Source organism: Schistocerca serialis, chromosome 2, assembly GCF_023864345.2.
Source record: "Schistocerca serialis cubense isolate TAMUIC-IGC-003099 chromosome 2, iqSchSeri2.2, whole genome shotgun sequence".
NCBI classification, from domain to species: domain Eukaryota; kingdom Metazoa; phylum Arthropoda; class Insecta; order Orthoptera; family Acrididae; genus Schistocerca; species Schistocerca serialis.
This window is the reverse complement of record NC_064639.1, coordinates 502,858,722-503,147,079: the sequence shown is the minus strand read 5'-3', so window position 1 is coordinate 503,147,079 and position 288,358 is coordinate 502,858,722. Positions and strand designations below refer to the sequence as shown.

General features: G+C 41.4%; 4 protein-coding genes and 1 non-coding gene across 5 annotated transcripts; 3 read left to right on the top strand and 2 right to left on the bottom strand.

The window, feature by feature from the left end:
* Window positions 1–72,125: 72,125 nt before the first annotated feature.
* LOC126456151 (adenylosuccinate lyase-like) lies at window positions 72,126–121,472 on the bottom strand. The gene is made up of 9 exons (XM_050091904.1): window positions 121,296–121,472; window positions 106,058–106,261; window positions 98,471–98,595; window positions 96,890–97,047; window positions 91,476–91,627; window positions 90,725–90,942; window positions 86,065–86,245; window positions 81,004–81,180; window positions 72,126–72,392 (listed from the first exon to the last, which is right to left on the bottom strand). The coding sequence occupies exons 1-9, from the start codon at window positions 121,470–121,472 to the stop codon at window positions 72,306–72,308; spliced, it is 1,479 nt and encodes a 492-aa protein (XP_049947861.1). The 3' UTR covers window positions 72,126–72,305.
* A 33-nt stretch (window positions 121,473–121,505) lies between these two features.
* LOC126456150 (protein snakeskin-like) lies at window positions 121,506–181,958 on the top strand. The gene is made up of 3 exons (XM_050091903.1): window positions 121,506–121,559; window positions 174,923–175,120; window positions 181,734–181,958. The coding sequence occupies exons 1-3, from the start codon at window positions 121,506–121,508 to the stop codon at window positions 181,956–181,958; spliced, it is 477 nt and encodes a 158-aa protein (XP_049947860.1).
* Window positions 181,959–197,611: 15,653 nt separating this feature from the next.
* LOC126457462 (protein snakeskin-like) lies at window positions 197,612–230,734 on the top strand. Its single transcript, XM_050093751.1, has 3 exons — window positions 197,612–197,677; window positions 223,978–224,175; window positions 230,316–230,734. The coding sequence occupies exons 1-3, from the start codon at window positions 197,630–197,632 to the stop codon at window positions 230,535–230,537; spliced, it is 468 nt and encodes a 155-aa protein (XP_049949708.1). The 5' UTR covers window positions 197,612–197,629; the 3' UTR covers window positions 230,538–230,734.
* Window positions 230,735–231,969: 1,235 nt separating this feature from the next.
* Window positions 231,970–232,044, bottom strand: Trnas-cga (transfer RNA serine (anticodon CGA)). Its single transcript has one exon. It is a non-coding gene; the product is annotated as a tRNA-Ser (tRNA).
* A 14,249-nt stretch (window positions 232,045–246,293) lies between these two features.
* LOC126457461 (uncharacterized) lies at window positions 246,294–282,268 on the top strand. The gene is made up of 4 exons (XM_050093750.1): window positions 246,294–246,391; window positions 264,301–264,442; window positions 274,033–274,200; window positions 281,828–282,268. The coding sequence occupies exons 1-4, from the start codon at window positions 246,294–246,296 to the stop codon at window positions 282,050–282,052; spliced, it is 633 nt and encodes a 210-aa protein (XP_049949707.1). The 3' UTR covers window positions 282,053–282,268.
* Window positions 282,269–288,358: the final 6,090 nt, after the last annotated feature.

Here is a 288,358-nt window from a genome sequence, read left to right as displayed (position 1 = left end):
TTTGATTGCCATGCTTGTGGTATGTTCACATGATATGTCATATATTTTGATTGCCGTGTAGGTATGACTCTTATTTGTTTTTGCTGGTCTATTTTGTGGTAGGGGCAGATTAGTACTAATTCTTGTATTTTAATCATGTCTTTGATTTGTTATATTTAAATTTGATAGTTCATTGTGTCTATGAATACATAAATTAATTATGATAAAAATCTTATACTTAGAGAACAAAGATTTGCAATGAGTTCTGCTATCTGGTCTTGCCATTACTCTGATTGCTTTCTTCTGAATTGTCCCACTGTCTATGTATGGTACTGTCCTTGCATATCTTTATTTGACATAACTGTTCCTTCTGTCATTTTGCCTTTTCTGTAATATGAGCATTCTCAGTTTCTGCTAGTAATATAATCTGAATAGCTGAAAAGTGCTAATAAGATATATATTTCTCTTTGACAAGTGATTTGCTCTCAGCTGTATCCTGTTCTGTCTTATCTATCTCCAACTACACTGGCTTCAGCCTGTTACTTAATATATCAGTTTGTCTCATTATCTGCTGCCTAGATTTCTAGTCAGGCCTGGTGGTCTACTGATGAAGTATTATTGGAAACCAAGAGGTCATGGGATGGAGTTCCAGTTGGAACTTGAATTTTTCAGTCTACTTTTTAGCCTAACCTTCACCTCTAAATGATATCAGGAGTCACCAGAAACGACACATAGTTTAGATGCAATGTTAAACAGCAGGTCCTCTTTCACCAGCTAGATATCTGGAGTAGATTTAGGGTCACACAAATCACTGAAGTGATGTCCAGTTGAAAGACTTTCACACAGCCCATAAGCCACATGAAATTGTTATTATTATTATTGTGTTATATTTTTGAGTTATTACACTATTGTCTGTTTCACTGTCTCTTTTTATCTTTTGTGCCAAGTTGATTTGATACTCTTTCCACTTCATCCTACTTTCTTTTACTAACATTTACTTTCCATCATCATATATTTATTTATTCATTTATTTTGTTTTACTTTCTCTTGCTAGTTGTTGAACTTTTTGTACTCGTTACATTCATCTCAACATTCTAATAACTTCTATCATCATCCCATTGTCTGATTGAAGACCTAACAGCAAACATTTCTTGGATTACTATACCTCATTTAATTTCTGCTTATCTTCTGCCAACTTACTTACTTCTGCCCCAGAGATTCTGATTTCTCAATTAACATTGCACACTGACCGTCCTACTGCAAGTCCTGCACTGTATATGGTGTATTTTCCAGGACTGTTCTTTACTATATGGAAAATATTAAAACATTTCCTCAATACCATTGCATTCTTGGCATGTTAAACTTTATCTTGCATGATATGCTCTGGATGTTGTATTCTCTTAATCCTTCCATGTTCTATAATTTGTTCTGCATTTATTTTTCTTGTGTTGTATTTGCAAATAAAATCTTATATACTCATGTACATGCACCTTTCATGATATCTGCAGATGTGAATCTCTCTTCTTTCAAGATTGCATGCTCTGTTGACCTTAAAATTTTTGTGCACCTAACTCATTCCAGACTGTGATTTTTCCCCATCTTTATTTATTGGTGCATCCAGGCTATTGTATAATTGAGACTTAATTCAAATAAACAATCTTACGAGCACCCACAACATATTCCTAATGTTTTCACTATTTTTTCTTTATGTCAGTTTCTTCATTTTAATCTATTTTATTTTCATTGGCTCTCTAGTTCCCTCTAAATTTCTTTCCTGTTTTCTTCATTCTTTTTTTCCTTCTTTACCTTCCTCTTCACAGTCTTCCTTTTCTCCCAATATCTGTTTCGTCTCTAGTTCTTACGTCTTTGACTACCCCCTTTTCATTGTCTCTGTCCTTTGTTTCATACCTGTGAACACTTTGCATTCTTCCCCACGTCCTTTTTTCTGTCTTTTAGTTTCTGTTCTTATCTTTCTCACCTTAGTTACATATGTCATTTGATTTCTTACTTTTCTTTTTTGCTTGCAAACTCTCAATTCATCTTGTCTTCTGTTACATACCCATGACTAATTCATATTCTTCTACTGCTTCTTCTTCTTGTCTTTCCATTTTGCTTTTTTTGGAGCTGCTTGGTTCCATCCTCTTTGGCTATGAGACTTTTTTCTGTCTTCTTTTCTTCATGCTTAGAATTTCCTTTATTTCTTTCTTTGTACCTACTACTTTCTTTGTTTTTTCTCTATCCTTGTAACTTGTTTGTGCTTTCTCAATTCATTCCTTCCTTTTTCCTTTTCTCTCTCTTCCTTTTAATTTCTTCTTTTCGTCTTTCTTCATGCATTATTTCTTTCAAGCTTTGTGTAGTCTTTCTGCATTCTTCCTTTCTTTTTCAAGCATTCTTATGTTCATTCTTTTCTTTGTTTCTCTCTTTCTATTTCTTTTCTTCTTCTTCTTTATCTACTTGTACTACTATTACTACTACTACTATCACATTTCTTTTCTTTCTTATTTTTACTTTTGCTCATTATACTCATTTATTCTTGTGTTTCCTGTTTCTCTTTCTCTTTTTCTTCCTATGCACATTACCTCTTCTCCCCCACTCCCCTTCTTTTCTCGCCAACTTTTTCAGCTACATATTTAGTGTAGGTCATCACTAATAGTTTTTGCCTTTTGCCTTTTGCCTTTTGTCTTCAGTGAACTTCAATACAGTATACATTCTGAATTATGTCACACTGTGTTCAGTATAACTGATGTATACATATGCGTTATGCATTCTGTCGTGCTGTGTTTTGTATTCTGCTAGTTGCTAATTAACTAACTTTTGAGTTTTCTCTCCATCACCTCATCTCATATGCTGCTTACCATTTATGTAAACTTCATAATACCATGCATTCTGCATAATCTTTTCCTCCTTTTATGGTTCATTTTTCATATATATCTTCTATCCTATATTTGCATAACATCCATTACTTTGATGTTTTCTTAGTTTCCTATCTGTGTGTCACTCTTTACATACTTTCTCCTGTACCTATTATTGTCTTGCATCTTATTCTTCTGTTTCATTAGCTTATCAGTCTTGCATTGCCAGATTGTTTGCTTATGTTTAATAGAATTAAATATCCTTTATACATCTGTTAGAAACAGCTGTGTTTTCTTGCATTATCTGTTGAAGTCAGTATTCACTGCATATTTCTGCTTGTTTAAAAGTCCTGTTTTTAATTCCACAGCTGTACATTCTACCATTTCTTTCATACTTCCCATACTTTCCCAGGAGCCACCAGTAATTTCTTATTGGTCTCTTATCATCCATTCCTGTGTCTTCCATAGTTTCCCATTTACTGTATGTTCAATGCTGTCTACCTTGGTTTGTACTCTTGGTATTCTATTCTTTCATCTGTTCATTTTATTCTTCTGTCCAGTTGATATTATTTAACAGGATCTAAATTATAAAAATATAGAGGTCTACATTGCTTTCCTTGACTGAAAATTCTTGCTTACTGCATTCAAAAAAGAAAGTCTTCGCTTTCACTGAATGACCTGCACTTTCATCTTTAAATTTGAATGTGATAAAGAACATTTTAGCAGAATGTAAATAGTTTACGAGTTTACTGAATAGTGGAAGTGTGGAGTAATTCACAGAAACAGAAAAAAGAGAGCAAACTTTTCTAACTTAAGGACAAAACCTTTAATAATCTAGATTGTGTGAACATATGCATAACACACACACCTACCAGTGCAGGTGTGTGTGTGTGTGTGTGTGTGTGTGTGTGTGTGTGTGTGTGGCTTTCATCTTTTGATCTATGACGAACTTTCTGTTACTTGACTTTTCACTAGCTAATATGCACTGAACTGTACCTCCACTTACCAGACAAATGCACTATCTCCAGCTCCAGTTATGTTTATTCCATGTTTATGAACACTCTCCCTTCTTTTTCATGCTGTCATTCTTTTTAGTGCTCTGGAATCCAATAAACCACTGGTTCTCATCTGCATTCTATCTTTTTTTCTTAACCTTGGACTATGTTGTTGAGATACAAATGAACATTTATTTTTATCAACCCACAATTTTACATCTTCTCACACTTTATCTAAATTATAACAACTATCTTGTTTATATAAATTCCCATCTCCGCTCCAATTTTTTGTCCTGTTCCTTTGCCTTATCTTCTACTTTACTTGTATACATTCAGTCCAGCACTAGCTGAAATCTATTTCATGTTGTTGTCTTAATTTGTTGACTTCTCTCCCTGTGCTACAAATTCTAATTCTAACTACAGTTCAACTTTCCCACACTTTTGTGCCTTCCACTGTCAATGAGTGATACTACCTGCTGTTATCTGCTGTAGACTTCTGCCTTTAATCCTCACTCCCTTCTCCAACCTTCTATACTTTCTGGATTGCCCTTTTCCAATTTTCTACCTTGTTCCTTGATTTCAGTTCTGTGTTGTCTAATTTTTTTATTCATATTTCCCTGAATGTTTTGAACTCTGAGTTGTTTTAGTTATTTTATCCTTGCCTAATATATCACTGCTGGTTCTGTCACATAAGTTAGTGTTTATTTTCTGGAGTCTCATTATCTCATTTATAGTTCATTTCATTTCATATAATTACAAACTTGTCTAATCTTCTGTATTCACTTACTGTGTGCCTTTATCTTATCTACCACCCTCACATGTAACTATAAATTTCTTTCTGTTGTATCCTCTCCTATTTATCTACATGTTATGCTCTTGGCTACTCCTTACACAGTACTTCCCTACCATTGTATGTTCTGTTGCTGTATACAAATTGTATTTTACTGTTCCCTGTAGCTTCTCATTTAGCTATGCTTTCTTTTAATTGTTTCAGTTAAATAAATAAATCAATTTTGGGAATTTGACCATGGTTTTGTGTGACTTACACTATGTTTTTTTTTCTGTTTGGTATGATGGATCAGTGTTAGAATTATATATATATATATATATATATATATATATATATATATATATATATATATATATATGTGTGTGTGTGTGTGTGTGTGTGTGTGTGTGTGTGTGTGTGTGTGTTTAAATGCCCTTTATTTGCATTAGTGCTGTTATGCTGTCTGCATTTTCATCTCATACATGTTTGGAACATTCTTCCATCACATACTTTCTTATTTGCTTTCTGCTGTTCCTTATTCTCCTATTTTCTTTGGTTTGCTTCATTTTTTATCTCTTTGTCAATATGTCCCCACTCACTCACTCACTCTCTCTCTCTCTCTCTCTCTCTCTCTCTCTCTCTCTCTCTCACTCACACACACACACACACACACACACACACACACACACACACACACACACAACTCTTTTTATCTCTCCTACATCCACCCTCCTCCTATGTTTGTCTGTCTCTCTTTTTTTTCTTTTTTTATTTTGTCTTATATCTCTCTTCTGCATCTGCATAAAATCCATCTCTTTTTCTAATTTGTGTACACTATGATCTTTTCCATTATCATCATTCTCTGTCCAGTGTACCCTTCAACAGTCTCAACAGTAGCAACAGTACTCAACTGTCATATTTCATGCTACAGACTTCACTGTTATTATGTGCCTTGTTTACCATCTACTTCGGTTATCAGTATCTCTTCTCTTTCTAGTCTTCATTGTGTCACTGATATCATTTCTTTTATTTCTGCATTATGTGCTTTATAACACTCTCTCTCTCATTCTATTTATTTCCAGCAATACATCTTTTCCTCATGTTATGAATCTTCTCCACACCTTCACATGCATGTATCTTTCTTTGTTCTCTCATGATTGAGCAGCAAACTTCATATTTTGTTTGTTTTCTTCCATTGATTATTTATTTTTACACCACTTATTCTCTGACCTATTTCGTTAGCACAACAGTGTATCACTAGTTTTTTTACTGCTTTTATACTGTTTGGGTTTCTCAGACTCTGGGTACTGTACTGGTTAAAGTTTTTGGCTGCTCCACTGTGAACAGCAACACTTCGTGGAAAAAGTTTTCTTAGTTTTCTTGCTGTATCAGGTTTCAGTAAGAAATTAAGCTTTCAATCATATTCATCATCATCATCATCATTATCAACAGCAGGTGAATCTTTATTGATACTGGCTGGTGTGGCCATGCGGTTCTAGGTGCTTCGGTCGGGAACCACATGACCACTACGGTCGCAGGTTTGAATCCTGCCTCGGGCATGGATGTGTGTGATGTCCTTAGGTTAGTTAGGTTTAAGTAGTTCTAAGTTCTAGGGGACTGATGAACTCAGATGTTAAGTCCCATAGTGCTCAGAGCCATTTGAACCATTTTATTGATACTGAATAGATTTTTGATTTTTTTAAATATATGACCTCAGGGAGAAGTCAAGGATTTTGCATAACCTACCAATGATGATGATAGTGTTTCCAAAAGTTACAAAGTAACAGCACCTCCTTCTCTTTTGATGAGCAACCAAATGAGTATGGTCAACTGGTGTTTAGCTGAAACTGATTAATTAAATATGGTGTTGCCACAACCTTTATTTGGCATTCAAATTCATTGGCTTTGCCAACTCAAAACTAGTTCACCACCTTACAACCTAACTTAGACCGTGGGCTATGTTACAGATCACTATGTTACATCAACCAAATTGACTGATTTCAGCCAAATGTCAGTTGTACTGTACTCTTTTGAAAACTAAACTGCTGAGTGCCTCTCTCCATGGGCCCTCAACACTGAGCGTCCACTTCCATGCATGCTAAGAATGCTGCTGCTCCAATAAAAGTGGATGGTGCACATCCTGATTACAGCAATTTCCTAAATGATTGAATCATGGTAGGTCAAAGTATGGAACTAGTTTTTGAATTGGCAAACATAAATCTATACTTGAATTGAGAAAATTTTATTTAAGAACATCACCTTCAAAAATTATGCTCCCAGAAATATTGTACGTTCTGCTTTATCTGCGATATTGTGTACCATTTTTTATTGCAACATTTTATTCACAGAAAAGAGTTAGTCACCTACTGAAAGTGTGACACTACTTTTGAGGCATATTCAACTGGCTAAACTGAAAGAATACAGGCCATGAAAGTCAGCATTCTGAGTTTGAGTCCTGGCCTGGTACTTAGTTTTAAAAAGTAATGAATGACCTTTTGTTTGCTGTTCTATTATGTTTAATCTCTCGTGCGTGTTTTGTACCCCCTGATAATTTCAACAAACAGCATGTTATTGTTATTATTTTTCATTCATTCATTCATTCCTCTCAATATAGACTATCAGTTTAGTACAATCTAATATGTGTCTCTCCATGTGTCTTGTTTCATTTAGTAACTTACTGTAATTTGCCACATCCCTCCTACATTATGATCTTTATGTTGTCACTTTTTTATTTTCTTTAATAGCCATCACAGTTCATTATCAGTTTCATTCATAATTCTCATATTCTTTAATTCTTCTGCTTCTGTTTTCTCTATGTGCTGTCTTTATTTCCAACAATGCACATGATGCATTATCTGTGAAGCAATTGGTAATTATTCTTCCTAGAACTATTATCTTGTTTTTTTATTTATTTTCCTATCATTTTGACTTCACTGTCAACTATTAATTGCCTTGTACTTTTTCTTGATTTCCCTGTCATCAGATTTACTTGTTATTTCATAAGTGAAGCAATGGTACATGTTATCTTCCATCTGATTTTCTGTACCTTAAGTTCTTTGACAATTATTACTGTGTTTATCATGTGTATGTTTCCATGCAATCCCTCTATTTTGTACTTCCCATTACCTTGCATCTACTATACAGTCACACTCGTTTTTTTACTCTTTTTTCATAACCCTTAACTGCTCTTTTTACTTTTCTCTATAATTCTGACTCATTTGCTGCACCTTGATTCGTGTCTGTTTCATTTTCTAAACTTCACTCTAATCCAACCTTTCCTTTCACAATACCTGTGCTCTGTTCTATAAAACATTTGTTTCTGTGTCCCCATCTTGCTTTCTTTATGATATCTTGTGCTTGTGAACTTATTCTAATCCTCACTTACCATCTTATATAATTAGCATATCTTTGTTACTTCTATTTTATCTTTAGTTTCTATCAGCAATCTTTGTTTCTCCTGCATGATGAACTACCTGTTAAGGTCATAATTTTTGATTTTATATCCTACAATCCTCTGTATACTGCAAGTTTCCTTTAACAATTTTACTGCTTTGCAGGCTGATCTTCCAGGTAACATAATTTCCGACTGCCCTTCAACCTTGATGGTACATTCATATGTGTTTTTTATGCTTTTTCATAACCCTTAACTGCCCTTTTTACTTTTCTATACATTTCTGTCTCGTTTTCTACACCTTGATTCCTGTCTGTGTCATTTTCCAAACTTCACTCTATACCAAGCTTCATTTCACAATATCTGTCCTCTGTTTTGTAAAACATTTCTGTCTATATCCCCATATCATTTCCTTTCTTGTATCTTGTACCTGCAGACTTACTCTTCTAATTCTCACTTACTGTTACATGTTTAGTAAATCTTTGTGACTTTTATTTTATCTGTAATTTCTATCAGTAATCTTTGTTTCTCCTGCATGCCCAAAGTTTGTCTCTGACTTCAAATGATTATGTTCTGATAAAGTATATGGCCTATATCACATTCACTCATGGTTTTCATATTGAGTAAGGCTATGAAATTTACCAATCAGAGCTATGGTGCCAGAGCTCTTTAAAAAGCTTGCCCACTGTATCTTCTTTCCTTTTCATAAACAACTACTAAGTAACATCAAAAGCTAACTCCAAGCTAAAATCTATAGGTGGTACATTTAGTGACCAACATCACATTTCCCTACACTTTCTCTCAACAAACAGTACTGAAACAATGTTTGTCTTATATTAACTTGACTGCATGCTCAATGTTCTTCATGTTTTCAGTTTTCAACTTGAGACATTTAATGTTGTTCAGTGCAAGACATTTATGAACTTAGATATGAAACAGTGATGCTCCATGACATCATAGGCTCTGTGCATTTTCAAATGCTGTATTTGCTGGTTTTCATTTTTACACTTGCCTATATGTAGTACAAGTGATGCACCACGTTGACCTCCAAAAAATGTTACTATTTGTACATTTTGTTGTGATAAAGTGTCAGGAAATGAGATATAAGTAAATAAACATGGTACCCTACATTACTCCACTGAAACTGCACTATTCTGATGACTGATTAATGTTTAGATTAAGACTGGGTGCATCACATTCCTTCACTTTCACCCTGAGCTCATGCTCAGTTTCAAACTATTGGCGCTTCTGTCAAAAAAATTGAGCCAGTCTTTTGCAAAGCAAAAATGGATAAAATATCTCACAGCATCAGACGGCATACTCTACACAAGCAATAATATTTCATTTAAGTATTCTCCATGTACTTAGCACTTGATTGAGCCTCCAAGAACTTGCTGGGAACACCAACAGGAAACTGACTGTGTATATTAAGTCCCAAGGTACACTTGAATGTCTCCCTGACTTAGTACTGAGAAGTAAAAGAAGAACACTAGTTTGACTCCACCCTGAAAGTCATGCTTAATCTATAACTGCAAGTGTAGCACAGTGCACTATCTTTCCATATCAGTTTACATATTATCCACAATTACTCTTTTAGACACATCTGTTTCTCCACAGGTTCTTTCACCTGCCCTCACCTCTCTCATCTGCTATTGATTCTCATAGACTCTAAGGTATTTAACTTGTTCTCTTTGGTCTTTGTTCTCCAAATGGGTTTTGATGTTTATTACCCCTGCCTGGCTTTCTCAGTGTTAAATTTTTTTCCCTTCATTTCTTCCTGTCTTTTTAATTCTTATTGTTTTACTGCTTTTCAAAGTTTTTTTACATTTTTAATCCTCCATGTACTCCACTTGTGATTAATCCATGTATAACTGTATTACCTCTTTCTGTTTTGCTGATGTTTCTTGGTGTATTGTGTACTTTTGCATAAACTTTGTGTTTTAATACCATTAACTGACTACAAATAGCCTGGATTCATATGTATCTTAAGCATGCTTTTTGTTTTTCCCTCTCACGCTACATTATGTTAACTTCCCTCTTGACCTTTACCAATCTGCAATATTCTCCCTTCTTTAGACAATATTTCCCCCAGTTTAACTATTTTACCCTTCATCCTTTCATTTCTTCTGAGCACTTGTTTTTCTTTTGCACTTTTACAGACTTTCTATTTGTTTGTATGTGCTGTACTGAATCATCTTTTCATGTACTGTTACCCAGTATAGCAACTTTGGCTTCTTCTTGTCTTACCTTCCTCCTCTTTTCAGCTCTATACTTTCCTCTTTTCTTACAACTTCAGCACTATTTAGTCTTCTGCCATAATTCTATAATTTTATCTGCTCTTCACATTTTTGTTATCTCTCCATTTCCTCTTTTTCACCTTTTTTTTTCTGGCCTTATGATTTCAAGGTATTTTATATTCTCTTTTTTGTCTTGGATCATAACACTACCAGTTACTTCTGTCTGAGCCATACATTGCCCACACTTAATTACTGATGCACATTCTTCCTTCTATTTCTAGCATTCTCAGCTTCACTGGTTGTCTGCTTACATCATCTAATCACATTATTTTATATACAATTTATGTAAACATCGTTTTCATTCTATTTAATCATTACTGTATACTGTTCTGTTGTCTTTCACCTGGTATCCTAACCAGTTTGTTTGCTAGCTAAATAAGTGTGTCTGTTGCTCTTTTATCCATCATTTTCTCTCTTCTGAGCAATAGTCATTTTCCTCAATCTCCGAATTACAGTCTCCACCAGGGTTTTGACTGCCTCTCATCATGCCCTGAAATGGGAACTGTCCTGCCCACTATCCTTCCATAGTAGTATTCTGCCATCCACTGAACCCACACAATATACTTGTCCATCACTACACAACCCCTGCTCCCAACCCCTTACCTCATGGATCGTATCCTTGTAATAGACATAGATGCAAGACCTGTCCCATACATCCTCCTACCACCACCTACTCTAGCCCAGTCACAAGTATCACCAGCCCCATCAAAGGCAGGGCTACATGTGAAATCACTCATATGATCTACAAGCTAAGCTGTAACCACTGTGCTGCATAGTATGTGGGGCATGACAACCAACAAGCTGTTTGTCCGCATGAATGGCCACCGGCCAAGAAACAAGTGGACCACCCTGTTGCTGAGCGTGCTGCCCAACACAACATCCTTCATTTCAGTGACTGATTCACAGCCTGTGCCATATAGATCCCTCCCACCAACATCACTTTTTCTGAATTACAAAGGTGGAGACTCTCCCTGCAATATATCTGACATTCCCATAACCCTCCTGGCCTCAACCTTTGTTAGTCATTGTCCTCACCCACCCAGCACCTCCCCTGTTCCCATTCCAGCACTATACAGCCCTCATTCCACCAAAGCACTCAGTCTTTTTACTCTCTTCTTTACCACTATCCCCCCCACCCAAACCTCTCCCCTGTCCACCGTCTTACTTCCCAACTTCACCTAGCTGCCCTACCCTCTCTCCACCTCGTGCCTGAACACTCCCCAGCAGCACTCCAGTGTCCCCCATCCCTATCATGCTATCCCAGCTCCTCCCTGCCCCAGCCTCCTTCTTACCCCTACCCAATTGACACTCCCATCAAGCACTACTGCTGCTGTTGCTCTCGATGTCGCTTCAGCTGCAAGAGACTGTTGTCTCCTTAACCTCTCATATTCGTGATACAGTCCTCCTTGTTCCATAGGTGTCTGTAAAATGTTCAGTAACTTCTCTATCTGCTGACCTATTTTAGTTTCTCAGCCTATCTAGAAACTGCATATATGGCTGAATTTTGTCTGTTGTAGTGCTATAGGTACAGCCAAGTTTATATCAGTTTTATTTTATTCAGAACTGTTATTTGTTCATTTGTCTGCCTGCAGTCTGCAATGTGAACTAACCTTTCTTCTTTCTTTCATAAATTTTACACTTTTCTACGTATAATTTGTCTGCAAACTGAAGGGCGATCAGGTGAGCCCTATCCATCTTATCTACTACAAAACAGGGAGTGGCTATAGGCTGCTTCACAAGGAAGTACTGATCATTCCACAGTGCACCCCTTAAATCGGTGATACTGCAGTGCACAGACATGGCAAAGAAGTATTTATTTTCTATTACAGTGGACTAAGTATAGAAATTGATAATCAACATAAGAAAGGCACATAAAAGTAATCTACAGAAGTCACTGAATGCTTCACCATGCTAGTAGGTAGGAAATTGATTCTTAGTTGCTCTGCATGGCAGTTTTAGCATTCCTCCAGGAAAGGTCTCATCCCCATCACAAGTGCTGCTTGCTCTGTAATTGGCAAACAGATTGTCCTAGTAATATTCCTTGTCTAAGAGGTGAAACACACTCCCTCAACTCTTCTTCACTAGAGACTTCCTATATTCACTTGTTCTGAATAATTTCTACTTTTTCTATACTATAAAACTTTTTTTCCCCAATGTTCTCTTATTTTTGCACCATTCCTACTGCATAACTTTCAGTCTCATTTTATTTATTCTTTGTCATAATTGTTGCATTTGTTTTAGACTAGAACTGACTTGCATTCCATTCCTTTGTTAATTTTTTTTGTTATTTTCTTCCGTTCCTTACATTCTTTCCATTCATGAGTCAAGTATGGGTACTAGTCTGCTATTTTCCTTGCCTTTTAGGTGATGTCAACTCCAGGACCTCCCCATTCTTTAACCTATTGTCAATCCTCTACAGTTCTGTATACATTTTATAGTATTGGTTTTTCTACACTTCCTCTTCTGTCCAAACCTTTCTCCTTTAGTGCTATGATTTATTTTCTTTATGCTTTCTACTCAGCTTTCTGTCAGGTAGCACTTTATACTCTACACTTACCTGTCCATTCTTAATGTAGCTGTCATTTGAACTATTATGTTGATTCTGTTCAATTTTGAGACAACATTAACCTTCTTTGCTCTTTGATTTTTTTGCATTCTACATGTTCACAAATGCATGTGTGGTTTGTAAGTTATGATGTGGCACATGTCTTCATGTTTTGACATCTTTTATCCTGCACATCTTCTTTCTTTTGGTACATTGTACACTAACCACTCCGTATCTATGTACATTTATTAGTTTAATGTTGACTGTGTATTGTATTTCCTGTACTTCTGCCACCCTTGCAGTATTTATTATCATCTATACTTTCTGTTTTCTGTTACCAAACTGTTTTCTCCAGTTCATTGAGCTATATCTCCTGACCCTAATGCAACATATAGAAGTGGTATGTTTCATTTCCACACACTTTCTTCACCAATTAATTTAGCACACATTTGCTTTCTTGTCTACTCTCTCTCATTATTTTCCTGTGTGATCTTGATTTTACTCTCAAATATGCTGCCTGTCACAATCTCCACAGTACACAAATTTTCCTGCCATCTCACCTGTTTGCTTCATCTTTTGCCTTTTCTGCTCTTCTTACTCTGCATAATTCTTTATTTTTACAATTATTTTTTCTACAATGTTTCATAATTTCATCTGTTCAATATAAGTTTCTCTTCTACAGTGCTTGTATCTGTATTATTGTCTCTCATCTCTATAATTCCCTTTCCATATATCTTTGTCTCTGCTTTCTAGATTTGCTACAATTTATTGCATCATTATTTCTTCATTCTCTAGTCTATTCACCATTGACTTGTTTATTTCTTTCATTTTCAAACATTTTTCTTTGAATCTTTCTTCTCACAAAACACCCTCTTTCATACTTTATTCTTTTCATCCCCCTTTGTCTTACTGTTTATTAGTCTACATTACTTTTATTTATTTCATTAATTTTATTTTATCATAAACTCCATATTTTCTTACACCCTTTCAATTTCCTACCATATTCAACTTATAATAGTCCTTTTCTGTTCTTCCCCTTCTCTTCATTTCCTTACCTTTCCATCTCTTGTGCATCATTTCATTTACCAATATCTCTTGTGTTCTTTTTGTGGTACTACACTCATCAGTAACATTCTGCTTATCAATCATAAAATTAGTTTTATTTACTTTTCTTTTTTTCTACCACCAGTGAGTATCTGTTACCTGAGAAACTTATTCATTGATTTCTCTTCACTGATGGTTCTTCCGAGCTGTCTAAGGTGCTGCAGTCATGGACTGTGTGGCTGGTCCCGCCGGAGGTTTGAGTCCCCCCTCGGGCATGGGTGTGTGTGTTTGTCCTGAGGATAATTTAGGTTAGGTAGTGTGTAAGCTTAGGGACTGATGACCTTAGCAGTTAAGTCCCGTAAGATTTCACATACATTTGAACATTTGATGGTTCTTATTTCCCTCTCTTCTGTGTTCTAACCTTTCTTATCTGCTATTCACCTCTCACACTCATTTTGTGTCTTTCAGATCTCAGAAATGTATAATTCCCTCTATTCCACACTGTTCCAATCACTTACCATATTATTTTTAACTATATTTTCTATGTTGTTCTTTACTCTTCAGTCTGCTGTCTAGCTTCTAATGTATTCTTTTTTTCTAATCTCTGTTCTCTCTTATAAAATATAAGCTACACTATGGCTGCTGATCTCTTCTTGTCCGTGAACTATAGTTACTCCATTTTTACTGTGCGATATGTCTTTATTCTTTCAAGTGGTTAGAATTGTTCTGTGTTCTCTCTCTTTTTTCAGGAAGTTTCTAATTTCTTTTTTAATTTCTGTTTTGTTTTATTTTTTTCCATGCATTTTATCTTCATATTTCTGCCAATTACATAGTTCATGTTCATATGTGAAAAGAGACTGATGCTTGAAGCATGTGATTTAATTTATTCAAATATGTTTTTGTTAACATTGAAACAACTATTTACTATCACTCATAGTGTACAATTTAATCACTATCTGTACTCTGTCTCCTGTACTTCTTGGTTCTTCGCCTTAAACTTTATTATGCAATAACAGTGCCTACATGCATTTTCTTACTGCCTTTCTGGTTATAATTCTGTCTCCTGTAGTGGTCTGTTTTACAAATATTTTATTCTCTCTTCTCTTTTTTTTCCTTTTAGTTTTTCTCTTTGATCCACATGATTTTATATCTGGCTATAAAACTCACATTTTTTTTTTCTTTGAACTCAACAAAATACAGTCATGGATGATCCTTTTTTTTACTTTTTTTCCAAAACTATGTCTCTGACTTGAACATCTCTTTTTATCTCATAATTCATGTTCAATTTCACTAATACAATTAGTTTATTGCTTAATCTTTGGTTACATTGTTGCTTTTCTTTTTCTTTTCAAAATTTATCTTCCCCTTTCTATTTCACAAGATTCTCATATGAGTTAACTCTTATTTTTTATGTGTTCCTGTTCTGTTGTCTACTGCTTAACTTCTTCTGTGCAATAGAAAATATGCATTCCTTCATAATTGCTTGTTTCTTGCTTCAACATTCACCCACTTCATCTTGTCTGCATCTACATGATTACTCTGCAATTACCAATTAAGTGCCTGGCAGTGTGTTCACCGAACCACCTTTGAACTATTTCTATGGTGTTCCACTCTCGAAAAGTGCAAAGAAAAAATGAACAATTAAAGCTTTCTGCGCAATCTCTGATTTCTCTTATTTTATTATGATGAACATTTCTCACTATGTAGGTGGGCAACAAAAAATATTTTCATGCTCTGAGGAGGAAGTCTTTCATGAGAAGACCCAGCCGCAATGAAAACACCTTTGCTTTAATGATTCCCAACCAAAATCATACATCATGTCTGTTGCACTCCCTCCTCTATTTCATGATGATACAAAATGAGACACCTTCTTAGAACTTTTTCAGTGTCCCCTGTCAATCCTACCTCAAGTGAATCCTACATTGCACAATTCTCCAGAAAAAAGGCAGATAAGCATAGTGTAAGCACTCTAGTAGACCTGTTGCATCTCCTAAGTGTCCTGCCAATAAATCACAGTGTTTGGTTTTCTTTTTCCCACAACATTACTTACATCACTCCAGTTTAAGTTATTCACAACTGTAATCCCTAAGGAGTTGGTTGGATTTACAGCCTTTAGATATGTGTGATTTATTGTGTAGCCAAAATTTAGCAGATTTCTTTTCATGTGGACAACTTCACACTTTTCGTTATTTAGAGTCAATTGTCTTCTTCTTTTCTTTTTTTTTTTTTTTCACCATATGGGTAAATTGTCTAAATTATTTTGCAATTGGATTGGTTTTTATCATCTGATGACTCTACAATATGCTAAATGACAGCATCATCTGCAAACAATCTAAAACGGCTGCTTATATTGTCTCCTAAATCATTTATGAAGATCAGGAATAGCAGAAGGCCTACAACGCTTCCTTAGGGAATGCCAGGTGTTACTTCTGTTCCATTTGATGACTTTCAGTCAATTACTACTAACTGTGATCTTTCTGACAGAAAACCACAAATCCAGTCACACAACTGAGATGATACTCCACAGGCACACAATCTGATTAGAAGTCACTTGTGAAGAACAGTGCCAAAAACCTTCTGGAGATCTAGAAACATGGCATCAATTTCAGGTCCCCTGTCAATAGCACTCATCACTTTGTCAGAATAAAAAGCTAGTTGTGTTTCACAAGAACTATACTTTCTGATTCCAAGTTGGTTATTAGTCAATTATTAGTCAATAAATTTTTTTCTTTGAGGTAGGTCATAGTTTTATTCTATTTACATTCTTTTTCATAGTTTCAACTTTTTCTGCTCATTTTTATTATTTATTCTTAACTGAAATGACCCTTAATCCTTCCCAACTTCATCTCACCTTCATTTTCTCACTTTTGTGTGTTACTGGGTTCCTTATTTTAATAGTTGCTTATGTTTGTTGTATTTACCATTTTGTGGTTAGGCACTACACATTATTTCTAATTTTTCTGCTCTCTTTCCCTTCTTCTGGATTCTCCAGTACTAGTGGTGCTTTCATCACGTCACTATTCTCTTATATTTTGTTCCTTTCTCTCCCCTTTCTTCATGCACGGGATATGCTTCAACAGTTGTTGTTCTTATATTTACTGTTCCTACTGTTTTCAGTGTCCTCTACTTGGTTTCGTTCATGTAGTGTCTTCTTGTGCTATTATTTTTCTCAGTAGATATGTGTCTACATATTTTTTTCCTGATAGTAACTTTGCTTCTGCTCCAGTTACAAGCATTATTCTTTTACACATTAAAATTGTGTTACCTGCAGCTTGTTATGTTTTTCCCATATTGTTAAGCAAAGTATTTAAGCCTCTTTTCATGTGCCACATCTCTTGTTTTTTAATTTGTATTCTGTATGGATCACATCTGGTCTGCATGTCATAGTGCAGTTATTTACATCTTACTGCATATTCTGCAGCTTGCTGCATTGCTGACATCACACTTTACTTTCTCTAAATACTATGATTTTCTTTTCTAACTGTGTATCATGATTTTTGTAACTTGATGTATTTGGCAATCAATCTTGATGATCATATACGTGTTTAACTATTGTGCTGTCCAGTCACTATCTGCTATTGAAATTCTGTTTATTTTTCTTCTCATGTTTATGAACAATGGCACACAGCATCACAGATTTGTATTTTAGTTCATAAGTACAATCAACAAAGTGCACCCTTTGAGGGTAGAAAGTATTCAAGAGCAATAGATTGGAAATGTGCCTTATTATACAGGTCCAAATAACGGCAAGTACAAATACTGACTTTAATTATGCATAAAAAATATTTTAGGGTACTACTGTTGAATTACTGTATTCTAATGCAAAGAAGAAAAGCGAAGTTTGCAGACACTATCATTTCTTTTTATTTCATGTTGTCCGGTAGACCATGTTTCTGTGGTATGTTTCTTCTTTCTTTTTTCACTGATTTTGAACAAATGTTATTCTATGTTTCATCTTGATTTCCTAGAAAATGCATACAACTTCTAAAGTTAATGTACACCCATCCACAAATTACTCTTTGAAAATCATGCACAGGACACTTTGTCAGCATTAAATGTAAAATTTTGTCTTCTATTGTTTATTGCTCTTGTATTCAACATTCTTTTATAATTTAGAATTTTTCTACCAGTCTTATATTTATAATTCTCTAAGCATGTAGCAAAAAGCAGATTTTTTTACATCCAAATAATTGTAGCCTACTGATTTTTCTTTAGTATAAAAATAATATTTATTCTATTTTTATTTTTCCTCTTATTTTCCATTTGATGATAATTGCTACATTCCTGTCACATCTTTCCAGCTCTTCCATTCATGCTTGCAATCATTTAATCACTAGCATCAGGTTCTTGAATTTTACTGTCTTATCTTCTTCCCTTGTGAAGTATGCTGTCCCCTTGTAATTCTATCTTCCTTAATACAATCCAGTTGTCTTAATTACTGCAGTCTCTCTTTCATTTTTTAAGTATTTCTTTCATCTCTTACTACTTTCAAGTTATCTGCAATTATTTTTATGTATCTGTTATATTTTTCATTCTATATCTCCTTTACTTTTTTCCACCATTATGATTTCTCAAGTTCTGCACATATTTGGAAAAATTTTAAAATTTTCAAGTGTTTTGTCTCATCTGCTGTCATTCACAGTATAACTCACTCTTTTCTTTGAGACTGTTCTTCAAATATGTTTCAACTTCATATATATCAATCAAGTTTCCATATTTGCAGTTTTCTTTTCTGGTTACATTTTTCTCTCTCTTTCATTTAATAATCCATGACATACTCTCTTCTATTTCATTCATTTTAATAGTTTTGGCACATATGTCTCTATGAAACATAGTGTTATTTCTTGTCCATTCTTCACTATTTTTATCAGTTTTCTTTGTATCATATTGCATTTTTATTCTGTACTCCCTTTAAGAAACTACTTCTACCTTCTATCCTTACCTAGCTCTTTTTGTTACAAGAAATGTAAGTATTATTTGCTGTAAATTGCAATTTCTCAAGGAATATTAAATTCATTCTCTAATAGATTGGCATATTACAACAATGTAATTGCTTGAAGGTGCAGACAGTTTCCTAACTCTTTACTCTAGAAGACAAAATGAGGAATATAACAGAAATGCATGTAGAACTCTGTATCATTACTTTCCATTTAAAAGTAGTCTATGAGGAAATGATCTCTTTGTTCCCACTTACATGCCATAATTAACAGATTTTTTCCTTGTGCCACTAGAACCTCAACATTAATGAAAATTATATTTGACATCCCACAATATAGTTTCCATTGTGTATTTAATGTTTCGATTGTTATTTCAGTTCCCAATTGTATTTTATTTGCCCCTGTAAGAAATCATTATTTCTCTTTTCCAAAATATTTTATTTCTCCTTTTCTATGCATTTCAGTTTCTTTTTCCCCTTTTCCTCTTCTGCTACCATTTCAGATTTAGCTCCATTATTTATCTGAGGTCCTATTTTCTTTTAATTGTCCACTATTTCTGTCACTGTCATTCAATAATTTCTCTGATTCTACATGTTCTTTTTTACTTTATTTCTTTTTATTTATGCTACTAAATGTTTCCTTTTTATTTGTTTTTAGTGATATGTGCTAAATTATTGTTTGCTTTTCTCAAATATTTTACTTTTAATCACTTTTCATTGTGTATATGCTCTCATATCCGTAATTCTATCTCCTTCTTCCCATATATAATATCATACTATAAAGAACTCTATTAATTTCACATATGTTATCTTCATTTAACTTTATTCTCCCTTTTCTCTTTTTTCATATATTACCTTTTCAAAATATTTGTATAAGTAAGGATTTCTCTGCATTCCATTCACAAATTATGTTTATCATTTATCAATGGAATATTGATATAATGATGCAAATAAACAAAACCATCATTGTAGCAGTATTTTCTTCTGAATTTGCTATTAGAATTTAAATTAAATGTTACATATTATAACATTTTAATCTATTTTAGTTGCTAAAACTCTGCTGTTCTTCAGTTTCATTAACTCTCATTCCCCATACATAACTGTATTCTTCGAATGATTTAAATGTCTGAATGAAAGAATGAGAAGTCTACTGCTTGTATCTACAGCTTTATGTGTCTGCTATTTATTTTCCAGATATTAACTTAGCTTCTTAGTAGTGCCATTCTCTTTAGCTCCTTTCCGTGTGTCTCTCATAAGAAAGCATCACAAGTTTCCACATTCATCTCACATCTTGTGTCCTTATCTCTGGTATCAGTTTTATTTTCTACAGATATACTTTCAATTTTATTCCATAATCCAAGTATCATTTTCCTGATGTTTTTCCTCTGTTTTAAGCTTGATTGTTAATCTCACTTTATTAATCACACATAAAGTGTTCTTTCCCCCTTTCTTTATTTATATTTGTTTGGTTTTAATCCGGGTCAGACAGAATGTGGTTTGTCCACTGTGGCTGAAGGCAGTTAAATGGGCTGCTGGCTGTTCCTCTTGATGGGTTATGCATGTATATTGCACTACTCAAAAACAGAAAGTGAACTGACTTTCCATCACGGCACACTACCAAAATCGGACAGTTCTTATTTGACGCTGAAAGACCTGTTCTGAGGAACTTCCAAGGTGTGAAGTGTCAGCTGACAGTAAGTTTAATCAACACTTGTTGCGCTGTGCCACATTTAATAAATACACCACTCCTGTTGTCTTACAGATCACTTTGCTTTCACTGTTATTCAATTTTTTCATTATATCTGATTTCTCTGTACAAATATTTTTCAGTATTCTCATATGTTATTTTTTATATTGCTTCTTTAGCTTTTTAGCTTTGGTTTATGTACTCAACTATCATCTATTTCAAACTATTCCTTTTTTTTTTCTTCCTTGGCTTATTTATAACTTAACTCACCACATAGAGGCAATGAGTTGCTGACAGCCTCAATATAACCGAAGGCTAGATATTCAGCTATCAGACTAAGTCCTTCATCAGATCTAGAAAAAACACATGCAGTCACACAAACACAACTCACATACACACATGGCCACTGTCATCTCTGGGTGCTGAGGTCCAACTGTATTATTCTTTGTTGTGCCTACCTGTACCTCAATGCCTCCTCTGTGTGATGAGTAGCAATCTGTCCTTTCCATACTGTTGTTATTCTGTACTGGATTTTCTGTTGTTTAACTATTATTTTGCTTGTCTCATAGTGTCCCTATTTTGACAGATTTATTTTTAATTTTTACTCATTTTTCTCTTGTCAAACACGTCATTTGACTTACTATCTGAAAGCATGTTTGTTATCTGTGCCGCATCTCACTAAATGGGCTAATTTATATATAATTCACACTATTATGCTTTATACACACTTTACCCTTCTTTTAGACATATCTTTCACATACAATATTAACTTATTTACACATCTTCATTGGACATGTCATCTGTATTTTCTCCTATCAATTTTCCTTACCTGCTCCTCTTATCTTCAATGTTACATTCCCTAATCATTTCCACATTTATTAGTTTTCATTTTCTGGAATGTCCTATGGTATTAGTTTGTACTCTCCATGCCCCTTTAATTTCCTGTTCTGTTACAATTATCCCTTTCCATTTTCCAGCTTAAGATCTTTCCAAAGCCTTTAGTCTTTCTTTTATTATTGTCTTTCCTATGTTTATGTTGATTTTTCTCTCTATATTTTCCATATATCTTGGTTCTCATCTTAATTAGTCCTATATGTCCAATCATTTAAAGTGTATTTTTGGGTATTACATCAGCTCCTTCCATTACTCCTGTCTTTCCATTTGATATTCTCCTTTCTTACTGTCACTGTAAATACTTATCATTTACCTTGACACTCATCCCTTTTTACTTTCTAACATCTCTCACCCTCATCTGCTACTGTTTTTATTGTTTCATCTCTCTCTCTCTCTCTCTCTCTCTCTCTCTCTCTCTCTCTCTCTCTCTGTCAATCTGTCTCTGATGTTTTTGTAATAGTGTCAGCAGAGTTATGCTGTGCCAACTAGGTTGGACTGCATCTCTGACCACATTTCTGAGTTTTCTTAGTTTTTTATCATTCTTCCTGGTCATAGTTCTAAAGTTCACTTTTTGTGCCTCTTATTGTTTTCTTTACCTTTTTTATCTATTCTGTTGTTTTGTTCTCCTTCTTTCCATTTTTCTTCTGTTTATTCTAGTGCTTACAGAATTTCTTCTCATATTCGATATTTTCTCTTTTTTACAATATTCCTCCATATGCTACACATCTTTGCAGCCTTGCATACTTTTTCCCAGCTTTTCTTCTGTCATGTTGTTTCTGTTAGTTGTTTTACACATTGCTTACCTTCTTTCTGTAGCTCATTTGATTTTATCACTGTAGTCTTATTTGTGTACTTCATTCTTTCTGTCTGTATGAGAAATTTTTCCATTTATACTATCATCCTTTCCTCACTTGTCCTCACTTGACACTTCTACCATACTTTTATTTGTTGTTACAATTCTTTTCTTTGTCTGATCCACTGTGCCTTCACCAAACTTCAGGATCTCATGTAGCACCAGAATAATGCTCAAAAAATTTCATTTAATTTTCATAACTGTCACTCCAGGTTCATTTCTGTTAATGATTATTAAATAATAATTGTGAAAGTTAAAAATTAGATGTATACTTGGAATTCAGGACATTTAACTACTGTCACTCAAAACAAAAGTCAAAACTGTTGTGATAAATAGCAGTTCCATTTGAAGTTATGAATTACAGAAAGAGAGCAGAAATATTCACTGTATTTTGACAGCAAACTTTTTCCCCCTCCTTTACAGAAAAATTGAGAAACTGACCTGAAGTAAACACTTATAACTATGCTTTAACAAAGCTTTTGAGAAGACAGAGCTATTTTATTTCAGTCTGTTCAATTCTATTCTACTGTTAATCTTTAATTTGTACATGTTACGGAGAAGTTTCTGAACAAATCTGGGAGTTGAACAGATATTATTTTCTTATTTTATTCTTCATAACTTTTATTATACACTATTTTTGTCAGAACTAGGTCATAATGAATTATATATCAGTTTATGAGACAGAACTGATGGCAATTTTCAGAAAGTGAAATTTTTAGTACTGATGACAGACACACACAGTTTTCTCAAGTGAACCTTTACTTTGATACAATCAATTCTATATAGCTCACTGTTCTGAATTAATCCAATTCATAGTGTTGTTCTTCCACACATTATCCTCTACAACTGTTTTTCTGCTTTGCTACTATGATCTTATTCAATGCACTTCATCCATCTGTATTCTGACTTAAACTGTTATTCAACATTTTTATTGCTACATCAAGTTTCTTTGTATATGATTTTGTACACATCATTTTGACAGTTTGCTGGCTTCCTTACTGTCAGTACTATAATTATTATTATTTTATTAACATGAAAATTGGCCGCCTGGTAAATCTGTTAGTGGGTTCTATATTCTTCATACCACAGGATCTCCATATTAAGTTTACTTTGTTTCCATTTCTCTTTTACCCATTAACGTGAAATAATATATACAGCTATATACTATATACTATTATCTTGTGTCCTGACTTTTCTGCTTCTTTCTCTAAGCCTCATATATTATAGCAGTCTCAGTTTCTACTTACGTTATTTTTCTCAAATATTTATGAGTATGGACTGTATATGAAGAGGGAATCTGAATAAAATTTGTGGAGTTTCTAACAAATGTTCTAGTCAATGTGGAAAATTTATGCAATCAGTTGCATGGATCAGTTACGTCTCCTGAAATATTAGAATGTATCCCACAAGAATTTCAAGAACAAACTGTTAAATTTAGAAATTAGGTTATTACAGGTACATGTGCTCTGTGAATTTCCAAATACATCAAAATGATGATGGTAGTGATCTTGGTCAGCCTAAATCATACACCATTACACACAAGTGTATCACAGTGCCAAGCGAGGGGTCTGGATCAATGTTACCTATCTTGCAATACTAATTTCTGTACCATTGCTTTCATTTATCATTCAAAGCTTGTCATACAATGCAAAAAGTTGCTTTTCAGTCATTTTTAACATCTTTTATGACAGCTCTTTTATTGATTCACAGAGATGAATTTTTTCTTTTAAATCATAAAGCAAACCCTCTTATGCCTTACCTCCTTCTTTTCACTGATCATGTATGATTGTCTCTATACATGCTCACATGTTTGTTTCCCATGAAAAACGTCTCCCTTTCTCAATTTGCTTTCTACTCCTGTCACTTATTTATACAGTTGCAATATCCTGGCAATTTCTCATTTATCTTAACTAACCCCTATCCATGTTTGTAAGACACTATTCACTGTCAATTACTTCCGTTCCACCTCTCTGCACTTTATTGTGATTTCTCACTGCTCTGTAAAAAATGGTGTAACTTTTGACTTGATGACGGCTATGACTGAAAAACAGCCCTTTCTTTTCCTTTTTATTATTCTTGATGACAATCACTAGTTTTAGTTTTACAGTGACCAGTTTCAGCTGTGATCTATAGCCATGTACTTATACTGATATTATGCTGTACATTACTGATGCGCTTTTGGGTGCCGAGCAGAGGTGTTAATTCAGACCCTTGACTGCAATATTATGATGAACAACCCATCTGTCTCCTTGTATGAACAAAATGGATGATTGTCATAAGGTATGCCATTTTTTCACTTGTGCAGGCTTATCCCCTAAATGAACTTTAGCTTTTTCAGATTTTTTATATTTTTTCTTCCACTTCTGTGTCAAGTTTAAACAGTTAACTTATTATCTCTTTTTGCTCATTTGCACAAATTTGAATTTCTATTTTTACATACAATATTCACCACAGATGACTTTGCTTTGTTTCACTTCATTAACTTACACATAATTTTCCTAGTGATATCAGATTTTCATTGTTTTCTTCTTCATATCAAATATTGTAGTTCCAGGGTACTATTAAACTAATGCTGTAAAACCAATTACAGTGCAAAAATTATTATGTGAATTTGTACTAAGCTGTAATACTTACATCAATGCTCAGTTTGTTCAGTAATTCTGTGAAACAATAAGAGAAAGAAAAGAAGACTGTCTTTTATATTCATTTTATGTGCTTGTAATATTTTTTTCATCTCTTGATTAATCAGAAGATTATCAAGTGTATGTGGCCCTAGAAATACTGATATGAAACAAATTTATAGAGAGAAAGAACTGTTTTGTACATTACTCGGTATCATTTTAAATATAACCTTTGGTTTAAGTTGCCTCTCTCTTCAATATATGCTTCATTTCCCAACATTAGTTTGAAAAGAGTTTTAGCTGTTGTTGGAGCATGATGGAACACAATATTGCTTAAAAATTTTAAACAATCATAAATAAAGCATGTGAAAACAATTTGTTTTTCCTTCCTTTGTTCCATATCCCATTACATATCTTCAGATACTTCAAACTTTTTTATATATTTTAAATATAGCACATTATTGTTGACAAATAAAGATGGCAGTGCCAGTGTTTCATGTTTGAATCTGTGGGTTATTTTGCTATTAAATCAATATGCATCAATTCTCTAGAAATTATAAAATTCTGCAGAATTCTCTTTGGATGCTGAGCTTACATACTTTGTTTGAAATTGCCTTGTGCTTGAGTTTAGAAGAAATTAGACAGTTCCTCATTTACAAGTGTCTGTGGGCTGTTGCTTGAATGAAAAAACTGCAACTGACAAATTTTTTAAGCGTTTTTTGACAACCCAGATTTTGCAAGCAGTTATGTCTCCAGCAAAACAATTGCCTGCTGTCATGGTTTAGGCTGTAAATGAAGCTTCTAGTGTGTTTGCCACTCCCAGGGACATTGTGAATGAACAGGCCCTGTTTTCCAACAAAAGTCGCAAATGTATTAGGGCTTTTCAATGAAGCTGCTCTGAACCTATGTTAAGGCATTAGATTAATGCATGGGGGATTGGTTTCAGTCCTGTATCATGTTACAACATGAGCCTTTATTTCTCAGATTTACCAAAGAATATTAGTTATAGTTTCCATAAAAGATCTTGATTCCAGTTACATGCGTGAAAATGATAGTTCATATTTGCATACAAGTAGTAGCATTTATTTTTTGAAACTTGTGTTCTTCATGTGGGTACCTTCATAAAAACATTGGTTTTTATATGAGCATGTTGGAATCATATCACATGTCACTAATCTTGAGTTCTCAATGGCATCGAGGAATTCATAAGCTGATTATGTACTTTTCCATAATAGAGGACCTCATCAGCTCTCCAGGCCAAGAATTTAAAACAACCAATGTGATAAGCAGTGAGACTGACAAACTAGTAAATAATGTTCTTTAAAAATCACCCTCACAGTGACAGGAATAAAAACTTTTGTAGGATTATATACAAGCATTCCATATATTAGATGCATGCCTTTAAGTGGACTACAGCTGCTTCAAAATGATTTTACAACCTAAAGTTCTTGAGTTTGTAATTTCCTATGAGTCCTTTTCTTGGAAGTTATGGTCTACTACTAAAACATTTGTTTTGGACAATGTGTGTCAATCTGCAGCATGCTATGTTTATCCTTGCAAATATTCCACAATAGAAGCACTTGCATATTTTTATTCCAAGTCTCCAACTATTTAGATGTCATAGATGTAGACGGATACATCATATTTGCATCTAAACATTTTTCACATGTTTGCCTGAATAGTGCAATTATAAAAATGCATGCAATATTTGATAACTAGTGCTGGCCAGAGTGGCTGAGCGGTTCTAGGCGCTACAGTCTGGAGCTGCATGACCACTATGGTCGCAGGTTCGAATCCTGCCTCGGGCATGGATGTGTGTGGTGTCCTTAGGTTAGTTAGGTTTAAGTAGTTCTAAGTTCTAGGGGACTGATGACCTCAGAAGTTAAGTCCCATAGTGCTCAGAGCCATTTGAACCATTTTGGTAACTAGTAATTCCTTTCCAATCAAGGCTTTTTTTCTGGATTCACTGGCAACAGGTTTCAGTGGGTAAATTTCTATGAGTTAAACAAACAATGATAAAGTTCTTATAATTATGATCACAGTTTACATAACATGTGCACTGATTTGCGTCATAATCACCAATGAGAAAAGATGACTTTATTTTAAGATAGTGAGGAAGAACATCTGAGGGCCTAATAACAAACTCAGCAAAAAAGACAACACAAGGCTTTGTCCTCTGGAAAAGAACAAAAAAAAAATTGTGTTGTACTAAATTACATATTGCAGTTGAAAGTTCGTGGAATATGTCTACATACCCTCAAATTTCTTCTTTTTCACTTTTCTTCAATTTTTATACTTATCTCTCTCTCTTTGAATGTTTTATAGAAACTGATATTGTGATATATTCAGATAAAAAGAAAGAAAATGAAACCAAGCACTAAATATGGGAGCTCAATTCAGTACTGAATTACTACATCTACACCTACTTACCATTCATCATTTCTAGAAATTATCAGACATAAATTTAAATCTGCAAGTAATTTTTTTGTTGTGTGCTCCTTTTGAGTTCTACACTTGAAGTGACATTACTTTAGATTATAAAATGCTGCTTTAATATGTTTATTTTGTATCCACTGTGGAATTCCTGATTATATTTGATGTGTCAGTTGAAGGATCAACCTGATTAACAAGAAAAGGTGTTGAAATGAGAAACAGGGTAAATAATTTCAGGAGAAGTCCAGGCAGTTTAAAATGTAAGAAGTGCAGTTACACTTCGGTTCATAATAGTTTAGTTACTTCTTCATTTACAATCCATATATGCAGATTGAAGCAACAAATGAACATCTTACCAAGGCCAGGATTTGAGCCTGGTCTCTTGCTCACTTGGCAAATGAGTTAACTGCTATGCCACCCTGGCACAGTGGCTTTGTTGAACTGCACAGACTGCCCTAACGTGCCTGTCTCCCCAATGCAAATTCCCATTCAAGCCTCACTCCACTTGATATTCACCCTAATCTCAAATCTTTGCAAAGGCTCTCCAGCAATATAGGAATAGCACCTCACCATCAAATGTAACAGGGGATCCTACCTGAAATCCAGGTATAGGTGCTTTAATCAAGTGACTCTGTATGGTTCCAGAGATATTTTAAAATCTCAGACACATATGCAGATGGAAGACATGGATGTCTGAGACTTGAAACAGAATCTGAAAGCATACGGTTCCATTTTATTAAAGTATCTATTTCTGGGTTTCAGACAGAATCCCCCCTTTCATTTGATGCTGAGGTGCTATTCCAGTACAGATGGAGAGCCTCTGAACTGCTGTTTGAGTTCAGCGAGAATACCAAGTGGGCTGAGGCATGAGTGGGAATTTGGATTGATGAGGGAGGTGTGCTAGGGTAGTCTGTGCGGTTGTGCCAGGATGACATAGGGGTTACCACAACTGCCTAGTGAACAGGAAACCCAGGTTTGAATACCGACCTCAGTACAAATTTTCATTCATAACTTCCATCTGCATACATACATTACAGATATTTGAAAATTGAAAAGTTCTCTGGAAACATGCTGTTTCATTTTTCATTTACCACTGATAAAATTCATCTACATTCATATAGCATTTTATGGCCATTCACTGTCTATTCTGTTCGGCATATTATAATACCACATTGTGTAAGTAGACCCAAGTTTACATGTTTCAAGCATTTAATTCCCATCAGCTCAATATGCTCTCGCTTGCATTTGTGTTTTGACTGACTGAGTGAAACAGCTGGTGTAGTAATGATGGTGCAAAGTACACAAGATCTATGATAGTCACAATACAACATGATTCACTAATTTGGTTGAACAGTGTGAATACAGTTGTATATAAGCTTTGTTCTGTATATGGTATGATGATAAAGAAGGCGTACAAGCAGGATTCACAACCCCCTTAAAGAAAGAACCTTTAGTTATCTTTCCCTCAGGTAAACATCTCTATATGATGTCTAAACATTTTCTTCTGTTATAATGAAATATTATGGGTGTGCACCTATCATGAACAACAATCAACAAAGAAGCAAATATATTTTGCAGATTTAAATGCGTTTTGTAATTTTTAGTCACCTATTTGATGTGAGCACTACTGTCAATTACTGAGAAATTGTGGGATTTAAATTCCTTTCCGCCACAAAGGCAGGTTTTCCACAGTTTCTTCCAATCGCTCTGTGCATGTATGTTGTTTGGCTTTCATTCACAACTGGCCATAAGTCCTCTGTTAAAGTGATTATTACATTTTCCATTGAGGTTTATAATATCTGATGATTATACCTGCTACCTACAATTTTCATACAATTTTCTGGGTGGATCTGATTTTTACATTATACTTAAGCTTATTTCATTAATTTTGGATGGTTATTAGGAAACTGTGACTCTTTATGAAATAAAAGATACATTTAAAACAGTTATCTGTGAGAGATAGATAATAGCTTTAATCTCTCTTTTGTACATTACTGCATAAGATGTTTCTTTCCTTGTTGATAAAATTATTTAATTGGACAGATAAAAATTCAACTCACCAAGTCAGGGCAGAACGTACACATGAAAGACTGTCATCACTGGCAAGCTTTCGAAGCCAACAGCTCCTTCTTCAGGCAGAACGGTTGAAGGGGAAGGAAGAAGGGTGAAGAAAAAGGGCTGGAGATGTCTAGGAAAAGGGATACATTTCAGGAAAGTCACGCAGAACCTCGAGTTATGGGAGACTTACTGCACAGGATGAGAAGGAAAGACTGATTGTTGAAGACTGCGCCATATGAGATTTAAAAACCTGAGAGCTTAAAGGTGGAAGACAGGGTAATATGCAAGACAGAGATTACTACTAAAAAATTGTGAACGAGTTAATAAGAGTGAAAAGCTAAGTGCATTGTGTGTAAAAGAGGTGGGAGGGGGCAACGAAAAATAAATGGGAAAGACAATGAAAGATGTAGAAAACTAAAGCATAGTGAAACAAAGAGTAGTAACAGTGAAGAAAAGCCGAGATGCAAGAAATTAACATAAATTAAGGCCAGTTGGGTGGCTAGAACCAAGGACATGTTGCAGTGCTAGTTCACACCTTCGGAGTTCTGAGAAACTGATGTCTGGATGAAGAATCCAGATGGCATGTGTGGTGAAACAGGATATTGCAAGTTGCCAGTATAAGCCCTCTGCCTATGCCCATTCATCCTAATTAATAATTTGGTGCTAGTCATGCTGATGTAGAAGGCTCAACAGTGTTTACATAATAGCTGGTATATGACATGTGTCATTTTGCAGGTGCGGTGGGGACGATCACAGGGGTAGGGGCTGTAGGGTAGGGAGATGGGTGCAGGAGCATAGGGTCTGCAAGAATACTGCAGAGACTGGAAGAGCAATGGAAAGCTATTCTAGGTGTGGTGGGAATAATTTCAGACAGAATGGATCTTGTTTCAGGTCATGATTTTAGGAAGTCACGGCCCTGTTGAAGTAGCTGATCAACACATTCCAGACCAGGGTAATACTGAGTCACCAAAGGAGTGCTCCAAAGCTGTTTTGTGGAAGGATCAGCAGTACCAGGATTGGATGTGATGACCCAGTAAATTTGCTTTTTAACTAGGCTGGTGGGGTAATTATGTGCAGTGAAGGCTGAGGTGAGAACAGTGGTGTATTGCTGTAAAGAGTCTGCATCCAAACAAATATGTTTGCCTCAGATGCCAAGGCTGTATGGGAGGGAATGTTTGACATGGAAAGGATGGCAACTGTCAAAATGTAAATACTGTTGTTTGTTGGTAGCTTTAATGTGGCCAGAACTGTATATCTGGCAATGGCTTTTCTTCACTGTAACTACTCTTTGCTTCATTCCGTTTTAGTTTTCTACATCTTTCATTGTCTTTCCTGTCTATTTTTCACCACTCTCCTTCCACCTCTGTTCTGTACAATACACTTATCTCTTCACTCTTATTATCTAATGCACGATGTTTTAGTAGTAATCTCTGTCTTGAAAATTACCCTATCTTCCACCTTTAAGCTCTCAGGATTCCAAATCTGATCCAATGCAGCCCCCAGCAACCAGTCTTTCATTCTCATCCCATACAGTAAGTCTCCTATGACCTGCAGTTTTGGGTGACTTTCCCGAAATCCACCCCTTTTCCTAGATTTCTCCACTCCCTTTTTTCACCCTTCTTCCTTCCCCTTCAACCATTCTGCCTGAAGAAGGAGCCACTGGCTCCAAAAGCTTGCCAATCACAACAGTCTTTTATGTTTGTGTTCTCCCACCACTTGTTAAGTAGATTTTTTATCTATCAAATTGAATAATTTTCTTTCTTAGTGAATTACAATCTGAATAGGTTTTCCTTGTGTTTTATCATATTTTCCTATATTCAGTATTGATGCTGGATTGTTATTGAACATCTTGAAACAAAACTCTCCTTCAGAAAGGTTATCTTAAAGTAATTGCAAAGTGTTGGAAAAATATCGCTAATCCAATCTTTTCACTAGATCTTTTCCATAACTGCCTGGTAGTTTAATACAATGAAATAAAGGTTTGAACACACCAGCAGACAATTCCCTCCATCATTCTCTTGAGTCACAAAAAGCATTAGCGACATCCAAACTGATCTTTAAATTTCATCATGTAACACAACTGATGCTGACAGGGATGCACACATGAACTACACATACATTATGTTTGGTTTGAGATGAATTGAGCTCCTTATCAATATTTTCTTATTTAGTCAGCAGTGTGCATTTGACAGAAAATGGATGCAACAGTGTAAGCACAGGACATTTTTGTTGTGCTACTGATGCGCATCAATAATTGTTAGTAATTGTTAACAGACATCCCCTACAATAACAAGAATGATTAGACATTTTGTAAAGTAATGTAAAATAATATTACATATTTCTTACATACAAATATTCCAGTAATTAGATTAATGAGTGATCTAATGATATATCAGTGATAATCTGGTTGATGAACTGATGAAAAAAGTTGTGCAATAGATTGTATCAGTGAGAATTAATTTTGGACCTTGTTCATCCCTTAAAACCTATTGACATATTCCACAGTCTGTTTCCAGATAGGCACTCATTGGCAATGGAAGTATGAGCAACACTGAAGGAAACATAAAACAGTTAAATATATATCCTGAGTTTTCAGTATAAAATTTCCTTTTTTGACATTTTTAGGGAGGAACAGAAGAAGATAGGAGAAGTCATAGAAAGTAGTCAGAAGCTGCCAGGCCTTTAATTATGAAAGAGTTTTTTATAGTGTTGAAAAATTAAAATGTATACATAATGATTTTGCTAACAGTTTCATGAAAAGAAAGGCAGCTTCATGGCAAACATTATAGCATTCTCAAAAACATTCTGGTATGTCAAACTTGTGATGCTAATTATACCTGTCTATAAATGTCAATCTAAGTACTTACACATCTGATAATGAATTACTTAAGAGAGCTCATTTTATTCTCTGAAAATTTTTAAAATTTTTCTCTCTCCTATTTACCAGTTACGCTAAAGAGAGAACATATCTTTCTGAAAACTTTAAACCTTTATTTAACTGTTTCAAATGTTTACTATTTTTTGCAGTTTTTCTACCCTTTCAAATTTCTGTCATTCAAAGTTTTAATTTTTTTTTAAATTGTTTTTTTCATAATGTAAATCCTGTAACTGTATTTACTAAACATCATTTAGGCTATGGTAATAACATTACCTGATGGCAACTGCTGCAATCCCGACTTGATCCTCACATTTAAAACAGACAATTTAATTGTTATGCCAGATGTATACAGATTTAGAAACACAGGTGATTTTTCCACATACATGAAGTTTTCCAAGTTATTTTTTACAAAATGGAATATATTTATCAATTTTATTTAATTCTTTGCTGAAGACTGATCTTTAACATACTTTCCTTATGACTTAAATAAAAAATTAAGTTAAGTCACTGCCATACTTTTCTTTGTAATTGATAGACAGCTGTACAAACTAATCATAGTAAAATTCTGCTAAGTTAAAAGATGAATTTTTAGTATGTTTATTGAAATAGAGAGTATATTTTGAAATACTAATTTTAAATTTGTATCTATATTACTTTTACATTTTGTTATTTGAAATTGTCACTACACAAAGATATTAGTTTAAGTATCTTGGATAACCATTAGATGTTGGTAATGAAATTTTACCAATGTAACTCTGATAATAGCTAGTTACTGTGTATTGTGATGCAAGTAATTGATTCTGCAGCCTTCTCTGGCAAAAGAAAGGAATACAGGAGATCGGTACTGAGACCCTGAGGAACATGACAAATGAACATATGTATGATGGGCCAAAATGCACAGTTCCCTGTGCCTTAAAGAGTATTTCAGGTTTCTTGCTCAAGAAAATTGTATGTATTTCATACGACAGAATACTTTGCGTTAAAAAGAAGTAAATAGAATTGTGAATATGTCAAATGCTACAGTATTTTCTTATACAATAAGGTATTTTTCTGCTCTGTATCAGAGACACTTTGTGTATGTTTTTATGGATTTTTGTGCTTCATTACACATATTTTTTATAACTGTCAGTCTGTTTTAATCTGAAAATTGTAGAGTGATTTGTTTATAATCAAACCTACTGCCATCAAGACTATTCTGTTTAATTTTACTTATTATTCCAATGTCACCAAGTTAATATGAGTGAAATATATATGTTTAAAAAGTGTAGCTTACTAGGAAAGTATATAAGAATACCAACCAAATATTTAACAATGATATTTTTATACATGAATGATGTTTACTTATCTTCATTTAAGAATTATTTTTAACTGTTTGTGCAAATAAAATAATGTTTACTTTCATTTCATAATTCAGCTTATTATCCCAGTGCAGCAGTTCATACCCATCTTCACTATCTAGATGCAGTAAAGTGAAGAGGAAAATTTGAGACTTCCTTTTTATTAACAAAGATTTACCTTCACACAAAGTTGCATGAATATTGCACTTGTACAGGGGTAAGGCCACTGTGTGTCAACATCAAGAGCTAAAGAACCAGAAAAGTGAAATTTTATATAAAATAGTTAAAATCATATGTTGAATGAAATGAAACTATCTCCACTGCACACTTACTTTTCTTTTCTCTAGTTACTTTCATAGTTTTATAAAATGGTCTACATGTAATTCCCATGATTATCAGTGAAAACAGACTTGCACTAGTCATAATCTGTTGTTATTATACATTACAGAAGTTGTCTGCAGTGGCTGCTTGTTTTCTTAATATACAACATGACTTGCTCTGCATACCTGATGGCTTTACTTCTGACAGGATTTATGAGACACAATACATTAATTAAAAAATGGATGAATTAATTAATGAGTTTGTTACCTTACATAAATCCTACATTTTCATTTCTTGAATATGTGCCTCCATTCCATCAGTTGGTACCATTTTGTACCCTATTTTGGCTACTTTTCTCTCTCCACTCAATATTGCACTTACATTGTCTCAAATATTATGGCAAAAATGTATGTCCATCTTCATCTTAGTTATCTGAATTTCCATTTCAAATGTACCTGGGTTATGACAAAGCTGGGTAACTTTTAGTTCCTTTGTACAAACCTTCCTTTATGCACAAGCTTTCTTCAAATTTGAGCAATCAACATCATCTCTCTTCCATTTCACAAATATTAGTGTCACACAGCCTGGCCTGAAGTTGAAAGACAAGTTACTCTCAACAACAACAGTCAATCCTGTTGTCTCTAACTAGTACTCCTGGGATAGTGCCATATCAAAATATAAGTACTTCAATATGGATTTTCATTTCTAGCAAAGACAACATGGAACAAAAAGCATCAACCAGATGCAACTCAGACAGTGATAAATCTCTCATCCTATTCCATCAACAATGTGCCCACAGAAGCACTGGTAAATATGTTAAATTTCTCTGTCACACCAGAGTAGATCCCTGTAGAACAAATCAAAGACACCATGAAATTAGCAGTCTGTCACAAATCTGAGACTGAAGCTGAGAAAATTAAGCACAAAACTTTTTGAATTTCATTACATGATGAGCCACCAAACAACAGCTTCCGTCAGCCATGAAGAAAGGACAAATAACACAGAACTAAAGAAAAACAATGAAAGTGTAGTATTACAAATAAGATGCCATGCAGTATAAAAATAGATGTAATACTTATTAAAACAACCCATCTACATCAAGAAGTCAAGAATTAACACTGACATGGCCAAGGGACTCATTCCCTGAGCTCTAGTCCCATCCACAACTTATAGGTTGCCCAGAATACACAAAGAAGACCATCCCTTAAGGCCAATAGTAAATTGGTTCACCTGGCCTACATAAAACTTGGAAAAGTATCTTGCCAGGAAATTAACTCCTCTGGTTGGCAAAATGGACTCCCACATGAAGAAGTCAATACACCTAATAGAACACATAAAGGGAGAGACAATTTTACCCACAGATATCATGGCCTACGTTATATTTCACCTGACATATGTGATCCATTTAAGATACGTTTGACATCAATATACTTCAAATGGCTTGGAAAATATTACAAGTAGAAAGACATAGTAACAATGGGTTCTCCCCCATCCCCTTTAGCAGCAGTCATATTCATGGAATCCCTTGAAGTTATAGCATTTTGTTCAGCTCCTGTATGCCCACACTGCTGGTTCAGATATGTGGGTAACATATTTGGCCCCATAGTTAGAAAGAGGTATACAGTTTTCAAAAATATTTAAACTAGCTGCACAAAAAGATCCTGTTCACACTTGAAGTTGACAAGAATGGTGCTATTTCATTGCTATACATGGAAGTATTTAGGACATTGGACAGTACACTAGGGTAAAGAGTATATCAACAGCCAATACACATAGACAGGTATTTACATGATAATCCCCAAAACCATCAACTGTAGAAAAACTGAGATATCCAGTCATTGACCATTCATGTGCAATGCCTAAGTGAAGCTCACAGTGTAACACCTGAGCTTAAAAGACTGCAAATAACATTTTTGGGCAATGTTTACAACCCCAAACTGATCCACACAGCCAAGCTAATGAATAAAAAAATGCAGGACAGGCTGGACATCAACAAACCACAGCTAGCAGTGCATTTACTGTATGAAAATAGTGTCCCTTACTAAATTTGTAAACACCTTCATTGGGTTCACATCCAACCCATCTTCTACGGCACCCAGAAGGAGCAGGATGTGTTAGTCTCCACCAGTGACAAAGTAGGTGTTTTGCACTCAGCATGCATCTACAAGGTGGACTGTGAGTGTGGAAGAGTCTACATTGGTGAAACTGGCAGGCCAGTGGCAACTAGAGATGTGCCATGTTGATGCATCATCAATGCCAATTTCATTTTCATCATCGACATCAAAACTTCAATGGCTGATAATAATTTACCCCAAAACAGTGATCTGTTTAATATTAAATGATGACTTTATAGAACTGTGTAAAAGCAACATTTGAATACATCTGTTTTGTATTATCACGTAATAGGGGAGAGAGGGTGGCAGATATGATAGGTGAGTTGGGATGGAAGTCATTAAAGCAAAGATGTTTTTCGTCGCGGTGAGATCTATTTACGAAATTTCAGTCACCAACTTTCTCTTCCGAATGCGAATATATTTTGTTGAGCCCAACCTACATAGGTAGGAATGACCATCAAAATAAAATTAGAGAAATCAGAGCTCGAACAGAAAGGTTTAGGTGTTCATTTTTCCCGCACGCAGTTTGGGAATGGAATGGTAGAGAGATAGTATGATTGTGGTTCAATGAACCCTCTGCCAAGCACTTAAATGTGAATTGCAGAGTAATCATGTAGATGTAGATGTAGATGTTATCATATTTATTATTCAGTAAATGCAGAAATAACTAACATTATGTATTGTACAACTTTTTACTGCAGCTTGTAAAACTAGCATGTGTGCAAGGTGTTTCTCTTTCAGTTTATTGCATTGTTGACAGAGTGCATATCCTGCATTTGAGAACAGTCTTTCAGAAGCTGACAGTGTGGCTGTACAGATCAGATAATTCTTGAGGAAGATACCTATTGGAAGCTGCCACGGGTCCAGATGTCAACAACAATGAGAAAGGCGCCAGAGTTCCTAAAATAGTCATCTCTGGAAGAGGCCATTATTAAGAATCTCTTCCCTCAGGTGCCGAGACCACCTGTGCTTTATAGGCTACCAAAGATCCACAACACAGATTCTCCTCTTTTCCCCACTGTGAACACCATTTGGTCACCAACTAACAGACTGACAAAATATCTGGCCAGTCTCCTTGCACCACATGTGGGTGTTCAACCCCCAAGCAAAAATATGACAGCTCATGAGGCCTGTGTGGGACAATCTGGAGCATAGAATGCCTGGAGTGTACAGAATACCATGTCAGTGTGGCTGCTGCTATGTCAGCCAAACAGTACACACTGTGGAGCAATGTCAGATGGAACATGAGAGGTTTTTATGTTATCCTGTAAATTCAGCTGTGGCAGAACATGCTTTAGAAAATCAACACCGAATTCTGTTTGATGAAACACCTGTCATTATGAGGATGAAGGGATTTATGGATAGTGCTGTAAAAGAAGCAAACCATGGAAAATCCAGGATGGAATGTAACAATCTTATGAGAAAGAAAGTTGCCAGTCACCATATAGCAGAGATGCCGAGTCACAGATAGGCACAACAAAAAGATTTTCACACTTAAAGCTTTCGGCCAGTGGCCTTTGTCAACAATACACACACATACTCACTAACATACACTCACACGTGTGTCTATTGTTGACAAAGACCATTGGCTGAAAGATTTAAGTGTGAAAATCTTTTTGTTGTGCCTGTCTGTGACTCAGCATCTCCTTAACATGGTTATAAAAGAAGCTTAGAAATAAAAATACCTGAAAACAACATCAATAAGGATGGCAGTTTGTAGCTCAGCACAGCTTGGGACCAAGCCATCATGTTGAAGTGGTCACAACAGACATGGGATGAAAATGGTACCACATTTGATGTGGAAGAGAGCACCAGTGATGTCACAGCCAGCAGCAGGGCTATATAATGGTGGGGCCATGGTGACAAGGCAGTCATTTACCACTTGGCAATGGCTGAGGAGATCTTGGTCAAAAGCTAGTGGTATTTTAACCACCTGATGCAGCTGGAAGCCCAAGACAATTTTATTAACTCATGTCACCGGGAAACCCTCATTCATACATTAAATACTTAAGTTCAGTTTTTTGTAGCTGTGTACAGGCAAGTACAAAAATGTGAGTCCATACTTCTAATGGGTCTTGTTTAAGACCTAATACCAATATTGTTCAATCCTAGATTCAAGAACATACACTTCCAAGAAGCTTCACAGTATTCAGAGGCAATTAAAATTATCAGTGATTGCACACAGCTATTGCAATGACTGTCATGACAATGGGTAGATCATTTATACATTTCAGGAAAAGAAAGAAACTAAATTTGATTTCTGGAGTGAGCACTACAGAAATGCAAAGAAAAGTAATTTTCAAACTGGAACAGAAATGGACCTCACTGTTCAGTTACTATAAGAAAGATCTAACTCTTTACTTAGCTCATGACTAGCTTTTGGAGAAACCCTGGAAAAATGGAACTGGGAAGACCAGACCAGGAATTGAGTCTCTCTCATTCCAAACAAGGGTTCAATACCTTGTCCTGTAAAGGAGGAACAGCTGTAAGTGAGTAAGACATTGTAACATTATTGTTGGTGGTAATAGGGAATGGTAGGAAGGGTGAGTAATTTGGTTCTTAGTCATTTGTTAGAAACTGCATTTTGTTAGTTGTGTCCTAAAAAAACTGGAGGCACGGTACTGTGTTTACTTTTAAATACTGCAATTCACAATAAAATCAGAGTGGGAAACTGCTATATGTGGTGTTACCCAATGCTCTGTTCTTGGACAACTGATCTTAGTGTACATTAATGACCTACTAGCAATGTATATAGCACTGCAAATACAGTAATGTTTGCTGATGATACCAGTATCTTGACAAAGGTTGTGAAATGCTCACTGCAGGTTACAACTGAAACAATAATGCAACAAGTATACAAATGGTTCTAGCAAATATCATTAAACCTCTCAAAAACAAATTCAGTGCAGTTTTAGACAGCAAATAACAAGGTTCAAGCCGTTGAAATAGATATCAGTTGTCAGAAAATAATGAAACTCCACATACAACATTTACAGGAATACAAATGGATACTAAATTAAGATGGAATGAACATATTGATTACCTGCTCAAGAAACTAAGTTCAGCATGTTTTGCATGAAGAGCTATTTTTTCCTGTCATATTCTGCATATTTCCTCTCTCTGATCTTTTATGGTAAAATATTCTGGGGAAATGATGCAAAAGTGGAAAGGTTTTCAAAATATAAAAACGAGCTGTGATGTTGATTTATGGTGTTTCAAATCAGACATACTGTAGCGACCTATTCAAGACACTTGGGATATCGACACTCACAAGTCAGTACATCTATTCATTGATGATATCTATAATCAACAAGAAAAATCATTTCCAACCTAACTGTGATATTCACAATCATAACACAAGGCAGAAGCCATTCCTTCAAACCTACAGTTGCACCAGTAATTTTTTACTTTTGATCTTTGTTTTTATTGTGTATTCTTACTTTGTATCTTTTCCTCAGCAGAAAAAAGATGAAACAATTAAGATCTTTTTTACTCTCTGCAGTGAGGTAACTAGCATGGGGAGGGGAACAGTTTCCATAAACATATTTAAATTTCTACTACCAACCATGGTCAGTGATTTACAAGTACAGGTTGTGGTAGAAAAAACTCCATCATATGGAAAGCTAATAAAAACCACCCGAAGTAAAATATAAAAAAAATTAATTCCAAATAATAGTTTACAGTACTACTCATTTAATAAAATAATGTCCCTCAAATAGTCGTATTTGCTATCAATACAGTGTCAGAGAGGCTCTCAGCACAATTTGATGGGGAAGTAATTTATATTGCACCCTCTATGAAAGAATTCTGTATATTAATTACTAGAACATGGTTCCTACTACTACCAAAGTGTTCCATTCTTTTGCATGCTCATGGAATTACAAAGGACTTTTCCTTCACTGCAGTGTCAAAGTGAATATTTTTTAATGAGCATCCAGTACTGCAGATTTTGTCTGGAAGCCTGAATGAGATACAGAAGGAACACACAATGTTCTTCAATTACCTGTTTGCTGTTGCTGTAATACTCCAGGCATAAACTGATACTTACTACTCACTAATCACTGGAATTCTCCACCATCTTAGTAGATGCTTTTGTAACAACATAAATGTTATAAAAAAGTGAGGTACCAACAAAGTGTTGACACTGCGAATACAACATTCCTACACTGCTGTATCATTTCATAATCACCTTAATGTGTACCATGTGAAAATGAAAGTGTGTTGAAAGCCTTTATTATTCATAGCTATTATCTTTACTTATTTATACTGGCCACTCAAACTGCAACCGGTTCTTGGTTTCGCTCAGTCCAGCCTTCCACACCTTCCTGAACCTTCATCTCCCAGACCCAGTATCTGCATGTCTCCCATCCGAAAATTACCTCAAGCAATTAAACAGAGAACCGACTTGTGGAGATAACATCTTGGACCTACCGATAACAAATAGACCTGAACTTTTTGACTTTGTAAGCGCAGTACAGGGAATTAGTGATTATAAGGCCGTTGCAGCATCCCTGAATATGGAAGTAAATAGAAATATAAAAAAAGGGAGGAAGGTTTATCTCTTTAGCAAGAGTAATAGGAGGCAGATTTCAGACTACCTAACAAATCAAAACGAAAATTTCTGTTCTGATACTGACAATGTTGAGTGTTTATGGAAAAAGTTCAAGGCAATCGTAAAATGTGTTTTAGACAGGTACGTGCCGAGTAAAACTGTGAGGGATGGGAAAAACCCACCGTGGTTCAACAGCAAAGTTAGGAAACTACTGCGAAAGCAAAGAGAGCTTCACTGCATTTTTAAATGCAGCCGAACCCTCTCACACAAACAGAAGCTAAATGATGTCAAAGTTAGCGTGAAGCATTCAGTGAATCCGAAAGTAAAATTCTATGTACTGACTTGACAGAAAATCCTAGGAAGTTCTGGTCTTACATTAAATCAGTAAGTGGATCGAAATAGCATATCCAGACACTCTGGGATGATGATGGCATTGAAATAGAGGATGACATGCATAAAGCTGAAATACTAAACACCTTTTTCCAAAGCTGTTTCACAGAGGAAGACCGCACTGCAGTTCCTTCTCTAAATCCTCGCACGAATGAAAAAATGGCTGACATCGAAATGAGTGTCCAAGGTATAGAAAAGCAACTGAAATCACTCAACAGAGGAAAGTCCATTGGACCTGACGGGATACCAATTCGATTCTACACAGAGTACGCGAAAGAACTTTCCCCCCCTTCTAACAGCCGTGTACCGCAAGTCTCTAGAGGAACGGAAGGTACCAAATGATTGGAAAAGAGCACAGGTAGTCCCAGTTTTCATGTATCATGTCATTTCTGGAAACCCAGAATCTACTATGTAGGAATCAACATGGATTCCGGAAACAGAAATCGCTTTATTTGTTCATGAGACCCAGAAAATATTAGATACAGGCTCCCAGGTAGATGCCATTTTCCTTGACTTCCAGAAGGCCTTTGATACCATTCTGCACTGTCGCCTGATAAACAAAGTAAGAGCCTACAGAATATCAGACCAGCTGTGTGGCTGGATTGAAGAGTTTTTTGCAAACAGAACACAGCATGTTGTTCTCAATGGAGAGACGTCTACAGACGTTAAAGTAACCTCTGGCGTACCACAGGGGAGTGTTATGGGACCATTTCTTTTCACAATATATATAAATGACCTAGTAGATAGTGTCAGAAGTTCCATGCGGCTTTTTACGGATGATACTGTAGTATACACAGAAGTTGCAGCATTAGAAAATTGCAGTGAAATGCAGAAAGATCTGCAGCGGATAGGCACTTGGTGCAGGGAGTGGCAACTGACCCTTAACCTAGACAAATGTAATGTATTGCGAATACATAGAAAGAAGGATCCTTTATTGTATGATTATATGATAGTGGAACGAACACTGGTAGCAGTTACTTCTGTAAAATATCTGGTAGTATGCGTACAGAACAATTTGAAGTGGAATTATCATATAAAATTAATTGTTGGTAAGGCAGGTGCCAGGTTGAGATTCATTGGGAGAGTCCTTAGAAAATGTAGTCCATCAACAAAGGAGGTGGCTTACAAAACACTCATTCGACCTATACTTGAGTATTGCTCATCAGTGTGGGATCCGTACCAGTCGGATTGACAGAGGAAATAGAGAAGATCCAAAGAAGAGTGGCGCATTTCATCACAGGATTATTTGGTAAGCATGATAGCGTTACAGAGATGTTTAGCAAACTCAAGTGGCAGACTCTGCAAGAGAGGCACTCTGCATCGCAGTGTAGCTTGCTGTCCAGGTTTCGAGAGGGTTAGTTTCTGGATGAGGTATTGAATATATTGCTTCCCCCTACTGATACCTCCCGAGGAGATCACAAATGTAAAATTAGAGAGATTCGAGCGCCCACGGAGGCTCTCTGGCAGTTGTTCTTCCCACGAACCATACACGACTGGAAGAGGAAAGGGAGGTAATAACAGTGGCACATCAAGTGCCCTCCGCCACACACCATTGGGTGGCTTGCGGAGTATAAATGTAGGTGTAGATGTATTATCTTTCCATCTCATTCTCAGCCACCCTAGCAGTCTCCTTCCTTTGGCTTCTCCATCTATTATTACCTTGATTATTGTGTTCTCCTTCTACTCCTCCTCACATGCCCATACCACCTGAGTCTTTTAGTTTTCACACTCACTACGATGTCAGGTAGTGTGTATAATTGTCCGAGTTTCTGGTTCCACTGTTCATTTTCTTTCTCTGGTCCATGTATTTTTCTCAGTTCTTTATTTTCAAAAGTAGTGAGGTCCTTTTTAACATAGTTGGTTGAGGATGGCCTCATATATTCTTATTTTTGCCTACCTTGATAGTAACTTCAATCTTAAGATGTTTTATACAGGTTCTAGGTTCTTCTCTCAGCTTGAATTCTCATTACAATCTCTTGTGCTATAAGATTTTATTGATTGATGTTAACACCCAGGTATATTAATGCATCAGTCTTCTGTATTGATAAGATCCTGATTGTTAGATGGTTTGGTCATAACTGACCTCTTCTTCCTATTACCATGAACTTTGTTTTACTTTCATCTAGGGTACTTAGACCTACTTTCTGAGCTTCTTCCATCAGTACAGTTCCCATTTTATCCAGGTCTTCCACACTATTTCCTACCACCATAATGTCATCCACAAAAGCCAGAACATTTATCTTTTCCCTAATGGTGACTTCTGCACATCCTTGTGCATGTGTTATTTTTCTTAGGGTGTTGTAGAGTGTCAAATTGAACAGGGTTGGTGATATAATATCTCTCTGTTCACTCCTGTTTTTACCTAAAATGTTTCTGAGAACTCCCCCTGTACTTTCACTTTACACTTTGATTCCATCATACATTTTAGTTAGCTTTATCAGCTTGTCCAATATCCCACACACTGCCGTTATCCTCCACATCTCCTCTCTCACTGTGCTCTCATATGCTTTGCTGAAGTCTATAAACATACCGAAGGTATCCTGATTGTGCTTCCAGTACTTATACAGTATTTGTCTTAGTGTGAATATTTGGGTCAGTTGTTGACTTACCCTTTCTGAACCCTGCTTGTGCTGTGTCTAATATTTCTTCTATGTATGGGTTCAGCCTGTTCAGTATATAATTCTTGATGTCATTTTATGGCATGTGCATAGAAGAAATATCCCTCTATAGTTCTGTGTCAACATTTTGTCTCCCTTCTTGTATATGGGACACTCAGCAGCAGTTTTCCATTCCCCCAGCTTTACTTATTTCCTCCACAACTCTTTTATCAATTTGGCTAACCATTCATATGACTTGTCTCCCCCTTCTTTGATGAGCTCTGCTGATATCATGGTTATTCCTGGGGAATTTCCATTTTTCAGTCTTTTTATCACCTCCTTCATCTCTGTCACAGTTCGTCCTTCAACAAATGATTTGTGGCAACCATCAACCATCAGTAACTGCTGCCTGCCAAGTGCAGAGTAAACTGTCTTTGGACTCAGCGGTCTTTGTATGGTGTGTGCTTTTGGACTCTGGTGTAGATGAAATTACAATGAAATCCAGACCTTTAGCTGCTTACAGGCATTGATAAATATTAACAGGGACAGTTGAAAATGTATCAATGCCTGTAAGCAAATAAAGGTCTGGATTTCATTGTAGTTTCATTCTTCAAGTGCTGCAAGATCACCAATGGTATCTGTTCTTTTGGACATGTCTGAAAGAACAGATATCATCTTCGTATATTAATATACACTCCTGGAAATGGAAAAAAGAACACATTGACACCGGTGTGTCAGACCCACCATACTTGCTCCGGACACTGCGAGAGGGCTGTACAAGCAATGATCACACGCACGGCACAGCGGACACACCAGGAACCGCGGTGTTGGCCGTCGAATGGCGCTAGCTGCGCAGCATTTGTGCACCGCCGCCGTCAGTGTCAGCCAGTTTGCCGTGGCATACGGAGCTCCATCGCAGTCTTTAACACTGGTAGCATGGACGTGAACCGTATGTGCAGTTGACGGACTTTGAGCGAGGACGTATAGTGGGCATGCGGGAGGCCGGGTGGACGTACCGCCGAATTGCTCAACACGTGGGGCGTGAGGTCTCCACAGTACATCGATCGATGTTGTCGCCAGTGGTCGGCGGAAGGTGCACGTGCCCGTCGACCTGGGACCGGACCGCAGCGACGCACGGATGCACGCCAAGACCGTAGGATCCTACGCAGTGCCGTAGGGGACCTCACCCCCACTTCCCAGCAAATTAGGGACACTGTTGCTCCTGGGGTATCGGCGAGGACCATTCGCAACCGTCTCCATGAAGCTGGGCTACGGTCCCGCACACCGTTAGGCCGTCTTCTGCTCACGCCCCAACATCGTGCAGCCCGCCTCCAGTGGTGTCGCGACAGGCGTGAATGGAGGGACGAATGGAGACGTGTCGTCTTCAGCGATGAGAGTCGCTTCTGCCTTGGTGCCAATGATGGTCGTATGCGTGTTTGGTGCCGTGCAGGTGAGCGCCACAATCAGGACTGCATACGACTGAGGCACACAGGGCCAACACCCGGCATCATGGTGTGGGGAGCGATCTCCTACACTGGCCGTACACCACTGGTGATCGTCGAGGGGACACTGAATAGTGCACGGTACATCCAAACCGTCATCGAACCCATCGTTCTACCATTCCTAGACCGGCAAGGGAACTTGCTGTTCCAACAGGACAATGCACGTCCGCATGTATCCCGTGCCACCCAACGTGCTCTAGAAGGTGTAAGTCAACTACACTGGCCAGCAAGATCTCCGGATCTGTCCCCCATTGAGCATGTTTGGGACTGGATGAGCGTCTTCTCACGCGGTCTGCACGTCCAGCACGAACGCTGGTCCAACTGAGGCGCCAAGTGGAAATGGCATGGCAAGCCGTTCCACAGGACTACATTCAGCATCTCTACGATCGTCTCCATGGGAGAATAGCAGCCTGTATTGCTGCGAAAGGTGGATATACACTGTACTAGTGCCGACATTGTGCATGCTCTGTTGCCTGTGTCTATGTGCCTGTGGGTCTGTCAGTGTGATCATGTGATGTATCTGACCCCAGGAATGTGTCAATAAAGTTTCCCCTTCCTGGGACAATGAATTCACGGTGTTCTTATTTCAATTTCCAGGAGTGTATATCTGGTGTATATGTTTGAATTGTTATTGTCTGTAATGTTTTTTTTTCCAGTGTCTGATGTAATTACCTGAGCTGTAATAAAAATGCCCAATTGTAATCAGTTGGAGTTTTCTGTGCGTGGCCAGTCTATATATCAAGAAAACTCACATTTGTGACCCTGATGCGATATGAACACGCAACCAAGGTGATCCAGAGTTGTGAAAATATGTTACATTCGCTCACTGTGTATCACCAGTTTTGCACCAATAAACAATGTCGCAACCTCCAGTTTTTCTGGCAGTGCAGGATGCCATGACCATGGAATGGACCTTTGACCATACATCGCAATGCTTTATCCCATGTGCTACTAATAAACTGGGAATGTTTGTGTCTCCATCGTTTGCCTCGACAGGCCACCACACTGGGTGCTGTACACATTGGTGCGGACACTTCATATGGCATTATACACTCAACAGCATGCTTCTCCAACACAAGATTCCAGATTCCCCTCACCCCGAATTTATACCGTACTCCAACAAGCATCATGTGACTGTCCAGTTTCGGGATCTACACATGTGGCTGCTCTCTCCTCAAAGCGGTCCATCATTTAACATGTCCCCCTCTGCGCTGGTCAAAGGACACTCCCGTCAACCACGCCAGGACACGTATATGCCTATTCATTCAGCCACCCCATGTACACCTCAGACGACGGACCTGCCATGGTTCCGCCCTGTCACTCAGCACTCAATCACAATTTTGCGCCTCTGCAAATTTCATCTGCATTGGCTGTCCATCCTTCTGCACCTCCCATGCTGTGCTCATTGTGTGACCGTACAGACTTCCTAGCTCCAGGAGAATAATGGGCCATGAGATCTGGTCGACATGTTCTCTTCCTGGTGTGCTTTCTGGCTTGAGCTCCACTTCCGAAAAGGGAGCTGTTGTAGCAACCATGTCCTCACCTGTGCAGTTCTGTGAAATGCAGTGAGTGAGTGTTTGATGCATGTGTTGTGGCACAAGTGTTTGATTTCGTGTCATCAATCAGTTCATGTGCCAGCCACCAGGTGCACTGTAGTTGCCATCATTGTCACACTTGTTTATTCTTTATGTTTTGCCATGTACTTGCTATGTTTTCTCTGTATGTTTACTGTCATTCATGCTTTCTCATTGTATAGCAGCGTAGTTACGGATAAACAGTAAAGTTCATTCTCTCTCTCTCTCTCTCTCTCTCAATTGATATGCCTTGCAGATGCAGTCCAAGAACAATGACCAGGAGGACTGCATGAAGGGATGCAATACCATGATAATGCCATCCTGCATTCTACTAGGGTAACAAAAAACACTACACTGGAGTTGGGTTGGGAAGTCATTCTGCAGTCACGTTGTTTGCCTGATCTTGTACCCTCTGATTTTCAAATTTTTTGCTATTTATCGAACAACCTTCAGGGAATTTTTTTTCTGGAGATGATTCAAGAAGTTCTTTGTCTCAAAATCACATGATTTCTACAATTGCAGAATCAAAAAGTTACCACAGCATTGGCAGATAGTTGTAAATAGTGATGGAGACTGTATATTCTTGATGACTTAAGTATCTGTTACATGTACCGGTTGTGTTTATTAAAGTTATGGAAAATCACTACAAACTTATGCACCAACCTAATATAAGCCATTTCATTATATACAAAATAAAATATTGAACTGTACCACCACTGTAGGACAAGAAACTGGCATGAATATAATGCCATTTCAAAGTATTTCTGAAGTTGGCGGCATGCACCAAGTGTGATTAGGTGATAATACTAATCGCACTTTAGTCCGAATTCTGCTAATGGTCCACAAGTAAAAATACAGTTGTGAGCTAAAGCAAATAAAATGGCATGCTAGCACTAATCCAGCAAGTGTGTGTTTAAAACCTTAAATCTTACTTTTAGACATATTCATAAAAAGATAAGATTAGAGGGGAGATTTGGTTGTCTGATTAGCACATGATTTCTGAAAAACAGTGCCTGTCATTTGGTAAGTTATATCTCCTGACAAAAACATCACTTGTTTGAAAACCTCACTATTGTGCAATTATGTCGAGAATTTACATTTTACTCAGAATATTAGGATTCATCTCTGTAATTACTGAAGTAACTGTGAATTCCCATTTAATTTGTTGCAAATCACCAAGGAATTCATCACTGTAGACAGACAATGGAAAATCCCGTTTCTGCTTGTTTTTTGCAAATAAGTCTTCCACAGTTTGGTAGGTAACTACCATTCTGTTGACTGGCTGAGCAACAGAGTTATCCTTGCTCCAAAAATGACACTGTGAACAACAGTAAAGGTAAAGTCACAAATACATTTACAACTGAAGACCTCTTTTGTGTCCACTGGTGTTGTCTTCAAAGAGGAGCAGACAGTGAAGTACCCAGATGAATTTCTTGTCACTGAGAACTATCTGAAAGTCTCTGTAGTGCTTCGAGAATTTCTGGGTAAATTTTAGAACCACTCGGCCTTCTACTGTCTCAGACACATGATATTTTAGATGTGAGAGTGGGATGCTAGAATCCTACCTACTGCGTGTCACATGTTTGTGTGTGCACGTGTGAAATCAGTCATGAGCAGAAGGTAGAAGCAGAGAATTGAATTGAACTGAACTGAATTTTATTTGATCCTGTAAGATTACATTGTGTACAGTAAATGTACGTGTAATATAGGACATGTCAAAGTATTAACATTCATTATCACTTATTTTTCTACACCTTTAGCTTACATTTTTACATCACTGATAATGAATAACAATATATAAAAATTTAATGGCATAAGTATTCTGCAACACTGTAAAACTCTTTTTCAATGAGATAGTCTTTAAGTTTCTTTGGAAAGTCATTGTGAAGTACGCTATCTTGCAGGTTTTTGGGCAGACTTCTTAGCAGTCTGATACCAGAGTACTGGGGTCCTTTTTCTAGCATTGCCAGTCGGTGGGGTATGCTTCGTACTTCATTCTTCCTTCTTGTATTGTGGGTGTGTACACTACCTTTTGTGATGTACATTGTTCTGTATATATACAACGATGAAAAAGTTAAGATACCTAAATTCTTGAAACAGTTTCTGCACGTTTCAGAGGTCTTTCTTCTTAAAATGGTCCTAATTGCTCTTTATTGTAATGTGAACAGTCGTTTTGTCTCTTGTTTGTTTGAGTTTCCCCACACAGTCACTCCATACTGTACGTATGGTTCGAAAAGTCCATGATACACTGTACACAGAAGGTTCTTGTCTGAATACTGTGATAGCTGCATCATTAAGAATACGACAGAGCTCAGTTTCTTACAGATGTCATTAATATGTTTTTTTCCATTTCAGTTCATTATCCACAAGAATACCTAAGAATCTAGCAGATTCTACTTCTTCCAGCCTTGTTCCATCAACCTCTAAATCCATGTCTACGGCCTTTTTCTTGTTTTTAAACACTGCATACATAGTCTTTTTTAGATTTATAACCAGTTCATTTTCCAACATCCATTGAGATGTGACATTTGCAGATATGTATGCTCTTCTCTCAAGCTGTTCCATATTTTGGTCACTATTTAGTATTTTCATGTCATCAGCATACAATATTTTCTTTTCTTCCTCCTCAACACCTATATCATTAACAAACGCATTAAATAACAATGTCCCCATTACCGAACCCTGCGGCGCTCCATATTTGATGGGTTTGGTTTCTGATTGGTACGAGTTTCCTAATGATACATACTGCTTGCGGTTGCACAAGTATGATTTTATCCATTCACCTGGTTGCCCCCGAATGCGAAACGGCACCGACAAGAACTTGTCGAGCGATCCACAGAAGTTCTAGTGAAAGTATATGGAAGAACCATGGAACTTCTAGGTTATTCTGTACTAATCGTATCAGCGACCATTGTTATAAATAACAAGCACAATTGAGATACTGAAGCAAAAAAAAAAAAACTTTTATCTTGGGCATGCTGGAGGCAAGACATATTTTACGATTTGTTTGTAATAGCATTATGGTTGTTACGCCAACTCTTTGTTAAATGTACTTAAATCTGTTTCTAATGTGAGACGATACAAGTGGCTTATAAGAAGTCTAATGTTTATGTGCGAAGTGTGAATTTTGTTCTTTATGTAGCTCAAATATACCAATAGTTAATGAAAAGTATTCTTTGAGTACCTAATTATTTCGCAAGTAGCAAAGGAGTCTTTAAGGTTCCTGTAACTAGCATCATTCTTTGGAGAAGAATCTCATTGAGATTCCAGAAGTCGGTTATCCAGGGAAGAAGATTGGCTGTGTACACCAAGTAAGTCGACTTGTATAAGAGAAGCGGGTAGTTTGCACATACACTTCACACACTCTTAGTCATCAGAATGTAGAACATGGTGACCAGTGTGAAAGGACAGAAGAAAACAGGAAATTTGAGACAAAAATGAGATGAGAAGATATCACATGTAGCCAAAGCATCTGAGCATAATGAGACAAAAAGTCATTCCAAGAAATTGAATAAAGCCCAAAGTATCAGATGGAGAAAATTTGTGAATGTAAAAAAGGAGAAGACGTACAAAAGACACAACGTTAAAAACCGGAGAGATGATCTTGACGTATTAGACTAAGAAGAGATATGCCTAGAACGATACGACTAAGAAGGTCTGGTGCTGTGAGTACACAGCTCTCACACGCATCGCGGGGATGCAGATGTGGAAACCAGCCTACATCCCACATCACCAACACCAGCTGCTGTTCACCAGTGCCAGCCTGCTCACGTACGCTGTGAGAAGTCTACGCCGAGTGAGTGCAAAACAAAACTTGAGTACCTTAGCAAGAAGTGATACAAACTACTGAGTGAACTTTATTAGTGTAGTTATTATACTTAAAGTTAAGTTTTAAATGCTCACAAGGTCTAAAGCTAGTAAAAATATAGATAACAAACAGCAAGTTGGGGAAACTTCTGAATCAGTCACGGCTATGAAAATTAGTAAAGAAGGGGCAGACTGGTCTGAGTTGGTAAATGTAATCAAAACTCAATTAAAGGAAGCCTTATATGCTCAGAGTCTGCAGTTAAATGCTAAATTAGATGCACAGAGTACAACTTTAAATGCTAAATTAGATGACCAGAGTACAACTTTAAATGCTAAATTAGATGCTCAGAGTGGAACTTTAAATGCTAAATTGGGTGTTAAGAATGAAACTTTAGGTTTGTTAAGTGCAAAGGTAGATTCACAAAGTAAAGAGTTTAGTAATCATGTGAAGACATGGGAAATCTGAAGACTGAATTTAACGCTTTAAATACAGAGTAGAGAATTTTAAGATAGATTTAAAGAATGAATTGACTAGTTCCCTGCACATTCATGTAAATAAAATGTTCACTGACCTTATTAGTAAACAGAATGATAATTTCCAGGAGTTAACAAAAAAGTTAAAATTTGAGATTGAGGACAGATGCAATAATGTAGAATCAGAAATCAATGGAAAATTAGGATCTTTTCAAAATGTGTGTAATGTTAAATTTAATGCTGTAAATCAGAGACTGAGTACTTTAAAAGGAAGTGTAGATAAGTGGAGCGAGTTAATGCCTGTGATTCAGTCACAAATTACAGGTGGAAGTACATGAGTGGATAATGTGGAAAGGAATTTCAAACAGAAATTAGCGAACTCTGATATCGTAAATATAAATAGGTTGGAGGGACAGGCGGAAGAACTTATAGATCAGAAAGTTTCCGAGAAAGTAACATCCAGAAACGTATCTCCTGTTCTATCTCCTGAACTTAGTAATACCAAGAAGGATACAGATGACCTGTGGAAAAATTCAAGCTTATTCAAGACAAAGTAGAAAAAAAAGAGTATCTTCACCTAATATGTTAACTAGTGAAGTGGTGACTGATTTGCACTGGGGAGACTTCCAAAAGAAGTTTAAAGAGAAATATTGGTCTGTCAGTGCATAAGAAAAGTTAATATCAGATCCATGGGACCCAGGCAGAGTTATATATCCCCCAGGGCTGTTAACATTCTGAGTTAACAGGCAGAGTAACGACCGTCGGATCCCGAGTTGTTTTCGGTGTTTCTCCCAAAATAGTTTTCCTGCACCGAATCCCTTTAAAATCTTAAACTATTCTGTCATCTATTCCTAAAATCTTAAACTATCCTGTTAGATCTTAGAAAACTGGATATGACAGTCAAATAAAAAACAATCCTAGAGAATCACAGGTAAAAAGTGATATTTAGATAAAGTGAATTGAATGGAATATTATATCTGTAGAAAAAATAATATTGTGTGACCAGTTGAACAACTAATATATGGTAGTATATAGATTTTCTATTTTGTATAGAATATTTTATACCTTTTTGTGAGATATGATTTAACTGGAAGGGTTTGTATTAAGTTTGAAAGAGGTGGGTGTTGTAGATAAGAGCATGGTTTACAAGGGCAAATGAACCATGGCTAATACAAAACACACATCACACCTTTCAGACAACCCTCGCAAACAAGTGTGCCTGATTCTTCACCAAGGGAATGTCCATTCTGTAGGAGACAATTTAACACCAAACCTCCTCTGGCATCTCACTCAAGTAGTTGAGAGGTAGGGATCCTGGGGAAGGGGGGTGGTAAGGATTTCCTGTCTTTGGAGCTATCTTCTTTCTCTTATTAGATCTTAGCAACCATATCTATTTTTTTTTCCTTTCTTACTTCTCATTCGCGGACCTATACATTTTTTCCCTCTTTCCATATGCACATACTTCTATCGCAGAAGAAGTATGTGCATATGAACACACAACTGCATACACGCAAGAATACCCTTATACACAAACACTGAAATTACAGACTAGAAATCTGTTGTGATGTGAGAACTGCCAGGTGTTGCAGGGGAAAGAATGTGTACACATAAGAAAATAAAACACACACACACACACTGCATAGATAAATATATACATATGTATAAACTATCATACATATACATAAGTATATATGCATAAAAACAGTGACAATTTTACATCGAGTATACATAAGGAGGCATGAGTAATGAAAGAGAACATAAGCCAGAGAGGAATTAATTGTGGTAATCATTGAGGAATGTCAGTTTAATAAATACTCTGATGAATTGTAGAATAGTAGGACTTGAATTATAGGTAGACATAGTATCTACTAAGAGTATAGAATTTGAGAAGTAGAGGAGTACTCTAGGGATTAAATGAAGTATTAAGAAATATATGCAAAGTGTAGAGTAGATTTGTAGCTTTACCAGAAAATACTCAATTATAGTATACATAGCAACATATACTGGGGTAATGAACCATGAGGCCCACTCAGAAAGGATAAGGGGGGCGTACCCGGCATTTGATATGTATATAGGACAGGCATACCTATGAGGGGATAGGACGACCTGTGGCCTAAAAAATAGGAATGTTTTATAAAGAGGCATACCTACCAGAATGGAAAGAGGAAGTGCTCTCATAAGGTCAACCCACAAGCAAGGTATAGGTACAGATCCTAGGAGAAAGGGAGAGTATCATGACGAAAGTCACAAAATTTTCTAGGGATTGTTCTGGAAAGTTTGAATTCTATGCACAATGAGCATTAATATGTTCCATGGAAGTTTACGAGTGTCTAGAGAACATTTTCATTTTGCCAGCAGTTCCTCCAAACTAATAAGAAGAGCAAAAATAGTACATATTAAGGAAAGGTAGTACAATAGATGAGAACAGAAAGTAGATGACTCATGTGTCGCGAAGACCTTGAGTTCACAGTTGGAGAAAGGGAGTCCTCATAGTCCCTAAATATTAGAAAAGTTGAGTAAAACCTCACACAAATGCTCATCTCTAAACAAAGCAGAGTAAGAAAACAGTAGAAAGACTGTAAGCAGAAGCCTGTTTAAGAGAGTACAAAGAATTGTAGTAGAAAAAAAATATGTATATAAACTTGTAGAAGAAAAGTATATGGTTGTGATATGTAATGTTATTAAGGGTGATGTTATTTACATAATAATTATGTAAAAAACATTGCGTGTTCGATCTCGGGGAGGGGGGGGGGGGGGGGGGGAGGGGGGGGGATATGTAGTGTTTCGAGAATTTATGCATAAATTCTAGAACCACTCAGCCTTCTACCATCTTGAACATATGATATTTTAGATGTGTGAGTGGGATGCTAGAATCTTACCTACTGGATGTCACATGTTTGTGTGTGCAGGAGTGAAATCAGTCACGAACAGAAGGTAGATGTGGCAGACAAACAGCACCGACAAGTACTTGTCAGGCGATTCATGGAAGTTCTAGCGAAAGTATATGGAAGAACAGAGGAACTTCTATTTTCCACTAATCACATCAGTGACCATTGTTATAGATAACAAGAACAATTGAGATTCTGAAGTCAAAAGAAGAAGATCGGCTGTGTACACTAAGTAAGTCGACTCATATACGAGAAGTGGGAAGTTTGCACATACACTTCACATACTCTTAGTCACCAAAACGTTAGATCTCTCCAGTTTGAAAATAAGAATTCCAGTAATACTAGAAGTAAACCACACTGTTAATGGATGAAGGCTGTTGATAAAATCATTTAAGCCTCCATTTTAAGAATGTGTGCCAAAGGGAAAGATATTTTCATTCCCCAGATCCCAACAAGGTTAATATACTTGTCCTTCACATTCAAATATCTTGAGTACAGAGAGAGAGAGAGAGAGAGAGCGAGAAGGGGATGGGGAGGGCTATAAATATAGGATACAAGTCTGTTCTTCAAATGTTTTTGAACTGCTGCACTTAAAATCACAAACTACTTTAAAATACATTTGGAAATCAACATAATTGCTTCCTTGAGGCATGTAACATTAACACGAAATACCATACAATCTATCTCATCTCCATTTCAACATATTCAATTGTCATAAAGCAATTACAAACTTAAGATGTCCAAATTAATAACAGGGAGAAGCTGTAATTTCAATAGTTTCTGCTCATTACATGGAGATCCCCTAACATAAAATCTGGTAGAGATGTGTTCGTCAACACACTTCCAGTTTTAATCCAGTCTAGGTCAAAGATCGTGACGTGTCTGTTTTGGACCAAGTTGGACTGTTAAAACCATAAAGATTGGGACATTTTACTTATACATATCATGCCTGCAACCTTACAGTTTCTGACAAAATTGAACAAATTGTGATTTTGATCCATTAAAAATATATTTGCAATGTCCCCTGTGTAGTGGCTATTAAAAATAATACTTCCTTGCAGACAGAACTCAACACGTCACTCTTAACAGGAGAAAATCAACAGCTGTAAAAGTAATCAGAGACCCCAAGGAAGAGTGATAGGACCATTACTGTCTACAGTATATAGGACTGTTCACAGATGATGCAGTTGCCTGTAACAAAGTAGCAACACCATACAATAGTAACGACTTGCAGACTGACCTCCAGAGAACTGATGAATGGTGCAGGCTCTAGTAGTTTACCCTGAACATAAGTAAATGTAACACATCAACATGCATAGGAAAAGAAATTCACTACTGTACAGCTACACTGTTGATGATAAACCATTGAAAACAGTATCTACTGTAAAATATCTAAGATTAACTATTCAGAGTGACCTCAAGTGGAATGACCACATAAAACAAATAGTGGGAAAAGCATATGCTAGACTCTTTCATGAAGGAAGTGGCTTATAAGGCATTGGTTGGCCGATTCTTGAGTATTGTTCATCTATCTGGGATCATTACCAGGTAGGACCGATAGTAGAGATAGAGAAGATTCAATGAAGAGTGGCATGTTTCATCATGAGATTGTTGGCCAGCACGAGAGCAATATGAGATCCTCAACAACAAATTCCATTGGCAGACATTACAAGAGAGGCCGTGTGCATCGTGCAGAGATTTACTATTGAAATTCCAAAAGAGCACTTTCCAGGAAGAATCTAACAACATATTACTGTCATGATCTACCCACACAGGTGTTGCATAATGACCACAAAGAGAAAATTCTAGGAATTAGAGTCAATACAGAGGCTTACCAACAATTATTCTTCCCACACGCTGTTTGTGGGTGGAACAGGGTTGTAGGGCTCCATTAGTCATATTTAAAGTACCCTCCACCATCACAGTTTTAGGTAGCTTATGGAGTATGATGTAGATATATAAGTAGATTTCCATTACTACAGTTTAACAAAATACATTTCATTGTGCATAGCAGGGCCTCATTACATCATCTACAGATACCAGCACTACAACTCAACTAATCCCCAGGACTAGAACATAACTTCACACCTCATAAAAGTGCTACCCAGTTCACTCCAACTTGTTTCTTATTTGGGTACGACGTCATCTTCAGTCTCCATTCTAAACCACCCCACTTCTTACCACAAACAGTTGCCATCACTTTCAGGTGCATATAGCCTTATCATCTTATGATGTTTTAAAATTACTAACCTGAGGTCTTCATTAATGTACCTGAAACACAAAGATATTTTCTGATGTATGTGGTAAAAGTAACTCTGTATCTGCTCTCCTACACTTTAATTTAGTGAATATGTGTTGATAGTTTTCCAATTTAGTGCATTTAACAGATCTGTGTCTTGATCCTAGCTTGTTAATGTGAAATAAATTAGTAAATGCAAATGACAGTCATGATAGTGGTAAGAATTTATGGAACAGACAGTCTGCTCTGTAACTTACTTTACATATTTTGAACCAGTTTTCATTCTATGTTGTTATAATCTTCTTTTATGTGGGTGTTCTGCTGTCCCTTGATAAGGAGATTTTTTATCTATCCAGTTACATTATAAAGACTCATATTGTGCAATTTCAGGTTAGCAATAATTCATTAACTCATTCATAGTGTTCCATGGATCCAACCAAGAAGGAGAAACTTCAGGGATTTGGAACAAATGCCCTGTCAGCACCAGAAGTAGTCACTAATGGCCGTACAATGAACAAACAGACACAATAAAACTTCTTGGCGTGGAGCTGGACAACAAATTAAAATGTAGTCAACACATACATAAACCAATGAAGAACCTATGTTTAGTGTGTTATGTTCTTAAATGCAACTTTCATTCTGTTAATCTAAAGACGAGAGTGGTGGATTATTTTACATATTTTCACTGCCTCTTGTCTTATGGAATTATATTCTGTAGCAGTACAGCGTAAGTTCCCACTGTGACTTCAGTTTTCCATTAGGTGGCCACATGGTCTAACAGTGGACACAAAGGACCATGCACCAACTAGCATGTTTTCAGTCAAATTTGTGGTCTCCTACATCAGTAAACACATCTTTCAGCAGAATGCTTCAGGCAGGCGTGTGACAAGTACCTATCATCTGCAGCCCAAGCAGTGAGCTACTGCCTCGCCTCTGAAGTCTGACAGCTGGCTCTGCCCAGCACACATAAGTTGCCATGCCCCCTCAGCTCATGAGTGCATTTGTATGCATGATATTCCTCTGTGGCGTAAGGTGTGTACTGTGACATGTTTTACATGGCTGTGGGTGGTACACTAGTCCTTGCACACACATTGAACATGTCGCACTGATACACCAATAAATCAGGCAGCTTCATTTAAAGCAGGCGCAGACAGGAATTTGGCTCACAATATGTGCCCTGGCCCAAGTGATATAGTGCTCCACCTCAATGAACATCTACCCACCACCATGGCACACAGTCTGAGTGCGAGGAGGGAGGAGAGGGGGGAATTGCGAACAAGCTGCAGTCAAATGGCAGTGTAGTCGCACTGCATACAAGTTGGTTTCATGTTTCACATTTAGCAACAACATCAATCACAAACAAAACAAAATTTCAGTATTATTTAATTATCTTCGAGGTGCAGAAAAAATTATAATTTTTATCTGGTACATATTATTCACATACAGAAAATGCAGACAATATCACAGATTTCTCACACTCAGATTGCCAAGTGTTTGTGTCACACATTTAGTTTCATAGTCAAAAAAAAAAAAATATTGTAGCACTTTTGCAAGCTCATTATGGAGATGTGGAAACTATACGTGAGGAAAGCAACATAGACATCATGGACAGTTTTAACACAAAAGGATTTGTCACTCAAACAGGAATTATCTTGCAGATCAGTTAGTTACACACACACACACACACACACACACACACACACACACACACACACACAGGGGTGCTTTCAACTGAAATGGCAACACATCTCAAAAACAGCTTGGAAACTGATGCTAGACTGACAGTGTCCTCGGCACATTTAGGAAAGAAACTATTCCTGTAATTCTTTCATGGTTGCAATGAATTCTTCATACCTCACATTCTCTTTAATGGCAGTGAGCTTAGAAAACTGGACTGTGTTTCTCAGAATGCATCCCTTCTATAGCACAATTTTCTTTTTAAATAGATCCCCATCTCATCAGAAAGAAGTTGTCTATTATCTTGCTGTGTCTTACAGTGGGCAGTGCACAGTCAAATCCCAAGGTCTGCAATCCATTTCACATGTTCTAATTTTCGTTCTTGCACTCCTTCTTCCTTCATAAATTCAACAATAATGTGTTTTAAACTGAAAAATCATTCCAAATTTGACCTTACAGTAATATATCAAGTCCCCATACTCTTCATTTGATTCCATCAAAAACTGCTGCAACTGACAGTTTATTAATGCAAGTGACTCCAGAAATTTTACTTTTCTGACCACCAATTTCTTCATGTGCTGCATGCTGCAAATCTGACACAAAGTGCTTCTTGATGCACAGAACAATAATCCTGTCTGTCCATCATTGTATTTTTTGCTCAATCAATGTGAGCTAAATCTTTAAATTCTCTCTGCACAGTATTGTAACACTGTTTCATAACAAATTTGCAGTACATATCACTTACATGTCTGCATAATATATATATTGAGAATTCTCATCCCTCTCTTCTGTCATTCCCATACATTTTTAAAGCTGTCTGACAATAGATCACTAGATTGCCTCTATTTGTGTAAATAGGCACTGAACCTGTGAAATTTCTGAAGTTCCATCTTGTCTACGTATGTCTTTGTACTGCAGTTGTGACATTACATATCACATTGGTGTACAATTATTTGTTTTGTTTTCAACATAATGCCTTACTTTTATTTATTTATATAGCATAGCAGTCAGAGGACAGTAATTTCCCCTGCCTTTAACTGACAGGTCTTTCTTCAAATCAAACAATGGAAAATCCAGGATGGAATGAACAGTATTCTGAGAAGGAAATTTGCTACTCACCGTATAGTGGAGATTCTGAGTCGCAGATAGGCACAACGAAGCTTAAAGTGTGAAAACCTTTTTGTTGTGCCAGTCTGGGACTCAGCATCTCCACTATATGGTGAGTAACAACTTTCCTTTTCCTTTTCAAGTTTCATTTAGCTCCTCAGCAGATCTAGTGATGCTGGTTGCATGCCATTGGTGAGTTACTTTATTTGTTTATATATTTGATAACCTCTTACAGTTTTCTGATCTGTCCTGATATATGCTTTCACCTATATGATCAAAGACCACTACATTTTAAATAAAAGATCCTCCTATTGTATCCCTCATCATTAACTACTATCTTAAATTGAGGGTGCTGGTTTATCAATATACTATGCTTTGGCATTTACACACATTGCCACACAACAAGTACATGTAGTATGGGCGTAGTTATGGTGACAGAAAACCAATGGTGGCTATTTCTCACCTTCGAACACTTTTTTTTGTATGTGGCAGTTGATGATAGGGTGTTATTTGTGGATGTGATTGTATATGTCATTCCTTCTTGTAGCCTTTCCTTGTTTGATGGTCTCCTTCACTTGCCCTCCTTTATTCAACATAGCTTCCAAATTTGACCTCATCAGTTCACATTTTGGCTTCATTGACATGAGACAGTCTCAACACAATGTTGCTTCATATTACCATAATGTTACTGATGTTATTTTACATTACACCAGGACCCTAAGACAACTTTTTGTATTCTACATTTTATTTTGGCATTTTTTGTGTAATACAGTCCAGCTTATTCAAAATTAAGATACTTACTACATATTGTCCACTATAGCAGATGCATTGTTTCCACTTTAGCCTAATGTAGTTCATTAATTTTGCATTTGCAATACGGTTTGATTCCAATACCGACATTTTTGCCATTATGGTACTGTAGTTATGGTGATTGTTGCAATTTGATGACAGTTGCTTTTTTAGCATCATGCCTTACTTTTATTTTTTATTTATTTACATATTGTAGCAACCTGAGGACAACAAGTTCTATTGCTAACAGACAGGTCAATCATCAGGTTTTGTTCAGCTTCTCAATGGATTTCTTGTTTCGGGTGTGCCATCAGTGTTACTTCTTCAATTCATATTTTAAAAATTTGTCTTGTTTTTCAACCTTTTTTTTCACTGTGTTGTATGTATATTCTCATCATTAACATTTATGTAACTTTTTGAACCTATTGTCACTATGGTTTTAGTTTTCTTCCCAGGATTCTCACTACTTTTTAACACTACCCATTTTTCTATTTCCATATGTATTCAATGTGCTCATTGTTGTCTTATCTCCAGTATATGTATGGCATTTCTATGATTTGATGAATATTGGTCCAAATCCTGTCTTATTTTTATTTTTCAGCCTCTGTAGGTCCTTTATTCATACACTCATATTTTATTGAGAATCTGTTCTCATTATTTTAACATATCAGCTTTCTTCATAAACTATTTTATTCTATGTTATTACTGTTTATTAAGACTGAAAAGGTTTTCATTACAATAATTCTCATATTACATAATGCCATGGTGGCTACTGTAAGGCTTGTCTGAGTTTCAGAATTTATTTCTACCATGTTTCTATACCAGCATATACAGCTTGAAAGTTACTTTGTTGATGACTTCCGGTTTTATATTTTCTTGTGTTTTATACCTTTTGTCATTTTTAAAATTTGGTTTTTTGGTCAATATGAAGTATGTGTAACAGGATATGTGAATCGTTGTCACATAAAGTGAAAAATAAATAAAAACTTTTTCAATCTTAGTTTCTTACTTTGACCTAAATGCAGGATTCACTTCTCGTTTTCGAGTCTTTTTAATGATAATTGCATTCAGTCACATTCTATTTACACTGCTAGGATTACCTTTGCCTTATTCCTGAATTATGTTTATGTATTCATTATTTTTGTTGCTTATTTTTCAGTATTTATGTATTGAGTTAGATCCTGTCTTCAGGATGTTTCGTTACAGTATGACCATTGTATATGATACCACTGTTTGTCTGATGTGACTCAGCATATGCTTTTAATGAAAGCATTTCTGATACAATACGATAACTTTTAATTTATTTCACAATATTATGTTAACATTGTACTGTATGTGGTTTTTATTAATACAGCTGATAGGTACACAACAGTCCCGTGACCAGTTTTTGTATGTCATACATTTTAGTTCACCATCTTGGTATCTTTGATCTCTCTTCTTATATTTTTACTAGTGTATATGCATGGTTAATTTATTTTAAATAATGATAACTGCTGTTGCATGTCAGATTTGTTGTCTATTGTAGGCTGGAGTTCGTTGATTTATAAAAAGGTGCATGAAGATAGTGCCAAATCTGGTAGTCAAATAAAATAATAAGCATTTATTTTCTTGAAGTTCAGGACCTGTGAATGTCCTTCATACCACAAACAAATAGCAAAGGTACACAGTGCTGGCACCACAATCCTGCTGAAATGAAGAGAGTTCTGCCAACTGAAAAGTGCCACACAGTTATAGTAAATGACATGCTGTACTATACCAAGTACTTCTGGCAAGAAACAAGCAGACCCAGAAAGGCCGAGTTTTGGCCCACACACCTGGAACCTCATTAAGTTTGCCACGTCATGGCTGGCCTGACTTACAGTGTGATCATGGTCAGAACAATCAAGATAACTCCTCCTGTCATTCTGCCATGTTTCCACATCAGTTCATCTTACTGCAATCATTCCACACAAATGATTGGCCATACACAACACTTAACTATCGTGACTAACATCAGCTGATGTGGGTCACATGACTAGCTGGTACTAGTTCTCTACCATCTATGGAATTCGAAAGCCATAAGTGCATTCTTTCAAGGTGTTGACTAATACTTTGTCTGGTAGACTAACAACTTTGATTAAGTAATTGTAATAGTGTGAAATGAGCAAAATTTCTTGTAGGATCATACATTTCTCCCAAGCTTCAATGACGTTGAGTTGCAATTGCATTTCAAGGAGTGGGGATCAACTATAAAGTCTGTGGGACAATCACTAAATCATAGTGTGATATATATTTTTAACTGTGTGGTGACAAAACTTTGCAAAACAGGAATAATATGTCTCCTCCAAAACAAGTTATATCATGACTAACTAATTTTTAGATTTAAACATTTTACCACAAAGGCAGGATGACAACTTATGCAGCATTGTTTTTTGATGAATAAATAGCAGAAGTTAAAAACATAAGAACAAATTTCCACGCAGAAAACTTCTTACTCAAGGTAGGTGGAAAAATATCATTACTGAAAAAATAATGGTCTGGAAAACTGTTCCCAGGTGATGATGAAGAAGTTAAAACAGCAACAAAAAGCAGAAGAGAGGTTCAAGGGCAAGTGTTTTTTGTACTGTATGAGAGTAAGACATCCCGCAGTGAGCTCCATCATATGCAGAAGAACAGTGATTTCTAATTTTTTTATAGTACTTAAAAATGTCTGAAGCTAAAACAGATTGTCCATTACATTCTATACTTTGTTTCCTATTCACATTTTTTTCCTTAATGTTTGCTTCACCAATTTATTAGATGTAGCATCTGCAAAAGGTCGTAGCAATGTAAGATGTACAGGGTGTTTCAAAAATGACCGGTATATTTGAAACGGCAATAAAAACTAAACGAGCAGCGATAGAAATACACCGTTTGTTGCAATATGCTTGGGACAACAGTACATTTTCAGGCGGACAAACTTTTGAAATTACAGTAGTTACAATTTTCAACAACAGATGGTGCTGCAGTCTGGGAAACTCTATAGTACGATATTTTCCACATATCCACCATGCGTAGCAATAATATGGCGTAGTCTCTGAATGAAATTACCCGAAACCTTTGACAACGTGTCTGGCGGAATGGCTTCACATGCAGATGAGATGTACTGCTTCAGCTGTTCAATTGTTTCTGGATTCTGGCGGTACACCTGGTCTTTCAAGTGTCCCCACAGAAAGAAGTCACAGGGGTTCATGTCTGGCGAATAGGGAGACCAATCCACGCCGCCTCCTGTATGTTTCGGATAGCCCAAAGCAATCACACGATCATCGAAATATTCATTCAGGAAATTAAAGACGTCAGCCGTGCGATGTGGCCGGGCACCATCTTGCATAAACCATGAGGTGTTCGCAGTGTCATCTAAGGCAGTTTGTACCGCCACAAATTCACGAAGAATGTCCAGATAGCGTGATGCAGTAATCGTTTCGGATCTGAAAAATGGGCCAATGATTCCTTTGGAAGAAATGGTGGCCCAGACCAGTACTTTTTGAGGATGCAGGGACGATGGGACTGCAACATGGGGCTTTTCGGTTCCCCATATGCGCCAGTTCTGTTTATTGACGAAGCTGTCCAGGTAAAAATAAGCTTCGTCAGTAAACCAAATGCTGCCCACATGCATATCGCCGTCATCAATCCTGTGCACTATATCGTTAGCAAATGTCTCTCGTGCAGCAATGGTAGCGGCGCTGAGGGGTTGCCGCATTTGAATTTTGTATGGATAGAGGTGTAAACTCTGGCGCATGAGACGATACGTGGACGTTGGCGTCATTTGGACCGCAGCTGCAACACGGTGAACGGAAACCCGAAGCCGCTGTTGGATCACCTGCTCCACTAGCTGCGCGTTGCCCTCTGTGGTTGCCGTACGCGGTCGCCCTACCTTTCCAGCACGTTCATCCGTCATGTTCCCAGTCCGTTGAAATTTTTCAAACAGATCCTTTATTGTATCGGTTTTCCGTCCTTTGGTTACATTAAACCTCCTTTGAAAACTTCATCTTGTTGCAACAACACTGTGTTCTAGGCGGTGGAATTCCAACACCAGAAAAATCCTCTGTTCTAAGGAATAAACCATGTTGTCTGCAGTACACTTGCACATTGTGAACAGCACACGCTTACAGCAGAAAGACGACGTACAGAATGGCGCACCCACAGACTGCGTTGTCTTCTATATCTTTCACATCACTTGCAGCGCCATCTGTTGTTGAAAATTGTAACTACTGTAATTTTGAAAGTTTGTCCGCCTGAAAATGTACTGTTGTCCCAAGCATATTGCAACAAACGGTGTATTTCTATCGCTGCTCGTTTAGTTTTTATTGCCGTTTCAAATATACCGGTCATTTTTGAAACACCCTGTACATGATACAAGGGACTTTGCAAGGGATATTAGGTAGGGTGCAAAAGTAATGCTTGAGCAGTTAATATGAAATGTATAGAGGGCCAGGACCATGGCCACTACAATCATCAGGACAGCATCATGCAGAATGCGATCATGAGGATCTATCAAATGCCCAAAAGCACTAATGACCCATTGTTATGAGAATACACATTTATTTATCAAAGGTACGGAGTTCTCTTTCTTTTTGGCTGTCTGTAGTGCAGCAAGTAGAAGGGCACTAACCATCCCAGTATGCACCAACACCAGCACATCTCAAAGTGTCAACTGCCACAGTGAAGAAGGTGCATACTTGGTGCCTCGTGCTACAGCCATGGATAGCATGGACATTATGTCTGTGCTGCCTCAGCAGCTGGCAGAATGGCCAGTGGAATACAGGGGACACTTGTTGGCGTTGTAGACTGTGCCCTGAAACGAAAACCAACTGCTCTGCCATAGGTGGCCATAGTTGTGGAGAATTATGTCACAGCCTCTCTGGGAGACACTGGCTCAAAACTCTGGACTCTGCACGTGGCTGCAAATTGGGGCTTAAATGACTGTGATCCCAGAACAATGGTGATTAGTAAGTCAACCCAGGAACATCAGTGTGGTCTGCAGAGACCTGGTGTCAGAATGCATCATGGTCTCCCTATCAACAGACAAAGATGAGGCAGCAGCAGCTCTCAGCAGCATTGTCCATCAGATCTAGTTGGCGGTTTCATCTCAGATTATAGTCATCTCAGTAGACCACCTTGGTACTAGTTAGCTGCAACACTGAGCTACACCTGAGATCTAAGCTGTGGAAATTAGGATATATGTGATTGTCAGACTAAACTGGTGACATTACCCTTCTGTGGGGATGACCGAATTTACCCTAGTTTCCTGAGCTCATCAGCATTCTAGGTCACTTCAGGATGTCACAACTATGCTTTTCATACAATTTTTTTTCCACTGTCTCCATAACTGAATAGTTACTCTTGCATCTGCTCTGAGTTTTTTTGTGACATTTTGCACAGTCACTGTTAGGATGACATCCCTCTTTCACCAAGATATCATTTTGCTATGGTGCTTGCTTGAGCACTCAGCCTGTCCAGGCTTTTGCAACTTCTGCGTTTGCTACTATTCCATCAGCATTTCTCTTTAGTTGCCATTCTGCATGGCCATTGACCAATACTGCTCTGCCTCTGGTGTTGCCAGGGAACAAATTTTTAATAGCCACCTGGAGTATCATTCCAGGGCACAACAAACTATCTGAGTATTACCTGATTGAATAGATAAAAAATCTACTCACCAAGCAGTGGCCGAACACACATGTAAAAGACGGTTGTAATTGCCAAGCTTTCAGAACCAGTGGGTCCTTCTTCAGGCAGAAGTGTTGAAGGGGAAGGAAGAGGGGTGAAGGAAAAGGACTGGAGAAATCTAGGAAGAGGGGTAGATTTTGGGAAAGCCACCCAGAAACACGGGTCAGGGGAGACTTACCATATGGGATGAGAAAGAAAGACCTTTCCTTTCCAGGGTGTATACGTGGACAAGGAAAAAAAAAATTATCGTATTTCCCAGTTAAGAATACACTTTCTCCCAGGTGAAAACACACTTTTTCCATGTCAAGTGACAGTGTATTTTCCCTCAAAACTGCAAAACTTACCAATCCTTTGAATAATTATGGTTTTATACACAGGCATAGAATTTTCCGGAACTTTAGAAAACGAAACTCAGAGAAAAAGACATGTTTTGGAAATATCTTTAATGTGCAGCAACATGTACACTGCGTATTTTCGTATTACGAAAGTATACATTGGAATTCCACCAAACATCGCATGTTACTTTGCGAAATATTGAAATCGAGATTGCGATGTGCTTTTGTAAGCCAGTCATAGCTCATGTGATGTGATCTTGCCAGCTGATGATAGCGGATATTCAGAGCATAGGATACGTGATGTAGTCAGCCAAAAGCAACATCACTGTTACCAGTAAGTAGCACAAACACACAAACAGGGAAAGTTAATAGTTTGAATTAGTATATATAGTGTTGCTACAAGAAAAGCAAGGTTTTCACATATAATTTTGGACTCTAAGATTAATAAGCTGCAAGAGAAGCTAAGCTTTCGCATACAATTTTGATCTTTTCTACACGTGTTACATCTTCAGGGTTCAAAACTCTTCTAAATGGCTCGTCATCAAAGAGTTGATTTTTAAATGAGAGTCAAACGCTCTGCGATTTAAGAAATTCATGGTAGATTCTCACATATAGTTCAACTTAGGTAAAAGGATATCTACTTTGAAAGTAACGCTTTTCAAACTACCATTCACAATATTTTCCTGCGACTTGATAGAAACAGGTTCGTTTTAGCAGTTGACAGAGAGTGCAGATAATAGGCAACACTGCGCTTGCGCAGCTACCACGACGTAGGAAGCCTGTATGTACATACATGTAAAACATTGAAAAATCATACATTATGTCATAATATCAGATGATATTCCAAGAGCATCAGAATTTCGTGAACCATACTAAAATGCGCACATTTAAAGTGCATACTTAAAGTGCACATCCCCAATGAAGTAGATCTCAACCTGATATTAAGCTTTTCGGTGTGGTTTTTGGGATGTAAATTTTCCTGGAGCACCAGTACTGTATTATATCATGTTTGGTTCTTTATTATGGCATAATGCCATATGTGCTAGAAGATGAAAATATGCACCTGAAATGCAGCAAACAGTTGAAATTAGCCAGTACTGTGGAACTAACCATTTTGTTTCAGATACATTGACTGCCTCTGCGGAAAAGGTTAATAAAAGTCAAATTTCTTTAGCAAACAGACAAAAATAACTTCATTGTTCTGCAAGGTGATTAATGCTTGACTGTCAGAAAGGTGGAAATAAAAATAAAATCTGAAACTAATAACATATTTTAGCCCTCCGTAATTATGTGAATGTATTTTAATTCACTCGATAGCTCCCGGCCACAGATATACATTTTGTTTTCATTTGACGTGAGAGTAAATGAAGAGGAAGCAGCAAAATCACTAAATGTAAACATGTGTCACATGGAGACTACCCACTATAACTCAGACCGCTCTGCGCATCAGCCCTGGATCTACGATATTTGCTAACTGGGTCAATATGAAAAAACAATCAAATTTTCAAAAATATGTTCATCTTGTAGCACACATCTTTCTGAAAAGTCTGAAACATAAAACATATGTGTTTGAGGAAATGTAAGACTTGTTATTTGGTCTTAAGTGTGCCAAAGGGCAGAGCTACACATCTTCATACAGCATTCTTCTATCTCACATCACTGTATTTCGCTCTGTGGAATTGAAATATGTATATTTTGTAATGGATGCAATCAAACTATATTCAGGACAGTGGAAATTGAAATGTCCTGAGGTGCCTCTCCTGCTCCTAGTCAGCTGGTTTGACAGCCTGCCCATCTTAAAAAATATCTCGCAATTATTAGCGGATGGGATTATTTGTAATCGGGAGAACAAGAACTCTTCAGAAAGTTTGCACTCTATATTGCCTATTAGCTAATAACTTGCTGTTTTCTGTGACATAAAATTAAATATAGGATACATAAAACATATAAAGACAAGAAACAAGCAAGAAAATAAACATTTCTATAATCCTTAGCTCCTAGCATTTTTTTTCCTCTCTAATCTTGCTACAGCTTTACATGGCATGCTTTCCTTTCTGTAAAAGAATCTATTACCTCATCAAAGTTCGTCAAACGTTTTGCTACATGAAAAATCGAAATGTCATTATCTAACACTGAAAAAGCTGTTAATACAAATAATACCCAAGGCTGGTGTGGTTTCCCGATCTGATTATGTCCATTTCGTCACTGTCTGCTAGATAAAACAAAATAGGCCTTTCTAATATTGCAGCAGTTTTGTAACACACACTGGAAGTCGTTCTTCCCGATCCATACGCGAGTGGAACAGGAAAGGGAGGTAATGACAGCGGCACATAAAGTGCCCTCCGCCACACAGCGTTGGGTGGCTTGCGGAGTATAAATGTAGATGTAGATGAAATGAACAAGACTGTTTTGGCACAAATGGTCATTTTTATAACGCGACAGAATATAATTCATGAAGTACCAATATCAAATGCCTATAAGGCCTACTACAAGCAAAAAGCTTTATGTTAGAAAATAGTTTCACATTTCATTCTTATGCACGAGTTTCTCAAGCACGAGATCGAAAAGTAGCATTATGAAATTTTTATATAAATTTGGATTCGTCTTACTCTTCCATAATTTGTGTGATGTCTCCATTTCTTCTCCTGTCTCGTTCTAACATTACATGTTCGTACAACACATTTTCCGCATTAATTCCAGAATAGAACTTAAGCAGCTGCTAGCTGAGGACTGTACAACTGGTCCTTACTAGAATAGTGATCTGGCCTAAAATTTACTGTCAAAATGCCATTTTCTTGAATACACCGGAAAGATAATACGTAATCTTTCTCACCTGTTATTCCTGTTAGTTGTTTATTTCCATTATGGTAGTCTGACTCTGTGTATTTTACTAGTAATTATAACAATGCCGATCATTTGCAAACCCAATCAACCACATAATCAGACAGCGATTGGCATTCATCCGTTCGGCTTTACTCCACTCAGCTCGTATAGCCCCATCCCCTTTTGTCTGTGGAAAGTTTATTTCGAGATGCAACGAGGATTCTCCTGACAGAGAGAGCACATTCAAAAATCAACTTATGATTCATTCAGAAATCAACTTAAAAGGTGATCAAAAATGTTCAAAAACCAACAGGAATGCTTTTCAAAATCATATGAATAATCGATAGACCAATGTGCACTGGATGCTAGGCGCTTTAAGAAACAAGTTTTTTTTTTTTTTTTTTCCTCAAGAACATGAATTTGGTGCCCCCTTTCCTGGTAGCATCTAGCTGCTTCCTGCGACTGCTTGCACAGCCAACAGCCACATTCCTGTAGCCAGAAGCGGGAGAATCTACTACCGTATTTACTCGAATCTAAGCCGCACTTTTTTTCCGGTTTTTGTAATCCAAAAAACCGCTTGCGGCTTAGAATCGAGTGCAAAGCGTGCGGGAATTCTGAAAAATGTTGGTAGGTGCCGCCACAACGAACTTCTGCCGTCGAATATATGTGGCGCTACACAGGCATGGTTTGTAGGCACAAAGATAAATACTGGCGCCAAAACCTCTGCGTCAGTAAATAAATTAAAAAAAAAGGTGGAAGACGAGCTTTTTTTTCTCCGCCCCGAGTTTCGACCACTGCATTTTCATACATTATCCAACGAAGTAAATACAAACTCCGTATTGTTCATCTTCGAATGTAGCACAATTTCAATGTACTAAGAAAATCCGACTGGCAAGACTGTTCGGGATGTTTGTCAATATGGCCAACTCTACGTTCTGAAATTTTTCCTACCTGTGACAAGAGATGGTTGCTAATAGGAACTTTTATGAATTGTGAATCACATGCAGTATTCTCTTCACCATAAGAATAATACGAATATAAACATTTTGCCATGTTTTCTTTCGTGTTTGCTGCTATCTCATTTAAATCCTGCCTGCCTAATAAACTACGAAACTAGAGTGAGACAACAGCAAACGCGGAAGAATATATGTATCGTGTCATGTTTATATTCGTATTAAGTGATACAGTCAGAAATGAAGCACGGCAAATGACTTGATTTTCAAATCTAATTCTAATTTCTGTGCAGAATTCGATGTACTAAAGAAGCGGCCGCAAAGAGTTTCAAATGGAGAAAAATTTTCGCCTAACTCTCGTTCAGAACATGTTCTATCATACGCAGTCTATTATTTGGTTCTTGTTGATCATTATCAAAGAAAGCAGCAGTGTAAGTAACAACAAATAGCAGTCTCTTGCCATTGTTTTGCTAATGAGACGATTCCTCTCTCTTTTTTTTTATTGTTAGCGGCAGTAGCGCGCACAAAAGCAAGCCATGCCACGAGCAGCGACAGTCCGTAAACACGCACTATCAGAATGCGACAAACAATGCATGACACAGTTCAGTAATGCATTTTCAGCTTAGAGTGACGTAAACACCTATAACAAAGAAAACGGCACTTATCAGATCGAAGCAAAATTAGCAATAGATTCAAACCAGACGAAGCACGTGAAAAAGGAAGGGTACCCGTATAAATACGGATGGAGCGCCTGACACATAGCAATGGCTACCTGGTAAAGCTTAACTGCTAAACTTACGACTCGAACCAAACTACTGTAGCTGTATCGTCATTCATTAGACCTAAATTGTGTCTCATATTACAATGGACCAACTTTGATTCGATTTGGAGGTGCGGCCTAAAACTTCTCTCTCCCCTTGAATTTCGAGTCTCAAATTTCAGGTGCGGCTTAGATTCGGGAATTTTTTTTTCCTTTATTTCGAGTCTCATTTTTCAGGTGCGGCTTAGATTCGAGTGCGGCTTAGATTCGAGTAAATACGGTACTCAAATGTGACTCAACTGGGCATGCACATGAGCCCACTCGTAACTGCTGAAACGAATCTAATGTAAACGGTTGTGATTTCACACTCATCAGACGCAATTTGTTGTTATGAAGCATTACATAGTCTTCCTAAAGCCTTTGACACATTTTGCTGTTTGCAGATACTTGCATGAGCAGTGTGTGTCATTGTTGTATACAGCAAGTTTCCTTTGCAATTTAAGTTATTTTCAATTGTTTCTCTCGTTTATGTTTTATTGTTTAAGTATTATTCTGCAGTAGTGGGTTACAGTAATATCTTTAGTTAGAGTATTGGTTCTTACCAGTCAAAATTACAAAAATTTAACAGGAAAATAAAACAATGCAAAATTCCCAGGTTTTTCCCAGTTTTCTCCCAGATGAAAAAATCCACGGTTTTCCCAGATCTCCCGGTTGTCCCGGGTCATATACACCCTGCTTTCTTTCCCTCTCACCCATATGGTAAGTCTCCCCTGATCCGCAGTTATGGATTACATTCCCAAAATCTACTCCTTTTCCTAGACCTCTCCAGTCCTTTTCCTTCACCCTTCTTCCTTCCCCTTCAACCCTTCTGCCTGAAGAAGGAAGTACTGGTTCTGAAAGCTTGCCAGTTGTAACCATCTGTTATGTGTGTGTTCTGACGTCACTTGGTGAGTAGATTTTTTTATCTATCCAGTGAAATAATTTTGTCAATAATTGACTGTTTTTGTGAGTATTACCTGAGGTAAAGCAGACAAGACAGGCATGGAAATGATAAAGGAAGGAGCATGACATGTTGCTCTTGGGACACAGTTGGGGATGGGTATAGGTACATGCTTTTAAATTAAAAAAAATAAGTTAGGTATAAAATCAAATTAACAATTGATATTCTTACAGATGGAGCACTACATCAAATCTCCAAGGATAAGGGAAAGAAATAACTTTGGTATTTTTAAGGAATTAATATTATATTCATTGGAAATAATTTAGGGAAACCATGGGAACTGTTTTGAGACACATCAACATGGAAGTGAGTAGAAGAAACATATTAGAAGGATGTAAAAAGGACATATGTCTACACTAAGACTACAAATATAGAGTATGGAACAGGGAAAAATATGGAGCTGATGGACAAGGGAGGGAGTAGGAGGAGAAGACAGAAAAACAGGGAGGGAAAAGAAGAATAGAAAGGAAACTGGGAAGCAGGCAGAAGTAGGTGGAGCACAGGAACTATTTTAGATTGAAACCATGAGGAACATGGGATCAAAAGCTTTATTGGCAAAGCAGATCCAGTCTGTGCAATTCAGGATTTGGCAAACATGTGCATACAGCTGACACATATTATAAGCAGCTGTTGATGTTGAACATACTCTGCTGATATCACACTCTGTAACTGTGTGGTTAAGCATGTCCTTGGCCACAGTCTGGTGGTGATCAATCATTTTTGTGGACAGTTGTACCATATTTATCAAACATAGGTGGCAGCAGTAAAGTTAATTATCGCATAGCTACTTTCGTAAGTGGACTTTCCTTTCCTGGGACAGGATACTCCAGCAGCAGCATTGGAATATGATGTGCTGCTGGAAGCACGAAACAAATATTGCAACTGGATCTTCAACAAGACTTTTAACAGAGCAGTTTTTGTTAAAAATTAATTTGCTTTTGACTTCCAAATTCAATTGACTTACATGAATTTGAAGTAAAGCACTTTATTATGGCATTACTTGTCGAAGACTCAATACATCTGTAGGTGAACAATAATGCTTTTATTTGTTTACAAATTGTATTACTACAGTATCTTCAAAATAAAAATGATATCAGCAAACTTTTGTAAGTCTTCTTCTTTTTTAAGAAATCTGCAGTTCATGATTCACTATATTTCCAGGACTGCTGCTTTTCCTAGTTTCCCTTTATATTTTTCAAGAACTGGTTGAACTTCCTCCTCAAGAAACTCAGTAACCTGAAACAAACAAGACAGTATTGACAAAAGAAAAAGGTGTATATATTATAAATAGCATTTAAAATATGGATAACAACAGCACAAGTAGTAAGAGTGTTTTTCAATAAATGATTTGACATGGCAAGACAAACATGACACATGACTACATCTACTATGTAAATGTTCAAATTGAAACATATGTTGTTAAAGCTGTGAGCTGTAGCATTGTGCAATATCTCTAGCAGAGCATTTCTGATCAGTATCAAACAACTGAAAGTCCAGGATGGAATAACACCAACAGATAAAGGATACACTGCTACCCACCACATAGACGATGTGTTGCGTCAGAGGCAGGCACAAGGAGAAAGACTGCTAAAATATTTAAGCTTTTGGACAAAGTCCTTCTTCCAACTACAAAACACATACACACAAAAAACACACACACACACACACACACACACACACACACACACTCACGCACACGGCCACTGTCTCCAGGCACTGAGGCATTGTAGTACATCAGCAAGGATAACATTATTTACTCCACAAACATTATATGTTTTGTTGCAAAAACTGCTTCTGCACACAACAAGGAACTAGCAATTATTTGGATGTATCACATGAGGTGTGATAAAAAAGTAACACGATTTTTTTTAAATTTATGGGTTTTATACTTCTTTTCAATTTCTTTTATCTTGTTGGTACACATGTTCCTGACATATGTTTCCATTTTCGGCTGTTCTGAATATGTTGTTTATTGTTTACAGTCAAAAAGCTTACAAGTGATTTTGAGTGCTCAGCGGATTTTTACTTTCAAAAAAGATGGATCAAAGAATTTGCATCAAAGTTTGCTTGAAAAATGTAATAAAGTGTAGTAGTACATTTAAAATGTTGACTGTGACTTTTGGTGACTCTACTATGAGGAAGACAGAAATTTAGAAGTGGAATAAACATACTGACAACAACGTGCAAGAAGTAAAGAAAATGGTTCTGGAAAGTCACCTAATCACCGTCTGAGATATTGCCAATGATGTCAGCATATCCTTTGGCTCACACCAAGCAATTTTTCTGGATGGTTTGGGAATGAAACATGTAGCAGCAAAGTTTGTTCTGAAATTGTCAAATTTTGACCAAAAACAAAGCCTCGCAAACATCACTCAGGAGTTGCTGAATGAAGTCAACAACAATCCAGAACTTCTAAATAAGTTTACAACAGGTGATCAAATATGGGTATTAAGTACGATGTCAAAATCAAGCCTAATTCTCCCAATGGAAACTGCATGAAGAGCCAAACCAAAAAAAATTCAACAGGTTCACCAAATGTAAACATTCTTCTCACTGTTTACTTCAATTACAATGGGATAGTGCATCTTGAGTTCTTGCCATCTGGTCATACAGTCAACAAGTAATACTATCTGAAAGTTATGCACTATTCATGTGAAACAATCTGAAGAAAATAACCAGAATTGTTGCAAAACCACTCGTGAAAACTGCACCACGATAATGCTCCTGCTCATACCTCAATGTTTGCTCTTGATTTTTTTGGCAAAAAATAAAACTGTTACGTGCCCTCAGCCACCATATTGCCTGGACATGGCCTCCTGTGACTTCCTTCTATTCCTGAGGCTGAAAATAACCATGAAAGGTTGTCATTTTGCCACCACTGATGAGATAAGAACAGAATCGCTGAAAGAGCTGAACATCATAATGAAAAGTGAGCTCCATAAGTGCTTACAAGATTGGAAACAGTGCTGGCGCACATATTTACTATATATGACAGGGATTACATTGAAGGGGACAAAGTTGATATTGAACAAATAAAGATTCTTCGGAGGGGGGGAAAAAATTTACTTTTGATCAAACCTCTTACAAACACGTCTCTTTCATTTGAGAGCCCACTGGATGTAAAAGGTGTATGAGATTCTTAGAGTCCATATACAGGAGTGTATGGAAGAAAGGAGTGTCCTTGGATTGACTAGACAATCCATTATACAGTAGTTATCACAATGAGTGGGGAAACTGGAGCCTGGAGCTTCACAACTTGTCAAAACAAAATTTATTGTGAATGAGAGTGGCCATGACAGTTCACTGCAATTTACTCCCACAAATTAGATCAGGCTGAATATCAAATAAGCACAATCAATATGTAAATTTGATTTCAAAGTACACAAAAAATTCAGATCACATGTTCTTTCATTCAATAATTTGAAACAGCTTGAGCTGTTTCATACAGTTACCTCACTGGGTTCCAATACTGCTGATTCAGAAGCCTGCACAATTTTAAAATTGCTCACACATTCAGAAAGAGACTAGATGGGAAGGTGTATAGTATCTTGCTTGCTGACAGCCATGGAAGAAAGCTGGCTGAGATTCTACAAAGTGTTAATCAAAATATCCAAGTAAGTAGTGTGGTGAAGCCAGGTGCAAAAACAAATAACATTGTAATAAACACATCTTTAGATGGCAAAATGTCACATGACAATGACTATGTTGCATGTATAGCAGGTTCAAATGATGTGGCTTGTAATGAAGCTGATTCGTGTATTGGGAGGTTTGTCTAAATTTCTGGAATGAAACAAATTGTTGCTACCATCCCGCACTGACACGACTTAATGTACAACTCTTGTGTAAACAAAGAGATTATAAAAACAAATGCCAGGATTAAATTATTGTGTCCAAGCTACGAAAAATGTTTAATTCTAGATGTAAGCAACCTAGGTAAGGGCATGCATACTAAACACGGACTGCATCTAAACTATGAGGGTAAGCGTTTTCTTTGTGAAAAAGTAAGCACATTGATCACTGAAAAGATAGAACTCAGTAGCTGAATATATAAAAATAGTTTGCTTTGGAGTGAAACTGACGTTCCTTTTTTAGTGCAAATTGGCCTTCAGTGTGCACACACGAAGGCGAAAGCTTTACTGACTGCATCAAGAAAGACGAAAAATGTAAGATAATGTTTCAGAATGTTCAGTACATTACTAACAAAATAGAGCAAATTGACGAAATTCTAGGAGAATGTAAACCACACATATATATTGGGAATGAATGCAAGTCTGAAGAGGCTCGTAGTTTTAAGTTAAACAATTACAAAATTTTGAGCGCATACTACAGAAAGAATCTCCGAAGTAGAAGACAGTGCACGAAACTAAATTATAAGAATGAAAGTAAGATCCAAACAGTAAAGTCAGCAAACAGAACTCTCAATTGTGGAATTCCCCAAGGAAGTATACTTGGACTATTCTTGTTTATAGTATATATTAATGATATATCACAGCCACAAAACTCCAAACTAGTGAACTACGCTGATGATACATCTTTTATTAGCTGGGGCTGTACAGAGCAGACAGCAGTCCAAAGCAACAAAGAGAACTTTGAAATGATCACAGAATATCTAACAGTTACACTGAATAAGGACAAGACTGTAGTAATAAAGTTCTTGCTACATTTTAATAATACTCATATACAATCACTTTCTACAGTTGAAATATCTGACAAACATAAGTTTTTAGGCATACTGATTGATGAACATCTCACTTGGAAAGAGCATATCGGCTCCACCTGTAAAAAGGTTTCTAGTAATATTTACTTACTAAAATGTCTTGCAAATATAATAGCTCCCCTTGTCCTTAAACAAGTGTATTGTGGGTTAAAACACTCACATCTGCAATATGGGATTGAGGTCTGGGGTTGGGCACCCACTGTCCATATGGATCGCATTTTCAGGCTTCAAAAGAGAGCAGTTAGGATAATTGCTAATATAAGCAAATGCCAGTCCTGTAGGAACTATTTCAAAAATTATAAATTACTGACTGTGTACTCATTGTATGTATTTAAGGCCACAATATTTGTAAAAGAGAATGAGGAAAATAGTGTAAAGCACAGTGACACCCGTAATTACAATACTTGAGCCAAAAGTGACTATCATAGGGTATGGACTAACAAGAAAGCTACAGACCACAGTCCATATGTAACTGGGAGACAATTCTATAATAAGTTGCCAAAAAATATAAAGCAACTCCAAGGCAATCTTTTCAAGAGCAAGTTGAAAAATTTGTTAATAGAAAGATGTTTATACTCATTAAAAGAATTTTGAACTGCAGTACTGTTAGTTTATTCTTTTACATACTGCACTATATTAGTGGTGGAATTGTTACAATTGGATAATTGATGTATATAATCATTATATATATGGAGTGATATATAATGTGCTAATGTGTTTGTAACATTATTGCATGGAAAAATATACAACGTGCTACTTGACGTATATATTCATTCTTGGAATGACATGATATCGATATAATTGTACAAAAAAATTATGATGTCCAAGACTGTAAAGTTAACATGGACAAATAAACATTATTATTATTATTATTATTATTATTATTATTTTATTATTATTATTATTATCTCATTAAAAGGTTAATCATAAGCCTCTGGAGCCAATCACATCATTTAAATATCCGGAACTAATACCAAACAACAATACAAAATGGGATACATATGTATAATCAGTAGTAGGGAGATTATCAGAGACTTGTTAGGAGGGTTCTGAGAGATTACAGTGAATCTGTAAATGAAACTGCATTCAAAGCAATAATGAGATCAATCACAGAGACCTCCCCCACTGTTTGGAGTCCTTATCAAGTAGGAACAACTGGAGACATCAAACCAATTTGGCTACATGCTACTAGGGTCACAGAATGTCAATACAAACCATTACATCAGTGTTACTGAGGTGTTAAGGGAATCTGAAAAATAATCTTCAGAGAACCAGTGTTGAGAAAAAGTGTGTGACAGTTGCACTATATTGCTTTATATCTTGCATAGAGACCATGCAAATAAGATAAAGGTGGTCTGGGTTCATGTGGAAACATATAAACAGTTATTTTCCCTTGCTCACTGCATTAATGGAATAAATCACTAATATTGACATGGTATGACCACCAGCATGCATTGTACAGCAGCTTAAGGAGCACAAATGTAAATATAAATGTCGTCACAAGGAAATTTTTCACTACTATTAACATCATACCAAACGTTTCAAAAAAATTAATAATAAACATATACAAACCAATATGTTTCAACTGCCGTGCTATTATCAAGACAAAAAAATTACAGTACAGCTTAAAAAATGGGCGTGCACATGCACCGACACAAACACACACTTGCACTAATAAGCTGTTTTAGTCTGCTATATTGTGCCAGCTCTGCAACTTGACTCAGTCTTCAGTTCTCACTCCTGTTCATGTATCTATCAATGACTCAGCTATAAGGCAAGTTGTTACTTTCACTCCTTTCATTATTAATTAACATTAATTACAATGTCATTACATGCTGGACCAATTCATAACACTATAATTTCACCAAGCCTGCACATAAATGCTTAATATCAAAGAGAAGTGTTTGTAGTTTTTATGCCAATCATGAATGTACATGATGTGCATCCTCTCCCTACATCCCTGCCATATGTAATATGGCAGAGATCCAGAAGGTAATCTCATTCTAATCAAGCGCTTGAAGGTAATCTCATTCTAATCAAGTGCTTGTGTAATAAAGTCCTATCTTGTTGGGAAATGATCATCAGTCGTACTTCCTCCTTTGTGAGTTGGTGGACATGGGCTATGATAGTTCACTTCACTGAGAAAAATTAGCCTTAGTCTCTTCATATCACAAATATATTTACTTCTACTCTATAACATTTGACTTGGTGACTGAAGGAAGTTTTCCTGAGCCTGTCTGTACTTTTGATTCCTTTCACAAGTGCAGACGAAATAAATTTGCTTCACAATCATAAAGGCTGCTTCTTAAAAGCCTTAATTCCATGTCAGTAATAATTTAATATTGTTACAAAATGCCTGCCTTTGTATGAGATCATTAACTGTAGTGTGCATGGAATGAATTGCAACCATTTCCATAGAACTACATCATCACTTGGCTACTCTGTGCATCCCATTATGTAATTCTAAACATATCCATCCTCTGCTGTGAAACTGGCACAACAAGCTTTCATCTGTCAAACAGTAAGAGCATGTAATCAAAATTACCATGTGCTGTTCACAAAACAGGTATTCAATACACACACTAGGCATGTCAACCAACAAGCTGTCTGTCCACATGAATGGCCATTGTCAAACTGTGGCCAAAACTGGACCACCTTGTTGCTCAACACGCTGCCAAACATGATATCCCTCATCTCAATGACTGCTTCACAGCCTTGCCATATGGATCCTTCCCACCAACATGAGCTTTTCTGAACTGTGCAGGTGGGAACTTTTCCTGCAATACATCCTACGTTCCCGTAACCCTCCTGGCCTCAACCTTTGTTAGTCACTGTCCTCACCCATCCAGACCCCTCCCTGTTCCTATTCCAGCACTACATTTACATCTACATCTACATTTATACTCCGCAAGCCACCCAACGGTGTGCCATCATTTCACCACCACACCCAGTCTTTTAATTTCTTTATTTTTATTTCTTTTTATTTCTCTCCTTTCCGCTACATACCCCTCCCCCCTCCGCACCTTCTCTCCTGCCCTCCATCTAAACTGCAACATTTCACTGTCTGCCACTCCCACCATACTATCCTACCCCCTCCCCGCCCCAGCCTCCTCCTTACCCCCACCCAGTCGCCGCTCCAATCATGCACTTGTGCTGCTGTTCGCAGTGTGGTTTCAGCTCTCAGACTGCAGACGAGTGTGCAAGTTGCAATTATATGTGTGTGTGTGTGTGTGTGTGTGTGTGTGTGTGTGTGTGTGTGTGTGTGTGTGTGTGTGTGTGTGTCTACTGCTGACAAAGGCCTTAATGGCCAAAAGCTTTAATTGTGTGAATCTTTTTGTTGTACTTGTCGTGACTCAGCATCTCTGCTATGTGATGAGTAGCAACTTTCCCTCTCTGGTATTGTTACATTCCATCCTGGATTTCACATTGTTTCGTGTAGAAAAGATCATCAGAGAGGTGAAAATCCAAGTAAAGGACTAAGAAAGTTGTTCTTTCTTGTTTGCTTTTAACCACCTTACTTAAAGGTAAGAGACAAGGCAAGCTTACTTTTTACAAGAAGGGCATTTTATTACCTGCAAGCCCATTGCGGAATCATTATGTTAGTCATGAATAATAACTTAAAAAAATCACATGAATCATACATTTCTTGGCAATGAAAACAGGTTTTGAATGTGTTTCATGCAAAATACTACAGTTCAGTGCCATGCTACCAAGGTATTCTCTGTAATAATTGACCATCTGGTTCATTATAAAAGAGAAAATTATGGGAAATCTATAGAAGAGATGTGCCTCATTATTGTACTAACAAATGTAGTATCAAAATTTGATAGAGATAATTTAATTTATAATCACAACACTCTTAAAGCTACTTGTGCACCTGAATGGTGTATTATGAGCATCATGTTTCAAACTTCCTGGCAGATTAAAACGGTGTGCCAGACCAAGCCTTGAACTCGAGACCTTTGCCTTTCGCGGGCAAGTGCTCTACCATCTGAGCAACCCAAGCACGACTCACGACCCATCCCCACAGCTTCAATTCTGCCAGTACCTCGTCTCCTACCATCCAAACTTCACTGAAGCTTTTCTGCAAACTTGTCTAAACATGTAATAAACATTGAATGATACATTCCCAGCCTAAAATAATGCAGGAATTACCTTAAACAAAGAAAATGGAGGAAAATATATTGTATAGTGCATCTCCGATATGTGTGGCTTTGTCTTCTTATTCTTTGAAATGATCTGTTCTGCTCTGGTGGTCACAGTATGAAACAAAACAGATGCCAAATGCATGCCAGGAACTCACAGAATCATTGCATTCCGAAGAAAAATGACGTGGTTGAGCCATGGCAAATTCAAAACAAAACCCACATGATCACACCAGCCAGGGTGGAAGGGATTATTGGTTGCAGTTCATTCTTGGTACATAAATGCCTGTAATTGATTACCCGACTGCTTCTCTATTACCCTCTTCCATTTGTAAATGAACCAGCTGTGCACTCAAACAACAAAATGCTCATCTTATTCAACTGCCATCTGGCTCTCCGTTTGTTACTGCCAGTGTTATACCTGTTTCAGCTGATACTATCTCCAAAACTCTTAGCATTTTTGTCTTTGGCCATTACCTCACAATACAAGATATTAAATTCAGTCTTCCTAACTGATATGTCATTAACATGACAAATTGCATACAACTATTTTTCTTTGAAGGTCATATTCTAAAACAAGCCCCTGAAACAAGTATGTCATCTTCCTGTGAAAGAAAGGAAGACAATACTTCAAAGTTCCATCAATAACAATTTCCTGATAATATGCTTAAGTGTGCTGATGAATACAATAACAAAATGAAAAATATATGAATATTTTCAAAATAAAAAGCTGGGTTTGGAACAGATGTAAAGAACACTGTGAAGTTCTTAGAAGATATTTCATTATCTGTATACACTGAAGTTGTATCACCTTCAGTAGCATAATTGTGCTGTGACTTGCCATTCTTTATAAGCAACAATAAATAACAAGTAAATTATTGTTCTAAAATCATTTTTACTATTTCTGTGCAAGTAAATATAGAATCGAATCCATTAGAGACAAACAAGGTGTTTGGTTTACTAACAGTAAAGTAAAGCTTTATACCTGTTCTGGAGCTCTTCCAATGAATGTTGATGGATTGAGGAGATCATCCAGCTGAGACAAAATTGGAGAAAAGTATGGGTCACGACGTATTCTCTCCAGCAAATCATTGTCAAGACCCTTTTGTTTCACTTGTGCTCCAGCTTCATGCGAGAGAACACGAATTTTTTCATGGCACACCTATAAATCAAATATCCACAAATTAAATTCAGATTACTAAATGCATGGTTAAATGATGATTATGCAGCTGTGACTATGTAACACAGACTTCAGTGCACAGCAACATATACCTGAAGGAAATATGGCTTACACATTACACAGTGCCACTACTCGCAACTCTCCCTTTCTCTAAAAACACACACACACACACACACACACACACACACACACACACACGCAGAGAGAGAGAGAGAGAGAGAGAGAGAGAGAGAGACTGCAGATTTAAAAACATATTAAGAAGGAAGGAAGAAAGAAAGAAGACTGGAAAGTCAGTTGAAAGAGTGTATATTCAAGAGAAAAGCTTCTTGTAATAGACATTTATCTTACATATATTTAGGATTCCTAATGTCAGCTTCTCTTGTTATGCTCTCTATCCTAACCAACAAACACACGCACTCAGCAAACTCACCCCTTACTCTCTACTCATGCCAAGCTTACTAAGCTATTAAAACATTCTATACACTGTTATTACAGGTTAGTTTTCTTAAGTTATTTGGATATTTCAGGGATGATATCTGCAATATCTCACAATGATACTGAATGTGTCAATCACATACACTGATCAGCCAGAACATCATGACCATTTACCTAATAGCACAGACACCAGTAGCGACATGGCACAGCATGCAAGCAATGAGGCCATGGTAGGTCACCAGAGGGAACTGGCACCACATCTGCACACACAAGTCGCCTAATTCCCGTAAATTCAAGGGAAGGGGTAATGAGCTGTGATGCCATGTTCAATTACATCCCAGATGTGTGCAATCAGGTTCATGCCTTGCGAGCTGTGGGGCGGCACATGAATTGGAACTCCACACTGTGTTCCTCAAACCACTCCACCAACTCCTGCCCTTGTGACATGGCACAATATCTTGTTGGAAAATACCACTGCCATCAAGAAACATGATGATCATGAAGGTGTGTACGTGGTCTTCAACCAGTGTACAATATTCCTTGGCTATCATTGTGCCTTGCATGAGCTCCACTAGACCCACGGATGCCCACATGAATGTTCCCCAGAGCACAATGGAGCCACCTTCAGTTTGTCTCCATCCTGCAGTACAGTTGTCAAGAAGCTGTTCCCCTGAAAGACAATGGATTTGTGCTATCCCATAAGCATGATGGAGAAGGTATTGGATTCGTGCTTTCCCATAAGCATGATGGAGAAGGTACCAGGATTCATTATACCATGCAATGCTCTGCCACTGCACCAACATCCAGTGCCAACATCGCATGTCCATTTCAGTCATAGTGGCCGATGTAGTGGTGTTAACATTGGCATACGCCTGGGTCGTTGGCTGCAGAGGCCCATTGTTAGGAGTGTTCAGGGCACTGCATGTTCAGACGCATTTGTTTTGGCCCAGTATTAAATACTGATGTTAGTTCCACCACAGATTGCTGCCTGTCCTGTTTTATCAGTCTGCCCTGTCAACAACGTCTGACATCTGTAATGAGTGGTGGCTGCCCAACCCCACGACACCTGCATGTGTTTTCACCTTGGTTTTTCCATGGGCTGAAGACACTTACCACAGTACTCCTTCAACACCCAACAAGTTGTGCAATTTTTGAAATGTTCATGCTGAGCCTCTGGGCCATCACAATCTGCCCTCAGTCAAACTCAGTTTGGTCACACGCCTTCCCCATTCTACACAGGGACAGCATGCTCACAGATACTACATGCACTCTCTGTGTGTGTGTGTGTGTGTGTGTGTGTGTGTGTCTAACAGTCATTACTTGCCAAGTGATGCTACTATTACCTGGACGGGTTTATATTGGCATTAGGTTGGTGATGATAATTTTATTGCTGATAAGAATATACACATATGAGCCAAAGCATTATGACTACCTACTGTATTTAGTAGCATGTTGGTCCAGCTTTGGAGCACAATGTGAGTGATTCTGTATGGCATGGATCTGACAAGTTCTTGGTAGGTTTTTGGAGGTATGTGGGAACAAATGTTTTTGCACAGGTCACACAGTTCCTGTCATTACATACGTGGGGTTTATGGGCACACAACTGATGCCCAATAATGTCCCAGGTCTGTCCTTCAGAATTCAGATCAGGAGAATTTGGAGGCCCACACATCACACTGAGTTAATTACAGTGCTCTGCAGACCACTCTAGAATGCTTCTGGACTTGTTACAGGAACAGTTATCCTGTTTGAAGATGTCATCACCATCAGGGAACACATCAAGCCTGAATGGATCCAGGTGATCTGCAATAATGTTCTCACAGTCCACAGCTTTTGATTACTACTACTAGTCCCATGAAAGCCTAGGTGAATGTCCCCTATAATATAACACTGCCACCACAGGCCAGCACCCATGGCACATTAATGTCTCAAGTAGCTTTTCATCTGGATGAACCTGCAGCTCTGAGCAGTAACATCCAGGAGGATGCTGTCATCATTAAAAACTGCACTTTCCTTTGCTGTTACAACCGTGCTGTACACTGCACTTTATGTTGCTGCTACACGAACTGGCAGATTATGGGAATTGTATAGTGTAGCAGTGGAGTTAGATATTTGTGTAGAGAGGGGAGGTGAGTGGTGCAGCAGTACAGGCACTCATTTTTTGTGTGTGTGTGTGTGTGTGTGTGTGTGTGTGTGTGTGTGTGTGTGTGTGTGTGTGTGTGTTTATACTGCAGTTTTTGGCTTCCCACTAATTAATACAACTGGCAATTTATTGCAATTTAGCAGCAAAATGTTTCAGGATTACCCTAGGAAAGGCTTAGTGACAATTACTGGTCTGATGAAATCTTCTCAGGCTTCCATCCGGGTAGCTGCGTCAAAAATCTGCGACATTTCGATGAGTGTCATTCTCATCATCTTCTGGTGAAGATGATCATCTTCTGGTGAAGATGATGAGAATGATACTCTCCGGAAACATCGCGGATTTTCGACGTAGCTACCCAGATGGAAGCCCGAGAAGATTTCATCTGCAGTGTACACCAGGAAAGCCTACATTCACATATAATTACTGGTCTGGTTACCCAGATGTGCTCTGAATATTAGTTGAGTGAGTAACCATTTCCTGGAAGCATCCTGTGTGTGGTATGAATTTGTGATGGGTGATCCATCAGTCACGCCCATGTGTAATTGCCCCAACATGTTGATCAACCCTTCAAGCTCTGTATCTATATATTTGGCAGAATGCATTATCTAGACCTTTACATATTGCTCACAGAATGGCGAAAACTTCACACCGCATTCCCAGCAATGTGTCTAATGTTACCGTCAACATATTTTGTGATCTCTCAAAGCCTTTTGATAGTGTGAATCATGAAATTCTTCTAGATAAGCTTAAGTATTGTGGTATGAGTGGGACAGTACACAAATAGGTTAATTCATACTTAACTGGAAGAATGCAGAAGGTTGAAATTAACAGTACAGATAGTCTGCAAAAACCAGCAGAGTCCTCAAATTGGGGAGGTATCAAGAATGGTGTCCCACAGGGTTCAGTCTTGGGTCCCTTATTGTTCTGAATATATAGTAACGACGTGTAACTCTATATTCATGAAGATGCAAAGCTAGTTCTTTTTGCTGATGATACAAGTATAGTAATCACACCCAAGAACCAAGAATCAGCTGAGGAAATTGCAAATAAAGTCTTTCAGAAAATTATTAAGTGGTTCCCTGCAATTGGACTCTCATAGTTTATACAATTCTGTACAGTAAATGGCATAACACTATTGATAAATAAAACTATGAACAGAAGTCTGTTGCTAAGGCAGAATACTCAAAATTTCTGAGTGTGTGCATTGATGAGAAATTGAATTGGAAGAAACACATTGATGATCTGCTGAAATGGTTAGGTTCAGCTACTTATGCTAATACGGTTATTGCAAATTTTGGTGATAAACATATCAATAAATTAGCCTACTATGCCTATTTTCATTCACTGCTTTCATATGGCATCATACTTTGGGGCAATTTGCCATTAAGAGAGAAAGTATTCATTGCACAAAAGCGTGTAATCAGAATAATAGCTGGAGCCCACCCAAGACCACCTTGCAGACATTTACTTAAGGAACTTGGGATATTCACAGTACTTTCATAATACTTATATTCATTGATCATTACTCTGTGGTGGTTTCCACATTTGCCACATTTGTCCACACTGAAAAATGCCTGGTTACTAAACATTCCTTAGTGGAAGATGATATTTGCCATAGGTGATATAGCTGGCAATACAACAGAGACTGAGATTAGGTTAATCTGCATTTGCTACACAAGTATATAGGGCCCAAAAACAGTGAATTAAAATAATGTAATGCAATTAATTAGGTTATATTGTAATGTCTCTTTACAAAATACTGACTACTATTAACAAAATGCTTAATTTTGTGTCCTTTGCATTAACAGTATGTGACAATTACTGCAAACACACACATGCTGATACATCTATGGCTGCAAATGTACTAAAATTTCTAAGTGTTAATTATATCTACAGCAGCTTTTTGTGACAAAAATAATCAACTTTTGTAGCACTTCAAAAATTTTATGTATGTTACAGCATCAGTGCTGTCATTGTGGCTGAACAACTTGTTAATTTAACAAAACTGTGTCTCTGGAACAGGGCACTAGCTCAAGATTAAGTATGATAAATTGCACAGAAAGTAATGTAGTATGACTATGTGCTATAGTGAGAAACTTGAGCTCCATGATTCTTCACATTCTTCCAATATGTATGAAATGTTTCCCAGCAAATGGCTAGACATCATGATAATATATTCCACAATAATCTTATCATTTGAACAATCTTCATACAACTAGCTTTACAATTATCCTACATTCATAGTCCCACTTACATATTACTTGATCAAGATATACTTTGGTACTCACCTGCCTATCACCGCCAGCTTTTACCATAGCCATAATGATGTTTTCTGCACACATGAAAGGGAGTTCTTGTCGAATATGCCTTTCTATAACTTTTGGATACACTACCAGGCCTTCAAAAACATTTTGCAGTGTCACCAGCACACTATCAGCAGACAGGAAAGCCTCAGCCAATGTAATTCTCCTGAAAGACATTTGATTAGCAAATGAGTGCCCACATCGAAATTTTTGAATAGCTTTTCATGGGGAACAAATTTTTATCGCCACAAAAAACAAAGCTGCTTTTCAACTCTTACATGCAACACCAAGAAACAAATAGAGACTTTCATTTCATTTGCTCAACTACAAGGGACTGCTATCCCAGCCCATTGGCACCTGAAAGGAAAAAAAGGAACACCTTCTCCTCTAAATAAGGGTGAGCACACTAAGCTCATTCTAAATCTAAAAGCTGAAGCTACATGCAAAAATAAAGTTATTTCTTCACAGTTACACAAAGCTTTAGATGCTTTAACAAGATAACATGCTGTCAGAAGTTGGCAATATGATAAGGATTTCGTTTCTTAAAAGCTACATTTGTTTGACTGGTATTTTCCTTTGCTGTATAAAACAGTGTGCAGAAGATTTCAAATACTTGTGTGATCTACCTAATCAAGAACTAATTAATCAGTGATTCACAATGAACAGTATAATTTATCTGAAGAGTAGAATATGCCAATGCAGTTTAGTTTTTAGATATTCTTCCTAGTTGAGTATTCATACATTTGATTGCCCACACTATGCAATGGGCACAAGGTTAATTGTATGTCCAAATGGTAGTGAAACAATTTTATAAAATGGAACATCTCACTGATGACCTCTCTGTGATTTGAATCCATGGGAAGGACATCCTCTGCTCTTTTTGCCAGAACTTCAGCACCTGCCCCAAAACCCACTCACCAAGGAGTTTTCCTTCTGGGTGTAGATCTTCACCTTTCTGATGATTCCTTCAAAACAACTGTCTATATCAGACACAGCAATCACATGCAATGCCCCTCTTATAACATCTGGCACCTTTTTAATGTTAAAAAGTCACTCTTTCTGCAGCCATAAAATGCCTGAATGATACATCTGCCATTGAAAACACATGCTATCCAAATATATCAATCAAACTGCTGGAATGTTTAAAGCTATCAGCTCAGATAATCCTTAAACCATCTCCTATGTATCATTTATGGTTATTATGCCAAAGAATCTATCACAATTGCTAAACAATCACCAATGAGTACCTCCTTCTCCTTCAGTAAAATCCACACTCAGTTAAAGTTAACCATCTACTTTGAACACTGGAAGTCAGTCTGGAGGAATGATTGGAAAGCTTTATGATAGATAAATTCTGTTAGAAAGTATGAAACAGTCAGTAAATATAATATGTCTGAATGGACATTGACTTAGAAGTGGAAATATCAATATACTCAAGAAACTTCCACATTACACACTGGCCAACAACTTTTGTAGAACTAAACGGTATGGAGGCTCATGCATATTAGTCCATTCCTCATTATACTATGAAATGAGAGATAATTTTAGCCAAAAATTAAGAAATTACTTTTGAAAGTTGTTGCACAGAACATGAAGAGTACAAAATGGTATTGTCAGTATGTATTGCAACCCTGAGTACCATGTAAGCTCTGTATTCTTAAAGACATTTGAAACTCTTTTACATAAGTTAAAAACTGAAAAACTGCATAAGAATCAAATTATATGTGCTGACTTCAACGTAGATGTAAGAACTGATGTAAAATTTGCTTCACATTTAAAGAATCTGATAGCCACAAATGGTCTATATCTAATTTTTGGCCAATGCACAAGAGTTACTGCAACTACTTCAACATGTATTGATAATATTATAAGCAGTCATAATTACAGCATCAAAGAAGATTGTATTTCAAAAATTAAATTCAGGCTGCACAACAAATAGATGTAGGGACTTCAGCCAAGCAAAAGTGGAGGTATTCATTAAAAACCAAGCCTCGCTGTATGGTCAGTCAGCAAACACACTTCAACAAATAAAAACTACAAGAAGGTTTCAACCAAATTCACATGCATATTCAATGAATGCTTCCCTTTTTTAACAGTATGGACTGAGTCTCATAAAAGTGGATCATGGGTAACGAAAGAAATTAGTGTGTCTTGCATCAAAAAGAGGAAACTTGATATGGAGGCAAAAGTCAATCAAAATCCTGAATTTCTTAAATATGTTAGCACATTCAAAAAACATTTAACAAATTAGTTAAACTAGCAAATCGTACTGAAAACAATACATTCATTTCAAAAGCAAAAAACAAATCCAAAGCTATTTGGTCTGTTATAAGAAGTGAGGCTGGCAGTGAAATGAGAAAAAAATGTCCCTCTAAACTAATGATAAATGGTAGGACAGAAACAGATTCCAGTGGCATTTATGAATCCTTCAATAATTTCTTCATTAGTTGTAACAAAATTGGTTACTCCTCACCACCAAGTACAGTTCCCAGTATGGCAGAGAGAAATTGCTCGGATTTTTAGTTCTCACATGTTTCAAGATCTGATGTCTAAAATCATAATATCTCTAAAACATTTAAACTCAGTGAGTTGGGGTGATCTTCCCATTAGAATAATATAAGGGGCTTTAAAAAGAAACAAGCTGGAGGCATAATTACAGAAACCAGTACCTGTATGTCAGAAATACTGACCCTGGCTGTTGACACAGTTGTCCCACTGTGACACAAGGCAGTGAATGGCTGTCTCTTAAAATTCCCAGGGCTGCAATATTAACAAGTTCCGCATGTACAGCTGGAAGTCGTCATCCGAGGTGAATCGTTTGCCCCTCAGAGCCTTTTTAAGGGGACCAAAACTAGCATAATCACAGGAAGAGAGATCCAGACTGTATAGACGGTGGGTGGCCCAGAACCTTCCATTTGAATTTCTGCAAGAGTGTCACGACTATGTTGGCCGTATGACGCTTTGCATTGTCGTGGAGCAGAATGACCCAAGGTTTGCAAGTAATGCTGGGCATACACTGTTGTCCCATGCTGCAGGAACTGAATCAGAAGGGGGCCGATTTTAGTCCCCTTCAAAAGGCTCTGAGGGGCAAACAATTCACCTCGGACAATGACGTCCAGCCGTATGTGCAGAACTGGTTAACATCGCAGCCCCTGGAATTTTATGAGACAGCCATTCACCACCTTGTGTCACAGTGTGACAAGTGTCTCAACAACCAGGGTCAATACTTCTAACATACAGGTACAGGTTTCTGTATTTATGCCTCCGGCTCATTTCTTTTTGAACGCCCCTTGTACAATCAGTATCAATTAAAATATACTCAAGTTCTGCCAATTCATAAAAGGGACAAACAAGATGAAAAGGGAAACTATAGGCCTATCTCACTGTTACCAATTTTTTTCAAAACATATTTGAAAGAGCTGCATGTGACCAGATAGAAAATTATAATTCATCCCACAATATTATTTTATACAATCAGTATGGTTTCAGGAAAGGCTCCAGCATACCCCACGCAATAAATGAATTGGTCACAAAAGTTAGCACTTGTCTCAATAATAAAATGTATGTATCAGGCATCTTTTGCGATCCTACTAAACCCTTCAACACTGTAAATCATGACTGGTTTCTTCAAAAACTGACTACCTATGGTTTTCAAGGAAAATCTTGACAAACAGAAAACAAAGTGTACTTGTTAATAACACTGGCAACAAATTCCTTTCTGGCTGGAAACACATACAATTAGGTGTCCCACAAAGCTCAACATTAGGGCCACTGCTATTTCTGTATTACATCAATGGTATGCCATACCAGGTTGAGTCAGATATCATCATCTATGCAGATGTTTCAACAGCGATAGTCTTCTGTAAAACCAATGAAGACTTAATCTGCAATCCACTGTATTGCGCAGACACTTGGGGACGTGGAGGCATGGGTAAAAAACAATAATTTGAAATTAAACTTTGCAAAAACAGAAATTGTTCATTTCACCATGAAACAATCAGTGTGATGTATAAGTGAAATAAGCTACACAGACAAAAAAAGTTTCCAATCATTTAACTAATCATTTGAATACCACAACAAAAAGTAGAATTTCATCCTACTATTCAATACCATAGGTTTCTTACAGGATTACTGCATATAGGTGAATGTTCACATTCTGCGAACTCTTGTTATTTCCATAACAAATGCAATCCTGGAACTGGAAAAGTTTTAATTAATGCTACAACTTTCACTCAATAGCTGATTCCATAACTTAGCTGAAAACAGCAAAAGGCTCAATTCAGTTTCTTTGTTTGTACACATCTCTCTCTCTCTCTCTCTCTCTCTCTCTCTCTCTCTCTCTCTCTCTCTCTCTCTCTCTCTCACACACACACACACACACACACACACACACACACACACACACACACACACACACACACATTACAGAATTATGCATATTCCTGACAGTTAAAAATATTTCACTTGCTAACCTAAGATGCCCTCAAGGTAATGAATGTATTAAAAAAAATTCACAATGGTATCACTGAAAAAGTATTTTTTTGTTAGATACACCAAGACAAAACCCAGCTGAAAAATGTAGAGATAAAACTAAGAAAGTGGTTGCCCAGTAGATTGCATAAGAATTCTTTTCAGTTTACTTTACCTGTTAGCCGAGTCATCAAGTGTCCTCTCCATCCACTGGGTGGCAGCAGTTTGGAGAGTGTTATTGCACAGTGACATAAGGTGGCGAGCTATGGAGCAACTACGTTCACTACGCATCGGATTGCGTTTGTATGGCATAGCACTTGAACCAATTTGTGTCTGCTCAAAAGGCTCTTCCAGTTCTTTCATATTTGCTAACAAGCGTATGTCAGTGCAAATCTAAAAAACAAAATTATGTAAGTATCAATTAAATTTAAGTACATGTTTCTTCTTGTGGAGCTCTATCAAAAAGTCCACGACAACCATCTAATGGATAATTTTATTTTAAAAAGAAACTGTTTTTTTGCCAAGTACTTACAGTGGGTTTGTGGGTACTGTATATCATGTAGGCAAAGAGATATTTTAAAAAGTGATAGTATTTAAAAAATAATCACAATACATCTCTTATCGACTTCAGGAAAGATAATCATTTAATAATAATACTAGAGGTACTTATATGAGTACATTCCAGAATCCTACAGTCAACTGAATGTATATTTATTCCACACTTTTTGTGGGAGGTAAGTATTTCACAGTGCCAACTGACTGCTTCACAATAACAAAACTAAACTGTTTGAATTCACAGCACTGACGAATATTCTTACAGAGTGGTTTATTGGAACATTCTACAAACTGAATAAGAATAAGCAAGCAAACAAACAAACAAGAAACTTAAAGCACATAGAAGAACAGATAATATTACAATGAGTCACCTTATGTACAGAGGCACCAAGGCTGCTCAGCGTTGCTACACACTCAGTGTCCACCTTCCTTGTGTATGTCTGACCACAAATTATGAATGATCTGGAGAATCCTGCCATCTCAGTTACTAGTTTGTCAAGTTCTTTGACCTTTCTGCTGTCACCTGAAATTTTGGGTAAGATTGTTTAGTCGTCATGCAAAATTACAAGCTATGAAATAAAGTTCATTTATTTATTCAATCATTCAATTGCCATGTTTTTTACACTCTACAGGAAAGGAAAACCTATAGGAATGTGGACCAAGTCAAAGTGTATATTAGTAAGGATAAGCACAGGTTTCTTTCTTTTTATTTATTTATTAATCTCTCTTTAACCATTTGCATATAATTGATTTCATGATGAGTAATTTAAACTTACACTAATAATTAACTATTCATATGCTACTATAAACTATGAGGGTGATTCAAATGGAAGTTCAAAAAAATTTTGAAAAGTTGTGTGTTGGAGTTGGTAGGTGGCAGTAGTGTTTTTATTCAGACATGCTGAAAAATCAATTCTGCTCTGCAATCAGGAGTAAACAATTAGTACTTCTAACTTCAGGAGTATTGCTATAGTACGACAACACCCGACCTCATACAGCCCGTGAGATAGTTGAGGCCGTTCGGAAACATAAATTTGAATGCCTGATACATACTCCTTATTCACTAGACCTCAATCCTAGTGACTTGCATCTGTCTGGTGCACTGAAAAAAGCAATGGAAGGCAGGCATTTCAGAAATGACAAAGAGGTGAAAACAACAGTGCATGACTGGCCACACAAATGACCAAAATAATTATTTCATCATGGTATCTATGCACTCCTAAAACAATGAAATAATTCACTCAACATTAGGGAGACTATATCACAAAATGACATGTAAGTTTGTTGTTCATTGTTACACTTAGAAATATTATAGCACTTTTAAGGTTTTCGTTTGAATCATCCTTGTATTTATGCTCACTCGGTTTAGCTTTCTCATAATTAGATTCCTAACAAAGTTGCTACTTTGGAAAAATAGCTGCTAGTCCGCCTCTGTTGCTGAGTGGTCAGTGTGACCGTCTTGTGGTGGACCCGCTTATGATTCCTGGTAATACCAGGGAGTTTTCCTTGGTGGTAGAACTGGTATGGAGTGTACTCAGCCTCATGAGGCCAACTAAGGACCTACTTGACCAATTAGTAGCAGTTCCAAGGTCAAGAAACCCGACAACAACTGGGAGGGTAGTGTTCTGACCACAAGCACCCCATACCACATCCCATGATGCCAATGGCAGAGAATGAAATGTTGATCAGCCAGGTCTGTTTGGCTCCTTAGATCCAGGATTCAGGTCTTTACCTTTACCTTACCTTCCTTGTGTACTTATTACTAGTTGTTGTTATTTGTATGAGTAAACCACTACTTATCAACAACTAAAGATATCAAAACTACTAAAAAAAACTGTTTTGCAGCATCTGCATATCAGTGGACATGTAGAGTAGCAAGGAATAAATGAATAAACATAACCAAAATAAAGGCAGCCAAATCAAAATCTGCTGTTAATGATGATGATGACGATGATGATGATTGGTTGGCGGGGTACTCAACTGCGCGATCATCAGTGCCTGTACAAAGTCCCAATTTTTTCACAGTCCAATTTTTTTACACAGGCCAACCAAGCCACTGTCATGAATGATGATGATGATGATGATGACGAAAATCTGCTGTTAGGCACTATTCCTCCAACATGTGCACTGCACTTAACATGTTGTTTTCTCAGGGTAAATTTAACTCATTTGTATTTGTTTATTAGCAGCTGCACTATTTCTTACCACAGGGAGGGAGTAATCATTCACTATACAACAAATTATTTCAGTATCCAGCCCATACTACTGCAGACATTTGTAAATCTCTTCCCACAGTTTCCCTTATATTCTTACTAAACATTATGATCACAGAATTGGTTATCATTCAATTGTGCATTATTTTTATTTTTTATATAACTCAAAAATGGTCATCATCTTTTACTGTTAATATTTGACAATAATGGCCACTGCCTGGTGACATGTGGGTCACAAGTCCGCTTCTTGTCTCCTGCAGTTATTTATCATTTAACATTTGTGATCTCCAGAATGCTCTTGGACTTCCTTACGTCTGTACTACTGTAATCTGTTAGAAAATTCTATGTGTGTAGAAGTAGGAGCACACACTGCTGAGACAGGTAGTTCAGATATATCTATACTTTTTTATGAGCTCAATAAATGGAATTTCAGTTAGTTCTTACTGATGATCCAGCTCTCAAAACTAGTACTCATTTCTGGATTCTATAGGACAGAGACAGAGACAGAGAAAGAAGGAGAAAGATTCAAACCAACCCAAGAAAGTCATCTCTCACTCACTGCTACTGGTTGAGAATCATGCTACACTATCATTACCAACTACCCACCAGAAGAATGTATTATACAGCTGCCAGAAGGCTCCAGGTTGACCGAGAAACAGCATAGACAAGTGAGAATGTATTATCCAGCTGCCAAATGGACCCAGATTGACAGAGAAACAGCATAGACAAGAGTGAGCCATTCCATGTCAGTTCTTCGGACTGTTCTTCAGTGGTCATATTTTCATATTTACAATGACTTTGCGATACTGAACTCTGCTATTCCCAATCAGTCAGGAATGTTTGCTTGTTCATGAATGTGTCTATTTTCCTAATGAGGTGCAGTCTGCATATAGGTGGCTACTGTGTGTGTACCAACAGTGAGTGCATGCTCTGAGTGTGCAGTCTGTATTAGTGTACTTCTCAATCTGAAAAAAGGTACTGTGTACTCAAACACTAATTAAATTAGTAATAATATCTTTGAACAGATCACATAAGGGTATCATCAACATATTTTTAGAAAAATTAGATATGCTGTTAGATGTATTTAGAGAGACTAGAACTTTAGAACATATTAATAGGTTGAGATCTGAATGCTGATTTTGAGACAACAGCGTATAAACTTTGTGTCACAGACTGAAAAATGTACTAATACAGTTCAATTTTCATTCTATCAATAATGCGCCCACAAGGGATCGGCATGCCTTGACAATATTTTTGTCAATTTTAAAAGTACTGAAGTATCATGTGATGTGACAGTGTTTCTGTTTTCTGAACATAATTTTGTATCTTTAAATTTTATAAAATGGTTCCCTCTTGCAAAAAGTAATATAATTTGGCCTGTCCCAAAAGTTGTTATCGTCAGACTTGTCACTGATGAAAAAATTATCGGGCTTTGTAGAGCTCTTGTAGAGAGAGACTCTTTTGGCCAATGTTATGGTGACACACAATACCTTTTACATACTGATCTGTCAGGAAAAACAACATCTGATCAGTTTTTAAAGCATTTTTGGTACAATCTGATGACATCATTCCCATAAAGATATGCAATTTAATTGACAAAGGCTTCAACACCAAAATCCCAAACAAACAAAATCCATGGTATGACAGACAGCTGACAAATATGAAAACTTAAGTTATGTTCTTGCACAAAATATTTAATAGTCTGAAGACTGACTATGCCAGAGTAGCCTATGTTGCATGTAGGAAAGAGTATAAAAAAGCCAATGTGGAAGCCAGAAAAGTACACAATTGCAGCAGTATTGAGAATTCCACCAGTAAGAGCATAGCTGCATGGAAACTAATAAATAGTGTTGCTAAATATGCAAGAAACAAAAAAAATTAATATCAGTTCCCAACAATAAAATGATTTTTTATTAAATCAATTGAAGAAATAGGAAATACTATAATCAAACTTAATATCAGCTCATTAGAATTATTTTTAAAAACTTTTTGTAAATCATCTACAACAAATACAAGTATATTTAACTTCTCCAAGGTCTCATCTCATTTCATTCTAAGAATAGTGAAACAGTTGAAATCAGCAGACAATGCAGATGTATACAACATATCTTGTCACATGTTAAAGAAAGTATTGTGTATCACTTAACATATTGTATAAACAAGTGTATATCTGAGGGATATTTTTCTGATGAACTTAAACAGTCTAGGGTAATTCCAGTATACAAAAAGGGAGATACAGGCTCACCCACAAGTTACAGGCAAAGTTCCATCTTTCTCTGAAGTATTTGAACGTACTGTTTACCAACAGTTATATGACTAATTTAAAACTCTAGCAATAATTAGTGGATCTCAATATGGCTCTAGGAAAAATTTGTCAGCAATTACTACTATAGAATCTAAAATCAAATATGTTCTTGGAATGTTTAAGGACAAAGGCTTTGCTTAAATCAATTTAAGCAATTTGTCTGAGTTGCGAAAAAAAATGTCCAGTACAGAATAAGTTAAGGTAGGTGTTCCACAGGGATCTTTTCTTGGCCCTTTCTTGTTCCTCATATGATTAACAACCAGCCATCATTTATTAAATCCAGTACAATTCTATATGCTGATGATATCACTTTTCTACACACTAGTAATGATTTTAGTAGGCTTAAAACTTGTGTCATAACATCATATTTTTCATTTTTGCAAAGCGTAGTACCATCTGGTATTATCTTACAGGGGCACTCTAATGGTGTGCATGACATCTTATTACTGCAGAAGAAAGATGTTAGGTTCTTCAGCTAAGGTACACTGTAAACCTTTGTTTTGTGAATAAAAGAAATCTTGACAGTAATAAACTTTACAAACACACACACACACACACACACACACACACACACACACACACACACACACACACACACACACACACACAGACTTAATTTATACAAATAATAAGTTAGCGGAAGCACATTACAGAGAAAATATATATTGCTACAACACAAGAAGCAATACATGTATTTATACTTCATACAACTTTCAGTCAAAATCACTTAACAGCTATGAACTCATAGGGCACAAATTATTTAATAAGCTTCCACGAACTGTAAACGATTTACCAGATCAAGCATTCAAACATAGAAAGTATGACTGGTTAGTAGGCAACCCACTCTATGATGTAAAAGAATTTACCAACTGCAACATAAAACTTAATGTTAAAAACCAGCCAGTCGTTTCTTTTAAATTATCAATTGCATTGTATTATGTGTGTGGCATTGTGTAGAGTACTTAAATTGTCAGGAGCCTTTGTTCTCTGTTCGGTTCAAGAAGAGTTAGGCTCTGCTGTTTTCTGTCATTTATTTGTACTTAATTGGTGTCCAACAAAACCTGTGTTGTTGAAGAAGCAAACATGCAATTACCAAATTAAAAAAGCACTGACAAAGCCCTTATAAACAGCAAACCTAGGAGAAATGAAGGAACAGAAAAGAACACTTGAGAGAAGGGGAGGAGATAGGACAGATGGGTGGGAGAGGAGCATTCTCACAATGAAGAAAGAGATCAGAAAAAAAATCATTTTCCATGGAATAACGTACCATTGAACAGCTGCAAGAAGGAAGCCTGTGTACCAGTTGTGCCTTTGACTCCACGAAAGCGAAGGTCATCTCTGGCTCGGCAAAGAGCTCGTTCATCCATTAGCAGGTCCTGCAGCCAGAGGCAAGCTCGCTTCCCCACAGTTGTTAACTGCGCAGGTCTACCAAAATTATTATTATTAAAGAAAATAATTTAACAGCAGCCTTCCATTATTTATGTGCATGCAATAAACAAGAACAGAATACAACAAAATCTGTGTCTGAAACTGACAATTCTTCATTTGGCAAAAGAAATGAAAGGGTGAAGGAAACAGTGTTATTAACCATCTAAGTAATAAATTTATCCAGGAGGTCAAGAAGACCTAGCAAGACAGTACAAATTTACAATAAAAAAATAATATAAAACATTTGTCATAAGTACTCTAATGACTCCTCCGCCCCCCCCCCCCCCCCCCCAAATGCTGTTCAATTTGTGTAATATGTTGTATCTTTTAAATTAGTTTATATCTCCAGTACTAAATGCAAGCACAAGTTAAAACTAATGATGGTCAGTTTTTGCCCAGTGATAAAAACGAAAATTTTCAGTGCAGTAAAGATTTGTTTCCCATATTCTGTATAAAATTTCAAGACATCAGCGCAGAGTGTCACACACTATGAACTAGAAGCACAAGAAAAGGCTGCGAAAAATCTTGCTTCACAAAAATAACAAGTACTCTGCTATACCCAAAATATTTGTATTTTTGTACTCAAAGGTGTGTATGCATGTGAAACAAAATCATTCCTGGACTCAGGAGATGAAGATTTCAAGAATTTATGAGTTTTCCAATCACTTGCTAACTAGTGGCCATTCAATGAATAGATGTGAAAGCTGACACTCACTACAGTATCTCATAACAACAATATTCAGCAATAAACATTCTGTTGTAATTACTGAAGCCACCCAATTACAAATAATAAAAGAAAAAATTATTGGAACGTTGCATACATCAGAGACTTTTAAAATAAAAAAAAATAAATAAATAAAAAAAAAAAAAAAACTATTAAGAAGTAGTTGTGCAATCACACCAAAAGTGTAGGGAAGGCAGGCAAATGTTTTTGTTGACACATTATCATTGAAAATGAAGAGAAATGTGAGTAAAATTAGCCAATTTACTAGCATATTCTTTCATACAGTCATTCATCCATTCATAGCCAAAGAGCTCCACAGGTTTAAAAAATTTATCTGTAGGAAAATAGAAAAATACACCTTTATCAACTACACAAAGTAGCAATCACAGAATGTACACTAACTGATATAAAAATGTGCATCTTCATTACAAACCAATATTTATTTTCTAGTTTTGTAAGATAAACCTTTAGAACCTACCCCTTGTACAATCTCATAATGATTTCATCTGGAAAAAGTTATTTATTTTCTTACAACAATTAAACAAGACAGTTTCATGGATGATTTAAAAATACATATAATAATGGAGATTACAGGGTAAAAAGGATATTTCTTGATAAACAAGCATTCATTTCAAGGCACCATTGAGCTATGTAACACTACAGAACTGTACAGTGTTATCGTCACTTGATACTCACTGCATGTGTGTAAATCCAAGTGTAGGCATATCCTTGTATGCAGCTGCAAACTTGGACAGTTTATCAATGCAGTTAGCCAATTTAGGCAGGAGAATGTTGAAACCATCACGAATTATAATCAAGTCCTGCAGCAGTAAAATCAAGCATACATTATTTTTTAAGCATACTACTATAACAATTTTACTGTAGTGATTAATATGTATGCAAAGTTAATGTAAATCATTAGCCCTTAACTTTTTTGTGATTTCATGGTAGAGAGTATTTAACAATGAGTACAAAATGTTATCAACAGAAACTTCAATATTGCCAGAGCAATGGTGAGTTGGTATACAGTACAGATGGAATGGTCAAGAAGAAACCCAGATTTAAATATATTTATTCTGTCATAAATTTTATTTTTGTAGGTAGATTTTCAAAGTATTATGGTCACTTATCCCGAATATTCTGAGTCAATGAGAGGACAGTGCACATCATTTTTCTCCTTCTCGTATTATTTTCATGAATATTGTTACAATTATGAAAGTTGAGTCCATTGTGATTGACACAGTTCAGAAAATGTTGGAGATGATTATCATCTTATTCTTGTTGTAAGGAAATTTTTTTATACTTGTTTAAAATAGTGTTAATCTGAAATTTGTAAATGATGGCATATGATAGTTAATTTCCATTTACAATTGTTATTAATTTCAGCATTTCTTTTAAAAAAATTTCCCCATTTTGTACAAATGTAGTGGCTGAAGAGTCAAGTTACTAAATATGGGCATAAATAAATTAAAATAGAAGACTATCAAGGAACTGTGAGGCTACATAGCAATATGCACATACACAGGTGGCAGTATTGTCACCTACGCACGATACAAAAGGGCAGTGCAAGGTTGTAGCTGTCATTCGCACTCAGATGACTCACGAGAAGTGATTTTCGACATGATTATGGCCACATGAAGGAAATTAACAGACTTTGAACACAGAATGGTAGTTGGAATTAGAGGCACAGGACATTCAATTTTGGAAATCATTGGGGAATTCAATATTCCAAAATCCACAGTGTCAAGAGTGTGCCACCAATATAAATTTTCAGGCATTAGCTCTCACCATGGACAATACAGTGGCTGACAGCTTTCACTTAATGATTGAGAACAGTGGTGTTTGCGCAGAGTTGTCTATGCTAACAGACAAGCAACACTGCATTAAATAATCACAGATATTAAAGTCAAACGTACAACGAATGTATCTTTTAGGGCAGAGTAGAAAAATTTGGCATTATTGGGCTATGTCAGCATATAACCGAAGCGAGTGCCTTTGGTAATAGCACAATAGTACCTGCAGCGCCTCTCCTGGGCTCACGAAGGGACGTCGAACAGATGTGCAGAACTATAGACGTGTATCTCTAACGTCGATCAGTTGTAGAATTTTGGAACACGTATTATGTTCAAGTACAATGGTTTTTCTGGAGACTAGAAATCTACTCTGAAGGAATCACCATGGGTTTCAAAAAAGACGATCGTGTGAAACCCAGCTCACACTATTCGTCCACGAGACTCAGAGGGCCATAGACACGAGTTCCCAGGTAGATGCCGTATTTCTTGACTTCCGCAAGGTGTTCGATACAGTTCCCCACAGTCGTTTAATGAACAAAGTAAGAGCATATGGACTATCAGACCAATTGTGTGATTGGATTGAAGAGTTCCTAGATATCAGAACACAGCATGTCATTCTCAATTGAGAGAAGTCTTCCAAAGTAAGACTGATTTCAGGTGTGCCACAGGGGAGTGTTATAGAACTGTTGCTATTCACAATATATGTAAATGACCTTGTGGATAACGTTGGAAGTTCACTGAGGCTTTTTGCGGATGATGTAGTATATTGAGAGGTTGTAACAATGGAAAATTGTACTGAAATGCAGAAGGATCTGAAACGAATTGACACATGGTGCAGGGAATGGCAATTGAATATCAATGTAGTCAAGTGTAATGTGCTGCAAATACATACAAAGAAAGATCCTTTATCATTTAGCTACAATGTAGCAGGTCAGCAACTGGAAGCAGTTAATTCCGTAAATTATCTGGGAGTAGGCATTAGGAGTGATTTACAATGGAATGATCATATAAAGTTGATTGTCGGTAAAGCAGATGCCAGATTGAGATTCACTGGAAGAATCCTAAGGAAATGCAATCTGAAAACAAAGGAAGTACGTTACAGTACACTTGTTCGCCCACTGCTTGAATATTGCTCACCATTGTGGGATCCGTACCAAATAGGGTTGATAGAAGAGGTAGAGAAGATCCAACGGAGAGCAGCGCGCTTCGTTACAGTATCATTTAGTAATCGCGAAAGCGTTATGGAGATGATAAATAAACTCCAGTAGCTCGGCATGGGCTTTTGTTGAAGTTTCGAGAACATACCTTCACTGAGGAGTCAAGCAGTATATTGCTCCCTCCTACGTATATCTCGTGAAGAGACCATGAGGATAAAATCAGAGAGATTAGAGCCCACACAGAGGCATACCAACAATCTTTCTTTCCACGAACAATACAAGACTGGAATAGAAGGGAGAACCAGTAGAGGTACTCAAAGTTCCCTCCGCCACACACCGCCAGGTGGCTTGCGGAGTATGGATGTAGATGTAGATGATCACATCAGTTAGACCATAGATGACTGTAAAACTGTGGCCTCGTCAGATGAGTCCCAATTTCAGTTGGGAAGAGCTGATGGTAGGGTTTGAGTGTGGCATAAAACTCATGAAGCTGTGGACCCAAGTTTTCAACAAGGCACTGTGCAAGCTGGTAGTGGCTCTATAATGGTGTAGGCTGTGTTTCCATAGAATGGATTGGGTCATGTGGTCCAAGTGTACCTATAATTGACTGGAAATGGTTATATTCGATTACATGCATTCATGGACTTCATGGTCCCAAACAATGATTGAATGTTTATGGATGATAATGCACTGTGTCAGAACATTCTGTACAATTTCAGTGAGTGATTTGTCCACCCAGATTGCCAAACATGAATCCAATTGAATATTTATGGGACATAACTGAGAGGTCTTTTTGTGAACAAAATCCTGAACCAGCATCACTTTCACAATTATGGACAGCTATACAGGCAGCATGGCTCAACATTTCTGCAGGGGACTTCCAACCACTTGTTGAATCCACAGTACATCGACTTGCTGCACTATGGCACGCAAAAGGAGGTCCAGCATGATATTAGGAGTTTCCCACGACTCTTGTCACTTCAGTGTAATTCTGATTACCTCACTTAGTGCAATGAATAATGTTTACCACAATATTTTCCTGTAGGTAATCATCGAATGACAATGTTTGAAATATGTTAACTAACCTTTCCAACAAAAGTCAGCAGTTTAACCTTCAGATAAAAGAGACCAAATCTAATCATTTTAGCAGCTGTACAGTATGTAGAATCAACTTTATTTCCAATCAATATGTACCACAAACAAGTAGAATTTTCTACCCCATGCTTCCATACTACAGCTGCTAATGAGTTTTGCAAAATCACCATTTCTCATTACCTCTGTTGATCTTTCTTTACTTACTTTGACAAAAGTTCTCTTCCAAATAAAGAATCATTTACACATAGAGAGAAGAGTAGTGGACTCATGATTGGATCTTGTAGAACAGTTCTTGTAGACAACAGTAGCAATGGTGAAATAGAAATTGTAAATTGTACAGAGTGCTTCCACGGTCTAGTGATTCTAAGAAGTTTGCTTTGTTCTCATTTCTATTTTGATGCAGTCAATCCACCGCATTTATCTCGTTTTACCGCTTCTGTCGCCATCTTCCATGTCAAAGTTCACCCATGAAGAAAGATGAATATCTACTGATAAGATGTGCTGTGTGCACTCCATTTAGTGTGCACTTTCTATTATTGAGCCGATACATTCCATTCTTGTACAAGTGGCAAAATTACATAGCACTTTGAGCCTACCAGATCACTATTACCTCTACAGAAGCAAGATGGAGAGAAATTAGCGAATAAATTCAGAATGTTTCCACAAGTTGGTGATTGAAAATTGTACCTCTCCATCTCTTTTCCTCAGCAGTCAAAATAAGGAAATAAAATTTTCTTATATGTTTAGCAAGGGAAAAAAATCAACAAATTTTCAACAACGAGCACATTTGTAACAGAGCACAACTTCAGGGAGACAAGTGTTGGCTAAGGAACTACGTTAACACACCATCCAAGCACTACCCTTAAGATCTAGAGATGCAACATAAAATGTAAATCAAGATAATCTAGTGGAAACTTGTATCGTAACCAATGCACCATCTCACTCCAGTTCATCATTCATAGATAATACGGGTCGACAGAAGCGTCCGATCCCACGCGTCGGCTTTGACCCGTGACGTAAGTGTGTTGTCGTGTGTGACGTCATGACGGCGCGGAGTTTGGTTTGTGAGTGTGGCGTGTTTGTAGATGTCGTCGTGTTGTGCTCTCTGGTAGTATGTTCGGGGTTTTCGTTTGTGTGGTGTAATGGGCTCAGTTTGCTTTTGCTCATTATCCAGAAATGTTCGAGTGTCGGCTGTGTTTGTAGTAGAATTCGTTTCAGTGAGTTAACGATTTTGTGTGAAGGTTAATTTAGTGTTGTTCGCTGTACATCGTGTGGTAATTTTAGTAATATTAATCGGTTGTTGTTTTTGTTCAGGAATGGATACGACGGATAAAATTAACAGTGCGTAGGTCAAGGGAAGTGTTCGATCCCAATGTATGGCTGTGTATGTTGATATTGGTATCGGGAGATGTTTGATCCTAATTTATCGGATCGGGAGCTGCTGTTGAGCTATATAGGTCAAGGGAAGTGTCCGATTCCAGATTATATTGTGTTTAGTGGTATTTGGGGAGTTTTGTGACGTCGGTTTTTTTCGTCGTTTTGTGTGGTTTTGTATGGGGGTGGGTGTCTAAATTTGTTTATATTTAGTTTGTCCCCACCTAAAAAACACCCCATTTCCCGCGCTTGTCCCGTTAGTGTCATTAAGCTTTTTGTGGAAAGTGTGTGTGTTTTCCGATGTATTTTCGTCCTCATAATGTGTACGTATCGACTTTATATGCGCCATATTGGAATCGTGATTTATGGTCGTTTCCGCCATATTTGTGACGTCATGGGTCAAAGCAGACGGGCGGGATCCGACGCTTCCGTATTTCCGGTATAGTGCAAGTTTGTTGTATTTGTCCAGTTGAAACCACAGCATGTAAGTTACAGTTGGTTATCAGGAGACTGGAAAAGGAAAAGGTCGTTTTAGACTGCCATCAATCAGAATTATGTGTACAGATTTTAATTTTTTATATCGTGTTTTTAACCAGGTAGAGCTCAAAATGGGGACACTGTCCCGAAGTACGATAAATCTGTTGAATTATTATACCCAATCTTTCTTGCAAAAAATTAACTTGTTTATCATATCTGAAGAATAAAATTGGTAAAATAAATGATGGTTTTGAAATAAATAATCACGGAAAGGTAGATTGCTACTCACCATAAAGATGACACGCTGAGTGACAGACAGGCAAAATGAAAAAAGACTGTTACACACTGCCAATCATTCCGCGCGCGCGAGTTGTGCCTGCTTGTGTGAATGTGCGTGTGTTTTCCTTTCTTTTCTGAAGAAGGCTTTGGCTGAAATCCAGTATATAACAGCCTTTTTATCGAGCCGTCTGCAACTCAACGTATTGTCTTATAGTGAGCAGCAATCTATCCTTTTCATAATTGTTGATATTCCAACCTGGACTTCCCATTGTTTAGTTTCAAATTGAAGCTGATTAACTTCAGGTTCCAAAAGGCACTGCCCTCCACAGATGTACAAAGCACGTTTGCCCAACAAGAGTGAACAGACATCAGACAAAGCACTTCCAGATCACCCTATTTCCAAGTTTGTGTACCGCTCCTCTGAATGTGACAGTACTTCATGTTACTATTGTTACTGTCACTGACATCCAGCACTGTTGCCTACCTGATTTTCAGACAGGTTCTCAGGAATTGTCTTCAGGTGCCTAAAATATTCATTGTTCATGTCAAGGAATAGAGAAATGTCTTGTGCATCAGACCTGAAGATAGCGGGGCAGGCATTAAATAAACAATGACTGTGGCAATTACAGAAATCAGGAGAAACCAGAAACTTGCTGGACTAAAAGAAAATATGTAGTGTATGGAGAAGAACAATGTTGATCCAGGCACTTAAAAAATCTCTTTTAATAATATATCAGGATAGAAAGTAAATAATTTGAAGGAACTCCATCCTGAATATTTACAATCTTTATTTTTGTTTTCAGTTCAGCAGGCCACAGAAAAATTTATTTTTCTTTCAGGCATATTCATGCAAATACTTACATAGAACAGCATTTTCACAGCTGTATTCACGCTAATATCAAGAACAAGGACGTGATGTCACTATTAGTAAAACAAACAACACTATTCGTAGAGCCATGAAAGGATTGTTTGTGGAATATTATTTATTAATGATGTGTCACTCAGTTTGATGTGTTTATATTGACAAAAGGTATTTATGCAAATGTGTTGTGGCGAGAGTGAAGTTTAATGGAAACTGTGCAATGATCTGGTTTTTTTCTCCTGGTTTAGAGTGGGATTATTTGTTTTGGTCAGCAGAATAATAAACACTTTTGTTAATGAAAATATTTTAGGCAACACTATACTGTAGACACTGATACAACATTTTGGAGACGGCCCTTTTCTGTCTCAGCAAAACGGTGGTATTGTCCACAAGGCCCGTTAAACTGTGTTGTGGTTCAGTAAAGGATTGTCCAAACCCACTGAACGTTTCTCCTATGAAGTAGAAAATTACCTGTGTGCCATATCAGTTTGCCCCAAAACACGCAAATAGTATTCACTGTGTTTCAAGCAAGTGAAAACAATTTCTAACTCCAATAAGCTAGAACTTAATACTAAACATTCCCTGACGAACAAACACTGTAGTATTAACAGAGGAGGTCGTACATGGTATTATTTTCATCGACGTTATCTTTGCAAGAAATCGACGTTATCTCTGGAAGAAATAGTTAGTTAGGAGTAATATTCATCTTTCATGAGGGGTAGACAAAGCTTTAATTATCAACGTAGAAAAGTAAATTAACACAATTAATTTTTTGTTTGAGTCATGTACATGACTGTACACACTGAAATCCCATCCCCACAGTAACCAGCCACGTTCGTACAGAAGCCAAATGAAAATGGCGCAGGCCATTGATAAGGAGTAGTACCGTGCAGTTTACAGTTGTAGCGGATATGCTGATGCTGTGTTACGCTAGTCCAGATAGCTGAAGAATTCATCTAGATAGGCCTGACAACAGCAACATTCCACTTCAAACGACAACGATTTTCGCATGATGCTACTCTTTGTCAAGGGGCTGTGTCAATCCGATTTGGCCACTCTAGCGACAAGATTCTGTGCTATAGGACGGGGATTTCGATGTGTACCAGGACAGCAAACATGTACATGCAATCAAACAAAAAAATAATTACGTAACATTTTTTAGGGTAACTTTTAAAACTTTACGGCTACCCCTCGTAGAGACACTTTCTCAGCAACAGGCAAAGGCGTTGAGAAGGATGAGACCGACCGTGTTATCACCCACGTAGCAGGAGGTGGCGCCCAGGTGTATAATGGGCGCCGCCAGAGGGCACTGCTTGGCCAGCACGTGCACGTGCGCCATGACGTCATGGCGCGTCAGCTTCTCCTCGGCAGCGGCTGCCGCCAGGTCCACCTGGTACACGTGCGCCTCCAACTCGGCCAACTGCTCCTCCGTCACCGGCAGCCCCAGCGCCTGCAACAATGCAACGTTCTCACACACCACTGGTCCACTTCCTCATGTTTCTGGACAAGCTATCTCACCTCCAAATAGATGCTACGAATTCATCAAAATGCACGGCATAGCAATAGCAAAGGAGTTTCCCCCGCCCTCCATGTACACAGACGGACCAGAGCACCAGGACTGGGCCTGGGACAAGATCGATGATTGGGCCCCTTCTTCAAATACAGCAACCCAATTTTGTTGTTATTTTAAACAAGGTTTGATATGATTTAAAAATAATGTAAGTCGGGGATGTTGGAAATGCACAAAAAATACTCATTAGAGCGAAATAGAATAAACACAATTTCTTATTAAACACTAAGCATATGTTCACAAATGCAATCGGTACTAATACGTTCCAAAAAGCCTCGGGTTCTATTGGTCACAGTGATAAGGGGTCAACTGTTCTGGTTGGCATCGGTCTAGCGACCATTTGTATGCCTATCGGAAGAATAGGCATTTTGTGGCTAACCAGTACAGGGTCAAAATTTAAGCGTTACACACTTCCTCCAGCCAGAGAAATTAAGAAAATAGGTTGGCTCTTTTGCATTAGGTGAACCTTACGTAGCTTATATAATCATCATTTGTTAATGGATGATTTTTGAGGAAACTGCGATGTTTGGGTACGAAAAGTACCAGTTGTGGAGATGGCCACTTTCATTAATTTCTACTTATAGCAAATCGTTGAAAATTTTACCATACTTCCTTATGATGGCATTTTTGGAAACTTACGAAATTTTTTTCGATATCGGTATCCGTTACCAGGATCCAGATATTCAAATTTGCCTTAATTATCTAGTAAAATATGCATTTAATATCCGGTCTGAGGCGACGTTGTGGGCACATGACAAGAATTCTAGTGTCACCGCAAGCGTTCTGAGGTCACCAAACTTTTTCTTCAGCATTTTTCTCCAATAAAACTTTATGACGCACTGTCTCTGTATAATTGCCACTTCACGCTGAAACAAATATGCCCAAAGTGGTACTGAAGCAATAAAAAAGTGAGCTAAAAGGTATCTTAACAGGCCTAAAAAAATCTCCAATTTTCTGAGCTGAATCTCTTAAGACCAAGCCTCGTTGACCAAGAAATTATGTCACATCAAGTCTATGCGTAGCGTCTTTGACTAGTCATCGAAACGTCCTCGGTCCCAGGTTCGAACCGCGACACTGCTTTAATTCTGAATAAAAATCACAAGTGATGGCGGCCGAATATGTCCGGCATAAGAAATCACCCTCATTCTGTCAACGACCTTGTCAAAGAGGGCGGAGGAGCGGACAGAGGTAAGGTGCACTCTCTTGTCTTTGGGATGGTAAATTGCCCCTAAAACGCGGAATATTCAGCAATGATCAACGAAACGAGGATGCAGAAGGCCACGGAAACCTCGGAAGGAAAGACAATGTGTATCCACAGGACAAGTGGCCTGTATCTGAAAAAGTGTCCTGACGGTCTCTCCATTGGCAAAAGATCCCAGTCTAACTAGATGTAGTGGGGGCAAGTGATGTGAAATGGAAAGAAGGTAAGGATTTCTGGTCAGATTAGTATAGGGTAATATCAACAGCAGCAGAAGATTGTATAACATGAGTAGGATTCGCTATGAATAGGAAGGTAGGGCAGAGAGTGAGTTACTGTGAACAGTTCAGTGATACGGTTGTCACCATCAGAATCGACAGCAAACCAACACTAAAACAATAGCTCAGGTATACATGCCGACGTCTAAGCAGAAGATGAAGAGATACAGAAAGTATATGAGAATACCGAACGGGTAATTCAGCTCGTAAAAAGAGAAGAAAATCTAATAGTCATGGAGGATTGGAACGCGGTTGTAGGAGGAGTAGTACAAGAAAGGTTTACGGGAGAGTGTGGGTCTGGTACTAGGAATGAAAGAGGAGAAAGACTAATTGAGTTTTGCCATAAATTTCAGCTAGTTATAGCGAATACTTTGTTCGAGAACCACAAAAAGAGGAGTTGTACTTGGAAAAGGCCGGGTGGTACAGGAAGAGTCCAGTTAGATTTCATCATCGTCAGGCAGAGAATCCGAAATCAGATATTGGATTGTAAAGCATACCCAAGAGCAGATATAGGCTCAGGTCATAACTTAGTAATGGCAAAGAATAGGCTGAAGTTTAACAGACTAGTCTTGAAGAATAAAAGCGCAAATGATTGAGATACGGAAATTCTAAGGAATGAAGAGATAAGCTGAAGTTCTCTGAGGCTATGGATACTGCGATAAGGAGCAGCTCAGCACGCAGTTCAGTTAAAGAGGAATAGACGCCTCTAAAAAGGGCCATCACAGGGGTAGAAAAGAGAACATAGGTACAAGGAAGGTAACTGCGAAGAAACCATGAATAACAGAAGAAATTCTTCAGCTAATCGACGAAAAAAGGAAGTAGAAAAATGGCCAGAGAAACTCTGGAATACAGAAATACTAGTCCCTTTGGAATGAAATAAACAGGAAATGCAGGGAAGCTAAGGCGAAGTGGTCGTATGAAAAATGTGAAGAAATTGAAAAAAGAAATTATTGTCGGAAGGACTGACTCAGCATACAGAAAAGTCAAAACAACCTTGGTGAAATTGAAAGCAAGAGTGGAATGGGAATTCCACTGTTAAATGCAGGGAGAACGTGGATAGGTGGAAAGAGTTCATTGAAGGCCTCTATGAGGTGGAGGACTCGTCTGATGTGATAGAAGAAGAAACGGGAGTCAGCAGGGATGAGATAGGGGATCCAGCATCAGAATCAGAATTTGAAAGAGCTTTGGACAACTTAACATCAAATACGGCAGAAGAGATAGATAACATTCCATCTGAATTTCTAAAATCATTGGGGGAAGTGGCAACAAAACGACTACTCACGTTGGTGTGTACAATATACGAGACTGGTGGAATACCATCAGACTTTCGGAAAAACGCCATCCACACAATTCCGTAGACACCGAGAGCCGACCAGTGCGAGAATTATCGCACAATCAGGTTAACAACTGACACATGTAAGTCAGGATCAATTAGATGACGATCAGTTTGGTTTTAGGAAAAGTAAAGACATCAGAGAGGCTGTTCTGACGTTGCGCTTGATAATGGAAGCAAGACTGAAGAAAAATAAAGACACGTTCGTAGGATTTGTCAACCTGGTAAAAGCGTTCGGTAGTGCCAAATGGTGCACGATGTTCGAAATTCTGAGAAAAATAGGGGTAAGCTACAGGGAAAGACGGATAATAAGAACCGAGAGGGAATAATAAGAATGGAAGACGAAGAACGAAGAGCTGCTGCTGTTCAATCTGTACATCGAAGAATCAGTGGTGGAAACAAAAGAAAGGTTCAAGAGTGGAATTAAAATTCAGGGTGAAAGGACATCAATGATAAGATTCGCTGGTGACATTGCTATCCTCAGTGAAAATGAAAAAGAATTACAGGGGCTGTCGAACGGAATGAACAGCCTAATGAGTACATAATATGGACTGAGAGTAAACCGAAGGAAGACGAAAGTAATGAGAAGTAAAAGAAATGAGAACAGCGTGTAACAACGATAGAACTGGGGATCAAGGAGTGGATAAAGTTAAGGGATTCTGTACCTAGGCAACAAAATAGCCCATGGTGGAAGGAGCAAGGCGACCATAAAAAGTAGAGTATCAGTGGCAAAAAGGTAAAAATGGCATTCCTGGCCAAGAGCAGTCTACAAGTATCAAACATAGGACTTAATTTGAGGACGAAATTTCGGAGAATGTAGGTTTTGAGCACAGCATTGTATGGTAGTGAGTCACAGACCATGTAAGAAGTGGAAGAAAAGAGAATCGAAGCATTTGTGATGTGGTGCTACAGAAGAATGCTGAAAATTCGGTAGACTGATAAGGTAAAGAAATGAGGATGTTCTGCGCAGAAACGAGAGGAAAGGAGTATATGGAAAACGCTGACAAGAAGAAGGGACAGGGTGACAGGACCTATGTTAAGAAATCAGAGAATAATTTGCTTTGGTACTAGGGTGGAGCTACAGAGAGTAAAAACCGTAGAGGAAGACAGAGATTAGAATACATTCAGCGCAGATGAAAATGTTGGCACAGAAGAGGAATTCGTGGCGGGCCACATGAAATCAGCCTAATGGAAACAAAAACCACGTGAGAGTAGCCATATAAGCTGGTATTCTACGGACGAACAAAATAAGATTAACTCTTTACTTCTGGCCAACGTACATCTTTCAAGCCATTTGCTTTCTTCATTTTTATGATTCTTCCAGGACAACTGTACATCAATAGAAACGTTTTACCTTGTGTTTACTCTTGAACAAAAATAATTTCTGTATACTAGTTTTTCGCGTAAGATCGGAATCAGAAGCTCGTTATTTTTTAATCTTGTTGGTAAACATACCGCATAGTTGTTGTAGAGTACATTTGTTGGGGAAATGTTTTGGGAGGATTTCCAACAACATTTAAAGGAACCACATTTTCTAATCCATTACAAGGTGGTTTTCGTGCACTATGTCTAGAGAAAGCATTAGGCATTCAAGATTAAACACGAAATAGAACTGTATGCAGCTGGCCTGTATGACTCTTAAAACTGAAGTGGAAACGAAGATTCAAAAATGGTTCAAATGGCTCCAAGCTCTATGGGACTTAACATCTGAGGTCATCAGTCCCCTAGACTTAGAACTACTTAAACCTAACTAACCTAAGGACATCACACACATCCATGCCCGAGGCAGCATCCGAACCTGCGAGCGTAGCAGCAGCGCGGTTCCGGACTGAAGCGCCTAGAACCGCTCGGCCACAGCGGCCGGCTGGGAACGAAGACTGGTTACGCTGGTGCTGGGTGTAATGTTCTATCATTTATAATTTGATACAAAAATTAATTTTGGAAAAGCAGTATGATTTTTGCCAACTTAGCAAGCTGAGGGATTCGAACCCTTGACAAAAACTCGGGCCTCCATGAAGCTTGAGCACCGAAGATTCCGCCCCCGCCCCCATAGTCGGATCTGTATACAGATGGCGGTAGTATGGTGCATTGACGGAGCTGTCATTTGTACTCAGGTGATTCAAGTGAAAACGTTTTCGACGTGATTATGGCCGCACGACGGGAATTAACAGACTTTGAACGTAGAACAGCAGTTGGAACTAGACGCATGGGACATTCCATTTAGGAAATCGTTAAGGAATTCCAATATTCCGAGATCCATAGCGTCAAGAGTGTACCGAGAACAACACATTTTAGGCAACAATGCGTGAAATAACCGCAGAAATCAATGTGGGACGTACAATGAACGTATCGGTTAGGATAGTGAGGAGAAATTTGGTGTTAACGGGCTGTGGCAGCAGACGACCGGCGCGCGCACCTTTGATAACAGCACGACATCGCCTGCAGCAGCTCTCCTGGCCTTGTCATCACATCGGTTGGACCCTACACGACTGCAAAACCGTGGTCTGGTCTGCCGAGTCCCTTATTTCAGTTGGTAAGATCTGATGGCAGGGTTCGAGTGTGGCGCAGACCCTAGAAGCCATGGATCTAAGTTGTCAAGGCACTGCGCAAGCTGGTGGTGTCTCCATAACGTTGTGGGCTGTGTTTACATGGAATGGACTAGGTCCTCTAGTGCAACTGAACCGACCACTGACTGGAAATGGTTATGTTCGGCTACTCGAAGACCATCTGCAGCCATTCATGGACTTAATGTTGCTCAATACAACGATATCAAGTCACCATTAGCACTGTAGGACATTTCTATTCGCCAACAGGGTGCGAGAAGAATGACTGCTTCAATTCCATTGTGTGCACTGTAAGCTAGTGCAATGTTGTGTTCGCAGTTTCTGAGGGAGCGATACGTAGTGCAGTTCAAGCCAATTTCTAGTTTCTTCACTTAACACTGCTTTGGAGACTTTGTGCATTCGCAGAATAACTGGCGTCTACTTCAAGCGTCAACAAATTCTGGTTTAACAACATTTCCTCCATGCTCTCCCGTGGCAAACAAATCTGTGACTATTCGTGCTGCTCTTGTTTGTATACGCTTAATGTCCTATTTAAGCGGTATCTGGTATGGGTTGCACACACTTGACCAATATTTTTCCACGGTGATGACCTACAAAAACTGGGAAACGGGTGTCCAGTGATACCAAATGAATCAGTTTGGAGCTAATGGGATACTGATGGGTTGCTCGCCATGAAATCTGACACGTGGTTTGCCATTGGCAGTTGGAGGCGAGGGCATTGCGCTAAGTGTCTGCGGTAAGATGAGTTAACGCGGACGTAATTAGGGCAGCCTTAGCATCGGCGTGATAACTGGCTGGCTCCGCCGGCCTCACCAGCAGTTTCCTTCGCGAATGCTGACGCCTGCGTCTTTAGCGCCCGTTTCTCATATTACGACTTTCTAAGGGGGGCATAAATACAGCTTGTGTGATCTGGTGGAACACTCAGCGAACCCCTGAAAGGGAAGGTTTAGGCAATTACTTTTAATGTCACAGCCTGCGTGCACAAAAGGACACAATATAAATGCAAAGTTCTGATGTGTAATGAGTCGATGACAAATGGACCTTCGGTTTCATTCGCTGGATCATTATTTCTCTCCGCAGCACGAAAGAAAAGACTTTCCAGTGAACTCACATATCACCTGAGTATACTGCCTATTACAATTACGTAGATTTATACTGCAGTTCACTCCTGACGTGCTCCTCAATTGAGTGGAATCCTCCTGAAAACGCCGGACCGAACGGAGTTTAATTATTGTGCAATAATTTAATTTCTATATTTTATTTCCATTTGCTACCTCAGAAAACATCCGTCCCAATTATTTTTAACTGAGCTTGTAGCCTAAGCAACAGTAATTAAATTATAAGGATGACAGGCGAAAGAGGCAGCTTAGTATTGTCGAGGCGAAATCTTCGTGTGTGTGTGTGTGTGTGTGTGTGTGTGTGTGTGTGTGTGTGTGTGTGTGTGTGCGCGTGTGTGTGTGGGAGGGTGGGTGAGGGGTGGGGTTGGAGAGGACGGAAGGTGGTTTCTCACCCCTTTGATGTAACTAAACCATAATTAATTAGGTAGATGACACATAACAAACCATATCTTTGCAAATAGATGGTTGAAACTGTTACTATAGAAAATGAGAACTGCTTGTTGTCGTTTCTAAAAGTTTATAATATCAAACTTGCAATCAGTCGAATATTCTCAATCCATGACAGATCATCGGAAAAGTGCATAATGGTTCCTTTTGCGTCGTCTGTTCCAAATGGCTCTGAGCACTATGGGACTTAACTGCTGTGGTCATCAGTCCCCTAGAACTTAGAACTACTTAAACCTAACTAACCTAAGGACACATCCATGCCCGAGGCAGTATTCGAACCTGCGATCGTTGCGGTCGCGCGGTTCCGGACTGTAGCGCCTAGAACCGCATGGCCACTCCGGCCGGCTGCGTCGTCTGTACTGATGGTATATAACTGATGCAGTGAGCGAGAGATACCAAACTTCAGACTACATTCGAACCATCTCTACTCGTCAAAAATATCTCGGGGCGATTTGCGCCGTCGTCTTTCTGTAGACAAGTCAACACGAGCCGAAAGAAAGGCCCCTAGACGAATCGGTTCCTGAAAGGTAGGGGATTAAATGAAAACGATTGCGTGTGACATCAAACCTCTCTCTTATGAGTAAGACATATTGTGATGACGCTGAGACAAGAAAACAAGTTTCAACAATAGCTGTAAATAACAGTTAAAACATGTTTGACTGAATACAGGACTTTAAAAAAAAGTATTTCGTATTTTAAGAGATTGTAGTACTGACCAAAACAAGGCGAAAATGTCGAGTGAATATGAGCTCTAAAATGAATGCTTTACGAGCTATGAAGCTTTGTTCAGTACACGGCAGCAGTTACATAGTAATGAAGATGAACAAGTGCTCATAGCTCCAAAGGTCCGCATATCGTAGGATATGTTTACTGGACATTTGTTTCTTGTTTTGATCCATGCTACCACCCCTCAAAACATATACTATGTACGTAATCCGAGTGTTTTCACCGAAGGTGAATGGCACAGAGCACATACACACAAATCCGTTTTCCGTCGCAACGTCACTTTCGTGGATCACCGGACAAAGCACACCAAATCGCAGAGTAGCTTCTTTCATTTCTTTGATATTTTCCAAGCCATCGACATTGTGTGAAAATAGTGTTACTATAGCAAACGTGCCGCACGCCCGGAAACATTGGACCTTACTACCGTATGAACGAAACGCTGAAATACATTAAATGTAATCACAGTTGCGAATATCGACAGCCATCGGCTGCATAATGGGATGACGACAATGAAAATTTGTGCCGGACCGGTACTCGAACTCGGATTTCCCGCTTATCGCGAGTGGCAGCCTTGCCATTAGACTATCCGACCAAGCTTCGTGGCCACAACTAACCTTCCGTATGTCCTCAATCATGCGTCTAGAACGTGCACTCGTACGTCCCTTTGTATCTTCCCGTACAGGAAAGACATTTTAACTAAAAGCCGCTTGCCCGGTGCGGCGGATATATACGATATGGGAATAAACATAATGAATGTATGAGTTCAGACTGTAGGCTCATAGTTGACGACATGGAAGTTTGGGTCTCGCAGTGAAGCATGCTCGGATAGTACAACAAGGCGACCGCTCGCGATACGGGTGAAATCCAGCCTCGAGTCCTGGTCCTGCACGAATTTTTAATGTCGTTAATTCCATTGTACAACTGATTATTGACCATACTCGCAATTACATATACACTTCGTGCATTTCATAACAGCTGTAGTCGCCATATTGCCTGTCCCTTCGAGCATGCATGCGTGCATGAGCATAGGAACACTGCGTCGTACTTCTGAACAACATAGGAAATGCAATATCGTAAAAAGGTGAAAAGTAATTCTTTAAATTTCCTTTGCTTTTCAACTTTTGCCGTCCGTACTTGATTTTGGACACCATAATAAATCAACTCTACATTATCTGTGCTGCTCCGTGCCAGCATCTGCGTCGGACTTGTAAAAACCGCAGATACATAAGGCACTGTTGCATCAAGTGCATCAAACGAACGACGTGGCGTCGGCCGGGTGGCCGAGCGGTTCTATGCACCACAGTCTGGAACCGCGAGACCGCTACGGTCGCAGGTTCGAATCCTGCCTCGGCATGGATGTGTGTGATGTCCTTAGGTTAGTTAGGTTTAAGTAGTTCTAAGTTCTAAGGAACTGATGACCTCAGCAGTTAAGTCTCATGGTGCTCAGAGCCATTTGAACCATTTTGAACGACGTGGCCCCCACTGGTAGTTCTTCCGCAGCAAATAAACATCCCAACATCGACGTAAGTCACTTTTGAAGCACACGGATGAGCGCCGTCGAGGGTAATCAATATCAAACAGCTTCCCATACTATTTATTACCTGTAGGAGGCTACGGCTGTACATGGGATAGTGGCCGTTTTGAACGTAGAGATAGTTAAAACACTAGGGAAAGGAGCAAAAAACGACATATAGACGTATGCCTGGAAAAGCGTTCTAATGGAGTTACACACACTAGAAGGTGGAGATCAAAGATTTTGACAGTGACACCGGTATCAGCACTAGGCAGGCGTCGCGCCAGCATGGAGTAAGCCAGATGACCGTGTGGAACATTCTCCACGACGACTGCCACTATCTTTACCCCTTATAATGCGTGTCGCCCTTATTACCTATGCATTTCTCTCCGTGGTGGTCGTTTTGTCGCTGGTTCGTCCAAGGGTCACCACGGAGCTGGGATTTTGGTCATCCATCCTACTTGCAAGTGAGACTACCTTTACAGAGGGCAATATCGTCAACTTTCACAATACCCACCAGTGAGAAACGGCAAATCTCCGTGATAAATGGTGGCAACAAACCATCAGAGCCGGTTTAGCCTCAATTTGTGGACGGGGATTATTGGCGACCTCCTCGTGTGACCAGTCATCCTCCCACGCCGCCTCACAAGCGAGTCATATCTGCACTTCCTGCGGGTGGCCGTGCCTCCTCTGCCAGAAGCTGTGCCTTTGCTGACACGAAGGGTAACGCGGCTGCCACACGGTGGTACTACAGCTCACTGCCCTGTTGAGTTTGGAGCTAGAAAACTAGTACACACACAACATGCTCACTTGCCTTGTGCGCTTTTATGTGTGCTTTCATCATTGAAACCTACACTGTCAAAGATCTATCTCCACATTCGAGTGAGTGTACCTCCCTTGGAACGCATTTCAGGCCGTATGACGTCTTTTTCTCCTTCCCCTCTCAAGGATCGCTTACCTACAGTCTGTCAACACTAAGCAAAATCGGCCTGTAGTTCCATACACAAGCCTTCGGCTTTATCGCTACGTTCGCCCAACATATTCCTTTGCACGAATCTCATGATACCCGCTCACAGTCCAGCAGTGCCTGGTAATGACATGCACTATAGGACTCCGGTGATCGTCCACCTGTCAGTGTTACATTTGTCTTAAGAATTACAACGCAGGAAAGCTACTCTCAGATTTTCGTTAGTAAAATGAGCATATTATACGTAGGTTTTAATTTTCTTAAATTGAAGTGTGTGATGGAAAGATATTAATTTTCTAGTAATAAATTTTCAAAAGGGTAGCTGCAATCACGTCTTCGTTCTGGTCGAAACAGTCGTATTTTGCAGAAATAAAATTATTGTAATAAATTCCATTTGTATTTTTGCTGCTGGAGCCCCCTACCCTTTTACTTGTTAATAGTTGCAAATTCCAACTCAGCTGCAATTATTTTATTATAAACATAATCAACAACGATTAGCGCCCAATGTGTGGTTAACAGAATTCATCACTGCAAACTTCGTTACGTATGATGGAACTGGTGCACGGTTGTGGTGGTTTGGGGCCGTGCATTTCCGTACACCAGACACGAGGATCCATTCGCTGTACTATGTGGTGGTACTTGTCGCATCCTCTCCATGAAACGATCTAAGACGTTCACATATGCGTCTGCAGTCAATGTCACGTCTTAAGGCAGGTACTCCTTGTGAATGATTCCCTTGCCATAAAAGAAGGTAATTAGCGGTGTCCTGATGTACAGCTTCTTGCACCTACACATTTTTGGATTCCAGTGCTTCGCCTCTTCTATTCTGTATCGTACGTCAGGTACCACGACTAGTCTCCTGTAACGATCGGTTCAGGAAAGGTGGCATTACTACCCACCATGTCGATAAGATCCCTGCACGCCTCCGTCCTACCCTGTTCCTGTTTCCAGTCTTGTCGTGATGTACTACCCGTGAACATCGTTTGCTCTTGCAATTTTTCGGTTACAGCTGTATAAGCACTCTCGTACGACACTCCCACGTGCTCCTCTAACATTGGAACCTTCCATAAACGACCTGTTGCACATCTTTCACGCTGTCTCGAGCATCATGGAAGCGCATGTATACACACTTTTTAGAAACAAGGTTTTCCATACTTCTTGTGCAGCATTTCGCAACATTCTCCAACCATTGTCTCAAGTATCAAGTCAAAATTCACGTTCGTGCGGCGAATATGATGCATCTTTGGTGGTCGTGTGGACCCCTACATTTTCTGAATAAAAATAGTTATTTGAAACCTTAAAGGTTTTCGGAACGGATCCTCTATTTGTCTGTGGAGCCTTGCTGACACATTGGTGAGTCTCTTGTTGTTTGCTCTGTTGGTGATTCCTTTAGAAGAAGGGCTCGGCCGACTTCTTTCCCCATCCTTCCCTAATCCGACGAGACCGATGACCTCGCTGTTTGTCTCTTCCCCCCAAATCAACCCAACCCAGCTCCTTTAGAAGACTTGCTGTAAATAGGCCAGTACCTCCATCGATTCTCCCGTTGCGAAGTGTTTTCCATCTTGAGGACGGACGTGAAATTCCCCTTAGTAACTTATTATAACGTCACTGAATCCATTCCACTCCATATTATCCTTAACAGCATAGCGGTACACCATCGTTCGACAACGCGCACACACAAACTTCACGCCTGGTCACCCATAATGCTTCGAGAATGAGAAATAACTGACAAAGGGCCAATAGCACCAAGTGAAACACACGGCTGCAATTCATTCCCCACGTTTTTGATGACAGGTTACACATAGAAGAATATATTTTCAGGTTGAGAATACCGTATCGAAATATTGTATAATGGCATAAATGCTCTCTAACTCTTACCTATATGGCTTAAGAAATGAGCAGTCTTTTTCCACCAACACAGTAACTCATAACCAGAAGAAACAAAAATATTTATCGGTGCCTAATAGAGTGCACGGTTATCGTAAACGGCAGACACAGCTTCGAAAGTAATAAAGATGGATTCAGTGTCCTCAAGATGAAAAACACCTCTCAATGGGAGAATCGAGGGAGGTACTGACCTATTTACAGCAAGTCTTCTAAAGGCGATGGGTTGGGTTGATTTGGGGGGAAGAGACCAAACAGCGAGGTCATCGGTCTCATCGGATTAGGGAAGGATGGGGAAAGAAGTCGGCCGAGTCCTTCTTCTAAAGGAATCACCGACAGACCAAACAACAAGAGACTCGCCAATGTGTCAGCAAGGCTCCACAGACAAATAGAGCATCCGTTCCGAAAATCTTCAAGATTTCAAATAACTATTTTTATTTTGATAATGTAGGGGTGCACACGACCACCAAAGATGCATAGTATTCGCTGCAGGAGTACGTCAATACGACACTGACAGGTTTCGCACAACAGTGTGGAGCTCTTTAGCGTTCTAGGCTGTCTCCAGATGTAAATATTGTTCCTCTGTCTAAGAGCTTTGGTCACACATAAAGAAAACAGCACTGTACTACCACCTATCATATGAAATCAAATACGCTATAAATATTTCCTCTAAAACGGTTTTCAGCTGTACAGCAAAGGACTTGGAAGAGCAGTTGAACGGAATGGACATTGTCTTGAAAGGAGGATATAAGAAGAACATCAACAAAAGCAAAACGATGATAATGGAATGTAGTCGAATTAAGTCGGGTGATGCTGAGGGAATTAGATTAGGAAGTGAGACACTTAAAGTAGTAAAGGAGTTTTGCTATTTGGGGAGCAAAATAACTGATGATGGTCGTAGTAGAGAAGATACAAAATGTAGACTGGCAATGGCAAGGAAAGCGTTTTTGAAGAAGAGAAATTTGTTAACATCGAGTATAGATTTAAGTGTCAGAAAATCGTTTCTGAAAGTATTTGTATGGAGTGTAGCCATGTATGGAAGTGAAACATGGACGATAAATAGTTTGGACAGGAAGAGAATAGAAGCTTTCGAAATGTGGTGCTACAGAAGAATGCTGAAGATTAGATGGGTAGACCACATAACTAATGAGGAGGTATTGAATAGAATTAGGAGAAGAGGAGTTTGTGGCACAACTTGACGAGAAGAAGGGACCGGTTAGTAGGACATGTTCTGAGGCATCAAGGGATCACAAATTTAGCATTGGAGGGCAGCGTGGAGGGTAAAAATCGTAGAGGGAGACCAAGAGATGAATACACTAAACAGATTCAGAAGGCTGTAGGTTGCAGTAGGTACTGGGAGATGAAGAAACTTGCACAGGATAGGGTAGCATGGAGAGCTGCATCAAACCAGTCTCAGGACTGAAGACCACAACAACAACAACAACAACAACACGTTCATATTGGCCCTACATGTGTTCTAATATTAACTACCGGTACGCACCTTTTATTAGGTTATAATCTTGAATTTTTTTATCCCTTGGAATCCAGCAAAGTACTTCCTCAGTCCAGCCCTTTTGCCTGGCTACATGTCCCGACCATTTCCATTTCATTTTCATTTGGTCATAATTATGTCTTGTGATGTACTTTGTCATAATCAGGAACTTTGTGTGTTTTCTTTAATAAGATTTTTTTTAGCAGAGATCCAGACTTCCAAACATTTTTTCACGCAGTGACGTACTCTCGCACGCGTGCAAAATCTCTCTCGCCTGGGTACACATTTCCATTAGCACGCTACACTGTCTGAGCGGTAAGAAGGGAAACTGCGAGCGCACCACATCAAACACAGTGAAGTCGCGCAAGGAACACTAAACGTAAAACGCCACACACCATTTGGTGGCTAGCGGAGTATATATGTAGATGTAGATGCACTGTAATTCCGTCGTCCGCCTATTCCTAGCCTCCGATCAAAGGTGGGCGATGACACAAAATGTTGCGAGGTGTCCATTACTTGTTTTCAGACGGCATGCGCAGATGTGACAGGATTACGATGTGCTTGGTGCACCTTCTCCCCAAGGCTGGCCACACGTGGTCGACTGCAACCTCGACGACGAGTATGTCTGCCCTCAAGCGTCCATGCAATCCAAGATCAGGCCGCTGCCATATTAGAATGCCCCAATCCAGCATTGAGCCACTATCGCATTCGAATGTCCCACAAATCTGGATATTGCACGACTTGACCTGCTGGCCACATCGAGACCCACAATTAGGCCCATCCCAAACTCCTTCAGTTCCTTATAATGGCCTCACACGAATACGCAGCATCATCGTGTCCTTGGAAGTAATCACTCAATATCGCTGAGGACTTCTTACATACCCTACCACACCTGGTAACAACTCTAAAAGGAGGACAACAGTGGTGTACTCTGCTGGGCTTCAAATGGCTCTGAGCACTACGGGACTTAACTGCTGAGGTCATCAGTCCCCTAGAACTTGCGACCGTAGCGGTCGCGCGGTTCCAGACTGTAGCGACTAGAACCGCTTGGCCACTCCGGCCGGCCTCTGCTGGGCATTCTACGTGACACAGAGAACTGCAACTCTGATCATTTACATAACAGTCGATGATTTGTACTTGTTCTGACATGCGACCATATCCTTTGGGTGCTTCATTTTTTTGGCAGGCAGTGTATCTGTGTTTGATACAATACAACGGCAGAAAGGCAATATAAGTCCGCTGTCAAGAGGGAGAAGTGATCACGATCTCATTATCGAGATAAAATACTGAAAAGACACCACTATAGAAGTGATGTGTTGTTTCAATTGTTGTGGGAGACTGCGAAGTTCAGCGAACTGTTGGGATGGACCGCTATCGCGGTGCGGTGTCATTGCCAACAAGCGCTCTCCCTGGCAGCCCAGTGGGCATGTCGCAGTGTGGCAGCCCAGATATGGCGGCGCTGTGATCCGCGGCGTCACAGAGGGAGCTCCCGACAGGTGTGTCGGCGTTATCGGGTGGCACGAGTTATCTACCGGCCAGGCCATAGCTGCAGCCACGCCAGGACCCGCCATTGTCGGCTGAGACGTGACGCGCGCGGCACCACCATGTCCGCCAAGATCCTCAGCATCGCCTCCATCTTCATCAAGCTGCTCAAGCTGGTGAGTACCTACACGGCGCCCGGCCCCCCTCTGCACGCGTCGCGCCACAAGCAGCTGTAGCAGCAGCCTAAAACCGTGCGGACTTTCATCACACAGCGACACACTTCTCGAGACGCTCGATGGAGGCGTTACTGGATTCCTGACTCACTCTCAGGTAGTTCGTCCGCCACGAACAAGGAAAGGGATCTTACAAGCACTAATGAACATTCCGTGACATTTACTGGCATCGCTGGCTGAAAAATACGGAGGTTGTGGAAGAGTGAACTGTTCTTTCTTGCCGTACTTTGTGGTCTAGCAGCGGCCTCTCATCCTCCAATTACCGAGAGGTTTTCAGTGTGGTGTTCCAATGATACTGGTAGAGTACATGCTATTTCAGTGTAGACGCTGTCGTTGTGGAACTTCTTTACTTCGGTTTAAACACGCGTGAAGATTTACTTTTTTTTTCTTTTTGAAACGCGCAACTTAAGGTTTCTTATGAGCTTACAATGTAATTATAAACAAACAATATTTTAACTTCAACTTCAGAAATTCCAACTCACTCTCCAGTTGGGATATGGTTAAAGAATTCCATTTGTGGTGCCCGTCACATTCCCTGTATGGACGTCGACCAGCCAGTTACGAGCTTTTAAAACTGTAACTCATAAGAAGCAGGCCACAATGCAATGCGCACTGTTGGCTGGCTCTTCAATCACAAAAATTAGAAACGATATCCCCCCATTCGCTAAAAAGTTAACTTACCTGTGCGGTGTATTATGCTTATTGAGCTTACACGTATCTGTTTACTGCAGATGACTTATGCGATCGTGTTAATAAGAGAAGCGAAGCGTTGAAATCCTTTCTTGGTGTGTGAGTGAAATCTAGACGCTGTTTATCCTAAAGTTTAAATAAAGTAGCGGGATGAATCAGCTCTTCCTCGTATCACGTTATTACACATGTCAGCTTGTAATAACAGATACTTATATGAGAATAAAGAGTAGGAATGTCACCAAAAACTAACTTACATACGGTATTTACTAAGCGTCAGCACGCGTGTAGTATAGTAAATTTCATACTACTCCCGCAGATCTCAACCATTCACATTACAATACGGATTTAAGTTATCTGTGGTATGACTGTGTAGTGGAAGACGCAGAACTTCAAACTCCTAAAATGTGAAGCTGGTCTGTCAACTGAATTAATACCTATTCTGCTTTATTCCAAAGTGCGACTTCATAAATACGTTTTTGACAGACACATACAGGCAAGTGTTTGCTCAGAAAATTATCGCCAGGAGTCATGACAGCATAAGTGAGACCTTTGAGAATGAATATAAATATACAGCATTATAGGAAGACTAAACCTAAATCTTCCATAATTCCAAAGTCATGAGCCAAACATGCAGAACGGTCTTTCCCAGGGTAGTGCATTGATTTCAATAGTTTTTATTTAGTGAGACCAAAGCGAAGCTATTCATAGATTAGTTTTTTACACATATGGGTAAATGTGAACGCACAACATGTGTTACACAAAATAATCTGATTCCCTCAGTCATTGTTAGCAAGCTGGGTAACACTTACTCCTGAGTATTAAGCAATGTTTGCAGTTGGACTGGTTACTCTTGCGAAACAAAACACAAGGCATTAAACTAAATGCTGAAAACGTAGACAGACACAAAGGTACATGGAGGGTGCCTCAGAACCCCGTAGTACGCCCAATGATGTTTCCGCGCTACATTAAGGAGTCAGTATACCACATTTACAGGCTGCCATAGACCCTTTGCAATTGAAGCAGTTCCCTGTGACAAAACCAAACATCATGAAAACTGGACTCTTACACGTATATGGCTGCAGGAGGTTCTGGAGCGCATATCTCGGAAACGGGTTTCGAAAAACAAATCAGATAATATGTTTAGTAAATTTTAGTTTCCCGGTGATTTCCGGTAATAATATTAAGACACCGACCCAATCAATGACGACAGAAAGAAAATACTTCACACAGCTGTGGATAGGAAATAGACTCGTGTTCGGCAGGTGCGAGGTTCCTATCCATCGACACGATGGGCTAAATATTTCTTAACCTGTATTCTTGTCTGCCATTCTAGTTTCAGCGATCCGGGATATCTCAGTGTAACAGACCAGTAATTAACCAGCACAGTCCTGGAAGCGATCAGAGCTGCAGGACAGCAGGTGACTCGCGTCACGATATCGCACAACGACGCTACAGATAAGAGCAGGATTTTTTAAATTTTTTTATATTGTTATAAATGACCTGTCGTCGTCGTCGTCATCGTCTTCCTTTCAAGGATAAGGATATTGGCTGTTCTGAAGTCACAAAAAAATCATAATCATTTTTTTCCGAGGTCTTACAGTATCTCTTTTTCCCATTCGGCTTGTAGTTCAAGATCTTCTGGGTAATTCTACGACCTGTCCTTTTCATGCATATTTTCTCCAATTTTCACGATACTTCTGACATTTTTCATTCATATTGAAGATATTTAATTCTTTTCTAGTATCTTTATTACTAATCGTATCTCTTCTGCTGTAAATTGTAAATGTATTAGCCATCGTGTAAACTATTATTTTTATTTTTATATCATAACCTTTAGATAGTTCTTAGGTCCGGCAAGAAGAATATTTTGTGATTCAAATGTAGTGTACTGTACCCTGCTATCAATTTAGATACGAGTGTTGCCCAGTAAGTACTACACCGCATTTTTTCTTCAACACTTCTTCACTGAACGTAATGAGAATTACACACACGAAAGAATAGTAATCTCCATCCTGTTCTATGGCCTTCCTCCAGCGCGAAACAAGGGCGTGTATGCACTGTCGGTACCAATCCTTGCCCTGGTGGCGGAGCCAGTGCTTTGCTGTGTGAATCACTTCCTCATCTTCTTCTTCATCTTCACGCGATCAGGCCCAGAGGACCGCGCGCCACCACAGTTAGAGCTCTCCATCCGTCTCTGTCTTCTGCTATCTGTCTCCAGTTTCCCGTGACTCCCAGCTGCAACAGGTCTTCTCTCACTCCATCGATCCACCTCTTTCTAGGTCTTCCCACTGGTCTGCTGCCTGACGGGTCCAGTCCATTGTGATTTTGGGCCATCTTGTTGCCTCCATTCTAACAACATGTCCAGCCCATTGCAGTCTTTTGCTTCTCATCACTCCCAAGATGTTAGGCTCCTTGTACAGCTCTTCTAATTCAGTGTTATGGCGTCTTCTCCATTCTCCAGTAGTCTGATCTCTGACTGGTCCAAATATTTTCCTGAGGACTTTCCTTTCAAATGTTAGCAGTCGCTTAAGGTCTTGTTTTCGAGTGCTCCAGGTTTGAGAACCATAAAGTACTACTGGCATTATTAATGTCTTACACAACCGTAGCTTTAGTTGTTGCGAGACACTTCTACATTTTAATATAGGGTCTAGAGAGTGATAGTATCTGTTTCCCGCCTGCAGTCGTGCTTTTATCTCTGCTTCAGTTGATGTTACTTCTGTAAAAAATGATCCAAGGTATTTGAACTCTTTCACATGTTTATACCTGGTGTTGTTCACAATTAAATCTTGAGAGTTCTGGATCTTTCTTCCTATGGTCATATACTCTGTCTTTTCAGAGCTAATTTGTAGACCGATCCTAGCTGCCAATAACTCCAAGGTCTGGATACTTCTCTTCAGATCTTCTTGTGTGCATGCTAATAGTGCAATGTCGTCTGCATAGGCCAGATATGTAATGTGTTCATTACCAATTTGAATGCCCTTGATGTTTTCTTTGTTGAAATCCCGCATTACCTTCTCAAGTGCCAGGTTGAAGAGGACAGGTGATAGCCCATCTCCTTGGCGTAATCCTGTTGCAACTTGGAAGCTTTCTGTCATTTGATTGCCTACCTTAACCTTAAGTTTTGTGTCATTTAGGCATACCTCTACCAGTTTGACCAACTTCTTTGGTATACCAAACTCTGTCATAGTTCTAATCAGGCTAGGTCTATGTATACTGTCGTAAGCCTTCTTGAAGTCTACAAACAGGAGATGAATCACTTCCTCATAGTCCTCAAAATGTCTTCCACGAACGGCATCCTTTAATGGCCCTAACAACTGGAAGTCCGAGGGGGCTAGGTCAGGGCTGTAGGGTGGATGGGGTAGCACTGTCCAACCCTGTTTTGCGATGTGTCCAGCAGTCCTCAGACTTGTTTGGGGCCGAGAGTTATCGTGTTGCAGGAAAACATCTCCTGGGTTACTGTGGCGCCGAAGTCGTCGGAAGCGCGTGTTGAGTTTTGTTAATGTGTTGGCATATGCTTCTGAATTAATGGTACCACTTAATGGCATCACATCATTGAGAATCACACCTTCACAGTCCCAGAACAATGTGATCATGATCTTACTCGCGCAAGCAGTTAGTTGAATTTTTTTCTTGTGTGGGGAGTGGCGCCATTCCATCGACTGTCGTTTTGTTCGGGCTTAAAACGGTGAACCACACAAAGTTATAAAATACCGTCGTATCGTCTTCTAGATGCCTATTATCGGTCAGGTTGTGTCTCACTTTGATATCTAGGAACAAAAAGCACAAAAAGTCCTGTATTTCCGAGAATCTACTTTTCTAATCAGTATAAGATGGACAGAATACGTAAATAACTAATCAAAACAAGCGTACATTTTTAATTCAGTATTTATTTTTAGAAAATGAAAAATAGGTAAAATGCACGAAACGTTTCAGTCAGATGTAATTATGTACTACAGTCACACATTTTTCACTTCCTGTAATAAATATTACAGGACATAGCTGAGAATTAAGTAGTATGACAGTGTAAATAACTGATAGGTCTTATTCATAGCACAAAAATAGTGAGTGAAGCTTTGAAATACAATCTAAAACAAGAGATCAACCACTGATTCGTACTGACATGTTCCCTACAACTTAACGCTTTACTAGAATGAACACAAGAAGAGTACAGCGCAAAAACACTTCTATATTAATACGTTACTATCACGGAATCCAATACCAGTTGCAGGGTGCCAATGTAACACGTTAGAGGGGCAACGAAATTTTCATTTTCAATACTTTACATTATTATTAAGCGAATTTAAAAATTTTAAATTTTGTCAAAACTACTCATTAAGAAGTATAATCTTATGTTACAAGTTTAACACAATAAGATAAGTATTATAGTTAGAAATTGTGTGTTAGTCTTGAGGCAGCGCGCACGTTATTCATCCAGCATTTGGGAATTAGAGAACCTAGCGACTTCCAATAAACCCTACACATGATTTCAAACTCTACGAAACTTTTCGGTGCTGACCCCCCCCCCCCCCCCATCCAACATTTTTAGTACTCATGCAGTAGTACTTCAGCATCAGACATGAAGTTTTAATTTATTACTTCTTTACTGCTAACTCAATTCGCAACTCACTTTGCGACACACTTTGTAAATCGTTTCTGTCTACATATATCGATGAACACACCCGAAGAATTATAGTATCATTGTACGAAGCATAGTCCAGGATATATGACGTCATTAACATCAAGATGCGTGAAGAACTTGCTCTTGTTTAAAACAGAACGCAAATTGTCCACACTATATTCATCTAGCGTTTCATAATGAGAGAATTTAGCGACTTCCAACAAACTTTAAACGTAATTTTAAACCTTTTCTAAACTTTTTTCTCGCTCAACGTCAAATATTTGACACATTCTCTCATTTGCAAAGTAATCACACGTGTAAAGCTGTTCTATGTATTGGAGTTCGATTATTTAAGGAATCCGAATTTACTGGTTCTTACTCAATGTGGTTTGGTTTGCATCCAATGCGTCACTAACGGAAGACTGCAACGAAGACATTCTGTGTACGATAATCCCTTCGTCAGTGCCGGCACCTCCACCAGCATATTACTATCAGAATAGTGCTCTTGGTCCGGTGGTAACGCCACCCACAACTCTCTTCCTCGTTAATATCTCCAGCTTGAAAAGAAATATATCTGCGTGTGTCTATTTGCCAGTAGCGACCATTTTAGTTTCAGTCTAAGAATTAAACTTTCCGTAATACAAAACAACAACATATTTCATATGTAGATGTAGCCACCGTAACTTTGGATTTTACTTCTTTTATGTCCTATTACTGGATTGTGCGCTGGAATGAATAACAGTCGCTACGCTCACATATTAGCTTGAATTTCTCTAATTCTGGAATTTTTATAATTAAGGCTATCTGCGAAAGAAGGTTATATACATGGAAGAACCCTGGAGATACTAAAAGATTTCAGAAAGATTATATAATGGTAAGACAGAGATTTAGGAACCATTTCCAGGGGCAGATGTGGACTCTGACCACAATCTATTGGTTATGAACTGTAGACTAAAACTGAAGAAACTGCAAAAAGGTGGGAATTTAAGGAGATGGGACTTGGATAAACTGAAAGAACCAGAGGTTGTACAGAGTTTCAGGGAGAGCATAAGGGAACAATTGTCAGGAATGGGGGAAAGAAATACAGTAGAAGAAGAATGGGTAGCTTTGAGGAATGAAATAGTGAAGGCAGCAGAGGATCAAGTAGGTAAAAAGACGAGGGCTAGTAGAAATCCTTGGGTAACAGAAGAGATACTGAATTTAACTGATGAAAGGAAAAAATACAAAAATGCAGTAAGTGAAGCAGGCAAAAAGGAATACAAACGTCTCAAAAATGAGATCGACAGGAAGTGAAAAATGGCTAAGGAGGGATGGCTAGAGGACAAATGTAAGGATGTAGAGGCTTATCTCACGAGGGGTAAGATAGATACTGCCTTCAGGAAAACTGAAGAGACCTTTGGAGAAAAGAGAACCACTTGCATGAATATCAAGAGCTCAAATGGAAACCCAGTCCTACACAAAGAAGGGAAAGCAGAAAGGTGGAAGGAGTATATGGAGGGTCTATACAGGAGCGATGTTGTTGAGGACAATATTATGGAAATGGAAGAGGAGGTAGATGAAGATGAAATGGGAGAGATGATACTGCGTGAAGAGTTTGACAGAGCACTGAAAGACCTAAGTTGAAACAAGGCCCCGGGAGTAGACAACATTCCATTAGAACTACTGACAGCCTTGGGAGAGCCAGGCCTAACAAAACTCTACCATCTGGTGAGAAAGATGTATGAGACAGGCGAAATTCCCTCAGACTTCAAGAAGAATATAATAATTCCAATCCCAAAGAAAGCAGGTGTTGACAGATGTGAACATTACCGGACTATCAGTTTAATAAGTCACAGTTGCAAAATACTAACGCGAATTCTTTACAGACGAATGGAAAAACTGGAGAAGCTGACCTCAGGGAAGATCAGTTTGGATTCCGTAGAAATGTTGGAACACTTGAGGCAATACTGACCCTACGACTAATCTTAGAAGAAAGATTAAGGAAAGGCAAACCTACGTTTCCAGCATTTGTAGACTTAGAGAAAGCTTTTGACAATGTTGACTGGAATTCTCTCTTTCAAATTCTGAAGGTGGCAGGCGTGAAATACAGGGAGCGAAAGGCTATTTACAATTCGTACAGAAAGCAGAAGGCAGTTATAAGAGTCGAGGGACATGAAAGGGAAGCAGTGGCTGGGAAGGGAGTGAGACAGGGTTGTTGCCTATCACCGATGTTATTCGATCTGTATATTGGCCATCAGTAAAGGAAAAAAAAGAAAAATTTGGTGAAGGAATTAAATCCATGGAGACGAAATAAAAACTTTGAGTTTTGCTGATGACATTGTAATTCTGTCAGAGACAGCAAAGGACTTGGAAGAGCAGCTGAACGGAATGGACAGTGTCTCGAAAGAAGGGTATAAGATGAACATCAACAAAAGCAAAATGAGGATAATGGAATGTAGTCGAATTAAATCGGGTGATGCTGTGGGAATTATATTAGGAAGTGAGACACTTAAAGTAGTAAAGGAGTTTTGCTATCTGGGGAGCAAAATAACTGATGATGGTCGAAGTAGAGAGGATATAAAATGTAGACTGGCAATTGCAAGGAAAGAGTTTCTGAAGAAGAGAAATTTGTTAACATCGAGTATTAATTTAACTGTCAGAAAGTCGTTTCTGAAAGTATTTGTATGGAGTGTAGCCATGTATGGAAGTTAAACATGGACGATAAATAGTTTAGACAAGAAGAGAATAGAAGCTTTCGAAATGTGGTGCTACAGAAGAATGCTGAAGGTTAGATGGGTAGATCACATAACTAATGAGGAGGTATTGAATAGAATTAGGGAGGAGTTTGTGGCACAACTTGACTAGAAGAAGGGATCGGTTGGTAGGACATGTTCTGAGGCGTCAAGGGATCACCAATTTGGTACTGGAGGGCAGCGTGGAGGGTAAAAATCGTAGAGGGAGACCAAGAGATGAATACACTAAGCAGATTCAGAAGGATGTAGGTTGCAGTAGGTACTGGGAGATGAAGAAGCTTGCACAGGATAGAGTAGCATGGAGAGCTGCAGCAAACCAGTCTCATTACTGAAGACCACAACAACAACAACAACGTGAAGCATTGTGAGATGTCAGTAGCTCTTCTTCTGGAATTTCTACATCATTTCTGACACAACGTTGTGCTTACTGAACAGTCCCGTTATGTACATAGCTCTTCTTCCAATCTCACCTTCCCCCCTCCCCCCCCTCCTCCTCCCTATCTCTCTCTCTCTCTCTCTCTCTCTCTCTCTCTCTCTCTCCCTCTAACCCATTTCCCATTAATTTAACTTTACAAAAGGGAAACTGACTTTCATTAATTAGAATAGGCACCGTGAGATGCAATTATCTTCTCTCGAAGATCTGCCGGTATTCTAACATCAGTGTCGCTATGTATCTGACCGGCCTTCACTTCGGTATTTTCTTTGGGCATCGTCCCCGGCTATTGAGTTTGTTCGCCACTTTAGTTAATAGTCTTAAAGGTGTTAGCAACTGAAATACTCAATTATTTACAACAAGCGGAAGTCGCCAACGTAACAGTGGTATGAATGGTGAACTAATTGCTAGGCAGAGTATAGGGGCATCTTTAGGAAGACAACTAATGAGGACATCTCGCAGTAGCACATGTAGGCAGAGTTACTGTGAAGTTTGCTGATTGTTTCCCTATTGGAAACAATAGTTTAGGTGTATCACAATTCACAATAGTCACATGAATTTGACACATTGTTATCACGTCTATTACTAAAGCTGTCGAATCTCATCTTTGATGTAATGTTTATTTAGCTTGTCAGTGACAGTACAGAATAACAGTGAATGTAGAGAACCCACTACTAAAACATTTTCCCCTTTGCTTTTTATTTGTGTGCCAAAACTATCACATCGATACCATTTCTTCTTCGGGGTAAGTTAATATTGCCCCACCCATATATCACTGCAAGCGAGTTTTGCACTGCCTGATCCGTTCTTTTCTTAAAAAAACTGATGTACGAGCAGCAATTTTGAATCTTCTATTGTAATTCAGTTAGAGAAAGTGAGCTGCAGTGGCTGAAACATTTCAAACAAAATTTTCCAGCATAATTATTGGCGAAAAACGTATTATGCGTAAACCAACTTTGGGGTTCAAATATTACCCAGAGGAAGATCATTGTACCCTTCTTTCCAAAAAATATAGAATGATGTTGACAAGAAACAGAGTTCATTTTTAACAATCTCAGACGCGACAGTATCTTCGCAGATTGCCTGACTGTATACTGTTTCTTGACAGAAAGCGCAGTTCAGCAGTTTTAGTTATTGGTAAAATATTAGGAACACCCTGTGTATTCTGTAGACTGTACGGAGCAGAGTGCTTCGCACCGTTTTCATCTGTTCCGTTTCTCTCTACATTCGAATATGGACTGAAGGGGCAAAAATATCTGGCTGTATTCCTCTGGACGCGTCATTCTCTCTCTTGCCTCTTCATATACTTCTACATCCCCAATCTGTTGTACATTAGCCGGCCGAAGTGGCCGTGCGGTTAAAGGCGCTGCAGTCTGGAACCGCAAGACCGCTACGGTCGCAGGATCGAATCCTGCCTCGGGCATGGATGTTTGTGATGTCCTTAGGTTAGTTAGGTTTCACTAGTTCTAAGTTCTAGGGGACTAATGACCTCAGCAGTTGAGTCCCATAGTGCTCAGAGCCATTTGGTTGTACATTATATGTCAAGGGGACTTGGCACCACAACTGGCTACTCTTAATCCTATTCCATTCGTATAAGAAACGAGAGATAATTATTCTTTATACCTCTACGCATGCCCCAATCTCTCCTCCATTTCTGTTATGGACTCTGGACTAGATGCTGGCACACGCTGGGCAGCTGAATTGTTGCGTAACCTCCTTCAAATACAGGACCTCCAAATTTGCCGAACAGGGTTTCGCTAGACCAGCGCTTTATTTCTTCAAACGATTCTCATTTAATCTCCGAAGCATCTGTGTTACATCTGCGTACATGCTATACAGAAAAGTTGGAAGCCTGACAATAAGCCGACGTCTTCTGTCAGTGTCACAGGTTGATGATCCTAAGCAATGCAGCCGTACTGTAAAGTGCGTCGTACTTAGCCGTTATCGAATGTCCTTTGAATCTCGTGAAAGAACAGAGGAGTTTATTGAGGTACACGCCCGTACATTCGGCATTAAAAGAAACGGTAAGATGACACGGTAAAGCAGAGAGATCTAATACGAAAACTACTGTTTGTATTAAATTTGGAGACGACAATTGGCGTAAGCTGACAAAAGACATATAAGCCTCTTAGAGCCCAAGTGGCTTATCTCACATATTTCTTGTTTTGAGATATTTAATGCTTTACTAGTACTGTTATACAAAATTGAACAGTACTTTTTGTATTACGTTCGAATGATATGTTTTTTAATATATAACTCAGATTAGCAATTTCTAGAAATTAGTGATACAAACAGATAGAGGATTTTGTCTCTGAGCACTATGGGACTTAACATCTTAGGTCATCAGTCACCTAGAACTTAGAACTAGTTAAACCTAACTAACCTAAGGACATCACACACATCCATGCCCGAGGCAGGATTCGAACCTGTGACCGTAGCAGTCCCGCGGTTCCGGACTGTAGCGCCTAGAACCGCACGGCCATCGCGGCCGGCTGGTAAAGGATTTTATTTACTATGAAAATGTACATATAAGTCAACAACACTGTACAGGGCTATTACAAATGATTGAAGCGATTTCATAAATTCACTGTAGCTCCATTCATTGACATGGTCACGACACACTACAGATACGTAGAAAAACTCATAAAGTTTTGTTCGGCTGAAGCCGCACTTCAGGTTTCTGCCGCCAGAGTGCTCGAGAGCGCAGTGAGACAAAATGGCGACAGGATCCGAGAAAGCGTATGTCGTGCTTGAAATGCACTCACATCAGTCATAACAGTGCAAGGACACTTCAGGACGAAGTTCAACAAAGATCCCCAACTGCTAACTCCATTCGGCGATGGTATGCGCAGTTTAAAGCTTCTGGATGCCTCTGTAAGGGGAAATCAACGGGTCGGCCTGCAGTGAGCGAAGAAACGGTTGAACGCGTGCGGGCAAGTTTCACGCGTAGCCCGCGGAAGTCGACGAATAAAGCAAGCAGGGAGCTAAACGTACCACAGCCGACGGCTTGGAAAATCTTACGGGAAAGGCTAAAGCAGAAGCCTTACCGTTTACAATTGCTACAAGCCCTGACACCCGATGACAAAGTCAAACGCTTTGAATTTTCGGCGCGGTTGCAACAGCTCATGGAAGAGGATGCGTTCAGTGCGAAACTTGTTTTCAGTGATGAAACAACATTTTTTCTTAATGGTGAAGTGAACAGACACAATGTGCGAATCTGGGCGGTAGAGAACCCTCACGCATTCGTGCAGCAAATTCGCAATTCACCAAAAGTTAACGTGTTTTGTGCAATCTCACGGTTTAAAGTTTACGGCCCCTTTTTCTTCGGCGAAAAAAACGTTACAGGACACGTGTATCTGGACATGCTGGAAAATTGGTTCATGCCACAACTGGAGACCGACAGAGCCGACTTCATCTTTCAACAGGATTTTTTTTTTTTTTTTTGGTATGGTTTAAGGGCGCTCAACTGCTGAGGTCATTAGCGCCCAGTCACTGGTGTCAGAGCACAAGGAACCTGCTAAAACTCAAGGGGATGGGGGGACATCAAAAGGACCGGACAAAGATGCAGATGAAATAAGTAAAAGGTTAAATGTCTTTGGTCAAGCCAGTTAAAGTTATAAAACGCAGAAGACGAGCAGCTGCTCGAGAGTCATCAGCGAAAACATCCGGTAAGGTAGATGGCAGGGACAGGACAACACGAAATTGACTAAAACGGGGACACGACAATAAAACGTGGCGCACCGTTAATGCCTGACCACAAGGGCACTGTGGGGCTGGGTCACCAGAGAGCAGGTAGCGGTGGCTAAACCGGCAATGCCCAATCCGCAACCTGGTCAGAAGGACCTCCTCGCGCCGAGATGGTCGGGAGGAAGTTGTCCAAGCAGTTGGGAGCGGTTTTACTGCCCGGAGCTTGTTTCCTGGGAGGGATGACCAAGCATCCCACCACAAGGACACAAGCCTCTTACAGACATCCCCACAAACGTCAGATGACGGGACACAATGGGAGGCTGGGCGAGGCTGGAGGACTGCAGCCTTGGCTGCAGCATCCGCAGCCTCATTCCCAGGCACTCCCACATGTCCAGGGACCCACAGAAGGCTGACAGAACCGCCATTATCAGCGAAACTATGGAGGGACTGCTGTATTCGGTGAATCAAGGGATGGACCGGATAGGGAGCCCCAAGGCTCTGAAGAGCACTGAGTGAGTCAGTGCAGAGGACATACGATGAATGGTGGTGGCGGCGGGCATACTGAATGGCCTGATGGAGAGCAAAAAGCTCGGCCGTAAAGCTGGAACATTGGTCAAGGAGCCGGTATTTAAAGGTGGCGGTCCCGACGACAAAGGCACAGCCGACACCATCGTCAGTTTTGGAGCCATCGGTGTAAATAAAGGAGTGACCAGCAAGGCGAGCACGAAGTTCGACAAACCGTGAGCAATACACAGCAGCCGGAGTACCCTCCTTCGGGAGTGAGCTGAGGTCGAGATAAATACGAACCGGAGCCTGGAGCCAAGGTGGTGTCGGGCTCTCACCCTCTCTGAAGGTGGTAGGGAGGGCAAAATCCAATTGTCGAAGCAGGCGACGGAAGCGGACTCCGGGGGGCAGCAGGGCAGACACATATAACCCGTACTGACGGTCGAGAGAATCGGCGAAGAAGGACTTGTAAGAGGGGTGGTCGGGCATAGACAACAGCCGGCAGGCATACCGACACAGCAGTATGTCGCGCCGGTAGGTCAACGGTAACTCGGCAGCTTCAGCGTAAAGACTCTCGACAGGACTAGTGTAGAAGGCTCCGGTCGCAAGACGTATCCCCCGATGGTGGATGGAGTTGAGCCGGCGTAAGAGGGATGGCCGAGCGGACGAGTAGACGAAGCTCCCATAATCCAGCTTCGATCGGACTATGGACCGATACAAGCGAAGCAGGACAGTGCGATCCGCTCCCCAAGATGAACCGCTAAGAACTCTGAGGACATTAAGGGAACGTGTACAACGGGCCGCCAAATAAGAGACATGTGGAGACCAACACAGTTTCCGGTCCAACGTGAGCCCTAGAAACTTAGTTGTGTCCACGAATGGGAGAACAACGGGACCAAGATGTAAGGATGGCGGAAGGAACGCTTTATATCGCCAAAAGTTGATACAAACCGTCTTCTCTTCAGAGAACCGGAAGCCATTTGCCACGCTCCATGAGTAGAGGCTGTCTAGACAACGCTGGAGGCAGCGCTCCAGGAGGCATGTTCTCTGGGCACTGCAGTAGATCGCGAAGTCATCGACAAAGAGAGAGCCTGAGACATTAGGTGGAATGCAATCCATAATTGGATTGATCGCGATGGCAAAAAGGGCTACGCTCAAGACGGAGCCCTGAGGCACTCCGTTCTCCTGGAGGAAGACGTCGGACAATACGGAACCCACACGTACCCTAAACTTTCGATCCGTTAAAAAGGAATCAATAAAAAGGGGCAGACGACCGCGTAGGCCCCACTTGTGCATAGTGCGGAGGATACCTCCTCTCCAACAGGTATCATAAGCCTTCTCCAAGTCGAAGAACACGGCGACCGTTTGGCGCCTTCGCAAAAAGTTGTTCATGATGAATGTCGACAAGGTCACAAGGTGGTCAACAGCGGAGCGGCGGCGACGAAAGCCGCATTGGACATTAGTAAGTAGTCGTCGAGATTCAAGAATCCAAACTAACCGAGCATTAACCATGCGCTCCATCACCTTACAGACACAGCTTGTAAGAGAAATGGGGCGGTAACTAGAAGGAAGGTGTCTATCCTTCCCGGGTTTGGGTATAGGAACAACAACGGCGTCACGCCAACGCATGGGGACCTGACCTTCGGTCCAGACGCGATTGTAGGTACGAAGAAGGAAGCTTTTGCCCGCCGGAGAAAGGTGTGCCAGCATCTGAACGTGAATGGCATCTGGCCCCGGAGCAGAGGACCGGGACAGTGCAAGCGCACGTTCGAGTTCCCGCATGGTAAAGGGGGCATTGTAAGTCTCCAGATTCAGCGAGTGGAAGGAAGGTCGCCGAGCCTCGTCTGCCTCTTTCCTGGGAAGGAAGGCAGGATGGTAATGGGCGGAGCTTGAAACCTCCGCGAAAAAGCGGCCAAAGGCGTTGGAGACAGCCACAGGATCAACAAGGACCTCATTACCTGAGGTCAGGCCAGGTACCGAGGAGTGGGCCTTAATGCCCGACAGCCGGCGCAGGCTACCCCAAACTACAGAAGAGGGAGTAAAACTGGTAAAGGAGCTCGTGAAAGAGGCCCAGCAAGCTTTTTTGCTGTCTTTGATGACTCTACGGCATTGCGCTCGGAGTCGTTTGTATTCAATACAATTCGCCAACGTAGGATGGCGGCGAAAGGTGCGTAAAGCACGTCGTCGAGCACGGATAGCGTCCCTACAAGCCTCGTTCCACCAGGGGACGGAAACGCGACGGGAAGAAGAAGTAGTACGAGGTATGGAACGTTCGGCAGCATTGATGATAACAGCCGTGAGGTATTCGACCTGACTGTCACAACTGGAAAAATCGCGGTCCGGAAAGGTCGCCAGGGAGGAGTAAAGTCCCCAGTCAGCTTTCAGTATGTTCCAGCGCGAAGGACGTGGGGATGGGGTGTGGTGCAGGAGACGAACGACACAGGGGAAGTGGTCGCTCGAATAGGTGTCAGAAAGGACATACCACTCGAACCGACGGGCAAGAGTGGTAGAACAGATCGAGAGGTCCAAGTGGGAGTAGGTATGAGTAGAGTCCGAGAGGAAAGTCGGGGCGCCGGTATTGAGGCAGACAAGATTGAGATGGTTGAAGACATCCGCCAAGAGTGAGCCTCTTTGACAGGATGCAGGAGAGCCCCAAAGGGGATGATGGGCATTGAAGTCGCCAAACAATAAGAACGGCGGGGGAAGCTGATCGATCAGGTGCATCAGGTCAGCCCGACTAACAGCAGATGACGGTGGAGTGTAGACGGTACAAACGGAAAAAGTAAAAGCAGAAAGAGTAATGCGGATAGCTATTGCTTGGAGTGGGGTGGTCAATGGGATGGGATGGTAATATACATCGTCCCGAACGAGCAACATGACCCCACCATGAGCTGGGATACCGTCCACAGGGGCGAGGTCATACCGCTCCGAGGTATAGTGGGAAAAGGCAATACGGTCAGTCGGGCGCAACTTGGTTTCCTGGAGACCAAGGACGAGCGGACAGTGCAGGCGGAGGAGCAGTTGTAATTCCTCCCGATTAGATCGAATACCCCTTATGTTCCAATGAAACAACGCCATTGCTAGTCAAAAAGTTGGGGGAACGAGACGGGGAAGAGCTGGTCACCTCGATGGCCGCGGAGGGCCAGGTTGCGAGGCAACAACGCTACAACTGACGGCAGGCGGATCCGGTTCCATCGACTCGTCGCCAGCTGCGGCCGCTGTCCCTGATTGTGTAGGAGGGGCCGCATCATTTGCCGACAAAAGGCCGGCGGAACGCCTGGCAGCAGAGCGTCCCGGCGAAACTGAGGACGGCCGGGAGCAGCGACTCACGGATGAAGCGTCAGATGAAACGCGCCGGGGTGGAGAGGGGGATAGAGATTTCTTCTTGGAGGCCTTCTTGGAAGGCCGAGGAGGTACAGGGATGGTGGGCTGGACCCGAAGAAGGTCCTCACGCGCGGGGTCCGTTTTGGAACGCCGGACCTCGGAAGCCGGGGTCCGGAACGTTTCCCCGATGGACGCCTGAGAAGAGGATCGCTTCTCAGGTGGCGTGGGGGGAGGAGGAGGAGGAGGAAGGGTGGCCCCTGGGGCAGGGGGGGTGGGGGCCGCGGGGGAGGAGGATTTGGAAGGGAGGGATTTGGGAGGCGGAGGCAGAGCCCCCTGACGGGCAGAGGAGGCGGAGGGCGGACAGGATAGAGGTGAGGATACAGCGGAAGGAGTGGACACAACGGAGGCAAACGAAGTGGCCAGTGACACGGGATGAAGGCGGTCATACTTCTTCCTGGCCTCAGAATAAGAGAGCCGATCCAAAGTTTTGAGTTCCTGTATCTTTTTCTCCTTCTGATAGGCAGGGCAGTCCGGGGACCTAGGCGAGTGGACGCCAGGACAATTAGGGCACCGAGGTGGTGGGGTGCAAGTATGTTCCTCACGAAGAGGACGTCCACAGTCGCCACAAAGGGGCTCAGCCTCACACCGGGACGACATGTGCCCAAAGCGCAAACACCTAAAACAGCGCATAGGAGGCGGGACGTAAGGTCGCACGTCGCACCGGTAGCACATCACCTTTACCTTCTCCGGGAGAACGTCCCCCTCGAAGGCGAGGATAAAGGCCCCGGTGTCGATGCGACGGTCCTTGGGGCCGCGCTGGACTCGCCGGACGAAATGCACGCCGCGGCGCTCCAGGTTGGCCCTGAGCTCCTCATCAGATTGTAGCAGGAGGTCACGATGAAAAATGACCCCCTGCGTCCTATTGAGTGCCAGATGTGGGACAATGGAGACTGGGATGTCCCCTAGGCGGTCGCACGCCTGGAGTGCCGCCGATTGTGTGGCAGAGGTGGTCTTGATAAGAACGGACCCCGATCTCATCTTGCTAAGAGCCTCGATTTCCCCGAAGACGTCCTCAATGTGTTGAACAAAGAACATGGGCTTGGAGGTGGCGAACGTCCCCCCATCTGTTCGAGAACAGACCAAATAGCGGGGGAAGTACTTCGCCCCAAGCCGGCGGGCCTGTCCCTCCTCCCATGGAGTGGCCAAGGGGGAAAGGGCAGGAGAACCAGAACTAGAAACCGTACCTTTTCTTTTGGAAGACTCGGCCGCAGAGCGACCTGATACATGCTGACGTTTCATGTGCGAAACGTCCGCCCCGATACCACCCACTCCGACCAGGGGCTCTCCCCACGGGCGCCACCCAGCCGCAGCAAGGGCCACCTGGCAGGATGACCATTGCCGGGAGTCCTGATGCCCCAAGGAGACGGGCATCTACTCCTTGGCCAACGTGGGGAGGGTGCAGCTCAGGTATCGGCAGTACGATCCCTGTGTTGTCAGGGGGCTACAACCTAGAGGGTACATGACGACCCCACCACAACGGGCTGGCTACCGTGCTGGATTTCTGGTGCCATGGAAAGTCCATCATGATCGCTGGTGCAGATGGAGAGGCACTATGGGCGTAACGTGGACAACCCATCAGGCGTTTAGGCCCAATTTGAGGAATAATGGGTATGGTGACAACGCCGGTGCAATGCTGAGTGCCAAGGTCTTAGTGCACTTAGGACCAGTGGTACACCATGTAAGGTGTCCTTCCCCAAAAGGCTCGTACTTCTGTAAAATTTTGAAAAATGGAGGTCAAACCCCAAGGGGGACCATCACATTAAGGCCAAAACATTTGAGACTCCTTTTAGTCGCCTCTTACGACAGGCAGGAATACCGCGGGCCTATTCTAATCCCCGGACCCGCAGGGGGGTTTCAACAGGATGGTGCTCCACCGCACTTCCATCATGATGTTCGGCATTTCTTAAACAGGAGATTGGAAAACCGATGGATCGGTCGTGGTGGAGATCATGATCAGCAATTCATGTTATGGCCTCCACGCTCTCCCGACTTAATCCCATGCGATTTCTTTCTGTGGGGTTATGTGAAAGATTCAGTGTTTAAACCTCCTCTACCAAGAAACGTGCCAGAACTGCGAGCTCTCATCAACGATGCTTTCGAACTCATTGATGGGGACATGCTGCGCCGAGTGTGGGAGGAACTTGATTATCGGCTTGATGTCTGCCGAATCACTAAAGGGGCACATATCGAACATTTGTGAATGCCCAAAAAAATTTTTGAGTTTTTGTATGTGTGTGCAAAGCATTGTGAAAATATCTCAAATAATAAAGTTATTGTAGAGCTGTGAAATCGCTTCAATCATTTGTAATAACCCTGTATTTATATTATTTTACTTAATCTTTGTTACTCGTCGCCAATACTACAATTTGTCTTCAGCATTGATAGAAGAACGAAGACGTTGAAACAAGTCGTGATGAACAGACCGAATAAAGAGGAAACGTTCTTTCCTATCTTTCTTCTCCTCTTTTGTAAAAGCTCGGTTCCTACGCACAGCTTTCCCTGATGCATGTCAGTCAGGTCCAGCTTTCGAAATTCCATGTCCGTTGAAGCTATTTCCTTGAAAAAGACTGTGAATGGACCGCTTTTATTGCATCGAATCCACTGCATCTTCAGCCATGACACAGCATATTTTCCAGTCTGGGTCCTTTCTTTTGTGAGTGACTTCAGCAAGAAGTCATTGTTTGTCATTACAGTGACATGAAACGGATTTTCATTTCCCTGCCTTGGCGGTAATATTGTACTAATCAATGGGACAAAATATTTCTTGTGTCTTGCTGCGGTTTTCTAGTGAGGCAAAACCATCGTCATTGGGGAAATAGGAATCGCGACTTCTCAGGAATTTTTGGTAACGACTTCAGTGTCAGTCGGAACTAGTTTCATTAGCGTCAGGACTATTATCCATTTCCTGCTCTGTCCTGTTGAACTAACACTGTACATTACATCATGTTCTGTGGACAGCGCTGTCGCTTCAGTGTGTTTGGCCGAAAGGGGACCAGTTTCCAGGGAACCTCGAGATCCAGTCACTGCATCACAGCAGTTCATGAATCCTAATTTTGATGACGGTTTGTGGCAGTTCAAATTGTAAATACATAAACTAACATTTTTAATAAGCAACTTGTCGGTCTAGGGACTTTTCCAAATCAAAAGAAAAGGCATAGTAGGACCTACCATAAGCTAATTATTCGTTGTCCACTTTAATGGACTCCTGAGCTTTTACAGCCTTACGGAAGCGCTATTCGTGGTCTTGTTGAAGTTGTGCAGTCTCTTGTTCATCTGCTAAATGCTTGAGTTTAGTATGAAATGAATCACATTATACACAAGTAGTCCTCGTAATGAGCACGGAAATGCAGGTTGAACTCGTCATTAAAAGTTCCACTATAAATGATTTCTGCAACTGCCTCTTTTCCTTGACATTCACCACGTTCCTTGTATAAATTATAGAGCAGTCGAACATTCATTTTTTCTGTTAAATATCTTCTGCTCGCAATGTGGCATGTTTTATAGTGGGATTGGTAAGAGGGGAATGAAGCTACGTGATGACAAACAACCACTATTTCTTGTTCTGGAGTTTTGTTATCAGGAACTTCCTTGCCTCATTTATCTTCACCTGGAGGCTCTGTAAGTTGTACCTTCTTTATGGCCTGGGTAAATTTACCACCAGAAAATCTAGAATGTATGCAAGATGTATTTTGTGTACACTGTTCCACTTCTTCCACCAATGCTCAGATGGAAAATATTGTTTTTTTTTTAAGATAACACGAAAACAAAAAAACCTGATCACCACTGGATGACTCCGAAAGTGATGGAAAATACTCATCGTTAGATCTAGTTTCATCCCAAACAACTGGTTCCCCGATTATGTCTTCACCATTGTAACTCAGCATGAATCACACAGAACACAATTTAGTTTACCGCAAAGCACGTACGTACAGGGGATGGACAAAAATATGGGAACAGTGCGAGAAATGCATGCTTGAATAATTATGCAAATGCTAGCCAAGCCAGCACGTTTCACCTACTGTATTTTACTTTTAACGCCACCTGCGCAATGTCCTCAATACGTTGTAAGGGTCAGCCACAGTCAGAACAGTGTTCTGTGTAGTTGTGAGTGCATCATGTCCGAGCTCAGGGAATTCGAACGTGGACAGTTTGTTGGTGCTCGTATTGGTTTTTCTGTAACCAGGTATCCGAAGCGTTTGGTGTTTCAAGAGGCAAGGCAACTGCACACACGAGAGCGCGGGGGGGGGGGGGGGGGGGCGGGGACGAACGACGTATGTGTTAAGCCGTCGGCACACGGACCGAGCATCCGAACATTGAGCGTGCCGAGTTTCTGACGTCATGGCGTGGAATAGCACGTTCGGGAGCCTTTCCGAACGTGCAGAGCAATATCTGGCATGTCAGATATTCTGAGCGTGCGTCTGAGCGTTGACCAGTGAGATGGCACAACGCCACCTACGGCACAAGCACGCCGTCTCCCTTCAGTACAAAGTTTTGAGACGCCATATTGGCATTCATTTCAAGCCTAACTGTATATATGTCGTTTCTGAGCACCAGCAAATTGAGAATCACTGGAAAATCTGTTGTTAACTGTGTTATTTGTTCCAATAAAATAATGAGAAACATCATATTCGGGGCAAAAGAATTATTGTAATTTCCTTATTATGAAAGTAGATTATTGTGAAGGCAGCGACACACTGAAGATCCACCCAAAAAGGCATTGTTCTTGGTACAACTTGTTATAATTAAATTTCAATTAGCAGCACATATACGATTAAGGTTTTTAGTAAGGGGTAACATAATATGATTAGATGCAAGAGCTGTATTGTTGGTTCAGCGTAATGAGTAGTGTCACTGTCCCGTATTGAGTTGTTTATTAGGGTGGTGGTTCGCATTTTGATGCTTCCATTTTTTTTTCTTAACATTCTCGTTTTTATTAGGTTCTGATAGTTTATTATTAGTTTAATATAAGTATGTACTATAATATTTGGTGTTATGTAAACCTTTTTTGAGAGGTGACTTAGTTCGATTGGCTTAATGTACAGGATAGCCTGCGCTACTTGTTTAAAGATATTTTGCTCCTTTTTCTTTTACGCTTCGTAATTCACATGTTGCAAAGATTCTGCTGCTTGGTACGAACAGGATCAAGTAAGACTGACTTGGGGTTTCATTAAAATGTGGGAATGATGAAATAATGTTTATCTTACGCGGAGAAGTATTCCAAATTTTTACCGCACTATTTGTAATGGAGCTTTTATAAGCCTGTGTCCTTATTGATTGGACATGGTACTTTCCTTTTCGTGGACGGTGGAGGAAACGTGCGTTTTGATAGAGCTAACGTGGGAATTTTACGCGCGCCCGTTGAGCAAACAGTGTGATTTACGAACTAGAAACATCCCTCAACTGCCGCAGGAGTGCGTCGCGATCGCTTATACCACGTTGGGGCCCACGTACCGCATGCACAAGTCGCATCATTCCTGAGCGTTCAGCAGCACGTAGAACTTGGAACGCGCAACGTTAACGTTCGACAGCACGGTCTGTGTGCGACGGCTTTAGGTGATCGCTAAGGCCGCTCATTGCAGCCGATAGTGACGAAACCTAAGACGACGACAGCTGCGAAAGTCACTGCAGAAGTGAATGTCGCACTAGCGAATCCTGTCAGCACCAAAACATCACGAAGGGAGCTCCGTATGCAGTGAATTGCAGGACGAACTGGAATTACAAAACTGAAAACGTAGTGCAGAAGCCATAAAACCAAGGCTATGGAGCAATGAAAGGACGAGTGTTGTTTCACACTGTTTCCAAGTTCTGTCCAAGTTTACGTCCCAAAAGCGAAATATGGCGGGTGCTCATTGATGATTTGGGCAGCCACATAGTGGTATTCCACGGGCCCATGGTTATTCTGTACGGTCGCTTTACTTGGCTGATCACGTCCATCCCATGTTACAATGCTTGTTCCCCAACGCTGATGCTGTTTACCAAGACGACAGGGCCCCTATTCGCAAAGCTCGCACCGTCCAGGATTGGTTTTGTGAAAACAAGGATGAACCGTCGCATCTCCCCTGACCTCCGCAGTCACCACACACAAATATTATTCAGTCTTTTGAACAGAAGACTGCATGGTCGCTGTCCGCTTCCAGCATCGTTCCCTTAAGTTGCTCCAGTTTTGTGGGAAGAACGGTGTAAGATTCCCTTGATAACAGACGGGATCTGTATTTCTCCATTCCGAGACGACTGGAAGACGTTTTGAATGCCAACGGTTTTCCTACACCGTTTTAGGCACGGTAATGTGTTGCGTTTCTGGTGTTTCCATCTTTTGTCAACCTCCTGTATCGCTACAGATACCTCTAGAATTGCTGCTTCGGTGTACCGTGTAAGCTATCTCAATGTCTTAGCCTATGGAATAGCTTTATGTTGGAGTGGCTTTCACATTGCAGTCCGGCCATCCCGATTTAGGTTTTTCCCATGTCCTCTCTTTTGTGACGGCTCCCAAACCCAAGGTCCTCGGCGGTACTTTTGCGGCTGCCACCACAAATTGTATAAAGCGTGGGTAGTGACCAGGATGTAGCTATGTCTGTTGGCCGAAAAATAATTAATGACAAGAATTGCGCCAGCTAGAATGAAGAGATAACTTGTCTTTATTTCTGACGAAACGTGCACCAGCAATACAAGTCCAAGTAATATCCAACAGTAATCCCTGTACTGAGCCTAGTCGAATACAATAGCAAATATCACACTGCAATGGCTCCGCTATAAACTCCACGAAAGGCTAGCAATAGACAATCGACAGTAGACTGTCCGTCTCGAGGCCAGCGGCTCCTCCTTACATGCAAAAGGCAGAGGGCGCTGTGGACCCGAGCTCAGCCATGGCGCGACCTCTTCCGTCGGCGGTAACGCCCTGAGACGCCGACGGCCGCGACAGGAACTGTGGCCAGCGATGTCACAGTCAGGGCGCGCGTGCGCGAGTTGGTTGGTTGGTTGGTTGGGTCCATGGATACAACACTCTCTAATTCCATGAAGCTAATTTCTAGAATGGTTGCCGAGAAAAGGGAATGGCTAGTTTTTTCCCCTCCTCCACGGAGGTTGCCGAGCAGATCTGGGAGAAGTTTTTCCGGAGGCGGAGCTTTCCCGCCACTTCCATTGGCGCCCCGAGTTGCTCCGATCGAACAGGGAGCGAGGGAATTCCAAACAGCCGGCAGTATGGTACTTCAAATCCCACATACAGGGTAAGGCATCTATTTCCTTTTATATACTTTTTGATATGCTGAAGATATTGACCAACTATTTTCGCTTTGGCAGACAGACACGGTGGCTCCATAAAAAGACGAACACACTGTTATCACAACCATATCGGCCTCTGAGATCAAGATATGGAATTCGCTTTTTTCATTTGAAACTATGCAGATTGTGGATTACAGAATTGTAGTTCTACCTGGGTTCAACGACTATTTAAGCATTCTCTGTAAGTTCCATTAATAAAAATCACTTCAGACTTCAAAAAACACAAATTAATAACGCTACGGTAGTGTATACGAGGGGCGTTCAATAAGTACTGCAACACATTTCTTCTCGGCCAGTTACGATTGAAAAAATTCGGAATTTGTTGTGGGACATCATGAAATATTTCTGCTTCAGTCCCTGTAGTTTCATGAAGCTCCGATAGGTGGCTGTACTATGCATAGCCTTCAAAATGGATTCTACAACGGGGCTACGTTCCAAGCAGAGAGTTGTCATTCACGGAAAAGAAGAGCGTCGCTGGTATTCATAGATGCTTGGAGAATGTCTACGGAGATCTGGCACAATGATTCGATGGGCCAGGCGTCTGTCATCATCGCAAGAGGGTCGCGCAAACCTGTCGGATCTCCATGCACCGGCCGGCCGCACACAGCTGTGACTGCTGCAGTGTTTTGAAAGTGCAGACACGGTCATTCGAAATGATCAATGGATTAGAATCAAACAACTCGCTAATCAACTGGACGTCTCTATTGGTAGTGGTGACACACTCGTCAACTAGTTGGAGTACTGAAACTGTGCGATCACTGGGTTCCTCGTCGCCTAACAGAATATCTGTGCGGAATTGCTTGTGTGTTACGAGGCTGATTATGACAATTCTTTGTCGAACATCTTCCATAGGTGATGAAACATTGGTCCATCATTTCGACCCGGAAACAAAATTGCAATCTTTGGATTGGAACCATATCACCTCTCCTCCGCAGAAAAAGTTGAAAGCTGCACCATCATCTGATGAGAGTCATGGCGACGCTCTTCTAGAGCTCTAAAGCGTTTTTCTTTTTGATGTCCTCCCTTATGGTGCAACAATCAACGCGGAAGTGTGCTGTGCTACCCTCAGGAAATTGAAGAAACGACTTCAGCGTGTTCGTCGACACGAAGATGCAAACGAACTTCTCCATGACAACACAAGACCTCATATAAGCCTGCCCACCTGAGAGGAGCTCACAAAATTTCACCAAACAATTCTTTCTCACCCACCCCACAGCTCGGATCCTGCTCCTTCCGACTTGTATCTGTTTCGCTCAACGAAGAATGCACTCCGCCGGAAGCAGTATGTGGACGATGGAGAGGTTATTGATGCAGCAAAATTTGGGACCGACGCCCACCAGAAGTGTGGTACCATACGGGCATACAAGCTCCCCCAATAAGGTGGCGTAAGGCCGTCGCACTGAACAGACATTATGATGAAAAATAGGATTTTGTAGACAAAAGAGTGGGAATAATACGGTGTATAGGAATCTTGAATAAAAGCAACCAGCTTTCAAAAAAAATATGTTGCATTACTGATTCAACACCCCTCTTACATCACGAGTAGCATAGGTTACACGAACTTATACATGCCCGTACACCTGATCTATGCAGACTTTGATTCCACTGTGTTTCATTCAAATCCACAGAAGGGCAATACACAGTTAACCGCGTCTCTCCTGTCTCGGGGGAGCGTTTTAATGTTAAAAGAAGTACAAAATTCTGGGTGCAGTACAACCCATTATACGAACATAGGAAAACCTAATGTTAAATATATTTCTATGGCATTATTTCTTACAAACTTTGGAGGAGGAGGAGGATGAGGATGAGGAGGAGGAGCCCGCCGCTGTGGCCGAGCGGTTCTAGGCGATTCAGTCCGCAACCGCGCTGCTGTTACGGTCGCAGGTTCGAATCCTCCCTCGGGCATGGATGTGTGTGATGTCCTTAGGTTAGTTAGGTTTAAGTAGTTCTAAGTTCTAGGGGACTGATGACCGCAGATGTTAAGTCCCATAGCGCTCAGAGCCATCTGAACCATTTTTGAGGAGGAGGAGGAGGAGGAGAAGGAGGAGGAGAGCAGTGTTTAGTATCCCGTCGACAACGAGGTCATTGGAGACGGGGCACAAGCTCGGATTACAAAAGGTTGGGGGAAAAAAAAATCGGCCGTACCCTTCGAAGGGAACCATCCCGGCATCTGCCTGAAGCGATTTAAGGAAATCACCGAAAACCTAAATCAGGATGGCCGGACGGGGGTTTGAACCCAAAGACTTTCTAATTTATTATGTCGATGAATTATGTACACACTCACAGACATTATATAGGATGATTTTGCTAAATGGGGGCAAACAGCAGGAAACAATCCCTGAGAGGATAAGTAGCAAAAACGGTCAAGGTCACGTATAACAGGAAATGTTCCAAGGGACGTGCACCCACTTCAGTGGAGATAAAAAATCTTTGACAGAGCAAGTTTCAATGATTGAAAGCACACATGAGAACACACCAGGCAAGTGAGAATATTCTATTTGGACTAGTGGTGTGGTGGCAGCGAAACATAAGCACCGGTTCAGCCTCAATCTGTAGTCAAAGTCGTTGTCGATTCCGCCGCACGCAAATGGAGAACTGAGCTGGAGCACCACCACGTAGAAGCCACCAGAGGCAAGTCTTCCAGTAGGGAGACCGGGTCGCCTGTGAGGCGTTGTGAGAGGACGACAACTCCCTCGAGGCAGTCGCCAATAATCCCCACCCACACACTGAGGCCGAACCGGCGCTGATGGTTCGCTGCCACTGTTTGACCAGACAGAACTACAATCGTCCAGCCACAACTGTGGGTTCTTTGAGTACTCAGGGAGATGGGTCATTTTTAACCATAATGTATGAAATATTAGTTCACTTTATGTCATGAATTAATAAAAATATTTACTTACTTGAGGTAGTTCTTTGCCGTAGAATATGTACAGCTGTCACTGACTGTGAAAGCATCACTTGATGCTCAAAATCACAAACTGTTCTCTTGAGGTACAATGTGCGACATTTACTACAGTACAGTTCATCAGAAACTTCAACCGCTCGTTGGTCCTACACAGGATGTTCACCGCCGTAGCTGCCGTTGCGAACTAGGGGACTGAGCTCCTTGCATGCTCGACACTATATTGACCTCAGCGTGAGGGCTTTGCTGTTGCTGAGAGTTATGCGTGGTCTTCAGGGATGCCTGCCATACGTCGTTGCGTATTGCAGCGAGCCCTCGCTAGTGGCTGTGGTATCGATTCCCATTGCCGACTTTGGTGCAGCACCGCGATCTCTGTATGATACCACAGCTACCGTGCAACTACATCACTATACACCGATTAAAATTACTTCATAGTTGACAGTTCACGTGTTAGAGTTGGTTTGTTCCCGTCAGTGTTCAACATCACGCCCGAACCGCTCCTGATTGTCAAACTGCCACAACAGTTGGTCAGTTCACTTCCTATTTCTTGTCCGGCATTCTTTCTTATTGTGTTTGGATCCAGAACCATGGGTCTGGGACTTTTATTTCGTACTTTTGATACATACTATAACCACATCAAAAGCAATACAGTCATACATAAGAAAGCTAATGAAATTCACAAGTTTCAAACACAGCGCTAACGAATCACTACTGCAAGCTTTCGCACAAGACGCAATTGAGTGTCACATATATCACAGTGGTACGCTTACATCAGACAAGCTTCGCATGACAATGTGTGAAGCCGAATTTTTAATGGCTGCAATTCATCGTTGCGATTGGCTCAACATAGTCATAAATGTAACTCTAATTCAGTGTTGTGGCACAGCGCAGTGGTTAGCTTGACGTGTACAGGGTCTTTCGTTCAAATCTAGTCATATATAACAATTTTTTATACATCTAATTAAAAGATTTCATTATTATTTTTATTCAGTTAATTAGTTTAAATTTATTTTTTTATTTCTAGTTCTTTGCAGCGTCATTTTTATCATCGTATTGTCTTTTTCATTTGATCTTATTTTTCTTCCTATCACTCTTTTATCGTTTGGAATCTGGCTGTGTCGCCTACACAATCTGCAACCACGTGCCAACGAGGACTGCTCATCGGTTAGTAACGCGGCAGCTCATGTAGCCAGTGTGAAGACAGTGTCAAGTAAACATTCCTTCACCAGGGAAGACGAATGGAATATTCCAGAATTTGAAACACGAACAGCTGCTAGCATGAGTTTCTTAGAAGTAGATACCTTAGGGGTTGCGAAGCAACTCAAAGCGCTTGATACGGGCAAGTCTTCAGGTCCAGATTGTATACCGATTAGGTTCCTTTCAGATTACGCTGATACAATAGCTCCCTATTTAGCAATCATATACAACCGCTCGCTCACCGATAGATCTGTACCTACAGATTGGAAAATTGCGCAGGTCGCACCAGTGTTTAAGAATGGTAGTAGGAGTAATCCATAGAACTACAGACCTATACCATTGACGTCGGTTTGCAGTAGGGTTTTGGAGCAAATACTGCATTCAAACATTATGAATCACCTCGAAGGGAACGATCTGTTGATACGTAATCAGCATGGTTTCAGAAAACATCGTTCTTGTGCAACGTAGCTATCTATTTATTCGCACGAAGTAATAGCCGCTATCGACAGGGGATCTCAAGTTGATTCGGTATTTCTGAATTTCCGGAAAGCTTTTGACACCGTTCCTCACAAGCTACTTCTAATCAAGCTGCGGGCCTACGGGGTATCGTTTCAGTTGTGCGACTGAATTCGTGATTTCCTGTCAGGAAGGTCGCAGTTCGTAGTAATAGATGGCAAATCATCGAGTAAAACTGAAGTGATATCAGGTCTTCCCCAGGGAAGCGTCCTGGGACCTCTTCTGTTCCTGATCTATATAAATGACCTGGGTGACAATCTGAGCAGTTCTCTTAGGTTGTTCGCAGATGATGCTGTAATTTACCGTCTAGTAAGGTCATTCGAAGACCAATATCAGTTGCAAAGGGATTTAGAAAAGATTGCAGTATGGTGTGGCAGGTGGCAGTTGACGCTAAATAACGGAAAGTGTGACGTGATCCACATGAGTTCCAAAAGAAATCCGTTGGAATTCGATTACTCGATAAATAGTACAATTCTCAAGGCTGTCAACTCAACTAAGCACCTGGGTGTAAAAATTACGAACAGCTTCAGTTGGAAAGACCACATAGGCAAAATTGTGGGGAAAGCGAGCCAAAGGTTGCGTTTCATTGGCAGGACACTTAGAAGATGCAACAAGTCCACTAAAGAGACAGCTTTCACTACACTCGTTCGTCCTCTGTTAGAATATTGCTGCGCGTTGTGGGATCCTTACCAGGTGGGATTGACGGAGGACATCGAAAGGGTGCAAAAAAGGGCGGATCGTTTTGTATTATCACGTAATAGGGGAGAGAGTGTAGCAGATATGATACGCGAGTTGGGACGGAAGTCATTAAAGCAAAGACGTTTTTCGTCGCGGCGAGATCTATTTACGAAATTTCAGTCACCAACTTTCCCTTCCGAATGCGAAAATATTTTGTTGAGCCCAACCTACATGGGTAGGAATGATCATCGAAATAAAATAAGAGAAATCAGAGCTCGAAAAGAAAGGTTTAGGTGTTTGTTTTTCCCGCGCGCTGTTCGGGAGTGGAATGGTAGAGAGATAGTATGATTGTGGTTCGATGAACCCTCTGCCAAGCACTTAAATGTGAATTGCAGAGTAATTATATAAATGTAGATGTAGATGTAGGAATTACAGTTTGCTTTTAGCGTTGAAACCGAATTTTTTTTTCTATCTTGAGTTTGCTCGTAGAGGTCTAGCTTTAATCGGCATGAACAAAGCGATCGTGTTTTTAGTTCTGTCGCAGGTTGCTGACCGCCTTTTCCTGGGATACTTTGCACATCACGAAGTTCTGGTTAGATTAGCACATGAGTTTACATTCAGAGCTACAAAACGCGTCGTCTGTCGCTGTTCAGTAACTGGTCATTTACAATCACCTTTCAATAGCGCATCTCGCATTCCCGATATACCTCCCAGCGGCTGTTACTAAAGCCGTCGGCACACGGACCGTGCATCCGAACGTTGAGCGTTGAGCGTGCTGAATTTCTGACGTCGTAGCGTGGAATAGCACGTTCGGGAGTCTTTCCGAACGTGCAGAGCAATATCTGGCATGTCAGATATTCTGAGCGTGAGTCTGAGCGTTGACCAATGAGATGGCAAAACGCCACCTACGTCACACGCACGCCGTCTCCCTTCAGTACAGAGTTGTGAGGCGCCATATTGGCATTCATTTCAAGCCTATATGTATACAGGGTGTTACAAAAAGGTACGGCCAAACTTTCGGGAAACATTCCTCACACACAAATAAAGAAAATATGTTATGTGTCCGGAAACGCTTAATATCCATGTTAGGGCTCATTTTAGTTTCGTCAGTATGTACTGTACTTCCTCGATTCACCGCCATGATTTCATACGGGATACTCTACCTGTGCTGCTAGAACATGTGCCTTTACAAGTACGACACAACATGTGGTTCATGCACGATGGAGCTCCTGCACATTTCAGTCGAAGTGTTCGTACGCTTCTCAACAACAGATTCGGTGACCGATGATTGGTAGAGGCGGACCAATTCCATGGTCTCCACGCTCTCCTGACCTCAACCCTCTTGACTTTCATTTATGGAGGCATTTGAAAGCTCTTGTCTTCGCAACCCCGGTACCAAATGTAGAGACTCTTCGTGCTCGTATTGTGGACGGCTGTGATACAATACGCCATTCTCCAGGGCTGCATCAGCGCATCAGGGATTCCATGCGACGGAGGGTGGATGCATGTATCCTCCGCTAATGGAGGACATTTTGAACATTTCCTGTAACAAAGTGTTTGAAGTCACGCTGGTACGTTCTGTTGCTGTGTGTTTCCATTCCATGATTAATGTGATTTGAAGAGAAGTAATAAAATGAGCTCTAACATGGAAAGTAAGCGTTTCTGGAGATATGTCCACATAACATATTTTCTTTCTTTGTGTGTGAGGAATGTTTCCTGAAAGTTTGGCCGTACCTCTTTGTAACACCCTGTATATGCCGTTTCTGAGCACCAGCAAATTGAGAATCACTGCAAAACCCGTTGTTACGTGTGTGATTCGTTCCAATAAAATAATGAGAAACATCATTCATATTCGTGGCAAAAGAATTATTGTAACTTGAGTATTATGAGAGTAGGCTATTTGAAGGCAGCGTCACACTGAAGATCCACCCAAAACGCATGGTTCTTGCTACAATTTGCTATGATTAAATTTGAATCAGTAACATATCTACGATTAAGGTTTTCAGCAAGGGGTAACATAATATGATTAGATGCAGAAGAACTGATGCCGGTTTGGCGTAATGAGCAGTGTCACTGACTTGAATAGAATTGTGTGTTGGGGTCGTGGTTCGCGTCTTGATATTTACAAATTTTTTTCCTAACATTCGCGTTTTTATTAGGTTTTGATACTTTAGTATATTTTAATATAAGTATATACTACAATATTTGATGTTATGTAAATATAGGTTCACCTTTTTTTAAGGGGTGACTTTGTTCGATTGGTTTACAGCTACAGCTACAGGACAGCTTGCGCTACTTGTATAAAGATATTTTGCGCCTTTTTCTTTTACGCTTTGGCTTAATCTACAGGACAGCTTGCGCTACTTGTATAAAGATATTTTGCTCCTTTTTCTTTCACGCTTTGCCGGCCGGAGTGGCCGTGCGGTTCTAGGCGCTACAGTCTGGAGCCGAGCGACCGCTACGGTCGCAGGTTCGAATCCTGCCTCAGGCATGGATGTGTGTGATGTCCTTAGGTTAGTTAGGTTTAATTAGTTCTGAGTTCTAGGCAACTGATGACCTCAGAAGTTAAGTCGCATAGTGCTCAGAGCCATTTTTTATTCTTCATAATTCACATGTTGCAAATATTCTGCTGTAGGTAGGAACAGTGACCAAGTAAGACTGACCTTAGGGTTGTACTAAAATGTGGAAATGATGAAATAATGTTTATCTTATGCAGAGAAGTATTCCAAATTTGTGCCGCACTATTGTATTAGCACTTCTATAAGCCTGTGTCCTTATTGATTGGACATGGTACTTTCCTTCTCGTGGACGATGGAGGAAACGTGCGTTTTAATACAGCTAACATGGGAATTTTACGTGCACCCGTTGAGTAGACAGTGTGATTTACGAACCCGAAACATCCCTCAACTGCCACTGGAGTGCTATGCGATCGCGTATACCACGTTGGGGCCCACGTACCGTATGCACAAGTCGCATCGTTCCTGAGCGTTCAGCAGCACGTAGAACTTCGAGCGCGCAACGTTGATGTTCGACAGCACGGCCCGTGTGCCGACGGCGTAACACTGCTCTGCGTTGCACATCAACAGCATTTGTGAAGTGACTCGCCGTGTTTGCGTGTCACCTGTAACTGAGCGGTAGTCGGCAGCCGATGTGGCAACACTGTAGCGGCAAGTGACAGACGTGAACTATCAAGTAATTTTCATCGGATTATAGTACACACAGAACATTCCCAATTGCCTGGTGTGCTATCGTGTGTGCTTCCAATCACTTAAACCTATACTGTCAAAGATCTTCTATATCCACCTCCAAGTGAGTGTAGCCCGCATCTCGTGGTCGTGCGGTAGCGTTCTCGCTTCCCACGCCCGGGTTCCCGGGTTCGATTCCCGGCGGGGTCAGGGATTTTCTCTGCCTCGTGATGGCTGGGTGTTGTGTGCTGTCCTTAGGTTAGTTAGGTTTAAGTAGTTCTAAGTTCTAGGGGACTAATGACCATAGATGTTAAGTCCCATAGTGCTCAGAGCCATTTGAACCATTTGAACCAAGTGAGTGTACCTTTCTAGAACTGCATTTCCAGCCATGTGTCTGTATAACCGTTTTTGCTCCTCATCCTCTCAGGCATCGTTTTCTACAGTCTGTCCCAATTTAACAAAATGACACCGATAAACCAAAACATTACGACCGCCTGCTTAAATCTCGTTAGTCCACCTTTGGTTTCCAGAGATACGCGACACCGTGTGCCTGTGCACAGCTGACGTAATTCCCGAACATTACCGTCCAGTGCTTAGTGGGCGCAGAGCAGTGATCAGATAGAACCCCAAATGTGTTCCACCGGTTTCGTATGAGGAAATTTGGTGGCCAGTACTTCAACGTGAGTTCACTATCATACTCCTCGCACCACTGTAACACGATTGTCACCTTGTGACACGGATAGTTATCCTCTTGGAATGTGCCATAGCCGTTGTGGAAGACATCGAGCATGAAGGGATGTACGTAGTACGCAATACTGTTCACGTAGTGCACAGCTGTTATGGAGCCTTCCATTACTATCAAAGGTCCCACTGAACCCAGAGTGGAAGTCCCTCATCGTATTACACTGCCCCACCGGCGTGCGTCCGTGACGCGGTGCACGTTTCGAGCATCGGTTCGCCTACATGACGGTGAATCCGAACGCGACTCTCTATAAACGCTAATTCATCCGACCAGGCGACACGTTTCCATTGATCCAGGTTCCAGTCTGAAAGAACTCGTGTCCAGAGCGATCGTCACTACGACGTCGCTGGAAATTCGCAAGATTTTCATATTCTCTCGCACACTACGCATAACTATTAGTCCTACAGAAAAAAATGAACAGGACGTTTTTCTAGAAAATTTATCATAGTTAAATTTTGTACCGGGATACGTTTCAGCTCGATGCCTTAGTTCTAGAGTTATTCGAGAAAAACGTACAAAAGTGACCTTCAAACGCACCCACACTCAGCTCCCACCATTCAGGATTTCTAGTGTGTGATTCATGGCGCTCCCTCCTCCCACCACTGTATCAGAATTTGCGATTGCACGAATTATTCCCCACATTCGTCCATTCCTGGTCTTCACTGACTGGCCCTATTATGCCACCGGCTTATTCCAGCACTTACAAATTGTAAAATTGACCTCTGTGTACATTTTACCTAACAATTTTGTGACTAAGAATCTACTGTGCTTCTAACTACGAAACTACTTTGCTTGTAAAGGTTGAGTTTGGATCGAATTATCAACATAATTAGTTTTAGCGTAACGTTTCCAAAAATCGTTTTTCTTTCATTGTCCTCTCCCGCACGTTTAAATTAATAATATTAGCAAAATAACCGACTATGCTGCTGGTGTAACAGCCCAATCCATAGAACCAAAAAAAAATCGAATGTCGGGAATCTTTCGTGTAGTCGGAAATTTTTGTACAATGGTAGGAGAGAGTGGCACGAACAATATACTAGAAATTCTGACTCGTGACAGATGACTGTGGGGGTGGAAGTGCCTTTGCAGGTCATTTCTGTAAGTTTTCCTCGAGTAAATCGAAAATTGTGGCCTCCAGTAGAAACGTATCCCAGTACAAAATTTAATTACATTTCGTAGAAAAAGAAACTGTTCATTTTTGCTGTAGGACTAGTAGTTTGTGCGTAACGAGTGAGAGAATACGAAAATCTCATGCGCAGTTTCTGAAGGTCAGATATAACATTTCAGGTTGCATAAAACGACGTCGGTAGGGGCAGCTGAATCGCCCTGTACAAAACGAATTCTACAAGTCGGTAAGGTTTTGAGAGTTTATGTATATAATTCGGCACATTTATATACCCTGACACGTATAAATAACAAAGAAGTGCGCGAAATATATAGTTAACTAAAAATCGTTCGCTTTAAATTTTTGCTGGATGCTTTGCTCATCGATCTCAGTTCATCAAAAACGATCGGTTTATGATTTGTACCTCAATAGAGTAACAATGTTATTAAAAATATTTTACTGAATTTGAAGCGTTCATAGTTTTCCACAATTTTGGCAGTCAGGCATGTTAAGATCCTTTTTAGTCCATTTTCTCATTTTCTGTCATTCCATTACCACTTTAGCCATATCTGTATAGGTGCGAAGCGACCATTACACAGAGACAGAGCGTCATAAATTTTTATTGGTGAAAAAATTTGACTAAAAAAATAGTTTTGTGACCTCAGAACCCTTGTGACGACCCTAGAACCCTAGCCATATGTCCACAATATACTGTAGAATAGCTACGGAATGCCCGTTTTTCTGATAGGTATGCAAATGTGGCTAGGACTACCCAAAAAACTTGATTCTTTACCTCTGTGACCAATAGAACCCCAGATATGACCTCCCAGAAAAAACACATGTTCACACTCGGTTATTTTAACATCCTGGCATCGTGTACTGTCATACAAGGACCGATTTTCATACAATGCACGTATGCAAGCAGAATCCGTGAATTTATATAAATTTTAGCGTACCTGCTCCTCTGTATGAGATGTTAAGTACAGTGTGTTAAAAAAGCGTCACCTACCCCTACAGGAGGTGGCATTGATGAAAACCAGAAGAAAAGTTTCTATAATGATATGCATGGAAACCAATACTAGTTGAGACATGGGTCGTTTTACTTGTGACGAGTAATGTGTAGCATTCTGTGCTGTAGGCTGTCACAAGAGATCGTGTTGTAAATTACCACAGTATGCACATGTGTGCAGATGAAAATCTCACGAAATCATGGCGATGTGACATGACAACCTCATCAGCATCAATGTATGAGCAGGGACTGTCGGTGACAGGCACATAGGGCCATACACTTTACCGATGAAGTACCGGAGCTATTGGGAAAGGTTACCCTTGCAGGAAGAGAATAACTTTAGGTTTATACAGGACGGAACATCACCCCACATTCTACGGATCGTGCCATAGTACCTCATCGGAACATTTCATGGGCGATGGACTGGTCGAGAACGTCAGGTAGCATGGTCTCCACGTTACCAGACCTGAATCCGATGGATTTCTACCTCCGAGATCATCTGAAGCCATTGGTGTATGCCCAACATACAGACAATGTGTAAACGTTACAGCAGCGTGTGACCAATTCATGCGACGCAGTCAGAATGGAGCAAGATGTATTTGAAAGTATGCGTGATTCACCGGGAAGAAGGGTCGAAGGATATGTCAAGGATGCGTGGTAATCACATGCAGCACTGCTTTCGTAACAGACACTACTACTACGTAACAGAGGGATGGGAATGAGAGGGCACATTGGCCTATATCTCAACAGGCACTGATTTACAAACGTCATTATAGGAACTCTACTTCTACCTTTGACCAATACTGCCTCCTGTAGAAACATACGACACTCTTTTTTTTTAAAGTTATATGTATTAGAACAGACAGCGTCAATGTGCGCTCATCGTTTTTCGTCAAAGGACGGCCTCATCTGTTTCCTCGCCGCCTCCTTTTGAAAGCACTGTAAGTAACCGGAGGGAGAGCACTAGCCGTAAGCTCCAAAATACTCGCCGTTTAACCGGATCCGCTGATCAAGTCTGCGAGTTAGTGTTACCACTTTGTCAACAATATTTTTGTTTCTCGTCTTCCTTCCTTTGGTCTTTAACGCTACGCACCCACGCCTCCTTAATGTTATCTTCATCTTACGACAGAAAACGATTGCGCCTAAGCCATAAAACGAGTGAGTGTCGCGCCAGTGACTCACCAATGAACAGACTAAGGAAGATACGTCATTCGTGCGTATGACTCAAAAGATGGTTGCAACACGCATGTGTTACAACTGCAATAACAGACCAGTCAGTCCTGAGTGATGATCTGTTTCAGAATACACTAATCGATGTAAACGATATGTGAGTAGCATGACAATACTTTACGCAAAGTCAACTGCAAATAAGCAGATACAGGCGCACAGGTTGCTGCCGTGTTCCTTCCGTGATCCTCACTGCTACCTAATGAACAGAATACGAGGGTGCGGATGGTACAGCTGTGTGACTGCACTGAAGAGTTTCTGGCAAACAGAACACAGCATTTCATTCTCAATGGAGAGAAATCTTCATACGTAAAAGTATGGTACGGGAACTGAGATGGCAGTCATTAAAGTAATAGCGTTTCTCGCTGCGCCAGGACCTTCTCATGAAATTTCAATCATTAATTTTTTCCTCAGAAGGTAAAAATATTTTGTTGGCGCCCAAGTACAAAGGGTGAAACGATCATCATAACAAAATATAAAAAATCAGAGCTCGCACGGAAAGAGTTAAGTGTTCGCCTCTCCCGCGCGCTGTTCGATAATAGAACGGTAGAGAAGTAACTTAAAGGTGATTCGATGAACACTCTGCCAGGCATTTAATTGTGAACTGCAGCGTAGTCACGTTGACGTAGAAACGTCATTGGAGTGTTACAGTACCACTGATTTTCACAATATATGAAAATGAGCTAGAGGATCATGTCGGAAGTTCCATTAGGCCTTTCATAGATGATGCTGTTGTATACACAGAAGACGCAACACAGGAAAACTATAGCGAAATGCAAGAATATCTGTAGAGGATCGACGTTTGGAGCAGTGATCGGCAGTTGAGTCTGAACATCAACAAATCTAACGTACTGTGTACAAATAGGCACAAAGTCCCATTATTCTACCATTACTCGATTGCAGAACGATCGCTGGAAGCAGTCACCTCCATGAAACGTACAGGTTTATGTCTGCAGTACAGTTTGAAGTGGAACGACTACATAGGTAATGAAGATGCCAGACTGAGAAATTCATTGGAAGAATCACACGAAAATGTAGTCCATCAACTAAGTAGGTACACTATGTGATCAAAAGTATCCTGAAACCACAAAAATATACGTTTCTCATATTAGGTGCATTGAGCTGCCAACTACTGCCAGGTACTCCATATCAACGACCTCACTAGTCGTTACACATCGTGAGCGAGCAGAACTCACAGACTTCGAACGTGGTCACGTGATTGGGTGTCACTTGTGTCATACGTCTGTACGAGAGATTTAGACACTCCTAAAGATCCCTAGGTCCACTGTTTCCGATGTGACTGTGAAGTGGAAACGTGAAGGTGGCGATTCGATGGCAAGGTGTGGGTATGGCGAATGCCCGGTGAACGTCATCTGCCAAAGTGTGTAGTGTCACAGTAAAACTCGGAGGCGGTGATGTTAGCGTGTGGTAGTGTTTTTCATGGAGGGGGTTTCCACCCCTTATTGTTTTGCGTAGCATTATCACAGCACAGCCCTAGATTAATGTTTTAAGCACCTTCTTGCTTCCCACTGTTGAAGAGCAATTCGGGGATGGCGATTGCATCTTTCAACACGATAATGCACGGTCTGTGGCGGAGTGGTTACACGATAATAATATACATATAATGGACTGGCCCGCACAGAGCCCTGACCTGAATCCTATAGAACATCTTTGGGATGTTTTGGAATGCCGACTTCGTGTCAGGCCCCACCGACCGACATCATTACCTCTCCTCTGTGCAGCACTCCGTGAAGAATGGGCTCCCATTCCCCAAGAAACCTTCCAGCCCCTGACTGAACGTATGCCTGCCGAGAGTGGAAGCTGTCATCAAGCCTAGGGGTGGACCAACACCATATTGAATTCCAGCATTACCGATGGAAGGCGCCACGAACTTTTAATTCATTTTTCAGCCAGGTCTCTAGATACTTTTGATCACATAGTCTAGCTTATAAAGCATTCGTTCGACCAATACTTAAATACCGCTCGTCCGTTTGCGATCCGTACCAGTAGGACCGATAGAGAGGAGCAGTGCGTTTCGCTACTGGTTCATTTAGTAAGGAACACGAAAGCGTCACAGGGATGTTTAGCCAGCTCCAGAGGCAGACGCTGCGAGAGGGCGCTGTGGATCACGGTGTGCTTTAGTTTTAAAATTATGAGACCGCACATTCCTAGAAGAATCAACCAATATACTGCTTCCTCCTACATATAGACTGAAGCGCCAAACTGGTATAGATATGCGTACTCAAATACAGAGGTATGTAAACAGGCTGAATATGGTGCTGTGGTCGGCAGTGCCTATATGAGACAAGTGTCTGGCGCGGTTGCTAGATCGGTTACTGCTATTACAATTGCAGATTATCAAGATTTAAGTGAGTTTGACGAGGCGTTATAGTCGGCGCACGAGCGATGGGACACAGCATCTCCGAGGTAGCGATGAATTGGAGATTTTCCAGTACGACCATTTCACGAGTGTACCGTGAATATCGGGAACCCGGTAAAATATCAAATCGCCGACATCGCTGCGGCCGGAAGAAGATCCTGCAAGAAAGGGATCAACGACGACTGAAGAGAATAGTCAAACGCGACAAAAGTGCAACCCTTCCGCAGAGCACTGCAGATTTCAATGCTGGGCCGTCAGCAAGTGTCAGCGTGCGAATCGTTCAACGAAACATTGTTGATATGGACTTCCGGATCCGAAGGCCCACTCGTGTACCTTTGATGACTGCACGACACAAAGCTTTACGCCACGCCTGGCTCCTTCAACACCGACATTGGATGGTTCATGAATGGAAACATGTTACCTGGTCGGACGAGTCTCGTTTCATATTGTATCGAGCGCATGGACGTGTACGGGTATGGAGACAACCCCATGAACCCGTGGACCCTGCATTTCAGCAGGGGACTGTTCAAGATGGTGGGGATCTGTAATGGTGTGGGGCGTGTGCAGTTGGAATGATATGGAACCCCTGATACGTCTAGATACGACTCTGACAGGCGACACGTACGTAAGCATCCTGTCTGAACACCTGCATCTACTCATGTCTATTGTACATTCCGACGGACTTGGGGAATTCCAGCAGGATAATGCGACAGCCGACAAGTCCAGAATTGCTACGAATTGGCTCCAGGAACATTCTTCTTAGTTTAAACACTTCCGCTGGTCACCAAGCTCCCCCGACGTAAACATTATTGAGCATATTTGGCATGCCTTGCAACGTGCTGTTCAGAAGAGATCTCCATCCCCTGGTACTGTTACGGTTTTATGGACAACCTTGCAGAATTCAAGATGTCAGTTCCCTCCAGGACTACTTTAGACGTTAGTCGAGTGCAGGTCACGTCTTGTTGCGGCCCTTCTGCATGCTCGCAGAGGTCCAATACGCTATTAGGCCTGTGTACCTTTTTTTTTTTTTTTTTTTTGCTGTTCAGTGTATCTCTCGAAAACACCATGAAGATATAATTAGAGAGATTCGAGTCCATTCGGAGGCTTACCAAGACATTCTCCCTGTCAACCATTCGCGACTGGAACAGCAAAGGGTAGAAGTGACAGTGGTGCACGAAGCACCCTACGCACTGTAATGTATCTTACGGTGTATACACGTTAACTAAACACGCGACTTCTTCGAACTACTCCATATGGATAGTCTGTTTACAATTAAGACAAACACCTTATACTAACAAAACAGTCCATACGAAACACCTTTAAACGCATTTACACAGATTTAGACCACTCCAACTGGCAGAATTTTCTCCTTTTTTCCTCAATAAATTGTTATCCTAGATAACGTGGGCGACAGAACATTGTTTTGGTCTCATTTATTTCCTTCTTTGCGAAATGTTCAACATACGCTGGCGAGATGCTCCATAAGTTAATGTCATCATAGAGATAACGCTAAACAGAAGTAAAATTGTACAAGTAACGGAACTGAAATCCCAGTTATAAATTAGCTCTGATTGTACACCAATCTGTTTGACACAAACACATCGGTCTCGCAATCAGAAATCATGCTTAACATTCCACATACTATAAACTATCCATCATCTCTCCTTATTTTACTTCATCACAAGAGTCTGTTACTTTTAACAGTCGGATATAATCCCTAGTCTCTCTCTCTCTCTCTCGTTGGTACTCATTCCAGTGCTTTCGAGACTCCATCCCGTGAGCTAACATATGCAGAGTCTCAGTTGCAGCTAGTAATATTTTAATAGCGCAGGTTTATTTTGAGAATTAAATACACAAATAACTGCAAATGTATTTACCTTTCCCAAAATACTCAATTTCAACGCATCTTCCAACGACTTTCGTTACTCAGCAGTCACCAGAAAAGCCTCTGCTTCACTAAGAATTCTCTGTTGTTCGACCGACCATATTTCGTGGTTTCCTCTGCCTCAAACCCCTTAAGTGTTGCATAAAACACAGAGTTCAGTTAATGATATTCGCTTTTAGTTGCTGAAGCTATGATCAGCTCGTTTCCTCCCATTAGATGTACGTTGTTCACTATTTTCAGTTCAAGTGGCCATTTCTTGATAACTTCTTTTTGCCCTTGCGAAAATTACTTCGCGCTCCCGATACGATACTGATCTTCGAACCAATTGTTCCTGATGTTCTGACTATGGAGCCACTGAACAGCAGAACTGCATGCTCATGTGGTTAGCGCAACACGCTCCCAGCCGTTAACACGGTCTTTCGAAACGTGATCCGCTGTTTCTTCTTCAGTAAGTCCTCAGTTGCCATTACAAAGCTGCGTGGACCCCTTAACATCTCTCCCCGAAGGAACAGCAGCAGATCGAACGTGTGTCCTCCACGTGGCAGCCAGATAACTACGACTGTAGCTAAGCCACAGGGGTGGAGATTTATTTCATTATTCTTCATTTGTTATTGCTAGCATTGAGTTATAAAAAATGGACTACGTGGGCAGGTGTCGGACCACATATGGAAAGCTCCGCTCTCCAATTACTGTTAGTATTATTATTATTCTTTCTTTTCTCAGACGTTATGTCTGGTCAAAAATGGAAAGTGACGCGGACCTTGATCAAGCGTGACTTCCTTTTAATTGTACGGTATATGTTACATTGCATTTAGGAACTTTCGGGTAATTGAATATGTATCAATAATTACAGATTTCTGTAGTTGTATATATATGTTTGGATGTAGCTGTATTGCGTTGATGTACTGGTGGATATTGTGTGGTATGACTCCTGTAGTTGATAGTATAATTGGTACAATGTCAACTGTATCCTGATGCCACATGTCCTTGACTTCCTCAGCCAGTTGGATGTATTTTTCAATTTTTTCTCCTGTTTTCTTCTGTATATTTGTTGTATTGGGTATGGATATTTCGATTAGTTGTGTTAATTTCTTCTTTTTATTGGTGAGTATGATGTCAGATTTGTTATGTGGTGTTGTTTTATCTGTTATAATGGTTCTGTTACAGTATAATTTGTATTCATCATTCTCCAGTACATTTTGTGGTGCATACTTGTATGTGGGAACGTGTTGTTTTATATTAGTTTATGTTGTATGGCAAGTTGTTGATGTATTATTTTTGCTACATTGTCATGTCTTCTGGTGTATTCTGTATTTGCTAGTATTGTACATCCGCTTGTGATGTGATCTACTGTTTCTATATGTTGTTTGCAAAGTCTGCATTTATCTCTTGTGGTATTGGGATCTTTAATAATATGCTTGCTGTAATATCTGCTGTTTATTGTTTGATCCTGTATTGCAATCATGAATCCTTCTGTCTCACTGTATATATTGCCTTTTCTTAGCCATGTGTTGGATGCGTCTTGATCGATGTGTGGCTGTGATAGATGATACGGGTGCTTGCCATGTAGTGTTTTCTTTTACCGATTTACTTTCTTTGTATCTGTTGATGTTATGTGATCTAAAGGGTTGTAGAAGTGGTTATGAAATTGCAGTGGTGTAGCCGATGTATTCATATCAGTGATTGCTTTGTGTATTTTGCTAGTTTCTGCTCGTTCTATAAAGAATTTTCTTCGATTATCTACCTATCCATAATGTAGGTTTTTTATGTCAATAAATCCCCTTCCTCCTTCCTTTCTGCTTAATGTGAATCTTTCTGTTGCTGAATGTATGTGATGTATTCTATATTTGTGGCATTGTGATCGTGTAAGTGTATTGAGTGCTTCTAGGTCTGTGTTACTCCATTTCACTACTCCAAATGAGTAGGTCAATATTGGTATAGCATAAGTATTTATAGCTTTTGTCTTATTTCTTGCTGTCAATTCTGTTTTCAGTATTTTTGTTAGTCTTTGTCTATATTTTTCTTTTAGTTCTTCTTTAATATTATTATTATTATTGCTATTATTATTTCACGGTCTGACCAAAAAGGTGAAGCACCCGAAAAGGGAAGAGGAAACAAATTGAAACTTCATGCCTTGAGAGGGCGTGTGATGGTACATCGGTGGTTACAGAATCCAGTCAGCTCACAAAGAACTTGGCAGTATGAACCCACTTACCAGCATGACGTTGTGCGCATTGTGATCTTGATGCATGCACCGATTCGGTTGCGAAGGATGTCGTAAAGCTGTTGCATCCTCTCATGAGGAAAGCTGCCCCACAACTGTCGTAACTGGTTCTTCATGACCTGGATACTGGTACCAGGACTGGGCTGACGTCCAAGCTGATCCCACAATGTTCTATCAGGGAGAAATATGGGGATATTGCTGGTCGAGGGAGTACCTCAGCTTGACGCAGACAGTTCATAGAGATACGTGCCACGCGTGGACCAGCAATAGCCTGTTGAAAAATGGAAACACGACACTGTCACTTACGCAAAAGAGATACCACACGAGGGCTCAGGACTTCCGTGACGTACTGTTGGGCCGTCGCAGTTCCCTCAATCATCATTGGCGGTGACCTGAAGTCAAAGCCAATGGTTTGCCACACCATGAGCCAGGAGTAACATCGCAATGCCGTTCCAAAACACTACAAGAATGGGATATCTCCCCAGATAGACGCCATACTAACCAACGATGATCATACCAGGATAATGGAGAATTGCGGTTCATGGTTGAACATCATGCGATGCTATCGAACGGCAGTTCATGCTTCCTGGTGACGGTGTCACTCCAAATGCAATCGTTTCTGTTGTGGTGTTAACAGTAGGCTACGCATGGGACTGTAATTCCCTATTCCGGCTCCTGCTGCTACTCTCCGATCAATGAAGCGGGATGACGTAGAATGTTGCAGGGAATCCATTACATGTTCTCGGATGGCAGGCACGGGTGTGAAAGGCTTGCGATACGCATGGTGCATAATAGGGCTTTCCTCTGTTGAGGCGGTCAGAACAGCTCGACTGGGACACAGATGACAAGTATGCCAGCCCTCACGTCCCCATGCAGTCCAACAACGGGCCACTGCCATATTCGAATACCCCACGAATGTAGGTACTGCACGATTCGAACAGCTGGCAAAATGGAGACTCACAAATGGGGCCTTTTGAAACTCTTGTCACGTGTTGATTACGCTATCTCACAGCAGAACATTGCATCTCCGTGCCCTTGAGAGTGATCACTCAACATCTGACGCTGTTCACCTATATACGTTACAAGGCCTGGTGAAAGAAACTAAACATGAACTATGCCAATACACTCTGGTGGCCGTTCCACCTCTCATAGAAAATTGCAGCTCTAACCATTTACATACCAGCCGATGGGTGTACGTGTGCCAAGTTATATTGGCATCCGACCGTGTCTTCTGTGTGATTCACATTTTTTTAAATTATGCAATGTATTTTGTCACGTATCGCTTCAATAACGTCTGATAATAATTGTTGTATGTTAGAAACGGCTTGTTGTAATGTGGTTTAGGTTCCACCTTAAACTGTTAGTCCCCCTATAACTGGCTGAGAAGACATTGCAAAGATGGGAAGAAGACAAGTCCATAATGCGTTCAGTAGGGCTGTAGTATGTAGTAATGCACTGCTATGTTCACACCAACCTTCCGGGACAAACCGTTGATGATGCGGGGTACAGCAGTTACGCTGAAGTCAAGATACGTCACGCAAGCGGAGGAACTGTAGGAGTGCACCAAACCGACTGTTCACCTCAAACGAGACGCACATTACGCCCGAACACAACCAGCTGTTAACTGTAATCTCACAACAAGAGAAGCTGCCGAGTAGAAAGAGTGTACAATGACCTTGCAGCAGTCAACGTAGATACGCGGCGTGCTCCGGGTCCAATAATGACGTATCGTTTCACCAGGAACATTTACAGAGACAAAAATAATGCTATATTGGTTCTGCCTCAAAAATGGAAGTCTTCGAGCGCAAGTCGATATTGTCCAGCCGGATGAGTGTAATCTAATCTCACTGATAAGGGTTATCGTCCACCGATTATCGCGGTATTTAGTGCGAAGCAGACCCTGACGCGTCGATGGAAAAGCACCTCTGCTCGACTTGAACATGCCAAGCGTTTTCTTTTTTACAGGTCGGCACAGCATTTTGAAGATCTACCTTCACAGGTATAGAAGAACAATGAAGAAATGTACTTACATGATATGTTAAATTACTAATTGACACAACGCAACATTAGTGAATTAATGAGGAAGACATGTGACGCAATGCATATATGCAACTTCACAGTTCAAACTTTCTCTTTAAGATGAATGCATTACATTAGTAAGTGGACTAGAAGCTTCCTGTTTCAGTAGAATACAAGGATATTTGATGATAAATACAAGAATATACTCCGTTTCATTACATAAAATAAATCCAAGAACTCCCATACTGTAGGTAAAATCATCTGCGTTATTACGCCGAGTCCGCAGCTCGTGGTCGTGCGGTAGCGTTCTCGCTTCCCACGCCCGGGTTCCCGGGTTCGATTCCCGGCGGGGTCAGGAATTTTCTCTGCCTCGTGATGACTGGGTGTTGTGTGCTGTCCTTAGGTTAGTTAGGTTTAAGTAGTTCTAAGTTCTAGGGGACTTATGACCATAGATGTTAAGTCCCATAGTGCTCAGAGCCATTTGAACCATTTATTACGCCGCGTAGTATCCCGCGACGTTTCGATTCCTCTGGTAAGATCTTCCTCAGAAGTCTTCTGATTTGTTTATTTATCGTATGACAACAGGAAAAAATACGAGACAACTACTTCCTATAAATATAAGTATATATTTCTCAGCAGATGCAAGTTCACAATGAATTCATCGCCTAAGTCCGGATATGAAATCCAATCAGAAGCTTCTGCAGACCAATTGTGGAGGTCCGTCATTGTCCTTTTAAATCCTCCGAGGGAACATTCAACTGTTATACGATGAATAGTTTGCCGCTGTTCGCCGCAGTCACAGTGAGGAGAGGCTTGCAGCTCCACTGGTGCAGGAGTGCTCCACATCTGTCCCGTTAATTCTGATCTGACGCAGTACACACTACGTGCTGTAGGTGTAACCGAAAAACTGCTGGTCGCTCCCAAGGAGTTTTGATTAGTTGGTGATGCAGCAAGGAAGTTTGCTCCTGTCACTGAGTGTTCCAGGCATGCTGCACGCTGAAATGATTGCTCTGCAAACTGACTGATGCGTCCAACCATGATTTTCTAGACCTTAATCGCTGGGATTTTTTCTTTTCGTCCACACGTTTAGCAATGAATGTGATCTTCTTATGGATGCTTGTGGAATATTACTATGTATCGGTGGCCAGTGCTTGTTTCTGGGGCGAATGCACTTGTGATGAGGCGCATAGCTTGACTGAGCCGTGTGTCAATTGGATTGTATTGTTTGGGGGAGGAGACCAGACAGCGACGTCATCGGTCTCATCGGATTAGGGAGGGACGGGGAAGGAAGTCGGCCGTGCCCTTTCAGAGGAACCATTCCGGAATTTGCCTGGAGCGATTTAGGGAAATCACGGAAAACCTAAATCACGATGGCCGGACGCGGGATTGAACCGTCGTCCTCCCGAATGCGAGGCCAGTGTGCTAGCCACTGCGCCACCTCGCTCGGTGTGTGTCAATTATTTTAGTGTGAGCACTGTTTATCCAAGTGGAATAGCAGTATTCTGCGACTGAACATGAAAGAGTTAGAGCCGATGATCTTAGAACTGTTGTAGTGGGACCCCAGGCTGTTCCTATTAAATTTTGGAGTATATTTTTCCTACGTTTGACGCTAGCTGCCACATTCCAGAGTTGAGTTTTGTACATCAGTGATCTGTCTAGCGTCACACCTACGAATTTTGGAGTGTTGCAATAAATGAGAGTCTGATCTCTATTTCTGATGTTAGGTTTGTAGTTTGCTTGTTTATTCCGTAAGTGGAAAGTTGATACAGTGGTCTTCTGAGGATTCGATCACAGTATTTTACGTATTTATCCAAATTTTCAGGTCAGGTATTAGTATTGCGTTAGTTTCCCTACAGCTTGGCTCCTGAGCAATTACAGCAATGTTATCAGTGTAAATAAAATTTCCTGGACTTTTTTCCTAAAGGATAGTATGTAAACAGATTAAAAAGGAGCGGGGCCAAAGCAGAATCTTGTGGGTTACCCATCATTTATTTTGTGAACGTTGCTTTTGGAGTTCTCCGATGTTTCCGAGTGACTGAACATTGGCGAAAACTAGTTACAAAATGTTTCCCGGGGCTTTTCTGCGTTCTCGTTGGTGATTCGTTGATGGTGTGAATGTACAGATAACATATTGCAAAGAGAAGTGCAAAGTCAACAAAATGTTGTGGTTGCTGTGCCACACAGGTGGTTTTCCGACAGTTTTCAGGCTGAAAGTTCCTCTGCTTTTCAAGTTTCCTGGTAGACTAAAACTCTAGGGCGGACCGGGACTCGAACACGGAACGCCGTCTTTCACGGGAAATGCTCTTAACGAGTGAGCTATTCATTACTCGCCCTCACACCTTTACTTCGGGTAGTATCTTCCCTCAAACTTCCCAAGCTTTCCACAAGCCCTCCTGCATACTGTGCTAGACTAGAACTCCCGGAAGAAAGGATATTGCAGAGAAATGGCTTAGCCGTAGCCTACTGTTACTATTTCTACAACGAATAATTCACTCTGCAGAGGCGAGTAAGCAGTTTATGAAACTTCCTGGCATATTAAAAGTGTATGCCGGAACATTGCCTTTCACGCGAGTTGCCCTTATCCGCTAAACCATCAACGCACGACTCACGACCCGCTCTCACCGCTTCACTTCAGCCAGTAACTCTCTTCTACTTTCCACAGAGCAGTGACAGTGGAAGGTAGGGTTCCTGGTTCTAATCCCGGTCTGTCAAACAGTTTAAATGTGCGAGGATGTGTCCTGATATTTGTTTATATTCCTTGCGAGTCGTAGCAGGATAGTTCAAGTGGCTCTGAGCACTATGGGACTTAACATCTCAGGTCATCAGTCCCCCGAACTTAGAACTACTTAAACCTAACTAACCCAAGGGCATCACACACATCGATGCCCGAGGCAGGATTCGAACCTGCGACCGTAGCTGTCGCGCGGTTCCAGACTGTAGCGCCAAGAACCGCTCCGCCACACCGGCCGGTCGTGGCAGGGTAGTTACTTAAACGTTAGCGAGATTGTACGAAGCGGGAAACGTAAGGCCGTCAATTACGAGGGTCAGTCAAAAAGTAATGCCTCCTATTTTTTTTTCTACGTTTAATTGTAAGGAAATTTAAATGCAATTACATAGGTTGAAAACCACAACATTGAGGATCATTTTGTCATTTTTCAATGTAATCTCCGCCCATCTCTACAGTTTTGGTCCATCTTTGAACAAGGGCATGTATCCCAGTACGGTAAAAATCACAGCTCTGCTTCCTAAGCCATTGACGCACGGATGTTTTGACGGCCTCCTCATCTTCAAAATGAAACCCACGATGAGCTTCTTTTAGTGGCCCGAACAGATGGAAGTCTGATGGTGCCAGGTCAGGGCTGTATGGGGGATGAGGCAAAACTTCCCATCCAATTTTGACAATCTCGTCAGAGGTGTGACGACTGGTGTGTGGTATTGCATTGTCATGCAAAAGAAGAACATCTGCCATTGATTTTGTTGGGCGAACTCGCTGAAGACGTGCTTTAAGTTTGTTGAGGGTTGTGACGTATTGAACAGAATTTATTGTGCATCCCTGCTCCAAAAAATCAACCAGAATCACACCCTCTGTATCCCAGAAAACTGTTGCCATAACTTTCCCTGCCGATCGCACAGTTTTGAATTTTTTCTTCCTCGGCGAGCTTGTGTGACGCCACTCCATTGACTGCCTCTTTGATTCGGGTTCAAAAAAATGCACCCATGTTTCGTCCCCGGTCACAATTTTTTTCAGAAACTCATCTCCCTCCAAACGGAAGCGCTGCAAGTGTTGGGAGGCTATTGTTTTCCTTGCCTCTTTATTCTGATCGGTTAACATTCTTGGAACCCACCGTGCAGAAACTTTTGAGTACCCCAATTGTTTAATAATCGTGATCACACTGCCTTTACTAAGAGAAATAATGCGACACACTTCATCTGCAGTCACCCGACGGTCACCACGAATGATGTCATCAACTTGCTGAATGTTGTGTGGAGTCACTGCACTCACCGGCCTGCCGCTCCGCTTTTCGTCAGTCAACGGTGTTTGCCCTTCAGCTTCCTTACAACGACGAACCCATCGTCTAACAGTGCTGACATCCACTGTGACAACACCATACACCTTCTTCAGTCTTTCATGAATGCGTATGGGCGTTTCACCTACTGCATTCAAGAATTCAATCACACAACGCTGTCTCAAACGAACATCGATGTCGGCCATCTTACAAACTTCTGCTGTGCTGCCACCTGTTGACACAGAAAGTTACTACTGCAGTGGATTGCAGAAGAAGGTTTGAGGAATGGCGCCAAATTCAAATTTTTCACTTAACTTAATTTCTTTAAGTAGAAAAAAAATGGGAGGCATTACTTTTTGACCGACCCTCGTATATTGAAATTACACTCATTCTTAGACATTTCAACTGCCTCCTGGACTTTCTTTATGCATGTATTACATTCTTTGGCTAATACTATCATGTTATTAACACCTATGTCCTGACCATAGTACTCTTGATGTTCCGTTACAGAAGATTTCATTCTATATTCTAGATGTGTTTGCTGTTTACGTTCTTTAATGTTTTCTATTAAGGCCGCGTCAGTTTCACTTATGTATTAGGATGGTGCATTAAGTTCCAGGATTTTTACCTTAAGCTTAATAAACACAACAGATACACATAACAGAGACTTCAGTCGAGGATTTGTACCTTAAGTTTAATAAACACAACAATACACACAACAGAGACTTTAGTCATCAATAATATATTCTCCTCCAATATTTACAACAGTGGGCCAACGCTGGGGTAACTTTTTGATTCCGCTACTGTGAAAGCCACGTGGTGTTAAGGTTAACAACTCGTCGAGCCATGTTCGCAGTGTATTTTCATCTGGAAAGGAAGTTCCTTGAAGGTTGTTGGATAGAAAGCGGAAAATGTGAAAGTCCGACGGCGCAAGATCACGTGAATAAGGTGGGTGCAGAATGACTTCATATCCCAACTACTGTATAGCGTTTTTCGCGAAGCTAGCAAAATGCCGGTGGGTCATATCGTGGAGTAGCATCACTACACGCTGGCTTCCTGGTCGTTATTCATGGGTTGCGTCTGCAAGACGTCGCAGTTGTTGACAATAAATGTCAGCAGTGATGGTTACACCTCGGGGAAGCAATTCGTAGTACCCTACGCCGTCGCTTTTCCACCAGGTCTTTGTACGAGGAGTTACTGCTTTGATTGTGCTCAACCATTCTTTTCTTTTCCTTATGTTACCATAACGACAGCATTTCTCATCACCAGTAACGATGCAGAATAGGAATAGTCGGTGTTATTCACGAGCCAATTTACGACGAGCAAGCAGAGATGCACATATTGGCCACCTGCTGATTTTTGTAATTTTGGCTTCGAGCACGCGGTACCCATACATTCCATCTTTGAACCATCCCCAATGCATGAAAATGTACGATGATGGAATGACTACTGTTCATCACACTTGATAGTTCCAGAGTACAAAGACGTGGATCATTGTGGATTAACGCATTTAAGCGATCTGTATCAGACCCCGAACATATTCCTGAACATGGAGCGTCACTAATATCAAGACCATTCTCTTTAAAACGAGAAAACAATTTCCTTGCCGTGCTCTGTCTGATGGCATTATTTCCATAGGCGGAACAAATATTTCTGGCTGCCTCCGCTGCTCTCACCCCTCTACTGAACTCAAACAGAAGAATAGGTCGGAAACGTTCCCATTTCTCCACTTGGCACTCCATTTTCTAGCGTCCACAGCTCGATTCACTATCTCCAAATGACAAAATCTGAACTGAAATAGCAACTTCATTGATTGGCGACTCCATGGAGTGCTGTGTGCAAAACGACCATATATGTTAAATTAAAAGGAAGGTCAGTGTTAGCCGTAATATTGATGGTTTATTGATAGCAAAATCGATTTTCAATTACATAGTTTTAGTTTCAGTTATTGTGATCGCTTCTCAGTTTTGTTTACTGATAACTTGATACCATTGTCTATGAGTTTAATTTGTACACCACAGCACTGAAGATGATCACCATGTGATTGAAAATCGATTTTGCTATCAATAAACCATCAATATTACTGCCAACGCTGACCTCCTTTTAATTTTAATGAAATAGCAACACTGAACTACAAATAAAAAATAATAATTGAGAAATAAACCCATTGCAACCGGAATACCATCATACAAAACAAAAACCCTACGAACTTATTCATCAACCTAATATAAGGGGCAATAAAACGAAAACGGGACAGACGGAAAAAAATAAGTAAACTGGTTATTGTTTCAAAAGTAATCTCCATAAGTGCTAATACATTTATCCCACTGCGAGACAAAACATTCAGTGACTTCATGAAAAAATATTTGAGATCACCTAGAGAACCATCATTGCGCCCAGGAGAGCACCTATTCATCCGAAGCAAATGCACGGCCACGAATGTCATTCTTCAGAGATACAAAAATATGTAAATCACATGGGGAGATATCGGGACTGTAAGGAGAATGTGGAAGGGAGTCGCAGCTAAACTTCTGCAGCGTAGTCGAAACAACCTTGGCAACATGTGGGCAGGTCCACATTTTCCTATGAAGGCACTGGCCGTCTTGGTTGGTTGGTAGCTTGGTTGATATGGTGGGTGGGGAGCTAACAGCGAGGTCATCAGTCCCATTTAGGGAAGATGGGGAAGGAAGTCGGCCATGCCCTTTCAAAGGAAGCATTTGCCTGAAGCGATTTAGGGAAATCAGGAAAAACCTAAATCAGGATGGCCGGACGCAGGTTGGAACCGTCTTCCTCCAGAAGAGTCCAGTATGCTAACCACTGCACCACCTCACTCGGTGGCCGTGTTGTCTCACAGTGGGATAAATGTATAAGAGCTACGGCGATTACTTTTGAAGTAATAAACAGTTAGGGTTTCCGTACCTCAATCGGTAAAAACGGAACGCTTATACGATCACATTGCTGCCTGTCTGTGTCTGTCCGTCCGACTGTTCTTAACCCTTTTTGTCAGGAAAGGGTCGAGGTATGGAGTTCAAATTTATGTCACATACTCAGGTGTACGGACCCCTGCGAAGATTTTAGCTTCTAAGTCAATGGAAGCAAAGACGCGGCCATATATCTCACATATTTTGATACCTGCAAACTCACTCACCAAAACCCATGGATGAACTACTTACACACATGTCGAGTCTGGTGGGCTAGCTGTAAAGCACGTTACTGGATGCCCAGAGGTCGCAGAATCAAATCTCGATGGGACCACAAAGTTTTGAGTCTCCGTTGTAACGTACCGTTCATCTCTCAACGAATGTGAGCCGTCGCCAGAAACAACACGTGGTTCGGGCTGCACGTTAAATCGTAGGTCCCGTTTAAATAAGTTGGATAGGTCAATGCCACGCAAGTCGCCGGAGTACCTGCCATAGGTGGCACGAAGGCTCCGTCTTCTATGTACCCCCATAGAAGGAAGTCGCAAGTTGTGTGGTCTGGTGACATGAGAGACCAAAAGCAATGATCAAGATGTTGTTGCCCAGCTCCTCCAACACAACGTTGTGGGATTGTGTTAAGATAACGCCGCACGTCAGGGTGAAAGTGAGGAAGGGCACAGTCATACATGAAAATGAAATCATTGGAATCTTCGTGGAGTTGAGGAAACAATCAGTTTTGCAGCATGTCCACGTATGACATTCCTGTCACAGTTTCCCCTGCAAAAAAGAAAGATCCACAAACTCTGTTAACAGAAATGGCACAAAACACATTTAGTTACGGTGAGTCACTTTCATGTTCGACGACGACGCTAGGATTCTGTGACCTCCAAATTGTTACATTACGGTGGTTTATTTTTTACCCGATAGATGAAACGTCGATTCGCCAGAAAAGATGAATCGTTCGGAAAAAGTGTCCTCTGCCATATCCTGGAAAAGTGAAATGCAAAATTTCCATCTTCTGTTACGGTCGCCGGGACCAAGTTGCTGCAGTAACTGCAATTCGTACGGCTTCACAAGCAGGAGTCGATTCAGAATACGCCGCACCGTTGTTTGAGGAAGTTGAAGTTCCTGGTCTGCCGTCTTGTGGACTTCCGAGGACTCCATGTGAACGCTTTTCGGATGCGGTCAACATTTTCATCAGAAGCGCGTTGCCGACTAGTGCTCTTCCCTTTGCACATGCAACCAACTTCCAAGAATTTTGTATGCTAGTAATAAATCTGCTTGTGCAGAGGCGGCTTCTCAACAAACGGTGGAATGCACTTTGCATTTGAACAATGGACTGGCTTCGCACGCATTCCAACACACGAAATGATTTCTCTTGTGGTGTAGTCGCCGTGTCGCTACAAACATATAAGAGTGCTGCTGTGTCAAAACTTTTAACCTTTCTCTATCCAGTGACATGCGCAGTGTGTTTGTGTTTTTTACAGTTTGTCTGTAATAAACAAGTGAAATCTTATCTTTCTTTTTGAATCACCCGGTACTACACGCGCTCCAGGAGAAGTCACAGGCTCTTGTAGGCTTGTCAGCTGGTGCCGATGCTACAACATTGGTCCACCTGCAACCAATCAACGAGAGGGCTAACGTGTGCTGCTGGGACTTCCTGCACCTGTTGAGCATGCACCAGGGCGTTTGGCTCTTAGCGCGCCCCTCGAACAGCGTACAACTCGCGACGCGACTGTACTAACAACACAACTGGTCACTTCATGGACTGCCGAGGTGGGGAGGCGATCAAGCGTATCCCTTGTAGATTCGGAAGAGCCTCACAGTTTAACGAGAGGGTCTTTTTTTACTGATGGAAAGAAAATGAAATGAAAATGCACTATACTATGTTAAAATTCAAGTGCTATGTGATACGCGTTTCGTAAAATACATTTCAAACATGTAGCTTTGTGTGCCTGTTTGGTGAGCTTTGGCAACTGCCGGCAGGTGCTGAACTTCATCGCGCTGCTGCTGTACCGGCTGGGCTACGATGGCATGTTCCTGGGAGTCGGCGGCACGTGGAACATCAACGAGAACAAAGACCCCAGCGCCGAGGTGTTCGCCTCCGGCATCATGGTGGGCTACCTCGTCTACACGTGCATCTCGCTCGTCGGCATGTGCCTCCACCAGCCCAAGACCATCACGGTACGCAAAGGCTTAAGTCACAGTATTTTTGAGTAATTGCTGCAAATGCAAAAACTTCGTAGTGCACCTCTCTCTCTTCACCAATCTTGACGCGACGCACCATGACTAACTCTGCTCTGCTAATCTCTTGATCTCAGAGTATTGCACCCGATGTTCTCGAATATATGGCAGTCTTTGTCTTTCCCTGCACATTTTGTCCTCTTCGCCCCTTTCTGTTACTATGGAACTTATTCCCTGATGTACTAACACCCTAACTCTTCTTGTGGACAGAGTTTTCGATACATTACCTTCTTCGTCGATTCTACGAAGAGTCGCCTCGTTTCTTATCAGTCCGTTTCATTTTCAACATTCTTCTATAGCGTCATATCTCAAATGCTTGGATTCTCTTCTTTTCCGGTATTCCCAGTATCCCTCATTTTCAACATCCTTCTACAACACCACATCTCAAACGCTTCGATTTTCTTCTTTACCGGTATTTCCAGTACCCATGATTCACTAGTATACAACGTTGAATTCCAAACAAACATTCTCGGAAATTTTTTCCTCAGATTAAGGCCGATGTTTGACACCAGTAGACTTCCATTGTCTGTGTCAGACTGCCTTGTCCTCGTTGCTTCCTCCGTCACGTGTTATTTTGCTTCAAAGCCAGCAGGTGTCCGTAACTTCGTCTACTTCGTGGTCACCAATTTGGAGGTTAAGTTTATTCCTAATCTCATTTTTGTTACTGTTCATTACTTTCGTCTTTCTTCAGTCTCTCCGAAATCCATATTCTGTACCTGTTAGACTGTTCATTCCATTCAAGAGGTGTCTTAACTGTTTCTCAAATTCACTGAGGCCACCAATGTCATCACCGAATATTATCATTCATATGCTTTCATCCTAATTTCTAATCCCCCTTCTGAACTTCTCTCTTATTTTGTCATTGTTTCTTTGATGTACATGTGGAAGAGCAGAGGAGAAAGATTGCATCCCTGTCTGATCTCCTTTTGAATCCAAACATTTGTGTCTTGGTTTATCATTCTCATCGTTCCCTTTTGGTTATTACACATACTGCATATTATCCGTCTTTCTTTACAGCTTATAGCTACTTTTGCGACAAATTCAAACATTTTGCACCCTTTTATGTCACGGGAGGCTTTTGCTAAGTCGACATATCCTATGAAGGATTTGTCCTCAGGGGACACAACAACTGCGCTGTAAACTAGATAGACGGCATTAAGATTGCATCAAAACAGTCTAATCTTTTTCACTGACAGACAGAGACGTGTAATTACAGGCTTACATCACTGATGTCAATTTCCTGTAGAATAATGGAAACTTTTTATGCTTATGTCGATTGCGAAAAAACCACTATAGTGTGAAAATCAGCTCGTTCTGTTCGCCTATAAGCTTAGAAGTCACCCACGTTAATGCCGTGTTCATTGACTTCGGTAGACGTTCGACACAGTTCTGGCCTGTTGCCTAATGAACAAAGTACGAGCTCAATGAATATCTGATCAGCGTTTGACACGATTCAGGACTTAAGAGCTCATATACACTTTAAAAAAAGGAGGCACCATGAAAGGATAATCTCAATAGGGCGGAAATCAGTAGGTGTGATCTACATAGACAGACAAACAAATGATGAAAATGATGAAAATGTCAGAAAATCTGTATGATATGTTCAAGGGAAAGGGCTTCACAAATTAAGCAAGTCAATAACGTATTGGTCCTCCATTATGCAGGCAGGTATTCGGCTTGGACTGATTGACAGAGTTGTTGAATGTCCTCCTGAGAGACAGCGTGCCTAATTCTGTCCAATTGGCCCGTTACACGGCCAAAAAGCCGAGATGGATGGATTGCCCAGGATGCCTTACCACGAATGGCAACAATACGAAATTTAGAATATCGTCGACGTACTGCTGTGCCACGGATGACAACCAAATGGATCTTACTGTGAAATGAAATGGCACCCCAGATGATCACTCTTGGTTGTCGGGTCAAATGGTGGGCAAAGTCATATTGATATGGCAGCGCTGTCCAGAACGTCTCCAACCGAGTCTTCTCTGATCCTCGGGGCTCAGTTCGAAGCGGGACTGACCATAGAAGACAATTCCACTCCAGTCAATGAGATTCCAGGCTGCAGACGTATCTCCAGACGCCCTGGACGGTGTTGCGATACCGACCTGACCGTCGTCCGCCATATCAAGAGTGATGGTCTGGGATGAAACGTCATTTCATAGCAAGACCCCGTAGGTTGCCATCCACGGCACCCTTACACCACAGCGGTATGCGCGCAATCTTCTATGCCTCGTTTTGTTGCCCTTTATGGCAACCCATCCTGGGATTACATTTCGACAACAAAATGCCCGTGCGCTCACGGCGAGAGTTTCTACTGTTTATCATCGTGCCTGCCAAATCTTAGCTTGGCCAGCACGGTCGCCGAATCTCTCCCCAATTGAGAACGTTTCGAGTATTGTGGGCAGGGTCCTCCAACCATGTCGGGATGTTTGCGATCTACGCGTGCCAACTGGACTGTAAAGGCCACAATATCTCTCAGGGGGACATCCAACTACTCTATCAACCAAAGCCAAGCTTTCATAAGGGCCAGACGTGAAAGAACGCGTTACTGACTTGCTCAATTTGTGAAGCTTTACCTCTTCAATAAATTTGCCAGCTTCTCTGAAATCGTTATCATTTGTTTGTCGGCGCATGTACTTTTTTTTAAGGGGTATAATGCCCGTACGTCGTTCTTTAACAGTAGCTTCGGGGATACCCAGAAGGATGTTACAGGTTTTTACTATTAACGATATATACGTATAAACTGGTTTGATGAACAACTTCGAGAAATTGCGGAATTGCTCGCCAATGGCGCTGTTACGTATAGGAAAGTCGCAACGGAAGAAAATCGTATATAATCCAGGGAGACCTGTAGAGGATCAAATCTCAAGCCAGGGACTGTCAGTTTGCCACCATCATAAATAAATACAATGTAAGCCACAAAAAGCGAAGAGATACATTATTGTTCGATTACATGATTAATGAGATCACTACAAACAGTAAAAAAATGTAGACATTCGGGAGTATACGTCCGGATCAAACTAGAGTGGAACAACCAACTAAACAAGTTGTAGGAAATGCAGATGCCACACAGAAATTCTCTGGAAGGATGTTACGGCAATGGAGTTCATCCTTGAAAGCCGCAGCTTACAAAATCCACTACTGACCGATTCTTAAGTGTTGCTCCATAATATGAGCGCTTTACCGGGAAGTATTAATAGAGGAGAAGGTCCAAAGGCGAGCAGGAATTTTTTCACAGGTTCTTTTAGTAAGCGTGATAACATAACGAAGATGTTCATCATACTCCAGTGGCTACAAGACAGACGTTGTGCGTCAGAGATGATGAAATTGCGAGGTTCGAAGAAGAGTATCGAAATATATTACCTCGCCCAACATGTACCTCGTGAAATGCAGAAAATCAGAGAAATTGGAGTTCATACCAAGGTTTACGACAGTCGTTCTTCCCGAACATTACTCGAAAATGGCAAATAACGGTGGTACCCGAAATAGCCTGTGCTACACCACGTAAGGTGGCTTCCAGTATCTAAATCTAGATGAAAGAGTATACATAAAAATTTATACATCTGCAGTATTTACTTAAACTTTGCACGGCTGCCAGAATTCCGTCAATCAGCCTGCCACATCAAGGTAAGACATTTCTCCCATTCCAGTCTGAATTACGGTCTTGCCGCAGTGGTAACACCGGTTCCCGTCAAATCACCGAAGTTAGGCAATGTCGGGCTGGGCTAGCACTTGGATGGGTGACCATCTGGTCTGCCGAGCGCTGTTGGTAAGCGGGGTGCACTCAGCCCTTGTGAGGCAAACTAAGGAGCTACTTGATTGAGAAGTAGCGGCTCCGGTCTCGTAAACTGACTTACGGCCAGGAGAGCGGTGTGCTGGCCACATGCCCCTCCACATCCGCATCCAGTGACGTCTGCGGGCTCAGGATGACACGGCGGCCGGTAGGTACCGTAGGGCCTTCATGGCCTTTTCTGGCGGAGTTTATTTGTGTGAATTACGAGTCAAAACAAAACACCTGATGAAGACGTAAAGTTAAGGCGTCGAAATATCCTATTGTGAAGACGTGGACCACCGGCGGAACACCCGATCTCAACGACATGGCAACGAATCGCCGGGAAGGACTAAGATATTACAAAATCATCTGTGACCTTAAGTATCATAACTGCAACAGCCTTAAGACAAATCTTAAAGAACGAACTTGACTAATGTGCACGTGAATAGATGCTAAGCGAAAAGAAAAGAATGAAACTCGTTTTGAACGATGAAGATGATGCCCTACAACGTACAAAAAAATTCTGAAATTTTCAACTGTATGAAGAACCAGGCCATTGATGCACCCATTAATCCGCAATAGCTTCTCCATATAATTGCACATCTCTTTTTTTCATTCAAATAGGTGCACTAAATGGACTACGACTACTTGTTCAAACTGTACATTGGGCATGGAGTTATCTCATTGTGAAACTGCGTCTGATAGTTGGCTGGAAGTGAGCCTCGTGTAAGGAGGACAAACGTATATGATATGTGTTGGGATTCGACAGCCGCAGTGTCGTGGCTTATCGAGACAGCTGTTTATTGCCCAATGATATTGCTACTCAGGTTGGTCCAGATACCACGACAGTCACCCGAAAATGGAATCGATGGGTTCAGATGCGCCACATTCGACGTCATGAAGCATTTTAACGGTCCCACGCGACTAGCGCCCAACGGGACACACACACTGTTGACTCGACTGCCCGAGATAGAACAGGTAAGTGACATGTGACGATGTCTGAAACACCATGAACTGTCAGAACAGCGCCTTTTCAGACAAATCCTGGTTCTACATACAGCGTTACGATGTACACATCCCTGCATGGAGAGCAAATATCTCCATATTGTATTCTTTATCACCATGTAGATGCAGTACCTGACGTCATGGTACAGGTGCCATTCGGTAGACAACACATTCACCTGGTTCACATACTTGGTAATTTGGAGAACAGGTGTTACGTTTCTGATGTGTTAACGTCAGTGGGTGTGGGCTGTCTTCGAAATCTCTGTGATATTATATTTCAATAAGATAGTGCAAGACCGCAATTCGCCCATGCTGTTCTGACCTACCTCAATACAGAGGGTATCCGACTGTTACCTTCCCAGAACGTTTTTTGGACCTCTCATTCACTGAAAACAACTTCTCCCGTGTTTACCAAGAGACTGGTTTGCCACCACTCGCCAATTCGCTGATGAACTCTGGCAAAGAGTTGAATCAGCATGGAATGACGTAGCCATAGCCGGCCAGTGTGGCCGAGCGGTTCTAGGCGATTCAGTCCGGAACCGCGCGACCGCTACGGTCTCAGGTTCAAATCCTGCCTCGGGCATGGATGTGTGTGATGTCCTTAGGTTAGTTAGGTTTAAGTAGTTCTAAGTTCTAGGGGACTGATGACCTCAGATGTTAAGTCCCATAGTGCTCAGAGCCATTTGAACCATTTTTTGGCGTAGCCGTATCTCTCATCCAAGTTTAGTCTGACTCAATGACTATCTGACAGTCATTGTTGTCTACAAATTTAGCCATGCATTCATCCTACTATACAGCGTTATTCGTATGTCTGGGGTTTCAGAAGATGACTGTGCAAAAACGACAAGACATACAGAAAACACACACTTCAGTGACAGGGGCATCTCTCAAGGTTTTTAACTTTCATTACAGGTGCTCAATATGGTAACTGTTTGAGATGCAGCAAATGTCGACACACATGTGGAATTCATTCACACGATTGTGTGGGACAGTACAACAGCCTGCTTTGCAGATCTGTTCATTGGGTTGTAATACAGAGCATGTTTTCTGACACACCAGCCCCACACAGCACTTATTACGAAACAAAACTTGGAGAGATGCTCTATGGACTGACATCTGCCATTTTTCTGCGTATCTTGTAATTTCTGTACAGTCAGCTTATAAAACCCTACAGATACTTTTGAATAACCCTGTAGTTTCTATGCAGAATAAGTAAATGTATTTGCTATCCGTCCTTGCATTGTAATTTTAATGGTCAGCAGCGTATACATACATAGTGATTCAGCTGCCCCACGCCTGGGTTATATGCAACTTGCAGCACATTATAATACCACATGCAAGATTTCCATTTCTTTCACTTGCTGTACACAGTGCTACAGAAAAAAAGAACAGGACTATTTTTTAGGAAATTTAATGTAGTTAAATTTTGTACTGGGGTGCGTATTCACTAGAGGCTCTAGTTTCAGAATTATTCAGGAAAAACGTACAAAAGTGAACTTCAAATACTTTTTTTTCAATAACTTGAACATCATGATCTCCAGCGAAAAGTTATCCCAGTACAAGGTTTAAGTACATTAAATTTTCCACAAAAAATCATGGACCTTTTTTCTGTAGCAAAAATAATTTGCGCATAGCGAGGGAGTGTGTATGAAAAACTCACATGTAGTTTTTGTAGGAGTTGCGGGTTGCATAAAAGCGACCGTTAGGGGCAGCTGACTCAGCTTGTACAATGCTCGAGCAGTTGAGGCTAAGCCGTGCTTGTGTGTGTTCCGGCAGGACGTGATCATGAACTTCATCGGGCTTTTCGTGTGGATGGCGGTGGGCGCGATCGCGATCCACTACTGGATGGGCTACCAGAGCGAGTACAAGTACATCCACATGAGCACCGAGAAGCAGAAGGGGCTGGCGGTGGGCGCGCTCTGCGTGCTCTCGGGCACCGCCTACCTGCTCGACACCGTCGTCTCCTTCCTCTCCTACGCCGCCGCCAAGAACAAGTACTGAGCCTGCCTGCCCACTTTCTCACAGGCTCACCACCATCACTGCTGAGTTCGTCGTGGGAGTTAATAAGCTCTCGGGGTTCTTCTGCGAGCTCGGGTGTTACAATAAAGTGAAATATCCTGTGATCATCGCTCACGCGACTGACTCTCGTTTGCCATCTTGGCTGGCAAGCACAGTTCGTATGGTTTACAATAAGAACTCAGAGAATTCAATCGCTCATCTCTTCAAGACAGAAGTAACTTATACAAGCCATTTCATCTTCCACAAAAGCGCAATTTCAATTTTTTTTAGCATTACTGATACCTGCTTCTTTGTGTTATCTTTACGTAGAAATGTAACTGTTATTTAGATACAGTATGTGTAAAGTAAAATACCAGAATATTTTATAAATAAAGTGACATACCTTCAAAATTTTAATTACTTGCTGGCCATCCTTATCAGCAATAAGGTGTGTCGATAGATATCGAAGATTACTCTACTATTTGTGTTGGACAATTTTTTGCAGCCTTTATCCTGTCTTGTAGGAATCGGTCATTTCCGTGGTAGCCAGTGAAAGCTACCCCAAAATATCTCTGGCATTATTTCCACCTCGACCCTCCTTCATATGGATTTTCGGGATTCATTTGAAAAAAAGTTGATCATAGTCGTCCTAGACAGATAGTCGTGAAGGATGGGAAAAGAAATTAATCACACGTATAATCACCAAACGTGACTCATCTTCACGTAGTGTGTCTGCATTGCTCCGCAGTTTGTTCCACGAATTTTTCTAATCAAGCTGTTTCCGATACGGCTTATACAAATGTTCAGCAACAACTTTCATGTGTGTGTGTTTTACTTTGGCAGGCAGTTTTTCTACGCACAGGTCCAGCGACGGCGTGCTGAGTGGGTCGTCTTCAATAGAGAATGTGCACCTAAGGAACTGTGACAGGCGCCATTCTCGAAGTTACCGAGTTCGCTAATAGACTATTAACCGTAGCTCAGTAGTGCGCGACTGTTTTTTGATCTACAACTATTACAATGTGACGAGGGTAATGAAAATCGACCATCTTACAGTCGTATTCTTGCGCTCCGCTGCGGAACGTTGGGTACGAGGTCTCGTACAGTATAATCAAAACTGATGCTGCAAATTTGTTCTGTTACGTGTGTTTCCGTTCAAAGTAGAGCACATTCGAGTCCAAGTAACCCTGCATTTGTTCCTTTCCCCGCTCAAAACAAGGTCAGTGATTATGTCAAGCGTAGTGAGTGAAGAGCCATCAGCCTATATGAAAATTCGACAGTAAGAACTAGCATATCTCGGACAGCACAGACACAATGTGTGGGAATAATGTTACATTATGCTTCTGCGGAACCAGTGGATGCAAGGAGGTTGTACGGACTGACGGCCTGGTAGCGTACTTAGTAGTTTGGCCGTGGTACGAGATGATTACTGTTTTGTTGTAATGGCTGTAACTGACACAGCTACTTCGACGGTGATGTTCGAATTGTAGCACTACAGCTGGTGGACTGGTAAACACATGTCAGGCACATCGTCCTGGATGGCAGCAATGGAAGTTATCCCAGCAGAGACAAAAGACAGGTCGAACCAACTGCAGTTGTCCACCGTGTGTGTGTGTGTGTGTGTAAAATCACGCTGCATGTGGATAGTTTATCTATATCTAATGACATGCTTTAATGTCGTCTGAAATTAATAGATCAGCTGTCCGTATAGTTTAGTCCAATGGCCCCAAAAATAAAACGCAAAATACAACGCAACAGTAGCATCAGTTTGTACAGTTAAACAATTACACTACTGCCGTGAATGAGCACTTCATCCAGACATTTCAAACCAATAGTTATGACGAAATCCTGTTTACGAACTACAGCAAACAAGAACACAAAAGACCACATTCTAACTCTTCTAACAGCGTAGAATGTAAACTTGCGGCACTTGGAGGAAATGAAAATACCAGGAGGGACCATAATTTGCAGATACAAATTGATCCTTTCAGTAAGTATAATGCAAAAAGATAATGACTGGTAAACAAAAAATTAAAGGTGTAATTGCATATGAGCAGCTGATTATCGCAAGCTCCATCCTCAAAAACAACACAAACCTTTGAAGTCTTTCTGCCAAGCTTTAATAAAAGATAAGACGTCTACCTGTAACTGTTGTTGGAAAACAATTAAAAAATATACAATACAGTAAGAATATCTAAGCCGAGGAGAGAGAATAGGGTACCGCACATGTGGCCAACATGAAACAGAAATAGTCACATGATGCTAGTATAACACTGTTTGTACATTTTGCTCGAAGATCTAAACTTTCTTATTCCACGTGACCACTTTCTTTTTACATATTTAGTTATTACTGATAGAAACAGTGCTGAACTGTTGCTGCAACAAATAAAATTCGTAATTCATCAAGGCGGGAAAAGTTACTTTCTATAGGTAGGTAAATCCCACAAAACTCTGTAATCACACTAATAAGAGACGTTTTATGTGGTTATTCATAGCGAGGCACAGTGAAATTAAGGCCCTTATATCTGATGTCGGTCTCTTGTAGAATTTTGGAAAGTGTTTTACAATTGCGTACTATGACTTTGAGGAGACCGAAAATCTCCTCTGTGGGAATCATTACGGGTTCCGAAAACAACGATCGTATGAAATCCAGCTCGCTCCGTTCGTACACGAGACCCAGAAAGCAGTCAGTAACGGCGCCCACGAGGTTGTCGTTTTCCTTTATTTCTGAAAGGCATCCGATACAGTTCCCCACTGCCACCCAGTGAACAAAACACGAGCGTGCAGAATATCAGACCAGCGATGTGACTGGATTGAAGAGTTTTAGCAAACAGAATAAAGCATGTCATTCTCAAGGGAGGGAGGAGTTGAGACGTAAAAATAACTTCGGGCGTACGCAAAGGCAGTGTTATAGGACCATTACGTTTCACAACATACGAATATATATAAATGGTTTAGTAGATAATGTCGAAAGTTCCTTGAGACTTCCCGCGCATGATGCTGTCGTATACAAAAAAGTAGCAACACTAGAACACTGTAGCGAAATGCAGCAAGACCAGAAGAGGGTTTATCCTTGGTGCATGGAGTGGCCATTGGCGCTTAACGTACACAAAGGTAACGTACTGCGAGTACATAAACAAAAAGACCCGTTGTTGTACGATCACACCATTGCAGAACAATCACTAGAAGCAGGTATTTCAATAAAGTAACTATGAGTATGCGTACGACTACAAAGAATTAACCGCGAGTAACACAGATGTCAGACCGAAATTTTTCGAAAGAATCCTCTGGAAATGTAGTCCACCCACAATGGAGGTAGCTTCAAACCCTTGTTCGATCAGCACTTGCTCGCTGCTCGTGAGTTTGGAATCTGTGCTTTTATAGGACTGATAGAGGAAATACAGAACATCCAAAGCAGAGCACAGGTTTCATTACAGGTTCATTTACTGAGCGCGAAATCGTCTCGGAGACGCTCAGCCAACTCCAGCAGCAAACGCTACATGAGAGACGCTCTGCATCACCGTATGGCCTACTGCTAAAATTCCGAGAGCGTACGTTCCTAGAAGCGTCAACCAATATATTGCGCGCTCATATGTATATCTCGCGAAAAGTACATGAAGGTAAAATTAGAGAGATTCGAGTTCACGTGAAGGCCTACCAGCAATTGTTCTTCCCGCGAACCATTCGCAACTAAAACAGGCGAACACAAGGTGCGCTCCATCACACACCGAAAGGTCGTTTTCAGAGTATAAATGTAAATGTAGCACACATTTACGGGGTAGGTGCTAGGCAAATTCTGCAGTGCGCCACCAGCCAATCTGCTGAATGTATACATATTTCGAGTAATTTTCACCTGCAGATAACATTATATCTGACAATCCCGGTCATAAGTCCAGATAATACAGATCTCCACAACATTGCTCTTGTTTTAAAGTAGTCACAATACTAAACTATCGATGGTTTCCCTAAATATGTAGGAAGATTAAAAGTATGTAAACAAATAGCAAGTAAGAAACGTAAGAATTTGCTCGGCGTCGTAATTCCAAATTCGATGATTTTCGCCTAACTTTCACTTTGGCGTAGTAGGAAGCAATTTTACAATGCCACCGCAGAATACTTTATAAAAATAAAGCCGCGCCAATACGATGAAGCGTAGTACAAAACCTACAAACAGTGATGGCGATCCCTTCTTTTTCTGTAACGAAATATTATCGACACTTGACCTGTAAGACTTGTCGCAAACAAGCGAAACACCCTTGCATTTATCTCTGAAAAGCTTTAAGCCAAAGTCATTGCAGAAGACGGATGCAAATTACTAAGATGCATTTGAAAGGCATGCACAAAATACACGATAGTTTTGAGGGATGTAATGATGTTAAAAATGTGCAGGTCGGTTACGGGAAAATCGTGTGCCTCATCATAATCACGTGACTATTGGAGTTGTAAGTTAACTACAAAAATTTGCGTTCTGCGCATCTGAATGCCCATTCCATAGACATACCTACTCTTTTAGTACGTATAATAATCGATGCTACAAAACAGTTGTGAGAGTAACCATGTTGGTGAATTAAATCGAAGATCCGCAGTGTTCGTATACGTGTGTTGACATCACTCTTCTGTCCTTTTGACAATCAACAAATTATGTAATCTCACACGTAAGCCAGGAGGTTGCGAATTCTACGTGCAGTTAATCTTAATTCACTGAACAGCAGCTTGCTGTTTTTCAAAAAAATGTAAAATAAAAACGCTATGCTCTTAACTAAGCCCATCACAGAAGGTAATTTCACTGAGGTTTATGATGAAGAACAAACAACACCAATCCCAGATGTCGATAAATTAATTTTTATATGATAAAATATTTAAGACATACTAATTATCTCTGTTGCATGGTTATTTTGAGGCAGTTATTGTCTTCGCCACGTTAGTGGCGCTTAAATATGGCAATGGTAACTCGAAAGCACCATGCCTACTGACATTTCTTTGTGAGTACTCAGCTTATGACGAGCGTCCAAACATCGAAATATTTCTGAAGGCAAAATCGGTCACGTTTAGTATGAAATCAATGGCTAGAAAACACAATATATTTCAACAGCTTACAGGCAAGGTTTCGTTGCTTCATAGCTGAAGCTTTATATACAGAAGTTAGTTATTCATCAACGTGAGACTTGAAGTACACGAAGCTACGCGCTGATTGGCTCGAACAAGAGGTGAACGAGTAAGCTTTTGTCGACCGTGTCAGTCTAGCGTTGTATTGTCGTTAGGGATAAAGGGTTGCCCAAGAGGTCGGCTACCACGTACTTTTTATTACAGCAATGTTATCCAGGTTCAAAGACGACAGCTGTTGTACTTCGAGCTCTCGTCTTCTTGCAGTCTGCAGGAGACCGTTAAAGATAAGACAATTACAAATGAAGCCTAATAATATTTCCGCTGGCCAACATGTCTTCTTGTTACCGTGTTTCATACTTCCCTGGAGCCTTCGTTCTTCTCTTAGACATTCAATCGTTCTAAGGCAGTGGTTCCACCTGGGTAATTAAACCCTAAGGCGTAAAATGAAATTTTCACAGGAGTAAAAACAAAAACATTAGACTCTGTTTCAGTCACTAAACTAAAGCATTTTTCAAGGTCGTGCTATTATCATTATTTTGTAAGATTGTAATATGGATTACATTAGTTGCCATTTTTTTCAAATACGACTAACATGTATACTAGCATTAACGCGTGACACACGGTGTGATAGAATTACACCTTATGAAATGAATGTATGAAGATCTTGTTCCTCACATAATCCACCAACTAGACACATACTTAATGTTTTGTACCGTGCATCTATGGCAGTAAAATTGAGACACACACACTAAATATCCTTAAATATTTCATGTAAATGTCTTCTCCGAGATGCAGATAGTTCCCTCAAAGAACCAGAAATTTATTCAGTATCCACTTCGCATTAGATACACGAACTAATCGTCAGCACAACATAACAATAACTATGTCATGGCTATTTCATTGCTGTAGGGCCTACACAGTATTATATTATTATTGTTATCATCATTATTAGTGGTAGTAGTCATAGTAAAAGCACTGGCTGCCTGAAGTCTTCTAGTTTCGCAGCCCAGAAGCAAGGAGTGCAGGAATCTAAAGATAAACGAACAGTAATTATACTACGCACTTTATAACTTAAGTGATGTTAAACGAAAGTGGAGAGTGTAGGTGAAGCAAGTGTCACTAGGGAGTGGAGTGTTGCAAAGGAAGCACGTTTCGTAACACGTGTCTACCCTCACTGCACGCAGTTTTCTTCTCTGACGTGCCACAGTTACACTCACGATGCACTGAGAGTTGGTTCATTATTCTGTAAAAGTAAGCCTTACAGTAGTAAGCAGTATCAATGGTCTCATTGACTCATTAGTTGGTGGATTAATAAAACACATATAAAAAGTAAACACCATTTACCTTTCGTCATTTAAAAATAAAAGTTTTCAAAGGAATTCTTTTTCATTCTACAGTTTAGAAGGCACTAATGTTAATAATGTCAGAGGGGGGTTATTAGCCAATATCTGATTGTTCTTAGGGATATTGTTGAATAAACTTAAAATATCAATATATAAGAATCTGTGCAGACAATTACAGCTACGCAATACTAGTTTCATGCAACAGTTAACTGCACTGCAGCTGGTTTTCGACTTTTTAAGTCAGCCGCGCTATTTCGGGAATTACCTTAATGAACATTCTGTCTCTTCAATGAGAGTACATCCCACAAAAAAGAAATCGAAATCTGCTTCCACTACTCAATATGAGCGTGATGTCGGCGTTATTACTTCGACGTGTTACCGCAACGTCACACATGGTGGGTCCGTCTGCAGCCAGAGGTAAGCACACGTCACTCCACAGAGACCAACGTGAAATCTAGTCCTTCAATCAAAGTTGAAATGAAGTGACTGTCCCGTATACCTCCGCATGCACTCCAGTACAGATGATCTCGTTTACATCATCACTAGGTCAAAATACGGCGGAAGACGAAAATCTGCCCCACTGTCTGGAATACACGTTCCTCAAATTTACGAGAGCCATACTGTGAGCCATGAGCAACCCACTGTTGAAAACCCAATTCCAAAAATGTAACGAAAACGATTGGAGGATCGTAATCTACAACTTTACACCACATTTTGCCATATTACGAGGTCATTAAAGTCTAACTCGTGACCACAGGCAGTACTTCCAAAATGGCCGATATCAATGTTTCGTTTCGACGGCGTGCAATAATTGAATTCCTTCTAAACGGTGGAAAACGGCCAGCTGAAATTCACCTCCGACTTCAACGTGCCTATGGAGATGTCTGCATCGATGCCAACAGTATTACGAGATGTGTGAAACATTTCAAAGATGGATACACAAGGTATCCATGATAAGCCTCGCAGTAGTCGCCATCCAACTGAGTCCACAGAACGCTACAAGGAAAGATTTCTTGAACCTGAAAGACATCCATTAATGGTGCCTGCTATATCCAGGCACTTTCTAAGCTCCGTCATGCAGTGTGCGATAAACGCCATGGGAAAGAGATCATCCTGCAACTGTGAAGAAGTTCAGGATATTTGGGTGGGTAACTCTGCCACATCATCCTCCCTGTAGTTCCGACTCGCCGCCCTTCGACTAGCATCTTCTCGGTTCTGTTAAAGAAGAGATGCGACGCCAGGACTAGAAGGCCATGGAGGACGTTTGGTAAGCACTGCGTCAGTGTCGGTGGGAAAAATGTGTGCAAAGGCATTTTAAAAAGTGACAGAAAGTATGTAGATTAAAATAATGTACTCCTTTTGTCTAAAAAATTAAAATTAAAAATTTTAAAATTTGTTGCCCTTTACTTTTAGTATGGCCAACGTACGTCAATCTTTCTGTACGAGGCCGGTCGCTTTTCTTTGGATATCTTTCCTTACAGCTCACACTGCATTTCCGAAACACATTCATATGGGCAACACTGGTAGACTGCAACCACAGCAGCATGTGTCTGAATCTATTCGACCTCTTCCTTCTGGCAGACTTAATGAGAGATGTAAACAGCCTTACTTGTGATCCTTTTGCTGACTGCTACCATTCCTAAGGATTCTTCTTCAGAACGAAGGCAACCACATCGTACATCAACAAGTCGAAAGATATTAAGCTAAAATTCATTTCAAGGTGACAAAAAAAGTCAAAACCAAGAAGAGGAGACGTTACGGACTGACAGAGCTCATGTGATTTTATTTCAGTGATTACAAAACTGAATCACATTTGCAATGAGGCTGACAGTATGAGCCCATGTATCAGTACGACGTTACACTTCTTCTGGTCTGGATACATGAAGTGATTCGGTTGGGAAGAGTTTCATAGAACCATTGTATCCTCTTATGAGGCAGGCTGGCCTACAACTATTTTAACTGGTCGTTGACATCCTGGGTAACGGGACAGGGATAAAGCTGGTTCCTCACGTTTTCTATCTGAAACACACCTGGAGATCTCGCTGGCCACGGAAGTAGTTCTACATTTCGCAGGCAGTTCATAGGGCCACACGTCGTATGTGAGCGAACATTGTCGTGTTGAAAAATGGCGCCACGATACTGTCCCATCAGAGGTAACACATGAGGACGCACAACATCCCGTGACGTACCACAGGCCGGCCGGTGTGGCCGAGCGGTTCTAGGCGCTTCAGTTTGGAACCGCGTGACCGCTACGGTCGCAGGTTCGAATCCTGCCTCGGGCATGGATGTGTGTGATGTCCTTAGGTTAGATAGGTTTAAGTAGTTCTGAGTTCTAGGCGACTCACGACCTCAGATGTTAAGTCCCATAGTGCTCAGAGCCATTTGAACCATATGACGTACCATAGCGCCATCAGAGTCGGTTCCCTCAAGAACTACCAGCTGTGACCTGAAGTCATACCCGATTGCTCCCCACTCCATGTCCGAAGCAGTATGTAACGTCACACCCTCGAATTTTATTTGAACAAATTAGTGATCTCTTACTGATCGCTAATCAAAAGGAATTAAGCGTATTGCGCCCTCACTTTGTCATTATACAGGGCGATTCCGTAATGATGGTACAAACTTTAATGGATAATGGTTCGGGAACGACGGAGTCGAAAGCTATTAGTAAAAATTATTCTGATACCTCTGACAGTGGGATATACGTACAGGTACTAGCGTTGGTAAAACTGTAGGATAGACAACTTTCAGACGTGGTACGCTAGTATGGACTAAACGAGAAAAATTGTCTAGTAAATAAGGGCTCTAAAATGCATACTTTAAGAGCTACGACCACTTGTTCATCTTAGCTACTGCGAAACACATGTCTTCCACTGAACAGGTGCGGTTTTAGAGTCCTTGTTTAATAGACATTTTTTTCTTGTTCTAGTCCATACCACCACTTCCGAAAGTTGCCTACCCTACAACTTTAGTAACGACAGTACCAGTACGTTTATTCCATTGTCAGAGGTGTCAGAAACATTTTCACTAATAGCTTTCGACTCGGTCGTTTCCGGACCAGGCTCATTTACCTCGAATTCATACATTTTCCCTTCTCCATCATCCCTGAAAGTCTAAAACATCATTACGGAATCACCTCGTAAATTCATCCTCAAGAGCATTATTTATGTGAAGGACGCTTCTCTGAAAAAGTGTAACGCTCCTTAACCACGCTCTGTAGCCCTGGCCTGTAAACCCTGCAACTCAAGCTCCAACAGCTTGCGTTCCCTTACTCCATGTGCCACACCTGTAGTTGATTAATGATGTCCTTTGCTATAAATTTTCGAACCTAATCATTTCCATTTCTCTGGACATAGCACTTACACAATAGAATATTTATGTGTACAGTAAACACAAATAAAACGAAGAACCCAGAGGACATGGCCGGATGCTACTGCAAGACAGTGTTATCAGCACCTAACAGAGTTTGAAAGGTACTTCACTGCGGATATCCACTTGGCCGGCTAGTTGAATCGTGGGAGTTTATGGGACATTCGGAAGTGATACTGGCCCGATGTTTCGACTGCATGGGGACGTGAAATCAGGCATATTAGTCGTGATGATTACGGTCAACCACGTCTGACCTCCATTAGTGAGGATTGCCATATTGTGCACCAAGCACACAGTAAACCCCTTCACATTTGCGCCTGCCATCCGAGAACATGTAATGGGCTCCTTGCAACGTTCCGTGTTATCCCGTGCTACTGATCATAGACTAACAGCAATCGGACTAGGGAATTACCGTCCCACGCGTAGGTTGGGGTTAACAACACAGCGCAAGCGGCTGCGTTTGGAATGATGCCGTGAGAGGGAAGCATGAACTGCCGATGAATGGCATCGCATGGCTCTGTACCTTCCTGGATGACCGTCGTCTACGAGTATGGAGGAACCTAAGGAGAGGTCCCATTCCTCCATCATCTGAAGAGGCACATCAGTGTTACTGCTGGCGTCATGATGTGGGTACCCACTGGGAACCCAAGGGGTATGACTTCAAGTCACGGCTGGTAGTGACTGAAGGGACTCTGACGGCACAACGTTACGTCACGGGCAACCTGCGTCCTCATGTGTTGCCTCTCACGCACCAACATAATGGTGGCTTTTTTTCAGGACGACAAAGCTCGTCCACACGTGGCACGTGTGTCTATGAACTGTCTGTGTTATACTGAGGTATCCCCGTGGCGAAGGAGAGTCCCAGATCAGCCCCTCACAGAACATGTGTGGGACCAGCTGAGACGTCGTCAACTCCTTCCCAGAGCCAGTGTGCAGGGTATCAAGGGCCAGTTACAGCACTTGTGGGACAGCCTGCGTCAGCAGAGGATGCAACAGCTTTACGGCACTCTTCCCAACCGAATCAGTGCCTAGATCCAGGACAGAGGTGGTGCAATGGCATGCTGGTAAATGGGCTCATACTGCCAAGCTCTTTGTAAATTTGACTGAATTCTGTAATCAATGAAATACCTCCACATACCCTATTAACCACCGAAGTTTCACTGCGTTTCCTCCTCCCGTTTCGGGTGTTTCATTATCTTTGTCAGGCAGTGTGTACATTAGCTCAGGTGCGATACACAGGGTGCGGAAAAACAATGTGATCAAAAGCATATTGCAGAAAGACAGCATCAAACGAAGGAATTTCAGTATAGGAACTAGAACTCGCAGTTGCGTATTTTCGCCGCTATATGAACGTAATTTAAATCTGACATATGGACGTCTTTACTCAAAATGAAAAGTAATTCACGGAAAATGCATACATACAAAAGTTTTTCGGACTAACAAGGGGAGGCCGCCAATTGTGAAATTCCGATTCGATACATAGTGCGCATAATAAAAGCTCATGGCCAGAGGTGTAATGTGGCAAAGCACCAAGATGCACTTCTCAGCCGTTGTCGAGAAAATCGACAGTTAAAAGAAACCGTTACGGTGAAATACTCTCTACGAATAATAATTTTCTACAGCGTCGTGGCGCAGTGGTAAGCGCTCGGGTTCGTAATCCGAAGGTCGCCGCATCGGATCTCGCGCCATGGAACATTTTTTTTTTAGTATTTGTTTTTTGTAATTCAAATGTATATATAAATACACACATACACACACTTTTATATATATTACAAAAAAATAATAAAAAAAGTTGCATGGCGTGGGATTCGATCCGGCGACCTTCGGATTACGAAACCGAGCGCTTACCGCTGCGCCACGACGCTCTAGGAAGTTATGAATCGTAGAGATAATTTCACCGCAGCGGTTTCTTTCAACTGTCGATTTTCTCGACAACGGCTGAGAAGTGCATCTTGGTGCTTTGCCACATTACACCTCTGGCCATGAGTTTTTATTATGCGCAGTTGTAAGTAATAGTCATTAAGAGAACAAGAAAAACACAAAGCGTTACATACAGTGTATCGCATTCAGCTGACGTACCACACAGCACATCGTCAGAAATGAAAACAATCGCATTTCCTAAGAAAGTCGAAGTAAAGAAAAACGATTATGCTCTTGTACACAGACTTGCCACCATTTAATTAACGTGAGTATGTCGTAGCAAATGTTCAAACTGATCACTGTTTTCACGGTGTCACAGAACATACCGGCGATGCAGGAATTGGAGCGATTGGGATGTGCTCTGAAATTCACCAGTCTGTCACTTCAGTACACGCAGCAAAAACACGAAGTACATCTGAGCGTGTCACTCACAATTCCCGCCCACATGTTCACAGCGAATCGCTCTTGATGACCTTGGTCGTACGCTGCAAGTGGATTCTGTACGGCCCAAACGTGTCTGTTATGTGAACTGTAAATGCCTTCACGGGCAAAGCAAGCCTCGTCTGTAAACAACACACGTTCAGGAAAAAGCGACTGTCGCCGTACTCGTTGCAGGAACCTGTCAACAAATTCCAGACGCGCATGGAAGCCTTCCGGACCAATAGCTTGTACCTTTTCCCGCTGGAAACCATGTAGACCAATCTCATGAACGACTTTCCAGACCTTGCGCCTCTACGCGCCAAGTTCACGAGCGACTACTTGCCACTGGATCTATCTCTATGCAATGTAACACGTCTTCGTCAAAATCAACGGTACGAACAGTACGTCACTTTCCCGTATCATGCTTATTAGCCCACAAAGACCCTGCCACTCTCATACGTCTTTCAATTGACACAAAAGTATTTTTTCAGAGGCGGCCTGCGACGTGGATAACGTTCCTAATAAATCTTACGAACTGCTCTTGCAGTGTCGTCAACAGCGCTATAGGCCAAATGCACGTCACTTACCTTATCCCATGTGAAACCGTATTCTATGTTGCTACTTCGGAATACTTACTCACTCGTTGGTACTTACTCTAGTCGGACTACTGTACCTACTGAGTACGATGAAAGGGTATTTAAAACCAACGTTCTGCAATGCACGCGAGTCCCACTTAGCGACAGCGATAGAGTGCAGTTTGTTTACGACTGCCAAAGGCAAAGAAGTTGCAGACTGGACGACCGTCACATAGCCGGAGTTGATGCTGATGCAGCGTCGTAAATGTGAACTGCGACCCATAGTTCCTATACTCAAATTCCTAAGTTTGATGTTGTCTTTCTGCCCTACACTTCTGGTCAAATTGATTCTCGCATCCTGTTTGACACAGAACACATAAATTAAAGGAAAAAAAATTTAAAAAATAACGAATCAAAGAAAATACGGTCATTGCTTAACCACCATGGTAGTGAATATCTGTGATCGCCCCCCCCCCCCCCCCCCGTCCAACGAGCAAGACTAGTCGAATAAAACACACGACCGCCGGCCATGCCTCGGGCATGGATGTGTGTGATGTCCTTAGGTTAGTTATGTTTAAATAGTTCTAAGTTCTAGGGGACTGATGACCTCAGATGTTAAGTCGCATAGTGCTCAGAGCCATTTGAACCATTTGAAAACACACGACCTCTGGCGCTTTATCTGCACAAAATAACAAGACGGAAAGAAGTCGCAACACCAAAAATAATTAATGTATACTAATGAAATTTCGGGAATACATTTGTCTAGGTAAGATATTTGAGTGATTAACACCGCAAGACCACAGGTTAATGTAAACACGAGATCAGCCTTTTGTAAATGTGAAATGCTGATATAATAATAACCTATATAACCAGCAGAATGTGAATGCAAGCATGCAAACGTGCATACATTGCGCTGTACAGGTGCCGGAGGTCAGTTTGTGGGATAGAGCTCTATGCCTGTTGCACTTGGTCGGCCACTGCAGTTGCCTTCCGAGGATGTCCCATACGTGCACGACTGGACACAGATTTGGTGATCGAGCAGGCCAATGCAACATGTCGACACTCTGTAGAGCACGTTGGTTTATTACAATGATATAAGGGCGAGCGTTATCCTGTTGGAAAACACCCCTGGAATGTTGTTATGAATGGCAGCACAACAGCTCGAATCACCAGACTGACGTACAATTTTGCTGTTACGGCGCGTGGGATAACCACAAGAGAGCTCCTGCCATCATACGAAATCGCACCCCCGACCGTAACTCCAGTTCAAGGTCCAATGTGTCTAGCAAGCAGACAGGTTGGTTGCAGGCCCTTAATTGGCCTCCATTTAACCCACACACGGCCATCACTGGCACCGAACGGAACCACCTTTTATCAGAAAACGCAACAGAGTTAGCTTTCGCTTGAAACAACCGAAGTCGCAAATGGTGGTGGTTTGAGGTCAGTGGTACACTCGTACGGGCCGTATGGCTCGGAACTGTGCTTGAAGTAACCGAATTTGTCACAGTTTGTTGTGTCACTGTGGTGGCGAACTGCTGCCGCATATGCAGTACGAAACGCCAGGGCACTACGCCGAACACGTGATCTTCCCTCTCAGTAGTGCCACGTGGGCGTCCGGAGCCTGATCTTCTTGCAACCGTACATTCTCTTGAAACTTCCTGGAGGATTAAAACTGTGTTCCGGACCGAGACTCGAACTCGGGACCTATGCCTTTCGCGGGCAAGTACTCTACCATCTGAGCTACCCAATCACGACTCACGCCCCGTCCTCACAGCTTTAATTCCGCCAGTACCTCGTCTCCTACCTTCCAAACTTCACAGAAGCTCTCCTGCAAACCTTGCAGAATTAGCAGTCCTGGAAGAAAGGATATTGCGGAGACATGGCTTAGCCATAGCCTTGGGGTCGTTTCTAGAATGAAATTTTCACTCTACATCGGAGAGCGCGCTGATATGAAACTTCCTGTTGGATTAAAACTGTGTGCCGGACAGAGACTCGAACTCGGGACCTTTGCCTTTCGCGGGAAAGTGCTCTAACCAACTGAGCTACCCAAGCACGACTCACGCCCCGTCCTCACTGCTTTAATTCCGCCAGCACTTGCCCGCGAAAGGCAAAGGTCCCAAGTTCGAGTCTCGGTCCGGCACACAGTTTTAATCCTCCAGGAAGTTTCATATCAGCGCACATTCCGCTGTAGAGTGAAAATTTCATTCTAGGTACAGTCTCTCGACCACCGCTATCAGCAATCATTTACGGTGTCTGCATTCCTGCCAAGTCTTTCTGCAATATCAAAAAAGAAACATCCATCTTCTCGTAGCCCTGCTACGCAACCTCTTTCAATCTCAGTGAGGTGTCGATAATGGCGTCTTTGTCGCCTTAAAGGCATACTTGACTAACGTCAGCTCACCACAACCAATCAAAAGGTAACCAACGCTAACGACCGTTACAGCGCGTATTTAAAGCAAACCTCATTTGCAAGCTCATAGCGACACTACTAGCGCCACTCTTATGCGACTGGCGCGAAATTTGAGTAGGCATCATCTTTCAGGTGTAGAAACACGCCTACCAACTTTCGTTTATGTCGCACAACTCATTGTTGGTGCTGCGATTTTTTCCCGGTTGGTTTAGATCGGCCGTTGTGTCCCGTACAGCCGTGGAGACGATGCCTGCATTTGTTAAATTTCCTAACCATTTTTCTTTCTCGCGTTAACGCGCCAGCACGCTACGGATTCAGCTTGCATGTGCTGCTAACAATCAGAGGGACGGTCCCCTGATACGCCCGTCGGAGAGTTTACCAGGCGCACTTCCGAATCGCGGGCCGGCTGCGCTAGAGGAGTCCGCTATCAGGCCGTCGGTCCGTTATCGGCGCTATCAGACGAGGCGAGCAGCGGGCGCGGCCGCCAGGTCCCAGGTGTCGCCATTGTGAGCCGAGGCAGCCGCGGACGCAGCCATGGACCTCTTCTTCATTGTGTCGGTCGTCATCAAGGTGCTCAAGCTGGTGAGTGTTCGCACCATACCAAGCACGCCGCACGCGCCTCCTGTCTCACTTGCTGTCTGCGGCACCTCTGCTGTTTCTAGAGAATACGGGTAGTCTCCAGCACCCGGCACATAGTCTTATTTTATTTCGCCGAGTCGCGAAAAGCAGACCGAACTTATTTCTTTAACGATCAAAACGTTTTCCGATTGCAAAGAGTTCCTTGTGTAACCATTAGCCATGTTGGTAAATAACTTTTCTGTGACTGTGTTATAATAAAGGATATATGCGTGTACCACAACCAGTCTAAATGTTTAAGATTATTAATCTCATCAAATTAATTTATCAGCTGCGCGTTTCCAGCCATTAGTGTTCATCATCAGGCACAGTGGTCATCTTGTCTTCATAATGTGATGCTTGTGCAAATATAACGTATTAATCGTATATAAGGGACACATAAATATGTCGTTGTTAAGTATCAGCACAATGTTTCGCGTTAGACTCACTTTAAAAAAAAAAAAAAAAAAAACACATTGTGGAAAGTTAAAGTGACTGCAAAATTAAAAAAAAAAAATAGGGCTACACAAACGAGGCCTGATGCTCGACTACCGCAGCAACCAACGGACGTGCATGCATGGACATAGTAAAGACCCTAGCAACTCAAGAAACAGCGATAGTCTAATTATTGCTATAAGTAGTACAAATAATGTTTAAGTGACCTTAAATAAAATGCCGCATCATTATGAAAACCTAAAATAATTAAAATGTCAGAGTTTCGACTGACTTTACAGCGGTCCTCTTCAGAGCGGCTAGCTGCTGCACTCTAGGATGCGACTGGACAGTTCGAAGTAACGATTTGTGTGGAGGGATGGCTGTACGGTAGAATATTGCCTTTGCTACTCTGGCAGTTGATGCGTAAGCAACAGCGAATCGGCAGCTTTATCAGAATCAAGCAGTTAGTTGTCCTGAAGAGGCGTGCTGTAAATTCAGCCGAAACGTCGGCGTTTTGGTTAACCGTTTCATAATAACGCGCCCTAATATCCGAAATCGCTTTATTCAAGTTGAAACTGGCCGCGGAAACCTATGAACTTACAATATTTAAGCGGTTTGCGACCCTTCATGCCCGGTGATGAGCACTAGTGACTCTAAGCGCGCCGCTAATAAATTGTCATAAGAGTATCTTAGACATTGGAATGATTGCGTAAATACCTTACATTGACTGGTTTCCGACATCGTAAGAATATATAGTGCAGGTGGTGCCCCACAGCCCGTAGACATTTCAAAGAAAGTCGTATTCCCGAACCAGAACCGTCAAGATCTGCAGATAAAATAATTCTTTATGAACTTGTGTGTCTCGACCATACTCAGACATCATAAAATTATTTACAGCGTGTCAGATTTCGTACTGTTGCGTCAAACAAAATAAAACCTACCTTGCGTCACTCCACCAGTAACAAAATGTTTTATACAGTCAATAGTAAAATGCACTACGGTACTATAGGTATAGTTAATTAATCAAGGCAAACAGTCATAATCAGATTTCACATTTCCGAGTGGTGTGCACTCTACACTGTGTATTGCCCTTTACTATTGACGGTAGTGCGATATGATGGTTTTTATTTTATTTGACGCCACAGTAAGAACGTTGCGATGCTGTAAGTACTTTTATGATACCTAAAGAGGATTAGATGGTCAAAACAGGTAGTTAATAAAGAATTATTTTATCAGCAAGTCTACCCGGTTTTGAAATCCGATTCAAAAATGTATCAGAATTGATAATACTCTTCTTTAAGGGTCTCACTTCGCTGAAAAAGAAAGGAAGGAAGATTGACGTCTGACGACTTGTAGACGACAAACTTGTTAGGAACGCATTGTACAAGGAAGAGTATGAAATCAAATAGGTGCTTTCCAAAGGAAATAGCCCAGTATTTTTCTTAAGCGATTTACTAAAATTACGGAAAACTTAAAACTGGATGGTCAGACATTTATTTATTTCAGTGTAGCCTATTACCTATAATTTAAACAGGGACTGTAATCATTCTTACACAAATTACTACTATCATCAGCATTTTTCCTATACACTGGCAACTAGTTATACAATACACACCACGGGGTAGCCGCGCGGTCTAGGGCGCACTGCCACGTCTCGCACGGCTCCACCGTCGGAGGTTGGAGTCCTCCCTCGGGCATGTGGGTGTGTGTCGTCCTTAGCGTCAGTTAGTTTAAGTCAGATTATGTAATGTGTAAGCCTAGGGACCGATTACCTCAGCAGTTTGGTCCCACAGGAACTTACCACCACCATTATCAATAAAAACCAAACCTACTATCAAATCTACGTCTACCAGTACTATAAGGACATCAATTCTTGTCTGCTTGATTCCACAATACACTCCATTACACCCCGTCAGTAGGCATACCCTGCCGGTTCCTTGGGGTTGCAGAAAACGATGAGATTGCATCTGCCCCTTACCGTTGGCTGTCGGCTCGCTGGTTGCAGGGTACGACTCACCTGTTCCGAGGCAGCATGGCTACTGCAGGTGAAAGTGCAGCCACATGCCGGCCCACATGACGCGGTTGTTTTCCTTGGACGGCGAGACAAGGCCCACAGCTGCGTATATACTTTGGTGGTGGTGGTATGGTCGCCGTGCATGCGTTGTTGGCTGTTCGCCTTTGGCAACTGTTGATTACAGCTGTCTTCCAAATGTTTATTATTCCAGTCTTTGATCACAGTATCAATTCCTGATTGATATTGTGACCAAAGACTGGAATAATAAACATTTGACAGTATTGGATCACTGTTTGTATACGCGACCATGTCGCAGTTGGTGAAACAGCTGTCTTCGCTGCTTCTCTACGTAACACGCTACCCAAACCTTCCTTGAAGTAGTTTCGGCAGTATTGCCCAGAATCTTTCTATCTTACATCGGGGTATCTTCTTGATGTCCAATCTTCCGTACGGATTCAGTTCCTGCTGATCTGCAACATCGGCATACAGCGGACATGCCGATATAGTATATTCCGGCGAGCCTTCACCACAGGCACTTTCGGAGGTTTTCCTTCGACCAGTTCGATGCCAGTTGGTGGCGTAAGGCTCGTGACCCATCAAGAAATGTGAAAACCTCTTAATAGATTCAGTGGCCTCATTCCCAGTCGGTTTTATATTTAGGGAAAAACCATGGGTGCGCCTCGCTGTTTGGCCATCAACTTACCGTTCCTGCCACAGGTGGAGGATCTGGTCAAGAATTTACTGCCTGCTTGTGACCCATATTCCAATTACATTCAGCAGTTTACGATATTGCTCTTTCTTAAGCCAGTACAGAGCAGCTTTTTTTCCTGTCTCTGGAGATCGAGTGGACATTCCAGCGCCTCAGCAGACGCAGAACCAAAAGCTCCCGTCAGCCGAAGGAGTATTCCGCGTTGCGCCCTGTTGACTACCCGTGCTGGTGTTATGAGTAGGAGTCTGTCTGCCCTTAACACACGCGCAGTATCCCATGATGGCACTTGGGTTAGCGTATGATATGTTCTTATTGTCAGCACTGGTAGTTCACAATCGCAACTGGCTAGACTAATCATTTTATTGATGGTCAGACAGGGGTCTGAATCTCGAATGCGTCTGCACTGCCTTAACCACTGCGCCAAATCGCGCGGTGATTGAAGTTGAAATAGTGCCAGGATAAAGACGATCGTAAAATTTATGGCTGGCGGAGAATACGCTAGTGATAATTAAAAAACCACCATTCACCACGTGTGACGCGTATCATGTTCTGTGGATAACGTCTACTCAATAATCCGGAAACCACCTGGCAGTGTATGGCGGAACTGGTACTATTAACTCATCTCCCCTTTGTCCGCCCCCGGTAGCTGAGTGGTGTAGTTGGCCTTTGGCTGTGCTGCGGTGAGGACGCGCTGTTTGTGTTCCTGCCGCGGAGCGAGCGCTCGTGTTGTTTACATAGTACTCGGCCGTTTCGCGCGTGCCGTACTCAGCATATAGATCACTATGGCGCACCAATACAGAAAATCGACGCTCAAATTTACGTTCCGCAACGAATTTGCACGGCCCAAAGCACTCGAAGTCGAACGATTTCTACGAGAAGAAGTTAAAATCCCAGCGAGCGACATTCTCGGCATTCACTTGTCCATTGTGAGCAGTATCGTATATGTGAAGATCATCAACGACGCAACATGTGACCGGATCCTTCGGGACACGAAACAGGGCCTCCGTTTCTGCCATGCTGATGGCAATGTGGGGACTGTGCACGTCGATTATTCTGGCATGGGACTTCGCACGATTAGAATTTTCGAACTTCCTTTCGAACTACCGGCGGAGGACGTCGTGACAGCGCTGCGCCCCTACGGCACGGTCCATGATCATATTGCGGAAAAATGGACGCAATTCCAGACATATCCTGTGCTGAACGGCGTCCGCCAGGTCCGAATCGAACTTAAACGACATGTCCCTTCATATCTGACTATCGGTGGCTGCCGTGCCATCGTCATCTACGATGGGCAACCGAAGACCTGCTCTGGTTGTGGGAAGGAGGGACACCTCAGATCAGAATGTATGCAACGTCGCATCACTCAACTGCCGCCGGCTGAAGCGGACCCGCCATCGCAGCCGACGCTGCTTCCTGTGACTTATGCAGCAGCCCTCACGACAGCTACCACTTCACCACGACAGCCGACATCCACTGCTGTGTCGCGGCTCCATGCTCCAATACAGGGCGATGATGCCACACCCGTTCCACAAGCTACGGATTCAACTCCGATGCCGCCGCCTCCGTCGACGGATAACAACATACAGGAAGATAGCATGGCCGTCGATTCGCTTATTGTGCCTACGGCTGTCTTTGTGCCGGAACGTCGTGAATCTTTGCCATCGTCTGACGCAGAAGAACACACCAGGAAGCAACGCTCTCCGAAGCGACGGAAGCGGAGGCGCAGAGCAACTTCCGAACGGGATGCGACACCGCCTCCAGAGGATGACGATTCCACCTTCAATGACGACGCTACCACAGAGGCAGCCGCCATTTGCTGCAGTGTGGCACCATCGAGCGATACTGAGGACCACCCACATATATCTACAGTGGCACAATCGGATGCCGAGATGCAGGACAGATGCTGCCCACCACCTTCTGGAGTGCAAGCACCAATGCCGTGTCCTAAGGACGCTAGGAACGCCGATCTTGCTTTCAGTTCCCCGACGTGGGCGGATGACCACGACGACGAAGGAACCATGCAAGTTACGCCAACAGGGCCCACGGCGTTGGCGCCGGCTCTCTAGAACAGCCTGCAGGTGAGGTTTGGGGGGATGCGGAGGTGCCAATACAGTCAGAAGCGTCATAGGTAATTCCAGTCTTAATGAATAACTTAACACCTGCGGTTCGTCAACAAGCTTATCGTATCGCCACGCTTAACCTCAACGCGATACGAACGGCAGTGAAGATCCAGTTGCTGCGTGAGATGCTTCGTTCTTCGGATGTTGATATTGCCCTGTTGCAAGAAGTATATATAGCGGCCCTCCCCGTTTTCTACGGTTATGTGACATATGTGTCACCGGCGGACCGGAATGGCAGCGGTACGGCAATACTAGTGCCCGACGGCATTGCCATCGAAGAAGTGACTTACCTTCCGTCAGGAAGGGGGCTGGCGATCACAGCACTGGGCACGCGCATCATTAACATTTACGCTCCATCAGGAACTGACCAACGCCGCGAACGATCGCTGTTCTACTCGGAGGATATCGCCCCCCTCTTCATCAGCCGCGTCGATCAATATATCTTCGGCGGCGACTTTAACTGTGTGCTCCACCCCAAAGACCAAGTCCCACATTTCTCGACTTGTCAAGAACTTCGGCTCCTGGTTCGAGACCTGCTTCTCACCGACACGTGGGAGACAGTGCACGGTGACCGTCCCGGGCCGACATACCTTACTAGTCACTCAGCCAGTCGCCTAGACCGCATTTATGTCTCACGAGCTCTAGCGCCGGGAGTATTGGACGCCGAACGTTGGCCGCTTGCCTTCTCCGATCATAGCGCTTTCATATGCACACTCACTCTACAACAGCAGCGGATATGGCGCAGCCGAGGACCCTGGAAGCTGAATGTGGCACATCTTCAAGCCCCGGAATGCCGTCAGATTATCGCCAACACTTGGCTGGATTGCGAACGTCGTCTTCCCCGATACCCATCGACTCTAGCATGGTGGGTGGACTGTGCAAAACCAGCTTTTCGGCGTGTGCTAACACAATTCGGAAAAGATACCGCAGCTTGGCATCGTCACACATTGGACTTTTATTACACGATGCTTCGCGAACTCGACAGCCAACCACCATCTCCAACCGACAAATGGAAAGCCGCCGAATTAAAGGTAAAATATTGTGTCTTACGAGGAAACGTTTGGAGGGGGTCGTAGTGCGATCGCGACGTCAAGACCGAGTGGAAGGAGAAAACCCGTCTATGCATCACATCGTGCTCGACAGCCGCCGACGCCGACAGCAGCTGATCACGGACCTCGTATTGCCGGGTGGTAGGGTCGTAACAACTCAGGCGGCGGTTACAGAAGCCTTCGCAGATCACTATCGCCGGTTTTACGACGAGGTGAATACAGAGGATGAGGAAGCAGACGATCACGACATACTGCAGCACGTGTCGCACACCCTCGACAACGCAGCAGCGGCGACGCTTTTAGGTGGAATTACACGAGACGACATCGAGGACGCGCTTAACAAGGGAGCACTCAACAAATCTCCCGGGCCAGACGGACTGCCGCTCGAGTTTTATCGTACTTTCCGCGATCTCATGATGCCCCGATGGATCATCATGTACCAAGAACTGATGACCCCTGGTTCCCACGTGCCACCTGCATTCGTGGAAGGTCTCCTTATACCGATACACAAGCCTTCCAGAGGTCGGACGGTCGAGGACTACAGGCCCATTACAATGCTTAACTCGGACTATAAAATCTTCGCCCGATTACTCGCCAACCGCATAAAGAAGGTTCTGCCCCTGCTCCTCTCAATGGAGCAAACGACACAGGGCGGAGTGACCAACATGCAAACGGCAACCAGTGAATGCAGGGATTTAATAGCCATCGCCACATCCTGTCGCCTTCGAGCTGCTCTGATCTCTATTGATTTCGACCACGCCTTCGACAGAGTTCACCACAAGTTCCTTCTGTCCGTAATGGCCCGCATGGGCTTCCCGCCTGACTTTATCGACATCTTTCAGCGCCTTTTCCGTGGAGCTGCATCCCGTGTACTGGTGAATGGACGGATTGCGGGTCCCTTTCCGATCCGACGGTCAGTTCGCCAAGGATGCCCACTCTCCATGATTACGCGATCGCACTCGAACCACTTGTCGCAGGGTTGAAAAACAGGCTCTCGGGCATTTCATTGAGGGATCATACCTTTCAGTGCAGAATATATGCTGATGACCTTCTATTACTTGTCCGATCTGATGACGAGGTACGCTCGGTGATACAATGGGTCAATCGCTATGGTTTGGCAGCGGGCAGCCTCATGAATGTGGCCAAGTCGGCAGCGATGCCGATTGGGAGAGGTCTACAGGAGGAAGCTTTAGCCCCACTCCCACTAGTTAACAAGATCCGGTTCTTGGGCATAACATTTACACAGGATGTGCGCCGCACGGCTGCCATGAACTATGCACGATTACTACAGGCAGTACGCACAGAAGTTCGCCGGAACTTACTTCGACGGATGAACCTCCTACAGCGTGTGGAATACCTCAACCTTCACGTGGCGACTAAGATGATCCACATGGCACAGGTCCTACCGATATCGACAGCGATGGCACACAGACTGCAAGCAGCGTTTGGATATTACCTTACCGCCGGACACCTATTCAAAGTCCGCTACGAAACACTCACCCTCCCTCCGCTTGATGGCGGACTGGGACTTATAAATGTACGAGCGAGGGCTACAGCATTATACTTGTGCACAATGATGAAATTGTGGACCCACCAAGATGCTTCCCTTACGGGTCGTTTGTTAGAGGAATTGCTGCCGGCGTCTCTTATGCCACCTGTCACGGTTGCACACATTACACCCTCACTCTCGCACCTCTCGGCATTTATTCTTGAGTATAGTTACGTGCACCCAGACCTTCCCAACACTCGCACTCCCAAGGCGAGAGACTTTTACAGACTGCTGCTAAGGTCCACACCTCGCAATGTGATTGAGAGGAAGAGCCCTACGACCCTATGGCCGGCAGTGTGGAGAGCGGTCCAGAAGTCGTTCCTCCCCACGCGGGTACGAGCTGCGTGGTACCAGGTGGTGAACGGGAAGGTTGTAACACGACAAAGGCTGCACGCTATTGGGATGGCGGATTCCCCCCTTTGCCCACGTTGCCACCTCGTGGATACTGACGAACACCGTTTAACATGTGGATCGGCGTTAGAGGTATGGCTGCTAGTGCAGAAGATCCTCGCCTGCTACCTCCGTATCGTGCCTCGCATAATTGAGCCACGGCTCCTCCTTTGTCCAGAGGATACTTATTTCCCACCTGCGAAGACTCACGCTCTCACATGGTTTAAAGGCATGTCCATATACTACCTCTTTCGAGATGATGAGAAGATGGTGCTTGATTACTGGCAATTTCTCCAGGACAGTCATAGCACACTTGAGTGTACACCCCGATACCGACAACTATTTGCGAACTATTTGCGCAGTGTCTTCGATAACCCCCCTCACAGTTGGGGAGTACCGGGCAGAGGATGACCGCCTTCATGGGGCTCCACACGCTGCGAAATGTTGTACCAATTTGGAACATGGAATCTGTACGCAGACGGGCCATGCACATGGAATGGCGTGCGGGATTTGGTTACTTTTTTCTTTCTTTATTATCTATCATCACAGTCTTGGTTTCAAATTCTATTTCATAGTATAGAAGGAACTCTTGTTCTGTTGTTGCTACGGATGTACATTCTAATTTTGTTTGTCAAAAAAAGTCGGTAGAGCACTTGCCTGCGAAAGGCAAAATAAAATAAAAATTGGGTAGCGTTCAAGCCCCGTAATCACTGGATCGCTGGATCGAGTCCCGTTCGTCACTCTTTTATTTCTAACGCAATTTTCTTTACTAGTTACAATTGATATAATGGGAAAAATACATGTAATCGGATGAACTTTGGATAAATTTACAATGTTATTGAAAAAAATAAAAAAAATGGATAAGGCGTCGGACTTCGGATCCGCAAAAAAAAAAAAAAAAAAAATGGTAAAAAAAAAGTGGTCAGCGTGACAGACTGTCAATCCTAAGGGCCCGGGTTCGATTCCCGGCTGGGTCGGAAATTTTCTCCGCTCAGGGACTGGGTGTTGTGTTGTCCTAATCATCATCATTTCATCCCCATCGACACGCAGGTCGCCGAAGTGGCGTCAAATCGAAAGACCTGCACCAGGCGAACGGTCTACCCGACGGGAGGCCCTAGCCACACGACATTTCCATTTTTTATATACCGCTAAGTATTTTTAAAACATGAAAATCGGAGAAGTGGATTTTCCCCCATTTCGCCGTCCCGGCTCGGCGCGGCGCGCAATGTGAATGCACTACTCGTCGGCCTCAGCTGGCTAGGCACGAGCCGAGCCAGTACGCGTCAGCCCGGCCCGGCCCGGCCGGCAGTGTGAACGCAGCCTTACCTTTAGGCCATCCGAGCGCGCTTCGCGGCCGAACATAAACTTACACGTGTCGTCAACCATGTTCCTACAACCTGCGCTCGTAATTTGCCTGTGTCGGCCAGAAATACGATGCAACGTCCCTTCGGACGTGCATGCATGCAACTCGCTTGCCCGGTGTCGGCAGATAAATACTTTATTGCAGTGCCTTTCCTGTCCAGAAGGATGATGCAATGTCGGAAATGCTTGCTTAGAAAATGTTATATTGCCAACTAGTCTCTACGGCCTCTCTAAACCGAATGCTTTGCACATGTGCGTGCCTGAAATTCCCCGATTTCTAACAAGCGCCGCACAAGTGTTAGATGTCATTCGAGTGGTTCCCTGCTGCGTCTGTCGAAATCACTAGGTTTCAGTCAGTGAGCCGATGTTATGGCGTTCAAAGTGAATTTGTATCAAAACTTCTACAATGCGCATGTTAAGCAGAATGTCGACAAGTCAAAACAAACCGACAGCAAGAAGTTGGTCGTTTGTGAAAGAAAGCTAAGCTGAAGTCCACCGACAAGAATACTCTCACATTGAAAAGCTGTTTAACTATACAGTTCAAAGGAAGCTCCAAACGATATTGTCTTTCATCAGCAAAGTAAAGGTTAAGTCACATTTAATGTAGATAGTAGATCAATAAAAGCGGTCAGTTTTTTTTAGGGATCCGTGAGAATGGTGAATACTATTTTCGCGGAGCCTTCCTCTCCGTCTGTCTCTGCACATCTGTCCGTACAAATACTACTTACGATTGCCATGTTTAAAATAAAATGTTTTTGGTCTCGTGTTAAAAACATTTTAATACACTTTCTAAACCTAGGTGCGTTTTCCTTGAAATTACGAGGTGAAAATGATAACTAAGATCCACTTTAAAGAGTTTAACTTGGAAGCTGCCAAATAGCGGAGAATATTCTGACAATATCCATTATTATAACGGATAACATTTATGAAACGTCCTCTTTGGAAATTTATAAATTACTGTGCTGGTAAACCTCTTACGCTAATTGATTTTCAAACAGCTGAGCGAAACTCAACGTACTCAGACAGTTTTCTCTTTACTTATTCTGATCATTATTAAACTGACACACAATAGTTTTAGCGCAACGCAATCTGACTTGCAATAATCCCTACAAAAGAATGGCCCTGACTAACAATAACCTAAACCTTTCATGAATCACTTACCTCACAAAAATCTTCGTTACTCGAACTACTGCAATACAGCGAGCGCCAATACTGTCAGCTAAATAAAAGATTCTAACTACTGAAGGCACTAACTACTGATAGGCATAGTAAAAATAAAAAAAAAAAGTGGTCAGCGCGACAGAATGTCAATCCTAAGGGCCCGGGTTCGATTCCCGGCTGGGTCGGAGATTTTATCCTCTCAGGGACTGGGTGTTGTGTTGTCCTAATCATCATCATTTCATCCCCATCGACGCGCAAGTCGCCGAAGTGGCGTCAAATCGAAAGACTTGCACCCGGCGAACGGTCTACCCGACGGGAGGTCCTAGCCACACGACTGACGATCTCCCCTTTCCCTGATCCACTCACGAATGGTGCAGGTTCGAATCCTGCCTGGGCATGGATGTGTATGATTTCCTTAGGTTAGTTAGGTTTAAGTAGCTCTAAGTTCTATGGGACTGATGACCTCGGAAGTTAAGTCCCATAGTGCTCAGATCCATTTGAACCATTTGATTGTTGATAAGCCTCTGCATTCGCTCTAATTTCTCGAATTTTCTCGTCGCGGTCATTTTGTGAGATGTATGTGGGAAGAAGTAATGTGTTGACCGACTCTTCCTGGAAAGCACTTTCTCGAAATTTCAGTAGTAGCAGAGGAACAAGGTGAAGTAATGTATTCAACTTTTGGGACAAAGTCATCACAGCACTGGACGCTGCTACAGAACCGTTGCCTGCAGACGACCAGTACATGCCGTATCCCCGCTGCCGACCGTTCCACACTTTGCTGATACATACTAAAATCAATAAAATCAGTAACTGAGTATCTGTTCGTCTTCACATAGTAGCCAAGTCTAGCCAAGACCGTTAATTCTAATGCTGTATCGCCGATGTTCTAACATTTTGCTGCGATTGTTATCTGCCGTTATTTCATATGTGCTGCCTTAAATATCTTTTAACGGTTCAGACGCTAAAAACAACAAGATAAATCTCTGTTTGGGTGGCAACTTTCCACAGCAGCCGTTATAAATAATTTTACTTCACCTTCATCCGTCTTAAACGAACTGCAAATTGAGAAACATTTTCAACAGAGGCGTTTCGCTTTATTGGAAAATGTTTACAGCGTCTCCGTTAAGAATGATTAGCCAATAAAGTGTAATGAATCTGAAGAATAACTTCCTGAATTTGCAGTGAGGTCAGGGTAGTCGTGCACGAGTACGCTCTTAAGGGAGAATATCTTTTAAGTATTAAAAGCGCTACCTTGTTCTTTGATCTGTTAGCTTCCCTATTTAGTTTCCCTAATTAATTTTCCTAATTTTTAAAATAACAACCAGTAGTCACATTGGCGCACTACACTCACATTTCGTAACGATAAAATCATTAGTTGTTAAGAAATGAGAACAGACGATCTGGTACAGCGAAAAACACGCCTAAGCAGGAGAATGGAAGTGCCGATGAAACTTTCCATAAAGTATGCGAACTGTTGTATAGTTCTTTGAGGTTAAAGTGATTACAAATATGTTATCTGCTCTTACATTAATTTATTTTCGAGTACGAAATCTAGTACGTCATTTCTTGAGGAAATGTATAACATTTTTGTCGTACATCAGTGAATGGTGCAGAGGGCAGACAAACTGTGATTCCAAATCCACCTCGGTGCATATGAAGGAGAAAAACGTGCAATAAACACAGCTAGTAAACTAGAACACGGTCTCTGCAAGAAAAAAATGTATCGAAATGAATGTAACAGCCTTGGCCAGAATGAGTCTGCTCTAATTCCAATGCATTTAGCAAAAATAATTCCCAACAATATGTGTATAAACTTCAAAGAATCTCTTCCAACGCTCCAGACAAGTCGGCAATGGTCGACAGCCACCAGCAGTCAAGCTGTTATACGTACAGAGAAAGACTGGTCACGTGCAATTAAACAGATCTAATGTGTGTCACAACTTCCATCCTAATCAAGTTACGCAACCAAATAAATCTTATACAGCCGCAGTGCTTAACCGCACATAACGGAAAGTGATTGCAGATGTATCCTACAAGTTGCCTCTTCAGGTCGGAACAATGTGATAACATGATCCGTAAAATCCCCTCTCAATTATTTAGCACGTAATGCGTAACGTTGCCACGACGCAGCGACCAATGGGTCCTACAGTGCACGGTAGGCAACCCGCGTTACTCTGAGGTGCCAACCACCAGCCAGCGGCGAATACACCGAACAGAATGAAAACGAACACAAATGAATGAGCATTCGCAGACGATTCGCCAGTGTTCAGAACCATTCGCTTGTACCTGGGAACAAGCATTTATCCTGGAGCGAACGGAAGGCAACAGGAGGGAACGAACATGGCGTGCCAACCCTGTTGATGTTGTGCTATTGTTTTGAAACTAATAATCGTCACACACTATATAACATCACAGAGTTACCGCCATAATACAAAATTGTGATATTCAGATATTTTGCAAGGCGAGTCTCTGATTTTCACGAAGTAAGCAAAACGGCGTAGGAAAAGAAGAATTTAGATATCTGAATTTCTAGCGTAAAACAGCCTATATTGAGCACTTATGGACACTGGGATTTTAAATCAAAAATTTGAACAGGGACAAATTATGAAAACATGTATACTTAGAGCCACATTTATTGTGAATCACAATGCGCACATATTAATTATATTTACAATTTATAAAGTTCCAAAAAAGTATTTAGTTTAAATCTACAGTAGTCCAATTTCTGGATACACGGTCTAACACAGACATTCCGTTTCGTACACTGAACCATGTTGAAAAAAATATGTAACAACATTGGCCCCATTCTAGCACAATCTTGATATCATCACCAACAATAAAAGTAAAAATAACTTTGTAATTCAACTAAACAATCTCACTACATTCATCACAATAATATTTCTTCTTCTTTGGTCCCACTCTAGCGTCGTCTTGATGTGTCCACTCCCGGGACTTCATACATTCAACCATGTACCTTTGTTCATCTTCCTGGGATAGCTTACAGAACCATTCTTCGACAACACCTAGGCAGGAAGTCGTTCTTCGTCCCCTTGGTATTCAGCTTCTTTTTATATCGAGACGAAGTCAAAACAGTACAGTACACAATTCCCCTTTCTTACTCCTTTGCTTCTCGACAGCGGAGATATATGCTTCGCCTTGATGTAGGTTTCAGATTTTGGAGAGCTTTCCATATTGATGAGAAGTGGTATCACTTTCAGTACAGTTTCCTAGATCAGAAACGGCTGCTGCTGTAATTCCTGCAGAATCTTCTGTTGAAACCAAGTTTCTGCTTAAACTGCTGATGAATCTGCTGCTGCAAAGTCGTCATCATCAAAAACATTGCTTTTAACACGCTTAACTCCAGTCCTTTTTAATCCGTTTACAACAAACTGTTGCAGCTAACCTCTATGAATTGTCGAGCATTTCATTTATCTGGAATTGCGTAACAGACTACATAGGATGTTTTCTCTCATTCAAGTGCCACAAGATTGACTGCGAAACACACAGAGAGCTTAAAAAAGGCCACATCCAAACGTTGCAGGCGGTGGATAGTATGTGCAGTATGACTCAGTGATCTCTTGCCAAGGTACTGCGGCAAATCTGCGGTTAGTCTGTGTAGTGTGCCTATCCAAAAGCAAAACTTTTAATGTGTTTGGTCGATTTAACAGTGTCATAAAGTGTTCGAGCCATTGCACAAAAATTTCACTTGTTATCCAGCCACTTTGTGAGCATGCAAATTAAGTTTCTGGAGGAGCTCTTGCAGAGAGCTCAAATTTAAACCAGATCCTTTGAAACACAAACATGGTTGGCACAAACATCCCGGCAACACTCATGCAACAACCTGCCGTAGTGTTGCTTCCTCTTTCGCCACTTGTCATCGCACCAACTTGATGTTTTCCCTTACGAGCTAATATTTTATGAGGCTTCTATCGACACAGGCTGGCGTTGTCATATTCCAGGGTGACAAGAGATAAATTTGTAATACCACTTCCACCAGCCACCAGCCACCTTCAATTCCCGGTTGAATCCATGGGGTAAGTTGTTCGGTTCCGTTGTTTCAGTTGCTTGGCATAGAAGGTCACGGCTCGTTCGACCAAAAAAATCTTTCTTACAACGTTAATAGGCGAAGCTTCCTGGCAGATTAAAACTGTGTGCCGGACCGAGACTCAAACTCGGGACCTTTGCCTTTCGCGGGCAAAGTTCGCAGGAGAGCTTCCGTAAAGTTTGGAAGGTAGGACGCGAGGTACTGGCTGAAGTAAAGCTGTGAGGACGGGGTGTGAGTCGTGCTTGGGTAGCTCAGATGGTACAGCACTTGCCCGCGAAAGGCAAAGGTCCCGAGTTCGAGTCTCGGTCCGGCACACAGTTTTGATCTGCCAGGAAGTTTCATATCTGCGCACACTCCTCTGCAGAGTCAAAATCTCATTCTGTTAACAGGTGAATTACCAAGTCTCTCTCTTCTTTTTCATGAAGATCAACACTTCTTCCAAAAGGCTATTTTCTACCGCGTTCATATTAACTCCATCAATACGCCTTTTCAAAGCGGCTTTCGGAGCAATGCAAGAGCGAATTGCACAATTTAATCCCATACACCATTTCCGTAGGCATCTAAGGCTCTTTCCATCATTTTTCCCGCCCAGATACCGTATTTACCAGATTTAGACATTATCTACAAAACAAGAAAGATAATGACTAGTACCAGCTTCATTAATTACGAAATTGAAGTATAGTTTCAGTACTCATAGTAAAAAGTGATTTCAGTACTATTTAAAAAAACGCCAAGTTTGGTTTGGATTTATTTTCCTAACCTGGATCACTCCAAATAAGCAGCCTAATATAGGAAAATACCAGTATAGGACAACAGGCGATTTTTATTTCCATCAAGGACGTACGGATAACAGAGTACAGTCACAAAGAGAAATACGGTATTGCTGTCACTATTAAGCACTTTTTACAAAGCGGATAGTACAATTTACCCAATCTGAAGTAAGGACGAAAAGCTATAAACCACAGCTACTTAAAAGAAAAGCATAGAAACAGCACAGCATACGCATATAATATTGCGGAACGTTCTCCTCGTAACGACGAGAGTGCAAGGTTCGGTTTAACGGCGCTAGAGGGTTCCATTATTATTCCTACCCCTTTTTTACTGATCAGTTCAATTTAAGAAGGGATCCAATATAAGAGGTGTTAACCTATGTAAGCGTGAAATGTTTGAAAATGGTGCACTCCACACTAAAATGCAACTCCAGCTTTGTGTTAGTTGACACTTTTTGCTGGCTTCGCAGTACAACTGAAGATGAAATTTAAATGCAGAACATTAACGACGACGAAAAACAACCTGAAGAAAGGCTATCATTCACTCTTCGGTTATTAACAACTGGAGATGTTTAAGTTAGCAACTGTTTCGCATTTCAATAGTCGCTCTAGCTCCAATAGTTTCCGATATCTGCAGTGATATATGACAAGCAAATCCTGGATATTATTAAAGTACGTATAAGGAAGATAAAGTCAGTAAAAGTATGATTAATGAAATGTTAAATATACAAACAACCTGTCACACAGGCTACTTGATAAAATCTGCTACGTAGTTTGTTATTCGGCAGAAACCGCGAACCCTGTTAAACGATTTTCATGTATCATCAAAAATCTCTAACGTGACATTGATGCACATAATCCACGTAACTGTAACTACAACGAAAGTAAACAACGACAATGACCACATATTTCGTATATTTATTATTTTAATCAGGATCACTTGCGTGTATTTATTTACATGTAAAAATACTGTGCTTTTTTTCAATAATACGAAATCAAAGCTTGTGCTTGTTCACGGCGTTCCTACCTGATGCAAGCATGTAATGAATTTATCGTCTTTCTCACGCCCCATTTGGACCTTTGAGTGCTTCGGCAGTTTTCTACCAAGCATATTTCTGTTCTTCGGAATTTGTGCTGCGGATCTCTTGGATCCCAAACAGCGTATGACATCTGTATCCTTATATTTCCAAACATTACATTCTCTCCAGGCCACTCCGCTGCTCATGAAACAAACGGCGGACAAAAGCATTCTGTGCTGCCAGCGTCCAAGCGTAGAGGACGAGAACTCGCTTCGATGGTTCGTTAGAAGACCAACTTGCGGAATACGAGCAGGCGCTAGCTAATGCGAACCAGTTACAATTACCTAGCTAGGTGGCGCCGTGGTTAGCGCACTGGACGCGCATTCGGGAGGACGACGGTTCAAATCCGCGTCCAGCCATCCTGATTTAAGTTTTCCGTGATTTCCCTAACTCACTTCAGGCAAATGCCGGGATGGTTCCTTTGAAAGGGCACGGCCGACTTCCTTCCCCATCCTTCCCTGATCCGATGGGACCGATAACCTCGCTGTTTTGGTCCTCTCCCCCAAATCAACCAAACACGACGAACTGCAATTCGCTCGCGCTCTTTGCCAGTTCGCTCCAGCGCAAACCAGGCTTAACGGGAATTGGGCCGCTTGACAACAATTTCGTACATTAGCGACAATGTTTCCACCTCGGTCATGGCACTGGACTGATGTGTTTCCATTAATTTACAGCGGTTCGTGATATTACTAATTCAACTTCCTGCTGGAAAAAATTTTATAGCGATATGATTCCGCATGATTAATGAGGTTGTAGGCTGCCTAAAAAGTGTCAACTGAATCATAAATAAGAACCTTGAAAGCCTTGTGATTTGATAAAAAGTCTCAAACTTTGCAAGATAAATGCAAAGGCAAAAGTGCAGTCTCACAATTGAATCTAGCCACTGCTATGGTAGATCAGCTCTGCACGCGCACCCGCTTATCTATAAAGACGAACATTAAGCAGAGATAATAGGTAATAATCTAAATAATAGAAAGAAAAATAATCGCGTCTTCTGCAGATTTTGCTTCAAATTCTGGTGCTATTTCACTGACTTACATCCACCAAAGTGACACATTGAAATGATTTGTTGCATTTTGTGGTTATGAGCAGCAGCAGCGGGTAGGACGAAGTTCTTATACTGTACGCAATTCAATAACGCAAGAATACACGCCACATATCTCGAGGGGGATCACTCACATGGTAACAGTGTGTAACGAGATGGTGGAAGGATATGGATGACTTTCGGCTAGTACATTAAGTAGTGTGCGTCAACTTCTCCCCGCGGAAAACCTCACGTTACTGAGATACAAAAGCGAGGAAGAGAAGAGCGAAGAGCGGGGAGGGGCAGGGGGGGGGGGGGGGGGAGGAAGGTGTGGAGACGCCTGAAGATTCAATGAACCAAAATTCTGAACTACCCTCTCGGGAGATATATTGCGCTCTGCATATCTTTTGGACAGCCTCAATGACATTGTCTCGAACACCTGTTGATGACAAATTATTATCTGTGGTACGTATGCCTCTTACCGGTGAGATAAAGACAATTCTTGACATCATACGCTTCTCTGATGCACTCTTCCAGCTATCCACAAAAAGGAACTTCTGCTACAAGTTGACATACTGTCGAGGTGTTTACAAGGTCTTTCAAAGCCCCAGTGCCCACGTTACAGGAAACACTACATGATGTATGATTGTTTTTTTAGCAACTTTGCAGCAGTATTTATAAAAGTGCACATTCTCCTACTACACAGTACAGACAGACTTAGTCCTCCACTTTCTTCTAATTACTGTTTTCCCTTATTATGAACTCCTCGTGCTGGATTCACGTAGTAGATGTGGGTTATCAGTCTGGTGTTTTCGCTGTTGAAAGCCCCAAAATACGGCACTCTGGTAGGCTTGCCGAACTAGTTCCTTAGGTTTTGGTACCACGAGTTTTTTATTCTATAAGTTCCCTGATTGACTTAATTTTTTTCTTCTAAGGCGATCTACAGCACTGTGTATCTCTTAGGATATGATAATGCGGCACACGGCCAATAATTTTTCTTTTTTATATATTTCACAATTCGTCAGGGACTTCTTAATTTGTATATAACAGGATAGTTTCTCATAAACGCATTTTCAGACACAGTCACAGAGGATATTGTGCTCGTGTTTACCGCTAGCTGGTGCTTTCGCTAATGAAAGCACTGTGACAGCTATCAACTACGATTGCAGTGAGCACGGGATCATAGAGATCAGTGGTAACGTGTCGCCCTGTCGGACGAATCACGTTTCTTGTTACACCAGATTGATCTTCGTGTATAGATATTCCACCATAGAAGTGAACGGCTGCCCGTATCATGCACAGCGTCATGGTCGCAGTCCAGTGGGGGCAGATTATGCTATGCAGCACATTCACCTGGGCTTCCATGGCAGTAACGGAAGGCGCTATGGCAGCTGTGAACTATGCGAACGTCACTGTGGACTACATGCATCCCTATATGCTTGATATCCTCCCCGACGGCAATGGCTTCTTCCGGCAGCATAACTGTCCGTATCACAAGGCCAGAATCGTGATACAGTCGTTAGAGAAGCATAACAGCGAACCCACGTTGGCGTCTTGGCCAACAAATTCGTCTAATATGAAACCATTAGAACATATCTCGGATGCTATTAGACGCCATCTCCGCGCCCACTGATCCTGCTCGTAATTTATGGGAATTGTGTGACGTGTGCTTAGATATCTGATGTCACATACCTCCGGAAACCTACCAAGACTTGACGAATCGCTGCTTTATTGCTTTCCAAAGGTGTATCAACATGCAGGTGGTCATTGCTTTGGTTCATTGGTGTAAGTTATTGTGAAGTATAAAAATAACCTCAAATATATTGCTGACCGCTCAAGAAAACAGTTGACACGGACCGCTAAACTTGGCCGCTGCTGCCGAGGACTTACGTTGTACGTGCAGTTCATAGGTCAATGACTGAATGATCACGGAGATTTAATATGGTTCGGTTTTCATAGTCATGTTGTCCCCTAGAGCTCACTGCCCATATACACGACGTCATTGATCGATGGCGTAGTGCAAGAAAATTTTACAGAAAGATGAATGACGATTTATGACATAGCTGTCATATGTATGTGGAGATGATGGATGTGGGAACGGGAGAGGGAGGGAAGGAGGAGGAAGGGAGAGGGGGAGAGACAGAGACAGAGAGAGAGAGAGAGAGAGAGAGAGAGAGAGAGAGAGAGACCCAGAAAATATTAGATACAGGCTCCTAGGTAGATACCATTTTCCTTTTCCGCACTGTCACCTGACAAAGTAAGAGCGTACGGAATATCAGACCAGCTGTGTGGCTGGATTGAAGAGTTTTTAGCAAACAGAACACAGCATGGTATCTCAATGGAGAGACGTCTACAGACGTCTGGCGTGCCACAGGGGAGTGTTATGGGACCATTGCTTTTCACACTATATATAAATGACCTAGTAGATAGTGTCGGAAGTTCCATGCGGCTTTTCGCAGATGATGCTGTAATATACAGAGAAGTTACAGCATTAGAAAATTGCAGCGAAATGCAGGAAGATCTGCAGCGGATAGGCATTTGGTGCAGGGAGTGGCAATTGACCCTTAACCTAGACAAATGTAATGTATTGCCAAATACATACAAAGAAGGAGCCTTTATAGTATGATTACATGATAGCGGAACAAACACTGGTAGCAGTTACTTCTGTAACATATCTGGGAGTATGCGTACGGAACGATTTGAAGTGGAATGATCATATAAAATTAATTGTTGGTAAGGCGGGTGCCAGGTTGAGATTCATTGGGAGAGTCCTTAGAAAATGTAGTCCATCAACAAAGGAAGTGGCTTACAAAACACTCGTTCGACCTATACTTGAGTATTGCTCATCAGTGTGGGATCCGTACCAGGTCGGGTTGACAGAGGAGATAAAGAAGATCCATAGAAGAGCGGCGCGTTTCGTCACAGGGTTATTTCGTAAGCATGGTAGCGTTACGGAGATATTTAGCAAACTCAAGTGTCAGACTCTGCAAAAGAGGCGCTCTGCATCGCGGTGTAGCTTGCTGTCCAGGTTTCGAGAGGGTGCGTTTCTGGATGAGGTATCGAATATATTGCTTCCCCCTACTTATACCTCCCGAGGAGATCACGAATGTAAAATTAGAGAGATTAGAGCGCGCACGGAGGCTTTCCGGCAGTCGGCATTCCCGCGAACCATACGCGACTGGAACAGGAAAGGGAGGTAATGAAATTTGGCACATAAAGTGCCCTCCGCCACACACCGTTGGGTGGATTGCGGAGCATAAATGTAGATTGTAGATGTAGATGGAGAGAGAGAGAGAGAGAGAGAGAGAGAGAGAGAGAGAGAGAGCGTGGCGGATTCTTCAAGAGCGATCTTTACCTGAGTGTGGTATTGCGACAGTGAAATTTGTTTGGCATTCTGGGAGTGCCTGGGGCTACTTTTCCAAGTTAGCGATCTCATTGTTAGTTTTGGACGGTTGGGTAGCTGAAGGTGGTGTCGAAACCGTGTTAGCAATAGCGCGCTTCGAACAATGAGCTAACAATTTGCGATTGTTTTCTTTCTCATCATGATAATGCCTCTGGCAAACAATTATGCACAAATATAGCTCTGTTTTTGTCTGATTGTAATCCCGTTTTTGACTCCTATAAAATATTGTAATGATTTTATAAATTATAATCCTGATTTGTTCCCGTATTTTGTTTCTTACAGAGCTGTTTACTGTTGTACACATATTCTCTACTTACTTATGTTATTATTAATTTTCAAGTGGTGCCTCAGTCTACATAATCACAAAGCCTAACTTGTTTTATTGTTAAATTATCATTTTCGAGTATTATGAGATGCCCGCCGACAACTGACATAGTGTTTGTGTTCTTTTGGATGACAAACTGGACTACCACTGGGTCAAATCTTTCACCTTCACACACTCATCTGAGCAATAATATGAAGCAGTATCATTTAAGAGCGTCTTAACAAATAAAGAGATGTAGTGCCAGTAAAGCGGCTTACAAAATTATACGTAACAAATACACTTCGCAACCAGTCGGTAAAATTTACATTTATTGCACCTGACGCCCTTCGGAGACTTAACGCCCTCTTGAGGTAACAGTGTTTGACTTCTAACTGAGCTCATCTGCTAATTTCATCACGATAACACACTACATAAATGGGACAAAACTTCAGATATTTCGGCAGCAAGTATCCAAAAGAAGCCTATTATAAATTTATTGTTCTTCTACGGTTTTCATTGGGATATCTTTCGCCGATCTGTGAATGGAAGCTACGTTGACAACTGAAGTCCACGATTGCTAACTGTAGATGAAGCTAAGTCTTCGAAACGCGCCGTGACTGAAACACGTAAGTTTTTGTGACTGGTTTCGGTGCGTCCAGTATATGAAAAGTTTCAGCTACAAGCAGTTTTTCACTCAAGTATCAGCACACCTGCCTACGCGATTTTGCTCAGTCGATGTCTCTTCTACTACCAATTCGGCTCGACTCCGTACCGAAAAAGATAATGCAGCGGGTATGGTATTAGACTCGTATGTGAGAGGACTGAGTTTCACATCCCTGTCTGGCGTCCAGATCTGGGTTTTCCGCGGTTTCTCTAAAATACCGGGATGTTTCTTTCGAAAAGGACACGGCTCATTTGCTTCACTATCCATATCCGATCCGTGTTTCAGCTGTCTACAACGATTTTCTCACCTCCATCTAACCGTCCATTTATTGCACATCGACAACCTTTTCACAGACTTTTCTGGTATTGCCGCAACTGATGTCACGAACGCGTGCAGTCTTCCCTGTAATCTCAAAGACGCTGAGTAGCCTGTTCTTGAAATTGGCAGCAATGTTAGGGGCCTGCACGCCTTCCGCGATAAAATATTAGTGCTGCTGCTGAGTCATAAATGCTGTGTTATCTGCCTTTATTTCATGGGTGACCAGTAGAACTATAGGAGTAAATGTGAAACATTCGGTAACGGTGTGGCATCAATTGTAATTCAGACAACCCACATTATTAGACTCTCTCTTTTAGGTCAACCTCTTCTTTATTTTCCCAATGCTTTGTTCTGCAATTTCTTCATGCAGCTGTTACTGTCGGGAATGTAACAAAACGCTTTCCTGGAAATGACTGTCGTGTGTTAAGGCTACACGCCCATGACGTGAAAAAGGCACTTTACACTTTTATGTCTGAAACAGACGACCTTTCCATAGCATTTAAAACCATTACTAACAATAATCTTTCTTTCTGCGGGATAAACGAGGCGCACGAATCTCTCGTAAATAATTCCTAGAAAAAAAATGGGCAGACTTCTCTCCCTCACCTTTTAATACTATTCATGTTCAGTGTTCTTTCGCCTCATTTCATTAGACGTTTTAGTTTTCTACAACCGCGTACACAGCAAGCTATCTTACGGTGTTGAGCGTAATTTATTTCGAAAATCACTATCGCCCACTCCCCTTTTCCTCTTCCATTCCTAAACGGTTTTCAGGAAGGACTGCCGGTGAGCGTCTGTGAGAACTCTTTATTTCTATAATTGTCCTGCCATAGTGAGACGCGTTAAAGCGTCACATTGTCACTACTTCCAGGGCTCTCCGATATTGGAAAATCACACCATGTTGGACGTATTGGGAAAGTCCTGTATTACATGTGATCGTATAGCTCTTATAATCAAATTAATCTTATAGTTTAATTATAAGGATAACGCTCTTTCACACGCAGCAAATCCTAAGCGAGGCGACGCTGTAGTAAGGCACTGGAATCTTACTTGGGAGGACGACTGTTCAGATCTCGATCCGGCCATTTAGATTTACGTTTTACATGGCTACATGCCAATTCCGGGATAGTTCTTCCACATACTTCTTCTACCCGCGCACGTGCTCCGTCTCTAATGATCCCATCGCAGACGAGACATTAAACGCCAATCTTCCTTCCTTCTTTCTTCTTTGAAATTAACAACATATCACTGAGAAGTTAAATGAAAGTGAATCATCATTACGACTGGTGGTTACTTTTTCGAGATTTCTCAGTACGGAACGGCTAACACAAGCTAAAGAAATACACAGAAACACATTTTGACTGTGTTTTGTACAATACGGTGTAACAGTCACTATCTTTGGCTGTGCATCGATGTCGCGTGACTCACTTTTGTTTCGACAGCCACACGAGATAAGTGCAATAAACTAAAGATTAGATAAACTGTGCTGCGTGGATGTCTCCGATAGCTGATAAGCGGAGTTCACCGGGAAACGCGGAATGTCAGTAAAATTCTGCCAAAACACAATGATATCCGTGCCGCAGAAGTTTGCACGTGACAACTTCAATTCGAGTGCCTACGGTTTCTCTCAACCATTTCACACTAATTTTGAAAAAGACGTTCCAAGAAGACGACGGAAAATTCCTTGCACAGTAATGGCATCAATTTCTCAGTATTTCTTATACCATAGCGTCGTTTCAGATCAGTAGGATATAAACTATTTTCACTGTGAAGAAGAAGAAACTCTCCCTAACGATTTTTTTAATTAGTGTTTGAAAAAAGTGACAGATAATTTGGTACAATTTTATTTCACAGAACGATAATCAGTTTACAGCATTTCTGCTGTCTTACGTAATGGCTCAGTAATTTTAAATAGAGAGTATGTTTAGTTAAGCTACTGAAGTTACGCGAAATGTCGAAATTATTATGAAGTAGCTCATAAGAAATTTTAAATCAAGAAATTTTAGTTTGATTTCCTTGTTGTACTGGTATCTTGAATGCTTATGAATGTCACCCACGCCGAGGTATACAAGCATGGCCAATACTTTTTTTATTATTATTTTTGCCCTCTAGTGAGTCATTTCTCAATAATTACGTTTCTCAAATTTCCTAATTTCAGGAGAAGAATCAATTGCACATACGATTCAAAATGTGGAACCGTTGCATAAAATATTTTTTTCTGCACAGCCATATGAAGACGTGGATGTATACCTGAACGAGCCCGCCCCGTTGGCCGTGCGGTCTAACGCCCGGCTCTCCGGGCGGGAAGGAACACCTGGGGGGTCCACCGGGGGCCGAACCGAACCGCACAATAACCCTGGGTGAAGTGGACTGCGGTAGTCGTAGTGGGGTTGTGGACCACTGCGGCTGCGGCGATGCCCCTCTGTCGTTTCTAGGTCCCCGGTTAACATACAATACAACACAATACTTGAACGAGAAGATACTTGCGTCATTGAAATCTGATTGAGGTAAACAGTGTTATTTGGAATAGATGACAAAATTATCTCAGCCGTAGCTGAAAATTTTGAAGGACCTGTTATTCAACAATTTAGGGATAAACGCTGTCCTTCTCAGAGCGAAGAAACTGAAGTTCTCCGCTGTTTTGACACAGCTTATCTTCGTAGCTCTTGGAGATACTTTTAATTCGTAGAGTCTACATGGTATTATAGAATGGCGTAAGACGGCAGCATTTAGCGCAAGTAGTTGTGTGGGAAGCTGGAGCGTTTGTCGCCGACTCCGTTGGACAAAGGTTTTAACCGTAAAAAGAATGCGGATTCGGACAAAATTCGCCATTGATTAAAATAAATAGTGGCTGAAAGTGTGCAAATAAGCTACCGCCAAAATAGATGTGTGTAGGTGACATAAAAAATCCGAAATCGGGTGTTTGAGTGTAGCCAATATCCTCTCTACTCATTTGATTATGTCTCCTTAAGATTAAGTCTTTAGAGGGAGAGAGATTCACAAATGCACTTGTTTAACAGGAATCTCTTCACGAATAGTGTTGAGTGAGGCAAAAGTATTGGCGTACGAGAAGATAGCTTCGGTGTATAAAGTTGCAAAATAACTGCTTCATTCACTTCTACCGCTCTACCTGTACTCATGGCGTAGCTCTGCTTTTAATGATGTACAAAGTGTTTTAAAACATAGTTGTCACATCATTCGTGACTGCGTCCTAAACTAGAAAAATTAAATTATAATATACTAGTCACCAAAACTACAGCCGGCCAGTGTGGCCGAGCGGTTCTAGGCGCTTCAGTCTGGAACCGCGCGACCGCTACGGTCGCAGGTTCGAATCCTGCCTCGGGCATGGACGTATGTGATGTCCTTAGGTTAGTTAGGTTTAAGTAGTTCTAAGTTCTAGGGGACTGATGACCTCAGATGTTAAGTCCCATAGTGCTCAGAGCCATTTGAACCATTTGAACCAAAACTATAATTCTTCTAAAGCTCTTGAAATACGTTTTGATGAAAAGAGAGTAAAATTCAGATGAGACTCCTGAAGTGAAGGAACAACAGAAAGGAACACTTAACGTCTTGTCGACATCGTGGTCGTTGGAGACTGACCTCCGCTCAGCTGTGTAAGAGTAGCCACATTTATGAAATCAACCTGCATTAGCCTTAAGTGTTGGCGAGAAAACCATGGACACCCTATTCCATGGTCACAGAACGCAGATTTGAGACCCAAATATTTTACTGACACTGCCACCTATTCCTAGTAGACACATATCATGAACCGTAAACACTGCCAATGTCGTTTTTAGATTAAGGGACCAGGCCAGGTCAGTTGAGTGGAGTCAGTGATGGATAGCACTGACGTCACATCCGTCGTTTGCAGGCGCTGAACATCGTGGCGCTGATCCTGTACCGCTCGGGCAACAATGGCGACTTCCTGGGCGTGGGCGGCAGCTGGAACATCAACGACGAGAAGGACCCTGACGCCGAAATGGTCGCCTCTGGGGTGATGGTGGGCTTCTTCATCTACACCTTCTCCGCGCTCGTCGCCAGCTGCCTCGGCCAGAGGAGGACGCTCACGGTGAGCAAATGCTCATAGTACTAGCCAGGTACCTCTCAGGTGGGACCACGGTCTGTGTGGAAAAAGTATCCCTTCGCGTAAAAATCTACAGCTTTCTCATGTACTTCTTTTGTTATCAGCGAAGCATACACTAAACGGGTCAAAGATATGTGTATGAATGTACCATCGATACGTGCGTCAATATATCGATAAATAACTCCTCCTTTCATCATAATTACTCACTGTACCTCGATTATACATTGTCATGAAATTACCACAATGACCGTTTTGAAAGAAACGTGATACGTTCTAGCAATACGAGTGTTTGGTGAAAGACTAGGCAAAAAAGAAAAGAAAACGACGAGAAAGGGCAGACTTGCTGCCTGCAGTCTTCTGCGGTTTGCGCCAACGCCGCTGCTCGACGTATAGCGCTCTCACATGCTGTTCAACTAGTTCGTAAAATTTTGAATAATAATTTCTCGAAAAAGATGGAAAAGTGCACGATACTAGAGCAGTGTTTGTTGCATTTAAGTATGTACTAGAACCATGCGAAATATGAGCAAAATCCGTGACCTGACCCGTGGGATGTATGCTTCCCCTTTCAGTTTTGCTTCTTCCATCTTCCATGTTTGACTCGTCAGCAGCACATCACTAGTCCTGTCTTAAACACCGGGAGTAATTCATACCGAAGTCCTATTTCCGCGTCCCCCTGTGTTTCATCAATGCTTGCAAGATGAACGACAGCTGCCTTACTGTAAGTTTCAGTCGACAATCAGGGCCACCATTAATTACCAAAACTCCATGTCATAGTCTGGTTACACATACCAGTTATCTCTTTTTCTTGACCTAAAATGCCACAAACTGGACATATGTAGTTTGTGGTTAGTCAGAAAGACTAACAGACTTGTCCTCCACTGCTCGTAACAGTCAAATGTGGGCTCAATTCGTAGCAGAGTGGTTACCGGCAAAACACACACACACACACATACACACACACACACACACTTCAGACGTACTGTATATTCGGGATGAAATCAGGGCTCGCACGGAAAAATTTAAGTGCTCGTTTTTCCCGCGTGCCGTTCGAGAGTGGAACGGTAGAGAGACAGCACGAAGGTGGTTCATGCCAGGCACTTTATTGTGAATAGCAGAGTAATCACGTAGATGTAGATGCATAAATCATGATCTCCTATTTGATCCAAGTCACAGTAGCATAAAAATCTGATTTCGTGACATGATTTGACTGGACTGATATTTCAGTGATTTAATTGTCTCACAAATATTCTTATATGCCCTCAATCGAAACTGCTCTTACAGTGCACGTCGCTGAGCTGCATTATTTTGTCCAGTCGTACGATAACGCGAGTGATTACGTTAGTTATTTTACTATATAGAGTTTAGATAAACTTACTGATCTGAGACTAGACATTTTTCCCGCTCAACGAATCTTCCTTCACATTATGACATTTGTCCTGTAATGAAAAAGCAGGCGAGAAAAATCAGCATCTTTGGGCTGCCTTCGGAACCAGGTGGTGAGTTCCTTTTCTACAGTTGCAACGTCGAAAAAATGTTCACAAAAAGTGCAATGTTTCTTTGTCCGACAGCGCCATTAAATCACAAGAATTTTGGTCAAATATTTTTATGATTGCATACTTTGCTCCTTCCTGTGCTTAAGTAACGTTAAGTTGTGAACAGTGGAGACTATTTTTATTCGTAGTGTTTTGTAAAGCATATGTAACGTGTTACCTGTGGCTAAGTGTGTGAAGTGTAGTAAAATTAAGGTTCACTGGAAAACATTCATTATGTTTTCCAGAATACTGTGTGCAGCAGCAACCAGACAACGGAAACCAATAACTGTACATGACTCCCACACCTGTAAACAATCAATAAATTTATACCATCTGATGATGAATCGCTAGGCGGTTCGAAACCGGCAACGGTATAATAAAAACTGAAGAACAAAACAAAAGGCGACTGGTTGCAGTTCTTTCAAGAAACCTTTATAAAAAATACAGTTGCAAAAACACTGACTTTGATCGGAGTAAATAAGAAACAGCCCATAATCCGATATAATTTTTCTTCCTCTTGGACTACTACTCATAACATCCATCAGTTTCAAGAAAAGGCAGCTAATTCGTAGATAAGTATATAAATGCGATCTCAATTTCGATTTGTTTTGTTCGCAGGTAAATAAAAGATACAGTCCTCTGTTTGTATTAATACGAGTAGATTTTTTTCATAAAATTTACAGACTGCTCAGTAGAGCTAATTGAACTTTTTTTCCAACGACTGTCGAGAGAAACAAGAAAAGTTAACGGACCATGCAGTTCGTCGTATCCACCTCCTTGGCGTGCGCAGCAGATGCAACAGCGGCCAGTTAATACTAACAAAGGAAACTCCCCATCGCAGCCCCCTCAGATTTAGTGGTAAGATGGTCCACTGGATAGCCCGTCAAAAACTGGACACAGATCAAGCATGTGACAAAAGAAGGAAAACAGAAACAGCGAGCGGTCCAAGCTCAACATGTGCAACATCGAGCGACTCGCAAAAACCACGATAGCGTGGGTGTGTGGACACAGATTTGGACTGAAAGCACGCGATCCGTCTTCAAACTTCCCCTGTGCCCTTTTTTCTCACATATTTATCAATTGTCCGACCGGTCACTGACGTGTCTGTTCTCCTTCTGTAATCTTGGTAACAGTCGTACTATACATTGGTTACAGAATATGAGTCATATGGTAAGAATATATTACCGTCGCAAGTACATGTGATGAATATTGAGAGCAGGCGAGGTGCCTCATAGAGCTATCACAGAAACGAAAACAACAAATAAATTGTCAATATCAGTGAAATTCTCAAACAGCTGTGCAACTAACACGTTACTTTATTTTATTTTGAAGACAACCAGTTTGGGCATTCCACTATGCCATCTTCAGGCGCCATAAGCATCTCTCAAACTAAACGATAATGCCATACAGTGCCATATAGCTACCAAGGCTTCGAATGAAGCACTTGTGAAACGGTTTGAATTCACGAAATCCAGGAATATATGGCACTGTATGGCATTATCGTGTATTTTGAGAGATGCTTATGGCGCCTGAAGATGGCATAGTGGAATGCCGAAACTGGATGTCGTCAAAATAAAATAAAATAATATCTCAGTTGCACAGTTGTTGCAGAATTTCATTGCTACTGATAATTACTTAACCAGCTGATGTTCCCTGTCCATGATGGATCGACAGAGATTGAATGTACAACAAATAAAGGTTGTGACCTGTGTTACAACGAAGGTGTTCAAGAGTCAAAACTTCCAAAACGTAACGCAAGAGGCATTAAATGCAGCACTTGTGCAGAACAATAGGAGGTACGTACGTCTGGAGTTCCCTTCGTTACACGACGATACAGACACAAATTTGAATACAGCGAACAGACACCTCTATGACCGGAAGGGCAGTTCATAATTTTGTGAAAAAAAAAAGAAAAAAAGAACGGATCTCCCCCTTCGCAGTCGAACACCGTGACAACATGACTATGAGGCCACGGTCATTCGAAGTAGCTCAATATTGCATATTTTAATCTTGGATCATGTAGACTGGCAATGGCAAGGAAAGAATTTCTGAAGAAGAGAAATTTGATAACATCGAGTATAGATTTAAGTGTCAGGAAGAAGAAGTTTCTGAAAGTACACTGCTGGCCACCGTAAATGCAACACCAAGAAAGACAAGAGGTAGCACAACAAAATTTATTTTGTAGATAACATGTTGACCAAGTATCAAATGATTACGTTTACAGACGTCTGTGACATGTGGTTCCTGCCAGAATCAGTAGCCAGAGTAGCCGCCATTGTTGGAGATCACCGCTGCCACACGTCTCGGCATTGAGTCAAAGAGACGTTGGATGTGTTCCTGGGGTACAGCAGCCCAAGCAGCTTCCACAAGTTGCCAAAGATCATCTGGTGTGGCAGCTGGGGATGTAATCTGGGTCACTCGTTGAGCAACCATGGACCACATGTTTTCTATCGGCGAAAGATCCGGAGAGCGAGCCGGCCAGGGAAGCAATTCAATCTGGTTATTGACGAAGAACCTTTGGACAATGCGTGCCACGTGTGGTCAAGCATTATCCTGTTGAAATATGGCTGTTGCCGAGCCCTGAAGGTAAGGAAGGACAACTGGCTCCAGCACCTCGGATATGTAGCGCCGGCTATTTAAAGTACCGGCAATGCGTACTAGAGGCGTGCGAGAGTAATATCCAATACCGCCCCATACCATAATACCCGGTGCAAGACCAGTGTGGCGGTGCATAATGCAGCTGTCCAGCATCCTCTCTCCACGGTGTCTCCACACTCGAATCCGACCATCGTGGTGCTGCAGACAGAAGCGTGCCTCGTCAGTAAAGACAACGTCATTCCATTCTGCCGTCCACATCCGTCTGTCATCACACCATTGGCGACGGAGACGTCTGTGGTTCTGCGTCAATGGTAGACGAAGCAATGGACGTCTTGCGGACAGACCACTCTGCTGTAAACGGCGTCGAATGGTACGCGCAGACACTGGATGATGCGTTACAGACGCAATGTGCTGTGCTATGGTTCGGGATGTCACTGAGCGATCCGTCACTGCCATGCGCACAATATGCCTATCAGCACGTGCAGTGGTGCACCGAGGTGAATGCGATCGACCACGTCGGTCCGTCGTACCCTCCTGCATCCAACGGTCACATATCCGCATTACAGTTGTTTGGTTTCGTCCAACACGACTAGCGATTTCTCTGTATGATAATCCACAGTCTCGGTAAGCCACTATCCTTCCTCTGTCGAACTCGGATACTTGATCAAAAGATGTTCGCTGTTTTCTACGAGGCATAACTGATCGTCTTGTGAAACAACCACAAGGTAAACACACGTGCCGAACGTACACTCGTCGAAATCGCCAAGCCCTAAATGGCGCTATGAGGTGGCGCCACAGGCGCGCGTGATGTGCGTCTGCGCTGAAATTCTAATCAGTTGCATATCTCATCGCTGCAAACTCATGGTGTAAATTTCACTTGATTCGGATGCTTCCTTCAGGGTGTTGCATTTATGGTGGCCAGCAGTGTATTTGTATGGGTGTAGGCATGTATGGAAGTGTAACGTGGACGATAAATAGTTTAGACAAGAAGTGAATAGAAGCTTTCGAAATGTGGTGGTACAGAAGGATGCTGAAGATTAGATGGGTAGACCACATAACTAATGAGGAGGTATTGAATAGAATTGGAGAGAAGAGGAGCTTGTGGCACAACTTGGCTAGAAGAAGGGATCGGTTGGTAGAGCATATTCTGAGGCATAAAGGGATCACCAATTTACTATTGGAGGGTAGCGTAGAGGGTAAAAATCATAGAGGGAGACCAAGAGATTAATACACTAAACAGATTCAGAAGGATGTGGGTTACAGTAGGTACTGGGAGATGAAGAAGCTTGCACAAGCTAGAGTAGCATGGAGAGCTGCATCAAACCAGTCTCTGGACTGAAGACCACAACAACAATCTTGGACCGTTCAGTGTATCTATTTAGCTTCTTTTTTCCACAGTTCAGTGCACTCCTGTTTTCATGCTTGATCTGTGTTCAGTTTTTGACAGGCTATCCAATGCGCTAGCTTACCACTAAATCTGAACCGAGCGAGGTGGCGCACTGGGCACTGGACTCGCATTCTGAAGGACGACGGTTCAAAACCTCGTCCGGCCATCCCGATTTAGGTTTCCCGTGATTTCCCTAAATCGCTTCAGGCAAATGCCTGGTTCTTTGGAGGCACGGCGGACTTCCTCCCCCATCCTTCCCTTGTCCGATGGGATCGATGACCTCGCTGTTTTGCCCCCTTCCCCAAATCAAACAACCAACCAACAAAATCTGAGGACAGTGCGATGGGGAGCTTCCCTCGTTAGTATCTGACGTGATTTTGAGCCTGACACATCAACCTGTTTCTGAGAAAAAGAGTTAGAGACTGTAGACAGAGAAATACCGTACATGAATTTCAGATTTTTCATATGATTTTTGTGGGAGAAAGATTTTGTGTCACCTCGGAGGGCAGCGCGCTGCGGTGGCTGGCTGCAGACTATTTGTGGCGACCTTAAACGTCAGACTGCGGCTGACTGAAGCCAGACTAGAGACACGCGTGTGTGTGTTGCAGGACGCGCTGCTCAACTTCGCGGGCACGTTCTTGTGGGTGGCGGTGGGCGCGACGGCGCTGCACTACTGGGTGCGCTACCAGAGCGAGTACCAGTACCAGTTCCTGGAGGTCAGCGCCGAGAAGAAGGTGGGGATCGCCCTGGGCGCGCTCTGCGTCTTCAACGGCGTCGGCTACCTACTCGACACCGGCGTCGAGTCCTACGTCTACTTCAAGGAGATGTAGCTGCTCCAGAGAGTCTAACCAAAGCCTCCCAGGCAGTCCACTGTGCACAAATAGGGAATAAGTGTGTCAACGCGACTACTTACTGACTGCTAACAAGCATACTGTGTCAGACAAATGCAGGCAACACTGTTGCTCTTTCTCTAACACGTGTGTGTGTGTGTGTGTGTGTGTGTGTGTGTGTGTGTGTGTGTGTGTGTGTGTGTGTCCGTCCAGACATTACATTTCATTAGCAATAGATTAGGAACATATTAAATGCAACAAATTCCAGTGGTTGGAGAGTTTGTACAGTTCAACATACAATTCATTAGTGTAGTATGTGTTAGAAAACACGTAGCTCATAAATACACAGTGAAACTGGTAGAGTAACAAGCGCTGTGACATGTGAGAAACAATATTTCCGAGTATCGCCTGTAACTTTAGGACGGTGCTCTCACATGAAAACGAGACAAGGAATTCTTTTATCTAGTTGTTTCGAAAATCCACACATAATCAGTTCACTATCTTAATCGACTTTTTTATTCTCAGAGCTAGCAATAAGTACACTAATCCATGTACGACGTATTGTTGTGATCTAGCATACGAAACATCAAATGAACAGATCGTAGCCTGGACTAACAAGAAAAGAACAGCTCGCAGTCTCGAATATTTCAGCCTGCACTCAGATAAATAAAAACTGTAAACTTCCAACAATCCAGAGTGGTAAGAACATGACACACCAGTAGATACAATATATACATCCAGATTTCTTAGGAAATCTACTGGCATTCGTAATAAATTTCTCCATTACAATATGTGTTAAGAAACAATATGCTGACTGCTGATATAACGAAAAAAATTTTTTGTGTAAGACAAAATCTAATTGAGGATATATATGAGACTATAATGTGTAGCTGTACCAGTGTATGTTTTTGATAATAAAACATTTATTTATAAAAGACCTTCACAGCGGATAATATGAATGATGTCGCCATATGCAAAGAGTCAAATATAATGCATCAATCTATACTCCAGTGAATATGGTAAGTCACCAATATTATAGCGACTCCCGTAACTCTTTCACTAACATTCGTTAATAAAAACACAACCGAGATAACAACTCTTAGCGGATATATGCAACGATTAACATTTTTGTGGCGATTTAAAACACTGTCTCTGATTGAGACTCAAATCTGCTACCTCCGTCTTCGCCTAAAAATTTAAATATTGAATTTTTTTCCTTCGTTCTCGCAATGGTCTCAGTACCCCTCGCGGATTCTTGCCAGTTATTGCTGTGAGGCCTTGTGTACAGGGCCTTAATAAAACATTCACGTCGGTAGTTACTGACGCCGATTGGGATGCAGTACGAGATTAGACAGGCACAAATCTAGACTGAGATGTTCACTCTGCAGCGGAATGTGCGCTGATATGAAACTTCCTGGCAAATTAAAACTGTATGCCGGACCGAGACTCGAACTCGGGACCTTTGCCTTTCGCGGGCAAGTGCTCTACCAACTGAGCTACCCAAGCACTACTCACGCCCCGTCCTCAAAGCTTTACTTCTGACAGTACCTCGTCTCCTACCTTCCAAACTTTACAGAAGCTCTCCTGGTAGAGCACTTGCCCGCGAAAGGCAAAGATCCCGAGTTCGAGTCTCGGTCCGGCACACAGTTTCAATCTGCCAGGAAGTTTCAGGCACAAATCTGTACACGCGCGAAATGGCCCACACTGTGTGATCAGTTGTCACTAAGGGGGAGAGCGGGCAGTTTGGGTCTTACAGTTCCGACAGGGTGATGGAACTCTGCGCCACGATCCGCAGGTTTGGGTTGGCGAAAACAGCACTCATTATCTCGAAAACTGATAAGAGTCGAACGAGAGCCCGAAAGCGTATCAATTCAATTGCTTACCTTTACAGATCGTACAGATATTAGGCACAGAAAAGAAATGATATGAACATGGAAGAGAACGAACACCCGAGGAAGGGAGAAAATGTCTATGATACATTCGTTGCCTATCAACGTAAGTCAATTGTTAATTGACGTTCGGAATAAACTTGGTAATTCTGCTTTTCAAAGTAGTCGTTCTGTGTGTGTTTCGATCAAATGAATAAACTGGGCATCCCAAAACTGCACCACAAAGAGAACGTCTAGAAAGTGCACAATACAAGATGGGTGCCGCGTTTGTTGAATACCGCCCAAAAGCAAATGCTAAAACGAATTTCTCAACAACGACTGTGCCTGGCCCAAAAGACTACAGTGGATAATGTGCACTGTTTTGTTTAAATGTAAGGGAATGCAGATCCATCGCTACACGTCAGACGAAACAATAATCGAAGCAATGCGAAAAAGCCAATGGCAAAAGGATAGTCGGTCTATCTGCCGGAAAGGGTAGAACCAGTATTTTCAAGGTCGTAAAAAGATTCATCTTACAGATTATCTTTCAAATGGTAACAAAATAACTAGTACTTTCGAAAACATTTTGGCAAAAACAGCAATAGATTCTTAAAATTTTACTTGGAAAAACAGTTTGCAGTTGACTGCATCCGGAAGATTTTCTGCAGTTGTTCCTCCGTGGATCCGTGTTTCCCTATCAACTTTGAAGTATGGTCTGAAGAGGGTCCGCCCTTGGGCTGAAACCGGACACAAATATAATGTGACCGATCTAGACTGTTTTCCGAAGTACAAAAATAACTAGTGAATGCTAAGAAGGCTTCCGGACAAAATAAATGAAAAAATACGTGAGAAGAGCCGTGGCTTGCAAAAGGGTGATTCGCACGCACCCATGGTTAAAATGGCTCTGAGCACTATGGAATTTAACTTCTGAGGTCATCAGTCGCCTAGAACTTAGAACTACTTAAACCTAACTAACCTAAGGACATCATACACAGCCATGCCCGAGGCAGGGTTCGAACCTGCGTCCGTAGCGGTCGCGCGGTTCCAGACTGAAGGGTCTAGAACCGCTCTGCCACTCCGGCCGGCGCACGCAGCCATGTTCGACATAATTTGATTCTACAATACCAAAAATTACTGTCACTCCCGTAACTATTTCGTTAAAATGTACATAACTGAGATAAAAGGTGATTCGCACGACCCATGTTCAACATAGTTTGATTCTACAATACCAAAATTACTGTCACTCCCGTAACTCTTTCGTTAAAATATACATAACTGAGATAAAAAATACTATTAGCAGAGTATGTATTATGATTAGCATTTTTGTGCCAAAGTCAATATATCTGCGTACAAAACTCACTAACAATAGTAAATCTGAGTTATTTGCAGTACCAGTGGCCAGCCGGAGTGGCCGAGCGGTTCTAGGCGCTACAGTTTGGAGCCGGGCGACCGCTACGTCGCAGGTTCGAATCCTGCCTCGGGCATGGATGTGTGTGATGTCCTTAGGTTAGTTAGGTTTAATTAGTTCTAAGTTCTAGGCGACTGATGACCTCAGAAGTTAAGTCGCATAGCGCTCAGAGCCATTTGAACCATTTTTTTGCTTTTTCTTTTAGCCGTTCTCAATTCCACATCCAGCTACGTTTTGCCGTAAATGGATATTTTGCAGTCACCCTTAAAATTAATCGCTGCAAAAATGTTTGCATGGATCTCAATGTGGACTACGTCGAATAGCAAGTTCACTTTTGGCGAAAACAGGCTTATCATTAATAATACACAGAATCATATCTTTAATGTCTTATCTGGTGGAGGTGCATCAAACGAAACTTCAGGATAGTTGTTTATTATCATACGCCATGTTCTGGGTAGGTTCCGCATTTTCTGTCTGGTTTGTTGGAAATTTGTGGTAAGTTGTATGGGACCAAACTGCTATGGGACCAAACTGCTAAGGTCATCGGTCCCTAGGCCCACAAACTGCTTAATTTAACTTAAACTAACGTACGCTAAGGACAACACACACACCCATGCCCAAGGGAGGACTCGAACCCCGAATGTATGGTTCCAAGCGTGGCAAGGCGCCTAAGACCGCACGGCTACCCCGCGCGGCTTATCGGTTAGTTAGCAGTAATTTCGATTTAAGTTGTCTTTCGAAAAGTATCTATCCCATGCCTGCTTCGCAGAAGCCATCAAATATGATTTTGTTGTTTTATAGCAATTCATAAACTTCCAGCTAATTAGTCAACTATCTTAACAACTTTTTACTAACTCTTCTGGTGTAGTGAGAACATGACATTGTAGTAACAGATGGCAGTTTCCCTTTTTTTTTTTCAGACAGTAAGAATTTTACACTGTGGAAGAACAATGCAGATCCTGTGCAGGGACATTAATTTGTGTAGAAACATTCCTACGGAGGTTATTTTTGTCTAAGGAGTATAAAATTTGCAGACGTAAAATATTCAACGCTCTTCACAAAAATTTACAACCAAATTTCTCGTATACCACTATGTAAAGAATGGAATGTGTTGAAGCCAAAGTAGAAATAGGGCCCAATGACAAATCGGCCACTGCTGAAACACAAATTGCCCGCTAATCGGCTGGTAGTAGCACAGTAGCAAGGGAAGTATTAGCTTTTACGACAAACGTTTAAAATGATTCGATCGATTCATCTGTGCCGACCTCACGGTGAGGAACTTGTTAGTGCAGAGAGATACTTGGAGTGTCAGCCACGCCGAGTCTCTATTCTGGGGTGGGGTGGGATCAGAGAATCCAGCATGACATAAAATCAGTACAAATGCACCTTACTACACAACTGTTATGCACACAAATATGATTATCGAAGTTATCTGGAATGAAAAAGGTGCAAGGATACTGCCTTCCCCGCAACTGCACAGATAGTGAAACTTCTACATTTTTTGTTAGAGCTTTCGATTCAGCACAGATTGAGTATATTGTCAACATCTTTAAACTAAAACAGTTGTTATACAATTATTACCCAGTTACGACCTTGAACTAAACCGAAGTCTCAGGACGTGAAAGTAATATGTATGGCTCCATGCGTCAGTCAAGACGGAATATCAGCAACCATGATAACCTGAAATATATGCAGCACAAGTAAGCTGCAGAGCGTACAGTTCTGGGAACGCTAGCAAAAAATGAACACGTTGCCAACATTGTATTAATGTCCGTACCAACGCTAGGAGCGAGCAGTTCCTGGAAAATACGCTCGTTCTTTCGGCTTATTGTCGTCAGTCGTTAACTGCTGTTGACCAGTTTTCCATACCTTCTAGCAACATACCAATTTCCAGTTACCTGCTACAAGACTCAAACTTTATCACACATTCCAATTTCAATCGTTCTCTTCGGATTGTCAGACTTCTGAACATTCACAAATGGACAAATAACGACTTTCACCTCCAGCAAGGACGAACGACAATTCAAAACAGCCATTTATGCTTCGTAAACTATCAACCACTTATAACATTTTCCACGTCTTATTCTTCTTTTTATTCGTGTCCGACGATCCAGATTTAGGTTTTCTGTGATTTCCCTAAATCGCTCCGGATAAATGCCGGGATGGTTCCTTTGAAAGGAGACGGCTGATTTCCTTCTGCACCCTTGAAATAATCGTAGGTTCTGCTTCGTCTCTAATAACTTCGATGTCGATGGGAAGTTAAACGCTGATCTTCCTTTCTTCTTCTTCTTCTTCTTCTTCTTCTTCTGACTTCTCCCTGACATAAATCTAGGGCTCAAAAATAAATTTAGATTTGGAAGTTCGTTGATGATGTTATGATAACAATAATAATAATAATAATAATAATAATAATGATAGTAATAATAATAATTATTATTTTGTTGTGCAAGTCTTTCAATCGGACGCCACGTCAGCGACTTGCCTGTACCTACCCTACCTCAGTAATCCTACTCGGAAAGGGACCCTAGAGTGTAACGTGGCATTCGAAACATGTGTCGTTTTTGGCGAATCTCCATATCATTGATAGTCGAATGATAGGTTGAAGAGCGGACTGAAAATTCCGTAGTCCGCCCTGGATACGATCACGTGATCTTTCCGTTTCCAAGAATCCGCTTTACCGGTAGACTGCCAGGCCCGACACACTGCTGATTAAAGCCAATAAAACGGCTGAAAAAAATGTGTAGCTGCGGTTTCTACAGAAAGCATGGCTCATGAACCCTGAAAATAATGTTAATCTGCGGCTAGAAGCACCCAAAATGGGCAGATAAACCCTACAGGGATAATACAATGACACTTGTTAAACTGTTCGTTTCAAAATGATAGTGTAGCTTAACAGTCTCAATGCCGAGGTACGAAGTGCATCGTCAGTATGAAAGAAGTGTAAATCGACTGTTTTAAGAACGGCGTATAAATTGTCGTACTTGGATTGCTTATTCTTACCCCTTTTTAAAGACAGCGGCTGGTGTTAGTTAAAGGTGCCCCCTACATCACGTTTATTACTTCTCATCTACTTTCCCATCCGATTACCTGAAAAAAAAGTAAGTCTGGATGAGTAAATCTGTAAAACACCATAAAGCAAGGAAGGAGATACAGTAAGAAAGTGTGCATTTCGCTCCTAAGAGAGAGAAGATCATCGTCCTCAAGCACACAATGATAATAATTAAACTTTCTGTACACGAGCCAGTGTAGACGGAAAAATATTTAGCTTATGGCTACCCAACTTCATAGGAATGATGTTAGACTGTGTGCTGTAGGACTGGATTTGCGTTGTTAGTACAGTCAGTATCAAAACTTGCGGTCAGGCGCCGATACTGGTAAGGCGACAACGTAGGCTACTTCATTCTGGTCATTGTACTGTGTTGTCTGTGATTCATGCAACGTGCAGCTGTATCGTTATCTCGGCATATATGCTGTGCCCTGTCAGTCAACTATCGTTTATCACTCGCTAAGGCTTTCCAAGGTGCTAAAAGGCGTATAGAAACGATGTGTTTCAAAAAAAATCCGTATATCATATGAGAGGAGGCTGGCCTACCGATGATGTGGCGAGGTTCGATAGTATGACGTCCACTGCTGCGAAGGAACGCAATTTCACACATGGTAACAAAGCGGGCTGCCGGTGTTGGAGACAGTCGGTCGAGTAACATCTCAGAATGACTCTCTTGTGTGCATCTATTTCTAAATCTGATTCTAAGCTCTCATTATGTGAGGGGCAGTTAGTACTTTTGTAGCACCATTCCGTTCAACCTCAATATTACATACAAAATCCTATCCAATTATGTCACTTGCCCAAAACTGGAACGATAGTTTTAACTGTTCTCCTAAGTAAGAAAGGAGACAAACAATGGAAAAAAATCTGTAGACTCATTGGCTTCTTTTCCGTAATGTACAAGACAGTCACTTAATCATTAGTAGTTGCACAGGACAAAGAATAGATATAATCAAGTGTTGTAACAACCTTGCATTAAAAGTGGTACAGCGCACTAGACCACTGTAACTCATAAATGAAATTAAAGAACGAATTCATAGATTCACAGACTTTGAGAAAAATTTTTTGACGCAATTTCGTCAATATCTGCCTTAACAGTAATTGAAAAACAAAGGCACTGCTTCAATCAATGTTAGTACACTAAAGAACATATGCGTCAGTTAACAAGAATGTGATACAACCAGCTGACGAATTTTTGTATTTGGAGCAATCAAAGACGTCGATAGCATGGAAATTAAAATATAAGTAGAAGAACCAAAATGGCCTGGGGCCTTTTGGTAAACTAAACAGTGTTATCAAAACGGTGTCAATGATACGTGGACCTCTGTTAGCTGTTTACTTCATTCGTCGATAATAAACGGGACAACTTGGTACGATATGGAACTTGTCAGTAGGGTTACACATCAAACACTGTTCTCAGTGAAACTATGGCTACATACTGCCCATTTACATAAGTGGATTTTTAATTTAATCTTGCTCTACAAATAAGTGTAATTATTTTGTCCCGATCACATACAGATATTATCTATTTAGAAAGTAATCTTTAGAGCAAGGTAAGCTGGCAAGCAGAAATAATTTCAATTTGTTTTTAAAACTTTTTATTGTTCGCCAGTACCTCTAATACACAAAAAGGTGGTTAAATTTGCGATATGTAATGCTATAGTCTTTCTTTCTCCAAATGCCATCATATTAGTAAATCGTAGTGATGAAACGTTAAGGTCATATTCATTAATCTTACGGCAGCTGCATTGTGATACGCGCAGAGCATGAAAATAAGATGAAACATTTTTCGTTTGACACAGAGACTGTTCTCTATGTCAAAACTTCACTTCTTTTTCAGTTAATCGCCTCTAGGTGTACATAAACATTTAAATCTATACCCTGCAATCTAGCGTGAGGTGCGTGGCAGAGGGTACGTCCCATTGTACCAGTTATTAAGATTTCTTCTCGTTCCATTCACGTATAGAGCGAGGAAAGAATGATTTTTTGAATGCTTCTGTGCATGCAGTAATTATTCTAATCTTATCCTCACGACCCCTGTGTCAGCGATAGGTAGGAGACTGTAATATATCCCTAGAGTCATCATTAAAAGCTGCTTCTTGAAACTTGGTTAGTGGGCGTTCTCGGAATAGCTTACGTCTGTCTTCAAGAATCTTCCAGTTCAGTTCCTTCAGTATCTCTATGACATTCTCTCTTGGATACAACAAACATGTGAGCATTCGTGTTGCCCTTCTCTGTACACGTTCAATATCCCCTCTTAGTCCTCTCTGGTACAGGTCCCATACACTTGAGCAATATTCTTGAACCGGTCGCATGAGTGACTGGTTAGCAATCTCCTTTGTAGATTGACTGCACTTTCCCAGTATTCTATCAATACACCGACGTTTACCACCCGCTTCACCCATGACTGAACCTATGCGACAATTCGATTTGATATCCCTACAAAGTGTTACACCCAGGTATTTTTACGAGTTGGCTGATTCCAGCAGTGATTCATTATTATTATTGTCATAGGACACTACATTTCTTAGTTTTGTGAAGTGCAAAATTTTACATTTCTGGAGATTTAAAGCAAGTTACCAATCTCTGCACCACTTTTAAATCTTATCAAGATCTGATTGAATATTTATGCAGCTTCTTTCAGATAGTACTTCATTATAGACAACTGCATCATCTGCAAAAAGCCTGATGTGATAGTAATATTGTCTGCAAGATCATAAATAAATAAGATGAACAGCAAGGGTCCCTACACATTTCCCCGGGGCATAATCTACGTTACTTCTATATGTAACGATGACTTTCCATCCAAGATAACACGCTGTGTCCTCCCTAACAGAAAGTCCTCAATCCAATCACATATTTTAATTGATATCCCATATGATCGTACTATTGACAATAAACGTAGATGAGGTACTGAGTCAAATGCTTTTCGGAAGTAAAGAAACACTGCATATACCTGGTTGCCTTGATCCAAAACTTTCAGTATGTCATGTGAGAAAAGTGAGAGTTGGGTTTTACACGATCAATGTTTTCGATAACCATGCTGGTTGGCACTGAGGAGGTCATTCTCTTCAAGACACGTCATTGTGTTTGAACTCAGAAAATATTCTAAGATTGTAGAACAAATCGATGTCAAGGATACTGGACGGCAGTTTTGTTGATCAATTCTCCTGCCCTTCTTGTAGGCAGGTCGATGCACTTTGACGAACGTTTCACTGTAAGGTCTGACGAAAACCCACCAAATATTTCCGAGTCACAAAATTCTTTACAAGTGTTAGTAGGTGGAAGTCATAGGGGCCCAAGTCTAAATATGCTGGATGCTCCATCGATGTGTACCGAATATATCTCAGTTTTCCGATTACAAACACACCCTTGAGGGCAAATGTACTACGGTGATAAGATTTACTTTCAATTTCCTTGCGTACTTTTTTCATCACTTGGTCCATGGGATCGGTGTGATAATGACAATCAATTGTTATAACCTTTAAAAGGTCATCAATAAGAAGGCCACCTCTTGTTCCCGAGAGTACCGGCCACAGATGGTAGATGAGATCGATTTCCTGTCTTTGTTGCAAAGCTACAAGCTTTCACTCACTGCTTTCCTCGCTGTTTCGTTTCTGACGTGAAGCGTCATCGGACAAATTCTGTTGGATTATATTTTCAGTCCGTCCATTGATTGGTTTTGCATTTGCTTTGGTCTTAATTCAACAAGTGTGACACTCCTCTTGTACCGAGCTGTCTCAGAGTGATTTCTTCATGCAGAATGTACCGTACTCTTTCTTGATAGAAGCCTGTGGCGTAATTATTTCACACATCTTTGATCACCAAGTAGTACACATTGTCGATGTTTCAATCTGCCGTTACAGTTAGGGCACCTTTCACTTGAACTGCCTATCAAAGAAGTATTGCTGCGTTTGACTTTAGACATGTATTTCTTAATTTGTCAACAGTTCAGGAAGATTTGTTGCAAATTTTTATCATCTTTGCATGAATTTATGTAGTCGATAAACTGAACAAAATAAAAAGAAATATGTTGACACAATATTCCAATTTATTCATGTAAACGGAACATACAAAAGTAGCTGCAAAAGCAGGGCAAACAAAATCAATCCTCAGATGTAGTTGGCGCTTAAATTACATGATTTGTAAACACGTGCCAATATAAGAGGAACGTCTATAATATCAGCGTCATGTTTGTGCCTGGCCGATAACTGTTCACTTTGCCACTGAATTAATAAATTTTGATATTAGGTTCAAAATGGTTCAAATGGCTCTGAGCACTATGGGACTTAACATCTGAGGTCATCAGTGCCCTAGAACTTAGAACTACTTAAGCCTAACTAACCTATGGATGTCACACACATCCATGCCCGAGGCAGGATTCGAACCTGCAACCGTAGCGGTCGCGCGGTTCCAGACTGTAGCGCCTAGAGCCGCTCGGCCACTCCGGCCGGCCTTGATATTAGGAGAAGAAGAGTAAGGTGCGGGGGGGGGGGGGGGGGGGGTGCTTCTGGTACGAGGCAAGTACGCTCCCCTTCCGCCCCCCTCCTCCCCCCCGCCCCGTCACACCACACCTGGACGCGAAATGAGGTCTTGTAACCAGTAAGGGAGCTTCACAATGAGGACGACGCAATGGCTGCTTAAAAGGTTTGATTCATTAACTCTGTATTTATAAAATTATGCGTAGTAACTGTACGAGACAGCGTTTGATATTTGCGTAGTGGCATCGGACGGACAGCTCGTTTCAGTAATGTGAGACGTTTACGAAACTCTAGATGTATATCTTGGTGTGGCGGGCTCGTATATATGTATGTGCAGTGGGTTGTGGCTCTACGCGCAACCGCCCTCTCACACGGATGACGCCGCAGCTGCGGCGATACCAAGACCTGCAGCGCAGCCCAGAAGGGAGGACGTCGAAACTCTGAGAACGCCGTGTCTGAGCGCGCTGCGCCTCCACTAGAGTGGTTCAAATGGCTCTGAGCACTGTGGGACTTAACTGCTGTGGTCATCAGTCCCCTAGAACTTAGAACTACCTAAACCTAACTAACCTAAGGACATCACACACATCCATGCCCGAGGCAGGATTCGAACCTGCGACCGTAGCGGTCGCGCGGTTCCAGACTGACGCGCCTAGGACCGCTCGGCCACACCGGCCGGCTTCCACTACAGTGTCTGCACCGTCTCCCTACAGAGACAGTTACACAATTTACAGTCCCTCTGCAAAATGTGAATAACTTTCTTTTTACAAATTACATTTTTAATACATTTTTATGTTCGTAAAAGTAAGGCAACAAAAATAAAAAAATAAAATGACATTCAAAGCATAATACTTATCTTCAAGTTTTCATTAAGTTTCAAAGTGATTGTGAGAGTTGAATCAGAAAAGTAAAGCCCTGCAACTATTTCACAATATGAAGAAATTATTTATTTATTTAAGGTTTGAGTTTTACACCATTCCATACTGTACGAACTAACTAATGGAAAAGACATAATAATGTTAGCATCATATACACGATGTTTCAGGTATAATTTTTCGCTACAATTTACAAAGTAATAAGTCAGACGACATTTATTTACATGGCATATGACCGAAATTTTTCGCGATTTAAATAAAAAATATCTTCAACTGAGACTGGTAGTGGAGTTTATTTAACATTTATTTAAAATTTTATTTAAAAATACCTCGTTGCTATAATTCTCTGGAACACAACTAAATAAAGTACGAGGGCGTGCTGAAAAGTAATGCCCCCGAATTTTTTATGTAAATCTCTATAAAGCGTTCGAAATAAAACAAGCGTTATTAACATTCAACATATTTATTCTTCACGACTACACATTTGCAGCCCCCTGCCGCTAGAGGACTCAGAATTGAAGCGTCTAACGTGGCAGTGCGTAACTTAAAAATGTCCGTGCGTGAGAAACAGCGAGCTGTAATTGAGTTTTCAATTCGAAGAGTTCGTCCACACATCGAGCAGCCTCTCTTTCAGCACGACAACGCCAGGCCACACGCGAGCGCTGCGGCATCTGCAACAATCCGATGCCTTTGGTTTACTGTCATCGACCATCCTCCATACAGTCCCGATTTGGCCACATCCAATTTTCGTGTTTCCAAAACTTAAAGAACACCTTCGAGGATTCGACTTCGATAATGATGATGCAAGCAAAGGCAAGGTTGTGGCTCCGTCAACAAACACTCTACAGTGACGGTATCAACAAACTTGTCTTTCGTTGAGAGAATTGTGTTCCTCGTCAGAGTGATTATGTTGAGAAATAAGTATGTAGGTGTAAGGAATAAACACACAGAATGTTAATTAGGTTTGTTTTATTTTAAATGCTTGAGTTGTTTTCACAAAAAAATTCGAGGCATTACTTTTGTGCACGCCCTTGCATGAGTTCACAATTCCTTAAGAAGCGAAACGTTTTTCTATCTACGAAAATATTTGGAGAAAAACAACATGATTATAAGGTTAGAGTAAAACTTCCCAAATATACACAGGTAGGTATTGCACCATAGTGGAGCTACGTCCGCAAAATCAGAGCCAATGCGTGGCAAGAGCGCAGAAGTTCGTCCGGTAAGAGGACGAGTGTTCAGCAGTGCGCTTTTGTCCAACTAACCTGCTGATATGTCACGCTGTGGTGGTTGTGCTGCATTGCATTTGATGGCGTGTGTTGCACAGCGCTCGTGTTTGCAATATTTGATGTAAAAATTTTTTAAAAAAAACAATGTTTGAAAATTAATGTACGTTTTCTTTTCCAACGTGCTCTCTGCATATAAACGAAATTAAAAAAAAAAAAAAATGTAGCCTTTAGTTTTCATTGAATAACATCTTACAACTTCAGTTTTCTGCAGTAGTATTTCTGCATTATAGCTTATTACTTAACAAAGTAATGGCATTCCAATACGTTTAGCCTAGCTGATTTAATAGTCATGCATTAGTCACTTAACATCACAGCAACTTTGCGTCTTACGTAACCAGTCACGCATAGGAATTTAAAGTTCATATTTCTTTGATTGTTCAGTTGAAGCCATTAACTTCTGTTAATTTAGTCACTGCTTACATTACCATACAGGTATTAGCCGGGCAAGTTGGTTCACATTCCCACACTTCAATGCACTTGTCGCCGATGTGGCTGTATTTTTACGGCCGTAGTTCCTCGACGGTGCATTTCTGACCTGTGATTATCTGGGAAATATTATGTAGGCAGCAGGACACACACACACACACACACACACACACACACACACACACACACAAAGAAAATTATACAGGGCGACTTTTCGATGTGCACAGAAACTGAAACGACGTACAGATAATGGTAAAAGTAAACTATAAAGTTATCTCCCATTTTTCACGCAAACCAATATTTAGGGAGGTATGGCTCCTTCTTCATACTTCAAACGCGACAAGTCATAACAACATAAAACTAATTCATCTGTAAAATGTTAAGCAATATTCAAATAAATGAGTGGGGGAAATTCCCAAGATTACGCTCAAATTGAACTAGAATGGAACCAAGACGGTTCTTGCCACTTCAGTCTGACACACATCCTTACAGCCATTCCAGCTGGTTTGCAGAATTCATAACTGTATGACAGGATACTCCACTGTGTTCCATTCCATAGAATTCGAGAAGATACCTACTTCTCAAGCAGGCTGTTTCTGCGACAGTAAAATTTCTGAATTTTCTTCCTTTTTCTAGAGCAGAAAATATTTTTTTTCTCTTTCTAACTATGAGATTTGAGACCACACAGATGAGCCCAACTACAGTATAAAAAGGTAGTGTTTACAAAAATTTCTCTATCATATAAAACTGGATACAGTGTCATCTAAACATCACAGTTAATTTACCCTTTTTTTCGCAAGGGTGAAACGGGAATTACTAGTTTGGTTACGTTGTGAAGTAATGATAGGACGGGGCCACGGCGAGGTGGGGGTGGTAGAGGGGAAGTTCTTATGGCAACTGGGGACAAATGTTCGACCAGGCACCCAACAGGCACTTTTATATTCGCTTTATTGATTTTAACGTGTTTTCTTGCTGCAATGTAGTTTATTCGTTTTTCCTTTTACATAAAGGCATCTTCAGTAAATTTAATTCGGATATTACCTATAGTTCCAGAAAACTCACCCCTGCTTATCGTATCTCGTCCAGTAACACTGCAGGTGATTTAACGTCACTAATAAACAATACAGCGATTTTGACCGAAATACCATGTAAACGATCCCAGCAGTAGGCAGATAAGGCAACTCTCTTACCATAGTACGACGAGCGTTGAATGAGTAATGCAACACATTTTTTTCTCGGTTAATTTCGGTTGAAAAAGTGCTGAATTTCTTGTGGGACATCGTGGAATGTTCCCTATTCAGCCCTTTAGTTTCATAAAGTTCCTATGTGTGGTGATATACCTAGCCTCCAAAACGGCATCTGTAAAGGAGATGTGTTTCACGCAGAGCGCTGCCATTTTCTTTTGGAGGAAAACCACAGCATCGCAGATATTCATAGGCGCCTGCAGAATGTCTACGGAGGGCTGGCAGTGAACTAAAGCATGGTGAGTCATTGGGCGACGCATCTGCCATCATCGCAGTAATGACGTGCAAACCTGTCCGATTTCCTGCGTGCCAACCGGCCGCACTCAGCTGTGACTCCTGCAAGGCTGGAACGTGCGGACACTCTCATTCGAGGCGACCGGTAGATCACAATCTACCACCCCGTTAAACAACAGGTCGTCTCTATTGGCAGTGCTGACACACTCGTCGAACAGTTGCTGTACTCAAAGGGGCATGCGCGCTGGGTTCCCAGTCCACCTTACAGCCCAGAACCCGCACCTTCCATCTTCCATCTGGTTGGCTCACTGAAGGACGCACTCCGCGGAAACAGTGCGTAGATGATGGGGAGATTATTGATGCAGCAAGACCTTCGCTCCGACGTCAACCAGCGGGCATACAGGCCCTTTCAGTAAGGTGGTGTAAGGCTGTCGCAGTGAAGAGTGATTGTTTTGAAAAATGGGGTTTTGTAGCCAAAAGAGTGTGGAATTATATGGTGTTTTGGAATCCTGAGTAAAACCAACGTACTTTCAGAAAAAAGAATGTGTTGCATCAGTTACTAAGCCCCCTCGTATCGTGGGGTTTTCAAAAGCTACCACTCAGATGATCTCTCATTTTGACGCCATGCCCAAACCAACACTTCTGCTACCAGTACAGTTGCGGTGAATAGCAGCAGCTTCACGTTGATGCTGCACGAAGATAGCGAGTGAATGATCGGTGGAGATCTTCAGACGTTCCGACCATCGAAGATACCTGCTGAGAGGTTCCAAACACGGACGACTCGGGTAGCACGTGCAGAGCCGGTGACGGGAGTTTCCCAGAGCGCTGGCAGGAAGCGGCTTGCCGGCTGCAGGAAGCCGTCGCTGCCCTGCCCGGCCAGTGGTGTCCGGGATGTCGCTGCCGGCGGTCGCCGAGGAGGACTGCGCCGGCCCTGCAGCGGCGGCGGCTGCGGCGCGCTCGCCCTACCGCATGCTCATGCGATCCATCAGGTACTCCGCCACAGCGACCCGCAGCACGCGCTCACACCTGAACTGTCTCAATAGTTTTACATCCAACACGAGCTCACTATGCGGTGTTCCTGGCTAATTGCGAATTTTTCTTTTATATTACCTGAATGAAAGATGTAGAACTCTACTAATTTGGAGCTGTAGAATAAGAATCTTCTACCAGCTTTTTATCAGCTCTCGTTTTGGAGAAACACAATAATAGTGTGTCAGTGAGCCGCAACACTTAACAGTATCATATAAAACTAGTACAAAGTGTCTGAACGTAACTTTTAAATATGAAAATAAGATCGAAACAAACTATACTGGACTACACAAACATAGCGCGTGGTTATAATATGAAGTGCAGCTGCTCACAGTGGGCCAGTGCGGGCTGTAATTATCATACGGCAGCGGAACTTGCTATATATTCTAATGCATTATTGCGGAAACTATTTACGCTGAAAAAAATAGTTCAACTTTTGGCCACCATGTGCAAATCCGGCGCTGCACTCTATATGTATGACGGTATAACACCGACGCTTTCATTTGAGAAGCCGTAACGTGAGTAAACATTATGGTTATCGAGAAGTCAGACCGGGCGCGGTTAGTGAAACTGCTTTATGTGAACGGCAGCAATTACAGTGCTGCACTGAGAGAGTATCGCTGACTAAAAGTTCTGAGAAGACGCCCAGTGTCTTTAAATAGTTTTATGTGGTTTAAATAATGATAATGAAATTAGAAAACAAGGTTGAGCTTGATGTAGTATAACTGACCATGCAGCGCGTGCCCCGAGTAGTGCTAGTGCTCGTACAGTGTCACGAGAATTGTCCACCCCCCGTCTATTTTACACTGGTACCCTTACAAGATCCGCAGCAACGTTCTGGATTTGCTCTTCGATTTCTGACATGGATCGCACTTGATGACATGTGGCCGGGCAATATTCTACGGAGTGATGAGGCATATTTTACTGTACAGGGTGTAGTGAATACATAGAACCACCAAATTTATGGTACTGTTAAAGCGTATACTGTGCACGAAGAGCCATTGCATTCGCCGTATATGACTGAGTCGTGCGATTTCACAAGCATTTGTATTCTAAGTCCGCTCTTCTTTGAAGAGAACACATCCAGAGATCCTGTCATGTTTACTGTGACGTTTTCACGTTATCGAGGCTTCCTCCTACAAGTGTATCATTCCTGCTTTGTAAGAGTGCACATGTGTGAAAGCGACTGTTTTCACGCAAGGTAGGGCAGCACCAGATGTCGCTCGCCCAATTAACGATTTGCTTCCAGGAACGTCTTATCTCCAGAGCTTTTCCAGTTACAGGGCCTGCAAAATGACCTGATCTCAATCCATGTGACTTTTGGCTTTGGGAATACCTACAATAACGCGTTTACTACGGAAAAATTCGGTCTCTATCTGATCTGTTGGGGAGTGTACAGGAACACGTTGCTCAGATTCCACAGGAAGTACTGCAGGAAACAGTTAATCACGTCTCTGATGCTCATATTGAAAAAATTCTGTAAGCCGCAATTACTAATAAAATTAGCAGTATACGTTACTCACTTGTTTGACCTTTCCTGCCGACGTCTCGTTCCTAATCCGTTAGATATCGGAACGTTCCTAATCCGTTAGATATCGGAACATTTCTATACATCGCTCTTGCATTGACAGAGCCAGATTTGCACCTGTTGGACACAATTGAAACTTTTTTTTTCACAGTGTAAATCGGTTCCGCAGTAACGCATTAACACATCTACCAAGTTTCACTGTCATGCGATGATTACAGCCCATGACGGACTTCCGTGAATAGCTGCACTTTAACTATAACGATCTTGTATATGAATACAAAACAATACATCAAACACAGACGTGTACTCCTGTAGGAGAGGACGCTGTGTCTATGCTTGTCTACCGTGATCCTTTTCTTGCGCATCTCCAAACAATATCCAACCGAAATATGTAATCAGAGAACAACTCCACCGACACTGATACACTGGGTGATCAAAAGTATCCGGACACCCCCAAAAATATACGTTTTTCATATTAGGTGCATTGTGCTGCCACCTAATGCCAAGTACTCCATATCAGCTACCTAAGTAGTCCTTAGACATCGTGAGAGAGCAGAACGGGGTGCTCCGCGGAACTCACAGACTTCGAACGTGGTCAGATGATTGGGTGTCACTTGGGTCATACCTCTGTACGTGAGATTTCCACACTCCTAAACATCCCTAGGTCCACTGTTTCCGATGTGATAGTGAAGTGGAAACGTGAAGGGACACGTGCAGTACAAAAGCGTACAGGCCGGCCTCGTCTGTTGACTGACACAGACCGCCGACAGTTGAAGAGGGTCGTAATGTGTAATACGCAGACATCTGTCCAGGCCATCACACAGGACTGCATCAGGATCCACATCAAGTATTATGACAGTCAGGCGGGTGGTGAGACAACTCGGATTTCATGGTCGAGCGGCTGCTCATAAGCCACACATCACGCCCGTAAATGTCAAACGACGCCTCCCTTGGTGTAATGTGCGAAAACATTGGACTATTGAACAGTGGAAAAACGTTGTGTGGAGTGACGAGTCACAGTGCACGATGTGGCGATCCGATGTCAGGGTGTGGGTATGGCGAATGCTCGGTGAATTTCATCTGCCAGCGTGTGTAGTTCCAACAGTAAAATTCGGAGGCGATGGTGTTACGGTGTGGTCGTGTTTTTCGTGAAGGGGGCTTGCAGCCCTAGTCGTTTTGCGTGGCACTATCACAGCACAAGCCTATATTGATGTTTTAAGCATCTTCTTGCTTCCCACTGTTGCAGAGCAATTCGGGGATGGCGATTACATCTTTCAACACGATAGAGCACCTATTCATAATGCACGGCCTGTGTCTGTGTGGTTACACGACAATAACATCCATGTAATGGACTGGCCTGCACAGAGTCCTGATCTGAATCCTATAGAACACCTTTGGGATGTTTTGGAACGCCGACTTTGTGCCAGGCCTCACCGATACCTCTCCTCAGTGCAGCAATCCGCGCCTGACTGAACGTATGCCTGCGAGAGTGGAAACAGTTATCAAGGCTAACACCATATTGAATTCCAGCATAATTTGCAGCCCACATGTTACCCAACACGTCATTTTAAAGGATTCCCAAGCTTGCTTCTCATTGCCCTGGAGGACTAAGGCAATGTTTTGATCCATGACAATTTTACAAATTTCAGGAACAATGTAGAATCCTTCCTTCCATTTCATCTCACTCAGCTGTGGAAATTTGTCTTTCACGCACTTGGAAGCGTCTCCATCATTGTTCACTCCCTTTACAAAGTTCTTCTTGAGGCTGAGTTTGATATATAAGGGCGGCAGAATAATTTTATTTCAATCTACCAGCGGACTGTGCTGAACGTTCTTATATCCGGGACGCAGAGTTTCCCATGAGACCAGTGTCTGCAAATCGATCCCGACTGCCCCTCTCACACAGCAAACAGCAGTATTTTGTGCATCCCACCTGGATGCCCACCAATACTGCAGTCACTCTGACGTCTCCACATATCTGTCAGCTGTGGTTTTTCTACGTAGTTGGCTCCAGAAAAAAGATTCACATTGGCATTTGTCTCCTTTATATGGGTAGCATACCTACAGGAACTAAATGCATCAATTCCTATTATGTAGCAACACAGCTTTCAAAATAAGCTGTGATGCATCTACGAACAGCCTCATCCATCTCGTCCCTGTACTACATTCAAAGCTTCATCAAACCATTCACGTCGAAACATACATTTTAGTTAGTCTCCTTTTAAAAAATTGAAATAAATCTTTCTCCCATGTGTTGTACACTACTGGCCATTAAAATTGCTACACCAAGATGAAATGCAGATGGTAAACGGGTATTCATTGGACAAATATATGATACTAGAACTGACATGTGTATACATTTTCGCGCAGTTTGGGCGCATAGATCCTGAGAAATCAGTACCCAGAACAACCACCTCTGGCCGTAATAACGGCCTTGATACGCCTGGGCATTGAGTCAAACAGAGCTTGGATGGAGTGTACACGTACAGCTGCCCATGCAGCTTCTACACGATGCCACAGTTCATCAAGAGTAGTGACTGGCGTATTGTGACGAGCCAGTTGCTCGGCCACCACTGACCAGACGTTTTCAATTGGTGAGAGATCTGGGCAGGGCAGCAGTCGAACATTTTCTGTATCCAGAAAGGCCCCTTCAGCTCCTGCAACATGCGGCCGTGCATTATCCTGCAGAAATGTAGGGTTTCGCAGGGATCGAATGAAGGGTAGAGCCACGGGTCGTAACACATCTGAAATGTAACGTCCACTGTTCAAAGTGCCGTCAGTGCGAACAAGAGGTGACCGAGATGTGTAACCAATGGCACCCCATACCATCACGCCGGGTGATATGCCAGTATGGTGATGACGAATACACGCTTCCAATGTGCGTTCACCGCGATGTCGCCAAATACGGATGCGACCATCATGATGCTGTAAACAGAACCTGGATTCATCCGAAAAAATGACGTTTTGCCATTCGTGCACCCAGGTTCGTCGTTGAGTACACCATCGCAGGCGCTCCTGTCTGTGATGCAGCGTCAAGGGTAACCTCAGCCATGGTCTCCGAGCTGATAGTCCATGCTGCTGCAAACATCGTCGAACTGTTCGTGGAGATGGTTGTTGTCTTGCAAACGTCCCCATCTGTTGACTCAGGGATCGAGACGTGGCTGCACGATCCGTTACAGCCATGCGGATAAGATGCCTGTCATCTCGACTGCTAGTGATACGAGGCCGTTGGGATCCAGCACGGCGTTCTGTATTACCCCCCTGAACCCACCGATTCCATATTCTGCTAACAGTCATTTGATATCGACCAACGCGAGCAGCAACGTCGCGATACGATAAACCGCAATCAGGATAAGCTACAATCCGACCTTTATCAAAGTCGGAAACGTGATGGTACGCAGTTCTCCTCCTTACACGAGGCATCACAACAACGTTTCACCAGCAACACCGGTCAACTGCTGTTTGTGTATGAGAAATCGGTTGGAAACTTTCCTCATGTCAGCACGTTTATGTGTCGCCACCGGCGCCACCCTTGTGTGAATGCTCTGGAAAGCTAATCATTTGCATATCACAGCATCTTCTTTCTGTCGGTTACATTTCGCGTCTGTAGCACGTCATCTTCGTGGTGTAGCAATTTTAATGGCCAGTAGTGTAGATTGACAGATTAGTAAGCGGTTTCACTCGTAGAAGACTACATTGTTTCCTCATAGAACTTAGAAACTCAGTTTTTATTTTGGAAGACCTAGGTTTCGAATGAAATAAATTAGATCACCTTGAGCTATTTGTTCAGCTGCAAAATCAAGATTCTGTGATGTTGAAGCATAGTGTATTTTATCAGATGTTTTTCCGTTTTGGCTTCATCGACATCTGCCTCCAGTCTGTAATCCCCTGGGGGATTCGGTAAAGGCAGGTAGGTCCATGCGGAACTGCGTGGATACCAGACGTGATGATGGGGTATGTGACTTTCAATCTCTTTTTTCATGACAGAGGTTTGTGAACGGTATGTACTATGCAGAAACCGCAATCATGTACCTGACTAGTCGTCGCCATCGAAATCATATGGATGGAAAACAGGAATTAACGCCCACTTTTATTAGCCGAGGTAGGCAAATTTGAAATACAGAAACTGCAGTAAACATGACGTGCACACGGTTTGTCTTGATCACTTAACTTCACCTCAAAATAATGGTGCTGGGCTGTCTGCATAACTGAAGTAACATGACTTTTCTGGCTCTGACATGTCACGCTCCCACAGATATAGTAGAATTGGTCTGGGTCACTAACGCATTTAAGTGATATTACCGGTCTTTTAGGCGCGATGCTTCCAAACTGAAAGAACAAAAGTAAATTTCAAGTTTCACTAAAAACAATCTCCAAACAAATAATTCAATCAAACACGGAACGATGGGTGTTCGATAAGTAATAAAAAACATTTTTTTTTTTCTGAAAGCATATTGGTTTTATTCAGGATTCCACTACGCCATATTATTCCTCGCTCTTTTAGGTACAAAACCTTATTTTTCAACACAATATCAGTTCAATGCGATGGCCTTACGCCACGTTACTGGAAGGGCCTGTATGCTCGCACGGTACCACTCTACTGGTCGACGACGGAGCCAACGTCTTGTTGCGTCAATAACCTCCCCATCAGCCACGTAACTGCTTCCCGCAGAAAACTCCGAAAGCCTATATCGATGATATTTCGTTGAGTGGTTCACACGCTGACACTTGTTTATGGCCCAGCATTGAAACCTGCAGATATTTGCGGAAGGACTGTACTTCTGTCACGTTGAACGATTCTCTTCAGTCGCTGTCCCGTTCTTGCAGAATCTTTTTCCACCCGCTGCGATGTCGGAGATTTGATTTTTTACTGGATTCCTGATATTCAGGGTACACTCGTGAAATGGTCTGGTCTTACGCGAAAACCCCCACTTCATAGCTGCCTCGGAGATGCTGTGTCCCATCGTTCGTGCGCCGACTATAACACCACGTTCAAACTCACTCACTGATAACCTGCCATTGTAGCAGTAGTAACCGGTGTAACAATTGCGCCAAATACATCTACATAGGCGTTGCCGACCGCAGCGCCGTATTCTGCCTGTTTACATATCTCTGTATTTTAATACGTATGCCTATACCAGTTTCTTTGGCGCTTTAATGTATATGGCAGCTTGCCCGGACTAAACAAAAAAACTTTGTACACCATGTTCCTAGATTAAATAGGAACCGAGCACCAAACCCCTCTCCCCAAAACTGCGATTCCGCGCGCGTGCTTTTCAGACGTTTTTCTTGCAGCGCTTCAGCACTGTAACGATTTACGCACGTTTGATTACTGCCAGCAGAAAGTTATAGGTCATATTAACATAGAAACAGCAATCAGCAAGTGTATACACAGGGGTTGGACAAAAATACGAAAATACACGAGAAATGTATGCCTGAACATAAATGCAGATACTAGCCGAGTTAGTGGGTTGCGCTGTTGTGTTTGACGACGAAGGCACCTGAGCAATTTCCTCAATATGCTGAAACTGTCAGTCGTGGTCAGAACATTGTTCTGCGTGGTTGTGAGTGCACTGTGTCGGAGCTAAGTAATTGCGAACATGGACCAATTGTCGGTGCTCGTATGGTGGGTGATTTCGTAACCAAGGTAACAGAAGTGTTTGGCGTTTCTATGGGAAGCTTATCGAAGATCTGTACCGCGTACAGGGAAAGCGGAGAAACATTATCCGGTAATTCACAACATGGATGGATGTGTGCGCTGAGTGATCGTGACAGACGGTCAATGAAAAGGATTGTGATGAGAAATAACAGGACGACAGCTACAGAACTGAATGTCGTATTCGGGAACCCTGCCGGCTCCTACACAACATGAAGGGAGCTCCGTGATCAGTGAACTGCAGGGCGAGGTGGAATTCCAAATTTACACATCAGTTATGCAAAGACAGGAAAACGTGGTGCCGTATCCGTAACACCTTTATTATGGAGCAATGGAAGAGAGTCATTTGGTCGAATGAGTCTTGTATCACACGGTTTCCAACTTCCATTTAGATTCCGTTTACTGACAGCTCAGGTTGCTCATCGAGTCCATTTTCACAGACGAACTTGGGCAATATCTGTCGTAGCTAAGTTACATATTGGTTGTAGCTTCGTTACATATTACCTGCATATACGTTACACATTTGTTGTAGCTACGTTACACAGTTCACTATGATAAGAGCCTTTAAACAATCAAAAAGTGCGAGACTACTAAAAGAGAAAAGTGCTTATTACAAAGGTAACTTCGCAGTCCAGGAGACAGTTCCGCGCAAGTGAGTCATTAGTACGGTAAATTAGATAATACCTTCATGACAGTTCTTTGTCAGACGTTTTCACTATTACAGTGACTGTCCTGTTCTGTAGGTGCCATCAAGCATTAAAATAGCGTTGTTCGCGGCGTCAACAGATAGTCCTGTAATAGATAAGTGAAGAGGAAATTACCAAACCTGAGACCAGGTATCGTGCTATATGTGAGCATACTATGTACATACTGGGAGCGGGCAAAAATATGGAAACACCACAAATACAACACATTACAAAGCCTAATACGGTGTAGAAAAAAAACTGGCATTCAAAGCAACTTGAAGGCGTCACGGAATGGATAAATACAGATCGTGTATGGTTCGCGAAGGAATCTTATACTATTCTTCGTGCAGAACAGTGGCAAATTCAGATGTCCATGATGGAAGTCGATAGCGATCACACACCTTCCTCTCAAAAGTAGACCACAAAAGCGGAGTAGTATTGAGATGTGGTGCCTGGTGGCTAAGAGAGATGCGACGATTCACCCTCGTGCTCACAAAACCCGTCCTTGACGATGCAAATTGTGTGAGCAGGGGCCGTGTCGTCTTGGAACAAACATTCCACTATGCGGTGGATCTGATCAGCAAAATGGTCAAATAATTCTTGGCAGTAATGTGAACTTGCACAGTAACCGTGAATCCCATGGAACACCACGGTATGGCTGCGCAAATTATCACCGAACGCCTACCGTGTTTCACTCTTGGGACATATACTAATATGTAACGTAGCTACAGCCAATGTTCTTCTGTGAAAATGGACTCGATAAGCAACTTGAGCTATCAGTTAACGGACTCTAAACTGCATAACACTTCGTGCATTTTGTATGAGTGTCAGCTTCACTGTCATTTAAGCTCTCAACAGATCGTTACACGAAGAAGTTAAAACTAACATTTCGATAAGCTATCTGACTGCGTATTTGAATATGAAAAACTACAGGAAAATATGAACCTGTAACATTAAATACCTAAGCTATCTGTCTGCGTTTTTGAATAAGAATTTTCAAGTGATACAGAATCTGGCTTGTGCAACGGAATTTACTGGATTAGGGTACATGACATGTTCTTGTGTCTCATTGTCTCTGTTTTGGCCCTAAGTTTTGCCCTCACCTCTTTAGATGACTGTCTTTTTCCAAGTCGTTTACAGCAATTCGCAGCAGCATGCAGCAGCAGCGGCTGAGGCTTAGTGTTACTAAGAATGAATTTAATAAAAAGGAGTTTACTTGGGTCCTGTTAACTACTAAATAACTTCTGAGAAGGGATTTCATAACTTAAGTCTACTTAATACTTCAGAAATAATAGACAAAAACAATGACATGGGGATCAATCATGGATGAGAGCCACATTAACAAATTATTTCAATTTCAAAGTTACACTAACATTTAATAACCATATTATTTAGATGTGGAAAATGATTACTATCATTATTATTTCTTTCTTTTCTCAGACGTTATGTCTGGTCAAAACTGAAAAGTGACGCGGACCTTGATCAAGCGTGACTTCCTTTTAACTGTACGGTTTATGTTATATTGCATTTAGGAACTTTCGGGTAATTGAACATGTATCAATAATTACGGATTTCTGTAGTTGTATATATATGTTTGGATATAGCTGTATTGTGTTGATGTGCTGGTGGATATTGTGTGGTATGACTCCTGTAGTTGATAGTATAATTGGTATAATGTCAACTTTATCCTGATGCCACATGTCCTTGACTTCCTCAGCCAGTTGGATGTATTTTTCAATTTTTTCTCCTGTTTTCTTTTGTATATTTGTTGTATTGGGTATGGATATTTCGATTAGTTGTGTTAATTTCTTCTTTTTATTGGTGAGTATGATGTCAGGTTTGTTATGTGGCGTTGTTTTATCTGTTATAATGGTTCTGTTCCAGTATAATTTGTATTCATCATTCTCCAGTACATTTTGTGGTGCATACTTGTATGTGGGAACGTGTTGTTTTATAAGTTTATGTTGTAAGGCAAGCTGTTGATGTATTATTTTTGCTACATTGTCATGTCTTCTGGGGTATTCTGTATTTGCTAGTATTCTACATCCGCTTGTGATGTGATCTACTGTTTCTATTTGTTGTTTGCAAATTCTGCATTTATCTGTTGTGGTATTGGGATCTTTAATAATACGCTTGCTGTAGTATCTGGTGTTTATTGTTTGATCCTGTACTACAATCATGAATCCTTCCATCTCACTGTATATATTGCCTTTTCTTAGCCATGTGTTGGATGCGTCTCGATCGTTGTGTGGCTGTGTTAGATGATACGGGTGCTTGCCATGTAGTGTTTTCTTTTTCCAATTTACTTTCTTCGTATCTGTTGATGTTATGTGATCTAAAGGGTTGCAGAAGTGGTTATGAAATTGCAGTGGTGTAGCCAATGTATTTATACGAGTGACTAATTTGTGTATTTTGCTAGTTTCTGCTCGTTCTAGAAAGAATTTTCTTAAATTGTCTACCTGTCCATAATGTAGGTTTTTTATGTCAATAAATCCCCTTCCTCCTTCCTTTCTGCTTAATGTGAATCTTTCTGTTGCTGAATGTGATGTATTCTATATTTGTGGCATTGTGATCGTGTAAGTGTATTGAGTGCTTCTAGGTCTGTGTTACTCCATTTCACTACTCCAAATGAGTAGGTCAATATTGGTATAGCATAAGTATTTATAGCTTTGGTCTTGTTTCTTGCTGTCAATTCTGTTTTCAGTATTTTTGTTAGTCTTTGTCTATATTTTTCTTTTAGTTCTTCTTTAATATTTGTATTATCTATTCCTATTTTTTTGTCTGTATCCTAGATATTTATAGGCATCCGTTTTTTCCATCGCTTCTATGCAGTCGCTGTGGTTATCCAACATGCAATCTTCTTGTTTAGTGTGTTTTCCCTTGACTATGCTATTTTTCTTACATTTGTCTGTTCCAAAAGCCATATTTATATCATTGCTGAATACTTCTGTTATCTTTAGTAATTGGTTGAGTTGTTGATTTGTTGCTGCCATTAGTTTTAGATCATCCATGTACAGCAAATGTGTGATTTTGTGTTGGTATGTTCCAGTAATATTGTATCCATAATTTGTATTATTTAGCATGTTGGATAGTGGGTTCAGAGCAAGGCAGAACCAGAAAGGACTTAATGAGTCTCCTTGGTATATTCCACGCTTAATCTGTATTGGCTGTGATGTGATATTATTTGAATTTGTTTGGATATTAAGTGTGGTTTTCCAATTTTTCATTACTATGTTTAGGAACTGTATCAATTTAGGATCTACTTTGTATATTTCCAATATTTGTAGTAACCATGAGTGGGGTACACTATCAAAAGATTTTTGGTAATCAATGTATGCGTAGTGTAGCGATCTTTGTTTAGTTTTAGCTTGATATGTCACCTCTGCATCTATTATCAGTTGCTCTTTACATCCTCGTGCTCCTTTGCAACAGCCTTTTTGTTCTTCATTTATAATTTTGTTCTGTGTTGTATGTGTCATTAATTTCTGTGTAATGACTGAAGTTAATATTTTGTATATTGTTGGTAGGCATGTTATGGGGCGATATTTAGCTGGGTTTGCTGTGTCTGCTTGATCTTTAGGTCTCAGATAAGTTTTCCTTGTGTAAGTGTATCAGGGAATGTGTATGAGTCTGCAATGTAACTGTTAAATAATTTGGTTAGATGTGAATGTGTTGAGGTGAACTTCTTTAGTCAGAAATTTGCTATTTTATCTTTTCCAGGGGCTTTCCAATTGTGAGTAGAATTAATTGCTCAGGTGACTTCATGTTGCAAAATTATCAGTTCAGGCATTTGTGGTATCATCTTGTATGTGTCTGTTTCTGTTTGTATCCACCATGCATGCCTGTTATGTTGTACCGGGTTTGACCATATGTTGCTCCAGAAGTGTTCTATGTCTGTTATGTTTGGTGGACTGTCTATTTAAATGTGTGTGTTATCTATTGTCTGGTAAAATTTCTTTTGGTTTGTGTTGAATGTTTGGTTTTTGTTTCCTTCTATTTTCATTTTTTTTGTATCTTCTAAGTCGTTTGGCCAATGCTTGTAATTTCTTCTTCTTTTCATCTAATCGCTCTATCGCTTCTTGTTGTGAGATTTTACCCAACCTTTTTCGTTTTTTTTCCGACATTTCATTTCTTATAAATTGTGTTAGCTGTCCGATGTCTCTTCTCAGTTTTTCTATTCTGATCTGTAGCCTGTGTTGCCATGCTGGTTTTGTGGGTTTCTTCTGTGTGTTGGTTGGTTCTGATCTCTGCCTAGTGTGTATATTTAGTGTAGTGAGTGCTCCTATATGAACCAGTAGTTGTAACTCTTCCATAGTTGTGTTTTCATTTATTTTGTTGTGTATGATTGTGTTGATAGTTTTTATTGTTGTTTCGACTTGTGGGTTATTAAGAGGTCTTTGCAAGAATGGTCTAATGTCTGTATTTGTGTCTTTGTATTCTATATATATCAGCTGAAATTCTTTTTCTATATCTAACATGTGTGTCACTTCGTGTTCTATTTGTGCTTGTTCTGGTGGCTGTCCTAAGATTTCGTTTTCCTCTGATTGTTTAATTGATGCGTGTTGTTCTTTGATTGTTTGCTCTGGGATGTTTGAGTCCATTACTGTATTTTCTTCTTCTTCTGATTGCACATTATTTTTTCCAGTATTTGTTGTACTTGTTTGATGTTTTCTAATTCTGACTGGGGTATCCTGTTATTTTTGATTATTACACGGATCTGATCAGCTAGTCGTTGTTCTGTTAAAAATTTTAATTCTGGGTATGTGGTAATAAATGTTGTGTATACTTGTGATCTGTATCCAGCTGTGTTGGTTCCTAGGTTTGTTGCTTGGTAATAACAGAACATGAGGTGTCGATTAACTTCATCTGACCATCTCATCCTCTGTCTTTGTTTTCCTTCTAGGGTGGTTGCAGGAAGCATATCCTGCAAAACACCTCTATTTGGATTTAAATCATTTTCCAGTTGGCTAGCAGTGTCGTTACCATTGTGGGCGGGTATAGGGTTCAAGCGTCGTCCCCGACCATGACGGCTCTTGTCCGAGGCTTCTTTAGTTCTGTCCTGAACCAACTAATCACACTAAAAGGGGGGTTAGCCCTATTAGTGGTTTGTTCTTTTCGTCGCCTTTTACAACTGGCAGAACATACCGGAGGCCTATTCTTTTTCCGGGCCTCCACGGGGTTCATTATTATTATTATTATTATTATTTCGAGGATAAGAAGGCTTCTTTAACTGACAAGCAAAACATGGGATTATTGCAAACTCGGACTAACTATCACGAGCCTAACCCTGCAATTTCGCTTTACGCTATGCTTGCGAATTTTACCTTGAGTTCCATCTTCAAGCGTAGTTAAGCCATTTAAATCTCTCCTGCCCATATAAATGAAATCAGGCCTTGAGTGTGCTAAGATCTGCCATAACCGACGTGGGGGCAGCATGACACGTCTTCTGTCTCCGAGTTCTCGACTGACACTACTGAAATTTCACTCTCGCAGACAGACCTCGTCTCACAACAATGCTTTAGAATCGCGCTCCCATGTTTCGCCCTCAGAATGTTACTATTAATATATGCGTGCTTACATAATGCAAAGAATAGCGTTAAGTTGGCTATATTGTTTTCAATGTAATCGAGATTTCTGACGCACTCCTTACAACTGACATAACAAACACAAATTGGAATCTCGAAGATAGTGAGAGTGATGCATCAGAGAAAAAATAGAAGCGCTGAGGAAAGTACATGTTGCAGAATAAAATATTTCGTCGCTAGTAAGAGACTCACAACAGCAAAATACGAAACATAGAAGTAAGATTACATAATACAACAGAGCACACAAAATGAAATGTACAAGAAATAAATGGTCTACAAATCCATGTGTCTTTGAGGGCAGATAATATATATAAAGCTTGTAAGTTGTATCAGTACTTCAATTTTTATCAATTTACTCGAGTGAAAAGCACTACAAAAGTCTATACATGTCACTGATAAATTACAACAATTACCGAACACGCAGGGGATGAATTAAAATTAATTCTGTAACGAGCACTCTGTGTTACTGCCACGAATGTGGAAATCTGGAGGCTGATTTGTATGGTTAACGTTAAGATTATTTAGCATTGTGGCTAGAAATCAAAGTTTAGTTCTCATATTACAGATTATGTGTTTTCAAATGAGAAATTGATGATTGTGTTTCTTTCAATAAAAGACTTAACTTATGAATGGATGCTAGTTATGGTTTAAAACTCTATGATATCGTACTAGAAACGAGTGGGCAGTGTGATTTGAAGACAGAAAAGCAAATCAGTCGGTGTTCAAACTCAATAATGTCAGTGACAAAAAATAGAACTGGAAAGAAACTCACAGATAAATAAGAGACGAATAACAAGTGAAAGACTTGTGGAAGAGAACTACATGAAATTAGGGATCGACTGGAAGCGTTGAAGATGATGTATGGTTGACTTTTAACAAATTTCCGATAATGGTGAAAGTAATATAGCGCATTTTTAAAAAAAAATGAAAACAGTGTAGTAAGACTTAACGACGAGGTGATCCGATTCAGGCAGAATGGGTAAGCAAAATGGTGGTGTCATTTTAAAAGGAACCATACTGCCAACTATCTTGAGCGTTATAGGGAAGGCACTGAAAAGGGAAACCTGAATGGCAGAGCGGCGAAAAGAGCCAGGGTCCCCCCGAAAGTGGGTCCTATGATTTACCTGTGCGCCACCTCGCACGGTACTACTACTGCAGAAACGAGAAATGGAGAAGAAACTGAAAGGAGAAAAAGTATAACGTATAGAATTGTACTGATAAGAATAACTGAAGAAAGATACTAGAGACGTACGTTGTATTTGTGGAAATAAAACACACAAAGCTTAAGCACACCCTGCACTGATATAAAATGTGTGAAGTAATCTCTTTAACTTTTGTAGTCCTGCCGTCCTAAGTTGTGTGTAATATTATGTTGAGATCCGTCTAATTACAACTGAACGAAACAAATTTTTCGTGCCATATGCATTTCGCAATTATTGTTTGCAAGGCATCTTCAGTGACATGAAATAAAACATATTTGTGTTTGTACCATATTGTTTTACATATTCGACATCATACCCTGAGGTTATAAACCGTTCTGGCACTTTCTGCTTTGCTATGACATAATAATAATTTAAATATCTACTGACAAACTTCGCAGATGCTGTTCAGCTTTTGAACGTGTGTTTGTGATATTAGTGCAATTTCTCTCCCTCTGCCTCCGTCCGTCCGTCCGTGTGTGTGTTTTAGTAATAATATCAAATGATGCGAGTATAAGTTCAAACTGACTTCTGTAAAAATGCAGTGTGATAATGCGATCATTGCAAATAAGTTTTATAAAATGATTTTTCTGTTTAGTATTTATTACCTCATAAATGAAAATAGGAGGGTTGCCTAGAAAGTAATGGACCTCATTTTTTTTCTACGAACGCTAAACGTTACGTATCTATAGTCTGAAGGCTCTTAAGTAAGAGCGCCAAGTTTCCGTCACTTCCGACAGATAGCGTAGCTGCAGGACAGTTTCAAAATGGCGTCTGTAGGTGATATACGTTAACAAGCAACGTGCCGTCATTGAATTGCTCACTGCAGAAAGAGAAACTGAGGGGAATTTTGACATACGTTGTGCAAAGTCAATGGAGCATCTGCTGTCGACGGAAGTCCGAAGTACAGTTAGTCGCTGGGCACGGAGGGCGAGGTCATCTTTTTTTTATTTTTTTTTATTTTTATTCGTTGTTGATCGTTGTGTTTGGTCGTTGCGGACGTCGCAAGACATCCTATGCAAGTTCGGTGGTTGATCCTTCCACTCAGTTTTTTATTACAGAGGCCAATCGGCTCTCTGGCCGAACACGCTGAGCTACCGTGCCGGCGCAGACGGCGGTTCTGCGGAGCTCCGCCATTTGCAGAGATCGGGGAGACCATCCACGGCTGTCACACCTGACAGCCTTGACCTAGCGATTTCGGACCTCCACTCGTTTGGGCCGTTAAAGAATGCCATATGTGGAAGAAATTTTGAGGACGATGGGGAGGCGATTCACACAGTGAAGCACTGGCTTCACCACTGGGACAAGGATTTGTACCGACAGAGCTTACATGCCCATGTTTCCCGTTGGAGAAAGGGCACTGATCGGGATGGAAATTCCGTGGAAAAATAGGGAGTGTAGATAATACATCATTCTTTCGTGTGTGTAATTATCATCATGTTGAATAAAGAATTGTTGAAGAAAAACCTACGGTGCATTACTTTCTGGGCAAGGTTCGTATGTTCATTTTTTTTCACGTGTTCCACATCCATGACGATGATTCCATTTGGGATCTGTTAAAGGTACGTTAGCATATTTGTTTCACAGTAAATACACTGAAGCGCCAAAGAAACTGGTTTAGGCATGCGTATTGAAATGGTTCAAATGGCTCTGAGCACTATGGGACTTAACATCTGAGGTCATCAGTCCCCTAGAACTTAGAACTACTTAAACCTAACTATCGTAAGGACATCACACACATCCATACCCGAGGCAGAATTCGAACCTGCGACAGTAGCAGTCGCGCGGTTCCGGACTGAAGCGCCTAGAACCGCTCGGCCACCGCGGCCGGCGTATTGAAATATACTTAAACAGGCAGATTATGGTGCTGTGGTCGGCAACGCCTATATAGGACGACAAGTGTCTGGCGCAGTTGTCAGATCGGTTACTGCTGCTACAATTTCAGGTTATAAATAATTATCTGAGTTCGAACGTGGTGTCATAGTTGGCGCACGAGCGATGGGACATACGATCTGCGAGGTAGAGATGAAGTGGGGATTTTCCCATAGGACCATTTCACGAGTGTATGTGAATATCAGGAATTCGTTAAAACATCATATCTCCGACATCGCTGCGGCCGGAAAAAGATCCTGCAAGAACGGGACCAGTGACCACTGAAGAGAATCGTTCAACGTGATAAAAGTGCAATCCTTCCGGAAACTGCTATAGATTTCAGTGCTGGATCATAAACAAGTGTCAGCATGCGAACCATTCAACAAAAAGCCAGCGATATGGGCTTTCCGAGACAAAGACCCACTCGTGTACCCTTGATGACTGCACGACACAAAGGTTTATGCTCGCCTGGGCCTGTCAAAACCGACATTGGACTGTTGATAACTGGAAACATGTTGCCTGGTCAGACTAGTCTCGTTTCAGTGTACGGATATGGAGACAAACTCATGAATACATGGCCCCTCTATGTCGGCAGCAGACTGTTCAAGCTGCTGGAAGCTCTGTAATGGTATAGGGCGTGTGCAGTTGGAGTGATATGGGATCCCTGATACGACTAGATATGACTGACGGGTGCCACGTACGTAAGCATCCTGTCTGATCGCCTGCATCCATTCACGTCCATTGTGCATTCTGACGGGCGTGGGCAATTCCAGCAGGACAATGCGACACCCCATACGTCCAGAATTGCTACAGAGTGGCTTCAGGCACACACTTTTGAGTTTAAACGCTTCCGCTGGCCACCAACCCCCCCCCCTTCCCCCCCGAGACATGAACATTATTGAGCATATCTGGGATGCCTTTTAACGTGCTGTTCAGACAGGGTCTCCACCTTCTCGTACTCTAACGGATTTATGGACAGCCCTGAAGGATTCATGGTGTCAGTTCCCTCCAGCACTACTTCAGACATTAGTCGAGTCCAGGCCACGCCGTGCTGCGGCACTTCTGCGTGCTAGCGGGGGCCCTACACGACATTAGGCAAGTGTACCAGTTTCTTTGGCTCTTCAGTCTGTTTATTGTGTATTCTTGTTCTTCTGACGTGTTCTACATCCCGGAATATCTCAACTATGGACCAATTGGAACGAAAAGTACATCTAAGCTAATGTTTATAGGAGAGAACCCACGGGATGGCTCTGAGGTACGGCTGCAGGACTTCAGGACGGCATTTGTCTGCACACTTGAATGTTGCGATGTTACAGCGTTTATCGGTGGCGTGTGTGTTGCAGTGACGAGCCGACCAGCGAGTCGCCGTACGCGACCGGCTACCGCCGCGTCTCCATCTCCGCGGCCCTGCACCGAGCAGACCCGCCGCCCAAGTACGCCACCAGCCTCTGCTCGGCCGCCTTCCTGCTCAAGCTGCTGCAGCTGGTAACCTCCGCTCACAGCTAACGGGCATACGCGTATTCTAAACAAATCTGAATCATCCTGCGGCTTGAAATAAAAAAGTCTCGGTTGCAAGGAATTTTTTATTTACTTTTTTTATCTCCCCGTTTTAATCGACATCTGACTCACTATTGTCATTTTTTTTACCCCTAAGAAGCCAATCTGATGATGTCCCAAAAGGGCGAAACGCAGTATTGCCGGCAAATAAAAAATATCTTGCAGCAGAGACTGTTTCATTTCAAGAAAATCATAACCGGTTGCTGTACCAGGCGGCCAGTATGGAATGGAACCACTCACTGCAACAATGATATCTGTGGGCCTGCTGTTCGACAAATAGTTGCGGTCAGGCGAAACTACTTTCGTCTCGCCCCGACTCTGATTGTTCTGGGAGAACGCTCATCATATTAGAGCACGTGAAATATTAGTTCACTTTATTACATCACTGAATAAAAAATTTACCTCACCTCTGACACACTTGTTTGCCACATGAGTACTGTATAGTTTACAACTGTCACGAAATAGAAAAGTATCACTTCACGCACTAAGTCACAAACTATTTACTTGATGTACAATGTGCAACATTGACAAAAGTATATATCCATCTGTAACTTTAACTATCACTGTCCTACTAAATGATGCTGACTGCTGTAGCTAAGGTCTCAAACTGGGTGAGCCCTAGCATGCTCAGCACTATACTGATCTCAGCATGAGGGTGCTTTAAGATCTTATAGGCGGATTGCTGCGAACCCTCGCTGATGCCGGTGCTTTCGCTTCGCGTTGCCAACTTTGTTCTGCCACTGCGATCTCTGGACGATTTCATAAAAACAGTATCAGGGCTCACCTAATATACTGGTATTCAAAACCAACCTGAATCATCCTGCGGCTCGACGAATATAAAATCTGGCTGGTAGTTAGTGAATTATTTACGTTTCCTTGCACAGCTGAAAATAAATAATAAAAATAGCGGGTGGTTATGCTTAAACTTTCCCTATTCAACACGTTATAACAAGGGAACTAATTACCGTACCAGACCAAACTTCGTAACATTAATGTCATGAGTGGGGGGTGCATAATTTCCACGCGCCACAGCGCCACAGTCCGGCTCCAACTATGGCCGCCACGTGCCGTGATCAATCATCTGGACACCTGACCAGTCGCAGTGCACTTAGTGACGTGCACCGTGGCCTTGGACAAAAGAAGCACGGCATTACTGGTGAAGCTCTATTGCCGGCCGGGGTGGTCGAGCGGTTCTAGGCACTACAGTCTGGAACCGCGCGACCACTACGGTCGCAGGTCCGAATCCTGCCTCGGGCATGGATGTGTGTGACGTCCTTAGGTTAGTTAGGTTTAAGTAGTTCTAAGTTCTAGGGGACTGATGACCTCAGAAGTTAAGTCCCATAGTGCTCCGAGCCATTTGGACCAAGCTCTATTATCAAAACACATTACTGCTGCAGCTGCACTTCAAGAATATCGCCGGCTGAAAGGATCACGGATGGGTTTTCTTTCTCCACCTGCTGTGCGGAGCATGATGAAGTTCGAATCAACTGGAGAATTGGGCGTCGCTCCGGGAAGAGGCCATCGACCGGTTGCACCACAAGTGGTTGATGAAATCTCTGTTACTATGGCAGACAACGCTGCGCGCAATTTCCGATCCTCAATCCTCAGGCAGCGCGTGCTGTGTCACGACAGTTGAACATCCCGTGGTCCACAGTACGGAAGTTGTTTCGATCCATTCTCAAATGGTATCCGTTCAAAATCCATATCGTACAGCAGCCTGCACCATAGGACACACAAACGTGTTGACTTCGCTCTCCACTTTCTCGCAAGGATTGATGTTGACGAGGGCTGACTCTGGACCATTCTATGGACAGACGACGCTCATGTTTCTCTGACGGGTGAGGTGAACACACAGAAATGCCGAATTTAGGGATCTTCACCCCCAGTTACCGTTCCTGCGTATGGTGAACGTGTCACCATATGGTGTGGCTTCACGGCTACGTTCATCCTTGACCCACTCTTTTTTGGCGCTCAAGGACAAAAGACACGCACTGTGACTGGCAGGCGTTACTGCGATATGCTTCGCCAACATGTCATACCCGCCCTACAGCAGAGAGACGCATTGAAATCAACACTTTTCATGTAAAGTAGGGCCGCACCGCACATCGCTCGTGAAGTTCACTTGCTTCTCCGAAACACATTTGGAAACGATCGAATAATCAGCCGATCGTTTTCCAAATGCTTGGCCGGCACGATCACCTGATATCACTCCCTGTGTTTTCTGGTTGTGGAGCTACCTGAAGGACAGGGTTTACTAGGAGAACATTCACACATGTGCTGGTCTGAAGCGCAGCATATTAAGAGAGGTACACAGCATACCAACGGATATGCATCGTTGCGCTGTTCAGAACGCAATCCTGCGCTTTCAGACTCTTATGGACACTGATAGGCGCCATATTGAGCCCCTTTTGTAGCAGTAATGGTACCTGTCTGTAATGGTATGATGTACCGTAGCAAAAAGTGTTTCAATTGAACTGATTCTGTATCATTTCTCTTCCCCATATCCTTGACCTTAATGCTACCAAGTTTGGTACTCGTACAGTAATTAGTTTCCGTGTTATAGCGTGTTAGATAGGGAAAATTTAACTATAATCACCAGTATTGTCAAATTCCTTGAGAGGCACTGGATACCGGAAATGGACATTTAATTATTTGTCAGCAATTGACAACAATGGTTCCACAATATTCATATGTAGTGTTCGCGAAGGCCAAGAGACTCGTGTAATTTCATCTCAGTGCACGACCCCTCCCCAACCACTAAATAAATCTTTGGCACTTCAAGCCGAGAGAGTGGGCCTATTATCTATATTAATATATAAATGGGAAACGTTATTAGCAAAAACTTCGACAAGTTCCTGACCGACTTACTTCAAATTTTTACGCCATATTCTGCTAAACAGTCGAACGGACATAGGTTATATATTTTTTAAACAACAACTTCATTCTCCTTCGGAGTTTCGTAGAATGTGACAGTAAAAAGAAAAATAAAGACTTCCTTGATATTCTGCAAGTATTATTTATTTACTCACAATCCGCCTTTAAGCTTCTTGGGGTATCATGATGGGTCAACTGCATCCAAGATAAAATGTGCGACTTACAGAGATATTAGCGAAATGCAGGAAAATGTCTTGCAAAGAAACGCAGAACATTAAAAAGCACAAAGAATACCGTTACATTTCTTAAATGAATAATAAAACTGATTGCACTATTGTAACCTGGTTCAATCACATACACATAACTGTAATTTTTTGAAGAATAACAGCTTTCGGCCGTCGACTGTAAAGTTTTATTTTTCATTGGAGTATTGCAATTTAGGCACTGTTCCCGCCGAATTGTGTATTTTCTTTTCTGATACTGTGCTGATGACACAGAGAGAAACCTGTTTGATAGCATTTTCATTTAAGGCCAAATTATGTTGTCATTTAGGCTATCGTGGCAAAGGCCTCACATATTTCGATGTTTGCATAATGCTCAGATATTTTTTAATTCTGTTTTAAGCACTTTAAAATGGCCTAAGTGACGAAATTGTATATTAAAAAAAAAATTATAATCAACGGCGAAAAGGTTATGTCCTTCAAAAAAGTCATTTTGACTGTGGTCTCAAAGCCCCAGCACATTGTGTGTCATAAGGGTTACTGTTTTCAAGTGTTTCTAGTGGTGTCATCTTACTGTTTTTCTTAATAGTATGTAGAACATCGCACTGTACAAAATACGGACGCTTCACTCTTAAACTATCTTCCCCAAAGTAAAATCTGCCTTTTATACGCACGGCTTTGCATATGTTCCGAGAACCCAATTGTCAAATCTCTGCCTAACAGACCAAACATACTTTTCAAAGTGCTTGCAAGGGGTTGTATTACACACCACTTTGCACCCAAGGTTTGATAGTACTTTTACTATTGAATAATAATATCTTAGTTACGTTACTGTTATTGTAAAACGAAGTTGTGTAGGTTTGAGATGAATTCAGAGAGTTTGAAAGCTCAGTCGCGTTTACGGTAGGATTTAAAAAAAATGGCTCTGAGCACTATGGGACTCAACTGCTGAGGTCATTAGTCCTCTAGAACTTAGAACTAGTTAAACCTAACTAACCTAAGGACATCACAAACATCCATGCCCGAGGCAGGATTCGAACCTGCGACCGTAGCGGTCTTGCGGTTCCAGCCTGCAGCGCCTTTAACCGCACGGCCACTTCGGCCCGCACGGTAGGATTTAAAGCAGTGATTTGTCCTAAGAGGGGGAATAGTGACCTTGAAACAGCTTTACCAACGTTGCGGTACCGATCACAATGTGTATTCCACGACTCTCGACTGAACGGAGGCCAGGTATAGCAGATCTCAAAAGTTGATATCAAGAGCAGTTTGGACATCAGGCATGATCCTACTGGAGGCGCTATGTCCTTGTCTTTCTCCGACCGATGAATTGATACAAATAATCAGTCAGAGGGGGACCTATAGTTTAGCGTACATTGCGAAATATGGTGCAAACCGACGTTTCTCACATATACACATTATTTACAGAGGCGAAAACAGCAACAAAGCACGGAAAAAGGTCGTAGGACCGTCTGTGGATTTAACCCAGGACTTTTATATTTGTAATCTGACACACAGTGTGCCCATTTACCCACAGAGTCACCGGAGACGTGTCCTTCACTGAGTTATAGGCCTCACGTTTCCAGAGTTCATCCCTCCGCAAACAATACAGTTTCTCTTAAAAAATCGGTGGCCGAAAAGTGTTCACTCCTTCCGAGATCACTAGTTTTCAAAACAATTGTCGCATTTGATTCTGTATCAATAAACAATTCGTCCGCTTCGGTCTGACGAGATTTCTTGCTAGTAAGTATTCTTCAAACGATAAGTCACATTATTATTTAACGTTCGCAATGCAGATTGAAAGGTATTTTTTTATAAATTCTTTTCTATATAAAATGGTATTTATACATCAATGAATGCACAGTCTGAAGATGTTAGTTCGTTTATCGTAGAAATGAGTACATACGAAGACATTAATAACAGGTTTCCTGACTACTGTCACAATGTTCTAATTCTCCAGTCTCCCATGTACACCTAAGAATTACAGGAGCTTCGTGGAATGCAACTTGCTCGTGTCGAAGAACCGTCCTTAAATCTTTAATTACCAAAAAACATGCTGGTGGAGAAAATTAGGGAAATGAAAGAAAGCATTGAGCAATCTGCATGTCAAAAATGAACTGTTCTGCCCAAGAATGGAGCGTTGTAACTATTCCGCAAACTCGCTAGGTTCTCTGATGGAGAATAACTTCACTGTCCATGGAAACTACGCTACACAAATGTGAAACGAAGTGCCCAGTGAATAATCAGGAAGCGTGAAATGAATGCAAATTATCGGTTGTATTACCTTTCGCGAAAAAAGTCAAAGACGTCTGCTGCCACAGTTAATATCCCCTACGATCACCAAAAGACAGGGAAGCGATGAGTAAGGAGCGAAACACACATGGCTCTTCGTACACTAAACAGTCACCTAGTTAATTGCTAAATCCGAGCAGTTTTAAAATGTTGTGTAACTTTCGCGTAATCAACTTTACTTGTCAAAGCCAATCACGTAGTTGGGTTAGGAACCGGAATGACCCTGTCCGAGACAACTCCGCTGAAACCTCATGGAAACCGACTCCACGAACAGGGTTAGAAATACGCAAAACTAGCCACCAAATAGAAGCTCTTACGTGGCACTTAATAACCGTTTCCGCAATGCGCTGTCAACTGGAGAAATCCATCAGTGTGACAATAATTAAGCGAAAAATATTCAAAGTCGTTCACTGACTGACTGAGTCTCTGCACCCGTCAGTCGCATCATAAAACCACAAAAAAGAAGAGTTTACTGTATTCTACGAATCGAAATAATTACCGTTTAAAAGTGAGAAGTAGGTGATGAAAGAGAGCTCACATATGGCTGTAGATGTTCAAATTCCCGAGTCATGTATTGCAGGACATTGCTCGAATTAAGGCTCTAGGTACAGGAGCGGCAGTTCGGATATTGACCAAGCAGCAGATTTTGTCATTTGGGACGGTAGTAAGAAGTAGTAAAGTCTTTAATTCTAACAGTGAGATTTGTTTGGACGTCATGGTGCATCACCTGTTTTCCGTATTAAAAATTACGCCACCAGTTGGTTCATCTGATATAATCCTAGATGATAAAGCAAGTCGAGCATCTCAAAGATGTGCTATTATGCTTCGAAAGGGCCCTTTGTAGCACACTATCTGGAGATTTCCCTACTTCTGATGGTATGATTACGAGCTCTTACAATGAGCATTGAAGGTAGGACCGGCCATTTTAAATCTAAGGTCATCGCCCGCGGAAGTGAGCTTATGTGTTGATGTGGTGAAGCACGGAGCATTCACAGAACAGCTCTAATTAACTTTTGATAAGTTGATTGATGGCTAGTGATCAAAATGTGCACAAATTACTACAATTTTTTTTGTAAAACGTGGTGAGAATACAATCAAACCAAGTACCGTATTTTGGAGTCACTTGTTGGGTATATTTGAATCTGCTGCTACAAAACATCAAAGCCTTATAGCACGACAGGCAGAAAACCGAATTTCCAAATTTTGATTTTGCGGGGGTAGTTACTTTTCCTTCCCTGCAGGAGGGGATACAGTTGATATAGCTGTGCGGAAATTTTATTGTGTGCCTCGTTAATGTGTGTACCAAAGGTGTTGTTTAACGATTTAGTTAATAGAATCTCACGAGGAGAGGTTTAAATCATTGGCGTAGGTGTTGCTAAACAACAACGTCCTCCTAGTAATGGACACGACTGATTACCATTTCTGGGGATTGGTTCAAATGGCTCTGAGCACTATGGGACTTAACTGCTGAGGTCATCAGTCCCCTAGAACTTAGAACTACTTAAACCTAACTAACCTAAGGACATCACACACATCCATGCCCGAGGACGGATTCGAACCTGCGACCGTAGCGGTCGCGCGGCGCCTAGAACCGCTCGGCCACTCCGGCCGGCTCTGGGGATTGATTTTAGCTTTTTCAGATGTTGCACAAGTTGGTAATTTGGTTAAAGTGGTGGCGGTATAGTCTAATGGTGGTGTAATTAAGGGTAATGCAGCTGTAATTTTGGGCTGTATCATCTGCATACAAGGGAATCTGCCCGCCGGACTTGTTTGTAAAGATCAACTAGAGAGGGAGGATTACACTATGAGAGACTTTTTCCTGAATTTTCATCGGACTTCCGCCAGTAATCGAAAGCGGCTGTTTCCTTCACAGCGACGGCATCTCCTAGTAGCCTAATTGTCTATGACACAAGGTTCAAAATCCTGCTACAGTGGTTTCAGGACTCATGCTGATGTTTTGGCCGCAAAATTCGCAAGATCTGAACACTATGGGACACACGAAGGACGCTATAGGGCGGCAGCCCGGTGCGCATTAACAACCAGCACGTAATTTTGGGCAACTGTCACCTGTACGTAGACATCTGGTGTCAAATACCTCCGGAAATCTACGAAGGCCTTGCCGGATCCAGGTCACGCAAAATGACAGCTGTACTGTATTCTAAAGGTAGACCAACATCCTGTTAAACAAGTGATCATCGTCTTCTATCTCATCACCGTGTGTTTTGTTTCATTATATTACGGGTTACCTCTTTGCGCACGCACAACTTCTTTTTGAGTCATCCAGTTTTCTGACTGGTTTGATGCGGCCCACCACGAATTTCTCTACTGTGCCAACCATTTCCACTCAGAGTGACACTTGTAACCTACGTTCTCAATTATTTGCTGGATGTATTCCAATCTCCACACCGAGCGAGGTGGCGCAGTGGTTAGACACTGGACTCGCATTCGGGAGGACGACGGTTCAATCCCGCGTCAAGCCATCCTGATTTAGGTTTTCCGTGATTTCCCTAAATCGCTCCAGGCAAATGCCGGGATGGTTCCTCTCAAAGGACACGGCCGACTTCCTTCCCCGTCCTTCCATAATCCGATGAGACCGATGACCTCGCTGTCTGGTCTCCTTCCCCAAAACAACCAACCTATTCCAATCTCTGTCTTCCTCTACAGTTTTTACCTTCTAAGGCTCTCTCTAGTACCATGATAGCTATTCCCTGGTACCTTAACAGATGTCGTATCATCCTGTCTCTTCTTCTTGTCAACGTTTTCCATACATTCCTTTCCTCGCCGTTTCTGCGAAGAACCTCCTCATTCCTTACCTTATCAACCCACCATATTTTCAAAATTCTTCCGTAGCACCACATCTCCAATGATTTGATTCTATTCTGTTCCGATTTCCTCACAGTTCATGTTTCACTAACATACAATGCTGCGCTCTAAACGTACATTTTCAGAATTTTCTTCCTAAAATAGAGGCCTGTATTTGATACTTCTCTTGGCCAGAATGACCTTTCTGGCAGTGCTAGTCTGCTTTTTATGTCCTCCTTAGCCCATCTGTCATGGGTTATTTTGCTGCCTAGATATTAGAATTACTTGACTACTTCTACTTCGTGATCACCAATCCTGATGTTAAGTTTCTCGCTGTTCTCATTTCTGCTACTTCTCATTACTTTCGTCTTACTTCGATTTACCCTCAACCTAGTCTCTGCACTCATTACACTGTTCATTCCACTTATCAGATCCGGCAATTCTTCCTCAGTTTCACGGAGGATAGTAATGTTATGAGCGAATCTTATCACTGATATCCTTCTAGCTTGTATTTTAATTCGACTCTTGAACCTTTCTTTAAGATCCATCACTGCTTCTTCGATGTGTAGATTGAACAGCAGGGGCGAAAGACTACATTCCTGTCTTACACCCTTTTTAATCCGAGCACTTCGTTCTTGGTCTTCCACTCTTGTTGTTCTTTCTTGGTTCTTGTACATGTTGTATATTATTCATCTTTCCCTAGAGTACCCCTATTTTTCTCAGAATTTCGAAAACCTTACACCATTTGATACCGTCGAACGCTTTTTCCAGGTCGACAGATCCTATGAACGTGTCTTGATTTTTCTTTAGTCTTGCCTCCATTATCAATGGCAACGTCAAAATTGCTACTCCGGTGTCTTTACATTTCCTAAAGCCAAAACTGATCGTATCTAAGAACTAACCGGCGAATAATTCTTAACATCCGTTGTCGCCCAATGAATTACGTGTATGAAAACCTAGTTCAAATGGCTCTAAGCACTATGGGACTTAACATCTGAGGTTATCAGTCCCCTAGACTTAGAACTACTTACACCTAACTGACCTAAGGACATCACACACATCCATGCCCGAGGCAGGATTCGTAACTGTGACCGTAGTAGCAGGGCGGTTCCGGACTGAAGCGCCTAGAACCGCTCGATTACAGCGACCGGCAATTACGTGTATGAAAAAGATAATTTGCAGACAGCATGTACAGGAGCCCGAAAGTCAGAGCCCACTGCTGCTAACTATAGATTTAGCGTTTTGTTGCTCAACCTAAAAGGCCAGTAAACAGCCTGAAGAGCAGGTAACGAAGTGGAGGGGTGAAGAGGTGACGCGTGTGTTCTGCGACAGGTGCTGACGACTGCGGCGGCGGCGCTGCTGGCCGAGGGCAACGGGCTGCTGCATGTGCCCGCCAGCCCCAAGCTCATCTTCCCGCACGTCACCTACACCGCCTACATCGTCATCCCCAGCGTCATCGTGCTCAGCTACCTGCTCGGACAGAAGATGCACGAGATGCTGGTCAGTACCACGGCTGGGCCGCTGCACACCTACCACGCTTTAACAGCTAGCCTCAACTCTACCAACTAATCAGCAGACTACGTTTGTACCACCTCCTCCACACTTAGCGTTATAAAAACATTTTTCATAACCCGCATTAGCAAGGAGGCGTATTTTACGCCCACTCTAAAAAAATTTTTTTTTAATTCATTAAAAGTTGTTGAATTATAGTAATACGAGGGTGAGTCAAATGAAAACCTTAAATTTGTAATAATAAATCGAAATTTCGCGCCGTTATCCTGTAAGTTGGTACGTGTGCTACAAACAGCGTGCAGAATGGCTTGTAGGTGGCAGCATGGTGCAGGTGCACACACACCGAGGCAGTATCAGTATAAAGATGGCCGCCCCACTTGCGACTTGCACCAGGGAAGAACAGCGTTCTGTTATTCGGTTTTTGCGTAGTGAAGGTGTGAAACCTATTGAAATTCATCGACGTATGAAGGTTCAGTACGGTGATGCATGTCTGTCACAGCAGCAAGTCTACGAATGGAGTAGGAGGTTCGCAAATGGTGTGACTTCAGTGGAAGATGCTCCTCGTCCAGGTCAGGCACAACGAGTTGTGACTCCACAGAACATTGCAGCAGTTGAAGCCATAGTGAAGGAAAACCGCCGAGTGACACTGAATGACACTGCAGCATGTTTACAGATTAGTCATGGGTCAGCACACCACTTTGTGCATGATGTGCTCCAGTTTCACAAAGTGTCTGCAAGATGGGTGCCACGGCAGCTGACTCCTGAAATGAGAGAACGACGTGTTGATGGTTGTGAAGAACTTCTTCGGTTCTTTAAACGAGGTGACGGCTTCCTTGCAAGAATCGTTGCTGGGGACGAAACCTGGGTTCACTTCCACCAACCGGAAACGAAGAGAGCGAGCAAGGAATGGCGCCATTCCTCATCACTAAAACCAAAGAAGTTTTGAACAGAACCATCAGCAGGGAAGGTTATGCTGACTCTTTTGGGACGAAAAAGGCGTCATTTTGGAACATTACATGCCTAGAGGACCACTGTCACCAGTGCATCATTCACAGATTTCCCTAAACATCATCTGCGGTCTGCAATAAAATCAAAGCGACGTGGATTGCTGTCAGCAGGTGTCCTTTTGCAACATGACAATGCAAGGCCGCACACGGCCCGTACAACAGTTGCAACAATCACATACCTGCATTTTGAGTGTCTTCCTCATCCACCATACTCACCAGACCTTGCCCCAAGTGATTTCCATATGTTTGGACCACTCAAAGACGCAATGGGAGGAAAGAAGTTCCGTTCTGATGAAGAGGTACGCCACGCGGTGCATGGGTGGTTGCGCGGACTACCAAAAGAACTTTTTTCTAAAGGAATTTATGCACTTTGTAAGCGCTGGAGGACTTGTATTGAGCGTGGGGGAGATTATGTTGGAAAGTGATACAGCTTTGTACCACTTCTGCACAATAAATATTTTTAAAAAAATTTAAGGTTTTCATTTGACTCACCCTCGTATCATATTTTTAAATAATTACTGATGTGTAAGTAGAGTCCAGAACCTGAAAATATCATTTAGCACTCTCTTAGCGATATCAACGCATTTTCAATAACGTGTACAGACCACTTTATGACCACCACAAAAGAATTTAAAGATTCAAATTTCGTTCATTGTTGTACACTTTTACTCTCAACATAAATTTTAAGGAGATACTGATGTCTAAGTGAGGCCCTGAACCTGGAAATATTGAATACCACGGTCCCTGGGGAACGAACATCTACAACTGATGTTTAAATTTTTGAGTTACGTTTAACTTCAAAAGATATATGCACTCTGGTAGAGAAATTTATTAAAAACAATACATATTTTTTTTAAAATTTTGAAACATGAAGTAACTGACTAGATTACAACACTTTTAAAAGATGGGCATAAAGTACCCCCCTCCCCCCAACCACCCACCCCTTCCTGTACCGCAGGTGCTAATTCCCTCAGCCATCTGATTCCATTCAACATTTGCCCAAAACATTTTCTTAGTACTAATCTATCAGTCTTGTTTTTACTCGGATGTTTAAATACCAAACATTTTAATACCTCTCGCCATTTAGTTCTTCTATGAGCATCCTCTTGGCATATCACGGGTACAAATCCCACAACTACAGACATAAACTGTAAATTTTTTTGTATTCACGTGGAGACGAAACAAATACACGAGAAGCTTATCTCGGCAGACGTTTGACGAGAACATGTGCTCAGTTTGAGATCTGTCAACCAAAAAGATTCTGGTGACAAACATAGATGTTTAATCGGGTAAAGAATAAAATGGAAACATCAGATGTGAGCCTCACTGTAAACTGCATTCAAAGTTTTCCCAGATATGGAAACTGCGATATGTTTATGAGAAATTAGTGTCTTAGTCTCTTGGTGAAGTCGTCAATTTAGTGCCACGAAGGAGCTATTCAGACTTGTTCTGCAGATAGAATCATCGGATGGAGTTCTCGGGCGCCTGATACATTGGAGACAGACCTGATTTTCAGCATCAATGAATGTGTAATGGATTCGTGTGAAGGCTTTGACGACGGTTCCTATACAGCGGAATGGTTCGTCGCTGGCGAAAGGCGGCCAATGTAGAGATGAGGTTTCGTTTTAATCTAAGGATTCCATGCTGTGTTTGGGTAATTACTAAACGGGTGTAGCATCAAAATGCGGAGGAAAGAGCTTCATGGAATAACTTGACTAACGGATGTCATACGAGGTGCATTCAAGTTCTAAGGCCTCCGATTTTTTTTCTCCGGACTGGAAAGAGATAGAAACATGCGCATTGTTTTAAAATGAGGCCGCGTTCATTGTCAATACGTCCCAGAGATGGCAGCACCGTACGGCAGATGGAATTCTACCGCCAGCGGCGAGAATGAGAACTGTTTTAAATACTTAAAATGGCGACTTTTCCTTACTTGAACAGCGTGCAATCATTCGTTTTCTGAATTTGGGTGGTGTGAAACCAATTGAAATTCTTTGACAGTTGAAGGAGACATGTGGTGATGGAGTTATGGATGTGTCGAAAGTGCGTTCGTGGGTGCGACAGTTTAATGAAGGCAGAACATCGTGCGACAACAAACCGAAACAATCTCGGGCTCGCACAAGCCGGTCTGACGACATGATCGAGAAAGTGGAGAGAATTGTTTTGGGGGATCGTCGAATGACTGTTGAACAGATCGCCTCCAGAGTTGGCATTTCTGTGGGTTCTGTGCACACAATCCTGCATGACGACCTGCAAATGCGGAAACTGTCATCAAGGTGGGTGCCACGAATGCTGACGGACGACCACACAGCTGCCCGTGTGGCATGTTGCCAAGCAATGTTGACGCGCAACGACAGCACGAATGGGACTTTCTTTTCGTCGGTTGTGACAATGGATGAGACGTGGATGCCATTTTTAAATCCAGAAACAAAGCGCCAGTCAGCTCAATGGAAGCACACATATTCACCGCCACCAAAAAAATTTTGGGTAACTGCCAGTGCTGAAAACATAATGGTGTCCATGTTCTGGGACAGCGAGGGCGTAATCCTTACCCATTGTGTTCCAAAGGACACTACGGTAAAAGGTGCATCCTACGAAAATATTTTGAAAAACAAATTCCTTCCTGCACTGCAACAAAAACGTCCGGGAAGGGCTACGGGCGTGCTGTTTCACCAAGACAACGCACCCGCACATCGAGCTAACGTTACGCAACAGTTTCTTCGTGATAACAACTCTGAAGTGATTCCTCATGCTCCCTACTCACCTGACCTAGCTCCTAGTGACTTTTGGCTTTTTCCAACAATGAAAGACACTCTCCGTGGCCGCACATTCACCAGCCGTGCTGCTATTGCCTCAGCGATTTTCCAGTGGTCAAAACAGACTCCTAAAGAAGCCTTCGCCGCTGCCATGGAATCATGGCGTCAGCGTTGTGAAAAATGTGTTCGTCAGCAGGGCGATTACGTCGAGAAGTAACGTCAATTTCATCGATTTCGGGTGAGTAGTTAATTAGAAAAAAAAATCAGAGGCCATTGAACTTGAATGCACCTCGTAGTTTGTTAGGACACATTCTGACAAATCAAGGGATACTTCTTTGGTAATGGAGAGAAATGTGTGGGGTAAAAATTAAGGAGGAACACCTAGGCTTGAATACAGTAAGCACAAATGTACATAGGCTACAGTAATCCTACGGAGATGAAAATAGGCTCCAAGCCAAAAGAAAAAAAGAATCAAGGAATTATCCGAATGCAGTTTGTACATGTACACCACATTTCCGTCCCATTTGGATAATTTCTGGGTGGTGCATTTTTATTTTTTTTTTATTTTTGTATGTTTAGAGTGTATATCAGCTATTAGGTCCAGAATCGAGTCCCAAAGATGGTCAGATATTCCTTGAGCTCATATTTTTATCACTAGGCAACAGGGCGGAACTGTGTCGACTGTCTCCATAATACAAGGAAGACAGCATTAAAATGGGTGGCGATACCTACTGCCTTCTGAGAGCATGGGCGAAGAGAGCGACCTGATCATCACGCTATCGCTGTTTGCGCAAGGCACGCGAGCATCAAAATTTTCTATATTATACAATAAATTCACGTCAGTGACGCAAGTCTATAGCTACGCATATCTGCCTGGCAGTGAAAATGCTTCGAACGTTTTGATACAAACTTAATGTGCAGCTATTATGTCCGCTAAGGAAAAATCTTTCACAAGCCTTGCCGACCTAGAAAAAGCCTACCATGATTTAAAATGGAGCAACTTGTCCCAGTTGTAACTGTAAGCTATAGGGAAAGATGGGTAATATGCAATACGTATGAAAACCAAAAGGGAACAATGAGTGTGATAAAGACAAAAATGTTTGGATTAAAAAGGATATCAGCCATGGATGCAGTCTTTCTCCACTGCTCTTCAGCACATACATCAATGAAACACTAACGTAACTGAAAGAAAGGTTCAGGAGTGGGAATAAAATTAAAGATAAAAGCATATCAATGATAAGATTCGCTGATGACACTGGTGTTGTCAGTGAATTTGAGAAAGATTTACGATACCTCTTGAATGGAATAAACAGTGTAACAGGTACAGGATATGGATTGAGAGGAAACTGAAGAAAGATGAAAGCAAGGAGCAGTAGCACAAAAAATGGCTCTGAGCACTATGGGACTTAACATCTGAGGTCATCAGTCCCCTAGAACTTAGAATTACTTAAACCTAACTAACCTAAGGACATCACACACATCAATGCCCGAGGCAGGATTCGAACCTGCGACCGTAGCGGTCGCGCGGTTCCAGATTGAAGCGCCTAAAACCGCTCGGCCACACCGGCCGGCTGAACAGTAGCAAAAATAACATTAGCAATACATTTAATGTCCGAATTAACGACCAGGAAGTAGACGAAGGTAAGGACACCTGCTGGCTTGGAAGCAAAATGACACGCGACGGGCCGCGCGGGATTAGCCGAGCGGTCTCGGGCGCTGCAGTCATGAACTGTGCGGCTGGTCCCGGTGGAGGTTCGAGGCCTCCCTCGGGCGTGGGTGTGTGTGTGTTTGTCCTTAGGATAATTTAGGTTAAGTAGTGTGTAAGCTTGGGGACTAATGACCTTAGCAGTTAAGTCCCATAAGATTTCACACACATTTAAACACATTTTTGAACATGTGACGGAGGAAGCAACAAGGAACAAAGCAGGCTGACACAGACAATGGGGCCGTTCCTGGTCAAGGGAAGTCTATTAATATCAAACATAGGCCTTAATCTGAGGGAGAAATTTCTGAGAATGCACTTTTGGAGTACGGCAATGTATAGTTGTGAATTATCGACTCTGGAAATATCAGAAAAGAAGAGAATCGAAGCGTGCGGATACTGTGCTACAGAAGAATGTTGAAAATTAGATGGACTGATAAAGAACGGAGAGGCCCTCTGCAGAATCGGCAAAGAAGGGAACGTACGAAAAACACTGTCTAGAGGAAGAGTTAGGATGACACCACATGTAATAAACCATCAGGTAGTAACTTCCAAGGTAATACAAAGGGCTGTAGAGGACAAAAAAACACTGATGTGACAAAAGTCACGAGATGCCCACGTAGTGCAGCAACTCGACGTGGCATGGACTCAAAAAGTCGTTGGAAGCCCCCTGCAGAAACAATGAGTCATACAGCCTCTACAGCCGTCAATAATTGCGAATATGTGGCCAGTGCAGGATGTTGTGCACGAATTGACTGTTGATTATCTCCCATAAATTTTCGATGGGATTCATATTATGACGATCTGGATGCCCAAATCATTCGCTCTAATTGTCCAGCATGTTATGCAAGCCAGTCGCGAACAATTGTGGCCCAGTGATATGGTGCATAATCATCCATAAAAATTTCATCGTTGTTTGGGAACATGAAGTCCATTAATGGCTGCGAATGGTCTCCAAGTAGCCGAACATGACTATTTCCAGTCAATGATCGGTTCCGTTGGACCAAAGGACACAGTCCATCCCACGTAAACACATCCCACGCCATCACGGAGCCAAGACCAGTTTGCATAGTGCCTTGTTGACAACTTAGGGCCTTGCCGCAGTGGATACACCGGTTCCCGTCAGATCACCGAAGTTAAGCGCTGTCGGGCGTGGCCGGCACTTGGATGGGCGACCACCCGGGCCGCCATGCGCTGTTGCCATTTTTCGGGGTGCTCTCAGCCTCGTGATGCCAACTGAGGAGCTACTCGACCGAATAGTAGCGCCTCCGGTCAAAGAAAACCACCTTAACATCCGGGAGAGCGGTGTGGTGACCACACGCCCCTCCTATCCGCATCCTCAGCTGAGGATGACACGGCGGTCGGTTGGTCCCGATGGGCCACTTGTGGCCTGAAGACGGAGTGCTTTGTTGACAACTTCTGTCCATGGATTCGTGGGGTCTGCACCACACTCGAATCCTACCAGCAGCTCTTACCAACTAAAATCGGGACCAATCTGATCAGGCAACAGTTTTCCAGTCGTCTAGGGTCGAACCAATATGGTCACGAAATTACAAGAGGCACTGCAGGTGATGATGTGCTGTTAACAAAGGCATTCAGGTCTCCTGTCATAGCTCTCCGCACTGTCCAAACGGGTATGTCGATCGTACATCCTGCATTGATTTCTGTGGTTATTTCACGCAGTGTTGCTTGTCTGTTAGCACTGGCAACTCTACACGAATGCCGCTGCTCTCGGTCGTTAAGTGAAGACTGTCGGACATTGGGTTGTTCGTTGTGAGAGGAAATACCTGAAATTTTGCAATCTCGGCACATTCTTGAGACTGTGGGTCTCGGAATACTGAATTCCCAACCGAAATAGAATGTCTTATGTGTCTTGCTCCAACTAACATTCCTCATTCAAAGTATGTTAATTCCCATCGTTTGACCATAATGACGTAGGACACTTTTTCCCATGAATCGCCTGAATACAAATGACAACTCTTTTTATGCCTTGTGTATGCGACACTACTGGCATCTGTATATGTACGTATCGGTATCCAGTGACTTTTGCCACCTCAGTGTATGTCGACTGCTGTGTGACAGTATGTACTTGTATCTGTGCTGCACACACGGTGGAGAACTCGTACGAAGCGAGAGGCGTGGTGTTGCAGATCCGCCTGGTGCTGGCTGTGGGCATCGTGATGCACGTGTCGGCAGCAGTGTGCGCAGGCGCGGAGCTGCGGCCCAACTGGGAGCAGTGGTCGGAGGGCAGCCTGCACCTGGGCAGGTGGCTGTGGGTGCTGGAGGCGCTCATGGCGCTCGCCGCCGCCGCCGTCCAGGCCGCAGACCTCGCCACCTCCATCACCCTCTCCTACCGGCGCGCAGCCTCCGTCTGAAGTCGCACCGACCCACCACTCCTCTGAACAAGAACAGACTGAAGTGCAGGCATAGTGTATGAGCGACACTAGCTTTGGACATGCTAACAGTTTCACTTGTGATGCAATTACACGATTCAGAGTGTCGTTAAATGTAAATACACCTAGGTATGACAATAATTCTGTTGTCCCCCTTAGTTTAAGAGCTGCTGTTTTATAAAAACACAGAAAATTAAATTAGCGCATTTATTTACTGACAAGAAGGTATACACCGCCCTTCCAAATAGTTTGAGGCTATTTTACTCCTGGCGTATAAGCGACATCAGTGCAGTAACTACAATGGCACCAACACTGTGTGTAATGTTTGCCCCACACACCTTGACGCCCAAACAAAAACAACGATGCGTGGACGCCTACTGCAAAAAATCGTCACGGGTAACGAGAGTTCGTGTTATCAATACGAACCTACAAAAAAAGGAGAAAGCGCAGAAATTCACATGAAGACTCAGCTCTTTGAAATCATATCCAACATTCACTATACAGGAAGAAAAGTATCAAATACTTTGAGAGGCCGTTGTACTGATCAAAACGACAAAAATAGTGCAACATACATAGGTCCAGAGATGCACAATTTCCGAGATAAACACGTGTTCATAGGAAAGAGCTGCATCGTTCTTGGTTACGAATATTAGCACAATCGTTGCACTGGCGCTCCTTCAAATGTGTCGGCAGAGTATTATGACGTCTTAGTCACAGTATTCTACATACCATTAGGTGGTCTGCAGTCGAGTCGTGTAGTGGGCTACGTTAGCTTTCGTCGTGTTTGTTTGCCTTGTTGTACAGCACTGTGAACCCTGGGTACGTATCATGGCGTTTCATCTCCTTCCAAACGCGGATTCACTTTCGTGTTTACTGTTATTGCGCTGTTTGTACGCACAAATGGTATACGAGGGTGGTTTGAAAAGTTCTCGGTCGTTAAGTGAAGACTGTCGGACATTGGGTTGTTCGTTGTGAGAGGAAATACCTGAAATTTGGCAATCTCGGTCAGCGCTAGCGCAACGAGTTGTTCACGTGGTATTCATTGGACTGTTGCCTCTAAACATGTGCCACGTCAGTGCTCTTGGAAGAGAGCTGTAGCGGTGACGTGTCTCTGTTGTTCCCGCGTAGCGATTTGCGAAGATGGAAAAAAAATCGAGATTTGAGCAGTGATTACCTACTTTGTAAAGAAAGGTATGAAAGCAAAAGACATTCATGCCGATTTCCAGAATACAGTAGGGGACTCTGCTCCTTCATATTCAACTGTTGCCAAGTGGACAAATGAATTTAAATTTGGTCGGGAGAGCTTAGATGATGATCCGCGCAGTGGTCGGCCAAGATGTCTCACTACTCCAGAAATCACTGCAAAACTGCACAAAATGGTCATGGAGGATCGCCGATTTCACGTGCGTGAAATTGCTCACGTTTGCCAGATGCCATCTGAAAGGGTATATCACAGTTTTACTGAAGAATTAGAAATGAAAAAATTATCTGCAAGAAGGATGCCGCGACTCTTATCGCTGGATCAAAAATGGATGAAATTGGACGTATCGAAACAGTGTTTGTCCCGTTTTAGGAGAAACGAATAAGATTTTATGGGCCGGTTTGCGATCACAGGTGAAACTTTGGTGCACTACTATACCATCGAGATAATACAACAGCCAAAGCAGTGGAAACATACTGATTCTTGGCCACCAAAGAAAGCAATGACAATTCTTTCGGCGGGAAAGATCATGACATCAGTGTTCTGGGACAAAAAGGGGATTCTGTTTGTAGATTACCTTCCCACTGGGCAAAAAATTACTGGAGAATACTATGCTAACATCCTGGGCAAATTGCAACAAAAGATACGCGAAAAAAGGCCAGGTTTAGCAAGCAAGAAAGTCATCATCAACAAACACAATGCGCGCCCGCACACATGTGCCGTCGCTATGGCAACATTACACGAACTAATGTATGAATTGTTGCCACACCCGCCTTACTCACGAGATATGGCTCCGTCGGACTTCCATCTTTTCTCAAAATTGAAAATTTTTCTTCGTGGACGAAGATTCACTTCAAACGAAGAACTGATAGCCGGAGTTGACAACTATGTTGCAGGCCTGGAAGAAACTCATTTTCGAGATGGGATCAAGGCACTGGACCATCGCTGAACCAAGTGCATTAATCTACAAGGAGATCATTGAAAAATAAAAAAGTTTCAGTGATGTAAGTACTTTTTTTTCTATTCCGTTCCGAGAACTTTCCAAACCAACCTCGTATTACTCTCTTCCACCACTTCTTAGCAATGGAAGCTTTCTGCTCGACAAGTGAAATGGCGGATATATTATTCTGCCATGATTTAGCAAATGGACGAAGCCCGCGAGTCCATGCCCTCTACAGTGAAAAATGTCCACAGCGCAGACCGCTCTCTGATAAGCTGTTCGGTAGACCTTTCCAGCATCTAAGGAACACACGTGCCCCTGCACCTCGGAAGACTGGCAGTGGAAGGCCTCGCACAGTCCGCACGCCTGACATGGAGGAGCGTGTGCTACGTTCGGTGGAAGAAACGCCTGTGTGCGACGATCAGCAACAGCAGAAGGCGTGTCTCACTCTCTTATGTAGGGGGGGGGGGGGGGGATTTCATGAGCAATTGCTGTACCTGTATCACCTACAGCGCATTCAGATCCTAAGGCCACAGGATCATAATGATAGATCCCGGTTCTGTCAATGGCTGTTGCAGAACTGTGTCGCAGATCCACTGTTCACATCCAAGATTTTATTTACCGATGAGGCATGGTTCACAAGAGACGGAGCTGTGAAATCCATAAACAGCATGCATGGGCATATGTAAATCCACAAGCAATTCAAGAAAATGGGCATCAACAGTGATTCTCATTCAACATATAGGCAAGCGTACTTGGCGACATATTAATAGGGCCGTACGTCCTACCACAAAGGTTAAACGGGGAGCATTATCTGGACTTTCTCATTAATGTATTGCCTACCTTGCTGGAGGCTGTACCATTGCAGCAATGAATACAAATGTGGTTCATGCATGATGGCTCACCAGCACACTTTCGGCACACTGTGCGCGACCATCTGACGCAGACATTTCAGTACCACTGCATTGGTCGGGGATGTCCGACACCTTGGTCTACTCGTTCCCCAGGCCTCAATCCCCTAGACTTTTCGTTATTGGGACACTTGAAGGAATTGGTCTACGCCATCCCGTGGTTGCTGATACAACTACTGCGTATACTTCAACGGGTGCGCCATCGTTATTCCTTACGCCGGGAGGCAGAGTGGTGCTTTGTCATGAATGGACGCCCCGTTGAACACCTCCTGTAAACGTTAAAACCACGATCTTCACTTGAATTTTTTATTAATACATTTTCAAAACTTAATGGACTGACGGGGTATTCTATGCATTTCGCTTCATAATTTCTCAAAAAGGTTTTGCATTACCCTCAAGACATCTACAGCGTGTATTTTCTTAAAATATTGGAAACCGCGTTCTCGGTAGCCTTTTCACCTTAGAAATCGCTACCCACTGCCACCTCTCCAATGGATGTTCAAATAAACTTAGCGGTGTCTCCAATCGTGAACGGGACAATGCGGCTGTTGTAGACTGTAGTGTTAATCAGCAAGCAGTCAAGCGTCACATCAAATTCAGACTGCGCATGCATTCTCACTTTATAGAAAAAGGATTGTCAGCACGGGAAATTGCCCGCCGAATGGCTACGTAACAGCGACGTCATTCAAACACCCAAACGCTATCGTGGCATCACGGCGTTTATCATTGGCAACAGCGCAAGCCCTCCAATACTGTGTTCTGCGAAGAGTTTGGGCAAGGCGAAATCTACAATAGAACCTGGCTCAGCGGTGTAGCGCTCTCTTCGCTGACTAGTCCAGGATTTCTACATCTACATCTACATTTATTCTCCGCAAGTCACCAAACGGTGTGTGGCGGAGGTCACTTTACGTGCCACTGTCATTGCCTCCCTTTCCTTCTGCCCACCTGATGATCATCACAGAAGGCTGTGGAGACGGCCAAACACCAATGCGTTTGAGGAATGTAGCCCCACGGCTTCAGAACGAGGGAGAGTAACCAGGTTTTGAGCGGACATCATGTACCAAAGTTATACGCGTTTTACAGGTGTTTTTTGACAGCTGTGCGTTATTGGGACAGGACTGTCCAACCTATTGCGCAGTCCTGAAAACAATGTTCGGGCGTCGGTTCGTTCCAACACACTGTCCTGAGGTACGTGCTGACATGAACCTGACTGAGTGCGCTTTAAGCCGGTTGAAAATTGAGGAGCTACGTGACAAGAACCCTCGTCACACAATGGGTGACTGAGTAGGGCCACCGTCCAAAAGTGGGAGACGCCTGACCAGCAACCTTGTGGCCTGCACAACGAGGTGCATACAGGTACAACGCGTATGATGGGGCAACTCGGCGCTTCCTTTTTACATCACAGAACGGCTTTTTTTAGTCTTATTCTTTTATTTGCCGATCACCAGAATCCACGCCCCCACACATTCGTAGATATGCAGATAAGCTTTTTTTAACTAATAATCTGTGCTATGATTACATTATCTGGATGTTACATTAATAAGAATCACGTGAAATGTCCCTACAAGTTTCAAAACTGAAATACATTGACGAAAAAAAAATCGCAACACCAAAAATTATTAATGTAGAGTAATGAAATTTCCGGGGGACATTTTTATAGGTAACATATGAAGGGCTTATTTCAATAGTGGTACAAGTCCATTTTTGTTCATTGTGAGATATGAGATGAAGAGTCCTAAAGTTAAATGAGCGCTGAAAAATCTGCAGTTGAGATACCAGAAATACTCAAGTACATATACTGAAGTACATATACTTGAATATTTCTGGTATCTCAACTGCAGATTTTTCAGCGCTCATTTAATTTTAAGACTAATTAACAAAAATGGACTTGTATCATTATTGAAATAAGCCCTTCATATGTAGAGATTAACATTCCAAGATTACAGATTAATGTAATGTAAAATTCTGGTACATTAATAACCAGTATAACCGCCAGAACGTTGAATGCAAACGTGAACGCATTATGTTATACAGGTGCCGGATCTCGGTTAGTGGGATGGAGTTCCATGCCTGTTGCACTTGGTCGGTCAATACAGGGACGGTTAATGCTATTTGTCGATTATGCTGCAGTTTTCGTCCGATGATGTCCCATATGTGCTCGATTGGAGACAGATCTATTGATCGAGCAGGTCAAGACAACTTGTCGACGCTCTGTAGAGCATGTTGGGTTACAACAGCGCTATGTGAGCGAGCTTTATCCTGTTGGAAAACGCCCTTTGGAATGCTGTTATGAATTACAACACAACAGATCGAATCACTGACGAACAAACTTTCAGTCACCGTGCGTGGGAGCCTGCTCTCATGCGAAATCGCACTCCAGGCCATAACTCCAGGTGCAGGTCTAGTGTGTATAGCATGCAGACAGGTTGGCTGCAGGGCCTGAAGTGTCCTCCTTCTAACCAACATACAGCTATCGCTGGTGTCTAGGCGGAACCAGCTTTCATCGGAAATCACAACAGACCTGCACACTCTCGTTTTTCCCCAGTCGCCGACCCAATATATGTCATACAGGTTCTTTTTTGTAGACACAAAAGGATTGTGTTCTGCAGATTTTCCATGTTACTCACGATTATCCGCAGACCTAACAGCGTCGAATGCCTGGTCGCTAGATGCATACGAGTCGACGGCCATTGCTCCTCGGAGATGCGTTTGTTTTGTCCTAGGAGATTCTGTGCATTGTAAAATACTAAAAACATCTTATTTTTAATTAAGGAAGATGGACACTAATGGTTTTGTTCTCTGGTGGAGTAACGTTATCAGTGTTATTCTGGAGAGGTTGTAACTAGACATGCAAATTTAGTCGATTTTAATAAGAGTCAAAGTCTTACGCAAATTGGCGGTGTTTGTTTTTGTGTACTTAGACACTGACCAGAATATTTTCGATGAGGGATTTACTTTAAAGATAAGACTGATATTGCTGAAGAGTATACTCACGTTATTACTTGAAGTTAAGATTTGAGTACTGAGAATTTTTATTAGATATTGCTTATACATAGTCTCTGGCAATGAGGGCGGCATATTTCAATTCACTGACGGCAGCTTATGCGGAAGAAGTTAATTATTGTCGTCACTCCTGCACTTCTCCTACCAAATGATTTCTCTGTCGTTGTGAGATAAACGAACCCCTACTATATTTTAAAAATTAACTTACAGGATGAGGTTTTGGGCTTTTGTGA

Coding starts and splice junctions, on each gene's coding strand:
- LOC126456151 (XM_050091904.1), bottom strand. CDS start 121,472: ATGGCGGGTCCTGGCGTGGCTGCAGCTATGGCCTGGCCGGTAGATAAC. Junction 90,943..91,475: donor TTGGTGCCTCTGTACATAAG/GTGACTCATTGT, acceptor TTTGTTTTTTAG/ATTTGCACTGACATACGCTT. Junction 86,246..90,724: donor CTTGATGACTCGGCTAACAG/GTAAAGTAAACT, acceptor AATGTCTTTCAG/GAGAATTACATTGGCTGAGG.
- LOC126456150 (XM_050091903.1), top strand. CDS start 121,506: ATGTCCGCCAAGATCCTCAGCATCGCCTCCATCTTCATCAAGCTGCTC. Junction 121,560..174,922: donor TCATCAAGCTGCTCAAGCTG/GTGAGTACCTAC, acceptor AACTGCCGGCAG/GTGCTGAACTTCATCGCGCT. Junction 175,121..181,733: donor ACCAGCCCAAGACCATCACG/GTACGCAAAGGC, acceptor GTGTTCCGGCAG/GACGTGATCATGAACTTCAT.
- LOC126457462 (XM_050093751.1), top strand. CDS start 197,630: ATGGACCTCTTCTTCATTGTGTCGGTCGTCATCAAGGTGCTCAAGCTG. Junction 197,678..223,977: donor TCATCAAGGTGCTCAAGCTG/GTGAGTGTTCGC, acceptor CGTCGTTTGCAG/GCGCTGAACATCGTGGCGCT. Junction 224,176..230,315: donor GCCAGAGGAGGACGCTCACG/GTGAGCAAATGC, acceptor TGTGTGTTGCAG/GACGCGCTGCTCAACTTCGC.
- LOC126457461 (XM_050093750.1), top strand. CDS start 246,294: ATGTCGCTGCCGGCGGTCGCCGAGGAGGACTGCGCCGGCCCTGCAGCG. Junction 246,392..264,300: donor ATGCTCATGCGATCCATCAG/GTACTCCGCCAC, acceptor TGTGTGTTGCAG/TGACGAGCCGACCAGCGAGT. Junction 274,201..281,827: donor AGAAGATGCACGAGATGCTG/GTCAGTACCACG, acceptor GTGGTGTTGCAG/ATCCGCCTGGTGCTGGCTGT.